Here is a 271476-nt window from a genome sequence, read left to right on the forward strand (position 1 = left end):
ATTTACTAACCCCCTACGGATCCATAGGGGGTCACCACGTGACGGCTTTAAACCAATCACAACTTCATAATTTACCCGCGGTGCGATAAGATAAATTTATCAACTGCTTCCGGCTATTATCACATGTCTTTCCGTAATGTTATCGCATGGCATTCCGACGTTACTCGGCAAATTCCGAAAAATACACCTCAATTATGGTACGTTTTCAGTGAAAAACATAACAAAGTAGAGTACAAAACAAATATTAGGAAACAGGAAAAAAAATTATGTAAAATGCAAAATAAATGATACAATAAATGCTTTTTTCAAAGTTTCCAGCATAATTTAGCAAGTTCAAGAACTTTACAAATGTTGACTTTTCCAAACAGTGTTCATTATGTTTTTTTTTTTTTTTTTTATCGTCAATATAAAAATATATTATGCTGTTGTTTTTCTCTTCTGTTGAGCCAGATGATAGAAAAATTTCATATCGAATGTAAGAACCACTTAAAAGGATCAATATATTAAACTGTTATTTTTTTCTCCATTGTTGAAGCATACGATAAAAAGATCAAAACATGTAATTTTTCATATCAGATGTATTATCAGCCCTCAGTCAACATCAGCCTGATATTATCAAGTTACACATTTAAAAAAAGTTATAAAACGTGAGTTGTGACAAATTTACAGCTATAATATCCATGTTGTTTATGCCACTGCTGTCATAACCAAACTAGAGGCTCTAAAGAGCCTGTGTCGCTCACCTTGGTCTATATGCATATTAAACAAAGGACACAGATGGATTCATGACACAATTGTGTTTTGGTGATGGTGAGGTGTTTGTAGATCTTACTTTACTGAACATTCTTGCTGCTTACAATTATCTCTATCTATAATGAACTTGGCCCAGTAGTTACAGTGGAAAATATTTTGTAAAAATTTACCAAAATTTACAAAATTTATGAAAATTGTAAAAAAATTGACTATAAAGGGCAATAACTCCTTAAGGGGTCAATTGACAATTTTGGTTATTTGACTTATTTGTAGATCTTACTTTGCTGTACATTATTGCTGTTTACAGTTTATCTCTATCTATAATAATATTCAAGATAATAACCAAAAGCTGCAAAATTTTCTTAAAATTACCAATTCAAGGGCAGCAACCCAACAACGTGTTGCCTGATTGGTCTGAAAATTTCAGGGCAGATAGATCTTGACCTATTGAACAATTTTATTCTATCAGATTTGCTCTTAATGATTTGGGTTCAGAGATATGAGCCAAAAACTGCATTTTACCCTACGTACTATTTTTTAGCCATGTCGGCCATCTTGGTTCGCGGGCGGGGTCATCGGACACATTTTTTAAACTAGATACCCTAATGATGATTGTGGACAAGTTTGGTTAAATTTGTCATAGTAGTTTCAGAAGAGAAGATTTTTGTAAAAGATTACAAAAATTTACGAAAAATGGTTAAAAATTTACTATAAAGGGCAAAAACCCCTTAAGGGGTCAACTGACCATTTTGGTCAAGTTGACTTATTTGTAGATCTTACTTTGCTGAACATTATTGCTGTTTACAGTTTATCTCTATCTATAATAATATTCAAGATAATAACCAAAAACGGCAAAACTTCCTTAAAATTACCAATTCAGGGGCAGCAACCCAACATCGGGTTATCCGATTCATCTGAAAATTTCAGGGCAGATAGATCTTGACCTGATAAACAATTTTACCTCATGTCAGATTTACTCTAAATGCTTTGGTTTCAGAGATATAAGCTAAAATCTACATTTTACCCCTATGTTCTATTTTTAGCCATGGCGGCCATCTTGGTTGGTTGGCCGGGTCACCGGACACTTTTTTTAAACTAGATACCCTAATAATGATTGTGGCCGAGTTTGGTCAAATTTGGCCTAGTAGTTTCAGAGGAGAAGATTTTCGTAAAAGTTTACGGACGACGGACGCAGGACGCAGGACGCCGGACGACGGACGCCAAGTGATGAGAAAAGCTCACTTGGCCCTTTGGGCCAGGTGAGCTAAAAATAAGAAAACAAAAATGATGTGCATACTTAATTGATGCATGCCTATATTTGTGTTGATTTATTTCTATATCTTAATTCTTTATTGTGATAACGTTGCTGTCTTGTTGCTGTATACATCTACTTTCATTCATATGCCAGGATGATTGATTTATTGATTGTTGTTTGGTGTATATCCAGTGGCAAATATTTTATGTATGTTCAGGACATGAACAAAATATAATTAGATACAAAGGTAGGTCCTGTAATTGGGATCGACCGGTATGAAGAAGGGAATTTGAATTTTGAATTTAATTATAATAATTTCTTTTTCTAGCTTTTGGGGTTTTCTTTTGTATAAGTAGATATATTATTTAAACTGTATTCTTACTTTTTCATAACACTTTTCATTAAGTTTCTTAAAGGGGCATTAGCTACGAGTTAGACACAAATTGAAATATATTATTTTTGTTTCAAGCATTAATAAAAGCGGAATTTTGAAATAATGTTTCGTTATAAGCAGGGGGGTTGTCCCAAATTTGTCAAAATAAGCCCAACAACATCACTGATGTATTATTCACTTGCAAGTGAATAATTCGACCTCATGTGAATCCGTATTCTTCTGACCTTCATTCAATTAAATCCCTTAGCTAGAGATGGGCTACACATGTAAAGGCGTGCTCAGCTATTAAAAGGAAAAGAGTGCCAACATTAAAAGTGAAACAAGAGTGAAACATTTTGTTGACTGATTCGATCCACAACAATCATTCATATACAGGTAAAAACGATGATTAACATATTTCTAAACCTATAACAAGGAATCAAACAGACCTAGAAAATCCAAGTGGACGTGGTCGCTATCTATTAATATTTACATTTATGTTCATTATTCGGAGGTCATTTCGGTAGTTAAGTAGATGGCGTCCAGGCTAAAAAACACACAAAATTCCGATATATATTATCGAGTCCATGCATTTTTAATTGTTTATTTTAGACTTTTTATAATTTGGATATACGTTTGAGTATGTTATACATCAACTATGAGAATTTGAGTCAAATACGTGAACAAGTTCGGTTTCGAGCGAGTCTTTGTCGTATTCGTGCAAATAAATATAAATACGAAGTTATTATCTGATTAAATGACATCAATGGATCATGACTAATGCAACCAGTACCTACGTCAGTGTAAATTTTGCATGTACAGAAATTCAAAGTATAAATGTGTGATGTTGTAAACAGTGAATCCCATCGAGTTAACTGTCTAACTTTACGGCGCTTTTGTGGTTATTTTGTTGCTGAACCATGTTGACTTTGACCAACTGGCGCTTTGTCAATTTTTAACACATTTAAAGCGCAAGAGCGCTACAAAGGCAATTACTACCTTAGCTTCAAAATGATCAAACGTTGCAAAACTACTTGAACATCCTTCGATATAAGTTGGAATAAGGATATACTGGTATCATGAAACGAATCTTTGAATGATATACTGCTTGGATTTGTGGTCAATGTTGTCTGCAGAAGACGAAGTGAATATATTTTGCACTAGTTGGGAAGGGCAAACAATATGGATATAACGACAATAAGCATCAATGGCCATCGAAGTAGAAATGTCTAACACTCTGTTGTAGGAAACAGATAGTCCAAGTTTGAAGAATTGTCTACAAGATCACGTTTTCCTGTCTTACAGTGGATCATGATTCCCAAATAAGCTCATACTGGGGGTTCATGATCTTTCATGTGACGGTTGGATTCGTCCCCAAAGGTATATTACCAACCTAGTAGTCAGCACTTTGTGCTGACACAAAATATCACTGATATGTTTATATTTTGTTATATTTGCCGCTCATAGGAGGAAAACAATAATAAAAACAAGTTTGCTTTTACCCGAGATATACATTACCTTATCCGTATTTGACATATCTTTTCAGAAATTTGGTTCATAAAGCTATTTTAATTTTTTTTTATTTTTTTTTTATTAAATTTGGCTTTTCAACTGTTTTTATTCAAGTGCCAATAATGAGTTCATGAGAACGAAGCGCGCATCACCCTTATGCTATTATAAGTCTGCTATCTTTGATGTGTTTTTACCACCACTAGATGGAAGCCACTGCTGGTAAACATTTCGTCACCGAGGTTATCACCATTAAAGTAGTTAGTACATTTTTTAATATATTATTAAATATTATTTTACTCAAGCCATTAATCAACAAATAGTGTCTTTAGAGATATAGATTAAAGATGCGGTGCCAAAAGTCAATGAGACAACAATCTAACGACACAAGTACAGGTCCATGAGTTCAGGGATCATTAAAATGTGATTGGACTCCTTATTTTCGTTTTCTGTAAATTTTCTGTTTATGAAATATGAAATATTCAAAAGCTGTGCTATTGTTAATGTCCACTGAGAATATGAACGATCCTGAACATTGAGTCCAAACTGAATCCTACTGACCAAAGAAAGCAATTACTGGGGTATAGAAGTTTCTTATGGACTTTCATTGATGGCTTCATATTCAAAAATGTTCATTAGCATCATAACTAACACTGTGGGAATTTGGTTTTACTATACAGAGTAGAGGTCAATTATACCATTATATTGGACTTAGCCTCTTGACTGTTGGCGGCCATTTTGAATTTGGCGGCTATTATGGAATAAGATGGCTTCAGATTAAAAAAAATGTTCATTAGCATCATTACTTACAATGTGCAAAGTTTCATGCTTTACAATAAAGTGGTCAATATACTGGACTATTGGCGGCCATTATTAATTTGGTGACCATTTTGGATTTTTTGAAAATGGCTCTATATCCAAAAATGTTTATAAGCATCATAACTGACACTGTGCAAAGTTTCATGCTTTTCCTATAAAGTGATTAATTATACCAATATATTGGATTAGCCTCTTGACTATTGACAGCCATTTTGTATTTGGCGGCCATTATTTTTTTAGATAGCTGTATATCCAAAAATGTTAATTAACATCATAACTAACACTCTGCAAAGTTTCATGTTTTTACCATAAAGCGATCAATTGTTCAAAAATATTGGACTTAGCCGCTGGACTATACTAGCTAGCTGAAACACCAGGTTTTGATCCACCATTTTTTACATGAGGAATTGCCTTATCAAGTCAGGAATATGACAGTTGTTTTCCATTAGTTTGGTGTGTTTGAGCTTTCGATTTTGCAAATTGATAACGGATTTCCGTTTTGAATTTCCTTGGAGTTCGGTATTTTTGTTATTTTACTTTTTGGTTTAGATGTATGGACACGTGGTTTTTCTAACTCCCTTTCTGAAGACACATCCTCCTATTTTTGAAATCAGTTTTGCCTTTTTGTGATGTATTGATATAAAGTCATTAATACGGATTTGAAAACAAATGATAAATGCTACTAGGTAGTATTCAGTATATATGTAAGGGTATCATATGTTTTGAAAGGTTGACTGTGGTATGATAAAATGCATAACAACGTCCAAAAATGTCCTTTCTTTTTAGTCTAACCAAAAACAGTATCTTCTATTTTCATGTTAATTTTTGGGATAGGGGGTCTCCGATTTTCAATGACATATCCATCAAAATCATGAGATCAAAATCTTCTTCATTTAAAAATTTTTCACTCATAATTTTCCTTCATAAAAGTCACCAAAGGTTCTTTGTTACATCTGTTACTGTTAATTTCTTTATTAGATATGGACTAAAGGAAGACTTTTTGCTAATTGTTTTTAATCTATATCAGTTCAGATTATAAAGTAATTTTTTGGTGGGTATATTCTGAAGCATACATGTCCATTTTTTAACTATTTACAGGGAGGAGTCTCCTTGACGTGTCTGTCTTTGTTTTATAGTTTATCATTTTATCACCAACCAGACACTTGGTTATCTCTTTTGAATTGCTACACATTTGTCGTGCCATGTGGATTACGACAGCAGTACAGAGGCCATTAGATGCTTTAATTCTTCTCTTTATAGACAATCATATCACATAACAAAATTAACATTTTCTTCAAAAATCTACCAAACTGTTTTCATCGTGATTCTGAGTGTTTTTCAATAAAGCAATAGTATAAATTCACATCGAAAAAAGAAACAACGATACAATTTACTTTGATTGAGTTCAAGAAACTTTTTAAAAAATCATTTCAGAGAATGGAACAGCAATCTGGTCAACCTTTTTGTTGACTATAGGAATTTGCGTTACTAAATGATGATTTAGATAAAAAAAAAGATGTTTTTATGCATTAAGAGTTAAACATATCAGAATAGTTGTTTTCCTTATACATTTTGGTTTAAAAATTAATGCTCATTTAGTCAATCTACAACACCATATTTATACAATACTGACAACGTTGAAACATAGTAAAATGTTCCAGTGTTAAAACGCTTCAGCAAGTAAAAATTAGATATCAATTTTACTTGTTTTCTGGAGGTTATTCAAAACGACTCTGCACGCCATAATTAACGCTAGACATGAGAAGGATGTTCTGAGTTTGAAAAAGCGATTTCTTCATCAAGTAAAACCTTCCTTGCTACGCCAAAAGAAAAGATCTTAATTACTATTCAAGAGAGGTCCAACTTTCTCAATTTAACTCAAAGAAAAATTGTCCGATTAATAGAACGTATATTTCTTTATACACTTGAAAATGCAGTTTAATACAAATACACCGTTCCAACGCGAATTGAGAAAAAACCGAAGTATTAGCAACACATTACTCGATGTGAATGATTTTAAGCGTTTCTCTCCTATCATGATTTAATGTTGATCATGTAAAATTATTAAAGTAGTGAACATGTACAACGAACAGTAACTCAAAAAGATGTTGATGAAAACTAAGATTTGACATTATCGGATATTTGCTGCATATTTTGGGCACAAAATTCAAAACGTTGTATATATTTTGCTTCCCAAATTATTTGAAGAACACATGATAAGGACTATTCAAGACACAAATGCCCTGCACATTATAAACGGATTCATACGTTTTTATATATTTTTTTTTACCAAAACGGGTACACTGATTGTAAACTATTAGCCCATATTGATCGTCCGCCTGTAATATAGGATTTTAATGATAAATTTAGATTGACAGTTTTCGGGTTACATAATTTGTAATTTTAATCAGAATTCGATTTTCCCTAAACGTTAAGGTACTTCAAATTTTTATTCCTTAGGTCTAGAATGTACATGATGAGGCTTCTTACAGAAACAAGCGTTATGCAGTCAGTAGTGACCTCAAAAAATTATATTGGAGAGGTGTTTCCATGTCAAATTCTTGAGATATAAGTTTTCATATTTTTCAAAAATCATTTTATTAAAATTTATTTCGTCAACTGAAAAATTGAATGGCGGTCACTGGATTTCTTTTTAAAACACATGCATGGTATACAGGATAATTTTTTTTTTTATTTTGCTTTTACGTCTAATTCCTCAAAGAAGTCGGGTTTATGCGGTTTGTGTGGTCTGGTATACCGTGTAATACTATTCATTAATCCATTTTTGTTTTGTGTGTATTATCGGAGGCACAAAAAGGTGTCATGCACCAGGACAGACATCTTCGTGTGATTTTGAATGAAATAAACGATATCTTCACAAAAAAATGCATTAAAAGATCAAATATAACCTTAGTTAGAAACGTGTCATTTCTTGATTGAAAAACATATTTACTTTTTCAAATTGTCAAAATGTTATTTTCAAGAATACATAAAAAAAAAAAAACCTCCGACATGTGACTGTTACAACTCGTATTATATTTTCAGCCCCTCTGCAGGCCACGTTATTACTGGGGATCTAAATATAATTCAACATGAACATCTCCGAAAGGTGATATCTCATGGTTCTAAGTTCAGAGAACCCCAACACATCAATTGGAAACATAACTTCAAAATAATTATGGATTCCATTGAGGACTACGCCAGAGCATGGACTAAACGAAAGGAAATTGAACTGGAATGGGTTAAACATCAGGTCTCTGATAAAACGTCGAATTCATAAGTTGAAAAACTGTGTGTATGATCGACCAAAGTCTTTTTTTTTTTTCAGATACAGAAAAACTGTGAAATGTCTATCATCTCTTCACGATGAATATGTTGTTGTTCCTGCGGACAAAGCTTCAAATATCATTGTCTTTGTATGTAAATTGTACTACTACGAATGTCATGTAAAAGAATTGGGAATGAATGAGCACTCAGGTAATTTACTGGTATCTTATTTTCATATGGATGTATATTTTTTTATTTTATTCCAAGGTATGATGGACAGCCTGAAAATGAAATGGAACTTCTGACATCTAAGACATTCTACCTTGTGGGGAAAACAAGTACTTGTCAGCAGGTGAAAGGGATGACTGTCCGCAAGGAAGATATAAAGACAGATGACGAAGATAGAAATGAAAACAGCAGGGCGGAAAGCTATCCATACATACAAGGATCCGGAAATACAAAAATGTTATATTGCTATTATACACTAAAGTCTCCACATATTCATTTTAAGGGGGATCCAGGGTCTGAGGAAAGGGAAACGTAACTGTCAAATTTGGTAATAATACCATCGGGTTTTTTTTTTTGGACGTTTAAAAGTCGAAATATGACATGTTTCTGATCAAACGGGGGGCTGTACGCCCTCTCCACACCCCACACCCCATAACAACTCCGAATCCGACATTGATTTCTGACCCAAAAAAAATTTAATATAGCTACGCGATTACATTTTCCTTTATTGAGACTTCAGTTTTAGTTATACAAAAATTAAGAAAGGGAAAGAAGTTATAAGGAGATGACCAATTGATATTCTAGGGAGGGGCATGAGTATTTTGGAAATGAATATTGTGGCCTTGTAATAACTGAAAATAGATAAACTTTGCCCGTGACAGGACGAACATGAATATTCTGTACAACAAAGTGCAGGACAATGCAGGAAGTAGTTCTGTGCAAGAATGAAATAAATAAGCCGTACTAGCAAAAAAGGAAAATGAATATTCAATCCGAAAAAATCCTCTTCCTCCCCTCTCCCCGCCCCCCCCCCCCCCCCCCTTTCAAATAGGCGTCTCTTATTTCTTTAATATTTTATTTCCTTTTGACTAAGACTCTTTTCTTATATTAAAATGCAAATAAAGTATTTTCTTTTATGTTTTTACTTACATTAAGAGTATTGTTTCTTTTTTATTCGTTTTGATATAAAATGAAAGTTACAATAATTTGAGAGAGAGAAATGGTATTTGCAAATTAGTGTGATAATTACTTAAATTTTATAAAAGGAACTAACTCCTACTGATTAATATACTTGTTAATTAAATTTATAGAAGTACAAATAACAGCTGTGCTACATGTATGTGAAAATATATGTATTCAATAAACTTATGCACTTTATATCTTGTTTTCTAATAACGGTAATTCTACAAATACACCAAAGAAACTGTCAGAACATTGTGAAAGGGCTGTTTTAGCCTAACTTATAAAAAACGTGGTGATTATTATAACCATGCATCTTTTCTGTTTCTATTTGATAGTTATGTAGCTAGCATATTAAGTTATTGTTTAGAAGTACGGCGGTTGCATATAAGGAACCAAATATTGAAAAGTCACTTGTATATCTTAAAACATATTTCAAAATTCAAAATGAGTATTGTAATTAATATGGTTTATTGTGGACAAATTAAGTGTGAATGTCGATGGATTTCTCAAATAATGTTTTTTTTTATATACTAAAGTACATCTCTTGAACATATCACACAAATTCTTAAAATGTGAATTAGTTAGATTGCCTATGTACATCCAAAGGCAGTATAAAATGGTGAAATTTTGATGGAATAGTATATGTACAGAAAATTGTATGCAAAAGAACTATTATGATGAAATGTTGTGTCGAACAAAAAAATAGACGAAATTGAAGTTGTAAAGTTGATATATTTTGCTAAGATATGGATTTAATAATGTTTGGTTAAGCCAAAGTGTAGTTTGTACAGACATTCCTCTAGTATTATTGAAATTATCAGTTCTTTTTCAAATTTTAACTATCCCTTTGGTATCTCCCGCTTTACATTTATCCGATTTTTTTAATGCAGAGAGCTAATATTCCCCAAACATACATGTGAGCTGAAGTTAACGGTCATCGAGCGTTTCTGTATATTTAATCACCTTTAACCAACAAAAGCATAGCGTATAAAAGTTTTATCTAATTTCGGTGCATCATTAATATATAACATAAGCTCTTTAGAAATTTTTACCGCCAGCATAATCGGTCAAGATAATTTCTCTGTGTCTCCACTACTCGTTAAATACATCTATAAACGGACATAATTTTGCTTTATATTGACTCTTGATTTTTTACATTTCAAAGAAATATGCTAAACTCAATAACTATAAAGGCCATCCTCCTGATAAACAGGTATTGTTTTAGCAATAATACTATTTTTCAGAGTCAAATGCATTCTGGGGAATTTTTTTAAAGTGTATGTACACGAATGTTGTGATCGGCTTACGACTTCTTGTGTAATGAAAATTCAGTCAATGATGTGACAGGTTGTTTAACTATGTTGTACTATTTTCTACTTTGTGAAAATCTGTCCACTATAATTGCGTCCGAATCTCTGCAATAATTTTCAAACACAATTTATTACTCTTGTTGTTTTTGTGGGGGCAAATAAATCAGCATAAGTGTAAGAAAAGAAAAGAAAAAACATAATTTATGAATCTTGTTATATCCTATTCAATCAAAGTTTATCATGCAAATGGCCTCTAAATGACCCTAAGTCTATGTATACATTCAAAACGATACTGATAGATATATGACATTTAAATGATATCTGTGTAACAAACAATATCTTCAAGTTTTGTGATGAATATATTGTAAATAAACAAAATAAACTCTAAATCATGAGTTTATGCAATTCATTCTATAATTGAATCGCTAAAGGTCAATACATGGGATGTCTAGCTAAGGGGAAACGATATTTTAGTGCATAAATACAGTAAACTGGTGATACTAGTGAAGCAAGAACTGAAAAACCTTTCAGTGTATACCTGCATTCATCAGAGGTTTTTAGCTGTTCGGGTTATTTATGGCTTTTTGTCTACCCTTGAACAAGACTTTCAGGGTAAATGTGTTGATTCTTATTTGTGTAAGGAAGAACACATATTAATTTGGATAATGAATCAATAATAATATACAACAACAAACGACAAGCACTGAATTACAGGCTCCTGGCTTGAGACAGGCACAAAAAAGAATGTGGCGGGTTAAACATGTTTGAAGGCACCAACCCTCCCCTAACGTGGTACAGTAGTGTAACAGTACATCATAAGAATTAACTATTAAAATCAGTTGAAAAGGGCTAAACTCTTCAGAACGATACATAGCAGAAATACATCTAACAAAAACACAGACCGGACATGGCAGGGAATTTATACATTTTAACAACAAAAAAGACACAAAATACAGATCTGAGAGTACTCGCAGTTACTGTTGAAGTTAAATGCAGAAAAGCGCTTCGGACGCATGAAATTAATAACGTGTTGTTTTCATGTAGAATCTCTGCTCGTGGACTATCAGTCCCCGATGGTATTATTAGCTCAGTAGTCAGACTTAGTTACTGACATGATTTATAACAACCCTTTCTAAAGTTGTCCGTTTATCAATTTTGAAATTATAAAGAAACTTAGGTTTCAACTTCCTCATGCAAAGTTGACCTTAGATGGATTTGGCAATTTGTTAGGTACTTTTTGGTCATATAGCTCTTCAACTATTTTGGTTCTTATACATCTTCGGCTTTCAAATATACGCATCGAGCGTTCCTGATGAAGGTAAATCCAGAAAAGCACTTTGGACGCATGAAATTGATAACGTGTTGTTCTTAATTTTTACAGTTAAATAGTTTACAGTATTTTTTTTTGTATTCATTCATCGTATAGATAAAAAGTAAAATGTATATAAGCATTTAATAATGTTTTTATAACCATCAGCTTTTAACAATTCTTGCAATATTGAAAAAAAGTAATGATATTCATAAAATATCATTCTTACTAATTGAAGCAAGTACATGAAAAGATTAAAAGAACAAATATAATATATGTTCATAGGAAAACAGCTTAATATCTTATTGAAAAATCTATATATGAAATAAAACATACAATACTAGCTTGTTCATTTTACACTGATTCATTTCTGAAAAGCTGTTTAATAACCAAAATGTAAGTTCTAAAAAACAATAAGATTATTCTGTTCTTAATACTTATATTTGTTCAAATTCAGGGTCTGTACTGGAAACAGAAGCTTGGCATTCAATCTAGTAAAGACCCCATTGACTTTTTCAAAAGCTTTTTCCTAGTTATGACCTTCAAATAGGTGTCTTGCAAAGAATTTTGTAAATTACACTTTATTAGCAATAAAGATTTTTTTCCATACAAATAAAAGAACAGAGTTCCAATATCCTGTGTGTTGCACATATTTTATTTCTGCAAGTGCAATAACTCAAACGGAATTGTGTATTTGTTCTTTAGGCCTTTATATAGATATCTTAGAAAAATGTAGGACAAAGAGTGCTCATAATGCAATTTTCCGTATAATCAATATTTTCGAGGTCCATAACTCGGCACTGATTTTCTAACTTGTCCGAGACATTGCTGATATAAACCTTGGATATGAAATTCATGTAAAATCTGGCAAGAATGGTACACAAGAGAACGCTTGCAATACCTTTATTCTTATAATCAATATTTTCAAGTGGCATTTCTAATGAAAGAAATAGCTGATGGGCATTGATTTTCGATCTAGTCCGAACATTGCTGATACAAACCTTTGATATGAATTTCATAAAAATCTGGCAAGAATAATATACAAGAGAACGCTTACAAGACCGTACGAACGCCAGGTATTTCGATGTCTCCCGCAACTCGTCGGGCTGGGTACAATAAGTATGCGGATCATTACTTGTGTTTATTGTATATACAATTGTATTGTCATATTATTACAAAATTATTGGCAAAATACAAGTACTTGCATAAATGTTGTTAAAGCTTTACCTACTTCCATGCATAATAAGTCTTACTTTAACAAAAGCTTCAAATAAGAAAAACTGATTGAGTTCTATTGATAGAATAGCAAAATTATGACCATTAGTACATTGGGATGGATGTATGGACACCCTTCTATCTTTGACATCAGTTTTGCCTTTTTTTAATGAATTTACATAAACTAATTGGTACGGAAATGGAATAATAAATGCTGTTAGGTAGTATGCAGTATATGTGTAAGGATGTCATATGATTTGAAAGGTTGCCTATCGTATATATGATGAAATGTATAACCCCGTTCAAAAATGTTCTTTCTTTTCTAGTTTAAGCAAACATTATCTGCTATTTTCTTGTTTGTTTTTCAACTACATAATCAGTTGTAATTCCAGAGATGAACCAAATATACCAAAATGGAAATTCAAACTCATAAGTCGAAAATAAAATGACAACGACATTGCAAAAAAAAACCAGAAGACAAACAACAGTATACAAAACACAACATAGAAAACTAGAGACTGAGCAACACGAACCCCAACAATAAACAGGGTTGATCTCTGGTGCTCCGGAAGGGTACGCAGATCCTGATCCACATGGGTACCTGTTATGTTGCTTTATACTCGATGAATTACTATGTTTATTGTAAATATTGAGATGATTATTGATTTAACAGTATACATGAGTATAGGAACATATATTACCACGTAAAAGTATAAACGTAGTGTATATCTTCAACGAACAGTATCTCCAAAAGATTAAAGTGAAAACTGAGATTGCAATTCTAGATCTTTCCGGTAAACAAAGGCGACAAAGTCCGAACAAAATGAACCTAGTAAAGAACTGGGGGGGGGGGGGGGGGCACTCATGTGCTCCTGGAGTATCCTGATCCACTAGTGTAATGCTGTCAATTTTAGGCATGGCATGGAATTTAACTTATTAAAGTTATGTGTATTTTGCTTTCCACCAGATTAAGCCACATTCAATACTACAACCGAAGAATCATATTGAACACTACTCTCATGTTGATAACTTTATCCAAAGTTATTAATGTGACGTCAAATTAAAAAGAACTAATGAAGTTTTATAGAAAAAACAATGAATTATTCCGTTTGAAGTCATATTAAAAACTACACCGATGACGTCATATTAAAAACTACACCCGAGATAAAGTCAAATTGATGAAGTAATAGCGGTTATCAACACACTCTTCAATACATATTTTCCTCTTAAAATAAGATTTAATATATGTTTTCGTATATGGCGTATATGTATATTTAAAAGTTCATAATGCAAGAAATGAAATGACGGATATGGATAGTACATGTAAATGTTCTAAAATAGTTTCAAGTGTTATGTTGCTTCATACCAAACAGGAAAATAATCACTATCTTGTGTGCGTTGTTAGATATATTTTTCCTCACTATCCCTTCTAAAAGGAAATCTGTTAGCAGAAGATAAGTTCATGACTACTCTTCCAATGTTTCACATCATCCGGTAAAAATCAAAGGATGTTTACTACTGAAATTCAAATAACAACATTTTCCTTTACGACTTTGTTCAATAGATAATGCATCATGCATCAAAGTTATGTAAAAACTATGTGGTTTATGAGCTTGTTTTTTAATACATTCCGTTAGAAAATAAGAACTTTTTGCAGGAAAAAATTCTTTCTTGATTTTTTTAATATCCCTGTGTGACAAACATTAATGTTTATCTATATGGAAAATATATATGAGAAATTGCTTTGAGAAGTTTAGTTGATATGTAAGTGTTTAAAATATTGCAACAAATTAGAGTTACCAGGCAAATATAATGCAAAATTGCCTAGGATTAAGTCAAAGGGTTTACATTAAGCATAAAGTAAACCCCTGATCAGGGAACATCCCTTTCTCTCTGTTTGCGAAGTGTAAAGCCTAACATGTATGTATTTTCAACTTTGCAATTATTAAATTGTATATATGTATGTAACTCTGTAATTTTGAAATTCCAACTTCCTTTAAATAACATAGTTTCATAGTTCAATTGTCGAGTTGTACGGTTACAATTTAAGAATTGCAAAGTTGGAATTATGACACCTTTGGCTATTCATAGTTAACACGTTGAATGATATACACATGTGATTTCTTTTAAATCTAATTCAGATCACGTTAGCTGCCGTTCTCTGCATCCGGGTACCGTGAAAACAAAACATATATGTTTGATATCTACATCATCATTCATGTGGCCTTATAGTAGCAGAGATCAATTCCAGTCACGTGTTTCCATCGATTGATGAGATTCCATCTAATCCAATCTGTTTCATGTCACGTATGAACTTTAATTGGCTAGGAAGTTCCAAATGGGATATAAACAGTTGCTCTAGTGTGTATTTTATATGTATATGTTTGGGTTGGGTACCTCGATGATCGTGTTATGTACCAATTTGTATAAACGAAACTGTAACGGAATGAAAATGCTTGTTTTTGTAAGTACATCTGATATCGGTATGTATTTCTATATTTCCAGTAATTTTCATTGACTTTATTTAGGGAGTATATACGATAACTATAAGTTGTCGATAGTAATACAAGTTGCGAGTTTAAAAGTAAATTCTGGAGTGATTTAAGATTTTATTTTGGTATCCCTTTACCATATAGTAAATTATAAAAGTCCCGAGAATAACAAAAATATGAAAAGCTTTATTTCACTCTCTGGTTGTTTTTACTTTAAACATAGATTGTAGATAAGTAAACAAGGATTTAGAAGTTTTATTTAAATTCTTGTCCTTATCAAATTAATCAATGTTTTCTACAAACAAGTGGATTTTATTGGAACACAACATATGGGTTTGTTTAAGGTGCCAGTGATTTTTGGTGGGGTTCGTGTTGCTCAGTCTTTAGTTTTCTATATTGTGTTTTGTGTGCTTTTGTTTGTCTGTTGGTCTTTTTCTTTTTTAGCCATGGCGTTGTCACTTTATTTTCGACTTATGAATTAGAATGTCCCTCTGTTATCTCTCGCCTCTCTTTTTCTTTAACAAGCAGTAACTTTATCTTTATTGTATTGAAATCTTTCGCTCGCTAAAATCTCTCTCTCTCTCTCTCTCTTTCTCTTTTCGGGACAATATTGTTTAATAGATAAAGGCAACAGTAGCATACCGGTGTTCAAAAGTCATAAATCGATTGAGAGGAAACAAATCCGGGCTACCAGCTAAAACCAAGGGAAACACATTAACTATAAGAGAAAAACAAACAGGACAACAGGAACACTGAAGTGCAACAAAAACACACGCCAACATACATAGAAACGAACTATTTAAAACAACTGCCATATTCCTGACTTGGTACAGGACATTTTAAGAAAAAGTGGTGGGTTGAACCTGGTTTAATGGCTAGCCAAACCTCCCGCTTTATGACAATGTTAAAAATATCGCTAAAATGACAACACTACGTGACAGAAATAAAGCACAAACACATAATATAATAGTCGACACAACATGCAAACTGCAGAACAACAACGAACATATTCCATCAACGACAGACACCACAGGATATAAAACAATTCACCAATTGATAAGCTAGTGAAGTTTTTTTAAGGGTAAGTTAAACCTATGCATGTTTATTTTGCCCGTTATTTTATATTATCAATCTAAACAATAGTTTTATTTCCTATGACTGTAAGAACAATACGTGAATAAAAGATCGTTTGGTGTCAGCAGTGACGTGTGAAGACAATAAGGTTTTAAGTTACAGCTCTTATTAATGAGTTTGGCCTTTTTTCTTCCTCAACGAAAATGTAAGAAGACGACACTATTCCATTTCCTTATTTTTACATTTTCTCAATATTCTCTTTCTTAATTTCAAATGGTATTTCTGGATTCAGGTGCGTTGTTTATTTCCAATTGAATAATAAACATTCGACGCAAGTGACAAATCTTACACACTTTTTTTTCAAATGAGGTTATAAATAACATTGTAAGTTCAGGAGATCTGATATTAAAAAGCATAATACATTTTATTAGACGGAGTTTACAGATCGCTTATAATGTCTTTGTTTTCGCTATCATCATCATGGTCTCTTGACATCATCATTTTGGCTTAAACCGGTTCAAATTTAAGCTTATTTGCTAACAAAATGAGACATGCGCCTTAAGCAGGTAGGTGTACACATATCCGGTACGAAACAAGTATAAACTGTATAACTAGTGTGTTCTATTTAATAATAATTTATTAGCATTTTATGTTTTACAATAGGTGACAGTATACAATGATGCAGAATATATTGGCTTTGTTCCTTGTGGTTGTTTGTGTTTGTGCATGTAAATAAGCGTACATTTATGGGTTAAAAAGATCAATATATTCATAATGTATCAAATACTACTAAATGAATGTAATGTTCCGTGGTGTAGGTCATTGTGTTTCAAGCATGAAAGATACAGGCGCGGGTAGCGGTTGCTGTGTCAATGTGAATTCCATTTCATGTAAAAGTTCTAATGATCCTTTAAACAAACAGCATTCATACCCTACGAATAAAAGTGGGTCTTTTTCACTCAATGGGTTATGGGTTCTCAATACGCTTTCATAAATATAGAATCACATTTTGTATATGATATGCTGTTCGTTATAAATGAATATTCAATATGTTGGGGTTTTTTATGACAGAATAATATACCAATTAATGCATTGTTTCTTGTAGTACCGTGGCCAAAGGGAAAATATACTTTAGTAAAACCTAAATCAGGTTGTCCACCTGGATGGGTTGAAGGATGGCGATCACAGGACAACGAAGATGATAAAAACAACATTAACTCGATATCCAGTGGTCACCATTTTTACGGTAATCATATATTGATTTAAGATATCGATCTATTAAAAAAAACTTTATCCTGAAATTACAATATGAAACATTTCTTGAAAATTAATCAATGTTACGTTTCTTGATTTTTAACCAGAATTTGAAATATTTGTTTCTTGCATACCCACTTACATTAGACATTAGACATACGCATTCACCACCCTTTCAGGGTTCGTGTTGCTTGTAGTATCGTTGGTATCTTTCGTCTCGCTTTTCCAAATTAATAAGACTTCCATATGAATACACCAATGTAATGGACAATTTTTCAAAATGCTTTTGTTTAGCAATTCATTCTCTTTTTTCCGATGATCATTGTAGGTGAATTTAGTAGGAACACAAAAAAATATTACTGTTCAAAGATTCGTGAGGAGAAGGTTAAAGATTGGACCAAATGGATATTACTGCCATGGCCAAAAGGAACTTACTGTATACTAAGGAAAGGAGGATCGTGTCCCAAAGGTTTGTCAGTCAGTTTTATTGGGGGATTTTTAAAATATTTTCCGTTATAACGTTCAGAATTTATCTGACAGCCGTCGTCTGTAATTTTAAAACTTGTTTCGGAGTTTCGAAAATAATGGTTTTGCCAAATAGCTCTAATAAATATCCTTGATATTTTTATAAACACATAAAAAAAAATGTCTGAAATTATTATGTAACACTAAAGGGCGTTTTTTTTTTAACCTTTTTTTCAGTTACTGAATTCAAACAAAACAACTATGTATATTATAACCCATTGTAGAGATTTGATTGTATGTGTTTTAAGATTTGAAGCTTTGTTAGAACCGAGGTATGTTCCCGAAAAAGTGCTAACTATTTCCGTTCCCTCCGAAAAACGGTTACGTATTTTTAAAAAACATCATAAACAACCAGGAAAGTGACAGGATCGAACCACTTAGCCCACTCGGTCAAAGGATCTTGATCAAATTACTTTAACCTGGGGTTCCCTCGTTGGTTGTATAATTAAACACATTATTTAAATTGCAATGAACTTGTACAGTGTATGCTTAGTTGTTTCGGTTATTTTGTATCATTTCCTTCAATTTCACGATAAAATAACTGTCGTTACACCAAGCTAGCCTTATGCATTTTTTCCATCCCGCTCTCCATCACACATTGTAAAAAGTTAACTCATACCTCTCCAAGTAAAACGGTTCTAATTACATAAAAATAACAAACCGTTCGATGCTCGCAAACAGTTTTCATGATCTAGTACTTACTGTATATGAAATAACCATTCTTTTTTTTTAACAATATTTAGGATTTGCAAACGGACATGTTTATTGGGATGATGAAGATGATTCTGGTAGTTTAAATAGGTTAAGTGGAACCTTGCCGGACGGATCATATGGAAGAAACACATTGATACAATACTGCTGTAGATAATACGTCTATCATGTGATAATGATAAGCTTAAACATAGCTTACAATTAGTCAACCATATTACAAGTAAACTTATAGTTAGTCAACGATCTACAAGTTGACTTAAAATTAGTCAACAAAGCTAAAGGTTTTAACTTATAATTAGTTAACGAAGCTAAAAGTTAAACTCGTAATTAGTCAACGATGCTAAAAGTTAACTTATAGTTAATCAACGAAGTTAAAAGTTAAAGTTATAATTAGTCAAAGAAGCTACAAGTTAACTTGAAATTAGCTAACGCAGCTTTTAGTTAAACTTGTAATTAGTCAACGAAGCTAAAAGATAAACCTATAAGTATTCAAAGAACTAAAATTTGATTTAAAATTATTCAACGAAGCTTGAAGTTAAACTTATAGTTAGTCAACGAAGCTAAAAATTAAATTGTAATTAGTCAACGAAGCTGAAAGTTAATTTACTATTAGTCAACAACATTTTTTTTAAAGATATATATTTGTTTACATTGTATTGTCATATTGATATGATTGTTTATTCATTCTCAGATCTGATGGACCGTCTAATATTGCGATAGAACTTCCCACATCTAAGCCATTCTATCTTGTGAGAAAATCAAGCGCATGTCAGCAGGTGAAAGGAATGACTGTCCGCAATGAATATATAAGGACCGACGACGAAGATGATAAAGGTAACGAAAACAGCTGGGCTGGAAGCTATCCATCTCTAGATGGAGGCAGGAATATACGTATACATTATTGCTATTATGCATAAAGTCATGAAACATATATTAACTTCTGACACAAATTTTTCTAATAAATGCTGCGTTATTTAATTTTCATTTGTTGTCACTTATGTCAAATCAAGAAAACGATTAACACAGTACAACTACACTTTATTTTTTGTGTATTATTGCATTTTATGTTTACTTGTATTTATTTTTGTTTATCTTATTCTTCAACTTTTATATTTGTTTATGTTTTACTTTCATTTAGTAGCTATCTGAGGTATTGCTTCTTTTTTTCTTTTTGATATAAACGAAAAGTAACAATTCTTTGAGAATGTGAGCGATTATTTTTTTAAACATTATTAAAGGACAACACAGCAAATCAAATTAAATATTTACACAGAAAATAAATACACTTATGTGCAGCATAAGTGACTTTATGGTACAATGAAAGATTGTAACTTTTAATTGTATTAAGTCTTTTGATATCATGTTTTGTAAATGTTAGAAATATTAGAAATATGTAGAAAATAGTTTTGTACAGTACATAGGTGCTTATCTGACTTGAAACTCTTAGGAATTTTGTAATTGATATGGGGGCGCTACTTCAAGCACATGTTTTAATATGCAGCCTCTTTTTCAAATAGTTGCCGAAGGAAGAACACGTAAAGAAATTTGGTGACACTCAATTTCATAAAATATTTTCACTCAATTTCATAAAATATTTTTTCTAGGCATGCCTTTAAACACACTTATACTAGGTCATTCCATTTGCCATCGGCTTCACAACTACCTGAAATCAGGAAACGATCATAGACACCAATTAGACTTCAATTTGGCAAAAACCTCAACCGTCGAGTGGCATGGCGTAGGAGGAAGAACTATTCATAAAATGATAAAGTTCGACATGGGCATAGTTAAAATTAAAAAACCCGAATGTGTTATTCTCCTAGCTGGTGGTAACGATGTTGTAGAAGACACGTCTGTTGAGGAAGTGGCATATAAACTGATAAGTTTCTGTTCGATACTGACAAATACGTATGGAGTTCGACGAGTCGTAATATGTGCCATCATGCCACGCTTCCCACGGGATAATTTCAGACTTAAGAAAGATGGATACACTCGGGACAATACAAGCGTCCGAGATAGGGCATACAAGAATATGTATTTTGAAAAAGCACGAGAAATAAATAAAATGATAAAAAACGAGGTTGAAAAATCATCGAAATTTATCTTTTGGGATCATAACAAAAGATTTTCTTTTGACACCACAAACAAAAATTCATGCAAAGATAAATTTATTTCCGATGGAGTACATCTAAATACGAAAGGTCAATACCATTTATACAAGTCAATACGAGGAGCAGTTATCAATGCCTGCAAAGAGATTAAATTAGAAAACGGAAATTAACACGTATCTGAACCGTACTCGTAAGTTTTGGAATCTTTGGAAAACTTCCGGTGGATAATCGCAACAGAATGACAATCAAACTTATTGGGATTATGATGCATAATCATGGTTCAAGTAGTAGTTACCATAAATAAATACAAGTTAACAACACAAATTTACATATCAATCCGCTATGTTACTGTTTGTCGATCGATATCATAGTACATATCACATTATCGTACTTGACTTTTATACTAATGTCAGTAATGAATTATGTAGGTCATGTATACAGTAACGATACATGTCGTATGTTTGAACTTAATGTTGTTGCTAAAACTAAATATTTAGTTACCAAAAGAAAAAATTTTACGGCAGAAACTGGTAATATTTCAGATAATAATGAATACAAACAAAACAATTTTAACATGTTTAATGGTTGAGGACCGTCCAGATTAAATTATTCAAACAAGATTAACATGAATAATCAAGGTTAAATACAAAGAAAAACAAATTCAATTAAACAAAATAGTCCTAAAAAGAAAAATTATTATAATTGAAAGTATTGTATTAAGTTTGCATTAGTATATTTCAGACAATGCCTCCAAAAAGACAATCCTCGTACGGTGTGGCAGGTGCCATAAAGAAAATGAAAACGGCCGCCCAGAGGAAGAAAACATCAACCGCTATACCAAGTAGGCCTTCCATCTCCCCAAATAATGCAACAGTTATATTACCAGATGTCATGGAGGAGTTGACCAATAGGGTAACGGAAAGGGTAGCTAGCCGAATGGAAAGGAGGATGGAGGAAATTTTTGACAAGATAACTTCAAAAGGAAATAATGGCAATTCCGATGTTCAGGAGGCTGAGGTCCAACATCACGTGGACACTCTGAACAGAAACATCCAAGGTACATGTAATGGAGAGCAAAACCATGACAATAACAATGTGGTTGTCAGCCCAGAGGTTCTGGCTGTACAACCAACTGTTGATAAACAAATTATTGGGGGGCAATCAGCCTTTGTCAGTTGCTCCCTCAAAACAGGGGGAAATATACCGGATAAAATAAAACAACAAATATGGGCGGGAAAGTACATCGACTTCCATTCCCTCTTTGAAAATGACGAGACCAAATACAGATTACAACTTGTTCAAGGGGCCGACAACCCTGAACTGTCCATTACAGAAGAGCGTAACAAGAAAACATTAACCCTAAACCAATGGCTATCAGCCTGGAATAAATTTACAGCAATAATTTGTACTAAAAACCCTGAATTAGGGCCTGTAATCCCCCACCATATGGAAATAATCCTGGAAATGTCAAGAGAAGGGGGGAACTGGCAATTTTACGATATCGAATTTAGGAAATTATTAGAAAGAGGAGAAGCACAATGGGGGAGTACACACCTAGAACTATATCTCAGAGCAAAATTACAAGCTAACGTTTAATCTGGGAATGACAACAACAAAGGTGGCAGTACTCGCTGGCCAGTTGGAGTATGTTTTTCATTTCATAAGGGTTTAGGTTGTAAGTTTGGTGATAAATGTAAGTTTCAACACAGATGTTTCAATTGCGGTTTCAACCACTCATTCTCAACATGCAAAAAACCAGTTCGGCTCCCTTATAAGTTCACACAAATCAGTAATAACTCAAAAAAGATACAAAGAGGGAATAACCAGCCCTTTCGGGGACCCTCCCTATCTAGTAACAGAGACGACACCTCTTCCCCAAGGACAGAAAAAACTGTCCCCACCAGAAAATGATGTTAACTATAATTCTAATAGCAATACACCAGTTAAGGTTGATAGGCTTGGATATTGGTTAAAAGGATATAATATTGAAATGTACAATTACTTAGTTAACGGGTTTAAATATGGGTTCGATGTAGGATTCAGAGGTTCTGTTCATCATAATACAGTTGATAATTTATTATCAGCAAAGACTAAACCTGATATTGTTAGACAAAAAATTCAAAATGAAATTAATGCAAATAGATTTGTTGGCCCTTTTGATTCAAAACCTTTTACAGAAATGCAATTATCCCCTTTGGGACTAGCAGAAAAGAAAATGCCTGGGACATATAGAATGATCCACCACTTATCTTTCCCTGAAGGATCATCAATCAATGACAACATACCACAAGACAAATGCAGTGTACAGTATGCTTCCATCCAAGATGCAATAGAACTGATTAAGTCTGTAGGAAGAAAAAGTTTTTGTGCAAAAACCGACATATCCAGTGCTTTTCGAATTATAAACATAAAAGAATCACAATACAAACTATTTGGCTTCATGTGGGAGGGGAAATACTATTACGATAAAAATCTGCAAATGGGTTGTAGTTCTAGTTGTCAAATTTTTGAAAATTTTAGCACAGCCATTGAATGGATCGCAAAAAATAAAGTACTTATTCCAAACATAGTGCATATTTTAGATGATTTTATGATAGTAGACAAAACCGAAGATGGGTGTAAGAAAAAATTAGAACGTTTTCTTGCAATTTGTAAAGATATGGGTATACCAATTTCTAAGGAAAAAACATTCCAGCCATCCAAGGTTATGAGTTTTGTTGGTTACGAAATAGACACTAGGTTGATGGAAGTTAGACTTCCAATTGATAAGCTTGATAAATGTCACAATCTTTTAACCGTAGTGTTACAAAAAGAAAAAATTACATTGAGGGAACTTCAATCTATCATTGGTACACTCAACTTTGCTTGTGCAGTTGTCATCCCAGGAAGGGCATTTCTGAGAAGACTAATAGACTTAACAATTGGGGTCAAAAAATCCTTTCATAGAATACGAATGACAAAATCAGTTAAGCAAGATCTAAATACATGGCAAAATTTTTTAAAGAATTTTAATGGGAAGTCATTGATTTTATCAGACCGTTGGTTAACATCTGATCAGCTACATTTGTTTACAGATGCCTCTGGTACATACGGTTATGGTGCTTTGTTTGGTTCACAGTGGTTCTTAGGCAAATGGGACACAAAATGGCAAAAACAAAATATTGCCTTTTTAGAGCTATATCCCATAGTCTTGGCAGTTGAAATATGGGGCCACCGATTTGAAAACCAGTGCATATATTTTCATACAGACAATATAGCTTTAGCGTCTGTAATTAATAAACAAACATCTAAAGATGCGTTAATTATGTTCCTAATAAGGAGACTAGTTCTACACTGCTTGAGAAACAATGTGAACTTTAAGGCAAAACAAATATATGGTTCAAAAAATGTTTTGGCAGATGCACTTTCTCGTCAACAGGTACAGAAATTTCATCGGTTAGCACCATGGGCAGACACTGTTCCCAAACCAGTTCCCAATCTACCAGATTTGCCAAGCTACAGAAACCCTTAAATAAAATTTTTAACAACATCTTATCTGAATCCTCACAAAAAACTTATAGAAGAGCAATTATCCACTATAAGAGTTTTGCTGAAGAATATGGCATTAGATTTCAGTTACCACTTACTAGTTCAGATCTCATACTATTTATAGCACATTTGAAAAACAAAGATCTTGCATCAAGTTCTATCTCAACATACATATCAGCAATTGGTTTTACACACAAAATTAATAATTGGCCTGATCCAACTGATTCATTCATTATTGATAAGGTACTGAAATCAGTGCATAAGGGAAGAAATCAAGATATGAGACTTCCAATTACTAGTACAATTTTGAATCATTTAATAGATGCATTAAAACAGACAATATCTAATAGATATGATCAAATTCTATTCAAAGCAATGTTCACCCTAGCATACCATGCTCTTTTAAGAATTGGTGAGATGACAGTCAACAACAAAAATTACAATCATGTTATTAGTTTAAGTCAAACTGTTGTGTTACACGAAAAATTAAGTATCAGTTTCATGGACTTCAAACATTCAAATGGAAAACAATTCCATTTAGAAATAGCTAAGAATAAAAATAACAATATTTGTGCAGTAACGGCACTTACTAGTTACTTAACTTTGAGAACAAACACAACGGGTCCACTATTCCTCAATTCGAGTGGAGAAGCTGTTTCTAGACAATTATTCCAACATGCTCTGAATGGTGCTTTGAACTTTTGTGGGCTCAGCAGAGCATATTACAAACCTCATAGTTTCAGGATAGGCTTTGCTACCGACGCAAGTGCAAAAGGATTGTCCACAGAAACCATAAGAAATTTAGGTAGATGGAAATCCGATGCATTCAAATTATATATTAGACAATCAGGTCAAATTTCTAACCTTTAGTCATGTTTATCTGTCTCACAACTGATCCTGTAATGACGTAACTTGTGAATGAATTACTGCCGTTTATTACTTTATATTTTGTACAGGGCTTGTGGGTCACAGCTCATTACATATCGCAAACAGAATAACAGTTCATATTATATGGAAACGGTGGACAATTGGGAAAGGTGAATTATGACGCTTATTTAAGCTGATACAAGGACAACCTAAAACCAGGAATTCATCCGTTTACCATTGAAATGACCAAATTTTACTGAGAAGTAATTGACAGAAAACAGCTTGCCAGGACTGGAATCTTAAAATCTCCCATTAACATGTAGTAATATTTATCAGTAAACTTATAACAATATATAAGGAAATACAGTTATCTGAAAGGGAAAAGAGGTATTAATACAATTATTGAATGCATGTTTTTGCTGTAAGAATTTAGTCAATAGTAAACAAACTTGGTCTGTTATTGCATCAAGTAAAAATATTTGTTTGACACGATGTCTGTAAATTGTGTCTTTTTAGTATATTTTGGTTTGTATCAAGTAGATACATTGATAGGACACAATGTCTGTAAATTGTGTCTTTTTAGTATATTTTAGTTTGTATCAAGTAGATACATTGATAGGACACAATGTCTGTAAATTGTGTCTTCTTAGTATATTTTGGTTTGTATCAAGTAGATACATTGATAGGACACAATGTCTGTAAATTGTGTCTTTTTAGTATATTTTGGTTTGTATCAAGTAGATACATTGATAGGACACAATGTCTGTAAATTGTGTCTTTTTAGTATATTTAGTTTGTATCAAGTAGATACATTGATAGGACACAATGTCTGTAAATTGTGTCTTTTTAGTATATTTTAGTTTGTATCAAGTAGATACATTGATAGGACACAATGTCTGTAAATTGTGTCTTTTTAGTATATTTTAGTGTGTATCAAGTAGATACATTGATAGGACACAATGTCTGTAAATTGTGTCTTTTTAGTATATTTTAGTTTGTATCAAGTAGATACATTGATAGGACACAATGTCTGTAAATTGTGTCTTTTTAGTATATTTGGTTTGTATCAAGTAGATACATTGATAAGACACAATGTCTGTAAATTGTGTCTCTTTAGTTTATGATTGGTTGTATAAAGTAGATACGTAGGTAGGACACAATGTCTGTAAATTGTGTCTTTTAGGATAAAGGACATTCGTGGGACTCAATGTCTGTATATTGTGAATTTTTAGTATATACATTTGTTGCATAATTTTTTACTTGTTTATAAACAGTACATAGAATCATAAGTTTTATCATTTGCATAAGTAGGATGATGGGTGATGCGGGTTTACTTTAGGGCAGCGTATTCAGCTCCATAAGAGCTTCATACGTCATGGCGGTATCTGCTCCCAAAAGTTGAGATGTTACACTATTATTAACAAATTTATAGTCAAGGGGAGATAACTCTAAATTGATTGACTTTTCAAAAATTTCAATTTTAATAATTGATGACATTTGTCTTTTCACTTATTACATAATATGCTCATTGGTTCAGATTGTAATGAAAGTATTGTATATTTAAATTCACAATTGGTACTTATAATTGTAGTGTATGCAAATTTTATACATGTATCTTTTGATATGATTGATTTTGAAACATAAACTGTCACATCTGTGGCCTGCATCATCATAACATGTGTTAGTTTTTATTTTGACTTTAGCGGACCATAAATACACTTATGTGCAGCATAAGTGACTTTATGGTACAATGAAAGATTGTAACTTTTAATTGTATTAAGTCTTTTGATATCATGTTTTGTAAATGTTAGAAATATTAGAAATATGTAGAAAATAGTTTTGTACAGTACATAGGTGCTTATCTGACTTGAAACTCTTAGGAATTTTGTAATTGATATGGGGGCGCTACTTCAAGCACATGTTTTAATATGCAGCCTCTTTTTCAAATAGCTGCCGAAGGAAGAACACGTAAAGAAATTTGGTGACACTCAATTTCATAAAATATTTTAATCCCCTCCTCCTTCCCCTACTTCCACCTTGAAAAGAGTTTCTTTCATTGCTTGAAGGTGACGAAAAGAGGCGGTATCTGCTCCCAAAAGTTGAGATGTTACACTATTATTAACAAATTTATAGTCAAGGGGAGATAACTCTAAATTGATTGACTTTTCAAAAATTTCAATTTTAATAATTGATGACATTTGTCTTTTCACTTATTACATAATATGCTCATTGGTTCAGATTGTAATGACAGTATTGTATATTTAAATTCACAATTGGTACTTATAATTGTAGTGTATGCAAATTTTATACATGTATCTTTTGATATGATTGATTTTGAAACATAAACTGTCACATCTGTGGCCTGCATCATCATAACATGTGTTAGTTTTTATTTTGACTTTAGCGGACCATAAAGTTGTGTTATGGCATTTATATGGTAAAGCTATTGATTTGTGCAATCAAATTATGTACTTAGGCATGTTGTTTTATTCAAACGGTCATTTTGTAAATACTAGTACAGTGCAAAAATGCTGATTTTAGTCTTTTGAATAAATACATGATGATTATTATAAACATAAAACTTTGTTGTCTCTATTTGATACTTATGTAGCAATCATATTGAATAAATGCTCGGAAATATGAGGATTCTATAAAGCAACACTTATTGAAATAGTTCATTCGTATTATCTAATAAACTTAAAATGAGTACGGTAACTAATATGGTTTATTGTGAATTGGAAAGATTCCTTATGTACATTCAAAGGCAAGATTAGAAAGGAGCAATCTTGGTTGAAAATATTATATACAGAAAATTAAGTTGTGTTTTAACAAAATATAATTTTATCCCAACAATGTTAACTCTGCATTTGTTTTCCCTCAGCTGGATTCGAACCCTTGCTTCTGTGACATCGTGGCAACAGTGCCTGCGCTGTGTCCAGCGCTTTAGACCAATCGGCCAACTAGGTAATATAAAAATATAGCTTTCGTTGGTTGAGTAATGCCTTTCCTAGTCGGCTCTATCTAGGGTTGTAACACAGTACATGATGTAATAATAGTGGCAAGTAGATAGTGTACCTTTCAGATCAGCTACCTTGTCTGTCGTAAAGGATGATAATGTTTCATAGTCTTGTTCATTTAACACTGATTCTGTTCTGAAAAGCTGATTAAAACCAAATTGTAGAAAGATTACTCTGTTCTTATCCCTAATATGTTGTTCAAATTCAGGGTCTGCACAGGAAAACTAGTTTTGACCTTCAGATAGGTGCCTATAAAGAATTTGTCCTTGATAGAGGATTGCTGCTCACAAAGAAGCTATTAAACCAAGAGTTCCAAATGGTGAAGTTGAAATCATCCCTTCGTTAATTTTACGGATGCCATCACGAGTTGGTTGACCGTTATGGAATAACCGTTTCACAGATGACATCGGATATGTTCAATATGTCGTAACTACAATACCCTTCCCTTTTCACGAATTTGACCCACCAATTTAGACTATTTACCGGATTTGTAATAACATAAGCAACACGACGGGTGCCACATGTGGAGCAGGATCTGCTTACCCTTCTGGAGCACCTGGGATCACCCCCAGTTTTGGTGTTGTTTAGTCTTTAGTTTTCTATGTTGTGTCATCTGTACTATTATTTGTCTGTTTGTCTTTTTATTTTTGGCAATGGCGTTGTCAGTTTGTTTTCGATCTATGAGTTTGGCTGTCCCTCTGGTATCTTTCGTCCTTCTTTTGTAAATTACACTTTGCAAATTATTAGCATTATAGATTATTTTTTCCTTACCCTAAACAAGTTCCAATGTCTCCTCTGTTGAAACATATTTTATCTTTCCAAGTACAATAACTTAAAAGGAATTATGTTTTTTTTTGTTTTTTTTTTTTGGTTCTTTAGACCTTTGTATAGATATCTTAGAAATGTAGGGTGTTTATAATGCAATTTTCCGTATAATCAATATTTTCGAGGTCCATAATTCGACACTGATTTTCTAACTTGTCCGAGACTTTGCTGATAAAAACCTTTCATGTTAATTTCATTAAAAAAAAGTTGCAAAAATTGTACACGTGAGAGTGCTGATAATGCAATCATTAATCTTTAATCTTCCATTAAAAAAGTATTTCCAAGGGCCGTAACTTTTTAAGGAATAGTTGATTGGCACTGATTTTCGAACTTGTCCGAGACATTGCCGATATTAACCTTAGATATAAGTTTCATATAAAATCTGACAGGTAGTGTTTACGAGAGAACACTTACAGTGCAATTGTTCTTAAAATCAATATTTTCAAGGGGCATAACTAATGAACAAAATAGCTGATAGGCATCGATTTTCAAAATTGTCCTTTGATATGAATTTCATAAAAATCTGGCAAGAGTTGTTTACAAGAGAACGCTTACAAGACCGGACGGACGCCAGGTATTTCGATGTTCCCCCCAACTCGTAGTGCGGAGGGACAATTATTAATGTTGTTTTAGCTTTTATTACTCCCATGCATGATAAGTTTTACTTTAAAGTCATACGAAACGAATTTCTTCAAAATTTAATGTTATCGAAATTATTGAACCAATGCATGCATATATACTAAACTAAGCCTTGTAAACACGTTTTTTTTTTTTTATATTTATTACGATATATAACGAATTATCGACAAATAATATTTCATTCAGTGATTGTTGATCGCAAGCTAATTAACTTTCGAGTTTTTTGCCGAAATTTACAGGATCGTGACATTGATAAACAGAGCAATGGAAAACGTGACAAATATGTAAAGTGAAAGAGTCATGACATTTGTTTTTATGTTTTCCATGCGTTCCTATTTGTTAAATAAACTTTTCCTGAACAGATGTTAAATGATTTTTTGTAATACATTTGTTATTTAAGAATCTGTTATTACTATTTACCTTCCAGAGCACGTTTGTTAACATTCATTCTTTCATCATGGTTTCCCCCCTAGCACTTGCGCGGGGTGGTGGCCGATGTTATAATGAGAGGTCTCATAGTTAAGGTCACTACATACGGGAAAATATTGGCGAATTAGTGTCTGGGAAGACAATAATTCAATATCGGTACATTTATGAAGCTTTTGATAATATAAAGGATTTTATTTTTTAAAAGTTCACGTTCACTTGTTTTAGATTAAAACTTAGCCATTTAAGTATATAAAACATATTCAACTTTTTTTTTAATTTGAAGTTTCATATGATTTTAACAAACAGCTTCAAATTAGACTAACTGATTGATTTTTGCAATGAATTAACATAAACTCATGGAATTGGAATAATAAATGATGCTAGGAAATATACAGTATATGTTTAAGGTGTCATGTGATTTGAAAGATTGACTGTAGTCTGTTTTTTATAGTTTACTGTTTTAGCTTTAATCAGACACTTGGTAATCTCATTAGAATTGTTTCACATTTTGAGAAGGATGTTCTGCTTTTGAAAAACCTTTTTGTTCATCGAGTAAAACATTCCTTGGATGCGAGAGGAAAGGGTCTAAATAAATAATTAACAGAAGTTCCAACTTCCTCATAAGAATTATTATGCAAAAGATTTTCGTTCTTATCATGATTTAATTATTATAGGATAAAACACTGTTTCAAAATTTTCAGTAGCAGTATTTTAGTCTTCAAGTTTATAGGTAGGTCAGAGAGGAGTTTCTACTAGGTTTCATACGTTTATACAAGATCAATTACTTTGTCCAATTTAAATATTGAGATGATTATTGATTTAACAGTATAGGAACATATTCTACAATATAAATATATTAAAGTAGTGAACATGTTCGTTGAACAGTAACTCCATAAGATTTAAGTGAAAACTAAGATTGCAATTCTAGATCTTTAGGTAAAAAAATGTCGGAGAAGACCAAAAAACTGGGGTGCTACAGAAGTATCCAGCTCCACTAGTGGAATGCTGCCAATTTTAGGCATGGCATGAAATTCGACCTTCTTAAAGTTATATGTATTTTGATTTCCAAATACTACACCAGATGAAGTTACATTCAATACTACACCAATTGAAGCCATATTATCATAATTATACCCAAATGGAGTCTTATTAAAACTACATCCGATAAAGTTACATTCAATACTACACCCGATGAAGTCATATTAAACACTACTCTCGATGAAGTCAAATAAAAAAGTCACCTTATGAAATCATAACAAAAACTACACCCGATGAAGACAAATTATAAATGATACTAAATGAATTCATATTAAAAACTACACTGGACTTATAAAAAATGAATTATTCCGTTTAAAGTTTTATTAAAAACTACACTCGATGAAGCCATAAGAGAAAGCTACACCCGATTACGTCATATTAAAAACTATACCTGATGAAGTCAAATTGATCGAGTAATAGCTGTTATCAACACAATATCTAATACATATAATAGAAAAACAAAGGATATGGGGTATCCATCCATGACACAAAGTTAGTACATGCACAGCAAAAAATACACAAAAAGCAATGAAACAGCGCTTTTATTGCTGTTCTTCATCTCAAAATATCAAAGTGAGGTCTTCATCACGGAGCAAAAAAACTCTAACCTCACTGCATGTTGAAGACGGCCCCTTGCACCGCTTTGGATGGACTTTGTAAGATGTAACACCACCAAATCGGGCCCTTCAAATAGGACATAATGGAAATTAGTACATATTTAAAACAAAATAGTACCCACGCATGGGCGCAAATATCAAACTATGTAGAATACAATTGGCAATTTAGGTATCAAATGAAAGGTGAAAGACTGGTGATTCATGTTCCTCCCAAAACAAAATTTAATATATATTTTCTCATCACAACAAGACTTTATACATTTGTTCTTATCAGAACAAGATACTGACATGATTTATTACAAACCTTTCTAAAATTGCACGTTTAGAAATTCAGAAATTATAAAGAAACTAAGGTTTCAACTCCCTCAGGCAAAGTTGACCTTAGACGAATTTGGCAATTTTTTTAGGTCCTTTTCCGTCCTTTAGCTCTTCAACTGTTTCGGTTCTTATACACCCTTGGCTTTGAAGTATTTAGCTTTGAGCGTTCTTGATAATGGTAAATCCAGAAAAGCGCTTCGGACGCATGAGATTTATAACTTGTTGTTTTCATATTTTAATCTATATTTATTTTATCAGAACAAGATTTCATACATATTTTCCTCTCAGAACAAGATTTGATACATATTTTCCTCTCAGAAATTGTTTTGTTATAAATGAGGCCGTTAGTTTTCTCAATTGAATTGTTTCATATTTTTCATGTCGGGTCTTTTATAGTCGACTATACGGTGTGGGTTTTCTCATTGTTGAAGGCCGTACGGTTGGCTATAATTGCTTACATCCACTTCATTTGAACTTTGGTGGATATTGGTCTCGTTGGCAATCATACCAAATCTCCTTATTTTTATATCAATTCATATTCTTCTCTCAGACCAAGATTTAATACACATTTTCTTATCAGGACAAGAACTACTTCATATTATTTTCTAGTTCCAACGTTATCTAAAGTCTCATATCGAAGCTCATTCTACATGAAATCAGTAAGAGGTAAAACCAAAGTTAAAAAATGCAGACTAAAGAAACCAAAGGGACTTTCAAACTCGAACACAAACTGACAATGCAATGGCAGAAAACGAAATATTACGAAATAACAAACAATCACACAGAACACAACATCAGCAACTAAAGACGAAACAGTACGAACCGAACCTTAAACAGGGATGGTCTCGGGTGATCCGGAATGTTAAGCAGATCTTAATCTGTGTAGTTCTGAAAGCAGCATGTAATACTTCCCAGTAAGGTTTTTTGTAATATTTTATTTCAAACTTTTAAATTTCCAATTTCACCATTTATCATAAGAAACGTTTGGTGTGTATACAAACGGACATACAACGAACGCCAGTTGAAAGAAAAAGATTACAATTTGACTTTGGTTGAAAACTGGTTAAATAAAACTGAAATTTGCAAAAGAAAATATAGGCATACGTGTATTAAAAAGAAAATAACAAAAATATCGAACTCCAACGAAAATTCAAAACGGAAAGTCCCATAACAAATGGCAAAATCAAAAGCTAAAACACATCAAACTAATGGAAAACAACTCTCATATTTCTGACTTGGTACAGGCATTTCCTTAAGTCGAAAATTTATATTTTGAAGTTCATAGTCCAAAAAATGACGAAAATTGATAATATATGTAAATGTACTAAAATAGTTTGGTTGCCTTGTTGAACATTGGTCAATTGTGTTTTTAATATATTTTAAAGTGTTATGTATATTTTAAACAAACAGGAAAATGAACACTATCTTTAATCCGGTGTTATATATATCAGACACAGGCAGGACGTTTTATCATTGTTTTTTCCCTCGCTAAGTCATCTAAACGGAAATATGTTAACTGAAGATGAGCTGATCATTAATTTTAAATATTTCTCTTCATCTGCTGAAATATAAATTTAGATAAACTTTTAGTCTAGAAACATGATTTATTATTAGTTATTATTGGCTTTTAACTGGCTTTCAGTAACTACGAGTACTCTCAGATTTGTATTTTGTGTCTTTTGTGTTTTTTGTTAGGTTTTTTTGTTATTTATATCGGGCTGATGAGTTAGGCCCTTTTCAACTGATTTTCATAGTTTGTTCATATGCTGTTCTGTTACACCACTGTCAAGGTAAGGAGTTTGCCAACAGCAAACATGTTTAACCCCGCCACATTCTCTATATGCCTGTCTAAAGCCAGGAGCCTGTAATTCAGTGGTTGTCGTTTGTTGTTGTATATGACATAAATCAGGCCGTTAGTTCTCTCGTTTGAATTATTTTACATTTGTCATCTCTGTGCCTTTTATAGCTTACTGTATGCGGTATGGGTTTTGCTCATTGTTTAAGGTCGTAGGTGACCTATATTTTCCATAACTTCTACATTATTTTAGTCTCTGGTGGAGAATTGTCTAACTGGCAATCATATCACATCTTCTTGTAGTTTTATTAAGTATTTGTATATGTACTGCTGACATTTCACACAACAACTTCATTCACGACATTTTGTTTTCAATAGTTAATGCATAGTGCATTAAGTTATAGAAAAACAGATATAGGTTCATGAGCTTTTTTTTGGGGTTTTTTTTTCCAAATAAATGCATTTTTAAAATAAGAACGATTGGCGGGGAATATTGTTTCTATTTCTTTTTTTGATATCAATGTATGACATTAACCTGTATAAAAAATATATATGAGAAATAGCATTTTACTACTAGTGTAATTTAGATGAAAGTGTTTAAAATATATAATAAATATATATATCTAAAAATATTGGAATTTCTAGGTAAATAAACGTGATGCACGATATCTCTCTCTCTCTCTCTCTCTCTCTCTCTCTCTCTCTCTCTCTCTCTCTCTCTCTCTCTCTCTCTCTCTCTCTCTCTCTCTCTCTCGCACACACACTCTGATCTTCACAAAGCCAAATATTTTGCATTTGATATGGTGGATTTGGAACTGGGTCATTTCTGAATAAACCTGTAAAAATAAAAACCTATAAAAGTTAAATCGGGTTTGATCTCCTACTTGTTTTTCTATGTGGATAATCTGCAGTCGAAACTTCAATAACGCAGATATACTGCTCGCGTGTGTATACCAGCACACGTAAGGTTAAAAATAAACAAAAACTATCGTGTATTGATAGAACATAAACAACTTAAAATTATGTGATGTTTGCAACAACTGTCCTGGGTTATAATCAGATAATACAGTTCTCAGGAAAACCAACACACAGACCCGGAAAGCGTCGGTTGTTTGGGCTTCGATGGCACTTTTAGGTAGTTGATTCTAGTCCACAATGTTGTAGGGATAAAGCTGTAGTTCTAGGGATAAAGCTGTATTATAGGAATCCGTTGATGGCCTGACCCTGGAAAACCTGTCTCTGTGATATTGTCTGGTTGTTACGGTTTGTCTCTTGATGTAATATGGAATGGTGACTGTTGCTTCTCGATGCAAGATCTGATACAGGAGTATGAGCCTGGCTCCTTTTCTGCGTGTTACTAGGGTTGCTCAAACAAGTGTTTGTAGGCTGTTGGTAACAGTTCCTGGTTCCTGGGAATAATTTTTGTTACAAAGCGGGCAGTTCTTCGTTGAGCCATTTCGATTTGGTAAATGTGGCAATTACTGTATGGGTCCCATAATGCAGATGTGAACTCGAAGTGTATATATAACGTTTTATATGCACTATCTTTTATATCTTGTGAACATTTGTTTGAGTTTTCTCTTAGAAATCCTAGTTTTCGGTTAGCTTTTGATGTTACTGTATATATGTGGTGGTCCAAATTCATTTCCTTTGTCAGTAACAAACCGAGGTATGTGTAGAGCTGAACAGTTTCCAGGTAATACTCCATCATTTTGTTTTTGTAAACAACAGGGTTGCGTTTTTTGTCACCCTAAGGATAAAAAAAGGCAACAGTAGTATACCGCTGTTCGAAAACTCATAAATCGATAGAGATAAAAGCAAATCCGGGTTACAAACTAAAACTGAGGGAAACGCATCAAATATAAGAGGAGAACAACGACACAACAAAAACACAACATTAAAATGTAACACACACAGAAACGAACTATGATATAACAATGGCCATTTTCCTGACTTGGTACAGGACATTTTAAGAAAAAAATGGTCGGTTGAACCTGGTTTTGTGGCATGCCAAACCTTTTTTTCACCCTAAGGATAAAAAAAGTATTTATTGGGTTTTTTTTTAAACATTTTGCTGGATGGAATTTCCTCTGCCAGCCTCTTGCCTATTCTACAAGTTGTGCAAAATCTTGTTGAAGCTGTTGGCATGTCTCTTAGTTGTGGACAGAAGGGAATCGTCTGCAAATAGTGGTAAACTGGTACATGATGATATAAAATCGACTATAACGTTGATGTGCAGCAGAATAATGGGGATCAAATAACCGTTCCCTGGGGAACACCGGAACTTAATGTTTTCATTTCGCCATCTACACACACTCATTGATTTCGTTGGGTTAGCCAAGCATTAATCTAGCTGGGTACATTTCCTCGAATACCGTAGTAGCTCATCTTTTGTTATAGCCTCTGGTGTGGAACTGTGCCTAATGCCTCCGAAAAATCTAAGACAAGCATATCCACTTGTTCTCTCATATCCAATGAGCAGGGGACTATTTGTATGGTGTTCACCAATGGAATTTCACAGGAACGATGTTGTCTGAAACCATGTTGATAGTCTAATGAAATGTTTTGTTTTCCAAATGGTACATTACATAACGGTAGATGATATGTTCTGTCGTTTTCCAAAACTCTGAGGTAAGAGAGACTGGCCTGTAGGTGTCCACTTGTTCTTACTGCACTTTGCCTATTGTGGACATCTCCGTTTGCTATGTATCCCTTATTGAAAGAAATGCATTTTTTATGTTGTTATAGATACGACAATATAAAAGTGTGTGTGTATGTGTGTATGTGTGGGTGGGTGTGGGTGTGTGTGTGTGGTTTTTGTTTTAATATATCTGGTTTATTATTCATACTTTATTAGTATTGACAGCGTTGTACGCGCATGTGTAAAGGAAAACACTTATTGTTCAATAGTGTTTTTATATCAATTCGTCAATTGATAAGCAGGGAAGTGTTTTAGAGTAAGTAAAACTTTATTGTGTTTTTCGCTTTAAACGAATTATAAAAAATAAAGAAAAATGGCTCATATTGAAATGTTATATCAGAGATATTGATAAGTATATCAATATTAATATGAAAGATTTGATAATGCAGAATCTATATTTAAATGAAAATGGAAATTCGTAAAACAATAGAAATCTGCAGATGTAAAATCATGGTACATAACAGTATATACAGAGTTAATGAAGACCAGTAGGATTTTAGTTAAAGCTAGGGTCGTACAAAATAGATGCAAATTTGACACACTTCACAAGTTTTTCATATTCAGGTTACGTTCATGAGCGTTCAGTAAGATCTGACATTAAAAACATAATATTTTACATTAGACTGTGTTGACAGATCGCTTATGATTTTTTCGCTATCACAATCATCATAGTCACATGCAAACACTGTAGCTGGCGCAGATTTCTTAACCATTTTGAATGAATACCGGTTTTAATTCAAGCTATTTTAAACAACCTAATATATGCGTCGTAAGCAGGTAGGGCCATTCCTTACCTGTATGAAACAAGCATAAACTATATAACGTAAGTGTTTTATTTCACCATTTCTGAAACTCGTATTTTTTTATTTTAAAGCATTCGATTTTAACAAAAGTGGCAGTATACAATGATGCAGAACATCTTGGCTTTGTTCCTTGTGGTTGCTTGTGTTAATGCAGGTAAATAAGTGTACATTTGAAGGTTTTAAGTATATTTTCATAACAATGCTTCGTGTTGTGGGTCGTTTTAGATGATAGATATAGAGAGCGGCGAGTGTTTGGCCATATTGCATTCTGTTTCATTTAAACGTTGGTGTCTGATTATTATTATCTTTATCTTTTTTTTTTAACAAACAGAATGCATACCCTAAGAAATAAAAGGTGTTTTTTTACAGAATGGTTAACTGGTTTTCAATACGATTTCACAAATATTGAATCACATTTTGTATATCATATGCTGGTATAAATGCTTATATATGGTTTTTATGACAGGGTAAAATACGCATAATTCATTTTTTTTTCTTGTTTCTTGTAGTACCGTGGCCACAGGGAAAATATACTTTAGTAAAACCTAAATCAGGCTGTCCACCCGGATGGTTCGAAGGATGGCGACATCAGGATAACGAAGATAGTGATAACAAAAACTCGGTGTCCAATGGTCACCATTTTTATGGTAACCATATATTGATAATTACTAGAAATCATAATCCGGAAATACAGTATGAAACATTACTTGAAAATTAAACAATGTAGCTATGCATGATTTTTGGCATACTTTCAAATATTTATTCCACTTACTTTAAAATTAAACTCATCATAGACACCAGGATAAGATTTTTGAACGCCAGACGCGCGTTTCCTCTACAAATGACTTATCAGTGACGCTCGAATAAAAAAAAGAAATGCAAAGCTCTGATTCCTTTCCCGCCTATGGCTATACGTTTTGTACTTTTTGGTTTTATCAGCTCTTCCCTTTTTTAATAAGTTTTGGATTTCCAAATATTTTGGCCTCGGGTATCACTGAAGAGACATTTCTTGTCGAAATGGGCATGTTGTGCAGAAAAATTGGTATCGTTAATGTTATTATATAAGTATTCGCAACTCTTTTAATTCAATTTGACTTCCATCATTATTTAACTAACATTTTTAGCGTAATTTTATTTCATGGACACACAAATGAAACTATAACTGCTTACAGATTGCAAGTGCTGTTAAAGGGAGTCGTAGGAATAAAACAATTTGATGAACAATTTTCCAACTTGCTATTGTTTAGTTAATTATTTTTCTTTTTTCTTTTGATCATTTTAGGTTCATTTGATAGGAACACAAAAACATTTTACTGTTCAAAGACTCGTGAGGAGAAGGTTACAGATTGGACCACATGGAAATTAGTACAATGGCCAAGAGGAACTTATTGCATCCTAAGGAAAGGAGGATCGTGTCCTAAAGGTTTGTCTGTCTGTTTAGGTATTTTTTTGGCCCCGGTTGGGGGTATGCGGTGAAAATTCCTTCTATTGAAATTCCTTTAAAATGTATGACTCAGAAATGTCGCCGTTTAAAAAGAAACCTTTCATTACTATGATTTACAGTATCACAGCATCATGAAGCTGCGACTTTTGTTAAATGATTTGCAATTTTTTTAGCATTTATCCAAAAAAATTTAAGAAAGACTGTGGCATCCAAACCCACAAATTTTTATTTGGCGCAACTCTATTTTAATTGTTATTCAAATCAAATACATTCATAAAAAAAAATTTAAATTATCAAATAGCTGTAATACAAATCCTTCATTTTTTTATAAACACTTTAAAAAATCATAATGTTCTAAAATTATTTTGTACAATAACGAACGTTGATACTTCTGTACCTTATTTTTGTTACTTAATCACAACAACTAGGTATGTTAGTCATTGTAGAGATTTTAATATGCTATTGTGCACCTGCTATTGTGAAGGTGTGACACTTTGTTAAAAACGAGACACGTTTCAGACAAGGGCTAACCATTTAAGTACCTTCCGAAAAACAGTTACGAATTGGTTATATTATACCAAATCCTTCTATTTCACGAAAGTTTCATAACACCAAGCCAAGCTTCTGCATAATCTCTCTCTCTCTCTCTCTCTCTCTCTCTCTCTCTTGTCATTGAGCATGAAGGTAAATCCAGAAAAGCACTTCGTACGCATAAGATTCATAACGCGTAGTTTTCATATCTAAATACATATTTTTCTATCAGAACAAGATTTATAATACATATTTTCCTCTCAGAACAAGATTCGATACATAATTGCCTTTCATAAAAAGAGCTGATACACAGTTCCTCTCAGAAATTGTTCTGTTATAAATTAGGCCGTTAGTTTTCTTAATTGAATTGTGTCATATTTTTCATTTCGGTGCCTTTTATGACCGCCTATACGGTGTGGGTTTTTCTCATTCTTGAAGGCCGTACGGTTGCCTTACATCCTCTTCATTTGAACTTTGGTGGATAGTTGTCTTATTGGCAATCATACCACATCTCCTTATTTTCATATCAATACATATTTTTCTCTGAGACCAAGATCTAATTCATATTTTGTTATCAGGACAAGAAGTAATTCATATTTTTTGCTTGTTCAAACGTTACCTAAACTCTCCTGTCGAAGCTCATTTTACATGAAATCAGTTAGAGGTAAAACCAATGTTATATAAGAGAAACGAAAGATATCAAAGGAACATTCGAATGCATGAGTCGAACACAAACTGACAATGCCATGGCAATAAACGAAAAACGACAAAAAATACAAACATCCATACACAAAACACAACATCGACAACTAAAGACTGAGCAACACTAGCCCCACCAAAACCCGGGATGGTCTCAAGTGCTCCGGAATTGTAAGCAGATCTTCATCGGTGTAGTTCAGAAAGCAGCATATTATACTTCCCAGTAAGATTTCTGTAATATTTGTTTCAAATTAATCAGCGTAAATCATAAGAAACGTTTGGTGTGTAAGTATACAGACGGACATACGACGAACGCCAGTTGAAAGGAAAAGATAACAAATGAAATTTGGTAAAAATTGGTGAAATAAAACTGATATTTACAAAAGACACATACGTGTATTAAAAGTAAAATAACAAAAATATCAAACTCCAAGGCAAATTCAAAACGGAAAGTCCCTTAACAAATGTAAAAATCAAAAGCTCAAACAGATCAATCAAATGGATAAACAATTGTCATATTCCTGACTTGGTACAGGCATTTCCTTATATAGAAAATGTATAAAAGTTCATAGTGCAAGAAATAACGAAAATTTATAGTATATGTAAATCTACTAAATTAGTTCGGTTGCCCTGTTGAAGATTGGTCAACTGCGTTTATAATTTATTTTTCAAGTGTTATGTAGCTTTTAAACAAACAGGAAAATGGACACTATCTTTAATCCGGTGTTAGATATATCAGACACAGACAGGACGTGTTTGTTATTGTTTTTTCTTCGCTAAGTCAAATAAACGGAAATATGTTAACTGAAGATGAGCTGATGATTACTTTTTCAATATTTCTCTTCATCCGCTGAAATATAAATTTGAATAAATCTTTCGTCTTAGATACATGATTTCTTATTAGTTGTTATAGACTTTGCACTAGCTTTCAGTTACTGCGAGTACTCTCAAATTTGTACTTTGTGTCTTTTGTGTTTTTATTAGTTTTTTTTTTTTTTTTTCTTTATATCGATCCAATGAGTTAGGCCCTTTTCAACTGATTTTTAGTTTGTTTATATGCTGTTCCGTTTCATTACTGTCCAGGTTAGGAAGAGGGTTTGGCGCCAGCAAACATGTTCAACCCTGCCACATTCTCTATGTGCCTGTCCAAAGTCAGGAGCCTGTAATTCAGTGTTGTCGTTTGTTGCTGTATATTATTATTTTTTTTTTTTCGTTTATTGGTTTGTACATAAATCAGGCCGTTAGTTCTCTCGTTTGAATTGTTTTACATTTGTCATTTCGGGGCTTTTTATAGCTTATTGTATGCGGTATGTGTTTTGCTCATTGTTTAAGTCGTACGGTGACCTATAGTTCCCATGACTTCTACGTCATTTTGGTCTCTTGTGGAGAGTTGTCTTATTGGCAATCATATCATATTTTCTTATTGTTTTATTAAGTATGTGTACTGCTGAAATTCAGACAACAACTTATTCACAACGTTTGTTTTCAATAGCTAATGCAAAGTGCATCAAGTTATAGAAAAACAGATGTATGTCCATGAGCTTCTTTATTTTTTTAGATACATGCATTTTTTAAATAAGAACGTTTAATTTGGTGGGGAAAATTGTTTCTTGTTTTTTTTTTAAATCAATGTATGACAAACATTAATGTTAGCCTGTATAAATATATATGAGAAATAGCATTTTACTACTATTGTAATTTAAATGAAAGTGTAAAAAATATTATAAACATATATATAATATATGACTTACTAGACAAATAAATTTAATGCACGATCTCTCTCTCTCTCTCTCTCTCTCTCTCTCTCTCTCTCTCTCTCTCTCTTATATATTATCAAAACATTTATCTCATACCTATAAAAAAAGGTTTAAACAAAATTAAAATAACACATCATTCAATGTTCACAAATAGTGTTGATAATCTAGGAATTGCTGTTTATGTAATAACAATTCTTTTCTTTTAAACAACATTTAGGATTTGCAAACGGACATGTACATTGGGATGACGAAGATTCTAATAATGAAAATAATTTTGCTGGAACTTTGCCTGATGGACAGTATGACAGAAACACATTGATACAATACTGTTGCAGGTAACCTGTCTAGCATGTGATAAAAATAAGCTTGAAGTTACCTTATAAATAATCAACGAAGCTACAAGTTAACTTATATTTAGTCAATAAAGCTACAAGATAACTTATAATTAGTCAACGAAGCTAAATGTTAAACTTATAATAAGCCAACGAAGCTAAAAGTTTACTTATGATTAGTCAAAGAATATGTTTTTCAAAGATATATATTTGTTGACATTTTATTGTCATATTAATATGATTTTTTATTCATTCTCAGATCTGATGGACCGTCTAATACTGCAATAGAACTTCCCACATCTAAGCCATTCTATCTTGTGAGAAAATCAAGCACTTGTCAGCAGGTGAAAGGAATGACTGTCCGCAATGAATATATAAAGACCGACGACGAAGATAAAGATAACAAAAACAGCTGGGCCGGAAGCTATCCATCTATAAGTGGAGGCAGGAATATCCAAATGGAATACTGCTATTATGCATAAAGTCTTGCAACATTTATTCATTTCTGACAGAAATGATTTTAATAAAGTGGCGTTATTTCATTTTTATTTATTGTCACTTGCGTCAAATTAAGAAAAGGATAAGCACAGTATAACTACAGTTTTTATTTTATTCTTCAACTATTATACATTGTATTTTCTTTCATGTTTTACTTACGTTTAAGAGCTATCTGAGATATTGCTTTTTATTTTTCAAAGAAACTAACAATGACAATTAATTGAGTGAAAAACTGTTATTTGCGAATTTGTGCTGAAATTTCTTTCAATCTGATAATAGGAAAACACTTATATTGATTGATATCCTGAGTAGCAAAATTTAAATAAATCTGGATATTGAAAAGTGGAATGATATGGCATATAAATGGTAAATGGTAAATGATTATCATAAACATGAAACTTTGTTCTCTCTATTTGATAATAATTGAGCATATTGGATTACTGCTCTGAAGTATGGGGATTTCATAAGGCATCAACTATTGAGAACATTAATTAGAATTCTTTGATGTGTATTTCTAATGGGGCGCAGGACATTTAGGCTAAAAATTTAAAATAACTCGAGAACATAATAGACAATTCAAACGCTGAATTTATCCGTTCACCTGTAATCCATTTAGTCCCATTTTAGCGAAAACTTAACTGGTTGAATAATACTCACCACACTTAATCTATAATTTATAATGGTTGTTTGCATTTACAATTTGGTTTAAAGAAAGAAAGAAATCCTATTGAAATGAACTGAAAATAAAAAAGTAATACGAGTTTGTTTTTCTGGGTATTATCATCAAATAACAAACAATAACATATATTAAAACAAGACATATCGATGAATCTGCACCTTAATCTAGACAAGATAAGACAAGTTAAGGAGATGGAAAAGACGCGTTCAAAATTTAATTAACAACATTCCAAGAGATCATATTGTACGTTCGCTGGGATATACATTCCAGGCTAGAACGGACTTGTTTACTTTTTGATATTTTGAAAATGCTGTATTTTAATGGACATGATATTTTTTTTATATTGTGCTGTCTTGTTACAAATTAATTTTATTTTTTCTGCTATAATTAATTTCTTTAACATTTGCTACATTTGGCATTGATTTTCTCGCTGTGTTGAAGACCCATTGGTGGCCTTAGGGCTGTTTTCTGCTCTTTGGTCTGGTTGTTGTCTCTTTGACGCATTCCCCGTTTCCATTCTCTAGTTTATTGATAATCTCCCTTTTCAATCAAATCGGTTAACTGAAATCTGGCGCTAAAATTGGTTATACGCTAGCGCTTAAACGTCCGATTTTTTCGCTAAAATATCCTATTGATGCGCTAAAACGGCCTCCGCCGTTCTAATGTTTAAATGAGTACGGTTATTAATATGAATTATTGTGCATTGGATAGATTTTTTATGTATTTTCAAAATCAGTGTTAGAAGTTGAAATTTTGGTTGAAAACATTATATACAGTAAATTAATGTATCAAAGAACTGCTAGGATGAAATGTGTTGACCAAAATGATGAAAAACATTATGAATAGAGAACAAACAAGTTCAATTGATATCTGCCACAAATATTTATAAATTATATAATTTGGGTATATTTTTTAAATCAGCAGAAAAAAAAATCGGATTGAATTGTATCTAATCATAAACCATTTTCATTACAGTATACCATTCTCCGCTTGTATTGTGTATCGTATAGAATTTTATTTACACTAAATTATTCATATATTGTTAATCTAAAGAATGTTTTGTAAAATTTCTATTGGTGCACATAAAGTTATTATCATTATATCTCTATATTATATAAGCTGTTATTATATTTGAATAAAGTATTATTATGAACGCAAAAATCCACAGAAGGTTTGAAAATATTGAAATCTGTAAAAAAAAAATTATAAATCTTTTTCAAGTATTACTTTGTAATATTTTGGATAATACAAATATTTGGCATAATACAAAGTAATACTCGAAAAAGATTTATAGGATTTTCATAACAAGAAAGAATTGGAAAACTCTTGACATTTAATTTCAAATAATACTAAACAACCCTTATGCGAGAATATTATCATCACTGAAATAGAATAACGAAATGGTGTCACTATCGACATGAAGTGATCACCAATGCTTGGTAAAATATTATAATTTTAATATTATTATTATTACAATTTTTATGGTATCACTTATTACCCTTTAGACAGGCTTTCTCTCAAAGAGTGAAGAATGTAAGGACTACTGAGCCTATTTTTTTCGAAATAAAATGTTATCAGGTGTACAACTTGATGTCGAAGTAAATCAATATCAAAATCATATCAATGTTGTTACTTTGATGTTGACAGACTAAGCTTTAAATTTCCGGAAAATAAATTACGTAATGCTATCAAAACTAAGGTTTTAACTACATCAGGCAAGTTTTATCTAAGAATGACTGGGATATTCTGTTTAGAACATTTTGATATGTATGCTCTCAAAAATTGAAGGCAATCTGATTAAAATACATATCATGTGTCCCTGCTTCGCTTACAAGGTCTCTATAGCTATAGCTCAGCGTGAACATATGGACATAAGAATGTATTTTTGGCTACCTAAAATTTTAATTCAGAATTTTCTTGGTGATTGTTATACCAGAAAGACTGTTGTGCTGAATTAGGTACAATATCTATTACACATATGAATCGATGTTATCATATGACTATAAAAATTCTTTTTTTCTCATTGGCTAAAAACAAAGTTAATCTCCCTTGATAAAACATTATATTCACCGCGAAAAAAATTCATCAGAGGTAAATATAAGATTTGGTACGACTAACGTGTACCTAAATATAGCTCTTCCAAGGTAACGTCAAAGACGTATGCTTATTTCGTCATGCAAACTCTCATTTTTCTTCTAGTTTTCATTGTAATTTTTTAGCACATTTTGTTGAATATTTCAACATACAAAAGTGAGCAACTGCCAAAGCAGATGATAATTTCGTACAAAAACAAGGGGCAGTTAAATATCTTCAGTACTAGAAAATTTGAGAAAGATAAAAAAGAAGTCATGTTATAAAACAATGGTTGACTTTTGATATCAGTTGATTCAATTATTTATTAACCCCCAAGAAAGATCTATATTAAATGAACAAGTTAGTATAATCTGGATACTTTGTGCAGAAAGGCCATGTGTGATGTCATAAATATGTTAGAATTGACATATATATTTGATTTCAGCTTCCCAATTGTAGCAACATTCCAGCAGCGCCTGCATACGGAGTATATATCTCCCAGTTGATACGATATTCCAGGGCTTGTATTTCCTATCATGATTTCCCTGATAGAGGGTTGCTGCTCATAAGGAAGCTATGAAACCAAGAGTTCCAAGTGGTGAAGTTAAAATCATCCCTTCTTAAATTTTACGGACGCCATTACGAGTTGGTTGACCGTTATGGGATATCCCTTTTCACAGATGATAGCGAATATGTTCCAAATATCGTAACTACAATCGCGTCCCCTTTTCCCCCGAATGTGACCTACCGATTTAGACTTATTACCGGGTTTATACGTACATGAGCAATACGACGGGTGCCACATGTGGAGCAGGATCTACTTACCCTTCAGGTGCACCTGAGATCACCCTCAGTTTTTGTTGGGGTTCGTGTTGCTCAGTCTTTAGTTTTCTATGTAGTGTTTTGTGTACTATTGTTTGTCTGTTGGTCTTTTTCTTTTTTAGCCATGGCGTTGTCTGTTTATTTTCGACTTATGAGTTTGAATTCCCCTTTGGTATCTTTCGCCTCTCTTTTGAACTTATATGAACATTTTACACATAGCGTTGTTTTTCTAGACAAAGGAGATATGAGCAACAGCTTTATCCAAATAGATAGTTTACACACCTGTGTAAAATACATATTGTAGCAAAATACTTTTTTGGTAGAGCCGTAACTTAAAATCATCTCAAAATAAGGCAATTTTGGAGTTGATGCAGTTTGGTACTTAATTCAAGAAGCTCGAACCCTTAACGCAAATACTTAAAAAAATAGTTAAAAAAATAAATAAATGTATCTAACAGACTAATGTCTTAGCGACATCAGAAGGGTAGTTATATGGTAGATTTACGAAACGTTTTGATTTTCAAATTCAAGTGGCCAAAAAGGCGCCTTATCACAACATCTCCCTTAATTTACAATGTTTACCGACAGGTAAACTAAGGTGGCAAATCCAGACGTCAGATGATTTTAGCTATACTGGTCGAACTTTATTCACATTGGTATCTTTAGACTTTTTTTGGCCTCTCAAACTTTTGGTATCGAGCATATCGTTGTGAGAATGTTTCAGAAAAGAAGATCGTGAAATCGGTACCAAAATATTACAAAACTATTACTGGATCGGTGCAGATGTTGGCGATCTAACAATAATCGAAGATGCAATCTGCCTAAAAGCCATTATTTTTTGTCCTAACAGGATTTAAATGATACAGTTTGACTGTAAATATTTTCAATTGCTAAATTAGATATTCGTACTACGAAGAGGTGCATTCAAAAACAAAAAAATGAAGAGGAACAGACTATGCATTTGTTTAAGGAAAAAGACAAATATTAATCCACAATATATTACAGAAGAAAAAACAGATTAAGCAATACAAACGAAAATTTAAAATGTTTTCTGGAAGGATAAGTATTTCCTGTTGCGCTGTCGACAGATATCGTAATACAGTGTTTTTTTTGTCGGAAAAAAGGGAAAAAAATTTGATAAAAAGCAAATCGGACATAAAGCAACGGACAGAAAACAAACGTTGTGGACAAACCCAAAATTTCTGAAAAAGCAAGGAACAAAAAGCAAAATTTGCGGACAAAAAGTTGATCAAATTTTTCGGACAAAAAGCGATTGGCAGACGGAAAGCGCTGGGTCAATCGTTTGCCATTCACCTTAAATCAAAACAGGTAATCAATCGTAATCTTTGTTGTAAATAATATCTAGGATTGAAAAACGTTCGCCATCCTGGAATTTTTACAATTCAATCGTTTTTAGTCTCTTCATGATTTTTTCTGAGATTACTTAATATTAAGTAAATAATATCAAGGAGATGAAGTGGATGACCATTTGATTTTCGGGGAAGTTAGCAGGATGAATTTGGAAATGGATATGCTTGCCTGGTAAAAACTGAAAATAAATAATCTTGTACAAGTCAGGATGTAAATGAACATCCTACTATTTACTGCAATGTGAGCATTTGTTGATTATGATTCAAATTTCTAGTATACTAAACAAAATTAACGGGTTTTTTTTCGCAAAATCTTGTGGTTGTTGTACTGACGGGATTTACCTTGTGTAGTGTGATACTCCCAAACAAAGTTTGATATTTTGTGTAAGGAGTTTTTTTTTTTTTTTAATATTGGCATTGCAACAAAAGCATTGTGTCTATTTTGTTTATTGACAAAGAGAAAGGGTAGATCTGTTTACAATAAAAGATTATACTTCAAGTGTTATCAAAAAGATACAATTATAACCATTTCCAGAATATAAATGTACATACTAAGACAATAAAAGATCCGTATAAACGGGTTTGAGAAAAATCCTTGTTTAACTTTATAGTCCATGAAGGCTTAGCAAATTCTTAATAGCATTTCCTGTCTGGGTTTTGAAATTGTTGAAATCCTGTCGTAGACGTGCCACATCATTCTTCAATGATCGAATCTCGTTTTCAGATTTTATGTTTTTCGTTGAAAGGTCGTTGAATTCGGGAAACATTTCCAACACCGAAGATGTGGATAATCCGTAAGACAGATTGGACATTTTGACGATCAAAAAAACAATACACACAACATACAGTTTCTGCATTTCTGCAAAGAGAATAAAATATAAAAAAAATGTTGTTTGAATATATATCACAAAAGAGAATCCCTCATGTAAAAGGTTTTTTTCGATCATACATCAGAAATACTATATATATAACTATTGTTTTGTAGTTCTGTGTATTCTTTCGCCGTGCGTTTTCGACCTTGCATTATTTTGACAATTTATTTTATCCCTTGTTTTTTTGGGGGCCAAAAATATAATATTTGTGGATTTTGTGTAATCTATAAAGGGTAATTGACTATCTATTGTTTTTGGAGGTTCTGTTTAGTCGTTCGGGGATAGTTGACCTTTGACCTTTGTTCAAGTTGGACATACTCCTAAATTTTATGAGGCATACAGTAGTTTAACTGTGTGATCAAATACATGGATAAGTGTGCTTACTTTTGGATTACCACACTTGCAAATACTACATAATTTTGAAAATAGATGTTTAACCTGTCTTAATTAATAGTTAATGATTTATAAAGTCACCATTTTGGTGGCAGATTTGGAGAGTAAAACGCGTAGAACATACGGATATGTTTATTAGATCTCATAGACATTAATTTGGAGCACTAGTGTTTTGATTAAATGAATCAATTATGTCATGCATACACAAATTAAACAATGAAGTGCTCCAGTTGTAACTTTGCTAGGCTTCAGTGTTTAACATTTTACTTAGTTGACCTCGTAATACTGTTTCACGTACATGTAGAGTACTCTTCTCGTAATACTGTTTCACGTACATGTAGAGTGCTCATCTGATACATCGACTCAAAGTTTTAGGAAATAACTTGTTGATCATATTTAACATTGTCATTTGGGAATCTAACTTATCCACTACTTTTTTCAAACTTAATTTTTTTTCGATATATATTGGGCTATTAACGAGATTTACAGTACTCGCTACGTCAATTGATACTCGATTTATTTTATTTTACTCGACTTTACAATAGAAAATATTGATTGTAGTTTTTGTTTATTGTGAAATTCAAAAATAGTATAGGATTAAATAAGACTCAGCTTTAATGACCAAATTAAATCTTTAAACACATAATTACAGAGATGAGGTATGGCTGTCAAAGAGATAAAAATAAGTTCAAATGGACGTAAGATCGGTACTAAGCACAAACATCAACTAATCAAATAACAAAGAATACCAAGTACCGATTTAAGAGTAAATTGGCTAACAACGACCTTAATAATGGGAATTCAACCAATGACTTGTAACAAACAGTACCTATAGTCCTTAAAATTCTGCCATTTGTAAAAAAATCTGTCAAATTTGATAGTGTCAAACTCTCTTCAATAATTTTCAAACTGAATTTATTGCTCTTGGTTTCTAATATTGTTGCTTTTTGTGGGAAGATATAAATCAACACAAGCATTGCTGCATATAGATAACGCAACCGCACAAGTGCAAGCTATTCAAATTTTTAAGTTTTGAGCTTCTTTTGAGTAACATATACAATTTTACAAACTCAATTACATCAGCATCCTAAATGCTCACTGTTCATCAAAACTCGCTCTTTGAAGTGAGACGAGTCCTTGCAGTGATTAGAATAAAACTAAGTCTTCAAAAACTATCTGAGTTATAGATTGGTTACAACATATGTATGCTTTTTTAACATATTCATTGTACATACCTTCGATTCTTATGGATTGCAAAAAGTATAATCTTTCAATACAACAGTCTTGTTATGTTGTGCGTCCTAATACGTTCGGTTTTAATAACACGTGTGTCGCCCTGCGGAAACAATCTTAGTCACTTAGTTAAAAAAAATCCGTGGCTATACTGCAATATCAAATTATTAAAAACAAAATTCACCTCCGTAGTTGTATGCGTTAATTTATGAATTTTGCAAAATCCATCCTTGTGAATCAAAGTTTATCATTCAAATGGCCTAAAAATGACCCGAAATCTATGTCCACATCCAAAACAATACAGATAGATATATGACATTTAAATGATATTTATGTAACAAATATAGACTTTTCTTACACTGTTTTACTTCTGATTCCATTTTTGTGCTTTCAAAAAATGATTAAAAATTAATTGAATTTATTTTAAATAAACAATATAACCTCGTTACCGTCCGTTTATATATTATTTCATTATATTACTGGATATCTTACGGTCATGTACAATACAATATATATATATATATATATATATATACAAGTATTGCACTAGGGATGTCCTAGTTTATGGAAAAGCTAGTCTACTGCGTTAATACGGTTAAGGGGATACTGGTGGAACAAGACTGCTGAAATAACCCCTTCCGGGGTACACCTGCGATCATTTTCACAAAAAACTTACGAAAAAAAAGTTTTTTTAAGGGCATACGAAACAGTTTAGATCCAACGGTGATTTTTTTATGAAAATTCGCAAACAAGCTATTTTTTACTTAGTCAATTCAAATAGCAAACAAGCTATTTTTCATCTAGTCAATTCAAATATGTAATAAAAAAATACACCTTCATGTGCTAAATTTAGAGACATTTACTTAAAATTTCGGTTTCTTGGAAATTTCTATCTTTTGGACAGACACGCTTAACTTTGTTTGTTTCAAAACATGAACCCATGCGGATTTTTGTAAAAAGATTAGGAATATCTTCTTTACAAAATCATGCTCTTAGTTTGTGTAACAATTCTTTATAAATAATTTATTTTAATTATATTTTAGAAATTTTAGGAAAAAACGGCATTTTTTGCTGCATTTTTACCTAATTTAAAGAAAAATCATGGGTGATTTTTTTATAAAAATTGGAACAAATAATCTTCATATAGTACCGAGTCAAATGCCATTTTAAAAAAGAGGGGTCCATGTGCTCGTTTTTAAGCTATTTATTAAAAACACTCGAAAAATGCATCTTTTTCCGATATGTCGCAGTTTGACGTCGCGAAAAGTAACATTTTTCGTTAGCAACATCATTACCTCCCCTGTAACTGTATCGTATGCCCTTAATTCATCCAAGTTGTGCGCTTTTCTTGTTTTTATGAGTATTGTTCTGATGTCTAGCTTGTTTTCATGAGTAATGTTCTGAGGTCTAGCTTGTTTTTATGAATAGTGTTCTGAGCTCTAGCTCTTTTTTATGAGTAGTGTTCTGATGTTTAGCTTGTTTTTATGTGTAGTATTCTGATGTCTAGTTTGTTTTTATGAGTAGTGTACTGACTCTAGCTTCTTTTTATGTGTAGCGTTCTGATGTCTAGCTTTTTTTATGAGTAGTGTACTGAGCTCTAGCTGGTTTTTATGTGTAGTGTTCTGATGTCTAGCTTGTTTTTTTTAGTAGTGTTCTGATATCTAGCTTGTTTTTATGTGTAGTGTTCTGATGTCTAGCTTGTTTTTATGAGTAGTGTTCTGATGTCAAGCTTGTTTTTATGTGTAGTGTTCTGATGTCTAGCTTGTTTTTATGAGTAGTGTACTGAGCTCTAGCTGGTTTTTATGTGTAGTGTTCTGATGTCTAGCTTGTTTTTATGAGTAGTGTTCTGATGTCTAGCTTGTTTTTATGTGTAGTGTTCTGATGTCTAGCTTGTTTTTATGAGTAGTGTACTGAGCTCTAGCGTGTTTTTATGTGTAGTGTTCTGATGTCTAGCTTGTTTTTATGAGAAGTGTTCTGATGTCTACTTTGAGTGTGTTCCGATGCTTAGCTTGTTTTTATGAGTGTTTTGAGCTCTTAGACTAGCTTGTTTTTATGAGTAGTGTACTGCGGTCTAGTTTGTTTTCATGAGTAATATTCTGAGGTCTAGCTTGTTTTTATGAATAGTGTTCTGAGCTCTAACTTGTTTGTATGAGTAGTGTTCCGAGGTCTAGCTTGTTTTATGATTAGTGTTCTGATGTCCATCTTGATTTTTTTAGTAGTGTTGTGATTTGTAGCTTGTTTTAATGAGTAGTGTTCTGATGTCTAGCTTGTTTTTATGAGTAGTTTTCTGGGGTCTAGCTTGTTTTTTTAGTAGTGTTCTGAAATCTAGCTTGTTTTAATTAGTGTGTTCTGAGCTCTAGCTTGTTTGTATGAGTAGTGTTCCGAGGTCTAGCTTGTTTTATGAGTAGTGTTCTGATGTCCATCTTGATTTTTTGAGCAGTGTCATTCGGGTTGTGGGTCCCGGATCATCACGGTCGTGTTTTTGTAGTACTGCACTGAATTTAGATTTTCATTATATTGTGTGTTTATTTAGTCTTATTTTTCAGATATTTATTTCACTTTACATATATATTTAGTATATTCTGCTATCTGAATCATTTATTTAGTGTTATTATAGCTAATGTTTTCAGATATTCAACTTTTTTGATTTTTTGAAAAATGTTCATCATTATCCTTTGTTGTCCGACATTATGGACAACACAAGTTCTGGTCAGTTCGAAACTGAAGAATTTTATAAGTCACTAAATGATACTGACTCTGCCTCTGATTATGACAAACAAGGTTCGTCTACTCAGAGGAAGAGACGTAAAAGAATGGCAAGTACATCCCCCCTTTATGATAATACCCTCCTTAACACACCTCCCCCTTCTCCCTCAGTAAATGGTAATCAATATTTATTAGTTTTACAAAGTGTTGACCCAGAAATTAAACTGAGCACCCAAAACCAAATTAAAATCCAAAAGATTATCCTTGATTCAGTTGGTACCCTAAAAAGAATCAAACCACTTCACAGTGGCAAAATATTAGTAGAATGTATTGACAAGGCGCAATGGAAACAGCTACAGCGCGTAAAACTCATTGGTGAATTGCAGATTAGGACAAGTGTGCCCAAATCTGTAAGTTCATCAATAGGAGTTATTTACAACGTGCCTCTTGAAGTGAATGTTGAAGATGAAGATATTATATCGGTGCTAAAAGCCCAGAATGTCAATAAAGTACTAGGATGTCATACTTTAACAAAGAACTCGGTGAAAAAACCCTCTAAATCCTTAAAGTTGTTTTTTCAGACACCCCAACTGCCAGCAACCATTAATATTGGTTATAAAACATACAGTACAAAATTATTTGTACCAAAACCAATACAATGTTTCAAGTGTCAGGGGTTTGGACATATGGCAAATCAATGCAGGAATAAGAAAAAATGTATAAAATGTGGAGAGGAACACGAAAACCAGCATTGTATCTCCACAGTTTTGAAATGTGTAAATTGTAAAGGCAATCATATGTCTAATGACAAGGAATGTCCTCAAAGGACTCAACAAAAAATTGCCCTTAAGCTGGCGAAGTCAAAAAACATTTCACTGCAACAAGCAACTAACCAACTTAGAACTAATGAGCATCTTAAAGAAAGCCTAAAAGTATCTGACAAAACCACAAAAGGTCAGCAATCTAGATCACCTAATAAAGATAAATGTACCATCCAAGACTTGGTTACTGTAGTTAGTGTTGTCATGCACCAGACAATTAGCTCCTCTACAAAACCCATAGACTTTACTTTAAAGTCAGTTATGGGTTTTGTAGGAATTGTTGTCAAACAAATGTTTGGGTCTCATTTTGACCTACCACCTGGCTTAGAAATGGCTAGTCGAGTTACCACTGAAATGATATAATATATATCACCAAGTATCAAAGTATAAACTATTTAACATTAAAAATGGCTACACATTTTACAATATATTTATCATGTTTATTATTATATATCATAATGTTCAGTATTGTTCATTGGAACTGTCGTTGCATTAACAATAATGCTGCAGAGTATCTATGTCACAAGTAAAGCCTGATATAATTTGCTTCCAGGAAACATGGTGTAAAAACGAACAAGACAATCCAGTAGTAATAGGCTGATTTTTCTGTACATAATACAAAATCACATGGAGGTACAGCAATTTATGTAAGAGAAAACCTTCCATATCTGAAAAAGAATATTAGTAGTGTATTAGAAATATCATGTATTGAATTTGATTTTGATAATAATAATATAACATTAGTCAATCTTTATGACACTGCATCAGATACCAAAGTACCACAATACAACCAAATATTTGAGCAAATAGAAGGGAAATTTTTATTATGTGAGGACTTTAATGCCCACCACACTATGTGGGGCGGTAAACATATAGATACCAAGGGAAGGGAAAAAAGTAAACTCAATGTTGGGTAAAACATTTAAAAAATTAAATATACCAACCCTGCTATATAATAATACTAAATATGAATATACTCAAGACACAGCTGATATACTTGCTACAAATTATGCTCAAGTCAGTAGTGATGATAATTACTCTGAAAAATTTAAAAGTCAGAAACAAGCTATAGAACAAAAAGAGTACTGTGCATTATGACACTATTATAAGGAAAACTCTGGTAGTTACAATGAACCCTATTCTATACCTGTAAGATACCTGTAAGATCGTTGTGGGGCTCATATGGAAGGATCCTGTCCTTTTTAGCCCACCTTATTTTGGTACACTTTCAAAACTGATACAAACATCAATCCCGCATGGTTTGATGCAATATTTCACACAATTAAAAGTTATAGAAAAACTATTTGTGTCCTCATCAATTACTTAACTGATACATTACTGACTCCTAATGACGGTCTATACTAATTTCAATAGCTTCCACAGTTTTTGAAGAAATAACTTCAACTGGTAAGTTATTCAAATCATTTATAATACGTTGTGAAAAATGTCTTAAACGAAAAGAAGTGTTACATCTAGGTTTCGCTAATTTCCAATTATGCCCAGGGGTATGACAGTACAAAATCTTTCATAAGATATATCTTCGATTCCTTTTATAATTTTAAAAGCTTATATCATATCACCTCTTCGCCTTCTGTAAGTTAGAGAAGGAAGTAGATTAAGTACTTTTAATCTTTCTTCATAACCTAAATGTCTTATATCAGGAATTAATTTAGTTGCTCTCATCTGCATTTTTTCTACTGCATTTATATCTTTCCTCAAATGTGGATACCATATTGTGTTTCCATATTCCACGTGCGGTCGTTCCAACGCAACGTATAGTCTTAAAAATGTAAATTGATCTTTAAAGCTAAAAGTCCGGTTAATCAACCAAAGTATACTACTGGCTTTATTTATTTTACTTGCAATGTGTTGTGAAAATTTAAGATCATTTTGAAAAATAATTCCAAGATTCCTTTCTTGTTCATCTTTAGTGATATCAATATTGTTCATGATATAGACATTTTCAGGATTGTGTCTTCCATAGTGGATTCGCTTACATTTGTTCACATTAAATTTCATATCCCATAACTTGGACCAATTATAGAGTGCGTCTAGATCATTTTGTAAGACATCAGATTTAGAAGTTGGTGCATAAATTTTGATATCGTCTGCGAAAATTTTTACTATAGACTCTACAACATTTGGTAAATCGTTTATGAATATAATAAAAAGAACAGGTCCTAGTACACTGCCTTTGGACACTCCACTTATTACATTTTGCCATTCAGATTTTTCCCCTTTCACCGTAACTTGTTGTCGACGTTCAGTTAAAACGTCAGTTACCCACCCTAATATGGATCCATGAATACCTTATGAATACAGTTTCTTTAATGATCTTTTATGAGGCACTTTATCAAAAGCTTTGGCTAAATCAAGGTATAATGTGTCCCACGATATATTATTATCTATAAATAATGACCAGTCTTCCATAACGTCAAGTAATTGTAATATACACGATCTACTAGAGCGAAAACCAAACTGTAAATCTGATAACAAATTATTGGAAACTAAGTGATCAATAATTTCCTTACGGATAGCCTTTTCCGAAGTTTTGCAAACAATTGAAGTTAGACTGACCGGTCTGTAATTTCCTGCATCCAGTTTACTACCTTTATTCTTAAAAAGTGGGGTAACCTTAGCATCTTTCCATTCTGTGGGAATTTTTCCAGTGTCAATCGACTTTGAAATATCAAAGTCAAAGGTTTTGAAAATGTTTTTGCCATACTCTTTACTATTAAAGGATGAATATTATCTGGACCCATAGACTTGCTTCCAAAAGTAGATATTTTTCAACTGTCCTTGATTGATCACAAAGTGTTCCAAAGGTGATTCAAAATTTCTCTCTTCAATGTTAGATATATTATATGGGTTTTCTGCAGTAAATACACTCGTAAAAAAGTCATCAATACTGTCGCCTTTTCTTTGTCGGAAGTAGTTAAGTTCCCGCTTGGTTTCATGAGGTTTGATACTGATGATTTGGATTTCACTTTACTTTTGACATATGTCCAGAAATGTTTCGGCTCAGTTTTAGCTTTTGATGCCACTAACTTCTCATATTCCTTTTTTGCTTTTTGAACGTTCTCATTTGCCTTGTTTCTAGCAACTTTATAAAATCAAAATCTACTGCTCGTCTAGAAGACAAGTATCTTGCCCACGCCTTTTGTTTGCGTTTTATTTTGCTCAGACACTCAAATGTTAGACATAATGGTTAAGGTTGACAACCGGGTTTAGGATTTATTTTTGGTACATACATTTCTACACATTTTTTATATTTATCAGAAAATATTTTCAACATATCGCTAATGTCTTTATCTTCAAAAGAACTATCCCAATCGATAATGCTAAATTCTTCAGAAAATTTTTCAAAGTCACATTTGGAATATTTATATTTCGATTTACCAGTTTCATATTCATTGAAAGAGTACAAAAAGTCAAATGTAATGGTAGCATGATCACTAAGTCCAAGTGGAGCATCAATATTAATATTGTCAATATTGCTTTCATTTTTCGTATTAACTAAATCTAGAGTTCTACACGTCTGATTTTCCCTAAATCTTGTAGGTTTATCTATATGTTAATATAGAAAATTGTCACGTACAGCTTCAATAAAAGTATGCTCATAATGGTCCTCAGAGTGAGGTGTAGTCCAAGAGTTCCAATCGATATCACGCATATTAAAGTCCCCCGTTATCAAAATATTGTTATACAATCGAGCTGCTTCATTCAAAAGTCCAATAATATTTAAACACGAGTTCTGATCTGATGGGCTTCTGTGTATTGAGCCTAACAACACAGTCTTATTGTGTTTTACTCAATTACACCACGAAGCATCATCATAAAGCAAATTCATATGTTCATTTGGTGAAACACATAAATGACTTTTTGCATAAATAATAACTCCCCTTCCTGTATTTTGACTCGGATATGCTGTATAGCCTTCAAAGCTAAATAATGGTGAAATGCAATCTATATCAATATTTGTTTTTGGCAAAACTTCCGTTATAAAAATAAAATCTGATTTCACGACCTGTATTTGTGCTTCAAGTTCGTCAATTTTATTACGTAATTGATCAGCATTGGTGTACATGCACTTAAATTTGTTAACAATTAAAGGTTTAACATTTCGATCTAATTCATCAATATTCTCTTGCCTATTATCGTCTGTACTTTCGGAAGTACTATCACTTATCACACTACCCTCTTCGCTTATATCATCAGATTCACTTGTTGAACCAACATCAGAGGTATGTAGTGTTATTGCCCTGCATATCCTCTAGGGAGTTTCTCCAGCCTGGGGCAGTGATTCTGGTAGACTGGTAGAGACCCGAGAGACACGGTGATACTGGTAGAGACCCGAGAGACCCCAAACGGATGATGACACAAGGACGACACAGTTGACCATGCTCAGCCTCTTTCTGATGCACTAGAACGAAGCGGTCGTACAGAAAGCCTTTGACAGACATATATACAGATAACAACAGATCAAGGTAGTTATATCTTCATATATTCACTTCCTTATATAGTCCCATCTTAGGGTATTACGTTGGACACAGCGAGACAGGCCAAATAACACTTTACTGGTAGTTGCGGGTGGTTTTAAATTTTGGTCCTGCAGGGGCTTGGACGCCATTTTGGGCATCACTCCAAAATTTTGAGTGCCTTCGGTCAACCCTGAGAATTGGTATTTCGTCCTGAAGAGTCATACCAGGTCCCGTGTTTTACTTTCTAGGTGAAAGTAGGGAAAATTACATCGTAATTGACTACTTTTTGGGCCCGGACAAACTTTCTGAAAGTTGCTATAGTTTGATAGCGTGGTCACGCGAGGTTTTTGCCGCGAGATTTGGGCGCCATCTTAAATTCCTAATTACGGATGTAAACAAACACGGTGTTTTTGTGCATATTGTATAACGGTGTTTTCATTTTTATATTGACTTTTTTTATTTATTGTTGCTTTAATTACATTGAATATTAATTATTGCTTTGTAATCTATATTGAAATAAAGTAAAATAAAATAAATAATTTAAATATTATAAGTCATTATGGAGAGAGAAAGAGGGTACACTTTAAAGATAAACACCTGTCCTGAGGTGGTACTGATGTGTATGCCTGGCATAGGGGATGCCATAGGAAACAGGATAATGGATATCAGGAACAAGGGGATCCACATTGATAGGGAGGTGTTAGAGCAAATACCCTATCTGAGAGTAACTGAGGGTCTCCTGGGAATGATTGATTTTTAATCTAGCCCAACTAGGGAGAATGCTGGTGCAGGGCACCCCAGTATTCCAATAGTAGACAAGGACAGGCAGTCGACGCCTATTTTTAGCCCGTTATGTGTGGATACACATGAGGATATTAGAAACGCGCCTTTGCGCAGTGTATGTTCTGACCCAGCCATCGGTATGTCAGAGGCATATGGCGATTCACCATATGTTAGGCCTATTCCTGCTCATCAACATGAGGAGAACAAGCAAAAGATTGCAGAGATGTGCAATTTTGGTAATAAGGTCAGTAATTGGATTGAAGAACACCATGCTAAGAGGGGCACCACACACACAGGTTCCTATAAGGTCAAACAACACCTGAAATCGATTGAACAGCCTGATTTCAGACAAACAATCTCACCTATTGCAATGCAATCAGTCCTTGAGTCAGAAATAGAGAAGGTGTCCAGGGAAATAGAAAGTTTACTTGGTGAGCTGGGACATCTCAGTGATTTGTCGGATAGGGATAGTCTGACACCTTCCCCTCGGACCAATATGGTTGTTCAACACCAACAAGAACAACAACATTTTGCTGGTAGCCTACAGCGACAACAAGTTCTAGACCTGAGTACACATAGCCATGACATCAGGCAACATTTAAAAGTTGAGAATCAACAAGAACCACCTGTGGCTAATTTTCAACAAATAGACCAACAGGTTATCAACAGACCTCAACCAGTCAACAACAGCCATCAACAAGATATATTACCTGTGACGACTGATGAAATGCCAAGTAACCATGTTCTCCACTTTCCACCAAGTGTTCAACATGACAACATCTACCGTCAACAAGATCAACAGGTAGCCAGCCACCTTCAACAGGCTTCACCGGCATATCACAGATCGTCAACTAGTGAAAATCCTGTAAAACAACATAGGGATATATACAAACCTGACACGCCAACAGTTGAACGTGTCCAACCATTCCCGGCGCCTATTCAACATGATGACTACCACAGTCAACCAGAATTCAACAAGCATGTACATCAGACATCTGGTATTCACAGCCCTCCACTAAATTCCAACAAATTGGTGGAACATCAACAACCAATTCACCATGTAAGTCAACAACACGACTTCAACAAGTATCAACCAGAAAGGTTACCTTCTGATCATGTTCACTTCTAACCGAGTGGTCAGCATACAGAATCCTACCTTCAACAAGGTTACAACCGTCAACAACAGGATATTACAACCCATCATTTTCAACCAAGTACACAAGGAAAATGTTCAACAGCCATGCCTTCAATTAATCAATACCAACTTAGCCCTAACAACACACAAAGCGGTATCAACAGGGTTCAACAACCAACGGTACAATCTCAGACTTATGTACCGAGTCATCAACAGGCACCCAACCAACATCAGATTGGTTCCACCAACCAACAACCAAGTGTCAACAAGGTTCAACAACCGATGTTGCCAGCTCAAAAAGGTGTGCAATTGCAACAACAAGTACAAGGCCTACACCAACGGCTACCCCAGCTTCAACTTGGGGTCAACAACTATGCACAACCTATTAAACAACAAAATCCAGCTACTGCGCCGGTTTCCTTACCTCAACAGCAGCTACATCAACAACAACCCTTTTATCAACAACCAGGGTACCAACCACCAAATTTTGTACCAGTTACCCACCCTAATATGGATCCATGAATACCTTATGAATACAGTTTCTTTAATGATCTTTTATGAGGCACTTTATCAAAAGCTTTGGCAAAATCAAGGTATAATGTGTCCCACGATATATTATTATCTATAAATAATGACCAGTCTTCCATAACGTCAAGTAATTGTAATATACACGATCTACTAGAGCGAAAACCAAACTGTAAATCTGATAACAAATTATTGGAAACTAAGTGATCAATAATTTCCTTACGGATAGCCTTTTCCGAAGTTTTGCAAACAATTGAAGTTAGACTGACCGGTCTGTAATTTCCTGCATCCAGTTTACTACCTTTATTCTTAAAAAGTGGGGTAACCTTAGCATCTTTCCATTCTGTGGGAATTTTTCCAGTGTCAATCGACTTTGAAATATCAAAGTCAAAGGTTTTGAAAATGTTTTTGCCATACTCTTTACTATTAAAGGATGAATATTATCTGGACCCATAGACTTGCTTCCAAAAGTAGATATTTTTCAACTGTCCTTGATTGATCACAAAGTGTTCCAAAGGTGATTCAAAATTTCTCTCTTCAATGTTAGATATATTATATGGGTTTTCTGCAGTAAATACACTCGTAAAAAAGTCATCAATACTGTCGCCTTTTCTTTGTCGGAAGTAGTTAAGTTCCCGCTTGGTTTCATGAGGTTTGATACTGATGATTTGGATTTCACTTTACTTTTGACATATGTCCAGAAATGTTTCGGCTCAGTTTTAGCTTTTGATGCCACTAACTTCTCATATTCCTTTTTTGCTTTTTGAACGTTCTCATTTGCCTTGTTTCTAGCAACTTTATAAAATCAAAATCTACTGCTCGTCTAGAAGACAAGTATCTTGCCCACGCCTTTTGTTTGCGTTTTATTTTGCTCAGACACTCAAATGTTAGACATAATGGTTAAGGTTGACAACCGGGTTTAGGATTTATTTTTGGTACATACATTTCTACACATTTTTTATATTTATCAGAAAATATTTTCAACATATCGCTAATGTCTTTATCTTCAAAAGAACTATCCCAATCGATAATGCTAAATTCTTCAGAAAATTTTTCAAAGTCACATTTGGAATATTTATATTTCGATTTACCAGTTTCATATTCATTGAAAGAGTACAAAAAGTCAAATGTAATGGTAGCATGATCACTAAGTCCAAGTGGAGCATCAATATTAATATTGTCAATATTGCTTTCATTTTTCGTATTAACTAAATCTAGAGTTCTACACGTCTGATTTTCCCTAAATCTTGTAGGTTTATCTATATGTTAATATAGAAAATTGTCACGTACAGCTTCAATAACAGTATGCTCATAATGGTCCTCAGAGTGAGGTGTAGTCCAAGAGTTCCAATCGATATCACGCATATTAAAGTCCCCCGTTATCAAAATATTGTTATACAATCGAGCTGCTTCATTCAAAAGTCCAATAATATTTAAACACGAGTTCTGATCTGATGGGCTTCTGTGTATTGAGCCTAACAACACAGTCTTATTGTGTTTTACTCAATTACACCACGAAGCATCATCATAAAGCAAATTCATATGTTCATTTGGTGAAACACATAAATGACTTTTTGCATAAATAATAACTCCCCTTCCTGTATTTTGACTCGGATATGCTGTATAGCCTTCAAAGCTAAATAATGGTGAAATGCAATCTATATCAATATTTGTTTTTGGCAAAACTTCCGTTATAAAAATAAAATCTGATTTCACGACCTGTATTTGTGCTTCAAGTTCGTCAATTTTATTACGTAATTGATCAGCATTGGTGTACATGCACTTAAATTTGTTAACAATTAAAGGTTTAACATTTCGATCTAATTCATCAATATTCTCTTGCCTATTATCGTCTGTACTTTCGGAAGTACTATCACTTATCACACTACCCTCTTCGCTTATATCATCAGATTCACTTGTTGAACCAACATCAGAGGTATGTAGTGTTATTGCCCTGCATATCCTCTAGGGAGTTTCTCCAGCCTGGGGCAGTGATTCTGGTAGACTGGTAGAGACCCGAGAGACACGGTGATACTGGTAGAGACCCGAGAGACCCCAAACGGATGATGACACAAGGACGACACAGTTGACCATGCTCAGCCTCTTTCTGATGCACTAGAACGAAGCGGTCGTACAGAAAGCCTTTGACAGACATATATACAGATAACAACAGATCAAGGTAGTTATATCTTCATATATTCACTTCCTTATATAGTCCCATCTTAGGGTATTACGTTGGACACAGCGAGACAGGCCAAATAACACTTTACTGGTAGTTGCGGGTGGTATTAAATTTTGGTCCTGCAGGGGCTTGGACGCCATTTTGGGCATCACTCCAAAATTTTGAGTGCCTTCGGTCAACCCTGAGAATTGGTATTTCGTCCTGAAGAGTCATACCAGGTCCCGTGTTTTACTTTCTAGGTGAAAGTAGGGAAAATTACATCGTAATTGACTACTTTTTGGGCCCGGACAAACTTTCTGAAAGTTGCTATAGTTTGATAGCGTGGTCACGCGAGGTTTTTGCCGCGAGATTTGGGCGCCATCTTAAATTCCTAATTACGGATGTAAACAAACACGGTGTTTTTGTGCATATTGTATAACGGTGTTTTCATTTTTATATTGACTTTTTTTATTTATTGTTGCTTTAATTACATTGAATATTAATTATTGCTTTGTAATCTATATTGAAATAAAGTAAAATAAAATAAATAATTTAAATATTATAAGTCATTATGGAGAGAGAAAGAGGGTACACTTTAAAGATAAACACCTGTCCTGAGGTGGTACTGATGTGTATGCCTGGCATAGGGGATGCCATAGGAAACAGGATAATGGATATCAGGAACAAGGGGATCCACATTGATAGGGAGGTGTTAGAGCAAATACCCTATCTGAGAGTAACTGAGGGTCTCCTGGGAATGATTGATTTTTAATCTAGCCCAACTAGGGAGAATGCTGGTGCAGGGCACCCCAGTATTCCAATAGTAGACAAGGACAGGCAGTCGACGCCTATTTTTAGCCCGTTATGTGTGGATACACATGAGGATATTAGAGACGCGCCTTTGCGCAGTGTATGTTCTGACCCAGCCATCGGTATGTCAGAGGCATATGGCGATTCACCATATGTTAGGCCTATTCCTGCTCATCAACATGAGGAGAACAAGCAAAAGATTGCAGAGATGTGCAATTTTGGTAATAAGGTCAGTAATTGGATTGAAGAACACCATGCTAAGAGGGGCACCACACACACAGGTTCCTATAAGGTCAAACAACACCTGAAATCGATTGAACAGCCTGATTTCAGACAAACAATCTCACCTATTGCAATGCAATCAGTCCTTGAGTCAGAAATAGAGAAGGTGTCCAGGGAAATAGAAAGTTTACTTGGTGAGCTGGGACATCTCAGTGATTTGTCGGATAGGGATAGTCTGACACCTTCCCCTCGGACCAATATGGTTGTTCAACACCAACAAGAACAACAACATTTTGCTGGTAGCCTACAGCGACAACAAGTTCTAGACCTGAGTACACATAGCCATGACATCAGGCAACATTTAAAAGTTGAGAATCAACAAGAACCACCTGTGGCTAATTTTCAACAAATAGACCAACAGGTTATCAACAGACCTCAACCAGTCAACAACAGCCATCAACAAGATATATTACCTGTGACGACTGATGAAATGCCAAGTAACCATGTTCTCCACTTTCCACCAAGTGTTCAACATGACAACATCTACCGTCAACAAGATCAACAGGTAGCCAGCCACCTTCAACAGGCTTCACCGGCATATCACAGATCGTCAACTAGTGAAAATCCTGTAAAACAACATAGGGATATATACAAACCTGACACGCCAACAGTTGAACGTGTCCAACCATTCCCGGCGCCTATTCAACATGATGACTACCACCGTCAACCAGAATTCAACAAGCATGTACATCAGACATCTGGTATTCACAGCCCTCCACTAAATTCCAACAAATTGGTGGAACATCAACAACCAATTCACCATGTAAGTCAACAACACGACTTCAACAAGTATCAACCAGAAAGGTTACCTTCTGATCATGTTCACTTCTAACCGAGTGGTCAGCATACAGAATCCTACCTTCAACAAGGTTACAACCGTCAACAACAGGATATTACAACCCATCATTTTCAACCAAGTACACAAGGAAAATGTTCAACAGCCATGCCTTCAATTAATCAATACCAACTTAGCCCTAACAACACACAAAGCGGTATCAACAGGGTTCAACAACCAACGGTACAATCTCAGACTTATGTACCGAGTCATCAACAGGCACCCAACCAACATCAGATTGGTTCCACCAACCAACAACCAAGTGTCAACAAGGTTCAACAACCGATGTTGCCAGCTCAAAAAGGTGTGCAATTGCAACAACAAGTACAAGGCCTACACCAACGGCTACCCCAGCTTCAACTTGGGGTCAACAACTATGCACAACCTATTAAACAACAAAATCCAGCTACTGCGCCGGTTTCCTTACCTCAACAGCAGCTACATCAACAACAACCCTTTTATCAACAACCAGGGTACCAACCACCAAATTTTGTACCAAGGACCCAACCACCTACAATGATTGGTCACCCAACTTCTATGTTTCAACCTCCTAGGGGTGGACCACCACCACAAGGACCAACACAGTCCTTTCACCAACAAAACATGGCTAGTGTTACGTACCCAGTCATGGGTCAGCCTACCTTTTCAAGGCCTCCAGGCACAAGTAACTATCAGCCACAGTCACACACATTACCTGTGCAACAGCCGCAACCTCTTTTATCAGAAGCACCACCAGCACAGTCAGCAAGACGAAAGGAGTACAATAGTGATTATCAGGAGAGACAGCGTAGGCGTGATCCAGGTCGTTATTATGCAGCTGATTCGGACACGTCTGATGCTTCACCATACCGCCAGACCAGGAATAAGCGTAGGTCAGCACCGGCTTACCTCAGTGATCATTCACACAGAGACTTCTCACCTATAAGAAGTGTAAGGACCTCTCCGGCACATAGTAGACATAGTTCTAGGAGAAGCCTTACTGCTAGAGAGTCGCAATCAGAATCTGAGACAGACAGTCGACATTCGAGGAGTCAGTCAAAAAAAACCAAAAAGATTGAAAAAAGACAATTTCTGTCCTCACTTCCTAAAACGCTCCGTTATAGTGGAAAAACGCAAGTGGGAAGCCTTTTATACTAAGTTTTCTGGTTACGCTAAAATTGCCGAGTAGACTGACGAACAAAAAAGAGAACAGCTCTGTTGGTGTCTGGATGATGCAGCCAGTGAGTATTATACCTTAATGCTGGAAAACAACAAATCAGCTAGTTTTACTAACATCATATCTAATATGAATAAGAGATTTGGTCATCAAGAACTGCCAGAAACCTCACAGGTTCAGTTCCAGACAAGTGCCCAGGGCGAAAAAGAAACCTTGGAGGAGTGGGCGGAACGAGTGTTGTCTCTTGCCACTAGAGCCTACAGCAGATACAGTGAACAACTAATGACTTAACAGGCAATTATGAGATTTTGCCAGGGTTTCAATGATACCGTTGCTGGAACAGAAGCCTGTATCTCTAAAACTAAGTCTATGGATGCAGCCTTGGACATGATAAGATGGTGTCAGCACACCAAAAAGGCGGTCAGTGCCATTCAAAAACCTGGTAAACCAGCACATGAGTCTAGTTCAGAGAAACCAGGTAACTCACCAGTAGTTTTTAGTGTAGGTAGCTCCAAGTCCAGTATGGATACTCGTCTCTCTCGCATAGAGGAACACATTGAGAGAAAGGTGTCAACAGTAACCAGTTTGGCTCAGGAAAAATCTGTCAGACAGGGAACCAGTCCAAGTTCTAGGTCACCAAACCAAGACAACAGGTCTTCCAACTATTCGCCTAGACGTAACTATGGCCGAGGGCGTGGCCGAGGAAATAATTCAGGTGACAGACGTCAGAACCCGAGAGGGTATAACAATGATTGCTATTATTGCCACAAACCAGACCATTACAAAAGAAACTGTCCAGATCTTCGACAGAATAACAACCGTCAACAATCAAAACAGTTGACACCAAAAAAGAACCCTATGGAGGAAAGGAGGGTAGAGTTTGACGATGACAACTTAATACAGGATGATTCAGAAGAAAACTCCTCGAAAGGGGTTTCGGTAGGTACTTTAGGTTCTGCAGACTTATTGAGATGTATAGTTAAGATCCAAGATAATAATGCTCTGATTGACACAGGGTCAGAGGTAACTATTTTAAAGGACAGCGTTTTTGAAACACTAGCTCAGAAACCTTACATCATAAGGGAGACTACTATGCATGGTGCAGGCCGGGACATGCTTATGACATGTAGAATAACCAATCCTGTGGAATTTTCAATACAACACTTAACATTTAATGAGAGACTGTATGTAGCACCTATAGACTGTGACATGTTATTAGGAGCAGATTTTTTGATAAAAAAAACAGCGCCATTTTGGATGTACCAGCCAAAAAGATGACTTTAAAAAAACAGTGGTACAACTGAAACTTGGAGGGGAACCAACACATGTCCAATAGTGAACAGGGTAACAGTCCAAGAAACTATCATAATACCACCAAATACAGCGCTACGTATTAATCTAAATACAGAGGATGTAACCTCCGACTACTTGATCGATCCTAAAGGCAATTCAACGCTACTTATACCTAGAACAGTCTGTGCAAAGGGACAAAAACCAGCCCTATGTTATTTAAACATAACAGACCATCCCGTAAAACTTCCTCAAGGAGATGAAGTAGGATACACACAAAAAGTCAGTGCAATTCAATCTTTAGAGGATGAACCATTACCAAGTGTTGGTACTTGTACGGCCAACAGTAAAGCAAAGAACAGTTCCAAGCCTGGGATACCAAGTCATTTGAAAGACCTTTATACAGACTCCGGTTCTAACTTGTCTAAATCTCAACAGACCCTGTTAAAACAATTGCTTATCAAGTACAGCGATGTTTTCGCCAAAGAAGATTTTGACCTAGGCAGCTTCGATACTATAGAACACACCATTGATACAGGGAATGCCAATCCAATTCAACACAGAATAAGGAGAACCCCGGCTTGCTTTGTGGATGAAGAGGAGGCACATCTACAAAAAATGTTGGACGCAGGAGTGATTCAATCTTCCATGTCCGAATGGGCATCAGCACCAGTATTGATAAGGAAGAAAGACGGAGGTGTACGCTGGTGTATAGATTATAGAAAATTGAATTCTGTGACTTCCCGGGATTTATTTCCTTTGCCTCTCATAGATGAGTGCCTTGACACCTTGGCCGGAAACGTCTGGTATTCCAAACTGGACGCAAATAGTGCTTATTGGCAAATTAACATCAAGCCGGAAGACAGGAAGAAAACAGCCTTTGTTACCAAGTATGGTTTATTTGAATGCGTCAAAATGGCCTTTGGACTTTGTAATGCACCAGGGACCTATGTCCGAGTGATGAACCTAGTCTTAGGGGACTAACATGGAAAACAGTCCTAGCTTTTCTGGACGACATCTTGGTTTTAGGGCCTTCATTTAAAGAGCATCTAAGAAATCTAGAAAATGTGTTCAAAAGATTCAGAGAGTACGGCCTGAAACTTAAGCCAAGGAAATGCGCTTTATTTAAAACCTCTGTTGAATTTTTAGGGAGGAGTGTAAGCAACAAGGGACTCAAAATTGAGCAGCAACATTTACAACCAGTTAGTGGTTGGGCTGTGCCTACCTGCACTAAAGAAGTTGAAAGGTTCCTTAGATTTGTGAAGTATCACCGTTCCTTCATTAAAGACTATGCGAAAATTTCAGCACCTCTGTATGAAGTCACAGGGAAAAAACCATTCTTTTGGACTCATCAAAGACAATTAGCTTTTGACACCTTGAAGCACAAATTACTTGTAGCTGCAGTGCTAGCCTTGCCTAATACATCAGACAGGTTCATTTTGGACACAGATACGTTCCAAAATGCCATTGGAGCTGAGCTTATTCAGGTCCAGGAAGAAAGAGAGAGAACTATTGCATATGGTAGTTTTATTATGACATCGGAGCAGAAGAGATACTGCACTACAAGACGGGAATTATTGGCCGTGATAAGGTTCGGCATTACTTGTTAGGCAAGGAGTTTACAGTGAGAACTGACCATAGTAGTCTCACTTGGCTTATTGATTTTAAGGAGCCGCAAGGACAGTTAGCCAGATGGCTAGAAGAGCTTAGTCAATATAATATGACAATTAAACATAGACCAGGCCGTTTACATGCAGATGCAGACGCCTTGTCCAGACCACCCGACACATTGCCAGAGTGTATACACTACAAACCTGATGTAAGCCTGAAACAGTTACCTTGTAAAGGGTGTGCCTATTGTCAACGAGCACACATACATTGGGCCAGATTTCTGACCGAGGTAGATGAAGTTATACCTTTGGCCAAAAACCGAAACAGACAGCAACCTCTTACAAATGTGTCTACAGCCATGGTGCACCTGTTTTCAACACCAAAACCTGAAACCTTGGTTCTACCCCAAGCTCCAGACGATATTCAGGATGTATCTGCTTTACCTGATGTGGACTGCAACCTCGACCTCATGTCTCAGCACCTACTCAGAAACCGCAGGAAGTCCCCGACACATAGTTTTTGACACATATTGAACTGATTTGTACACCAACAACGGCTCAGATAATTGCTAGTGATCAAAACTCTTGCCACGTAGCAGCTGTAACTCAGTCAGAGGGTATTAATTTCTCAGGCTTTACCACTGATGAGATCAAGACTAAACAGTCAGAGGACCCTGATCTCATATTGCTTTTAAGTTGGTTAAAACACAAAGCAGATACAACCAAGAACACCTTGTTTTCAGCTTCACCAGCAGTCAAGAGTTAATGGATTAACAAAGAGAAATTCTTTTTAGACGACCTTGGCATCTTAAAGAGCCATCCCAAAAATGAAGGGGCAAATGTAAGACTAGTGATTCCATCCAGTTTACAGGATACCGTAATGGAGCTTTGCCATGAGCTGCCTAGTGCAGGACACCAGGGCATAATCAGGACAATGGCCAAGATTAAGACCAAATATCAGTGGTACAAAATGACCTGTGACATCAAGAATTGTGTTGCAACATGTGCCACCTGTAGCAAATATAAGAAACCCAACAGTAACGGAAGATGTCCTATGACTAATTACCACGCTGGTTCTCCTATGGAAAGGGTACATTTGGACTTTATGGGACCACTACCCAAAACCAAGAGTGGTCATTAGAACATCTTGATGTTAGTTGACCAATTCACTAAATGGACAGAATGTATACCTTTGCCTTCACAAACAGCAGAAGATACAGCACGGGCAGCTATAAACGAATTTTTCTCGAGATTCGGTTATCCTTTTGAAATTTTCTCAGACCAAGGACGTAATTTCGAAAGTTCCTTATTTAAAGCAGTTTGTGACCTGTTACAAATACATAAGGCCAGGACTACCCCTTACAGACCCTCATCTAATGGTCAGGTAGAACGACAAAACCGTAGCTTGATGGACGCTGTGAGATGTTTTGTGGACCTACAACAGGAGACCTGGGATGAACACCTAGCTCAGTTAGCAGGGGCACTGAGGCTAGTGTTAACAGAAGTACAGGTTACACCCAAACAAGTTAATGTTGGGCCGGGAGACAAACCAACCTGCAGATTTAATGTTTGGCAAAACAGAGGAGCCTCAGTACACTGGGACTGAGGAGTACATAATAGGCCTTGAGAAAGCTCTTAAGAGTGCTCATGAGATAGCCAGAAATACATTGAAAACCAGCCAGGGTAAAATGAAAAAAGACTATGACCTTCGGGTATTGGAACGGCAATACGCGGCCGGTGACCTCGTGTATGTTTTAAACACAGCCCAGGTGAAGGGTAAGAGTAAAAATTGAGTTCTCCTTGGAAGGGGCCTGGTATGATAATAGGTAAAATTAGCCCCTATGTGTATAAGGTAAAACTTCAAAGAGTTGTATTCAACACAAATCATGACAGGCTGAAGCTATGCAAAGATAGGAACATTCCCGCATGGCTGCAGACCTGCCATGAACAGTTTACACAAGGTATAGGTGTCCTTGCCCCAAAGGTAAAAATTAAGGCAAAGGAGTACTGTTTGTGCAGGGGACGAGATACCGGTGAAACAATTGTGCAATGTGACCAGTGTAAAGAGTGGTTTCACCTTACCTGTGTAGGTTTATCGGTAGAGGAGGTAGAGACAATAGATATATATTTTTGCCCCAATTGTAAACTTAAATAGGCCACTTCCTCTCTCATATAGGCGGAGAGGCAAATGTACAATAAGTCATCATTATTAACCTTCCCCTTTTATCTTTTTAGTATGGCAAGTCAGTCAGATCAAGGGAAGGTTGATGGTAACAACAACAGAAGTAGAGTGGTGGTTGTTGAACAGCCCATGTTGGGCAGAGGGATCCGTAGAGAGGGGAGGTGAGAACTACTACAAGGATACTCTCGTATCATCCATAGTAAGAGAGCAGGTGGGTGAGGAAGCTCCTCTAGACCCACAGGATGGAGAAAAGACCCCTCCAGAGGCCAAGCTGGCTGAAGTTCCTTCTCTTCAGGCAGAGTTGACAAAACTGGTTGTTACACTTAAAGTGCCTGAAGCGCCACAAACCTCAGAAGTATCACCCCAGTCTGGAGTAGCACCTGAGCCTGCATACTATGTATGCTCGAGGAGTAAAACGGAGGAAAGGACCTGGATAGTGAGTCAAAAGGACCAGTACTGTACAGTGAGGGGCTGTCTTGTGGTAACACGCAACGTGCGCCGTCACGTTCTTTCCGAGCACTTGACAGTCATGTTTGACTCCAAACAGGACCCATCCCTGATGAGGCAACGTGGTTTTCACCAGTTTCGTGGTCAGATGGTCATAACACTGGCACAATGGTTAACCCGTAAGAAGGACGCCACCTACCAGGACCTTCTCAGCCTTTTGAGAAAACAGTCTAGAGTCCCCAGTGGATATCCCTAGTCTGGGGAGGAAATGCCTGTATTCAGAAGTGTGTGCAGGGAGATGGGTTGGCCTACCTCTGCCTGGTTTCGCATTCAGCCTGCAGTTAACATCACCAGCCCTGTTTGCGTTCTTCATTGGAGAGTTATGGCAACTTTAATCCACCTGTTGCCACCCTCCAAACAAGATATCATCGCCACCGAGAAATACAACTCCCATGGCCAAGGACTAAACCTTGAAAACTTTAATGCCAGGAACAGGCAGTTCTCTCAGTTGTCAACAGCAGTAGTTGACAACTTAGTTCCTGCTGGAGATGAAGGGGGAAGTTGTGGTCCCCAGCAGAAGGTTGCCCTGCAACAAGAGGAGAAGGTGGAGGAAGTTGTTCCACAACAACCGACAGAAACAGTTGCTCTGCAACAAGAGACAGAAGTGCTTGCTTCACCACAGCAGGAGGTAACTGTTGTTCTTCCACAAGAAGAGGTTGCCCTGCAACAGACCAGTTCTCTGTTCGAAGTAGAAGTGCCTATGGAGGACAGGCAAATTGTAATCCTCCAAACTGGAGTTGAGAGGCGGATGGTGCCAACATGATCCTTACAAGATCTCCGCCTAGTTGCTCAAGAACGGTTTCCCGGCAGAGGGGAGGCCATCCTGCATTACCAGGGGATGGTCCTTGATCCCTTGATAACTCTCAAGGATATCGTTCAGATGGAGACCAGGCCAACCATCGAGGTCTGCTACACTATTGAATCTTCTCAATTATGAGTAACTAGATTCATGTAAAGGGAGGATGCCCAGTATTGGTTTGCTATAGCGACATAGCCCGGGGATGTGAGGCCGAATTTATATAATGGGATTTGATGATATATGGATTTTAAATACGATATAGTGGACATTTATATTGTGACAATAGGAAATAATATATGAAGTGAACAACGGAATATTCAGAAAATTAACATTGACATATATGTATATACTGTGAACTTTATTCCACAAGATTAAGAAGGACTCTAATACTTGTGACTTGATTTATATATTCCTTAAAGAATCAATCTGTGAAAAAGCATTTTTAATATTTATGCTGAACTGTTCGCCTCACATCCCATGTACAGTGTATACTTCGTTAAAGTAGTTCAACCGACAAGATCTGGTAGCATCATCTTGACCACTGTATATAGTAGTGTTCCTAGTAGAATAGTCAACTTGTGAAATTGGTGATGGTGGAATTGAACCAAAGGTCATCTTTTTATGGTCATATGCTATTGTCCCAGTTATGGGAGTGATTGCCTTATTTTTGTCTTTTCTTGTCGGGTTGATATTGTTAAAAAGGGGAATTATTTTAGTTAGTAAAATTGGAAATTTAGGGCGGAGTAATGAATTTGTCTTAATAACGGTATTATTGTGATTTGAACAAATTTTTGTTGATAATGTGATTTTTTTTTCTCTGTAAGATGACAGATTTGATACATTTTTTCCCAGCTATGGGATTGCTGATGATTTTTCATGTAAGGGTAATTTTATTTTTTACATTTTTTCCTATAGTTTGGGAAATAAGGGTAAGGGTAGATATTTTTAGCAACCTTGTGTCATAGGTTAATCAGTGAGAGACCTTACCATTCTAGCCCTGGGGAGTTTTTACAGTTGTCCTTTGTCGGAATTGTTGTTCCTCCTTTTTAAGATGGAGGGGGTGTAGTGTTATTGCCCTGCATATCCTCTAGGGAGTTTCCCCAGCCTTGGGCAGTGATACAGGTAGACTGGTAGAGACCCGAGAGACCCCAAACGGATGATGACACAAGGACGACACAGTTGACCATGCTCAGCCTCTTGCTGATGCACTAGACCGAAGCGGTTGTACAGAAAGCCTTTGACAGACATATATACAGATAACAACAGATCAAGGTAGTTATATCTTCATATATACACTTCCTTATATAGTCCCATCTTAGGGTATTACGTTGGACAGAGCGAGACAGGCCAAATAACACTTTAGGTACTTGCATTGTCATTTTCTGCAGTATCAAAGTAATTAAAAAAAGTTTTAGAAAATTTAACTGTAACATTGGAACTGTAACAAAAACCAACTGGATTTAACGTATTTACATGTTGTTTGATCTTTTCTATAGAAAGTCTAGGGTCGAAAATTGGCAGTCTGACTTGAGCCGCCATTTTCAACACTACCACCTGTATTTGTCATACTAGACTGACCAGAAATGTCTTTTCTTTCCACGATTTCCCCCCGAAAATTACCAAGTTTGCATTGTTTGTTGCTTTTTTCTTCCTCTCTAGCTATTTTCTTAGCTCAGTGTTAATGTCTCTCTCCTCTTTTGTCAAGTCAGGGGTAATATAGATATTGTTCCATTTATGAACAGTATACCTGTCAACGTATATTTGTTCCGCCTCACAGAAGTTCCACTGGAAACTTTGTTATAAACAATGTCATAATATCTGTTCCTGTTGAAACAATTATTCTATACCATTTATTTCGTTAGGAACATTTTCTGTAATATATATTCCAGTGGAAATGATATTCAAGAATATTGTTTCCATTTGGAACTTATATTATGAAGGAACTTCTATTCCGTGACATACCCATCACTATTTTTTCTTCTAAACAGAGTTCCTAGAACTTTATGTTTATTTACACCGGAGCCTACGGTAACTTTCATAAGTCTTGGTTTATTCTCATTTGGCTTCCCTAATCTTACAAATGATTTTATTTCAACTTCATCAATCTGAACAGTGTGTAATATATCTTTCAAGGAAATTTCATCATCTCTTTTCTTAGTATCAGTACTACTATCTGGTTCTGGGACATTGTGTACAATTAAATTACATTTTCTTTCCTCTCGGTCCCTAAATGACTCAAAAACTCTTTCAACTCTTTTATCAATCTTATCATCCATGCTAGATTCAACAACTTTCAGTTTAGTGTCAAGTTCTTCAAAAGGCACTCTTTCGTTTGGGTAATACGCAGACACATCCATCACAATTGAATGACAGGTTAGGGGTGGACTCAGTTTTCAATAATTCATACAATTTTGCTGAAACGTAGCTACACTCTATGCAGAACCAATATCTGCATATATTATAGTTCATACATTTTTGGTTTTTCTTAAATGTTTCTTCACATTGGGCACAAGATTTGTTGTTAATTGAAGTCGGCGTGGTGCCTGTCTTGGGAGGTGGAGTTTTATTCATTATGTTTTTTCTGAATGAAATGTTAGTTTAAAAGATATGTCAATGTTGTGTTCAAGCTTTCATGGTGAAAATGTGTATCGGGACACCAAATTTATGCAGGATTGATGCGAATTTAAAAAAAAAAAAGGGGAACCAAAAAAATCCCTGCTGTATCTTCGCCGGAACCTGAATCTTACTGCAAGAACTAAAAGATGCAATCACTGATACATCTGATACTTCCCTTGGAAAAGATAGAATTACATATTCTATGTTTAAACAATTTAGTGACAAATCAACTATATCTTTTATTACCATATAGCATATAAGTGAGGTTAAGTGATCTGTGTAAAGATCTTTATTGCCAAGTTTTAGATATCTTGAATGATCCGTATGGAGGTGATCTTAACTACAGGAAGCTAATACAGATAAAAATATAAATGTTTCGAATGAACAATAATTAGGGTTCCGAATATTTCTTCATAGACTATATTTCTAACTAATTGATATGCGTGAACCCCTGAATGCGTGAACCCTCAGGGTTTCACGCAAAAAACGTTTACGAAAGTTTAAGTAGTACACAAAGTAAATCAAGTACTACTAAGATAGCACCTTCTGGTATCAATACTGTACATAACCGCAATACACGAACACTTGTAATTTATTACACACAAATAGTTTACAACAATACATTAATCTTCTGTTTCTTCATTATACATACACGGAAACATTATATAATTTTTTTCTAGACCGGAATCTTTAATAGGTAAACTTTTTAAGGTGCTTTCTTTAGTCAAATTCATTTTACAAAGAATTACAATTTGCCAAGGACGTGTATGAGCCGCGGTATACTTGTATTAATGTATATACCATGTACGGGAATATGTCAGACCCCTTCTAGGATTGGCACATCTTGAAAAGTCAGATATCATATGTATTTCAAAGATTATTTGATACTCACAGTTTTCACGTATATCATGTATAAACAACAATTAAGCCAATTTACCAAATTATTCAATGTTTATAAACAAAGTAGGCTAAGTAACTTAGAAAGGAACAATAAGCGCACAACATACACACTCAAAAACTTTTTTTTCGCTATAAAGTAAAAACAAGATAAATAAAATAAGTACATGCACATCAAAGTTTAGATATATACATATCAAGATAAAGTTGAGAGAAAAAAAAAAAAAAAAAAATCACAATATACTATAATATGAATATGAAATACAGGTTCATTCCTAAATAATATTAAATTTATAAAAATATATATTAAATATGTTTTTATATAATAAGGTAATCTGGCGCAATACCCGCAAGGGTAGTCGCCATTAAACTCGTTCTATACATAATTTAAAAGCAGTGTAAGGGAGGTAGTCCAAACATAACATTGTACTTTTTTTAATTGTCCATTAACCAGGAAACCCATGTTTTCCCCCCTTTTTGCCCCTAATTCCTAAACGGTTTGAGCCATAACCCCCCAAGCCAATCCTAACCATCCCTTTGTGGTATGGAAACTTGTGGTATAATTTCAGAGAGATCCATACACCGTTCCACAAGTTATTGTCTGGAAACTAGAAAAATGCTTATTTGGGCCCCTTTTTGGCCCCTAATTCCTACACTGTTAGAACTATAACCCCCAAAATCAATCCCAACCTTCCTTTTGTGGTTATAAACCTTGTGTTTAAATTTCATAGATTTCTATTTACATTTACTAAAGTTATTGTCCGGAAACCAAATGTCTTCGAACGACGCTGACGACGACGACGACGACGACAACGTGATATCAATATACGACCGCAAATTGTATAAAAATAATTCATCAGCACTCATTTTCGAACTTGTCCAAGATTTTGCTTGTATAAACCTATGATATAAGTTTTATAAAAATCTGGCAAGAATTGTAATGTTAGAGCGCTAAGAAGACCGGACAGGTATACAGACTGATGGATGGACAGATGCCTGGTATTTATATATCCCCCGCAATGCAATGCATGGGGGACAAAAAAATCTAAGAAAGTTTTCTCATTGTTAATAATGAGAAGACATGAAGAAAAATCAATACATGAAAACTCCATAAAAGTAGCTATATAAGGCAGGAAAACTCCATCAAAGCAGCCATATAAGATAAGGCAGGAAAACTCCATAAAAGAAGCTATATAAGGCAGGAGAAATCCATAAAAGTAGCTATATAAGGCATGAAAACTCCATAAAAGTACCTATATAAGGCAGGAAAACTCTATAAAAGTAGCTATATAAGGCAGGAAAACTCCATAAAAGTAGCTATATAAGGCATGAAAACTTCATAAAAGCAGCTATATACGGCACGAGAACTCCATAAAAGTAGCTATATAAGGCATGAAAACTCTATAAAAGTAGCTATATAAGGCATGAAAACTCAATAAAAGTAGCTATATAAGGCAGGAGAACTCCATAAAAGTAGCTATATAAGGCAGGAAAACTCCATAAAAGTAGCTATATCAGGCAGGAAAACTCCATAAAAGTAGCTATATAAGGCAGGAAAACTCCATAAAAGCAGCTATATAAGGCAGGAAAACTCCATCAAAGTAGCTATATAAGGCATGAAACTCCATAAAAGTAGCTATATAAAGTAGGAGAACTCCATAAAAGTAGCTATATAAGGCAGGAAAACTCCATAAAAGAAGCTAGATAAGGCATGAAAAACTCCATAAAAGTAGCTATATAAGGCAGGAGAACTCCATAAAAGTAGCTATATAAGGCATAAAAACTCCATTAAAGTAGCTATATAAGGCACGAAAACTCCATAAAAGTAGCTATATAAGGCAGGAAAACTCCATAAAAGTAGCTATTTAAGGCAGGAAAACTCCATAAAAATAGCTATATAAGGCAGGAAATCTCCATAAAAGTAGCTATATAAGGCAGGAGAACTCCATAAAAGTAGCTATATAAGGCAGGGAAACTCCATAAAAGCAGCTATATAAGGCATGAAAACTCCATAAAAGCAGCTATTTAAGGCATGAAACTCCATAAAAGTAGCTATATAAGGCATGAAAACTCCATAAAAGTAGCTATATAAGGCAGGAAAACTCCATTAAAGCAGCTATTTCAGGCAGGAAAACTCCATAAAAGTAGCTATATAAGGCAGGAAAACTCCATAAAAGTAGCTATATAAGGCAGGAAAACTCCATAAAAGCAGCTATACAAGGCATGGAAACTCCATAAAAGTAGCTATATAAGGCATGAAAACTCTATAAAAGTAGCTTTATAAGGCAGGAAAACTCCATAAAAGTAGCTATATAAGACATGAAAACTCTATAAAAGTAGCTATATAAGGCAGGAAAACTCCATAAAAGTAGCTATTTAAGGCATGAAAATCCATAAAAGTAGCTATATAAGGCAGGAGAACTCCATAAAAGTAGCTATATAAGGCAGGAAAACTCCATAAAAGTAGCTATATAAGGCAGGAAAACTCCATAAAAGTAGCTATTTAAGGCATGAAACTCCATAAAAGTAGCTATATAAGGCAGGAGAACTCCATAAAAGTAGCTATATAAGGCAGGAAAACTCCATAAAAGCAGCTATATAAGGCAGGAAAACTCCATAAAAGTAGCTATATAAGGCATGAAAACTCTATAAAAGTAGCTATATAAGGCAGGAAAACTCCATAAAAGTAGCTACATAAGGCAGTAAACTCTTAAACATGTTTTTATAAATCAAACAATTAATGTTCTGTAAAGATACTGATTCATACAAAAGCAAAATTTATACCTACTCTCATAAGTGATTAAAAAACTAACATAAATTTCCACTTACCCCTAAGAGAAATGATGGATCTATACTGTACTGATTGCTGGATAAGACATCACGTAACCCGTCCAAGTCATACTGTAGTGTGTCAACATGATCATTCAGGTCATGTCTAAAATATAACAGTTATTGTATAGCAATATATTTATTAATCTGTACAATCCCAACTACTAACATTTGACATATTCAAATAAAATTAAATGATTGCAATAAATTTAATACCCATCTCATGTTTAAAATTGAGAATGGAAATGGGGAATGTGTCAAAGAGACAACAACCCGACCATAGAACAGACAACAGCCGAAGGCCACCAATGGGTCTTCCATGCAGCGAGAAACTCCCGCACCCGACGGCGTCCTTCAGCTGGCCCCTAAACAAATATGTATACTAGTTCAGTGATAATGGACGTCATACTAAACTCCAAATTATACACAGGAAACTAAAATTAAAAATGTTACAAGACTAACAAAGGCCAGAGGCTCCTGACTTGGGACAGGCGCAAAAATGCGGCGGGGTTAAACATCTTTTTTGAGATCTCAACCCTCCCCCTATACCTCTAGCCAATGTAGAAAAAAAAAACGCACAACAGTACGTACAGTAAAACTCAGTATAAGAGAAGTCCGAGTCCGATGTCAGAATATGAAACAAAAGAAAATAAACAAAATGACAATAATACATAAATAACAACAGACTACTAGCAATTACTGACATGCCAGCTCCAGACCTCAATTAAACTGATTAAAAGATTATGTCTTCATCATATGAATATCAGGCACAATCCCTCCTGTTAGGGGTTTAGTATTATACCGTCATAAAATATATGAGAGGAACATAACCCGTGTCATGCCAACAACTGGTTTTAGAATAAATGTGTTTAATTCCGATAAAAGGTGTTGAATTTTTTGGGTAGACACGTTATAACTATCATGATACACCATTCTTGTGATTATTGGAATTGTTCCCAGAATAAAATGAAATATTCAGAAGACATCTTATTAGAAGTTGTTAAGTATGGCCCTGTTGAAAACCTAGCATAAGGATACCCTTTGGTGTTTGGATATAACCTTAGATCTGACTGTTAAAAAGTCCAATAACTCTGGAAAGACAAACCAGAACATTTTCAAAATCAAAAGCAAGTCTGCATTTACCAATCCCAACAAAAGTCCAAACTTGTAGTAATTACTTCAAAGCATAGTAGGGATACTGCGTGACATGTAAACAAACTGAATTAGAATTGATGTTAAAGTCCCGTACGTAACTCAGGGAGGGAAACTAAGAAAATTTTATGAAATCAAAAGGTGCTTCCTTTCATCAAACTCAACGACAGTGTAAAGTTGAAAGAAATACATTCAAGCATATTAGAGTAAGTGTGCCATATGTGAAAAATAACCATTAAATTTTTCATGAATAAAGTACCATAACTCATGGCAAAAGTTAAAAGCATGACAATTTAAAGGGAGCTTACTTTGTTCTAGCCCATTGATAGAATCTCAGGAGAAAAGCAAAGTCAAGGTATTGTACAACATTTGAGAATACACAGCTGCGTCATGAGCGCATGATACACCCGTCACTTTTTCAAAGAATAAAGTTCAATAACTTCTCAATGTCATATCAGAAATTTATGAAAAACTAAAGAGAGGTTATCTTAATAGATATAAACCAGTCACCAAAGTTCCATGAGAACTGCTCAAAGCACTTTAAAGATATTGTCTGAAAACTGGAAATTCACCCCTTTTTATGAATAAGGTCCCATAACGTGAAAACGTAAAATCTAAAATTTTATAAAATCGAAAGGGAGCTTACGTGAATAGATATAAACAATTCACCAAAGTTTCATGAAAACTGCTGAAAGCATTTTTGAGTTATTGTCGGAAAACTGGAAAATCACCCTTTTTTTAATTAATATAAAACCTCATAACTCGGAAACGTTAAATCTAAAATTTATAAAAATCAAAAGGGAGCTCATGTCAATATATATAAACAATTCACCAAAGTTTCTTGCAAATTGGTGGAGCGTTTTTGAGTTATTGTCCGAAAACTGGAAAATCCCCCTTTTTTAATGAATAAAACTGCATAACTCGGAATTGTAAAATTGAAAATTTATAAAAATCGAAAGGGAGTTCATGTCAATAGATATATTCAATCCACCAAAGTTTCATACAAACTGGATAAAGCGTTTTTGAGTTATTGTCGCCATGTTGACAACGGACGGACAACGATATACCATAATACGTCCCGTAAACGGGCGTATAAAAATGTCCAATTTTCCATGAATAAAGTCCCACAACTCTGAATGGAAAAATTGGAAATTGCTACAATAAAAAAGGATCATTTTCCGATCAATCCTAATGTTGTGTTCAAGTTTCATGAGAAAAGTTTAGAGAAAAATTGAGTTATAGTACAAAGGGTTGACATACGTACAAATTACACCCCAGTTCTATTGTTATACTTCATAGTTTCTATTTCTGAAACAAGTGTAAATTGAATAGATCTATTGTTACGAATAACAATGGATTTTGTCCACAGGGTGTGACGAGCGGGGTTTCTGGAAACCCCTGCTTCTACATCCCGAAAACACAGTCCATTGTTATTCATAACAATAGAAATTGATTATTTTTTTAAATAGCATGAACAAAAGAAATTACTAACAGTGTTCACTACAAGTTGTTCAAGATATATAAAAAAATTCAATTTAAATTTCCTAAATATAAAACCGTAACATAAAAAAATACATTTATGATTACCTTCATTAAACTGATACAGGTAAGTACTTTGGGTTATTATATTGCCTTTATCTTTAGTCTCTTCTACCAAATCCAACGCTTGACTCAAAATGTCGCCCGTCTTACACCCGTCCATAATGACAACTGCATACAAGGAGCATGATGTTTTTTTTTTTTGTAATGAAAATGCACGAAACGGTCAACCTTGACCTGCTGATCCATATTAGCACAAGGATTTAACGGGAATATGCAAAACAGCATCTTTGACATTTGTAAAATCTACTCACTTGTCAAAGTTTGAACGAAGATAGCCAAAGTAAGGTTACTAGTGGGGTTTCATGTAAAAAAATATCTTATAAATCATAGTTTGATATTGTAAATAAATAAGCTATCCATTCTTTTTCATTTAGTTATCAAGGTTAAGAAATATAAGGTTTAGCATGGGGTGTAAGTTAGTTATACACCTCGGGATACGGCGTGTCTGGATAAGAAACCCCTCCGGCCTCCGACCGTCGGGGTTTCTTATTCAGACACACCTATCCCTCGGTGTATAACTATTACTGAACAGACTACATTATACTATAATATGTCCCTTCTAAGACTGGCCTATTTTTTTTAACTTTTTCTATTTGTGCAGCATTGCTAATTTTAGACAATACAGTACTTATTAAATTTACTAATTGGTTCTTTTTATGAGGGTCTGGGTGAACAAAGATGGTTGGTTTTTTTTTCTGAGCGATAAAGCCGGTTAAATAAGACATTTTGTGGTGATATTGGAAAATTATCAATGCAGTTTATGTGAACATTTTGGATCAACTAATATATGAATTCGAAAAAGAAAGGAAACGGTGGAAGGAAAAGGAGGAATTCAAATGTGCAAAATTCAAGTAGTGAGAAACCTGGTAAACAGAACTGTGCTCACAATGCCATCAAAGGTGAAAATGTAAACAAAGTCAAAAGATAATTGTACCGAGAAAGACTTGATTATGAACAACAATAATGCAATGAACTCTTTCACACCAAATTTCACACCAAATTTTAGCTCCCCAGTACTGCAAGGAAGTGGAAATCTTCAACAATATCAAAATATCCAAAATCCAAGCTCTCCGATGTCTGGTTTCTATGGCATTCCTTACACCCCACAAGGCCCGATTCCACAACCAGTTTGTAACTCTACTATGAACCAACCAATAGATAGTATGAAAATTGACAACCTGATGAATAAAGTCGACGAAATGTGCAAAAAACTATCATTGTTAGATTCTTTGTCTGAAAAAATCAACAAATTTCAATCTACAGTTAGTACTTTGGTTTCAAACATAGAAAATGTAACAAAGCGGGTAGGGGAAATTAAACACAACTTAGAATTCTTGGGCGCTAAATACGAGGCGGGTAGAAAAGAAGATGCTGATATGAAAACTGACATTTCAGACATTAGATCATATAACGAAGAAATTGGCGGAAACGTTAAACGCTTGACTACAGATTTAAACGATCTCCGCGAACGGCATCTAGATCTCCGAACACGTTCTATGATAGAAAATCTTATTTTCTCGGGAATTCAAGAATCTATCGACAACGAAGAGAGCGAAGAGACGGGAGAAATCTTAAAACAATTCATGACAAAAGAACTTAAATTATCAAACCCGATTGAATTCGTCCGTGCGCACAGATTCGGTAGAGCAGACAAAAAACCTAGACCCATAGTTTGCAGATTCAAAACGTTTAACGATAGAGAACTAATTCGGAAAAATGCAAACGTTCTTAAAGGGACTAACTATGGGATTAGTGAACAATTCCCGAAAGAGGTAAATGACCGTCGCAAGGTACTATGGCCATACTTTAAAGAGGCAAAGGAACAACACAAGAAGGCACACTTTAAACGCGATAGACTGTACATAGATGGCAAAGAATTTATTCCTTACGACGGAAATAACCACGACATGGAAACAGATAACAACCCAGCAAACACAAGATACGATAAAATTGGAATGTCAACAAGTAAAAATAACAGTGTAATTGATTATGTTATTGGTACTTCTTTATTGCTACAAATTGTACATGATTTTGAAATATTTGAATTTAATAAACTTTTTTCAGATGTGCATTCACCACTTGCACTTACATTACGTCTGCATGACAGTTTTTCAGGAAAAAAGAGTATAAATAAAAACTCATTTCCAAGAATTAAACCCTGGAAACAAGAAAAAAGTGAATTATTCAAGAGTAATATAAATCAAGAAAAACTTGCATCTCTGCATTTTAATCTGCTCGACGCTATCAGTGATACTGAAACTGTGGTTAAACATGATATTGATACTTTTATACAAGAAGTCACTTCTATACTTTTGCAATCTGCAGAACAAACTTTAGGAACACAGAGGTCGGTAATTGATACATGTAATGGTCAAGAAAGCAAACTATGGTTTAACGGAGATTGCAAAAAGTCTAGAAGGGAATATCGTAAAGCAAAGCGATTATACAAACAATACGGTTCAAACCTTTTTAAGAGCAGATTGAAATTGACAGAAAATGTATATAGGAGAACTCTGGATGAAAACATCATTAAGTTTAATAGAGAGATGCGGATCAAAATGAAAAAAAATGAGATGTAAAAATCCAAAAGAATTTTGGAAAATTTTTAACAAAGGTCGAAGGAAATGAAATACAAATATTACTCTAGAAGTATTGTTTGATTTTTTCAAAGATTTGAATAAAAATAAATTTGATAGCCAAAATGACTTTGATATACAAAATGATGTAAATGATGTACAGAATGAATTGTTGAATTGTAATATAACAATTGAAGAAATAAAAAAGGCAATACAAGCTTCAAAAAACAACAAATCACCGGGTGAAGATAATGTTATAAATGAATATATATCATCGTCTTTTGAGAAAATGAGTGACATATATGAACTTTTATTTAACTTAATTTTTGAAACAGGTATTGTGCCTGAGGCATGGCTTACAGGTATAATAATACCAATTTTTAAGAACAAAGGCGACCAGCTAGATCCAAAAAAAAATACAGGCCTATTACTTTGTTGTCTTGCCTGGGGAAAATATTTACCTCGGTATTGAACTCTAGATTAAATAATTATCTTGATGAATACTTGTTATTACATAAAAATCAAGCTGGTTTTAGAAGTGGTTATTCTACAAATGATCACATTTTTTCTTTATATGCTTTATTTGAGCTATTGCGTTTTAAAAAGAAAAAACTTCATTGTTCATTTGTGGACTTTGAGAAGGCGTTTGACTTTGTTCATAGAAATTCGTTATTTTTTAAACTTTTGCAAAATAATGTAAATGGTAGATTTTTACGTATTATACAAAATATGTATGAAGGGATTAAATCATATGTTAGACATAATGATGAATGTTCAGGGTTTTTTAAGTGTGAATTCGGAGTTAGACAAGGAGAAAATCTATCTCCTGTACTTTTTTCATTGTATCTTAATGATCTTTAATCATATTTAGAAGAAAATAATATAAAAGGGTTAGAATCTATCAGTTGCGATATAGAAAATGAGTTAACGATCTATCTTAAAATTCTATTGTTTTTGTATGCAGACGATACAATTTTGTTATCAGAATCAAGCAAGGATTTACAGTTTATGTTAGATACGTTTTCCAATTATTGTCAAGATTGGAAACTGAAAGTTAATATTGAAAAAACAAAAATTCTTATATTTTCTAGAGGAAGAATTTCAGAAAAAGAAAAATTTTATTTTTGTAATAAAGAAATAGAAATTGTCAAAGACTACAAGTATCTTTGTGTATTTTTTGGTAGAAGTGGATCATTTTTAACAACAAGAAAATATTTAAGAGACCAGGGAACAAAAGCAATGTATAGTTTATTAAAAAAATCGCGAAGACATAATTTATCAATTGAATGTCAATTAGATATGTTTGATAAAGCCATTTTACCAGTATTACTTTACAGTTCAGAGGTCTGGGGTTTTGAAAATTTGGATGTTTTAGAAAAAGTACACGCGTTTTTGCAAGATCATGTTAAACCTGAAGCAGACAACACCAAATAGCATTGTTTATGGAGAACTCGGACGATTTCCGATCTCGCTCACAGTTAAAATGCGAATGATAAAATTTTGGTGTAGATTAGTAAATGGTGAAGAGGACAAAATCTCCTCAATTCTTTACAAATTACTGTTTGTATATTTTGAGAATTATGGCTTTGAAAGCAAATGGTTGAAATTTGTCAAAAGTATTTTTGATAATTGAGGTCAATCAAATGTATGGAGATCCCAGTCTCTTTTTTCCACAAATTGGATAGAAAACTGTGTAGAACTTAGACTTAAAGACCAATTTAAGCAAGAATGGTCGTCTGACATTTTTAATTCAAGTAAAACAATTTGTTATAGAATATTTAAGAATGAGTTCTGTTTTGAGCGTTATTTGTCGTTACTACCCTCACATCTTATGTATTTTTTATGTAAATTCAGATGTGGCTGTCATCGTTTGCCCATTGAATCGGGCAGATGGCATAAAATTCAAAGAGACAAAAGAACCTGTAATGTATGTGACTCAAATGAAATAGGTGATGAGTACCATTATATACTAGTCTGTAACTTTTAGTTTAGTAAGGAAAAAATTGTTACCGCAATATTGTTAAAAAAATGCAAATACTGCAAAATTTAATCAGTTATTCTTATCGACAACTGATATTATTGTATTAGAAAAACTAGCAAGATTTATTAAACATGTAGTATCGATTGTCGTCCCTCCTGGTTAGTTAAATTGTGTTAAACATACACAATAAAATGTACTGTCTTTTTCCATATTTGTTTACGCATGCACTATTATTGTATTATAATTGTATACTAATTTCTCTGTAACATTATGTTTATGAGAATAAAATATTCGGTGGGATTTACTTACACCATTGTCGTGACGTCAGCCTATTCATTTGCCGTGGATTCTTTTTTCTAGAACCAACGCTTCCTGAAGCTGTCGCTGATATGAGCTCTGCAAATTATATTCAATTGTTTCCTCTGTGAGCCTAATTTCATTAAGTTTGGATTAGCTAATTTACTGATTTCTGGTCACTAATGGAATTAATTTAAAAACTTACCTTCAATTTTTGTAATTTTTATATGCCATTACTAAGAATCGAACCCTTCCTTGAAATCTGTTATGTGTGACTGACATCAACACATCCACGAAACCTCTCGGCTACCAATGGGTTGTAATTCAGATGTCTATTTTATATATATAAATGAACATATGATATACATCGGTACAACGGACACGCAGGGCTTGTACCTTCATATATACATAAAAGGCAATCGTGTTAACATGGTTAAGATCAACGAGTTGAAGATTCAAGTTAAAGGTAGAGACTTGTCGGTTTAGGATCGAATCCCTGTATTCTTTTTGATGTGTCTTTTCTTTAGTTTTTCCGTTTTTCTTATTTTGTATGTTATTGTGGATATTTTTGTATTAATAGCTGGTTTTCTCGTTTATTTTTGGATTATTATTGGCCAACTCAGGTATTTGGAAAAAAAAAGATTCAATTTATCCATTTTTGTTTTATATTTATATAGTATGATTTCATCTGTTTTACTTCATATCTTCACAATTGTTTAATCGCAAACACCTATGCCAGTAATGATTAGGGTTCTTGCTAGAAATTTTGGTAACATACTTATATATACTTAAAAATAAATTCGTATATGTCTTATTTGTCTTATTTTGTATATTAAGGATAATATTCAGATGGACGTGTTATGTTATACTTGTATTTCCCCAACTAATTAATTGTGAACTTTGATTTATTAATTCATCGTTGAACATGATAACATGGTTATTTATATTCACTTACAATGCCTTTTAATTAAAAAAAGGCTTTAATTTCGAAAAGACATCAACACAATAGTTTAAGTAATAGATACAATGGATAAGCGTTGATTCATGAAAAACAAACCATTCGCCCTCCGGGCTCATGGTTTCTTTTTCAAGAATCTACGATTATTCAATGTATCTATATTACAGAATAGAGAATAATGGGTCAACACTACAGAAAAATTACACAAAATAAATAAAGAATAGAGAATAATGGAATGCAAAAATATAAAGAGAAGTAAACAAGTGAAACTGCAAGCTACTGCTCACTGATGATACCCCCGCCGCAACTGGATAATTTTAATAGTGTAAAAATATGTAAGTGTTCGGTAAACAGGAAGATGTTGAGTGATGAATCTGAAAACGCATCACACGGTATAGCTGACCTATATAAACCCTGAAACCAAATTTCAGAAATCCTTATGATGTAGTTCCGGAGAAAGATGCGACAAAAAATATTCATGGGACGGATGGATGGACTGTTGGATGGACGGACGGACAGACAGAGGTAAAACAGTAAACCCCCTTTTTTTAAGGCGGGGGTGTAAAAATTAACCTAAAAAATTAAATAATACAGAACTTTAGGATCCCTCGTCCAGACCCTCATATTATTTTTCTGCATAACCTGAATCATATTACTAACATAATCCCTGTGGATTTAAATTTCCATCTTTACAACAGGAAGTTTAGTGATTATTTCAACTTATAACTATTAAACAAAATTAAATAAAAAAAAAGGAGCAATGCAAGTTATTGCACATATAATGCTTAACTATGCAAAAGGTTGAACCAAGTAGATCAGCAAACTTTAATAAACTGTTATCACAGAGATATGTCTCACCTATTTGTTATTTTGATAATGCAAATGTTGAAATTAAAATAGCAATACTTTAATATGCAAGTTATGCAAATTTTCAAAGTCAATGAACCATGGATAAAGGTACAAGGCTAATCAATCTCCATGGAAATGAGATGTGCCAATACTTATACAACTGCATACCAAATACCATTGACTTTTCGTAAGTCCTTCCCTTAAAACAAACCTAAACACAAACATTAACTTGTAAACTATGTAAAAGTTTCAAAGACAATGAACTATAATGAGGGGGTAGGGTTATATAATCTCCATGGAAATGAAAATACATTTGCATACCAAATATCAAATTTTAAATTGACCTTATCACAAACTAATACATGTAAACTAAGCAAAAGTTTCAAAGTCAATAGACCATGACTCAGGGGTAAGGACCAAATATCCGTCATTGAAATGAGATGTGCTAATGCTTATACAACTGCATACCAATTATGATTGGCCTACCACTAGTGCTTCTCCATAAACTGACCTAATCACAAACTTATACATGTAAACTAAGCAAAGTTTTAAAGTCAAAAGACCATGACTGAGGGGGCAGGGCCAAACAATTTCCATGGAAATGAAATATGCCAATGCTTATACAACTGCATACTAAATATCATTGACCTACCACTAGTGGTTCCCCATAAACTGACCTAATCACAAACTAATACATTGTTGACGCCGCCTGTTACTGCATACCAAATATCATTGACCTACCACTGATGGTTCACCACAAACTAGACCTAATCACAAACTAATACATTGTTATCTCCGCCGACGCCGGAAACAGCATACCTATGTATCGCCAAGTCAAGGCGAGACAAAAACAGTATATTAAGATATAGTTTTTATCTCAGATATCTGTAATAAAAATATCATCTGCTGTTCATAACAAAATATTAAACAAACATATGTTCGAACATCGATAATGACATTTTCGTCCAATTAGGGAACTGATCGACGACAACGCCCACTATGCTATCATAGTTTAGCATCATTAAGGTCAAAGGTATCGAATTCGAATTCGAAACTTTTATCGACTGCGTCGAAAAAAATAACAGCTTATAATTTGTTCTGCTGATGTTCCACATCTTTGGAGCATGTTTGACCTTCAAAATTTTTGCAACCCATGCGCACTCCCAGTAAAAACTAAAGATTAAAACGTTAAACTGAATTTAAATATATCGTTCAGTAATAGGTAAAGGTATTTAGATACAAAAATGAGAGTGAAAAAAGGCAACAACATTTCAAGACCGCCAAATGTAGAGATACCTCGAGTGCCAACAGGATAAACATCTTAGAGCATTTATGCATTATACATACGTTTCTATTGGACCAAATTCGTTGTGTGTTATTTTCATCTATAATAAATAAATAAAAAAGACACTGTTTTCTTTTCGATTTTTTTTGTTATTATTAGTAGTAAAACAAAGAATAAGGGGTATCCATCCATGACAAAAAAATCAATACATGCATACTTTGAGATAAAAAACACACAAAAAACAAAGGAACAGCGCTTTCATTGCTGTTCTTCATCTCAAAGTCACAGTGAGGCCTTTAACACGGAGCAAAGAAAAACTCTCACCTCACTACAAGCTTAAGACGGCCACTAATACCGGTTTTTTATTTTATTTATTTTCGTTGTTATTTAAAATAAACATTGTAATTAAACACAATTTTATGTAAAAGGTCAAACTAGTTACGGCATGCAAAGCAATGACCATGATTAATTACGAATATTTTTACGATTTTCGGCTGATTTACAAATTTTACAAATATAATGTTACTTCTGTCTCTTGCAAAGTTGGCCAGAGACATTTTGTGTTATTGTTTTAATCCAATGTGGCTCTGAACATTTCCAATTGAACCAATTTCATTTTAAAAACACCTTAACCGCAGACACGACGTTACGATTTACATTTGAAAGAGTAGAAGAAACGTCTTTAAAGTTATTTCATGGAATAGAGCAGCAATATGAAAAACCTAGTGTTGATAGCATATGAATAATCGTAATTTATATAATCAATAGCTTTTATACAAATCGAGTTGAAAATCACAGAGTAACTGTTTCCTTATACATTTTGGAGTTAGAATTAATTCTCACTGAGTCAATCTACAACAATATAACCAAGCAATACTGGCAGCGTTGAAAAAATAACAAATGCTCGAATGTTTCAACTCATCATCAAGCAAAAATTAAACATTTACTTGTTTTCTTTATGATATTCATAACGACTGTACATGGTTGTTTTTTTTTTTTTTTTTTTTTTTTTGTTGCTTTACGTTATACTACACACGAGAAGCATGTCCTCGTTTGAAAAAAAAAATCTTCATCAAGTAAAACCGTCCCTAGCATAACTGGTAATATAGTTTACGTAACTTATCAAGAGAAGTTCGACCTCCTCAAGTGAAATAAAAGAATAATTGACTGATTTACAGAATGTATATTTCTTTAGGCAATTCGCCGTATCAGAATCTAATGCATTTTGGGTAATATTTTCAAAAGCGTACACCAAAACGTTATGATTGGTTTGAAATGTCCTAAACAATGGACATTAAACCTATGACGTTACATTATTTTTTTTTTGGTGTACGAACAATGAGATTACCCATAGTCTCTTAGATTCTGAAGAGGTGAATTGAAAATGTAGTTTTGAATTGTACTAGTGCACCGTTCCGACTTTTCCGAAGAAAGAAAAAAACGTCCTCCTAAATATTATTAGCGACACGTTACTCAATGTGAATGTTAGGTGTTTCATTTTTTGTCATAATGTAAAATTATTAAAGTAGTGTATATATGTACAACGAACAGTAACTCCAAAAGATGTGGATGTAAACTTAGATTTCATATTTAGATCTCTTTAATAAATTTGACATTATACGACATTCGCTGCTCATTTTAGGCACAACGCTCGACAACTCTAATCGTTTTATGTATTTTCTTTCCAAAATTAATGGCACTTAATGAGGACTATCCAGGAATCAAACGTCGTGCACACCACTGTAAACGGGTTCATACGTTTTGTATTTCTTTAAGTATCGTCCGATTAGTAGCCAGCGCTATAGGATTTTAATGATACATTTGGATTGTAAATTTTCGGTTTGCATATTTGATTTTTTTTAATTCGATTATCTAAACGTTAAGATACTTTACCTTTTCAATCTTTAGGTATAGAATATACATAGTTATAGAATACCTTATCGAAGAATTCAATTATAAAAAAATATTCAACGAGTGACCGAACAACACATTAATTTACGAAAACATCGTCACGAATTGAATATTTTTCGATATCTGAATTCTTCGATTAGTATTCTTTTTATTACAATGACCATGTTTTTTTTTAATAGAAATACAGTAGAAAATACAAGGAACTATTTCTGTTATCGCATTCCCAATTAGTATTATTGCTTTAATGCAAAGTCATCGACAATGTCTTGACATTACCAATTGCTGTATATCGTCAGAGGAGTGAAATTATCAGATTTATTTCGAATGTGAAATTATTTGTTTTTATTTCACTGGGTAATCACTGTCATTCACTTCAAGCAATGTTATAATGAAGTTTATAAAAGAATCAAGCGTTATTCTGTCTGTAGTAACCTCACAAAACTATTTTTAGAGAACTGATTCTCAGTCAAATTCTTCCGATATAAATTTTTCAAAAATTTAAAAATCAACTAGAAAAAACAAATTACGATTAACGACACTTAGTCTTGATGACAGAGGAGGAGATTTGTACACACACAAGACAGGTTTAACACCACCTTATTCTGTGCTTGTCACTGACAGGCTTTCTTAATTGTGCGCTCTCTGTGTTGTCCTTCGTCTTTTCTTGTTCGTCTATTTCCCCCAAAGGAGTAGGGATTTTGTTATTTGTGTGGTTTGGTGTACTGTGTAATACTATTGGCTATTCGAGGTATTCATTTATATATTATTGTAAACCTGAAAAAGTGACGTGCACCAAGACAGACTGCTTTGTGTGATTTTAAATGGAATTAACGATATCTTAACCGAAAAATGCATGAAAGAAAATGTTATCATTATCTAATATAACTTTAGTTAGAAACGTGTCATTTCAAAAATAAAAAAAAAAACATATAGTCTTTCAAAATGTTAAAATGTTATTTTCATTTGATGTATGGAGCTCATCACGATGATCATGTTTAAGCTCTTTTTTTTTTTGCTATCCACACGACTGCGTAGTTGCATATCATCTTTGTATATTTTGAATATAACTTTGAGTTTTATATACGTGTGACAGCATGAATTGGTTTTAAAGGATAAACCAAATAATATCCGTTAATGTGAAAATATTTTCAAAATATTTTCTCGAAATATATCGTTACAAATAAAATGATAATAGTAGTTTTGATAAAAGTCATATACTCGTCAATGTTTTCGATACACCTTTTGCTCTAATGTAACTATTTTTAACCAAAATGAATAATATAGTACATAGCATAATGTTCCATCTATTTAGAATAGGTTTATAGCAGAAAGCCGCCTGCATGCCCGATATCTTCAGAAAGGGATTATTGAGTTGTGCCGTTTTGCACATTATTGTATAGGGTTATTTCGACTGTCTACTGTTGAGTGTTCAATAACGGTTTTTATTTTTTTTTTGTAATAAATGGAGATATTACTTAAATAATTAGGAATCATTATCACACCGTACAATCCACCATTATCATTTGTTCAACTTCCGACGTTTACGATCACGGACTGCTGTATACTTGGAGAGCGTGTTAAGAAGTGAATTTCATTTAATTTGAATTTGTCGAATTGACCGGAGTTCTGTTTTATATTTATCGTCTAAATGGGTAGGTTTAATGATTCATTGGAGTAATTTTCTTGTTTTTGTATCTAAAAAATGACATGAACTTTTGTTGAAAGCAATTCTATGATGTTTTTTTTTTTATAAAAGAGAGGCAAAATTAAACCGACAACGCCATGACTAAAAGACCAACAGATAAACATTAGTACACAAAACATAACATAGAAAACTAAAGAATGAGCAGCACGAACCCCACCAAAAACTGGGCATGATCTGTAAAAATCTCTTTAAATATATATGGAATTTGTAGAACACCGCGAAGTCGAAGTGATGGAATTATAGCGGTTATCATAATAAGATTTAATACATATTTTCCTGTCAAAAAAAAATTTAAAACATATTTTCCGCTGGCTCCGACGTTACATAGAGTCTTCTTTCAGCGCTCGAACTCAAGTGGAATTTTACTTTATAACCAACTCATATAATATCATGTTAATAATCAAAACAGTATTATTTTTTCACAAAGGCAATTCAAATCACAGTCTTAAATGCATCCGATATTTTGTCCGGTGTTAGATATATTACGATGTCAATGTAAGCAAGGATTTGTAAGTCATGTAAACAGTGCACGATCGATGCATTTAAATCTTTATTTTGTGTGCGGAGAGACTGTTTCTAATAAATATACTAAAGTGAAGGTGAAATAAGTAATTTCTTAAAAATAAGAAGACACACTTAAAATATTTCAAATATAACTTTCTAATTAATAACTAAATGAATACATGCCATGTCGTTGTTAACGTTCAACAGTGGACGCCATTTTCAAAATATTGCTTACGAATGCCAAAATGTGAACTGCTCAATCGAATTTTGAAGCAAAAAGTTTATTACCTAAACTGATTTGGTTTTCAATTTCTTTGAAATAAATGTATTGTTAACATTTTTACTTTGGAAGGATATTACTTACAATAAATGAAAAAAGTTGAATATTTAGGAAGGTCCCATTGCAATTGTATCGAGTTTTAACGAAGAAGTTAACGGCGGCTGTGTGGTTATGGTACCTCAATTTTCAAACTTAATTTGAAGCAAGAAGTCAAATTCTGAACTGAAATTTAGAACATAGGTTTGTGTCGTTTGTGTTACCTCATCAAATACTTTAAATATTGTTACCGTAGAAACTCCTACTTGTAGCAAAAGACTGAAAATATTGAGATAGATCTAACAACTACCACTGACGAAAATTACGGTATGGTAAAGAGATGGACAATGAGACTGTGTGTGTTTTCATTGTTGTGATATGAATCCATGTGTGTGTATTGTGTATATATGTGTGTGTATTGATATATCAATTATCTGATTGTTTGCAGGAGTGTTTTATACCTTAGTTTTTTTATCATTCTGTTTTTGTGTTTTCAAAAAAGTATGATACATATAATTGTGTGTACTTCTTTTGTCTATGGTACTGTTTTGGAATTGTGATACATATAAATACCAAATTTGTTACCTTCTCTTTTTTCTTTTTCTTTTGTATTGCGGTAAAAACATCAATATATGTGTTTCATTTTTTATTGTGTTACAGCTGTGTGATAAACCTAACTGTATTATATGTCTATTTTTCATTAAAACAATTAAGTAGTATATGAACCACAGTGTATGAACTTTCACAATGTAAATCTTTTCACATGAATTACAAAGTCCATTCACTTCTTGTTCTTTACCATCCTGATTAAATATTGTCTGAGTCCATGATGTTGATCGCTTATAAACAAACAGCTTTAAATCATCTTACATTTTAGTCATAATATAATGAGTGTATTGTGTCATCAACAGATATAAAATGGCTTACATCATTCAGCTTGAATTAATAGGTTAGAATTTACAATGTTCCACTAAGTTACAGTTAAATAGTTGATATTATTTTTTGCGTATTTATTTATTTTATATATAATAAATAAATGTATAGAAGTACTCCTTAATGTTTTGTTAAGCATCAACTTTTACAAATTTTACCTTATCAAAAAAGTGAAAATATTCATAAAATGTCATTCCTACTACTTCAAACAAATTACTTAACAGGAATTTTGTTTGGTTCCTTGGAACTTTTTATAGATATCTTAGGGAATTCAAACGAGAAAACTCACGGCCTGGGTGTGCTTAAAATGCAATTTTCCGTATAATCAATATTTCCGAGGTGCATAACTCTTTCAAAAAATGTTTGAAATTCTAACTTGTCCCATACATTGCTGATATAAACCTTTGATAATAATTTCATAAACACATATGGCTAGAATGGTACACGTGAGAGTGTTTACAATTTTTTATATAATCAATATTTCCAAGAGGCATAACTAATTTAAAAATAGTTTACAGGAATTGATTTTCGCAACAGTCCGAAACATTACTGATATCAACCTTTGATATAAATGTAACGAATATCTGGCAAGAATTGTACATTAGAGAGCGCTTACAAAACGGGCCGACGCTTGAGATTTGTATGTTCCCCGCAACTCATCGTGCGGGGGACAATTATTATCCGGATCATTACTTGTGTCTATCATAAACAATTAAATTACTATATTATTACAAAATTATTGGCAAAACATATGTACTTATTTTTTAGCAATTATTACTCGCATGCTTCAATAAATTTTATCTTAACAAACAGCTTCAACTTAGACTAACTGAGTTCTATGTACAAAATAGCAAAATTATGACCAATCAGTTTATTGATAAACTTAGTCCATTTTGGTTATATCCTTTTTGCATAGCTCGGTATTTATGCATCCCGCCATTGTGTTATTGTGCTATGGTAATTTTTTGTGTTCCTGTCTTTCAATTTTGGTTTAGTGCTTTGTCTTTAGAGTGTATACATGCCATTTTGTTTTTCTTTGTTGACATATTTGTTTAATTTATAGTGCTTAAGATTATAATGTAATGTTGACTGCTGTACACTAATTTTTTTACATTAATGCCTATTGTGTCTGTTTATTTTGCTCACACACTGTTGTCAACATAATGGAATTCTATGCGACTGTCATACAAATAAGTTTTAGCTAGCTATAAAACAAGGTTTAATCCACCTTTTTTCACATGAGGAATATGACGTTTGGTGTGTTTGAGCTTTTGATTTCACCATTTGATAAGGGATATCCGTTTTGAATTTCCTTAGAGTTCGGTATTTCTTTTATTTTACTTTTTGGTATAGATGTATGGACACATGGTTTCTCTAACTCCCATTCTGAAGCCACACCTTCCTATTTTTGAAATCAGTTTTGTCTTTTTGTGATGTATTGATATAAACTCATTGATACGGATTTGAAAACAAATGATAAATGCTACTAGGTAGTATGCAGGATATGTGTAAGGGTATCAAATGTTTTGAAAGGTTGACTGTAGTATGATAAAATGCATAACAACGTTCAAAAATGTCCTTTCTTTTTTAGTCTAAGCAAACAGTATCTTCTATTTTCGTGTTTGTTTTTTAACTACACAATCAGTTGTAGTGTTAAATGTATGAATATAGCATCAATACTGTTCTCTGTCATGTCTGCATAACTCTTTATTAACCTTTTTTGATATAGGGGGGTCTCCGATTTCCACTGACATATCCATCAAAATCATTAGATCAAAATCCTCCTCATTTTAAACATTTTCACTCGTAATTTTCCTTCATAAAAGTCACCAAAGGTTTTTTGTAACAGCTGTTACTGTTAATTTCTATATTAGATATGGACTAAAGGAAGTTTTTTTGCTTATTGTTTTTAATCTATATCAGTTCAGATTATAAATTAATTTTTTGGCGGGTATATTTTGAAGCATACATGTCCATTTTTTAACTGTTTAAAGGGAGGAGTCTCCTTGACATGTCCGTCTTTGTTTTATAGTTTATCATTTTATCATCAACCAGACACTTGGTTATATCTTTTGAATTATTACACATTTGTCGTGCCATGTTGATTACGACAGCAGTACAGTGTCCATTAGATGTTTTTAATACTTCTCTTTATAGACAATCATATCACATAACAAAATTAACATGTTCTTCAAAAATCTACCAAATTGTTTTCATCGTGATTCTATAAAATTGAGAATGGAAATGGGGAATGTGTCAAAGAGACAACAACCCGACCAAAGAGCAGACAACAGCCGAAGGCCACAAAAGGGTTCTCAATGCAGCGAGAAACTCCCGCACCCGGAGGCGTCCTTCAGCTGGCCCCTAAACAAATATGTATACTAGTTCAGTGATAATGGACGTCATACTAAACTCCAAATTATACACAGGAAACTAAAAATAAAACTGATACAAGACTAACAAAGGCCAGAGGCTCCTGACTTGGGACAGGCGCAAAAATGCGGCGGGGTTTAACATGTTTTTGAGATCTCAACCCTCCCCTATACCTCTAGCCAATGTAGAAAAAACAAACGCACAACAGTACGCACAGTAAAACTCAGTAGCAGAGAAGTCCGAGTCCGATGTCAGAATGGGAAACAAAAGAAAATAAACAAAATGACAATAATACATAAATAACAACAGACTACTAGCAGTTACTGACATGCCAGCTCCAGACCTCAATTAAACTGATTGAAAGATTATGTCTTCATCATATGAATATCAGGCATAATCCCTCCTGTTAGGGGTTTAGTATTATACCGTTATACAATATATGAGAAGAATATAACCCGTGTCATGCCAACAACTGGTTTTAAAATAAAATGTGTTTAATTCCGATGCAAAGACCCTATAAGTGAATCAATATTAAAGCCAAAATATGCAATCTTTAATGACCTGACAACAGTATCGTAACTATATCCCTTCTTAATAAGTCTGTTTAAAGGTTTTGTTAGCTTTTGAGGTGAATACTGACATTTTTGTGCTTTGTAAAGAATATTACCATAAAAGATTGGATGTGAAATACCCGAACGTATATGATGTCTGCTTTACGAATGATGTCCTTATACCGATGATAAAATTTAGTAAATGTTTTGACTAGTTTATGATATCAAAAACCCTGGTGTAATAATTTTTCAGTAATACATAAATTTTTCTCGCTAAAATCTCATACGTTGTTATATACACGAGTGAATCGTACAAGTTGAGATATATAAACACCATAAGATGGTGACAAGGGAACGTCACCATCTAAAAATGGATAATTAGCGATAGGAAATGAAAAATCATCTCTTTTATCATAAATTTTTGTATTAAGCTTCCCGTTAATGATATAGATATCAAGATCGAGGAAAGGACAGTGGTCATTTTTAGTATTAGCTTTATTTAAAGTAAGTTCAACAGGATAAATTTCTTTAGTATACATACTGAAGTCGTCATTATTGAGAGCCAATATATTATCCAAATATCTAAAAGTATTGTTAAATTTTTTTATCAGATGTTTTTTCGATGGGTCTTTGCTGATTTTAGTCATAAATTGTAACTCATAACAATACAAAAACAGGTCCGCAATAAGTGGTGCACAGTTAGTCCCCGTTGGAATTCCGATAACTTGACGATACACGGAATCTCCAAAACGAACAAAAATGTTATCAAGTAAAAATTCAAGGGCAGATATCGTATCAAAGCATGTCCAATTGACATAGTTCTTTTGTTTGTTGCTACTAAAAAATGACCTAAAAGAGTTTGAACATATGTATTCGCATTCCGACTTTGTAAATGCCCATTTAATTAGGTGTGTGAATTTTTTCTTAATAAGAATATGAGACAAAGTGGTATATAGGGTAGAAAAATCAAAACTTTGAACAGATTCAAAATCACCAATATATGCATGCAATTTATCAAGTACTTCCAACGAGTTTTTGACACTCCAAAAGTAATTAATTCCACTATTTTCAAAGGCCTTATTTGAACAATTTATTATCAGGTTTTTGATTGTACCAAGTGTACTAGTAAGTAGAATAGACAATTTAGTAGTGGAACAATGACTTGAAGACGAAATAAATCTATATTTGTAAGGTGATTTGTGTAGCTTCGGAAGCCAGTACATAGTTGGGACTTTCATTGTTTTTGGTTCTGCTTGTAAAGAAGTAGCTAATAGTTTATGTTTGTTACAGATATCGTTTTCTGAAAATGAAGTCAGTTGGAATGTTGGTGAATTGGTGATTTCCTTTTGCAGAACCTCAATATAAAATTTACGTCAAATATATATAAGTTTTTCTTATTAAAGCAATTGTATTAAAACACATCAAACAAAAAAAAACAACGATACAATTTACTTTGATTGAGTTTGAGAAACTTTTTTTTTTAAATCATTTCAGAGAATAAAACAGCAATATGGTCAACTGTTTTGTTGACTATAGGAATTTGCGTTATTAAATGATGATTGAGATAACCATTTTTTTAAACTTAAACGGGTACACTGATTGTGAACTATTAGTCCATATGGGTCGTTCGCCTGTGATAATGGATTTTACTGATAAATTTGGATTGTCAGCTTTTGGTTTACATATTTTGTAATTTTAATCAAAATTCGATTATACCTAAACGTTAAGGTACTTCATATTTTCAATCCTTAGGTCTAGAATGTACATGATGATGGTTCTTACAGAAAAAAAGCGTTATTCAATCTGAAGTGACCTCAAAAAAATATTTTGGAAAGGTGTTTACATGTTAAATTCTTGTGATATAATTTTCATAATTGTCAAAAATCATTTTATTAAAATTTATTTCATCTACTGAAAAATTGAATGGCGATTACTGGATTTCTTTTTAAAACACATGCATGGTATATATGACAAGGGGTGTTTTTTTTTATTTGTTTGTACGTCTAATTCCTCAAAGGAGTCGGATTTAGGTGGTTTGTGTGGTCTGGTGTACCGTGTAATACTATTGATTAATCCCATTATCATTTGTGTGTATTATCGTGAGCACAAAAACGTGTCGTGCACCAAGACAGACAACTCCATGTGATTTTGAATGGAATAAACGATATCTTCACAAAAAAAATGCATTAAAAGAAAATGTTTTCAATACCAAATATAACTTAAGTAAGAAACCTGTCATTTCTTCAATGAAAAAAATATTTACTTTTTAAAATGTCAAAATGTTATTTTTAAAAATAACTAAAAAAAAAAAAAAAACCCTCTGGCATGTGACTGTTCCCACACGCCTTATACTTACAGCCCCTCTGACCATGTTATGACTGGGATCTAAACATAATTCAACATGAACATATCCGAAAGGTGAATGATAAGTCCTTCATGGCTTCAATGAACATTGCATTGAACAGCAAATCTGAGGACTTACCTTGTTTGTATTCGATACATAAGCTTCACAAAATTCCGTACAAACAACAGAACATTGCCGGCTCATCTACATGTTCTACAAACGAATTGTCCATTAGATTGACAAAAATTCTGTCCGCAGTGAAAAAGGGTCTTCAGAAATACTGTAAAACTGTTTACTTGCGTAGTGGTATTAACCATATGTGGATTCTAAAAAAGTCTAAAACACTTCTGGATAATTTCAAATCTCGATCTTTCTCTGAAATTAATTCTATCAAATCTTTTGATTTTCAACCCTGTATACTACCATTTCCCATGTGAAATTGAAAAGTCGTCTAATAGAACTAATCCAAAATGCTTTGTAATATGAAAATTGTAGCATACGGTATAAATTTATTACTTTCGGATACCATACGGAATATTTTGTTAATAGTGAACAAAAAGTGAAAACATGCTACACAGAGGAACAAGTGATCAGTATGCTGGGGTTTCTTATTGACAACATATTTGTTCAATTTGGAGGTACACTTTTTTAACAAATTGTCAGCATTCCTATTGGAACGAACTGTGCGACTATCCTTGCCGACCTCTTCTTATTTTCATATGAGTCGGAGTTCCTTCAGACACTTGTCAAAAACAACAGGATAAAAGAAGCCAGATCATTTAATTTCACATTCAGATATATTGATGATGTTCTTTCCATTAACAATCCAAACTTTTTTGATTGGGTTCCATTTAAAAAGAGGGACGAAAGATACCAGAGGGACAGTCAAACTCATAGATCGAAAACAAACTGACAACGCCATGGACAAAAATAAAAAGACAAACAGACAAATAATAGTACAGATGACACAACATAGAAAACTAAAGACTAAGCAACACGAACCCCACCAAAAACTGGGGGTGATCTCAGGTGCTCCGGAAGGGTAAGCAGATCCTGCTCCACATGTGGTAGCCCGTCGTGTTGCTTATGTTATTACAAATCCGGTAAATAGTCTAATTCGGTAAGTCATATTCGTGAAAAGGAAGGGTATTGTAGTTACGACATAAGGAACATATCCGATATCATCTGTGAAACGGTTATTCCATAACGGTCAAACAACTCGTGATGGCGTCCGTAAAATTTACGAAGGGATGACTTCAACTTCACCATTTGGAACTCTTGGTTTAATAGCTTCCTTGTGAGCAGCAGTCCTCTATCAAGGAAATCATGATAGGAAACACAAGCCCGAGAATATCGTATCAATTGGGAGATATATACTCCGTATGCAGGCGCTGCTGGAATGTTGCTACATAGAAATGGAAAGTTCACAATTGGGAAGCTGAAATCATCTCTTTTGTCGTAAAGTTTTGTTTTCAACCGACCCTCATTGTCAATTTCTAGATGTAAGTCAAGATATGAGGCAGACTTAACTCTATCTGTAGTATCCTTTATCTCTAGTTCGATGGGATAGATTCGTTCAACATAGTCACCAAATTTTGTATTATTTAGTGAGAGAACATCATCTATATAGCGGAACGTAGAGTTAAAGGATATTGCTAACTTCTTATCTCTCTTCCTAAGAAGTTCCTGTATGAAGTCAGCCTCATAATAATAAAGAGAAACAAGTCGACAAGAAGAGGGGCACAATTGGTTCCCATTGCAATTCCGACAGTCTGTTGAAAAACACGTCCTCCAAACGTAACAAATATGTTGTCAATCAAGAAATCAAGCATCTTGATAATGTCAGTTTCAGAGAACTTTTTGTTTGAATCAGAGTGATTCTTTACAAAGTAGGATTTATCCCTCCCCAAGACAAGATACTTGTATCTACGTTCGCCATTCTTTTTAATGAAACAAAGTAATACCAACTCTTTCAATTTGTCTTTTAGTTTGGAATGGGGAATACTTGTGTAAAGTGTAGAAAAGTCAAATGTTTTAATACTATTGCAAGATGAGAGAGTCTAAGATTGTATGTACTCTAAAAGATCTTTGGAATTTTTTAGTATCCACATCTGATTCACGCCACCTCTAAAATATGCAGTTTCACAATAACTTTGGAGCCCGGCTTTGATTGCTGATAAAATAGATGTTAATTATTTAGAAAGAGGTTTCGTGGAGCACTTGGAAGACCCAGCAATATACCGTTGTTTTTAAGGACACTTATGTAGTTTAGGTATCCAATACAGTGATAGAAGATCCAGTTCTTCATCTTTGGTTGAAATTCCAAAGGAACATAGAACAGACCTATGATTATCCAGGATTTCCTCTTTGGTAAGTGTCGTGAGGGTATATGTTGAGTTTCCAAGTGAATTGTCAATACCTAATTCATTTATCAAGCAGTCTATGTAATGATATTTACACACAAAAACGATGTTGTTTGGGGCTTTATCTGCGGGGACAACAACATATTTGTCATGGAGGTAGGACAAGTGTTTTGCAACATTTGGGTCTTTTAAAATTGACGTAGCGTGGGTATTGATATGCCCATTTAGTTTCTTAATTCGGATTTGTATCAACGACCTCACAGCCTTAATCCATTCGGAAAGAGTATCTACGTCTAATATATCCTCCAGAACTAGAAATTGAAGAAACAACAGACACGGCTTCCTCCGACTCATTTTTAGACTTATACCTCGATTTGACATAAGCGGTCATCTCAGTACCAGAATCTATAACAAACGAGACGATTTTAACTTTGAAATTATCAATTTCCCCCCACCTTAGTAGCAATTTACCAACTTCACCTGCATATGGGATATACATTTCCCAACGCATTCGGTATTCAAGAGCTTGCAGCTGCTATTCAGACTTTATAAAACGTCACCAGTGTCTGAGCAGAAACTTGATGAACCAGGGTTATGTCAAAGAACATCTCGTCCTTTTTCTAAAAAGGTTCATCGGAAGATACCAAGACCTTGTTGATAAATATTCCGTATCAACTTCACATATAATACATGATGTACTTGAAGTATAGATTCTAGGTACTGACGCTGTGTATCATCTTAATTACGTGTTATAGTGTTCTTTTATTTGTCTTTGTAAATTATTAACCTTTACTGTTTTGTCCATTTTTGGTAATATCCTTTTGGCGTGTCTCAGTACTTATACATCCCGCCATTGTGTTATTGTGCTATGGTCATATTTTGTATTCTTGCCTTTCATTTTTTCTTATGTGCTTCGTCTATATGCCATTTTGTTTTTCTTTGTTGACATATTTGTTTGTTATTATAGTGATTAAGATTATAACACAATGTTGACTGCTGTACCCCTATTTTTGACATTTTTACCTATTATGTCTGTTTCACACATTGTTGTCAATATAATGGAGTTTTATGCGACTGTCATACAAGTGAGAGGTATAGCTAACTATAAAACCTGGTTAAATTCACCATTTTCTTCATAAGGAAATGTCTGTACCAAGTCAGGAATATGACAGTTGTTTTCCATTCGTTTGATGTGTTTGAGCTTTTGATTTTGCCATCTGATAAGGGACTTTCTGTTTTGAATTTTCCTTTGAGTTCGGTATTTTTGTTATTTTACTTTTCATTTGATGTATTGTGCTATTCGGGTTAATGTTTAAGAATTTCTTGTTATCCACACACGATCGCGTATTGCATCGTGTATAAGTATGATACCATAAATTGGTTTCGAATCATAATATCCGTTAATGTGAAAATGTTTTTATAATATTTTTCTCGAAATATGTCATCACAACTAAACTAATGATAGTAGTTTTGATAAACAGTCCTATACTTGTCAATATATTCGATACACTCTTAGTTCTAATGTTAATATTTAAGACCAAACTGAATAGTATAGTACATACCATAATGTTCCATCCATTAGGTTTAAAGTAGATGCCTGCATGCCTGATATCTTCAGAAAGGTTTTATTGAGTTGTGCCGCTTTGCAGATTATTATTTATAAAAGTGTTATTTTGATTGATACTGCCAAGTGTTCATTATAATAACGGTTTTTGATTAAATAAAAAGGAATGGAGATATTAAATCATTTTTTTAGGAATCGATATCATACCATACAGTATCATTTTGTTCAAAACCCCGTGGTTACGATCACGTTACTTGGAGAGCGTGTAAGGAAGTGCATTTCATTGTTTTTTCTCCTGATTTAAATCTGCATGTTGAATTGACCGGAGTTCTGTTTTATATTTTATTCTAAATGGGTAGGTTAAATGATTCATTTGCGTAATTTTCTTGGGTTTTTTTTTTTCTAAAAAATTAGATGATCTTTTGTAAAAAGCTATTTTTTGATGTTTTTTTCTATAAATATATATGCAAAATCAAAGATTTTGGCCAACCAGATAAGATATATACAAACAAGTATTCAATATATGAACATTTTAATTAACATGAAGATGATTTAAAACATATTTTTCGCTGGTTCCGACGTTACATAGAGTCTTCTATCGGCGTTTAACTTACAGTATTAGCCTGTCAGTTACAGTTAAAAGTCATTAAGTACTTCACATTGAGTTTTTCTGTGATATTTGTTTTCTAATTGGTAAGCGCTCATCATAAGAAATGTTCAATGAGTGAATTACAGTCGGACAGACGACGAACGTGATAGAAAAAGAAAACATATGAATTTTGGTTGAAAAATTGGAAAAATGATCAAGTTTATTAAATTGAAATATATAAACGAAAAAAAGTCGTATATGTAATTTTAAAACGTTCAGAGTGCAAGAAAGGAAAACTGATAGTACATGTAGTTTCACTGAAGTAGTTCGGATATCCTGTTGAAGATGGGTCAATGTTTTTTTTTTATAAATATAGTTTGTCAAGGATACTATTGCTTAATAACCAACAGGAACATGCGCACTATCTTTTGTCTGATATTAGATTTATTAGATACATTGCAGGACGTTTTGTCATTGTTTTTTCCTCAATATCTCATCCAAACGGAAGTATGTTAACTGAAGATGGGTCTTAAATCTATCCAAATTGAGGCCAGAAAAGATACAGGAAAACAATGCAATAAGCATCTTGAGTCAACCCATTTGGCTAAATATTAATATTAAAATATGTGGAGAGCTATTTATTTATGACAATTACTGCAATAAGGGTATAATTTTTATGAATGATCTAATCTTAGATGGAAAAACATACTGACATTTGAACAGCTTACATCTCAGTATACAGTTAATATAAAAATAAGGAGATGTGGTATGATTGCCAATGAGACAACTATCCTCAAAGATCAAATGAAGTGGATGTAAGAAATTATAGGCAACTGTACGGCCTACAACAATGAGAAAAACTCCTACCGTATAGTCGGCTATAAAAGGCCCCGAAATGAAAAATATGAAACAATTCAATTGAGAAAACTAACGACCTAATTTATAACAATATAATTTACGAAAACAAATATGACAGACATGAACCAACGACAACCAGTGACTCACATGCTCCTGACTTGGGACAGGCACATACAGAATGTGGCGGTGTACAACATGTCTGAAGGCGCCAACCCTCCCCTTGACCTGGGACAGTGGTGTAACGGCACAACACAAGAACAATCTATGCAAAAAAAATAAACGGAAAACAAATATGAGAAACAGCAAGTGCAGTCCCAGGTAGCTGGAAAAAAATCATTTCAAAACATAAGATAAGATATTATTGAAAAACAATAATGAAGAAAAACTCAAAATGATAAAAAAAACATGAAAATATTTTTATCGATTGTTTCAAGAAAATATTACAAACATTTCTTTTCCGCTCATAATGTTTCTGCTTTTGCTATTATCATTATGCTCTATAGAAACAACAGTTGTTATTGCAGTCATTGTTTCCATTTTGTATGAAAACCTGATCAAGTTCAAGCTTGTTTGCTAACAAAATGAGACATGCTCCGTAAGCAGGTAGGTGAACACATATCTGGTATAAAACAATAAAAAACTATATAACTTCAGTGTTTTTATTCAACAACTAGTTGATAGCATTTTGTGTAACAGTAACAGTATACTATGATGCAGAATATCTTGGCTTTGTTCCTGGTGGTTGCCGGGGTTTGTTCAGGTAAGTAACAGTATATTTTTAGGCTTAAATCTAGTATTTATATAATGTAATGAATACTACTAAATGAATGTAATGCTCCGTGGTGTTGGTCATTGTGTTTCAAACATTGTACATAACAACCATGATAGTAGATACAAGTGCTCTGAGTGGTTGGCTTGTCAATGTACATGTAATTCCGTTTCATGTAAAAGTTGGTGAAAAAAATATATGTTTGATTATAATTATCTTAAGATCCTTTAAACAAACAGCATTCATACCATAGAAATAAAAGTAGTTTTTTTCATAAAAGGGTTATAGATTCCCAATTCGTTTTCACAAATATAAAATCACATTTTGTTTATGATATGCAGGTCGTTAATGAATGATTAAGATAATTTTCAAACAATTCTTGTAGAATGATGGCCAAAAGGAAAATATACTTTAGTGAAACCTAAATCAGGCTGTCCATCCGGATGGGTCGAAGGATGGCGGTTTCAGGACAATGAAGATGATGGTAACAGTAACTTGCTAACCAGTGGTCACCATTTTTACGGTAATCATATATTAATTGAAAATATCGATATACTAGATAACCTGAAATTACAATCTGAAACATGACTTGAAAATAAAATAATGTTACTATACTTGATTTTTTACAGAATTGGAAATAATTGTACTGTGCATTTCCACTTATTCTAGTCATAACTCTTTCAATTGAATTTGACTTCCATCATTATTTTATCATATTTTGTGCGTTATTTAATTTGTTGGATACAAAATCTAAGCTTAACTGTCTACAGATTGCAAGTGCTGTGAAGGGAGCTCGTAGGATCAAATCAATGTAATGAACAATTTTCGACATTCTTTGTTTAGCAAATCTTTTTTCTGATGATCATTTTAGGTTCATTTGATAAGAACACTAAAGCATATTACTGTACAAAGATTCGTGATGAGAAAGTTACAGATTGGACAAAATGGAAATTAGTGTTATGGCCCAATGGAACTTACTGTATCCTTAGGAAAGGAGGATCTTGTCCTTTAGGTTTGTCAGTCAGTTTTAGGATGTTTGTGCTAGGGGGAGGGGTTCATGCAGTGATAATTTCTCTTTTTGAAATTCATTTAATTTAAGGCGAAATATACCAGAGGGACATTCAAACTCCTAAGTCGAAAATAAACAGACAACGCCATGACTAAAAAGAAAAACGACCAACAGACAAACAATAGTACACAAAACACAACATAGAAAACTAAAGACTGAGCAACACGAACCCAACCAAAAACTGGGGGTGATTTCAGGTGCTCCAGAAGGATAAGCAGATCATGCTCCACACGTAGCACCCTTCGTGTTGCTCATGTTATTATAAACCCGATAATAAGTCTTATTCGGTAGGTCACATTCGGGAAAAGGACGGGGTTGTAGATACAACATTAGGAACATATACCTTATAATCTGTGAAACGAATATTCCATAACGGTCAACCAACTCATGATGGTGTCCGTAAAACTAACGAAGGGATGATTTCAACTTCACCACTTGGAACTGTTTGTTTAATAGCTTTCTTGTGAGCAGCAACCCTCTATCAAGGAAATCATGATATGAAATACAAGGCCTAGAATATCGTATTAAACTGGGAGATATAAACTCCGTTTGCAGGCGCGGCTGGAATGTTGCTACATAGAAATGAGACGTTCACAATTGGGAAGCTGAAATCATCTCTTTTGTCGCAAAGTTTTGTTTTTAAAGTGTATAGACTCAGAAATGTTGCTGTTTAGAAAGAGACATTTAAGAACCAGTTTCCTCTAACACTTTTACGGTTTATTTCCGAAAATGTGACAAAATGACAAAAAGGCGTTAAGATAGCTAAATCTAAATATTTAATTACATTTTTGGTAACTTTAAAGTATTTATCTAATGTAAACGAAGATCATTCTTAACCAAAAGTTATTATGTAACACTTATATTTTTGAACTCTATTTTGGTTACAGACACGAAATCCCCTTGCGGAAGAGTTTGGGTCGTACCACTTAGCCTACCTACTAAGTGTATCCGGGTCAAATGTCCACAACCTGGAATTTCCCGGGAGTTGTATAATGAAAACGCATTATTCAAATTACAACGAACTTGTACACTGTATAATTATTTAGTTGTTTCGTTATATTATATCTTTTTCATCAATTTCACGAAAGAAAACTGTTGTTACATCAAGCAAAGCTTATGCTCTCATATTTTTTTCCTCTCTCTCTAAAACATTTATCTAATATAAATAAGAAGATGTGGTATGAGTGCTAATGAGACCACTCTGCATCTTAGTCACAATGTATAAAAAGTTAACAATTAATGGTCAAAGTACGGCTTTCAGCACGGAGCCGTTGCTTACACCGAACAGCAAGTTAAATACCTTTATAAAAGGGGTTTGAAATAACATAAAGGATAACAATTCTTTTCTTTTTAACAATATTTAGGATTTGCAAACGGATATGTTTATTGGGATGATGAAGATGATGGTAATAGCAATGATATTGGAGGAACCTTGCCGGATGGAAAGTATGATGATGCAAACACATTGATACAGTACTGCTGCAGGTAAGCTGTCCAGCATGTGACAATAATAAGCTAAAAGTTATAATTAGTCAACGAAGCTGGAAGTTAACTTCTACATAGTCAACGAAGCTACAAGTTAACTTATGATTAGTCTACGAAGCTACAAGTTAACTTATAATAAGTCAACGAAGCTCCAAGATAACTTATAATTAGACAACATAGCTACAAGTTATCTTTTTTCTATGCTTAGTCAACGAAGCTGCAAGTTAACTTCTAATGAGTCATCGAAGCTACCAGTAAACTCATAATAAGTCAACAAAACTAAAAGTTATCGAACGATTAGTTAACGAAGCTTAAAGTTAATTTATATTCTGTAAACGAAAATATTTTTTTTAAAAGATGAACATTTACTGATATTTTATTTTCAAATGTATGTATTTAAATTTTCCCAGGTCTGATGGACAGCCTGAAAATGCAATTGAACTTCCCACATCTATGGCATTCTACCTTGTGGGAAAAACAAATACTAGTCAGCAGGTAAAAGGGATGACTGTTCGCAAGGAATATATAAAGACAGATGACGAAGATAGTGGTGTTAGTAACAGAAGGGAGGGAAGCTATCCATACATTGAAGAAACCAGGAATACTAAAATGTTATATTGCTATTATGCATAAAGCTTACACATATTTATTTTAGGGGGGGGGGGGTCCAGGGTCTGAGGAAAGGGGAAACGTAACTGTCAAATATGATGATAACACCTCCAGGCAGTTTTTTTTTAACGATTTAAAGCCAAAAATCTTATATAGCTACGTGATTACATTATCATCTATTGTGACTCCCATTTTAGTTATAAAAAATTTGATAAAGAACAACAAGTTATTATGAGATGACCAATTGATATTCTAAGGTAGGGCAAGAATATTTTGGAAATGAATATTTTGGCCTGGTAGTAACTGAAAATAAATAAACTTTACCCAAGACAGGACGAAAATGAACATTCTGTCCAACAAAATGCAGGGAGTAGTTGTGTACAAGAATGAAAAGCCGTAATAGCAAAAAAATGTGAATAAACAATCCGGAAAATTCTCTTCCTCCCTCCCCCTCCCCCTCAAATGGTCGCCTCCTTATTTCATTTATATTTCATTTCAATTTGGCTAAGACTCTTTTTAAAATATAAAATATTTTCTATTATGTTTTACTTACATTAAGAGTGTGTCTAAAATATTTTTGATATAAAAAAAAGTTACAATTATTTGAGAGAGAAAAATGTTTTTTGCAAATTGGTGTTACTATTACTTTAAATTTTATATGAAATCACTTCTACTGATTAATTTCTTTATTAACTAGATTTATATAAGTACAAATAAAAGCTGTGCTAAATATATGTAAAAAGCTATTGATATTTATGTAATAAACTTAAGCACTTGATATCTTGTATTCATATAACGGCAATTCTGCAAATACATCAGAGAAACTGTCAGAACATGGTGAGAGGGCTGTTTTAGCCTTACTTATAAAAAACGTGGTGATTACTATAACCATGAATCTTTGCTGTCTCTATTCAATAGTTATGTAGTTAGAATATTAAGTTATTGTTTAGAAGTACGGCGGTTCCATATAAGGAAACAAATATTGAAAAGTTCACTTGTACAACTTAAAACATATTTCCAAATTCAAAATGAGCAATGTAACTAATATGGTGGACAAATTAAGTTGTATGCCGATGGATTTTTCCAATAATGCTTTTTGATATACTAAAATACATCTCTTGAACATAGGACACAAATTCGCAAATGTGAATTGAGTAGAACGCCTATGTACATTCAAAGGCAGTATATAATGGTGAAATATTGATGGAATAGTATATGTAAAGAAAATTTTATATTAAAATAATGTTTGTGTCGAACAAAATAATACACCAAGCTGAAGTTGTAAAGTTGTATATGTTTTGCTAAGATATGGATTTAATAATGTTTGGTTACGCCAAAGTGTAGTTTGTCCAGACATTCCTCTAATATAATTGAAATTGTCAGTTCGTTTTCAACTTTTAACTATCCCTTTGGTATCTCCCGCTTTTCATTTATCCGGTTTTTTAATGCAGAGAGCTAATATTTTCCAATGTTCGATGGGATAGATTCGTTCAACATAGTCACCAAATTTTGTATTATTTAGTGAGAGAACATCATCTATATAGCGGAACGTAGAGTTGAAGGATATTGCTAACACTTGTTTTGTCATATTATTACAAAATTATTGGCAAAATACAATTACTTGCATATATGTTGTTAAAGCCTTTACTACTTCCATGCATAATAAGTCTTACTTTAACAATCAGTTTCCAACTTGACTAACTGATTGAGTTCTATGTATAAAATGTCAAAATTATGACTATTTGTACATTGGGTATAGATGTATGAACACATAGTTTCTCAAACTCCTTTCATGATTAAACTCCTTCTATCTTTGACATCAGGTTTGCCTTTTTGTAATGAATTTACATAAACTCATTGATACGGAAATGGAATAATAAATGCTACTAGGTAGTATGCAGTATATGTGTAAAGTGACATTGTACAGTGTATGCTCAGTTGTTTCGGTTATACTGTATCATTTCCATCAATTTCACGATAAAACAACTGTCGTTACACCAAGCTAGCCTTGTGCATTTCTCTTTTATTTCCTCCAACTCTCCATCACACATTGTAAAAAGTTTACTCATACCTCTCCAAGTAAACCGGTTTTTAATTACATATAATTTAACAAACCGTTCGATGTTCGCAAACAGTTTTCATGATCAAGTACTTACTATATATGAAATAACCATTCTTATTTTTTAGGAATATTTAGGATTTGCAAACGGACATGTTTATTGGGATGATGAAGATGATTCTGGTAGTTATAATAATTTGAGTGGAACCTTGCCGGACGGAGCATATGGAAGAAACACATTGATACAATACTGCTGCAGGTAATATGTCTATCATGTGATAATGATAAGCTTACACTTAAACATAGCTTACAATTAGTCAACGAAGCTTCAAGTTAATTATAATTAGTCAACGTTCTACAAGTTGACATAAAATTACTCAACGAAGCTAAAAGTTTAACTTGTAATTAGTCAACGAAGATAAAAGTTAAACTCATAATTAGTCAACGAAGCTAAAATTTAACTTATAAATAGTCAACGAAGCTAAAAGTTAAACTTATAATTAGTCAAGGAAGCTACAAGTTAACTTGAAACTAGCAAACGAACCTTTAAGTTAAACTTATAATTAGTCAACGAAGCTAAAAGATAAACATATAATTATTCAACGAACTACAAGTTGCCTTAAAATTAGTCAACGAAGCAAAAAGTTAACTTATAATTATTCAACGAAGCTTAGAGTTAAACTGATAATTAGTCAACGAAGCTAAAAGTTAATTTACTATTAGTCAACAACATTTTGTTTCAAATATATATATATGTTGACATTTTATTGTCATATTGATATGATTTTTGATTCATTCTCAGATATGATGGACCGTCTAATGTTGCAATAGAACTTCCAACATCTAAGCCATTCTATCTTATGAGAAAATCAAGCGCTTGTCAGCAAGTGAAAGGAATGATTGTCCGCGATGAATATATAAGGACCGACGACGAAGATGATAAAGGTAACGAAAACAGCTAGGCTGGAAGCTATCCATCTCTAGATGGAGGCAGGAATATACTTATACATTATTGGTATTATGCATAAAGTCATGCAACATATATTCACTATGCATGAAGTCATGCAACATATATTCACTATGCATAAAGTCATGCAACATATATTCACTATGCATAAAGTCATGCAACATATATTCACTATGCATAAAGTCATGCAACATATATTCCCTATGCATAAAGTCATGCAACATATATTCACTATGCATAAAGTCATGCAACATATATTCACTATGCATAAAGTCATGCAACATATATTCACTTCTGACAGAAATTTTTCTAATAAATGCTGCGTTATTTAATTTTCATGTGTTGTAACTTATGTCAAATCAAGAAAACGATTAACACAGTACAACTACACTTTATTTTTTGTGTATTATTGCATTTTATGTTTATTTATATTTATTTTTTTTATTTTATCATTCAACTATTATATTTGTTTATGTTTTACCTACATTTAGTAGCTATATGAGGTATTGCTTCTTTTTTTGTTTTTTTTTTTTATATAAACGAAAAGTAACAATTATTTGAGAATGTGTGCCATTATATATATATATAAACATTATTAAAGGACAACACAGAAAATCAAATTAAATATTTACACAGAAAATAACAGTTGTGTTATGGCATTTATATGGTAAAGCTATTGATATGTGTAATCAAATTATATACTTAGGCATTTTGTTTTATTTTAACGGTCATTTTGTAAATACTAGTACAGTGCAAAAATGTTGCTTTTAGTCTTTTAAATAAATACATGATGATTATTATAAACATATAATTTTGTCGTCTCTATTTGATACTTGTGTAGCAAGCATATTGAATAAATGCTCGAAAATATGAGGATTCTATTAAACATCGCTTATTAAAAAAGTTAATTTGTATTATTTAATAAACTTAAAATGAGTACGGTTACTAACATGGTTTATTGTGAATTGGAAATATTCCTTATGTACATTCAAAGGCAAGATTAGAAAGGAGCAATCTTGGTTGAAAATAGTATATACAGGAAATTAAGTTGTGTTTAACAAAATATAATTTTATCCCAACAATGTTAGATCTGAAAATTTGCGTTAGCAAATTATTTGTTTTTCCCTCAGCGGGATTCAAACCCTTGCTATTGTGACATCGTGGCAACAGCGCCTGCACTGTGGTCAGCGCCCTAGACCAATCGGCCAACTAGGTTATATATATAAAAAAATAGCTTTCGTTAGGTTGAGTAATGGCTGCCCTAGTCGGCTTTATCTAAGGTTGTAACACAGTACATAATGTAATAATAGTGGCAAGTAGATGGTGTACCTTTCAGATCAGCTACGTTGTCTATCGTTTAACACTGATTATGTTCTGAAAAGTTGATTAAAACCAAAATGTAAGTTCTAAAAACAAAGAAGGATTACAATGTTCTTATCACTAATATTTTGTTCAAATTCTTGGTCTGCACTGGAAAAAATTGCTTGACTTTCAATCTAGTAAAGACCCCATTGACTTTTACAAAAAATAATTCCTAGTTTTGACCTTCAGATAGGTGCCTATAAAATATTTTGTAAATGACACTTTGCAAATTATTAGCATTATAGCATTTTTTCCTTACTCTAAACAAGTTCCAGTGTCCCCTCTGCTGCACATATTTTATCTTTCCAAGTACAATAACTAAAAAGGAATTGTGTTTTTTTGGTTCTTTAGACCTTTTTATAGATATCTTAGAAATGTAGGATAGAGAGTGTTTATAATGCAATTATCTGTATAATCAATATTTTCGAGGTCCATAATTTGGCACTGATTTTCTCACTTGTCCGACACTTTGCTGATATGAACCTTTTATATTAATTTCATAAAAAAAAAGTAGCAAGAATTGTACACGTGAGAGTGCTGACAATGCAATTTTCCATTAAAAAAGGAATTTCCAAGGGCCATAACTCTTTTAAAAAATAGTTGATCGGCACTAATTTTCCAACTTGTCCGAGACATTGTTAATATAAACCTTTGATATAAATTTCATAACAATCGGACAGGAGTTGTACACGTGAGAATGATTACAATGCAACTTTTCATACGATAAACTTTTTCAAGGGCATTAATCTTCTACACATTGTTGATCGGCACTGTTTTTCGAACTTGTCCGAGACATTGCTGAAATTAACCTTAGATATAAGTTTCATATAAATCTGACAAGAAGTGTACACGAGAGAACGCTTACAGAGTGCAATTGTTCTTAAAATCTACATTTTCAAGGGCATAACTACTGAAAAAATAGCTGATAGGCATTGATTTTCAAAATTGTCCTTTGATATGAATTTCATAAAAATCTGTCAAGAGTTGTTTACAAGAGAACGCTTACAAGACCGAACGGACGCCAGGTATTTCGATGTTCCCCGCAACTCATCGTGAGGGGGGACAATTATTATACTGATCATTACTGGTGTTCATTGTATATACAATTGTATTGTCATATAATTACAAAATTATTGAAAAAAATACAAGTACTTGCATAAATGTTGTTTAAGCTTTTATTACACATGCATGATTTACTTTAAAGTCATATGAAACGAGTTTCTTCAAAATTTAATGTTATCGAAATTATCGAACCAATGCATGCATATATACTAAAATAAGCCTTATAAACACTTTTTGTATATTTATTAGGAATCTATAACTTATCGACAAATAATATTTCATTCAGTGATTGTTGATCGCAAGCTAATTATCTTTGGAGTTTGTTGCTGAAATTTAAAGGATCGTGACATTAATAAACAATAAAAACAGAGCACGTGGAAAACGTGACAAATAAGTGAATTGAAAGAGCCATGACATTTGTTTTTATATTTTCCATGCGTTACCATTTGTTAAATAAACTTTTCATTAACAGTTGTTAAATGATTTGTTGTATTAAATGTGTTCTTTAATTATCTGTTATTAGTATTTACCTTTCAGAGCACGTTTGTTAACATTCATCTTTCATCACAGTTCCCCCCCCCCCCCCTCGCACTTGCGCTGTGTGGTGGCCGATGTTATAACGAGTGGTCTCATAGTTAAGGTCACTGCATACGGGAAAATATCGGCGAATTAGTGTCTTGGAAGACAATAATTCAATATCGGTGCATATATGAAGCTTTTGATATTATAAAGGATTTTATTTTTAAAAAATTCACGTTCACTTGTTTTAGATTAAAACTTAGCCATTAAAGTATATAAAACATATTCAACTTTTTTTTTAAATTTGAAGTTTCATATGATTTTAACAAACAGCTTCAAATTAGACTAACTGATTTATTTTTGTAATGAATTTACATAAACTCATTGAATTGGAATAATAAATGATGCTAGGAAATATGCAGTATATGTGTAAGATGTCATGTGATTTGAAAGGTTGACTGTAGTATGATAAAATGTTTAACCCCGTCCAAAAATGATCTTTCTTTTCTAGTATAAGCAAACATTATCTGCTGTTTTTACCTTTTTTAAAACTACACAATCAGTTGTAGTTAGAATTTTATGAATATAGCATCAATACTGTTTTCTGCCATGTCTGTATAACTCTTTATCTACCTTTTGGTGAAAGGGGAGACTCCGATTTCCACTGACATATCCATCAAAAACATGTGATCAAAATCTACTTCATTTAACAAATTTTCACTCGTAATTTTCCTTCATAATAGTAACCAAAGATTACAGGTACAGCTGTTACTGATATTTTTTTACATTAGATATGGATTCAAGGTAGACTTTTACTTTATATATGGATTTAAGGTAGACTTTTTACATTAGTTATGGATTTAAGGTAGACTGTTTGAATAAGATATGGATTTAAGGTAGACTTTTTATATTAGATATGGACTTAAGGTAGACTTTTACATTAGATATGGATTTAAGGTAGACTTTTACATTAGATATGGATTTAAGGTAGACTTTTTACATTAGATATGGATTTAAGGTAGAATTGTACATTAGATATGGATTTAAGGTTGACTTTTACATTAGATATGTATTTAAGGTAGACTTAAATATGGATTTAAGGTAGACTTTTAATTTGGATTTAAGGTTGACTTTTAATATGGATTTAAGGTAGACTTTTAATATGGATTTAAGGTAGACTTTTGATATGGATTTAAGGTAGACTTTTACATTAGATATGGATTTAAGGTAGACTTTTACACTAGATATGGATTTAAGGTAGACTTTTACATTAGATATGGATTTAAGGTAGACTTTTACACTAGATATGGATTTAAGGTAGACTTTTACACTAGATATGGATTTAAGGTAGACTTTTACACTAGATATGGATTTAAGGTAGACTTTTACATTAGATATGGATTTAAGGTAGACTATTACATTAGATATGGACTTAAGGTAGACTTTTACACTAGATATGGATTTAAGGTAGACCTTTACACAAGATATGGATTTGAGGTAGACTTTTAATATGGATTTAAGGTAGACTTTTACACTAGATATGGATTTAAGGTAGACTTTTACATTAGATATGGATTTAAGGTAGACTTTTACATTAGATATGGATTAAAGGTAGACTTTTACATTAGATATGGATTTAAGGTGGATTTAAGGTAGACTTTTACATAAGATATGGATTTAAGGTAGACTTTTACGATAGATATGGATTTAAGGTAGACTTTTACACTATATATGGATTTAAGGTAGACTTTTTGCCATTTTTAAGTGTTTACAGGTCTGTCTTTGTTTTTTATAGTTTACTGTTTTAGCTTCAATCAGACACTTGGTTATCTCTTTTGAATTAATTAACATTTTGAGAAGGATGTTCTGCTTTTGAAAAACTTTTTTGTTCATCAAGTAAAACCTTCCTTGGACGCGAGAGGAAAGGGTCTAAATAAATAATTAAGAGAAGTTCCAACTACCTCATAAAAATTATTATGCAAACGATTTTCGTTCATGTCATGATTTAATTATTATACGATAAAACACTGTTTTTTTAATTTTCAGTAGCAGTATTTTAGTCTTCAAGGTTATAGGCAGGTCAGAGAGGAGTTTCTACTATGTTTCATACGTTTATACAAGATGAATTACTATGTACAATGTAATATTGAGATGATTATTGATTTAACAGTATAGGAACATATTCTACAATGTAAATATATGAAAGTAGTGAACATGTTCATCAAACAGTAACTCCATAAGATTTAGGTGAAAACTAAGATTGCAATTCTAGATCTTTTAGGTAAAAAAAATTCGGAGAAGACCGAAAATAAACAAACCCGGCCAAAAACTGGGGTGCTCTCAGGTGCTACGGAAGTATCCAGCTCCACTAGTGTAATGCTGCCAATTTTAGGCATGGCATGAAATTCGACGCTTCTTAAAGTTATATGTATTTTGATTTCCAAATACTACACCAGATGAAGTTACATTCAATACTACACCAAATGAAGTCATATTATTATAATTATACCCAAATGGAGTCTTATTAAAACTACATCCGATAAAGTTACATTCGATACTACACCCGATGAAGTCATCTTAAACACTACGCTCGATGCAGTCAAATAAAAAAGTCACCAAATGAAATCATATCAAAAACTACACCCGATGAAGACAAATTATAAATGGTACTAAATGAATTCATATAAAAAAATACACTAGATTAATGAAGTTTTATAAAAAAATGAATTATTCTGTTTGAAGTTTTATTAAAAGCTACACCCGATAACGTCATATTAAAAACTATACCCGATGAAGTCAAATTGATCGAGTAATAGCGGTTATCAACACAATATCTAATACATATAATAGAAAAACAAAGGGTATGGGGTATCCATCCATGACACAAAATTAGTACATGCACAGCAAAAAATACACAAAAAGCAATGGAACAGCGCTTTTATTGCTGTTCTTCGTCTCAAAGTCTCAAAGTGAATTCTTCATCACGGAGCAAACAAAAAACTCTCTCACCTCACTGCATGTTTAAGACGGCCCCTAGCACCGCTTTGGGTGGATTTTTTGGCAAAATAATTCGGATAGACTTTGTAAAAGAGGGACGAAAGATACCAGAGGGACGGTCAAACGCATAGATCGAAAACAAACTGACAACGCCATGGCCAAAAATAAAAAGACAAACAGACAAATAATAGTACAGATGACACAACATAGAAAACTAAAGACTAAGCAACACGAACCCCACCAAAAACTGGGGGTGATCTCAGGTGCTCCATAAAGGTAAGCATATCCTGCTCCACATGTGGCACCCGTCGTGTTGCTTATGTTATTACAAATCCGGTAAATAGTCTAATTCGGTAAGTCACATTCGTGAACAGGGAAGAGTATTGTAGTTACGACATAAGGAACATATCCGATATCATCTGTGAAACGGTTATTCCATAACGGTCAACCAACTCATGATGGAGTCCGTAAAATTTACGAAGGGATGACTTCAACTTCACCATTTGGAACTCTTGGTTTAATAGCTTCCTTGTGAGCTGCAATCCTCTATCAAGGAAATTATGATAGGAAACAAAAGCCCGGGAATATCGTATCAATTGGGAGATATATACTCCGTATGCAGGCGCTGCTGGAATGTTGCTACATAGAAATGGAAAGTTCGCAATTGGGAAGCTGAAATCATCTCTTTTGTCGTAAAATTTTGTTTTCAACCGACCCTCATTGTCAATTTCTAGATGTAAGTCAAGATATGAGGCAGACTTAACTGTATCTGTAGTATCCTTTATCTCTAGTTCGATGGGATAGATTCGTTCAACATAGTCACCAAATTTTGTATTATTCAGAGAGAGAACATCATCTATATAGCGGAACGTAGAGTTAAAGGATATTGCTAACTTCTTATCTCTCTTCCTAAGAAGTTCCCGTATGAAGTCAGCCTCATAATAATAAAGAAACAATTCGGCAAGAAGAGGGGCACAATTGGTTCCCATTAGAATTCCGACAGTCTGTTGAAAAGCACGTCCTCCAAACGTAACAAATATGTTGTCAATCAAGAAATCAAGCATCTTGATAATGTCAGTTTCAGAGAATTTTTGTTTGAATCAGAGTGATTCTTTACAAAGTAGGATTTATCCCTCCCCAAGACAAGATACTTGTATCTACGTTCGCCATTCTTTTTAATGAAACAAAGTAATACCAACTCTTTCAATTTGTCTTTTAGTTTGGAATGGGGAATACTTGTGTAAAGTGTAGAAAAGTCAAATGTTTTAATACTATTGCAAGATAAGAGAGTCTTAGATTGTATGTACTCTAAAAGATCTTTGGAATTTTTTAATATCCACATCTGATTCACGCCACCTCTAGAATAGGCAGTTTCACAATAACTTTGAAGCCCGGCTTTGATTGCTGATAAAATAGCTGTTAATAATTTAGAAAGAGGTTTCGTGGAGCACTTGGAAGACCACGCAATATACCGTTGTTTGTAAGGACACTTATGTAGTTTAGGTATCCAATACAGTGATGGAAGATCCAGTTCTTCATCTTTGGTTGAAATTCCAAAGGAACATAGAACAGACCTATGATTATCTAAGATTTCCTCTTTGGTAAGTGTTATGAGGGTATTTGTTGAGTTTCCAAGTGAATTGTCAATACCTAATTCATTTATCAAGCAGTTTATGTAATGATATTTACACACAAAAACGATGTTGTTTGGGGCTTTATCTGCGGGGACAGCAACATATTTGTCATGGAGGTAGGACAAGTGTTTTGCAACATTTGGGTCTTTAAAAATTGATGTAGCGTGGGTATTGATATGCCCATTTAGTTTCTTAATTCGGATTTGTATAAACGACCTCACAGCCTTAATCCATTCGGAAAGAGTATCTACGTCTTCTTTCTCGCGTTTAGCCCATTGCCTGGCAACATCCTCGACTGAATCCATCAGTATTTTGAAGTTGTATTTCCAATTGATGGATTTAGGCTCACGATATTTCGGACCTTTGGATAACAAATTTCGCAGGGAAGTGTTATTGACAATGTTGAGGTCTCCGGTAATAACCTGGCCAGCCGGATTATATGTGAATTGGGAACTAGCACAATCAGGAGGTGCAATCAGGAGGTTTAGACTTGAAGTCGTCAATGTTGAGATGCCGCAAAACGTGTTTGTAATTGAAAATTTTAGTTGCAATTGGTTTGGTATAGGTATAAGAAATTATTGGTACATACTGATCTTTAAAATAAGGAGGTATTTTCGACTGAACTAATTTATGATGAAGGATATTGCCTAAGTTGACGCCATCGAGACCTTTGTTGCCAAAGGAAAGTTTAAGAAAAGATCTTTTCTCTTTTTCATCTTTTCCAATGCGAACTGGTTTGAAAAGTCTGTGACTTGCAATATCCGAAATAATAGCTGATACACTACCAAATCGGGCCCTTCAAAGAGAACATAATGGAAAGCAGTACATATTTAAAACAAAATAGTACCCATGCATGGGCGCAAATATCAAACTATGTAGAAAACATTTTGGCAATTTAGGTATCAAATGAAAGGTGAAGGACTTGTGAACCATGTTCCTCTCAAAACAATATTTAATATATATTTTCTCATCAGAACAAGATTTTATACATTTGTTCTTATCAGAACAAGATTCAAGACATATTTTTTCATCAGAACTAATTTGTCTTCATTTTTACAGCACTGGGTCGATATCTCTGCTGGTAATCTATCAGTCCCCGAGGGTATCATCAACTCAGTAGTAAGTACTTCGGTACTGACATGATTTATTAAAAACCTTTCTAAAATTGCACGTTTAGAAATTCTGAAATTATAAAGAAACTAAGGTTTCAACTCCCTCAGGCAAAGTTGACCTTAGCAATTTTTTTAGGTCCTTTGTGTGGACGAGACGCACGTCTGGCGTCTTGAATTTTAAGCCTAGTACCTTTTGTTAGCTATTATTTGTGTGTTTCTTTGTCCTATATGTTCTCCTATTTATTTGTATTGTGGTCCTGTCATGTGATGTTGTCGTTTTGGTGTTGTGTTTGACGTTGCCATTAAAGCGGGAGGTTTGGCATGCCACAAAACCAGGTTCAACCCACCATTTTTTTCTTAAAATGTCCTGTACCAAGTCAGGAAAATGGCCATTGTTATATTATAGTTCGTTTCTGTGTGTGTTACATTTTAATATTGAGTTTTTGTTGTGTCGTTGTTCTCCTTTTATATTTGATGCGTTTCCCTCAGTTTTAGTTTGTAACCCGGATTTGTTTTTATCTCTATCGATTTATGAGTTTCGAACAGCGGTATACTACTGTTGCCTTTACTCGTCCTAAAGGTCTTCAACTGTTTCAGTTCTTATACATCCTTGGCTTTAAATATTTAGCTTTGAGCGTTCTTGATGATGGTAAATCCAGAAAAGCGTTTCGGACGCATGAAATTTATAACGTGTTGTTTTCATATTTTAATACATTTTTTTTTTCTATCAGAACAAGATTTAATACATATTTTCCTCTCAGAACAAGATTTAATACATATTTTCCTCTCATAACAAGAGTTGATACACATTTCCTCTCAGAAATTGTTTTGTTATAAATGAGGCCATTAGTTTTTTCTCTCAGACCAAGATTTAATACATATTTTCTTATCAGGACAAGAACTACTTCATATTTTTTCCTAGTTCCAACGTTATCTAAAGTCTCATTTCGAAGCTCATTCTACGTGAAATAAGTAAGAGGTAAGGCCAAAGTTAAAAAAGAAAGACGAAAGATACCAAAGAGACTTTCAAACTCGAACACAAACTGACAATGCAATGGCAGAAAACGAAATATGACGAAATAACAAACAACCACACACAACACAACATCGGCAACTAAAGACTGAGCAACACGAACCCAACCAAAAACCGGGATGGTCTCGGGTGATCCGGAATATTAAGCAGATCTTCATCTGTGTAGTTCTGAAAGCAGCATGTTATATTTCCCAGTAGGTTTTCTGTAATATTTTATTTCAAACTAATCACCATCAATCATAAGAAACGTTTGGTGTGTATACAGACGGACATACAACGAACGCCAGTTGAAAGAAAAAGATAACAATTGGACTTTCGTTGAAAATTGGTTAAATAAAACTGAAATTTGCAAAAGAAAATATAGGCATACGTGTATTAAAAGGAAAATAAAAAAAAAATACCGAACTCCAACGAAAATTCAAAACGGAAAGTCCCTTAACAAATGGAAAAATCAAAAGCTCAAACACATCAAACGAAAGGAAAACATCTGTCATATTTCTGACTTGGTACAGGCATTTCCTTATGTAGAAAATTTATATTTTGAAGTTCATAGTGCAAAAAATGACGAAAATTGATAGTATTATGTAAATGTACTAAAATAGTTCGGTTGCCTTGTTGAAAATTGGTCAATTGTGTTTTTAATATATTTTTAAAGTGTTATGTATTTTTTAAACAAACAGGAAAATGAACACTATCTTTAGTCCGGTGTTATATATATCAGACACAGGAAGGACGTTTTATCATTGTTTTTCCCTCGCTAAGTCATCTAAACGGAAATATGTTAACTGAAGATGAGCTGATCATTACTTTTCATTTTTCTCTTCATCTGCTGAAATATAAATTTAGATAAACTTTTAGTCTAGAAACATGATTTATTATTAGTTATTATTGGCTTTTAACTATCTTGCAATAACTGCGAGTACTCTCAGATTTGTATTTTGTGTCTTTTGTGTTTTTTGTTCTTTATATCGATCTGATGAGTTAGGCCCTTTTCAACTGATTTTCATAGTTTGTTCATATGCTGTTCTATTACACCACTGTCCAGGTAAGGAGTTTGCCACCAGCAAACATGTTTAACCCCGCCACATTCTCTATGTGCCGGTCTAAAGCCAGGAGCCTGTAATTCAGTGGTTGTCGTTTGTTGTTGTATATGACATAAATCAGGCCGTTAGTTCTCTCGTTTGAATTATTTTACATTTGTCATCTCTGTGCCTTTTATAGCTTACTGTATGCGGTATGGGTTTTGCTCATTGTTTAAGGTCGTAGGTGACCTATATTTTCCATAACTTCTACATTATTTTGGTCTCTGGTGGAGAGTTGTCTAATTAGCAATCATATCACATCTTCTTATTGTTTTATTAAGTATTTGTATATGTACTGCTGACATTTCACACAACAACTTCATTCACGACATTTTGTTTTCAATAGCTAATGCATAGTGCATTAAGTTATAGAAAAACAGATATAGGTTCATGAGCTTGTTTTTTTGTTTTTTTTTTTCAAATAAATGCATTTTTAAAATAAGAACGATTGGCGGGGAATATTGTTGCTATTTCTTTTTTTGATATCAATGTATGACATTAACCTGTATAAAAAATATATATGAGAAATAGCATTTTACTACTAGTGTAATTTAGATGAAAGTGTTTAAAATATATAATAAATATATATATCTAAAAATATTGGAATTTCTAGGTAAATAAATGTGATGCACGATTTCTCTCTCTCTCTCTCTCTCTCTCTCTCTCTCTCTCTCTCTCTCTCTCACACACACACACACACACTCTGATCTTCACAAAGCCAAATATTTTGCATTTGATATGGTGGATTTGGAACTGGGTCATTTCTGAACAAACCTATAAAAATAAAAACCTATAAAAGTAAAATCGGGTTTGATCTCCTACTTGTTCTTCTATATGGATAATCTGCATTCGAAACTTCAATAACGCAGATGTACTGCTCGCGTGTGTATACCAGCACACGTAAGGTTAAAAATAAACAAAAACTATCGTGTATTGATAAGAACACAAACAACTTAAAATTATGTGATGTTTGCAACAACTGTCCTGGGTTATAATCAGATAATACAGTTTTCAGGAAAACCCACACACAGACCCGGAAAGCGTCGGTTGTTGGGCACTTTTAGGTAGTTGATTCTAGTCCACAATTGTTGTAGGGATAAAGCTGTAGTTCTAGGGATAAAGTGTATTATAGGAATCCGTTGATGGCCTGACCCTGGAAAACCTGTCTCTGTGATATTATCTGGTTGTTACGGTTTGTCTCTTGATGTAATATTAAATGGTGAATGTTGCTTCTCGATGCAAGATCTGATACAGGAGTATGAGCCTGGCTCCTTTTCTGCGTGTTACTAGGGTTGCTCAAACAAGTGTTTGTAGGTTGTTGGTAACAGTTCCTGGTTCCTGGGAATAATTTTTGTTACAAAGCGGGCAGTTCTTCGTTAAGCCATTTCGATTTGGTAAATGTGGCAATTACTGTATGGGTCCCATAATGCAGATGTGAACTCGAAGTGTATATATAACGTTTTATATGCACTATCTTTTATATCTTGTGAACATTTGTTTGAGTTTTCTCTTAGAAATCCTAGTTTTCGGTTAGCTTTTGATGTTACTGTATATATCATGTATATGTGGTGGTCCAAATTCATTTCCTTTGTCAGTAACAAACCAAGGTATGTGTAGATCTGAACAGTTTCCAGGTAATACTCCATCATTTTGTTTTTGTAAACAACAGGGTTGCGTTTTTTGTCACCCTAAGGATAAAACATTTTGCTGGATGGAATTTCCTCTGCCAGCCTCTTGCCTATTCTACAAGTTGTGCAAAATCTTGTTGAAGCTGTTGGCATGTCTCTTAGTTGTGGACAGGAGGGAATCTTCTGCAAATAGTGGTAAACTGGTACATGATGATATAAAATCGCCTATAACGTTGATGTGCAGCAGAATAATGGGGATCAAATAACCGTTCCCTGGGGAACACCGGAACTTAATGTTTTCATTTCGCCATCTACACACACTCATTGATTTCGTTGGGTTAGCCAAGCATTAATCTAGCTGGGTACTTTTCCTCGGATACCGTCGTGGCTCATCTTCTGTTATAGCCTCTGGTGTGGAACTGTGCCTAATGCCTCCGAAAAATCTAAGACAAGCATATCCACTTGTTCTCTCATAACTAATGAGCAGGGGACTATTTTTATGGTGTTCACCAATGGAATTTCACAGGAACGATGTTGTCTGAAACCATGTTGATAGTCTACTGAAATGTTTTGTTTTTCCAAATGGTACATTACATAACGGTAGATGATATGTTCTGTCGTTTTCCAAAACTCTGAGGTAAGAGAGACTGGCCTGTAGGTGACCACTTGTTCTTACTGCACTTTGCCTATTGTGGACATCTCCGTTTGCTATGTATCCCTTATTGAAAGAAATGCATTTTTTATGTTGTTATAGATACGACAATATAAAAGAGTGTGTGTATGTTTGTGTGGGTATGTGGGTGTGTGTGTGGGGGGGGGGGGGTGGGTGTGTGTGTGTGTGTGTGGTTTTTTTTTAATGTATCTGGTTTATTATTCATACTTTATAAGTATTGACAGCGTTGTACGCGCATGTGTAAAGGAAAACACTTATTGTTCAATAGTGTTTTTATATCAATTCATCAATTGATAAGCAGGGAAGTGTTTTAGAGTAAGTAAAACTTAATTGTGTTTTTCGCTTTAAACGAATTTAAAAAAAAAAGAAAAATGGCTCATATTGAAATGTTATATCAGAGATATTGATAAGTATATCAATATTTATATGAAAGATTTGATAATGCAGAATCTATATTTAAATGAAAATGGAAATTCGTAAAACAATAGAAATCTGCAGATGTAAACTCATGGTACATAACAGTATATACAGAGTTAATGAAGACCAGTAGGATTTTAGTTAAAGCTAGGGTCGTACAAAATAGATGCAAATTTGACACACTTCACAAGTTTTTCATATTCAGGTTACGTTCATGAGCGTTCAGTAAGATCTGACATTAAAAACATAATATTTTACATTAGACTGTGTTGACAGATCGCTTATGATTTTTTGCTATCACAATCATCATAGTCACATGCAAACACTGTAGCTGGCGCAGATTTCTTAACCATTTTGAATGAATACCGGTTTTAATTCAAGCTATTTTAAACAACCTAAGATATGCGTCGTAAGCAGGTAGGGTCATGCCTTACCTGTATGAAACAAGCATAAACTATATAACGTAAGTGTTTTATTTCACCATTTCTGAAACTCGTATCTTTTTATTTTAAAGCATTCGATTTTCACAAAAGTGGCAGTATACAATGATGCAGAACATCTTGGCTTTGTTCCTTGTGGTTGCTTGTGTTAATGCAGGTAAATAAGTGTACATTTGAAGGTTTTAAGTATATTTTTATAATAATGTTTCGTGTTGTGGGTCGTTTAAGATGATAGATATAGAGAGCGGGGAGTGTTTGGCCATATTGCATTCTGTTTCATTTAAACGTTGGTGTCTGATTATTATTATCTATATCTTTTTTTTAACAAACAGAATGCATACCCTAAGCAATAAAAGGTGTTTTTTTACAGAATGGTTAACTGGTTTTCAATACGATTTCACAAATATTGAATCACATTTTGTATATCATATGCTGGTATAAATGCTTATATATGGTTTTTATGACAGGGTAAAATACGCATAATTCATTTTTTTTCTTGTTTCTTGTAGTACCGTGGCCACAGGGAAAATATACTTTAGTAAAACCTAAATCAGGCTGTCCACCCGGATGGTTCGAAGGATGGCGACATCAGGATAACGAAGATAGTGATAACAAAAACTCGGTGTCCAATGGTCACCATTTTTATGGTAACCATATATTGATAATTACTAGAAATCATAATCCTGAAATACAGTATGAAACATTACTTGAAAATTAAACAATGTAGCTATGCATGATTTTTGGCATACTTTCAAATATTTATTCCACTTACTTTAAATTTAAACTCATCATAGACACCAGGATAAGATTTTTGAACGCCAGACGCGCGTTTCGTCTACAAATGACTTATCAGTGACGCTCGAATAAAAAAAAGAAATGCAAAGCTCTGATTCCTTTCCCGCCTATGGCTATACGTTTTGTACTTTTGGTTTTATCAGCTCTTCCCTTTTTTAATAAGTTTTGGATTTCCAAATATTTTGGCCTCGGGCATCACTGAAGAGACATTTCTTGTCGAAATGTGCATGTTGTGCAGAAAAAATGGTATCGTTAATGTTATTATATAAGTATTCGCAACTCTTTTAATTCAATTTGACTTCCATCATTATTTAACTAACATTTTAGCGTAATTTTATTTCATGGACACACAAATGAAACTATAACTGCTTACAGATTGCAAGTGCTGTTAAAGGGAGTCGTAGGAATAAAACAATTTGATGAACAATTTTCCAACTTGCTATTGTTTAGTTAATTATTTTTCTTTTTTCTTTTGATCATTTTAGGTTCATTTGGTAGGAACACAAAAACATTTTACTGTTCAAAGACTCGTGAGGAGAAGGTTACAGATTGGACCACATGGAAATTAGTACAATGGCCAAGAGGAACTTATTGCATCCTAAGGAAAGGAGGATCGTGTCCTAAAGGTTTGTCTGTCTGATAAGGTATTTTTTGGCCCCGGTTGGGGGTATGCGGTGAAAATTCCTTCTATTGAAATTCCTTTGAAATGTATGACTCAGAAATGTTGCCGTTTAGAACGAAACCTTTCTTTTACTATGATTTACAGTATCACAGCATCATTAAGCTGCGACTTTTGTTAAATGATTTGCAATTTTTTTAGCATTTATCCAAAAAAAATTTAAGAAAGACTGTGGCATCCAAACCCACAAATTTTTATTTGGCGCAACTCTATTTTAATTGTTATTCAAATCAAATACATTCATAAAAAAAATTTAAATTATCAAAAGCTGTAATACAAATCCTTCATTTTTTTATAAACACTTTAACAAATCATAATGTTCTAAAATTATTTTGTACAATAACGAACGTTGATACTTCTGTACCTTATTTTTGTTACTTAATCACAACAACTAGGTATGTTAGTCATTGTAGAGATTTTAATATGCTAATGTGCACCTGCTATTGTGAAGGTGTGACACTTTTTTAAAAACGAGACACGTTTCAGACAAGGGCTAACCATTTAAGTACCTTCCGAAAAACAGTTACGAATTGGTTATATTATACCAAATCCTTCTATTTCACGAAAGTTTCATAACACCAAGCCAAGCTTCTGCATAATCTCTCTCTTGTCTTTGAGCATTCCCGATGAAGGTAAATCCCAGAAAAGCACTTCGGACACATAAGATTCATAACGCGTAGTTTTCATATCTAAATACATATTTTTCTATCAGAACAAGATTTATAATACATATTTTCCTCTCAGAACAAGATTCGATACATAATTGCCTTTCAAAAAAAGAGCTGATACACAGTTCCACTCAGAAATTGTTCTGTTATGAATTAGGCCGTTAGTTTTCTTAAATGAATTGTGTCATATTTTTCATTTCGGTGCCTTTTATGACCGCCTATACGGTGTGGTTTTTCTCATTCTTGAAGGCCGTACGGTTGCCTTACATCCTCTTCATTTGAACTTTGGTAGATAGTTGTCTTATTGGCAATCATACCACATCTCCTTATTTTCATATTAATACATATTTTTCTCTGAGACCAAGATTTAATTCATATTTTGTTATCAGGACAAGAAGTAATTCATATTTTTTGCTAGTTCAAACGTTACCTAAACTCTCCTGTCGAAGTTCATTTTACATGAAATCAGTTAGACGTAAAACCAATGTTATAAAAGAGAAACGAAAGATATCAAAGGGACATTCGAATGCATGAGTCGAACACAAACTGACAATGCCATGGCAATAAACGAAAAACGACAAAAAATACAAACATCCATACACAAAACACAACATCGACAACCAAAGACTGAGCAACACTAACCCCACCAAAAACCGGGATGGTCTCAAGTGCTCCGGAATTGTAAGCAGATCTTCATTGGTGTAGTTCAGAAAGCAGCATATTATACTTCCCAGTAAGATTTCTGTAATATTTTGTTTCAAATTAATCAGCGTTAATCATAAGAAACGTTTGGTGTGTAAGTATACAGACGGACATACGACGAACGCTTGTTGAAAGGTAAAGATAACAAATGGAATTTGGTGGAAAAATGGTTAAATAAAACTGATATTTACAAAAGACACATACGTGTATTAAAAGTAAAATAACAAAAATACCAAACTCCAAGGAAAACTCGAAACGGAAAGTCCATTAACAAATGTAAAAATCAAAAGCTCAAACAGATCAATCAAATGGATAAACAACTGTCATATTCCTGACTTGCTACATGCATTTCCTTATATAGAAAATGTATATTTAAAAGTTCATAGTGCAAGAAATAACGAAAATTTATAGTATATGTAAATGTACTAAATTAGTTCGGTTGCCCTGTTGAAGATTGGTCAACTGCGTTTATAATATATTTTTCAAGTGTTATGTAGCTTTTAAACAAACAAGAAAATGAACACTATCTTTAATCCGGTGTCTTATATATCAGACACAGGCAGGACGTTTTATCATTGTTTTTTCCTTGCTAAGTCATCTAAACGGAAATATGTTAACTGAAGATGAGCTGATGATTACTTCTTCAATATTTCTCTTTATCCGCTGAAATATAAATTTAGATAAATCTTCCGTCTTAGATACATGATTTCTTATTAGTTGTTATAGACTTTGAACTAGCTTTCAGTTACTGCGAGTGCTCTCAAATTTGTACTTTGTGTCTTTTGTGTTTTTGTTAGTTTTTTTTTTTTCTTTCTTTATATCGATCTAATGAGTTAGGCCCTTTTCAACTGATTTTTAGTTTGTTTATATGCTGTTCCGTTTCATCACTGTCCAGGTTAGGAAGAGGGTTTGGCGCCAGCAAACATGTTCAACCCTGCCACATTCTCTATGTGCCTGTCCAAAGTCAGGAGCCTGTAATTCAGTGGTTGTCGTTTGTTGCTGTATATTATTTTTTTTTTCGTTTATTGGCTTTTACATAAATCAGGCTGTTAGTTCTCTCGTTTGAATTGTTTTACATTTGTCATTTCGGGGCTTTTTATAGCTTATTGTATGCGGTATGTGTTTTGCTCATTGTTTAAGGTCGTACGGTGACCTATAGTTCCCATGACTTCTACGTCATTTTGGTCTCTTGTGGAGAGTTGTCTTATTGGCAATCATATCATATCTTCTTATTATTTTATTAAGTATGTGTACTGCTGAAATTCACACAACAACTTCATTCACAACATTTGTTTTCAATAGCTAATGCATAGTGCATCAAGTTATAGAAAAACAGATGTATGTCCATGAGCTTCTTTATTTTTTTAGATACATGCATTTTTTAAATAAGAACGTTTAATTTGGTGGGGAAAATTGTTTCTTGTTTTTTTTTTAAATCAATGTATGACAAACATAGCATTAGCCTGTATAAATATATATGAGAAATAGCATTTTACTACTATTGTAATTTAAATGAAAGTGTAAAAAATATTATAAACATATATATAATATATGACTTACTAGACAAATAAATGTAATGCACGATCTCTCTCTCTCTCTCTCTCTCTCTCTCTCTCTCTCTCTCTCTCTCGTATATATTATCAAAACATTTATCTCATACCTATAAAAAAGGTTTAAACAAAATTAAAATAACACATCATTCAATGTTCACAAATAGTGTTGATAATCTAGGAATTGCTGTTTATGTAATAACAATTCTTTTCTTTTAAACAACATTTAGGATTTGCAAACGGACATGTACATTGGGATGACGAAGATTCTGATAATAAAAATGATGTAGGTGGAACTTTGCCTGATGGAGAGTATGACAGAAACACATTGATAAAATACTGTTGCAGGTAACCTGTCTAGCATGTGATAATAATAAGCTTGAAGTTAGCTTATTAATAATCAACGATGCTACAAGTTAACTTATATTTAGTCAATAAAGCTACAAGATAACTTATAATTAGTCAACGAAGCTAAATGTTAAAATTATAATAAGTCAACGAAGCTAAAAGTTTACTTATGATTAGTCAAAGAATATGTTTTTCAAAGATATATATTTGTTGACATTTTATTGTCATATTAATATGATTTTTTATTCATTCTCAGATCTGATGGACCTTCTAATACTGCAATAGAACTTCCCACATCTAAGCCATTCTATCTTGTGAGAAAATCAAGCACTTGTCAGCAGGTGAAAGGAATGACTGTCCGCAATGAATATATAAAGACCGACGACGAAGATAAAGATAACAAAAACAGCTGGGCCGGAAGCTATCCATCTATAAGTGGAGGCAGGAATATCCAAATGGAATACTGCTATTATGCATAAAGTCTTGCAACATTTATTCATTTCTGACAGAAATGATTTTAATAAAGTGGCGTTATTTCATTTTTATTTATTGTCACTTGCGTCAAATTAAGAAAAGGATAAGCACAGTATAACTACAGTTTTTATTTTATTCTTCAACTATTATACATTGTATTTTCTTTCATGTTTTACTTACGTTTAAGAGCTATCTGAGATATTGCTTTTTATTTTTATTTTTATTTTTATTTTTTTTTTCATTTTTTTTCAAAGAAACTAACAATGACAATTAATTGAGTGAAAAACTGTTATTTGCGAATTTGTGCTGAAATTTCTTTCAATCTGATAATAAGAAAACACTTATATTGATTGATATCCTGAGTAGCAAAATTTAAATAAATCTGGATATTGAAAAGTGGAATGATATGGCATATAAATGGTAAATGGTAAATGATTATCATAAACATGAAACTTTGTTCTCTCTATTTGATAATAATTATGTGGCAAGCATATTGGATTACTGCTCTGAAGTATGGGGATTTCATAAGGCATCAACTATTGAGAACATTCATTAGAATTCTTTGATGTGTATTTCTAATGGGCGCAGGACATTTAAGCTAAAAATTTAAAATAACTCGAGAACATAATAGACAATTTAAACGCTGAATTTATCCGTTCACCTGTATTCCATGTAGTCCCATTTTAGCGAAAACTTACCTGGTTGAATAATACTCACCACACTTAATCTATAATTTATATTAGAATATAGCAAAGTGCTCTCGACCAATGAAAGTGTAGAATTTGGTGTTCCTTAATTGTGAAGAATGAATGTAAATCATGTTCTTAGTAAGGGATTATCCTTTTGTTTAGGCCTATTTACAGTTCAAAACAAAGAATTTGTATAGATGAGTTACAACTGCCTGAAGCACATTTATTAGGATTATTGATTTAAAGTTGATTTTGAAACAAACAAAAATGATCAAAATAAGTTTGAAGTTTACTTGTGCAGTACAATGATACCGTTTGTGTTATCAAGTGAATACTTAGAACTTTCAAATTACCAAAAAATAAGCAATATCAAGAAGAAAAAGAAAAAAACTTTTAAAATCAAATATAACCTAAATCTTTAGCTACATGTGTTACGCTTATCAAAAGTCAGATAACTGTATTCGCAGTTAGTAAGAATCGTCATTTCCAAAATACCGGTACATACAGGAAATTGAATATACTTTTGAATTTCCTATAAAAAGCAATTCCTTTCAAATTTTAAAATTTAGTTAATTAAGTAGTATTTATTGTAAAGAGCTGGAATAAAATTGGCCGTGGAATACACTTTAGTTGTAACTCTGATTTTGAATTTATCTAATTGAACTGTAGATACACTAAAAGATAATTCCTCACTAAAATATTACATAATTTACACTCATACTCACAATTAGGAAACTTATACAATTTCTACAATTGCATTGTAACGTTGTGTCATCTAATGTCTAAAACACAATTTATTAAAATTTCCCTAATTAAAAGTAAGTCCACACATCATTAAGACCAATACATAAATGAAATGCCTAAAAGGGAAGTCATCCATTAATTATAAACATTTCACGGACAATGAAACAAATTCTTGAATAAAACCAATCAAGAGATCATTTGAGCCTTGAGCACTTTACAATATTCTAAGTTTGTAAGAGAATGATAATCCCCTTCATCATGATAAGTACTCGCTAAAGCTCGTACTTAATCATGAAGAAAGGGATTATCATTCTCTTACATATACATGGTTGTTTGCATTTACAATTTGGTTTAAAGAAAGAAAGAAATCCTATTGAAATGAACTGGAAATAAAAAAGTAATACGAGTTTGTTTTTCTGGGTATTATCATCAAATAACAAACAATAACATATATTAAAACAAGACATATCGATGAATCTGCTCCTTAATCTAGACAAGATAAGACAAGTTAAGGAGATGGAAAAGACGCGTTCAAAATTTAATTAACAACATTGCACAGAATGTATACCAAGAGCTCATATTGTACGTTCGCTGGGATATACATTCCAGGCTAGAACGGACTTGTTAACTTTTTGATATTTTAAAAATGCTGTATTTTAATGGACATGATATTTTTTTTTATATTGTGCTGTCTTGTTACTATATTAATTTTATTTTTTCTGCTATAATTAATTTCTTTAACATTTGCTAAAATTGACATTGATTTTCTCGCTGTGTTGAAGACCCATTGGTGGCCTTAGGGCTGTTTTCTGCTCTTTGGTCTGGTTGTTGTCTCTTTGACGCATTCCCCGTTTCCATTCTCTAGTTTATTGATAATCTCCCTTTTCAATCAAATCGGTTAACTGAAATCTGGCGCTAAAATTGGTTATACGCTAGCGCTTAAACGTCCGATTTTTTCTCTAAAATATCCTATTGATGCGCTAAAACGTCCTCTGCCGTTCTAATGTTTAAATGAGTACGGTTACTAATATGAATTATTGTGCATTGGATAGATTTTTTATATATTTTCAAAATCAGTATTAAAAGTTGAAATTTTGGTTGAAAACATTATATACAGTAAATTAATGTATCAAAGAACTGCTAGGATGAAATGTGTTGACCAAAATGATGAAAAACATTATGAATAGAGAACAAACAAGTTCAATAGATATCTGCCACAAATATTAATAAATTATATAATTTGGGTATATTTTTTAAATCAGCAGAAAAAAAAATCGGATTGAATTGTATCTAATCATAAAATTGAGAATGGAAATGGGGAATGTGTCAAAGAGAAAATAACCCGACCATAGAACAGACAACAGCAGAAGGTCACCAACAGGTCTTCAATGCAGCGAGAAATTCCCGCACCCGGAGGCGTCCTTCAGCTGGCCCCTAAACAAATATATATACTAGTTCAGTGATAATGAACGCCATACTAAACTCCAAATTGTACACAAGAAACTAAAATTAAAAATAATACAAGACTAACAAAGGCTAGAGGCTCCTGACTTGGGACAGGCGCAAAAATGCGGCGGGGTTAAACATGTTTATGAGATCTCAACCCTCCCCCTATACCTCTAGCCAATGTAGAAAAGTAAACGCATAACAATACGCACATTAAAATTCAGTTCAAGAGAAGTCCGAGTCTGATGTCAGAAGATGTAACCAAAGAAAATAAACAAAATGACAATAATACATAAATAACAACAGACTACTAGCAGTTAACTGACATGTCAGCTCCAGACTTCAATTAAACTGATTGAAAGATTATGTCTTCATCATATGAATATCAGGCACAATCCTTCCCGTTAGGGGTTTAGTATCATACCATCATAACATATATGAGAAGAACATAACCCGTGTCATGCCAACAACTGGTTTTTAAATAAATGTGTGTAGTGCCGATGCAAAGACCCTATAAGTGAATCAATATTAACGCCAAAATATATAATCTTTAATGACCTGACAACAGTATCGTAACTATATCCCTTCTATCAACCATTTTCATTACAGAATACCATTCTCCGCTTGTATTGTGTATCGTATAGAATTTTATTTACACTAAATTATTCATATATTGTTAATCTAAAGAATGTTTTGTAAAATTTCTATTGGTGCACATAAAGTTATTATCATTATATCTCTATATTATATAAGCTGTTATTATATTTGAATAAAGTATTATTATGAACGCAAAAATCCACAGAAGGTTTGAAAAATATTGAAATCTGTAAAAAAAAATTATAAATCTTTTTCAAGTATTACTTTGTAATATTTTGGATAATACAAATATTTGGCATAATACAAAGTAATACTCGGAAAAGATTTATAGGATTTTCATAACAAGAAAGAATTGGAAAACTCTTGACATTTAATTTCAAATAATACTAAACAACCCTTATGCGAGAATATTATCATCACTGAAATAGAATAACGAGATTGTGTCACTATCGACATGAAGTGATCACCAATGCTTGGTAAAATATTATAATTTTAATTATTATTATTATTATTATTATTATTACAATTTTTATGGTATCACTTATTACCTTTTAGACAGGCTTTCTTTCAAAGAGTGAAGAATGTAAGGACTACTGAGCCTATTTTTTTCGAAATAAAATGTTATCAGGTGTACAACTTGATGTCGAAGTAAATCAATATCAAAATCATATCAATGTTGTTACTTTGATGTTGACAGACTAAGCTTTAAATTTCCGGAAAATAAATTACGTAATGCTATCAAAACTAAGGTTTTAACTACATCAGGCAAGTTTTATCTAAGAATGACTGGGCTATTCTGTTTAGAGCATTTTGATATGTATGCTCTCAAATATTGAAGGCAATCTGATTAAAATACATATCATGTGTCCCTGCTTCGCTTACAAGGTCTTTATAGCTATAGCTCAGCGTAGACATATGGACATAAGAATGTATTTTTGGCTACCTAAAATTTTAATTCAGAATTTTCTTGGTGATTGTTATACCAGAAAGACTGTTGTGCTGAATTAGGTACAATATCTATTACACATATGAATCGATGTTATCATATGACTATAAAAATTCTTTTTTTCTCATTGGCTAAAAACAAAGTTAATCTCCCTTGATAAAACATTATATTCACCGCGAAAAAAAAATCATGAGAGGTAAATATAAGATTTGGTACGGCTAACGTGTACCTAAATATAGCTCTTCCAAGGTAACGTCAAAGACGTATGCTTATTGCGTCATGCAAACTCTCATTTTTCTTCTAGTTTTCATTGTAATTTTTTAGCACATTTTGTTGAATATTTCAACATACAAAAGTGAGCAACTGCCAAAGCAGATGATAATTTCGTACAAAAACAAGGGGCAGTTAAATATCTTCAGTACTAGAAAATTGGAGAAAGATAAAAAAAAAAAGAAGTCATGTTATAAAACAATGGTTGACTTTTGATATCAGTTGATTCAATTATTTATTAACCCCTAAGAAAGATCTATATTAAATGAACAAGTTAGTATGATCTGGATACTTTGTGCAGAAAGGCCATGTGTGATGTCATAAATATGTTAAAATTGACATATATATTTGATTTCAGCTTCCCAATTGTAGCAACATTCCAGCAGCGCCTGCATACGGAGTATATATCTCCCAGTTGATACGATATTCCAGGGCTTGTATTTCCTATCATGATTTCCTTGATAGAGGGTTGCTGCTCACAAGGAAGCTATGAAACCAAGAGTTCCAAGTGGTGAAGTTGAAATCATCCCTTCTTAAATTTTACGGACGCCATTACGAGTTGGTTGACCGTTATGGATATCCATTTTCACAGATGATAGCGGATATGCTCCAAATATCGTAACTACAATCGCGTCCCCTTTTCCCCCGAACGTGACCTACCGATTTAGAATTATTACCGGGTTTATACGTACATGAGCAATACGACGGGTGCCACATGTGGAGCAGGATCTACTTACCCTTCAGGTGCACCTGAGATCACCCTCAGTTTTTGTTGGGGTTCGTGTTGCTCAGTCTTTAGTTTTCTATCTAGTGTTTTGTGTACTATTGTTTGTCTGTTGGTCTTTTTCTTTTTTAGCTATGACGTTGTCTGTTTATTTTCGACTTATGAGTTTGAATTCCCCTTTGGTATCTTTCGACTCTCTTTTGAACTTATATGAACATTTTACACATAGCGCTGTTTTTCTAGACAAAGGAGATATGAGCAACAGCTTTATCCAAATAGATAGTTTACACACCTGTGTAAAATACATATTGTAGCAAAATACTTTTTTGGTAGAGCCGTAACTTAAAATCATCTCAAAATAAGGCAATTTTGGAGTTGATGCAGTTTGGTACTTAATTCAAGAAGTTCGAACCCTTAACGCAAATAGTTAAAAAAAATATTTCAAAAAATAAATAAATGTGTCTAACAACCTAATGTTTTAGCGACATCAGAAGGGTAGTTATATGGTAGATTTACGAAACGTTTTGATTTTCAAATTCAAGTGGCCAAAAAGGCGCCTTATCACAACATCTCTCTTAATTTACAATGTTTACCGACAGGTAAACTAAGGTGGCAAATCCAGACGTCAGATGATTTTAGCTATACTGGTCGAACTTTTTTCACATTAGTATCTTTAGACTTTTTTGGCCCCTCAAACTTTTGGTATCGAGCATATCTTTGTGAGGATGGTTCAGAAAAGAAGATCGTGAAATCGGCACCAAAATATTACAAAACTATTACTGGATCGGTGCAATTGTTGGCGATCTAACAATACTCGAAGATGCAATCTGCTCAAAAGCCAGTATTTTCGTCCTAACAGGATTTAAATGATACAGTTTGACTGTAAATATTTTCAATTGCTAAATTAGATATTCGTACTACGAAGAGGTGCATTCAAAAACAAAAAAATGAAGAGGAACAGACTATGCATTTGTTTAAGGAAAAAGACAAATATTAATCCACACTATATTACAGAAGAAAAAACAGATTAAGCAATACAAACGAAAATTTAATATGTTTTCTGGAAGGATAAGTAGTTCCTGTTGCGCTGTCGACAGCTATCGCAATACAGTGTTTTTTGTCGGAAAAAAGGGGGGAAAATTGATAAAAAGCAAATCGGACATAAAGCAACGGACAGAAAACAAACGTTGTGGACAAACCCAAAATTTCTGAAAAAAAGCAAGGAACAAAAAGCAAAATTTGCGGACAAAAAGCAATCGATCAATGCTTTCGGACAAAAAGCAATTGGCAGACGGAAAGCGCTGGGTCAATCGTTTGCCATTCACCTTAAATCAAAACAGGTAATCAATCGTAATCTTTGTTGTAAATAATATCTAGGATTGAAAAACGTTCGCCATCCTGGAATTTTTACAATTCAATCGTTTTAGTCTCTTCATGACTTTTTCTGAGATTACTTAATATTAAGTAAATATAATCAAGGGGATGAAGTGGATGACCGTTTGAAGTTTGGGGGAGTTAGCAGGATGAATTTGGAAATGGATATGCTTGCCTGGTAAAAACTGAAAATAAATAACCTTGTACAAGTCAGGATGTAAATGAACATCCTGCTATTTACTGCAATGTGAGCATTTGTTGATTATGATTCAAATTTCTAGTATACTAAACAAAATTAACGGTTTTTTCGCAAAAACATGTGGTTGTTGTACTGACGGGATTTACCTTGCGTAGTGTGATACTCCCAAACAAAGTTTGATATTTTGTGTAAGGAGTTTTTTTTTTTTAATATTGGCATTGCAACAAAAGCATTATGTCTATTTTGTTTATTGACAAAGAGAAAGAAAGGGCAGATATGTTTACAATAAAAGATTATACTTCAAGTGTTATCAAAAAGATACAATTATAACCATTTCCAGAATATAAATGTACATACTAAGACAATAAAAGATCCGTATAAACGGGTTTGAGAAAAATCCTTGTATAACTTTATAGTCCTTGAAGGCTTAGCAAATTCTTAATAGCATTTCCTGTCTGGGTTTTGAAATTGTTGAGATCCTGTCGTAGACGTGCCACATCATTCTTCAATGATCGAATCTCGTTTTCAGATTTGATGTTTTTCGTCACAAGGTCGTTGAATTCGGGAAACATTACCAACACCGAAGATGTGGACAATCCGTAAGACAGATTGGACATTTTGACGATCAAAAGAACAATACACACAACATACAGTTTCTGCATTTCTGCAAAGAGAATAAAATATATAAAAGATAAAAAAAAATGTTGTTTAAATATATATCACAAAAGAGAATCCCTCATGTAAAAGGTTTTTTTTCGATCATACATCAGAATTACTATATATATAACTACTGTTTTGTAGTTCTGTGTATTCTTTCGCCGTGCGTTTTCGACCTTGCATTATTTTGACAATTTATTTTATCCCTTGTTTTTTGGGGGCCAAAAATATAATATTTGTGTATTTTGTGTAATCTATAAAGGATATTTGACTTTCTATTGTTTTTGGAGGTTCTGTTTAGTCGTTCGGTGATAGTTGACCTTTGTATACCATTAAATCAACTTGGCTATATGTGTATACTAAGTACGAAATATTTTATTTACGAAAACTCCGAATGGAATATGCGTTAATACAGGACGAGATATATATACATAGGGAACAAAAGAAAAAAGACACAATACAAACATTTAAAGAAAATGAACAATTACAAAAAAATGACTAAATACTCCAGTATCCTTATTTTATCCAGTACTTTATCATGTTCAATATAAAATCTATATTTAGCATGTTTAATGCATTGTGAAACCATAAATGTCAAATTCGAAGATCTTGTGTTTACTACGAAAATTTATTCAAAATGCCGAATATTATTTTTTGCTTAAATAATTATCATGACAATCAAATATATTATCAATTACATTGTAGGTTGTCAATTGGTATAGAATATTTTGTTCAAGTTGGACATACTCCTAAATTTCATGATGCATACAGTAGAAACAGTTTAACTGTGTGATCAAATACATGGATAAATGTGCTTATTTTTGGATTACCACACTTGCAAATACTACATAATTTTGAAAATAGATGTTTAACCTCTCTTGATTAATAATTAATGATTTATAAAGTTTCCATTTTTTGTAAAAACAGAATTGATGAGGTATATATTATCTAAATATAATTAACCACATAACATTCATTTTATTTTATTTTAAATGTAATAATAACGATATTTATTATATACTTATAGAGTAAATAACTTTTAAGTTTTACAGTGTGATAATAGCAGTAAATTTACGTGAATTCCATATTTTCCGAAATGGTGCTTAGCGGGCTGATATGATAAATTTATCAACTGCTTCCGGCTTTGGTGGCAGATCGGAGAGTAAAACGCGTAGAACATACGGATATGTTTATTAGATCTCGTAGTCATTAATTTGGAGCACTCGTATTTTGATTAAATGAATCAATTATGCCATTCATACACAAATAAAACAATGAAGTGCTCCAGTTGTAACTTTGCTAGACTTCAGTGTTTAACATTTTACTTAGTGATCTCGTAATACTGTTTCACGTACATGTAGAGTAATCCTCTCGTAATACTGTTTCACGTACATGTAGAGTACTCCTCTCGTAATACTGTTTCACGTACATGTAGAGTACTCCTCTCGTAATACTGTTTCATGTACATGTAGAGTACTCCTCTCGTAATACTGTTTCACATACATGTAGAGTACTCCTCTCGTAATACTGTTTCACGTACATGTAGAGTACTCCTCTCGTAATACTGTTTCACGTACATGTAGAGTACTCCTCTCGTAATTTTTTTAATTTTTTTTTCCATATATATATTGGGGCTTTTAACGAGATTTACAGTACTCGCTACGTCAATTGATACTCGATTTATTTTATGTTACTCGACTTTACAATCGAAAATATTGATTGTAGTTTTAGTTTATTGTGAAATTCAAAAATAGTATAGGATTAAATAAGACTCAACTTTAATGACCAAGTTAAATTTTTAAACACATAATTACAGAGATGAGGTATGGCTGTCAAAGAGATAAAAATAATTTCAAATGGACGTAAGATCGGTACTAAGCACACATATCAACTAATCAAATAACAAAGAATACCAAGTACCGATTTAAGAGTAAATGCAGTTACTGAAAGCTAGTTCAAAGCTCAAAAAATTGCAACTAACAAATAGTTAATTTTTTCACAGACTAAAACGTTAATCAGTTAGGACGTCATAAACAGTATGGGCGAAAAAATTAGCGGTCAAGGTCATCTTTCTGCGTCTCCACAACTGGGAAAATAAATCTCATACTGACATAATAATACTTTTACAATGTATATTGATTCTCCATTTTTTTACAAGAATGTGTTTAATTCTAAGGTCATCCTCCGTTTTTTTACTTTATAGCATCAATAAACAAGAGTATGACATTGAATTTCACCTTTAAATTTTTTCAATGCGCCTTTTTAGAATCTAATGCATACTGGGTAATATTTTTCTAAGCGTACACTATCGTTGTAATTGGCTAACGACGACCTTAATAATGGGAATTCAACCAATGACTTGTAACAAACAGTACCTATAGTCCTTAAAATTCTGCCATTTGTAAAAAATCTGTCCAATTTGATAGTGTCAAACTCTCTGCAATAATTTTCAAACTGAATTTATTGCTCTTAGCTTTCTAATATTGTTGCTTTTTGTGGGTTGATATAAATCAACACAAGCATTGCTGCATATAAATAACGCAACCGCACAAGTGCAAGCTATTCAATTTTTTAAGTTTTGAGCTTCTTTTGAGTAACATATACAATTTTACAAACTCAATTACATCAGCATCCTAAATGCTCACTGTTCATCAAAACTCGCTCTTTGAAGTGAGACGAGTCCTTGCAGTGATTAAAATAAAACTAAGTCTTCAAAAACTATCTGAGGTATAGATTGGTTACCACATATGTATGCTTTTTTAACATATTCATTGTACATACCTTCGATTCTTATGGATTACAAAAAGTATAATCTTTCAATACAACAGTGCAGTATTTTTGTGTACTTGTTGTGTTGTGCGTCCTAATACGTTCAGTTTTAATATATCGTGTGTCGCCCTGCGGAAACAATCTTAGTCACTTAGTTAAAAAAAAAATCCGTGGCTATACTTCAATATCAAATAATTAAAAACAAAATTCACCTCCGTAGTTGTATGCGTTAACTTATGAATTTTGCAAAATCCATCCTTGTGAATCAAAGTTTATCATTTAAATGGCCTAGAAATGACCCGAAATATATGTCCACATCCAAAACAATGCAGATAGATATATGACATTTAAATGATATTTATGTAACAAATATAGACTTTTCTTACACTGTTTTACTTCTGATTCAATTTTTGTGCTTTCAAAAAATGATAAGAAATTAATTGAATTTGTTGTAAACAATATAACCTCGTAATCGTCCGTTTGTATATTATTCATTTTATTACTGAATATCTTAAGGACGTGTACAATACAATGTATATATAAGTATTGCACTAGGGATGTCCTAGTTTATGGAAAAGCTAGTATACTGCGTTAATACGGTTAAGGGGGATACTGGTGGAACAAGACTGCTGAAATAACCCCTTCCGGAGTACACCTGCGATCATTTTCACAAAAAAAACTTACGAGAAAAAAATACTCTTAAGGACAACGAAACTGTTTAGATCCCACGGTGATTTTTTTAAGGAAAATTCGCAAACAAGCTATTTTTCACTTAGTCAATTCAAATATGTAATAAAAAATATACCTTCATGTGCTAAATTAAGAGATAAATGGGGTTGAAATTTTAGACATTCACTTAAAATTTCGGTTTCTTGGAAATTTCTATCTTTTGGACAGACACACTTAACTTTGTTTGTTTCAAAACATAAACTCATGCGGATTTTTGTAAAAAGATCAGGAATATCTTCTTTACAAAATTATGCTCTACATTTGTGTAACAATTCTTTGTAAATAATTTATTTTAATTACATTTTAGAATATTCTGGAAAAAAACGGCATTTTTTGCTGCATATTTACCTAATTTTAAAAAAATTCATTGGGGATTTTTTCATAAAAAAGTGGAACAAATAATCTTCATATAGTATCGAGTTAAATGTCAATTTAAAAAAAGAGGGCTCCATGTGCTCGTTTTTATGCTAATTATTAAAAACACTCGAGAAATGCATCTTTTTCCGATATGTCGCAGTTTGACGTCGCGAAAAGTAACATTTTACGTTAGCAACGTCATTACCTCCCCTGTAACTGTATCGTTTGCATTTAATTCAGCCAAGTTTTGAGCTTTTCTTGTTTTTATGAGTGTGTTCTGATGTCTAGTTTGTTTTTATGAGTAGTGTTCCGATGTCTATCTTGTTTTTATGAGTGTGTTCTGATGTCTAGCTTGTTTTGTGTGTAGTGTTCTGAGCTCTATCTTGTTTTAATGTGTAGTGTTCTGATGTCTAGCTTGTTTTTATGTGTAGTGTTCTGATGTCTAGCTTGATTTAATGAGTGTGTTCTGATGTCTAGCTTGTTTTTATGAAGAATGTTCTGCGTTCTAGCTTGTTTTACATGAGTAATGTTCTGCGGTCTAGCTTATTTTTATGAGTTGTGATCTGATGTCTAGCTTGTTTTTATGTGTAGTGTTCTAAGGTCTAGCTTGTTTTTAAGAGTGTGTTCTGATGTCAAGCTTGTTTTTATGAGTTTGTTCTGATGTCACGCTTGTTTTTAAGTGTGTGTTCTGATGTCAAGCTTGTTTTTATGAGTGTGTTCTGATGTCTAGCTTGTTTTTAAGAGTTAATTCTGATGTCAAGCTTGTTTTTAAGAGTGTATTCTGATGTCAAGATTGTTTTTATGAGTTGTGTTCTGATTTGTAGCTTGTTTTTATGGGTAGTATTCTGATGTCTAGCTTGTTTTTATGAGTTGTGTTCTGATTTGTAGCTTGTTTTTGTGAGTAGTGTTCTGATGTCTAGCTTGTTTTTATGATGTGCGGCGGTCTGTCTTGATTTTATGAGTGTGTTCTGATGTCTAGCTTGTTTTTATGAGTGTTTTCCTGGTGTCTAACTTGTTTGTATGAGTAGTGTTCCGAGGTCTAGCTTGTTTTTATGAGTTGTGTTCTTATGTCAAGCTTGTTTTTATGAGTAGTGTTCTGATGTCTAGCTTGTTTTTATGAGTGTGTTCTGAGCTCTAGCTTGTTTTTATGAGTAGTGTACTGAGGTCTATTTTGTTTTTATTAGTAATGTTCTGAGGTTTAGCTTGTTTTTATTAGTGTGTTCTGATGTCTAGCTTGTTTGTATGAGTAGTGTTCCGAGGTCTAGCTTGTTTGTATGAATAGTGTTCTGAGCTCTAGCTTGTTTGTATGAACAGTGTTCTGAGCTCTTGCTTGTTTGTATGCGTAGTGTTCCGAGGTCTAGCTTGTTTTATGAGTAGTTTTCTGATGTCCATCTCGATTTTTTTAGTAGTGTTCTGATTTGCAGCTTGTTTTTATGAGTGTGTTCTACTACTACTACTAAATAGAGTTTAATGGCGACTACCCTTGCGGGTATTGCGCCAGATTACCTTATATAAAAACATTTTAAATAAATGTTTTAAAATTTATTATTATTTAGGAATTAACCTGTATTATATATTCATATTATAGTAAATTGTGAGTTTTTTTTTTTTTTTTTTTTTTTTTTTTTTTTCCCCTTAAATTTAATCTTTATATTTAAATCTGAACTATGGTGTGTATTTTAATTATCTTAATTATCTTGTGGTTAATTTATAGTGAGAAGAAAAATTTTTGTGGACTTATTTTTCTGTTATTTGTAACTTAGCCTGCTTTATTTATAAATATTAAATGATTTGGTAAGTAGGTGTGTTTGTTGTTTATACATGAGAACTGTAAGTATCAAATACTCTTGGATATACATATCTGACTTTTCCAAATATGCAAATCCTAGAAGGGGTCTGACATATTCCCGTACATGGTATATACATTAATACAATTATACCGCGGCTCGTACGTCCTTGGTAAATTGTGATTCTCTGTATATTGAATTTGACTAAAGATAGCACCTTCACTTATATTATAAAAGATTCTTAAACTTACGTTCTAGAATAAAAATATAGTATTACCGTGTATGTATAATTAGGATCTATAAGATTAATGTATTGTTTTGACATTTTTGTGTGTAATAAATAGTAAGTGTTCATGTTTTGCAGTTATGTACAGTATAGATACCAGAGAGTGCTATCTTGGTAGTACTTGATTTAGTGTACTACTTTAAAAAAAAAAAAAAAAACTTTCGTAAAAGTTTTAGTGTATATTGTCAAATTCAACGGGGTTATATTTCTAATATTTAGAAATCATAAACTGATAAATGATACCTTCCAGCTCTGTTACAACTATTAAAAAGCCAATATTTAGAAATAAAAAAACTAAAAAAGGTAAATAATATATATCTACCAAATTATTTGTTTTTGGTGTCGCCCGTTTAGACTGGAGTTGTTTCCCTTGCACTGTAAAGAAATAAACATTGTAGGTAAATACTTGCAGCCGTGAAGCTACCACGTGGTAACCATGTGCTTTAAGCAGACACGGCGAGGAGGCTGTGAGCAAACAGTTCCAGCCCTAACGGATGATTTAGCAGCCGTGAATAGTAATGATAGACAATAATACTATAAATACAAGGTTAGTATTTACACGGTGCTTTGTTTTTGGTCGTTGTAAAATGTGCTGGTTGGTTCTTAAAATCATCATATCACAAGGACCGGGGTTCTGGCAAGCCAGTGCCCTCAAAGAAAAATATCCCACAATAAGATAACTCATCTCGTCCGTCGACCCCATGTATAACCCTATCAATATTTTAGCTACGGTGTCAATAGTTTATCCATTGACAGCAGCTGAATCACATTCCTCATAATGTTAGTTAGGTACATATATATATACATGCAGTTAATTCTTGTTGTGAGGTTTGTGTCCCCAATTTGATTTGGGATGGACCGACGAGAGAGTGATTGTGATTGATGATTTCTGGGAGATATGTCAGACTCCTGTGGCATGATATTTTACATATGATCACATAGATATAGGAAGATGTGGTATGAGTGCCAATGTACATGTATTTATAAGAAAATTATAATAAGATCTACTTAATGCTAATTAAATTAATCAATTTTATTTTCATTTCCTTACATAGATTTTCTCATATCAAGAGTTCAATTAATCAGTTGTTACAAATGTAATTAGTATTTTGAATACTTGATACTTCTTGTGATACTTGTTAAAATCCATGGATTGTTGTCCAGTGACTAATATTTCATGTTTTGTTAAAAGTAATTTTACTAATGATTTACAAGTCCTAAAGTGTTTTTCATTTCTGTTTACCTATACTGATAATATCTGTAGGTATTCTCACCCTTACCATAGGTATCCTATTAAAATAATTATAAGCATGTTTTTACAAAGTTTAAACTAGAAACTAGAAATATATAGCTAGCTTTTTAGTATATTGATATTCTGAATAATTTTACTTTTATCGCATACCCGTGTTTATTAAATAATCCCATATTGGGATTAGTGTCTGTGAATATCCTGAGAATAAATTTTTATATGAGAGATCTTTTACACCTGTTGATTCAAACTTTTCCATCATTTTTTGTCTTTGTGGTATGTACTTCCTACAGTTAAACAGGTAGTGTTGCATGTCGTCCACTACTAAACATGTGTCACACAGTTCACTATTACATTTACCCATTGTGTATTTGAATTTATTAGTGAATATATAACTTGATCTAAGTTTAAATAGAGTTCTTTCTCTTTCTCTAGTACTCTTTGGTATAGTAATACAAAAGTTAACATTATTTTGAATAGTGTGTAGTTGTTTACTTTTTGTGTTATTTTCCCAGTATTGTTGCCACATTTTCTTTAGTAAATTTTTACATAAACATTTGATATCTTCTTTGTAAAGCGGTATATTAGTTATACATGTCTCTATTGATAGAGCCTTTTTAGCTGCTGTGTCTGCCATTTCATTACCACTTAAACCCACATGACTGGGTATCCATTCTAAAAGGATATTCAAACCTAATTTGGAAAGTTTACTATATATATATTGAATGTCATATATTATTTGTGTTTTAACTTTGAATATACTTCCTGTGATAGCTTTTAGTGCTGACAGTGAATCTACAAATATTACAGTATTTTCTGGTTGAAATTCTTCTAACCAATATAAAGATAAAAGTATGGCTGTCAATTCACACATAAATATTGAAACATGGTTTTGCAATTTAAAACCTTTATTAACTTTAAGTTCTGGTACTACAAAAGCACATGCATTTGTGTTGTTTTCTGGATTCTTAGATCCATCTGTATATATTTTTAAAAAATTACTATACTTGTTATCAATGAGGATATTTCCTTCACTTTTAATGAGGTGAGGACTATCCTTTTTAGTAATAATTTTTGTAAGTTCAGTTCTGACCTGTGGTTTTAGAACATGCCATGGTGGAGTTGGGAACTCTTTACATTTGTATACAGTATTAGTATCTACATTAAATTTATTCATAGTATCATGTGCAGTAACACAATATGGTTTTTGATTTTCCTTAATTTTTTCCTTATTAAATTCATATATAGCGTTTTCTTGTAAACTCTTTTTAGTTGGGTTTGTGTCATTGAGACTAAATATATTCATAAAAGACTTAGTAATAAGACTTTTTCTTCTCAACTCATATGGGGGGTCACCAATTTCAGTCTGTAATCCACTTATACTAGCAGTTTTATGAGCACCTGCACATATTCTTAATGCTTGGGCTTGTATACTATCTAGTTTTTTCTTGACAGAGTGGGAGGCTGAGTTATACACTTCACAGCCATAATCAATCTTTGACCTTATCATTGATATATATATTGTTCTCAGGGTAGAACAGTTTGCACCCCATTTGGTACCAGTTAATAATTTCATGCAGTTCAACACTCTTGAACATCTACTTTCTATATATTGTACATGTTTTAACCATGTTAGCTTTGAATCAAAAATCATACCTAGAAACTTGACTTCTTTAACAAATGACAATATGGTTTCTCCAAGTTTAAGTTTAATACAAGGGGAACTACTCTTACTAAATATCATAGCTACAGTTTTTGTTTGTGATATGAGGAAACCCCATGTATCACACCAGGTACTAATTGTATCTATATCCTCTTGTATTCTTTTTTGTAGATATTTAGTGCTTTTACCAGATAACCATATGGCACTGTCATCAGCAAACTGTGACATAGCACAGTACTTTAAATTATTGGATATATCATTCACCATGATGTTAAATAGTGTAGGACTTATACAACTACCCTGTGGTGTACCATTCTGAATTATAAATATTTCAGAGTAAGTATTATTAACTTTAACTTGTATTGTTCTGTCACTAAGAAAATCCTTTACCCATCCCAACATATTACCCCTTATACCTAGTGAAGCCATTTTTATTAATAACCCATTTTTCCAAAGCATATCAAATGCCTTTTGGAAGTCTATAAATACACCAACTGTGAAATGTTTTTTGAGAAATGCTTTGTGAATATCATTATCAATTCTAATTATCTGTTCCATAGTATTTCTATTTTTCCTAAATCCACTCTGATTTGGTGTGTAGAAATTATTTTTTTCTAGATACCACCGTAGTCTATTATTAACCATTTTCTCCATTATTTTTACAAAATTAGATGTAAGGGCTATTGGTCTATATGACTGTGGGTCTGTGGGGTTTTTTCCAGGTTTAAGTACTGGTGATATAATAGAATGTTTCCATTCACTTGGTAGTTTTTGTAAAAACCATACTCTATTAATAAAAAGTAATAACACAGACAGTGATTTGTCTGTAAATTGTTTAAACATAGAATATGTAATTTTATCTTTTCCAGGGGAGGTATCAGATGTATCACTGATAGCATCTTTTAATTCTTGTATAGTATATGGTTCATTATAACTATCAGAGTTATCCTTATAATAGTGTAATAATTTACAGTACTCCTTTTGTTCTAAATCTTGTTTCTGAATTTTAAATTTTGTAGAGTAATTATCATCACTACTGACTTGGGCATAATTTGTAGCAAGTATATCAGCTTTGTCTTGAGTACATTCATATTTGGTGTTGTTATATAACAGGGTTGGTAAGTTTAATTTTTTAAAAGTTTTACCCAACATTGATTTTACTTTTTTCCATACATCTGATAATTTAGTATCATTATTGAGCGAGTTACAGTAGCTCTCCCAATACATAGCTTGTGCAGCTTTAATAGTTTTTCTGCATGCTCTTTCTTTTTCTCTATATGTAGTGAAATCAGTACCAAGACCTGTATGTTGGGCACGATTTTTACAAATGTTCCTTTCTTTTACATATTTAGTGCATTCAGGTGTCCACCATGGTACTTGTGGTTTTTTAGGTTTATTATTTTTTAATTTGACTGGGATGCACTCCCCAGCTATTTGGAGTATTTTGTTTGTTAATCTTGAACATGTTTCTTCTATATTGTCAGAAATCATGTCAGGACTCAAATGTTCATTACATTTGCTGGAGAATGCCTCCCAGTCTGCTTTCTTATAATTATATACAGATTCAGTTTCATCAGTTTGCATTTGTTTATGACTAAAATTAATATTTACAACATGATGGTCACTGCCATAAGAACTAGTGAGGTCAACTGACCATGTTATTTTACTAGCTAGACTATAACTACAAAAAGACAAATCAATAGGTGCCAGTTCTAATGTACTGGGATTACACCTTGTACCTGTACCATCATTAAGAAGTACTATATCTTTATACTCAAGGAAAGAGAACAACTCTCTTCCCTTAGTATCTGTGTGTTTACCACCCCACATAGTGTGGTGGGCATTAAAGTCTCCACATAATAAAAATTTTCCCTCTATTTGGTCAAATATATTGTTATATTGTGGTAATTTGGTATCTGATGCTGTGTCATAAAGATTGACCAGTGTAATATTATTATTGTCAAAGTTAAATTTAATACATGATATTTCTAAATCACTATCAATATTATTTTTCAGATATGGGAGGTTTTCTCTGACATATATTGCTGTACCTCCATGTGATTTAGTATTACGTACAGAAAAATCAGCCAATTTATAACCTATTACATGTGGATGGTCTTGTTCGTTTTTGCACCATGTTTCCTGGAAGCAAATTATATCAGGCTTTATTTGCGACATAGCTATATACTCGGCAGCATTATTGTGAATACCACGACAGTTCCAATGAACAATGCTAAACATGATGTTGTATATTAGTAAACTAGTAAAATTAGCCATTATAAGCACAGATATAACATATAACATTACTACTGTTACTATTTTATGATTAGTATAATACATTATAGCATTTCTGTTGTTACTCTATTGGCCAATTGGAGACCTTTCGAAACATCGTAATCAAATCCAAACATTTGTTTGGTTGCCATTGATACGAAACCAATAACTTTTTCTAAATTTAGTTCACTTGGTGGGGTTTGGGATGTAAGTATGTTAAGCATTGCAACACTTATAATTGGAATTACTTGGTCTATTATGTTGGTGTTTTTATAACTTTTTTTAATATCAGTATGTTCAACTACTTGTTGCTGAACAACAGGTTTTGCTTTAGCATTAGCTTTAGCTTTTACTTGTTTATTTGCTTCATGCAAGGTGATGTTGTCTCTTTTAACTACCTTGAGAGCTTGTTTTTGTTGCTCCCTTGAGGGACAAAGTTTATAATTCGATGGATGGTCACCTTTACAATTAACACATTTCGGGGATTCAGTGTTACATTCGTTGGATTGGTGGTCATCACCACATTTCCTACATTTTCTTTTATTACTGCAATTTCCTGCCATATGCCCATATCCCTGACATTTATAACATTGGATGGGATTTGGTACATACAGCTTAATTTTATAAGTATTAAATCCAATATTTATGGTTTGGGGTAGTATTGGTACATCAAAGATCAGTTTGACTGATCTTGACGTTTTTCTTGTATTACTAGTTTTGTCATAGTATGTTAGACGTGTCGCCTTGCAAACTTTTTGACTTTTCATGACTGATTTTAAGTCTTCATCCTCGATGTCGAGGTCAAGCGGCACGTTGTATATCACTCCAGCTGATGATGTAGTCGATTTGGGCAAACTTGTCCTAATCGACCATTCACCAATGGAGGTTCTTTGTTGAATCGCTTTCCATTGATGTTTATCTTGGCACTCGATTAGTAAATTGCCGTTTGCAAGTTGCTTTAGATTTTTTGCAACTCCAACCGAATCCGATAGAGCCTTTTGAATTTTAATTGGATTTTGTCTTCCAAGTTTAATAGATGGGTTAATACTAGCTATTATGAGCAAGTATTTGTTGGGGACATTTTGGAGGGAGGGTACTCTGATAACAGTGGTGTTCTGAGTGGTAGCGGGCGAACCTGTTGCTACTCTCTTACGTTTTTTTACTTGGGTTGTCCACGAGTGTTGACTTTCATTGTCAGTTGTTTCTAGGTCACTACTACTCAAAGCATTATAAAAATCCTCAGTTTGGAACTGAGTATTTTCTGACTCGTCCATAATGGCGGACAAGACAAAGGTAAACAAAGAAAAAGTATATAGATACTGTAAATAAGACTATATAAATAAATTAGTATCCAATATTGTACAGATTATATTAATCTTATTTGTATATAACAAAATAAACTCGATACCCAATCTGAAAATGTGAAAATGAACAATAAATAAGTACAGTGCGGTGCTACAAAAAACACGACCGTGATGATCCGGGACTCACAACCCGAATGAGTGTGTTCTGATGTCTAGCTTCTTTTTATGAGTTATGTTCTGATGTCTAGCTTGTTTTTATGGATAGTGTCCTCATGTCTAGCTTGTTTTCATGAGTGATGTTCTGAGGTTTACCTTGTTTTTATGAGTACTGTTCTAATGTCTAGCTTGTTTTAATGAGTAGTGTTCTGAGGTCTAGCTTGTTTTCATGAGTAATGTTCTGATGTCTAGCTTGTTGTTATGAGTAGTGTTCTGATGTCTAGCTTGTTGTTATGAGTGTGTTCTGCGGTCTAGCTTGTTTTCATGAGTAATGTTCTGATGTCTAGCTTGTTTTTATGAGTAGTGTGCTGATGTCTAGCTTGTTTTTATGTGTAGTGTTCTAATGTCAAGCTTGTTTTTATGAGTAGTTTTCTATGAACCAGGTTCAATCCACCATTTTCTACATTTGAAAATGCCTGTACCAAGTCAGGAATATGACAGTTGTTGTCCATTCGTTTGATGTGTTTTGTCATTTGATTTTGCCATGTGATTAGGGACTTTCCGATTGAATTTTCCTCAGAGTTCAGTATTTTTGTGATTTTACTTTTTTCTGATGTCTAGCTTGTTTTTATTAGTGTGTTCTGAGCTCTAGCTTGTGTTTATTAGTAGTGTACTGATGTCTAGTTTGTTTTCATGAGTAATGTTCTGAGGTTTAGCTTGTTTTTATGTGTAATGTTCTGAGGTAGTGTTCTGATGTCTAGTCTTACATCTTTTCTTTTTTTTCTGTCCTTCTTTGGCATGATTTTGAATTGCCTATTGTTTGCTTATCGTCCAGTGGCAAATGTTTTGCATGTCTTTTTAGGTTGGCATCAATTGTAAGAAATCTAGTATTTATTTGCCAAACATTATTCAAAACAAGATTTAGTTATATTAAACAAGAGTTTTAGGGTAAATATGTTGATGGTTATATTTGTAAGGAAACATAGGGATTATCGGCTGGATTATCAGTGTTTTATCTTGAAAAACGATTAAAATCGAAATGTTTAAACATTCTAAAATTTAGTATTAACATAAATTCTCATGTGAAAGAGTAAAGGTATATATTTGCAACAATGGTTAGCAAATATTGATAATTTGCGACTAGGATCGCAATTTGTACTAAAAATACAAATTACAGGGTTAGAAAAGTGGTTGGTTTTAACATTTGGGACTTTCATAATTCTGAGAATTAATGTTACAGGCAGTCGACACAATTTCAAGCTAGTCATATATCTTATCATTGAAAATTGTATCCCCTGAAAGTAAAGTTTGAAAAGTTGTTTATAGCAGCAATTATATTGCAACTCTGCAGATTTACTTTTGCATTTTCTGTTCGTCTCATAAGAAATTTAAGCATTTTTCACATATCAGGAATTTATAAATTTGATTAAACTTTGATATGGAGAAAAGAAATATAGGTAAAAGAAAATCCTTCAGACATAATAAGGTCATGCTATTCGTTTAAATCGCGGAATCTGCATACTTCTGGCTGTAGTCTTTATGAAATTTGTCATTTAGGGAATGGTCATTATTTATCAGCTGAGGGGGTCGGTTCAAATTTTTCACATTAAAAAGTTTTGTTGGCAACCCCCCTCCTAAATTAATGAACCTCATAATGACCCCCCAACCCCCCTTTAAACCATAGTTTCAACAGTTTGACCCCCCTAAACAAAAATCCCTATCGATTAACAGTTGGGAGAAGATGATGACTGCAAGCTACATAGTTACATGCTTTGACTTGACAAATAGCTATAGGAAGTATGTGGGCATTGACACTATAATCTGTAACAAAGTAGGGCAGAAAGAGATTTTCCTTGCTTACAGTACTGATTGTTTACAATACATCCTACACTGTAGTTCTATTATCTTATATAAGTAGCTTGAACTAATTGATTTGATAAAGATAAAGACTGCAACCCATGATTCTACAAATTTGATATATAACCTTTCAATAATTATGCTTTCTCTAAATTATGAATAGATGTACATTTGTTGTCTGACACAGAATTATTTGTGAATGAAAAAACATGTCTCAAATCTTTTAATGCCTTTATTAAAATTTGATGTTTTTTAAATGTTTTGTGGATTTTAATTTTCTCATCATATAGTTACTTTTTATTTCAATTCCACTCTAGGAAGTGCAACTAAAAATAACACATTGCAAATATCACTGATTTTATGGTTCGGGTCCTTCCTGGATCAAATATGTACATGATTTATTTGAGATAAAGAAATATATATTTGGTTTATAATCATATGAACATTCAATCTTTCATTTCAATGTGAAAATGTTTTACGAAATCCCAGTGTATTGTTTTGTCTGTGTGAATGTCATGCTGTCCAACAAGGGCCCTTAATTGGAACATTAAATATTCTCTTTTGTATTCGATGTCTTTGTTATAATTTCATAAATTAATTATATCTATTTACAAACGATTTTACAGTCCTCCATCTATCCCAAGAAATCACATCAAAATGATTTTAACACTTTAGAAAGTTGAAATATACAGTCACATATTCAGAAACTTTTCCAACTAATTGTTTCCTGTGGTCAAAACAAGGGACAAACGTTTCATACAGTTGTTAATCTTAATATAAGTCAGATTGCACATTTTCACATCCTATTTATTTCCTTTTGTCTCATTATGTGTTATAGCATATAATTTGTTTCAGCTTAATTGCTCTCCTTTATACTAGTACCTAAAAAAACAACTGTTAGGCAATAATTTAGGGCAATAACTCCTATAGGGAGTCAATTGATGGTTTCAGTCATATTGATATTTTTTGCCAATTTGTAATTGTTAATCAATTTAGCTGTTAACAGCTGTTGATCTACTTTCTACTTTACTTTTCAAGATATCATGATAGAAAGTAAAATGCTAAAAAATTGTCATTTAAGGAAAAAACACATCCACTTGACTCAGTGTTATATAAAGGTACCGGTATATAGGTAAAAAATATTCAGACAAGTGCCTATGAAATACACTCCTATTAGAAATATTCTGTGATAGAAATGAAAGTGGGTAGATCTTCACAATCTAAGTATTTTTGCATCTGTTAAAGTTTTCAATATATGAGACAATTACTTGCATTTTACCAAACTTTTGTGCCAAACAAATTTTGTTTATACCAGATACCCTAAGGTACCAATCAGGTGAAATTTAACTGAATTGGTAAAATGGTTTCAAAGGAGCCGATTTGTTTTCAAGTTTCTAATAATGACAATGGACACCAAGGGATGTCAATAGTATGAGCTAAACATTGCAAAAGTTAAGTGTCTTCGTAGACTGAAAAAACAACTTCTATGACTTAACCATTGTATAAAACTGACCAATGAAACAAGTAGAAATACAATTCTACTTTTCAATATTTCCAGATACTGTAATAGTAATAGCTGTATCTGGTATATTATTTATTACTGTAAATAGTAACATTTCATAAACTCGAGAAGGGAAACAAAGCAAATCAGGTGAAATTGTTAAAGTTTTATTTGATAACAAAGCATTCATTACATATCACATAACATGCATACACCATTCTAACAAAGACATGATTAGAGTACAATAGATGTACTATTAGGATGAAACCAAGTCTATAGTTTTTTTTTTTCACATGATTTCAGATAGTTTTATTATTTTGAAAGCAAAATGAATAGTTAAAAGCAAAGCCATATAAACTTGCTTTTAGTAAACATTATTTCCATTATTAAATACTTCATATTTAATCATTTTATATTCACTATTTTCAGACAATAATTTTTTCCTGATAAATATATCTATGTACATATAATAAGATTATTTTCACTGCAACATTATCTGGTTCTTTACTACTCAACATTTACTTTAACCCTTTGACCACGCTAGGGACATATATGTTCCTTTTTAGATTATGTGGCAAGATAGTTTTCCAAACAAATTTAAGAATAATAACAAACTTTTATTCCTTGAAAACTTATTCTAACATATAATCTAGTTTGTTTGAAATTCAAACAAATAAAGGTATAATACAAAATGATGTAAGAAAATGCAGTTTGATGAGGTTTTCTAAAATCCTTTGCACGACGTTAAATATAAATTCTTCACAGGAAACAACGTTCATTCTAACATATGTCGCAGTCAAAGGGTTAAAATATTAATTTTCTGCCTGATGATTAATCAGCAGTTTGCCTATCACTTTTAATTACTACTTCCATCAATTATTCTCATTATATCATATTAATAAAGCTATGTAAGTGTTTGATGTTCCAAAGTTTAAGCCATTTACTGAAGAAAAATATTACAATTTTCATTTGTCCAGAGCAATCTCTTGAATCTGAATTTACTGTGTCTTAGAATGATTTTGATGGTAGATTAAACAATTTTCTATCTTTTGTGGTGGTTTTGTCATTCTTAAACTAAACATGCCTGTAATATGCCATAAGGATTCAGTTAACATTAATTATCTATTAAGAATTAAGGACTTGATTTTGTGGAAATAGTAAAACTAAGATAAAAGTAGCCAATAGAATAGTAATAGTATAACTATACATTGTCTCGGACTCATGAAATTAAAGAGGCTCAGATTTGAGTATATGGAAAAGTAATGTACAGTATATTACTAGGTACTATAAATTCTGTGTTGTCTAATTTGGCAGTGATATTTGTTAAGGTATAGGTTTCCATGTACAACATTCTATCCAGATTTCTTTGTACAAAACATCTAAAAATTCACAATAAAAATGCAGGCAACTGTACTTTACTGATGTTCAAATACATAAAACAATTAATTCGATTGATAAAAATCACAAAACTTTCTGTTTGCTACAAACACCTTGTTATCATTCAGTACTTTAAAACGTTTAATAATTAGCAGCATTTGAAAATCTAAATTGATACCATAAAAAATTGAAATACTTTTTTACATATTTAATTTTGCAATTGATAACCTTGACCCATTCAGGGTTAAAAGAATATCAAGACAGTTTGTGTTAACAATTTGTTGACGATTTAGTTTTGAAATAAAATAATTGAGACTATAGCTATATTAAATTTTTTGAAGAAATAATTGACAATTCAGAAATAATCTGAAAACATATCTGTTACATAGTTTATATTGTGATTTCTAGTGCTCATAAATAGGTTAATCTTATATACATGATGTAAATGGTTAAAATATCTATAGTTGGCCTCTCCTATGACTATCAGAGACAAACCAAAATGTACAAAGTTGACAGATTAAATAGATGACAGTAGAACAGTCATAAATAAATTGCTTCGCCGAGCACAGCTGGATACGACCGCAGAGGTCCAACCCTGAACAGCTGGGGCAAAAATTGACGCAATATTCGCGCTTGATACAGGTCTGAATTTGGAGATTGTAATTAAATATTTTCGACACATAAAAGGTTTCTGACACAGAATAACTGTAGTCAAAGAACTTAGAAGTGGTTATATGATTTGAATTTATATTCAATTTACGCTTTTGTGCTATACACTTTGTGTTGCGAATTGACCCCACCCCTCCCCCCACAATAAAAAATAAAAAATTTACCCCCCCCCCCCCCCCCCCTTTTTTTTTGCTTTTGTGCAATACGCTATGCTGTTACATATTAACCCCCCCCACACACACACTTTTTTTTGGCAAAAAAAATAATATTTGAAGAATTTTTCTTTTTAATTTCTGAAATCTGAAATGAGAAAAAATTTCCCCCCCTTTTACCCCCCAAAAAATTCTTTCCCTCAAGATATGGTCATAATCTCAATTCAAATTTCCCATGGAGTTTGCAACCATAATTACCCATTTAAATTTACCATAGTGCTAACTTAATCTATTTTATAATAGAATTCAAAATATGGTGTCAAATCTTTCATATGGATTTTTTTGTAAAAAAAAAAAGATGCAACATTTGCAGATATTTTTACTGGTCTTCCTTTATAAACATGCATTTCTTTAAACATAATTCAAAAGCAGTATAAGGGAGGTAATCAAAAAGTTGTATTTGGATTACCTCCCTTACACTGGTTTTAAATTGTCTTAATTGTTCATTAACCATTACTTTATACATAATTCAAAAGCAGTGTAAGGGAGGTAATTAAAATGATGTATTTGAATTACCTCCCTTACACTGCTTTAAATTATGTTTTGTACTGGAGTATTTGTCTATTAACCAGGACAACCTTGTTTTCCCCCCTTTTTTGCCCCTAATTCATAAACGGTTTGAGCCATAACCCCCCAAAGCAAATCCTAACCATCCCTTTGTGGTATGGAAACTTGTGGTATAATTTCAGAGAGATCCATACACCGTTCCACAAGTTATTGTCATGAAACTAGAAAAATGCTTATTTTTGGCCCCTAATTCCTTAACTGTTGGTACCATAACCCCCAAAATCAATCCCAACCTTCCTTTCGTGGTATTGAACCTTATGGTAAAATTTCATGGAGATCCATTCACTTAAACTAAAGTTAGAGTGCGAAAACCAATGTGTCTTCGGACGACGCCGGACGACGACGACGACGACGACGACGACGACGCCAACGTCATACCAATATACGACCAAAAAATTTTCAATTTTTGCGGTCGTATAAAAATAATTTCTTAATTACTTCTCAACTTTTGATAAAATTAATGAGGAATGTATCCATGGTACACAGATGATGCCCTCGCTTGCATATCATATTAAGTTATAAAGGGAAATAACTGAAGAACAGTAAAAGTGACACTACCAAAATTTGTACTTGATCTGAGTTTTGAAGTAATAAGTATTGTGTATAAGTTTCATAAAATTTGGTTGAGACAAATTTAAGTTAGAGAACAGAAACGAAAAATTCAGCAATTTTTCCGTTTGTAAAGGGGCATAACTCTAGAACAGTTAAAGTGACACCACCAAAATTCAAACTTGATCTGTATGTTGTGGTAATAAGCATTGTGTATAAGTTTCTTAACATTTGGTTGAGGCATACTAAAGTTAGAGAACAGAAATGAAAAATTCAACAATTTTTCCATTTTTAAAGGGGCATAACTATTTTCCTGATACATGCTCAACTGCAGAACTCAAAAAAAAAGAAAACTTTCTTTTAGCACCAAAAAATGTATAACCAAGTGCACAAGAAAAATCTAGAAATTCATTTAACTTGAAATGACAAAGAACAAAAAGGTCAAACTTAAAACTCAACACTACAAAGCTTTGTTTATTTGTTTTTTTTCTATTTTATACAACCTTTTTTTCAAAACATGAAAGGAGAAAGAGAGACCTCTATCTCCTATGAGCTATAGGACTATGTTAAAAATAGACATTAACAAATAAAATGTCACATGACATATATATAACTAGGCAATAAAAATTGGGAAAACTCACTTGACAAATAATGAGATATGACAAGTATAATATTTCTATAAAGCAGCAACACTCAGTTTTCATCATTCAAGTTATTCACTCCAGAGAAATATGTTTATTTATCCAAAACATCCAGTCTGACTAAAGGCAGCCCCACTATCCACAAACACAAGTGGATAGTGGGGCTGGCTTTAGTCAGACAGTCTACAAATTCTAAACAGCCCAACACAACAATATCTCACACAAATAAAGTCTTTCAGACCGATAGAAAAGTAACAGCAGTAAATAAAACCCTGTAACGCACTGTTACCTGTTTGAAACAAATCCTTTTGGGACTGCAAATTTTGTTTTGATTAGACAGGTTAACTTACTATTACAACAATATTCACAATTTGTCCTAACACAAGCTTTCCACAGGTTCAATTTTTGGGGTTCAGTTCAGACTGGTTTCCATTTTTTCAGTTCTGACAGATTTTCATTTTTCGAAGGGTCTAATAATTCAGGTTTTCAGTTTTTTGGGGGTTCTTTTCAGACAAGTTTCCCTGTACCTAAATATCTAGTGTATTTTAAATCACATCAGTAAAATTTGTAACTTTGTGAGTACTGTATCAAAAGAAAAACAAGAATGTGTCCATAGTACACAAATGACCCATTCGCACTATCATTTTCTATGTTCAGTGGACTGTGAAATTGGGGTCAAAACTCTAAAATTAGAAAGATCATATCATAGGGAACATGTGTACTAAGTTTCAAGTTGATTGGACTTCAACTTCAGCAAAAACTACCTTGACCAAAAACTTTAACCTGACTTGACCAAAAACTTTAACCTGAAGTGGGACAGACAGACGAACGGAAGGACGGACGTGCAGACCAGAAAACATAATGCCCCTGCTACTATCGTAGGTGGGGCATAAAAATGTACCAAATGAATAGAAACAAAATAAACTCATTAGTGTTTAAACTGATAAGGGTAACTGATCTATAATGAAAATGATGTTTTTTGATTTGCAGAATGTTAAGCTCTCACAAATAAGAACATTGTCCCAAAAGACAAATTGCACTGAAACATTTTCCTAACACTGACCTCAACATTTTATTACCATAACCAAGGATGCCCAACTTTTCTCCAAATTTTAAAAACTTCACTACTTATAACCAACTTAACATTTCAGGACAATGCATTTTAAACTGTGGTGTCTAATGTTTTCTCCTGAAGAGAAAAAGGTTACAAGAAATCAACTTTTTCCATGGTGATATATTTTTTCTGCATTAGTAGAAAAAGGGTTTGGCAACACATCACAACAGAAATAAATAAAATAACAGTAAAGCAAGAGATGTATTCAGTATAGCTGATTGATGCAAATAAAATGAGTTAACCTTTTAAACGCATTTATATAAAAAATAAGATGTCGTTTGATTGCCAATGAGACAGCTCTCCACCAGTGACCAAATGATGTAGATTCACTGACTTATGATCTTTGGTATAGTTCTTGTAATTTCACATAATTCCCTATCAATATTAGAACTCACTTATCATTTGTTTGGCCAAAATTTATCCATTTATTGATTATAAACTTCAATGACTTATCTATGGCTTCAACCCTGTGCATGATTGAATAAATAAAGCTACAAAGCCATATGTATTTGAAAATGATTTAACATAACAACTGCTGCCCATCTCCTCTTTAATTTAAAAATGATAGAAAAAAATATTTTATTAAAGCTCCAACTATAGTGGCCATTATGTACTATATTTAATTTAACAAATGAAATAAATTAATATTTTCAAACTTTGTTCATAGGCAATTATTGAAAGACATAGTTTTATTCATATCAAATTTGATTTTTCTCAAGAAAAACATCTCTAACCAAAAACATTGCATCAAATTCATATACATTCCAACTCACTAACATAATTTTGTTGAAAAGCTAAGTACATATTGTTTTCATCAAATTCAACAAAAGTATTCCCTAACAAATTCAAATATCAACAATAAGTTACATCAACACTTTAATCCAAATCATCAGCTGGTACATGCTGTTGAGTAAATGTTCTTTGCATTTCAGGAATGTCACCCACATCCCCCAATGAGTTAGTTATCACATCCTCGTCATCCTTCGTTAGACTGGCCAAGTCAAACAAATCTGGTAACACATCTGGCTTGTATTGAACCAGTTCACTACCTGTCCAAAGTAATGACAAAGTGTTAATTCAAATATTTATCATTGATTCCACATTGTTGCCAGCACCTAGGGATAACAGTTATCAATTTTGTCAAATTTTTATGAGAACCAATTTTCGTGGATTGAGGAAAAAATGTATTTTCATGCAAATTTGATTTTTTGGTTTTGCCAAAATTTGCATAAAAGCCTATATAAAATTTGAACTTGTTGAACATTTAAATTTGTGGTTCCTGGACACCCACGAAATCCGTGAAAATTGGTATACCACGAATAACAATGAATCAACAGAACCTGCTTTTGATCGTAGATGTAGGTAGAGCAGATAGATTCTTTTTGAAACTTGTGTAATTGTAATAAAATAGTTTTCTTGACAAGAAGAATAATAAACATACACATCACTTTGCAGGTTATTTGATAAATTGTTTGACAATGGTAAGGATATGATCTAAAGAATGTTCACCTTGCTGCACTATGTTGTATGTTCAATCAATAAAATGTTAACACAGAGTTATGTCTCGTCTCTGTAACATGATCCCAAAACACTAATTTTGTACAGTGCTTAAAATCGTGTAACCCCTCACTCAGTGTGAGTGTGTAGTGTACCATTTTTTTTGGTATTATGATACACCTCAGTGTGTTTCACATTTTATATAAATTATTGTGAGGTTATTATATATATAAATGATTGTGAGGTTATTATATATATAAATGATTGCGAGGTTATTATATATATAAATGATTGCGAGGTTATTATATATATAAATGATTGCGAGGTTATTATATATATAAATGATTGCGAGGTTATTATATATATAAATGATTGTGAGGTTATTATATATATAAATGATTGCGAGGTTATTATATATATAAATGATTGCGAGGTTATTATATATATATTATATATATAAATGATTGTGAGGTTATTATATATATAAATGATTGTGAGGTTATTATATATATAAATGATTGTGAGGTTATTATATATATAAATGATTGCGAGGTTATTATATATTTAAATGATTGCGAGGTTATTATATATATAAATGATTGTGAGGTTATTATATATATAAATGATTGTGAGGTTATTATATATATAAATGATTGTGAGGTTATTATATATATAAATGATTGCGAGGTTATTATATATATATTATATATATAAATGATTGTGAGGTTATTATATATATAAATGATTGTGAGGTTATTATATATATAAATGATTGCGAGGTTATTATATATATATTATATATATAAATGATTGTGAGGTTATTATATATATAAATGATTGAGAGGTTATTATATATATAAATGATTGAGAGGTTATTATATATATAAATGATTGAGAGGTTATTATATATATAAATGATTGAGAGGTTATTATATATATAAATGATTGTGAGGTTATTATATATATATATAAATGATTGTGAGGTTATTATATATATATATAAATGATTGAGAGGTTATTATATATATAAATGATTGAGAGGTTATTATATATATAAATGATTGCGAGGTTATTATATATATAAATGATTGCGAGGTTATTATATATATAAATGATTGAGAGGTTATTATATATATAAATGATTGTGAGGTTATTATATATATAAATGATTGCGAGGTTATTATATATATAAATGATTGCGAGGTTATTATATATATAAATGATTGCGAGGTTATTATATATATAAATGATTGTGAGGTTATTATATATATAAATGATTGCGAGGTTATTATATATATAAATGATTGCGAGGTTATTATATATATAAATGATTGCGAGGTTATTATATATATAAATGATTGCGAGGTTATTATATATATAAATGATTGCGAGGTTATTATATATATAAATGATTGCGAGGTTATTATATATATAAATGACTGCGAGGTTATTATATATATAAATGATTGCGAGGTTATTATATATATAAATGATTGCGAGGTTATTATATATATAAATGATTGCGAGGTTATTATATATATATTATATATATAAATGATTGTGAGGTTATTATATATATAAATTATTGCGAGGTTATTATATATATAAATGATTGCGAGGTTATTATATATATAAATGATTGTGAGGTTATTATATATATAAATTATTAATGCCAATAAAGTGACTAGGTAAAATATAGATTTGTATGTATATTTTTCTGAAATCGCAATAATTAAATTCGCATTCTTGTCCATTTTTGAAAAATCGCAATAAATGCATGCAATAATTTCTGCATTTCTTCTATTCTTTATTCGTTTTGACACAGTATTTGTATTTTCAAAGTGTAATTTATTCGTTTTGACACAGTATTGGTATTTTCAAAGTATAATTTATTCGTTTTGACACAGTATTTGTATTTTCAAAGTGTAATTCTTTTCACCTGAAGCATTGAGTCCATTCTCATCGTGTTCATGATCATCATTTTTTACATTGTCTGGGTCCATGATGTTGATCACCTATAAACAAAAACATTTAAATCTTACATTAAAGTAATAATATTATATATGTTTGTTTAAGAATCATTTACAGATTTATAAAATAGCTTATCTCTTTCAGCTTGATCTTATGTTTAACAATGTTTAGTTAAATTACATTAAGTTGACCGTTCTTTCTATGTTTTCATTTATCTTATAATATATAAATTGAGGTAAATTATATGGCCTTCCAAATACCGTTTTGATTCCTAACATCACTGAAGAGACATTAATTGTCGAAATCCGGATATTGTGTACAAATTTATGCACCTCATGTTTGCAGTATACCATCTTTTCCGCAAGTTTATTGTTTTCTGTTTGGTAATAAATTAATAATAAGATCTATTTTGTTACATCTTGTGATCTGTTTATTTGGCAATCGCCAATGGCAGTCAGCAGGGTTAAAGAACATCCGTTGTTCGACCTGTTAGTCAAATGCGTTTTGTTTAAATATACTTTTTCACTTTTTTGGTCTTTTGGAAAATGTTGTTTGTGCTGTATTTAGACCCCTCTACGAAGAAATTTGTTTTGCATGCACACATATAAAAATTATATATATATATACAAATACAAAAATTGAATGTATATTAGTACTTATTTAAGTTTAGTTAATCATCAACTTTACACAAATCTTCCCATATTAAAAGTAAAAATATTCACAAAAATGTCCATAAAAAATATTTCATTTCTATTAGTTAAAGCAAGTACATGAAACAATAGAAATTTATAAATTTAAAAAAAATAAATATAACATATGCACATAGCTATATATAAAGGAATAAAGCTAAATATCTCAGTGAAAAATCAAAGGATAAAATCAAACATACATTATTTACATCTTGTTCATTTAACGTTGATTCTGTTTTAAAAAGCTGAAAAAATAAACAAAATGCAAGTCTAAAAACAAAGAAAGATAACTCTGTTCTTATCACTAATATTTTGTTCAAATTCAAAGTTGGCACGAGTGCTGGTACACTTAACATTCAGGTAGTGAACAATAATTATTTACTGGCCTGAACAAAATTTTAATGGACGATAATCTTCCTTTATAATATTAACCAAAGGTTCTATGTGTTATTTTTTAAAAAAAGATATGAATAAAAGGAAGACTTTTTGCATAGTTTTTCAATCAATATCACTTCAGATTATTAACCCTGATAAAGCTTCCTTCTTATGGGGAAATTTTGAGCAAGATATTTCTGTAAAGTCGCCTTAGGTCATCAGGCAACTTGTTTTAACTTAGTTGTCTGTCATATTTGTTTTGTGTTTTTGTTTGTTTTAACATAAATCAGACAGGTGTTTTCTTGTTTGAATTGTTTCAAGTTTTGTTATACAAGGCCTATACTGCTGTAAATTCAGAAATTATTGCATGCATTTATTATTGCAATTTTTGAAAACAGAACAAAAATGCAACATTCATTATTGCAATCTCAGGGAAATATGCATATAGTTGTATGTATCAGATATTAGAATGCGAGTTCTTATTATTGTGATAATCACCCAGTCGCATTATTCGCATTAATAAAAACCTCGCACTAATTTCTTAATTTACAGTATATGGTATAAGTTTTGCTCCTTGTTGATGGCCATTTAGTGACCTATAGATGCGTAAATCAACGTTTCAAACTGCAATCATACCACATTGTTAATATACACAAGACATGAAAAACAAGAATCTGTCCATAGTACACAGATGCCCCACTCGCACTATCATTTTCTATGTTCAGTGGACTGTGAAATTGGGGTCAAAACTCTAATTTGGCATTAAAATTAGAAAGATCATATCATAAGGAACATGTGTACTAAGTTTCAAGTTGATTGGACTTCAATTTCATCAAAAACTACCATGACCAAAAATTTTAACCTGAAGCGGGACAGATGGACAGATGGACGAACGAAGGGATGCACAGACCGAAAAACATAATGCCCCTCGTAGGTAGGGCATAAAAATCAATGCATGAGATCTCCATAAAAGCAGCTATATAAGGCATGAAAACTCTTAAACACGTTTTTATAAATCAAACATCTAACAATTAATAATCTGAAAAGATACTGATTCAAACAAAAGCTAAATTAATACCTACTCCCATAAGTGATTAAAAAACTAGCATAAATATCCACTTACCCCTAAGAGAAATGATGGATCTATACTGTACTGATTGCTGGATAAGACATCACGTAACCCATCCAAGTCATACTGTAGTGTGTCAACATGATCATTCAGGTCATGTCTAAAATATAACAGTTATTGTATAGCAATATATTTATTAACCTGCAAAAATAAAGCAAAAATTGTATGCAATACATTTATCAATCTGCAAAAATAAAGCAAAAATTGTATAGCGATATATTTATCAATCTGTACAATCCCAACTACTTACATTTGAAGTATTCAAATAAAATTAAATGATTGCAAGAAATTTAATACCCATCTCATGTTTGAATTTTTTGGTAGACAAGTTATAACTATCATGATACACAGTTCTTGTGAATATTGGAATTGTTCCCAGAATAAAATGAAATATTTAGAAGACATCTTATTAGAAGTTGGTAAGTATGGCGCTGTTGAAAACCTTGCATAAGGATACCCTTTGGTGTTTGGATATAACCTTAGATCTGACTGTTAAAAAGTCCCATTACTCTGGAGAGACAAACCAGAAAATTTTCAAAATCAAAAGCAAGTCTGCATTTACCAATCCCAACAAAATTGTAAATTTGTAGTAATTACTTCAAAGCATAGTAAGGATAGTGCATGACATGTAAACAAAATTGAATTAAAACTGATGGTTAAAGTCCTGTAACTCAGGGAGGGAAACCCAGAAAATTTTATGAATCAAAAGGTGTTTCCTTTCATCAAACTCAACGACAGTGTAAAGTTGGAAGAATTAAATTCAAGCATATTAGAGTAAATGTGCCATATGTGAAAAATAACCATTAAATTTTTCATGAATAAAGTACCATAACTCATGACAAAAGTTAAAATCATGACAATTTAAAGGGAGCTTACTTTGTTCTAGCCCAGTGATAGAATTTCAGGAGAAGAGCAAAGTGGAAATATTGTACAACATTTGAGAAAATGTCCAATTTTCCATGAATAAAGTCCCACAACTCTGAATTGAAAAACTGGAAATTGCTTCAATCAAAAAGAATCATTCTCCCGTCAATCCTAATGTTGTGTTCAAGTTTCATGAGAAAAGTTTAGAGAAAAATTGAGTTATAGTACAAAGTGTTGACATACGGACAAATGAACAGACTACATTATACTATAATATGTCCCTTCTTAGTCTGGCATATAAAAAGGATCCACATATTTATTACTACTTTTTTTCATCTTGTTCATATGTTATTATCTTTTATCAGTATTGTTGCCCAACTTTTTGATTTTTTTTAACTTTTCCTATTTGTGCAGCATTGTTAATTTTAGACAATACAGTACTTATTAAAATAACTGATTGGTTCTTTTTTATGAGGGTCTGGGGTTTACAGAATAGAGAATAATGGGTCAATACTACAGAAAAATTACACAAAATAAATAAAGAATAGAGATAATGGAATGCAAAAATATAAAGAGAAGTAAAAAATTAATCTAAAAAATTAAATAATACAGAAATGAAGGACCCCTCATCCAGACCCTCTTTAAGAGAATCTTATATTATTTTTCTGCATAACCTGAATCATATCACTTACATAATCCCTGTGGATTTAAGTTTCCATCTTTACCAACATGAAGTTTAGCGATTATTTCAACTTATAACTATTAAACAAAAATAAATTAAAAATAAATGTGGATTGTGTCCACATGTGGACACAGATGATGCCCCCGCTTGCATATCATATAGTTATAAAGGGACATAACTGAAGAACAGTAAATGTGACGCTACCCAATTTGAACTTGATCTGAGTTTTGTAGAGAACAGAAACGAAAAATTAAGCAATTTTTCTATTTGTTAACACGCATAACTCTAGAACGGTTGTGTATAAGTTTTATAACATTTGGTTGAGACAAACTAAAGTTAGAGAACGGAAACGAAAAATTCAGCAATTTCTATGTTTATAAAGGGACATAACTCAAGAATGGTAAAAGTGACACCACCAAATTTCGTACTTAATTTGTATTATGTAGTAAAAAGCATTGTGTATAAGTTTTATAACATTTGGTTCAGGCAAACTAAAGTAAGAGTACTGAAACAATATTTGTACTTGATCTTAGTTTTGTGGTAATGAGTAATGTGTTTAGGTTTCATAATGTTTGGTTGGGGCAAACTTAAGTTACAGAATGGAAACTAAAGATTTTGCAATTTTTTTCGATTAATAAAGGGGCATAACTCAATAATGGTTAAAGTGACACTACCCAAATTCAACTTGATCTGTGTTTTATCAGTGGAAGGCCAATTTAAACATTGCAATGTATAAAGCATTGACTGTAGTCGATTTGACTATAATCATGGACAAAGGAAGATAACTCCAATTTTAAAAATTACTTGAATAATGACATTGATATTTTTGGAAAAAAAATGAAAAATTTAGCAATTTTCCCATTTGTAAAGGGGCATAACTCTAGAACAGTAAAAGTGACGCCACCAAAATTCAAACTTGATCTGTGTATTGTGGTAATAAGCATTGTGTATAAGATTCAAAACATTTGGATGAGGCAAACTTAAGTTAGGGAACGGAAACGAAAAATTAAGCAATTTTTCCATTTGTTAAGGGACATAACTCTAAAACAGTAAAAGAGACGCCACCCTAATTCAAAGTTGACCTGTGTTTTGTGTTAATAAGCATTATGTATAAGTTTCATAACATTTGGTTGAGGCAACCTAAAGTTAGAGAACGGAAACCAATATTGGGACGTACGGACGGACGGACAGACTTACAGACGGACAAGGGTAAAACTTATTATTTCTTGTGCAGCAAAAATACTGCAATCTGATTGGTTAATTACCCCGGTGTAAATAACACCCTACCCTTGTTCACCCCGGGATAAATAAAATTTTGCCAAAAAATAAAAAAATAAAAAATTTGCCAAAATAAAGTAAAAAAATAAAATATAAAAAAAAAAAAAAAAATAATAAATTTGAGGACAAGAATTAAAAAAAAAATTAAAAAAAAATTAAAAAAATTTTGTTTTCCCAAAAATTCAAAAGAACAAAATTTTTTTTTCTGAATTTCCCAAAAATAAAGAAAAAAAGTATCTGACAATACGCAGCAACATCATCGTTGAAAAAAATGTTCCACTGGAAATTTTTCATTAGCATTTTTCAATTTTACATCCCGGTTTAAAAATGAGTAAAGGAATTGTTCATAAGAAATAAATTCGTTATCTTGGTGTAATCAGGGGTGTACAGAATTTTACACCCTTGTTGAAAATTCTGTACACCCCTGATTACACCAAGATAACTAATAATGCCCCCTCCGCTACGGCGGGGGCATAAAAAGAAGCAATGAAAGTTATTGCACATATAATGCTGAACTATGCATAAGGTTGAACCAAGTAGATCAGCAAACTTTAAAAATAATGTCTTTTACTTTTTGAACACAGCATATTTAAGTAGCATAAAATAAGTACTAATATAGAACATACATGTATATACTGTGACAGGACCTTTTTTAAAATATATAGCTCTTACATTACAGGTTTTTCCCCCTGATATAACCCTTTAATCATCTCTTTTATATAAAGGAGTAACTTAGACCCTTTTGCAACGACACACACACACTGCTATAGGAGACCCCATAATAAAGACTTACATTGACTGTTGTCTACCAAATGCTGGTTTCACTTTTTGCTGTAAACTCCTGTAAATATACGAAAAAACAATATAATTTTGTCTTCCTTCATAAACTTAAATGCTGCTATGTGAATGTTAAAAACATCTGTTTATTGTAAAAGACAAAATATTGACCTTTAGATTTTTAGTATATTTTTGGTTTTGTTCTGTCAGCATACCTCCTTTTATTCATATACATTTCCTTTTTCTTCAAATATTTAAATAATGCCTAAATGTAAAATATGATAAACTTTTCAATGGATATTATGAAGATGCTCAGATCGCATCCTTTTGTATGCTAAGTTAAACATGACTATCTCCAAAATTATCAATGGATACCATTTAGACGCTTAGCGTTTTGCAGGATTATATTCATAATATATGTCTTTTCTGAAAATTAAGTTTGTTGTACATTGAGACATTTCTTTAGTGATGGAACACATTAAAATAATGATTCCACAAGATTGCATGATACAATCAAAGTACTTACTGATTAATGGAACTATCTGGAGATGTGGTTGGTAACAGTCCTGACAGATAGTTAGTATCTGTAGTAGGGTCACCAGAGAATGGGGGATTAATTGATGGTAATGGTGTGTTCAGATCTGTAGGTAAATCTTTTAAATCCTGCAAGTCTAGTATATCACTGGCTACATGTAGCAGGTCAGATGGAAGCTTCCAATCATTGGAGGATAAATCCTACAATTATTAATATACAAATCAATTGAACATTAAAAAAAAGTTCAAAGGTTTCATTATATTTCTGTTTCAATTCTCTAAAATATATATTGATGGATAACATGCTCGAGGAAAGAATATACTAGTGATGACAAAGGAATTGATGTCTTCCAAGTTCTATTCTTAAAAAATATAGCATTCAGAAAATTAGTTTATACAGAACAAGAGGCTGTCAAGTGACAGCAAACCGGATTTTCCTGCAGAGGTCAAACCCTGAAAGTTGAGCAAGCATGGACACAACATTTAAGCTTAAAACAGCTCTGAATTTGGATTGTGATTGAATATTTAAAATAGATTATTATCTAATTAATAATGAAAATGATATTTGCAAATCTGAACCCCAAACAGGATCATGTAAAAATTAAACAATAACACACACAACAAAAATAAAATACCACATAACAACTGTGACATCTACCTTCATAACACACATGACTTAAAAAAAAATAGTTATAAAGAAATTTTGATGTTATCATTACTGGTTCATGGAATAAGTTTGAGTTATTTCCCTTTGAACAGAAATATGGTTTAACATAGTACTCTAACATTAGCAGGCCTGGGGCCATTACATTGCAATGTAATGCATTACATTACAATTACTTTGTGATTCTTCCATTACAATTACAATTACATTTTTTCTCACATGTAATGCATTACATTACAATTACTTTGTTTGTGTAATGCATTACATTACACATTACTTTTTCAATATAAAAACTTTTTAAAAACAGATTTTTATAAGAAATTGATAAATATTACCGGGGTATATGTACATATATATATACAGTGTTAGTGACATAGACTTCAAATACTTGAAAAATAAATAAATTATCATATAATTTTTGTTTCTAACATTGATCACTTAATCATTAAGACATCATAAAGGGATTTCAAAGGGATGTAATAAATGTGTCATTAAAGGATTATCTTGTTAAATGCCTAAGGGCTCTGTGAGGACAAACATAAGTTGAGAAGATTTGATTGCAATAAAAACATTTTGATATTAATTAGGTAAAATAACAACCACAGTTTTGTTTAAAAATGTTGATTGGGTTTACTCCTGGTTTGCCCACTTTTAATTATACCAATTATCTGTTAGTAAAGAAAACAAAAAAGACAAAAGGTTTAATGAGCATACAATTGTATAGTCTGTTCCAACTTAGGAATATAGTTTATTAGTGTTTTCTATATATTCAGGTATTTTTTATTTTGTACTTTCATTTTCATTCGTATAGAAAAATAATAATTAAATTAAATATTTTTTCTCAATAATTTAATATCAATTCAATGGATTAATTTAACTTACATGTACAACTATTGACACAACAATGACATTCATAATAAAAGTGTCTTTATAATTCACTAGTTTCTGAATTATTTTCATGATATAAATACACCAATATATATAATATATATGTATATGAATCAAGTTCATAAATGTATTGCATATTAAGGAAATGAATAAAGCACATGTCAAAATAAGTAATATGGGGCACTATATGTATAATGATGGGAAATACAATCTTTTATATACATATCAAAAGTCACAAATTACAATATTTCACTAAGTTATTCAGTTCAAATGAAGAAGATGGGATGCTGAGTCAGAGTAGTCTATCGCGTTGATGAGTCCTTGTTGGTATCTGTCTTTCAGTAGTTGGAGTCTGGTATCTATTACTCTGTATCTTCGTCTTTTTGGTGGGCGGGCTCCTCCTGCTGCATACTGGATAGTATTACATTCTGTTAGTGCATGGGTCTTCTTCAGTAACTCAATGATCTCATAGATGTAAGGGTGGGCATGTTGGTGTCTCTTCTTGATTTTGTTGTGCCATCCTTCCAGGTGATGCGTGGTCCTTCTGTGTAGTAGTGGTTCCAAAGAAAGTGGTATCATTCAACCTAGAACTCTGTCACGTAATCAGTAAATGATGTTGTTACGGGTATGTTGTCAGCTTCACCTATGTATTCTAAAGTTGTTAGCCAAACATCCGCAACTAGGTGGGGTGGAAATTATAAGAGTTAATACTGTTCAAATTGTGTCATATAAAAAGCTTGGCTACTGAACAGTTGCATTTATATTCTATTTGTTAGAATTGATAGGATATTGTTTTATATTAAATTTCAGAACAGTGTATTTATAAAAATTTAAAAAAGAATAAGTTGAATAAATAAAAGAAATTCAAATGACATTTATTCTAATCTTTTCTTAGTTTCATTATTTTACTTTTTTCAGAATGTACCAATAATCAAAACTATTTGTTGATAAATTTTGTACACATTTTTTAACATTTTTTTTCTATTTGTCAAATTCAATATATTTTCCTGCTAAAAATTATATCAAATATAAAATATTTTTGCACATTTTCCTTGATTTAATAGCAGAATATAATATCTTTCATAAAATTTTACAGGTAAAATAATAGGTAAAAAATATGACTATAATCAGAAATAAACTATAATTGTTAAAACAACAATCCCCCCTATGTTTACATATGCATGTAATTAAAAGTGGGCAAACCAGGATGACACCGTTGATTGACATATTCAATCTTTCATTGAAATACATGTAAGATGTGTATAGAATTATGAAAATTTCATCTTCATATTTTGTTCATTCATCTATATAGTTTTGTTTAATAATTATTTTTAGAAGATTTTTTAAGGGCAAACTATCTATAATGATTTAATACAGTAATTAACTGTGACAATAATGTTATTCAATATTTTCTTTTGTTTTTGTTAATATTTAATTTTATTTTACTATATTCTTCAATTTTATGTATTTTACCAATTTGTAATGAAAAGTAATGTACAGTAATGGAGGCATTACATTGATTTTTAACTAAAGTAATCATTAAATTACATGTAATTGTAATGCAGAAAATGTGCATTACAAATTACTTTGCATTACATCAAAAAAAATGTAATATTACAATGCAGTACAATTAAAAATTACCATTACCCCAGGCCTGAACATTAGATATGATTTAATCACTAAAAATAGTTCTCTAAAATTAGATATGATGAAACACAATGTATATCTATTTTCGAATTATAATCAAATATAATAAACAGTTCCAAATATTTTTTCTTTCATTTTTCCAAAACTAATATAGATCTGCAAATTATCTATCAATGTCAACAACTTTAAATGTAATGAAATATATCCTTTAATAAAAATAGATAATTATCTAATTAAAGGAGTTCACTTCATAAAAAAAATTTATATATATAGCATTCAGAAAATTAGTTAATACAGAATAACAAACAAACCTACCACAAAATTCTTCAAACAATTTACCGAAGAAAAGAAAAATAAATGTGGATAGTGTCCACATGTGGACACAGATGATGCCCCCGCTTGCATATCATATAGTTATAAAGGGACATAACTGAAGAACAATAAAAGTGACGCTACCCAAATTTGAACTTTATCTGAGTTTTGTGGTAATAAGCATTGTGTGTAAGTCTCATAACATTTGGTTGAGGCTAACTTAAGAAGGGGAACAGAAACTAAAAATTCAGCAATTTTTCTATTTGTAAACACGCATAACTGTAGAACGGTTGTGTGTAAGTTTTATAATATTTGGTTGAGACAAACTTAAAAATTCAGCAATTTTTATGTTTATAAAGGGACATAACGCAAGAATGGTAAATGTGTTGCCACCAAATTTCGTTCTTAATCTGTATTATGTAGGAATAAGCATTGTGTATAAGTTTCATAACATTTGGTTGAGGCAAACTAAAGTTAGAAAACGGAAACAATAAAATTTGTACTTGATCTTAGTTTTGTGGTAATGAATATTGTGTATAGGTATCATAATGTTTGATTGGGGCAAACTTAAGTTACAGAATGGAAACTAAAAATTTTGCAATCTTTCGAATTATAAAGGGGCATAACTCAATAATGGTTAAAGTGACACTACCCAAATTCAACTTGATCTGTGTTTTATCACTGGAAGTCAAAATTAAACATTGCATTGTATAAAGCATTGATTGTAGTTGATTCAACTATAATCATGGACAAAGGAAGATAACTCCAATTTTAAAATTACTTGACATTTAGAAGAAAATACAAATTTTGCAATTTTTCCATTTATAAAGGGCCATAACTCTAGAACAGTTAAAGTGACGCCACCAAAATTCAAACTTGATCTGTGTTGTGTGGTAATAAGCATTGTGTATAAGTTTCATAACATTTGGTTGATGCAAACTCAAGTTAGAGAACGGAAACTAAAAATTTTGCAATTTTTCCATTTATAAAGGGACATAACTCTAGAACAGTTAAAGTGATGCCATCAAAATTCAAACTTGATCTGTGTATTGCGGTAATAAGCATTGTGTATAAGTTTCATAACATTTGGTTGAGGCAAACTTAAGTTAGAGAATGGAAACTAAAAATTTTGCAATTTTTCCATTTATAAAGGGGCATAACTCTAGAACGGTTAAACTGATGCCACCAAAATTCAAACTTGATCTGTGTTTTGTTGTAATAGGCATTGTGTATAAGTTTTATAACATTTGGTTGAGGCAAACTTAAGTTAGAGAACGGAAACTAAAAATTTTGCAATTTTTCCATTTATAAAGGGGCATAAGTTAGTCTTGTATCATTTTTAATTCTAGTTTCCTGTGTATAATTTGGAGTTTAGTATGACATCCATTATCACTGAACTAGTATACATATTTGTTTAGGGGCCAGCTGAAGGACGCCTTCGGGTGCGGGAGTTTCTCGCTGCATTGAAGACCCTTTGGTGGCCTTCGGCTGTTGTCTGCTCTATGGTCAGGTTGTTGTCTCTTTGACACATTCCCCATTTCCATTCTCAATTTTATAACTCTAGAACGGTTAAAGTGATGCCACCAAAATTCAAACTTGATCTTTGTTTTGTGGTTATAAGCATTGTGTATAAGTTTCATAACATTTGGTTGAGGCAAACTCAAGTAAGAAAACGGAAACCAATTTTGGGACGTACAGACAGCGGGACGGACGTACGTACGTACGTACATATGTACAGACAGACAAGGGTAAAACTTAATGCCCCTTCCGCTACGGCGGGGTCATAAAAATCCAAAAATGTCATTTATTATTAATACAATGTCTTTTAAAAATCTTTTAAATAAAATGCTCCACTGGGGCGCAGCTTGATACGACCGCAGAGGTCGAACCCTGAACAGTTGGGGCAAGTATGGACACAACATTCAAGCTTGATACAGCACTGAATTTGGATTGTAATTAAATATTTGACACAGCATAGGTTTCTGACACAGAATGAAAGTGGTCTAAGAACTTAAAAATTTTCAATTTACCTATTCATACATGTGATGGACTGTGAAACTCAGATCAGGAGATTGGGAAATTTTGGTCAGGAGATTAGGACTCAGATCAGGAGGTTTTTAATCGACATTAATTTTGTTGTAAATGTAACCGTGTGCTGTAAAAATGGTCTTTTAAAGCGTGTTTTCTTCAACTTTCCAACCAATTTATTATGTTTATAGTACCCTTGTACTTATAAAGTTTCTCCATCTTTATATTCTACATGTTCAATCTAACATTGTTTTTTTCCAGTATGTTCTTTAAATTTTTTACTTCTTATTCTATAAAACAATCATTGCAACCAGAACATTTGTTTAGCTGTCTGCAAATAGTTTTTATTTTTTTTTTTTTCTCTTGCAAATAGTTTTTATTTGCAAACTCAGAAATTCATTCTATCTGTAAAGTTAGGGTCATAGTTATTATATAAATTTCAATTTAAGCCTTAAAAGGAAGTATAGAATCCTCAAATAATTTTCAAATTATTATTTTTTTATTTGTCCTAAGACATTTAAAATCATTTAATAACCATTCTTTTATGATTATTTGTTCAATTTATATTTTATTTATATTCTTTTAAAAATTTTCATTATTAAAAGGAAAGTAACTTAAAACAGGATAAATCAAGGGAAGTAACCCAATAAATACACAGTTTTTGTTACACAACGGCAGTTAGCCTGAGGTAAAAATCGTTGCTTACCAGTATGTTTGACACCCAAGCTGACAAGTGAAGCCATATAATTATGCATGTTAATTGATTTACAGGTAAAATATAACTTCAGGTAATGTCAGTTACACCAGATGCCTGAGATGTTATGTTGGGCAGAAATTTTTCATTCATGAAATATTTCATACACGGGATTTTTTCAACGGGAGGGGGGGAGGAGACCCCTGAAAACGGGATTATTGTACTCCCGTCGGGAGGTTCACATGTATGCCTATTCAAACCATATCATTATTATTTGCTTTTATATATAAATCAGAAATAACCAATTTAAAATGGAAAATGTTAAAGAAAAAAGATGAAAAAAAAAATCCCCCCCCCAATTTTTTGAACCCCCTTATGATTCATCGCCCCCAAACTCAATCCCAGCTTTCCCTTTGTGGTATGGTACCTTGCAGTACAATTTCAGAGAGATTCATACACTTGAACACAAGTTATTGTCTGGAAACTAGAAAAATGCTTGTTTTTTGGCCCCTTTTTGGCCCCAAATTCCTAAACATTTAGGGCAATTACCCCCAAACTCAATTCCAGCTTTCCCTTTGTGATATGGAACCTTGCAGTACAATTTCATAAAGATCCATACACTTACACACAAGTTATTGTCCTGAAACTAGAAAAATGCATGTTTTTTTTGCCCTTTTATGGCCCCTAATTACTAAAATTTTGAGGGAAAACCCCCAAAATCAATCCCAGCCTTCCCTTTGTGATATGGAACCTTGTAGTACAATTTCATAAAGATCCATACACTTACAAACAAGTTATTGTCATGAAACTAGAAAAATGCTTGTTTTTTGCCCCTTTTTGGCCCCTAATTCCTAATATTTGGAGGAAATTACCCCAAAAATCAATCCCAGTATTCCCTTTGTGATATGGAACCTTGTAGTACAATTTCATAAAGATCCATACACTTACAAACAAGTTATTGTCATGAAACTAGAAAAATGCTTGTTTTTTGCCCATTTTTGACCCCTAATTCCTAAAATTTGGAGACAATTACCCCCAAAATCAATCCCAGCATTCCCTTTGTGATATGGAACCTTGTGGTACAATGTCAGAGAGATCCATACACTTACACACAAGTTATGTCTGGAAGTTACAAAAATGCTTATTTTTGGCCCCTTTTGGCCCCTAATTCCTTAACTGTTAGTACCATAACCCCCAAAATCAATCCCCACCTTCCTTTTGTGGTATTGAACCTTATGGTAAAATTTCAATGAGATCCATTCACTTAAACTAAAGTTAGAGTGCGAAAACTAATGTGTATTCGGACGACGACGCCGGACGACGACGACGACGACGACGACAACGTCATACCAATATACGACCACAAAAATTTTTTTGCGGTCGTATAAAAATTAGTTATACCCTTTGTACAGAAATGGATTAATTTATCAAAAATTGAATTCTTGGAAAAGGGCTATAACTGAATAACGAGAATAGCAAAATCGTGAAAATTGAACTTGACCTTCATTTAGTCACAGGAAACAACATATCTAAATTTGAAAAAATTTCTTCAAAGCGTTTTCATGTAAATGAACGGACACTGTTTGGCAGCTGCCTGCCCGCCCGCTGTACATCCCCAAATCAATAACCGGTTTTTACTTCGAAAATCCAGTTAATAACAAACAAGCCTACCACAAAATTCTTCAAAACATTTACCAAAAAAAAAAGAAAATTTTTTTTTTCCAAAATATCATTTATCATTAATACTATAATAATAATTAATATTAATCTATAAAACTTATCTGTAATTAATTTCAAAATATATAATAATGAGCAGTAAATTTCAAACTATATTTATACAGTCCTACAGAGTATATCATCAACAACACTAAGGAAACACAAAATTTTCAAATAAATCTGTCACTCCAATTGTAATTTTGTTAGTTGAAAATTACCACATGTTTGTTATCTTGATAAAAGGTGGAAATTATTGCATGAATAAAACAGATAAAATCATTGATAGACTATCTATCCATATACTTATTAATTACACCATTTCTGTTCAAAGGGAAATAACTCAAAATAAATAAATCATATAATAGGTATCACTTTTGCTACTGAAAGGTCTACAACTCAACAACCAGAACAGCTAAAATCGTGAAAATTGAATAAGACCTTCATTTAGTCACAGGAAACAACATATCTAAATTTGTAAAGATTTCGTCAAAGCGTTTTCATGTTAATGAACGGACACTGTATGGCAGCCGCCCGCTCGCCGTACATCCCCAAATCAATAACCGATTTTTCCTTGAAAATACAGTTAAATACTTAACACTGAGCAATGAACCATGAAAATGAGGTCAAGGTCAAATAAAACCTGCCAGAGTGAAATGTACATGGTAAAATATTTCCATACACCAAATATAGTTGACTTATTGCATATAGTATGAATGGAAAAACAGACCAAAACACAAAAACTCAACTTTAAGCACTGAACCATGAAAATGAGGTCAAGGTAAGATGACACCTGTCAGTTGCACATGTACACCTTACAATCAATCCATACACCAAATATAGTAGACCTATTGCTTATAGTATCTGAGATATGGACTTGACCACCAAAACTTAACCTTGTTCACTGATCCATGAAATGAGGTCAAGGTCAGATGAAATCTGTCTGACAGGCACGAGGACCTTGCAAGGTATGCACATACTAAATATAGTTATCCTATTACTCATAATAAGAGAGAAATTGATATTTCAAAAAATCTTAAACTTTTTTTACAAGTAGTCACTGAACCATGAAAATGAGGTCAAGGACAAATGACATATGACTGACGGAAACTTCATAACATAAGGGATCTATATACAAAGTATGAAACATCCAGGTCTTCTACCTTCTGAAATATTAAGGTTTTAAGTAGTTATATAACGCCACCGCTGCTGCAGGCGGATCACTATCCCTATGCCTAAGTCGCAGGCTCTGCAAAAACCCCACAACTCGGAAACTTAAAATCGAAAATTTATAAAAATCGAAAAAAAGCTCACGTCTATAGATATAAACAATTCACTAAAGTTTCATGCAAATTGGTTAAAGCATTTTTGAATTATTGTCCAACATGTTGATGAAGGACGGACGGACAACGGTATACCATAAAACGTCCCGTAAACAGGCGTATAAAAATACATCCAATTACCCCTCAAAAAACAAGGTACCCCAGATAGAGGATCTAAAACTATGATTTTAAATTTGTACTTAATGTCATATTTCTTCAGTTAAAAAAATTATTATACCAGTTTGTTAGGCAATTGCTCTGCTGTGTATGTAGGTTCAGCTGTTAATGTTGATTTGTTCTGAAATATATAAGTAAATAAATATGAGTCAATTTAACATTGTTGTCACAAATTATTTCATGTATGATCAAGCAAAGTTTTAGAACAAGTAAATGTAGTATTTCAAAATTGCTTACACCAAAAGCTGATCCACTTTTTTGTAATGGTGACTTTTTATGGCAAATTTCTTAACTGTATCAACAATCTGCCAGCTAATGTCCAAAGAGATAAAAGACATTTGGAATTATTGTATTTCTCTTACTTTTCATTTCTTGTGAAATATTCAACATGTTCAACTGAAAGTAATAAGACAAGACAATAATGAAATTATCGCAAATCAACTTAACATGGCAGAATTTTCTTTTCATGTTATAACATTTCTAGCTGTTTTCACAGTGGATTTTTCTTGTGATTTTTTAACTATTCAATGTTGCATATAAGTGAAGACACTAGTTTCACATATTCAAGATGATTTATATTCTTGTTTTTCAAGATTGACTCTGGTAAAAGTTCTAAGTTTTAAAAGGTTTTATTACCTATAAGTAGCCATAAATGTATTGCATGAGGGCCTCAGGGAAGATTAGTTTTATAGCTAACTGTGTATAAACCCTCTTTAAATAAAGAATTATAATTATTATCATTATAAAAGAATAGACATTTCATTATGAGTTTATTCTTTATAATTTGTTTGATTTATTTCTCCTTTATGACCTTTTCTTTTGACTTTTCTATCCTAGGTACTGTGCATTCATCATTATTCATGGAATATCATTTTTTGTGGATTTTCTTGGGTAAATATAAACCATGAATTAAAATGTTCAAGGAAGTGCAAGTTTTTAATAGGCTGGTACGAAAACTTTGAAAAACGACCAAATCAAATATCAACGAAAAAAACTTTTTTCCTCAATTCATTACAATAAATGAATCCACAGAAATAGCAATTTAATTCTTACATCTGACAAATTGGAAGTTGCTGTTTGGTTTACAGGACTCCTATTCATAAAGACCTCCTGATCTGGTAGTTCTGATATAACAGGCCCTCCATCAGCATTCTGAGCACTTTCAGGCTGAAACCAAATCAGAACTGCAAATACTCAATGCTTTATTAAATACACAATACTATTTATTCATACCGATGACCTTGAAATATTTCATCAAACAAATTTTATTAATGATGGACACTTTATTGATAATACAAAGCAGAAAACTTCACTAATCTACAACACATATTTGTCCTCAATCCTTTATATTCTTTTTTTTGAAATTGCTCATTTAAACTTGTTTTAAATGAATGTTTTACATATGCACTATTTTTTCATAAACTGTTTAAGGAATACTCCTCGATATCATAGGGCTTTCAAGCCTTAAACTTGATACTTGATAATGTCAGTAACTTCCCAGTCTTACAATTAACTAGCTCATTCTCAATAAGTTTGATTCATATCACTTCCATTACCAGAAAAAAAAACTCTTTCTCTATATGCTGATTATTGACGTCATTTAAATGTATTACGGGAAAACTGGATCATTGCATCATTGAAGGGTCAAGGTCATTGTGCCTGCTTGACATTTTTCAAGCATTTGCATGTACTCTTTAAGTAAATTTTTTCACACTACCTACATATATATATATATATATTCATTTTATCATTAATAAAATTTATCTCAGCTGTGATATGAAAATGTATCCCAATTAAAAGATTCATCCCTTTGCTCATCTGACATAGATTTTATACCCAATAAGGCACAAATTGTCATATAACACAGTCTAAATTAAATACTTTCATAGAACAGGAATGGTTGGAATAAAACGTATTGTAAATTTAAAAATTAATGAGCAGTTTTTATTAATGGGAATAATGCGACTGTGTGAGTATTGAAATAATAAGAACTTGCATTATGACATCTGATACATATATATGTATGCAGTTTTTCCTTAAATCGCAATAATTAATCTTGAGTTTGTGTCCATTCTTCAAAAATCGCAATAATAAATGCATGCAACGATTTCCGACTTTACATTATTAGTGATTGGCATTCTTCCTACATGTCATTATTGAGAATAGTAAGAATTTATTGTAACTCTTGTTTACTTACACTCTGAACAGAATACACAGGCAGATCATTCTTTGCATATTTCTTTATTTTAGCAGGCGGTGAGGCTTGATTGGAGTCTGACAACATAAGAGGTCTTTTCCTATTCAAATTGAGGCCTATACCAGATCGACCTCCAACTAGATGGATCAGGAACTGGATTAACTTGTTGACAATTTGTTGCTGTTTGACATGTTTCTGTCTGAGAGAGGCTACCTCTCTCCATAATAACTCATTCTCTCTGTAAAATAAAATATATGGTTGCATGTTAAGTTTAGATCATATTTAATAAAGAATAAAAGAATCTATAAAATAATTGAAAATTTGACTAATGAAAAGATCTAGACACAAGTACATCATTAACAAACAATTATCCAAACATTCAGTGTTCATTTATAGACTTCAAAACCACTTTGTGACGCAATATGTTATTTGTATATCTTGGAGTAATGGTTATGCTTGGACTCTCTAGATATTCACACATCTAAGGGTGACTGGGGAATATAAATATGATCACTTAGGTCTCCTTCCGACCTGCAAAAAAATCCTTGCCATAGTAGGGCTAGGGCGTCTGTTTAGCTGTGCAGGATGTACTAGTACACAGAGACATCCAGTCAGAATGGGGGCGTTTCATCCAATGCCTCGTGTAGAAATAGAGCCATGCTCTCTGCACATTCAAAACCCTTGCAGCACTCTTTGAGCGGTCAGTAGGTACCCCCATTTTCCAGTGACAGAACAATTTCCCCGACCTTCATCCCAGACGGCCTCTATTACAAGACCTACCTATTGTATTCATTGTTTATTTGTTCCTGTCCTGAACATGTATGAAATATTTGCCACTGGGCATTAAGCAACCAATAATCAATCAATCAATCTCTAGATACTCTTTAATACAATTGTATAACCAGGAATTTCAAAATGGCTTTGATACCTTAAAATTTGATCACTGTCATTTTCTTATCTTTATTGCTTTATACCATTGTTATAATTTTATCATATCTAAATTATGCAATCAACAAATAGCTTACACAATCCAGGACCTTTTTTTTTTGTATCTGAAAATCCAGGCAAAGCTCTTATGCAGTATCAACACATCTGTTTGTAGTCTCACATTAACTTGATTATAATAAAAGTACATTTTCTTAAGGTATTTTTGCAGCATATTGAGTATTTTAATTACCTCTTCATTGACTGAAGTTTTGTATTGACAGTTTCTTGTTTTTCTCTCATCACTTGGACTTCTGTAATTACATTGGCCAGATCTTGTTGTGGAACTTCCTGGAGTGGCTCGGTTTTCACTTGTGCAGATGTCTGAAAAGTAAATATAGTTTTGAATATTTTAAAATTAAAAAATACCAGTACAGTAACTGAAATAGAAAATTTGTTCATTTAAGACCTTTAGTCCTAACATCTTTATTTTAATATTTTTTTCATTCCTATATGTCCCTGTTTTTCTGCATCAACCAATCATTTATTATATTAAGCAAAGACTTATATGCAGTGATGTATTTCAAAATTTAATAAAAGAACAGAGTTCCAATGTCCCCCGCGATGCACATATTTTATATTTCCAAGGTGCATAACTCTTTTAAAATTAAAGTGATGCCACCAAAATTCAAACTTGATCTGTGTTTTGTGGTAATAAGCATTGTGTATAAGTTTCATAACATTTGAGGCAAACTAAAGTTAGAGAATGGAAACCAACTTTGGGACGTACGGACGGAAGTACAGACAGACAAGGGTAAAACTTAATGCCCCCTCCACTACGACGGGGGCATAAAAAATCGATCGTCCACCATTATAGAACTTGTCCGAGATATTGCTGATATAAACCTATAGTATAAGTTTTATAAAAATCTGGCAAGAATTGTATCAGTGAGAGCGCTAACAAGACTGGATGGACGGACACACGGACTGACAGACGCCCGGTATTTCCATGTCCTACGCAATGCGTTACGCGGGGGAACAAAAAGACATGTTGTATATTTTGTAAAAGTGAAATACATATTTAGTTTTTTTATTCAAATTTTCACAGTGCATTAACCCCTTTTAATATGACAAGGATATAAGTATTTTTAATCAAAAGTAAATTTACTAAATTTAAAGTAACCTTCTCAAAAGAGCATTGATATTTACATATATACTATGTATTTGAATATTACCCCTGCTATTTTTCTTTTGATCTTATCTAACAAATGTTGCTGGCCTCTAATGAAGTACATGTGTTGGAACTCTAGGTCATCTGCTTCATCTTTGATTCCATGTTCTATGTGAGAAACTTTTCTAAAACCATCTGAAATAAAATTTAATAGTTGTATTCTTAATCCTATGAGATATAACTAAGGGATGTTCTTAAATTGAGGAGGGATTAGAGGCAAACACTTGAATTAATTGTGGGTGATTGCTCTTTCGTAGAATTTTGTAAGAATTCTTAGTACTGTAAATTCAGAAATTTTTACCAGGTTTTTATTATTGCGAATAATGTGACGGGGTGAGTATCGCAATAATAAGAACTCGAGTTCTGAAATCTGACACATATATTTGTATGCAGCTTTTCTTGAAATCTCATTAATTATTCTCACATTTTGGTCTGCCATGTCGAAATCGCAATAGTTTCTGAATTTATAGTATATTGAAATTTTATATTATGGGTGGTTGGTGTCTAAAATAAGTACCTCCCAAGGCTCCCCATGTGTTTAATTCTGGAACAGCCTTACTGGAAATTAATCCTCATTTGAGGAGTAAAGGGTTGAAAACTTAAATACAATGCTTCGCTGGGCGCAGCTTGATACGACCGCAGAGGTCGAACCCTGAACAGTTGGGGCAAGTATGGACACAACATTCAAGCTTGATACAGCTCTGAATTTGGGTTGTGATTAAATATTTGACACAGCATAGGTTTCTGACACAGAAAGAATGTGGTCTAAGAACTTGAATTTTTTTAATTTACCTATTATGGTCCAATATCCAAAATCAAAATACATGTTTAGATTCAGCATATCAAAGAACCACATATATTCAATTTTTGTTGAAATCAAACAAAGTTTAATTTTGGACCCCAACTTGGACCAACTTGAAAACTGGGCCCATAATCAAAAATCTAAACACATGTTTAGATTCAGCATATCAAAGAACCCCAAGAATTCAATTTTTGTTAAAATCAAACTAAGTTTAATTTTGGACCCTTTGGACCTTAATGTAGACCAATTTAAAAAATGGGACCCAAAATTAAAAATCTAAATACACGCTTAGATTTGGCATATCAAAGAACCCCAATAATTCAATTTTTGATGAAATCAAACAAAGTTTAATTTTGGACCCTTTTGACCTCAATATGAACCAATTTGATAGCGGGCCCACAAATAAAAAATCTAAATACATGGTAAGATTCAGCATATCAAAGAACCCCACATATTCAATTTTTGTTGAAATCAAACAAAGTTTAATTTTGGACCCCAACTTGGACCAACTTGAAAACTGGGCCCATAATCAAAAATCTAAACACATGTTTAGATTCAGCATATCAAAGAACCCCAAAAATTCAATTTTTGTTAAAATCAAACTAAGTTTAATTTTGGACCCTTTGGACCTTAATGTAGACCAATTTAAAAAACGGGACCCAAAATAAAAAATCTAAATACACGGTTAGATTTGGCATATCAAAGAACCCCAATAATTCAATTTTTGATGAAATCAAACAAAGTTTAATTTTGGACCCTATTGACCTCAATATGAACCAATTTGATAGCAGGCCCACAAATAAAAAATATAAATACATGGTAAGATTCAGCATATCAAGGAATCCCATATATTCAATTTTTGTTGAAATCAAACAAAGTTTAATTTTGGATCCCAATTTGGACCAACTTGAAAACTGGGCCAAAAATCTAAAATCTAAATACATGTTTAGATTCAGCATATCAAAGAACCCCATATATTCAATTTTTGTTGAAATCAAACAAAGTTTAATTTTGGACCCCAACTTGAACCAACTTGAAAACTGGGCCCATAATCAAAAATCTAAACACATGTTTAGATTCAGCATATCAAAGAACCCCAAGAATTCAATTTTTGTTAAAATCAAACTAAGTTTAATTTTGGACCCTTTGGACCTTAATGTAGACCAATTTAAAAAACGGGACCCAAAATTAAAAATCTAAATACACAGTTAGATTTGGCATATCAAAGAACCCCAATAATTCAATTTTTGATGAAATCAAACAAAGTTCAATTTTGGACCCTTTTGACCTCAATATGAACCAATTTGATAGCGGGGTCCACAAATAAAAAATCTAAGTACATGATTGGATTCAGCATATCAAAGAACCCCAAATATTCAATTTTTGTTGAAATCAAACAAAGTTTTATTTGGGCCCCAATTTGGACCAACTTGGAAACTGGGCCAAAAATCAAAATACATGTTTAGATTCAGCATATCAAAGAACCCCATATATTCATTTTTTGTTAAAATCAAACAAAGTTTAATTTTGGACCCTTTGGACCTTAATGTAGACCAATTTGAAAACTGGACCCAAAATTAAAAATCTAAATACACGGTTAGATTCGGCATAACAAATAATTAAATGTGGTCAAAGATTTTACAAATCTAATGCGCCATACTGTGCAATTAAAGATTACTTCTTGAAATTTTTCAATATTTGAAATTTGAAAAAAAAATAATATTTGAAGAATAATTCTTTTTAATTTCTGAAATCTGAAATGAGAAAAAATTGACCCCCCACAATTTCTTTTTACCCCCCCCCCCCCCTTTTTCCCCCAAAAAATTCTTTCCCTCAAGATATGGTCATAATCTCAATTCAAATTTCCAATGGAGTTTGCAACCATAATTACCCATTTAAATTTACCATAGTGCTAACTTAATCTATTTTATAATAGAATTTAAAATATAGTGTCAAATCTTTCATATGGATTTTTTTGTGAAAAAAAAAGATGCAACATTTGCAGATATTTTTACTGGTCTTCCTTTATAAATATGCATTTCTTTAAACATAATTTAAAAGCAGTGTAAGGGAAGTAACCAAAACGTTGTATTTGGATTACCTCCCTTACACTGTTTTAAATTATCTTAATTGTTCATTAACCATTACTTTATACATAATTTAAAAGCAGTGTAAGGGAGATAATTTCAATGATGTATTTGATTTATCTCCCTAACACTGCTTTAAATTATGTTTTGTACTAAAGTATTTGTCCATTAACCAGGACAACCTTGTTTTTCCCCCTTTTTTGCCCCTAATTCTTAAACGGTTTGAGCCATAACCCCCCAAAGCAAATCCTAACCATCCCTTTGTGGTATGGAAACTTGTAGTATAATTTCAGAGAGATCCATACACCATTCCACAGTTATTGTCTGGAAACTAGAAAATGCTTATTTTTGGCCCCTTTTTGGCCCCTAATTCCTTAACTGTTGGTACCATAACCCCCAAAATCAATCCCCACCTTCCTTTTGTGGTATTGAACCTTATGGTAAAATTTCAAAGAGATCCATTCACTAAAACTAAAGTTAGAGTGCGAAAACTAATGCGTCTTCGGACGACGACGACGCCAACGTCATACCAATATACGACCACAAAAAATTTTTTGCGGTCGTATAAAAACTAGTTTAGTCTTTTGTTCAAGTGCCTGTCCTGAGTCCAGAACCTTGTCGATGGTGGTCTTCCAACATATGTCATATCTTATTGATTCTTGTCCTTTGGAGAATTTGTTACAAATAGTGTAATTAGAGCTTGACATATTTTTTTCACACTTATCTATTGTGGAAGACTATATGGTCTTGACATATTGTTTTCACATTTATCTATTGGGGAAGACTATATGATCTTGATATATTGTTTTCACACTTATCTATTGTGGAAGACTATATAATCTTGACATATTGTTTTCACACTTATCTATTGCGGAAAACTATATGATCTTGATATATTGTTTTCACACTTATCTATTGTGGAAGACAATATGATCTTGACATATTGTTTTCACACTTATCTATTGTGGAAGACAATATTATCTTGATATATTGTTTTCACACTTATCTATTGTGGAAGACAATATGATCTTGACATATTGTTTTCACACTTATCTATTGTGGAAGACTATATGATCTTGATATATTGTTTTCACACTTATCTATTGTGGAAGACTATATGATCTTGACATATTGTTTTCACACTTATCTTTTGTGGAAGACAATATGATCTTGACATATTGTTTTCACACTTATCTATTGTGGAAGACTATATGATCTTGACATATTGTTTTCACACTTATCTATTGTGGAAGACTATATGATTTTGATGTCTTTTGTATTGTCCGTCTAATAGATGAACAGTACACACAACGTGATTAAGTTAAAAATCACTTATGGGTGATTGTTTGCAATGACTGCAATTAATTGTAGGTGATTTACTCGAAAATATGTTTATGTATATAAACTGTGATTTCATTTATTTTTGTTGATATTAGACTTCATAGTTCTGCCTACATGTAAGTCTATGATCGAGGGTATAGAAAATTTGTACTTCCTTGAATATTTAAATTTGTGGTTAACGCTTACCCATGAAATCCACGGAAATTGGTATCATATGTATAATAATGAATCAACAGTACATGAAAGGATTGTAAATCAGTGTCATCACTCTTAATCACCAGTAGTTTCACTATGATTCACTCTACACCACTAAGGGAGATAATCAAAATCACCTAGTTAGTAGTGAATACTAGACATTGCCTTCTTTTCTTATAACAAATGTTACAATGTCTGATACTGTAGCTGTATGTGAGGCCATATAACTGCCAGGGTTTCCACTGGTGGTCGCCAATTTCACATTTTGCGAAACAAATAAAATAAGTGGAGATTCAAATTCATTATTGGCGAAGGAAAAATAGTGGTTCAACTTCATCAATCTTGTTTAGTTTTTTTTAGTTTTTCTCAGTCTTTATCCCTGATCAGACAATACTGGAATCTCACCTTTCTTCACATGTTACAATCTTAACAGAAAATCAATAATCAGCTAATTGCATTTTATAGCTATCAGCAACAATGGACTAATTAATAAAGGTGTTGATTGTTGATTGTATTGTTTAATGATATTGTGTGGTTAAATAGCATTTCATGTCACCTAAAAGATTCAACTTTGATAGAAATAATTGTTTAGAAGTTGGAACTTCAAAATTGTTTTAGCGACACAGGTGTTTGAAGTATAATTATACGTCTCAACTTTTTCTTTAAAAAGATGGTCCTGGGAAAAAAAGTGTTTTAATGAAAAATGCTCAAAAGCAAGAAAAATCTCTGACTTTTGTTTTTATCCTTCAACTAGATGGGAAGTATCTAATAAACTTATTGAAGATGAATTCCTAAATTCCAAGAAGTCAAATATAAAGATTTCATGATAAAAAAATAAATAAAAAGTAAATCAGAAATGTTTGTTATCATAAGTGTGTTTATTTGAATTACACTGTAGATTAAAAAAAAATATGTAGAGTTATTAAAGATGAGACAACAATGCTGCCAACTGAATTTTTTCTAAGAAGGAAAATTTTAAACGAAAATATGTTAATCAATGTTAATGTTAGTTGGTAAAAAAAAATTGAAAGTGGCGAAAAAAATATTGCTTTGGCAAAAGAGGTAGCGAAAAAAGAAAATTGACCCAGGGGAAACCCTGATAACTGCAACTGAACTTACATATGTAAAAACACCAGTGTTTGTGAATAGGGACATTACAAACAAACTACTTACACATATTTAGTTGCCTTATAAAGCTGGCAATATTACTGTGCTTGAAGTAATGTGGTAGAATGTCCTTGGCAAATCTGCCTTGATCATAAACATGGAAACTAGTTCCATTCTGAAATATAAATACAGAATGTTCACATCAAAGGACAAAACATGGTAAAACCAATAAGATTATATAATCAATATAACAGACAATAAAAACTCACAAGTCACTGGATTTCAGGGAAATGTTTTCCTTAGCACAAAAGTAAAAAGAATGCTAGCTTCAGGTGTATGGAATGGTGCTGCAGATGTAAAAGGCACAGATTCGAGGCAAGGTAGTTGGTGAAAATTTTCCTGAATAGACTTAATAGTGCTAGATGAGGGATTCTGAAGCAGCAAAACCAGAAAATCACTTTGGACTCAGAATCCAAAAAGGGATTACAAATGTATATAAAAAACGCAACAGAGAAAAACAAAGACTGAGCAACCCAAACCCCACCAAAAGCCAGGAGTAACCTCAGGTGCTCCAGACGGATAAGCAGATATTGCTCCACATGAACAGGTGCTGTATGCATTTCCAAGATAACTTTTTATTAATTAAATTTGAAAATTGATACCGTTTGAACACGTTGATGGTACAGTCCTGCATTTTTATTTATAGAATAGATTGCAATTAAATAAACCTGAATTTTCAACTTGGATAAATTGGGTCATGTGTGTCCAGTTAATGTTTCCTGCAGCTTTTGAAAAGGGCAGGGTCATCTTAGAGCGATTGGCTACACTTTAAAGGCACCCTTTGCAGGGAAAACTACACTTTCAGGGAACTCTTTACATAGATATAAAGGCACTGTTATGGATAGGGATTTAATTGAAATATACCATTGTTTCATATATATTTATTGGTAAGAAATAAAGATATGTCTATTAAGTTATTAATTTAATTCCTTTTTGTAATAGAATTATCATATCTAGACTCAGCTATTAGAATCTAATGCTTGATAGTGCAACTGCCTCATTTCAATCAATACAATGTAACTTCAGATTTAAAATTTAATACTGGATCACTGAGGCTGATTGTCTCAGGATGTGTTGTGAAAGTGGACATTTCATGACCAAGAGCGTGTGCATTGCATTTTAGCTGCACAAAAGAATTAGTGCAAATTACCTTTTGGATCTCACATATTTATACCAATCAAAGCTACCTTGCTCATAACTGTACAAAATGTTAAATAGGCTATTCAAGGATTTGTATAGCATGACTTACTATACATGTTCTTGTGCTATTCATCTTTTTTTCCATAAAATTCTGTGTTATCTTGTTTATGGTTTTTTATTGAAACGTTGTTGATTTTTTGTACTAATTAAAACAAAATAAGCTATATTCTTAACTTTAATTTTATTCAGATAACAACAGTATGAAAGTCATTGTAAACTACATCCAATCGTCTTGGCCGACCAAATAGTATAAATAGAAAATATATACCAACAGCTGATTGTTTACGTAATCAGTAGTAACATGAGTAATGTTCATCCCATGCATCGCAAAATTATAGCTCAAACGATAACCAAGTTCCCTTTTAAATTGTCTAGTTTAAATTTTTAGAGGTACAAATCAATGTTGTCCTTCTTAGATTCAATCATGAACCGTATTTGTACTCTTGTCACTTCAAAATTATTCAAACATCAAATATGAAATCCAATAACATGTCGGCCATTTATATAAATTTTGATTTTGTCCCAAGGGATTCATAACTCGAAATGGTGTTAATAAAAGATATATATCGCAGAACAGATATTTAATTACTGCAAGGCGTTATATAATACGTCGGAAAAGGGGCATGGCACCAATTTTTTTCTTAAAAAGGACAGGGCGTCAAGAAAAAATGGCAGGGCGCCATGCCACGGAAAATTATCCTGTGGCGGCAGGGCGATTATCCTGTGGTGACCCGTGTATACACCTTATCGCTATACACCTTATCGCTATTTGGAAATCTGTCCCGCTTGACCCGAGAATCTGTCTCGCTTGAACTTTTGACGTCATACAACAATCACTTTTCCATTGTGGCGTCAGATATTTTCTATTATGACGTCAAATTTTACGGGAACCTTTGTGATGTCCAGTAATGGCGGACAAATAGCGATAAGGTGTATTCCCGCTTGACCTGAGAATCTGTCCCGCTTGAACTTTTGACGTCATACAACAATCACTTTTCCATTGTGGCGTCAGATATTTTCTATTATGATGTCAAAATTTACGGGAACTTTTGTGATGTCCAGTAATGGCGGACAAATAGCGATAAGGTGTATTGTATCATGTATGTCATGTGCAACTTTTTGTATGACTATGCATGTATCAAATCAGGATCATTATACCTCACATGTCTCAATTTCCTATATTTATTGATAGTGTTTTTAATTTCTTTACAAGTGAACGGGCAGTCAAAAAACAAATGTTTCCAAATCACCAGGTAAATTAAGTGAACTGAATTTGACAGCGTGAAAGTACCCTCCCCCTTTTTTGTGTATTTATAGTGATTATATCGTGTTGTTGTAGTTTACCTCGCCCCAACAAATCAAATCATCGACCATAGGGTTTTCCACAAGTGTCCATAGCTTTGTTAGAAAGGCTGGAACAGTACTTGGCATGTTTTGAGCAGTGTTATTCACAACGAACATTTCCGACATCACGAATTCAGATATTTTGTGTTAGCGCATGTGCCAATCGAATCAACACTATATGAAGCTGGAAGATTTTCCGGCACTTTTTCTTCCAAGTTGTTCTATAAAATAGTTTCTAGATATTCAAATAAAAAACAAAACAAAAATAATTAACTATGCTGAGCCGAGCTGTTATCATATTCCAGAATTTACATGGTGCATGGTGCAATGTTTTCATTCAGAATAAAGGGTTCATTTAATGTAACATACATCAACTATCCGAACTTTACCGAAGTCCTGCATTTAACCGATTGCCGGTTTTAAGAGCTTCGGTCCTTGCCGTAAAATAAACAGTTTCAATGCATTGTAACAGTCACCAAATAGAACTGAGATAACTACAATTGTACACAAATTTAAGCATTCCACTATTTTTTTAAGATTGTAAAAGTAGAAGAAATGATTATGTAATGAAAATTCTGTTTGTCAGGATTGATGTCTTTTTTAATCTATATTAAGGAAGTATATAGTTGAAAACTGTCGGTCTAGATCTTTTATAATGAAATATGCATTTACGTCTAAATGAAGAAAATTATGTTATTTTAAAATATCTTATTATATTTTCTTGATATTTTCTGGAGCTATAACTCTTCATATTGTATTGAAAATTCTAACTTTAGATTAATTCTTTCTATTCACACAGAAGTGGCTTGTCCATGTATAATCTTTACAAAAACTTAGTGACAACTTTGCACAACCTGTAGCTTGAAAACAAGATCCGCGTGAGTCGTGACTAATGCTTTTTTATTATATTTTTTAGAATAGCAAGATATAAACTACATGTTTGCAAATTATTTAAACATTCTATCGTTTTTCATCCCCCACCCCCCAAAAAAATCTACCTTAACATACACAAACATCAATATGGTTTAACGGATTCGTTTTATCTGTTGCAGTGGCGGATCCAGAACTTTTCATAAGGGAGGGGGCGCTGACTGACCTAAGGGGGGGGGGGGGGCCGCTCCAGTCATGCTTCAGTGATTCCCTATATAACCAACCAATTTTTTTCCCACGAAGAGGCCCGAGCCCCCCCCCCTGGATCCGCCTATGTGTTGCTCAAGAGATTCTATTTGCCAATGGGTAAATCAGGTAAGTCTACGATATTCAGATATAACTAAATATAAAAAACGTACGTCCATAATATGTTAAAAACAAACACAACCCGTTAATAGAATAAGTCTTAAAAAACAGCAAAATATACGGCCTTGGATATCAGTCATGTGTGTAACAGGCTATTAAAGTGATGAAAGAGACATGATTGTGCCTCCAAGACGTCCAATTTTATCAGGTTAAATATCGTCACGAAGGATATGTAAATTATGACTCTGTACAATGTTTTAAGGTGATTCAGAAAATAGCGATATGGTAGTGTGAATATATACAGATGAACTCTTTCTTAATACTTTTTGTAGTACAGCAATTACATAAATACTGCAATATAGGATCATACAGCACATACTGCAGATGTACAATTCGAGTTTTACTTTACTGTATGTCTATTTTTTTTTAAACGAACAAATCTTCTTTATCATTATAATTTTTTTAATAATGCTATCGTGTTTAGTACTCTATAGAGTGTCACTTAAACTTTCTTTACAGGTTATTTAAACTTTTCTCCGTTGCGTTCTATGGTAACGAAGTTTGAAATTAGCTTACATTTGTTTGATACGGATATATTTTTACCACTCCAGTGTATTTAGATAGCATAATTTTTCATGAGTCACTAAGAAAACAAATCAAACAAAGTATAACCGTGAATAGCCTTAAGGTAAAGAAATAAGTTTTGGGTATGAGTCACTTGGATAAGACAGCAACCATTCGGCACAAAATCAAAAGAAGTCAATATACGGCTTAATTATAATATGTCGAAATCTAAATCGCACCTAACTAGTCTAATAAAACAGAAACTACTAGTATTAAAAAATCCATCAATACCAAATTCTCCAAATGGAATAAACATTTAAGATATGACAAAACTGAGACATCCACTGACGAGGTTCCTAACTTGGGACAGGTGCGTGAACACGGTACTAGTCTGCATGGTTGTAATATCAACCCCGCCTCTTTTAATTGCCATCAGTGGACTAAACGAATGTATATAAAAGAACATACTACAAAACATCACTTATCTCTACAATAAATAAGGTTTTTTTTTTACAGTAAATGTATGACAATATAGAATATAGATATGAAAATAAGAAGATAACATCCACCAGAGACCAAATGACGTAGAAGCTAGGTTAGCCTTACCTTACCTCTGTATCTTTAACCTCCTGTATAGGAGAACCACACCAGTGTCTTCATAGGCACCAGTATGTTTAACTGTAAGGGACTTATCATTTTTTACCTGAGAGGGGGGGGGGGGGGGGGGGGGGGAGGGCTGGTCATTTTGAAATCATACATACAAAATTTCTTGATCCCCCCATATTTCACTATTTTTATTTGATCCCCCCTGTAAAAACATTTAAAAAATGTGATCCCCCTATATTAAACATGCCAAAATTTTAACATGCGAATCACTTATCATGTTATTTCAAGGAAATATTGAAAATGAAATATTCTCAGTGGATTGAGTCCAAAAACTTATTTGAGGGGAAATTGCCTTGAAATAGGGCTCTTCCATAAGGCCTCTTCCATGAATATTAGTAGGTAGAGCAAGCCAGGGCTTTGAGTAGCTTTTTCTGACATTTTTTCTAATTTCCTATATTGGGCTATTAAAGAAAACTTGATTCTGAGTAATTCTGTACAAAATATACATTAAAAAGTAAACCTTTTGAAACAGTAACAACACATTATTTATATGGCCCTCTCTTGAACGCTGCTTAAACTTAAGTTTTACGTATGGCATTATTGAAACCTCCATTGAGTCGCTGAACTTTTATATTTCAGTTACTCATTTATTGTCACATTTCATTCATAAATGTGTGATAGTAAAATTAACCTCAATTTTTTTATTTATTAGCCTAAAAAGTACAAATTTTGAGGGAGTGAGAGGTATAAATGGACCCAAAGGGCTCTTGTAATGAAAACAAAAGGACTCATTTGCAATAATGCTTGTTAATTTAGTGATCGACATGAGTGAAATATAACAACTGAATTATTCGGATTATGAAGCACTTATGCATTTTTTATAGGACAAAATGACACAAAATGGCAGCTTCCTACATCACCAAAGTCTTGTAATGTCTTACTTAATTGTACCGGTATATGAATGGTGTTAAAAATATATTTCGATTTGACTCTTGTAATGTTCTTCTTGACATTTAATTTTGTCTCTTGAAGTATGTGAACTACTTATTTCCAAGTGCAAAAAATATTGATCCCCCACTTTGAATTTATAAAAAAATTTGAACCCCCCCCTTGTCCACATACAGAAAAAAACTTGATCCCCCCTGCATTTTGACCAGCCCCCCCTCCTAGATAAAAAAATGATAAGTCCCTAAACATCCTCCACCTGCGACTGCGTGCTTTATGTATACAGTGCAGTTTGCAGTCCATTACCATTGAATTTAGTTCTATATACAAATATATACACAGTGTTCAATTTCGGTATCATAGTTGTTTGGTTATTACACCTTTACGTTTTTCTTGTATTTTTCCATCCTTTTGACAGGAAACTATATCTGGTGGTGTGCAATAAAAAGAGAAGACGGCGGCTACAATATTCAATTTTGGCCATTAATTTTCCAAGTTAGCAACTATTGGTCACCGTACGGCCTTATAAAACGTCGAGCAAAACCCTTACCACATAGCAAGCTATAAAAGGCCCCGAACTGACAAATGCAAAACAATTGAAACGAAAAAACTAACGGTCTGATTAACATGATTAATGTACAAAACAATAAACGAAAAACAAATATGATATATATATACATCAACAAACGACAACCACTGAAATTCAGAATTACTGGCTCCTGACTTGGGAAAGGAACATACAGAATGTGGCGGGGTTGTACATGTTTGCGGGCTCCCCCAAACCTGGGACAGTTGTGATACAGCACAACACAAGGACGTCGTGTTGCTCATGTAAGAACAAACTCGGTGATAAGTCTAATTATGGGATATCACATTCGAGGAAAAGGGACGTGGTTATGGTCATTAACAGAAGGAAGACCACACCTAAGGTCAATCAAAAGCAATGTCGACAGACCACCTCGTGACCACCAAATGGAACTAAAGACAATTGTGTAGCTTCAACAATGGCCACTCTCAAACATAAAATACTATAGTGTAATTCACGTATTGCTGATCATTTTTGCTGCTTACAGTTTTCTTTCTATCGACTTTAGATTTTCCCCAAAACGCAAAAAAAAAATATAGTTAATTTTGCTGCTCACACTTTCTACCAGTCTATTATAGTTATTGATTAGAACATATTCGCGTTTTTGCAGACCTTGTTTTGCTAATCATTTGTGCTGTTTACACTTTCTGCATATCTATTAAAGAGCCTCCTCATGGGGTTTTTGATTATGTGATTACTTGGCCGCTTTTGTAGCAATTATTTGAATACCAGACCAAATATTTCATGATTATTTGATAATCTAGGACTGTATTTTTGATTATTTGATTATCTTGTTGAAAAATATAATTAATGTTGGCAAAAAATGTGATTATGTGTTTACTTTGACACCCACATGAGGGGCCTCATTAAAGTTTTCGAAATGATAGGCAAAATCACGAAAATAAAAAAAAACTTCTTTAAGGGTATAAACTATTGAGACTACTATGTGTTATAGTAGTCTCAGACTCTTATAAGCAGTCATCATGTAATTTTGGAGAAAATAGGCAGTATGTAGATCGTGACATTCTAAGCATCATCAACCTGTCAGATTTTCTCTGTCTATTATGCATGTTTTGGTTTTTCAAGATATAAGACAATTAATGCATGTTACCATCGTGTTCTATTTTTAGCCATGGGGATCTTTTGTTGACTGACTGGAATAAAAATCATAAAATTTATACTAGATACCCTAAGGATAATTCATTTCATGTTTGGTTGAAATTGGTCCTGTAGTTTCAGGGGAGATCTTTGAAAACAGTTTGAGTAACAAGAATCGTATACTAAATAGATGTCAGGCCATAATTGCTACGGAGGATTCAGTAGTTCTAGCCACACTTGTGATTCCCATCAGTCTGTGTTTTTGGTCGTTGGCCGTAGCAATCTGGATAGTTGGAAGATGTAAAACATCAGAAGTGTGGTATTAAGATTGCAACGAGATAACCATCCATCTAACATGTAAGACCAAACGACACTCTATAATGGAAAACGGCTGCATGGTTGTTTAGTGTCCATCTATATAAATTAGTCAACGATTAGTTTCAATACAGTGTACTAGTATATTACAAGATAGTGAAGTAATCAAAAATGTACATTTCATCAATCTTGTGTTGTAGGTCTAGATATATATTCCCAATACACGAGCCTTGCTGGTCATGTGATGTAGGACCAGATTATTTTTTGCAATACACAATCCTTGCTGGTCTTGAGGTGTAGGTCTAAATAAATATCCCATTACACAAGTGTTGCTGGTCATTTTGAAATAGGTCCGGGTATATTTCCCTACACAAGCCTTACTGGTCATTTTCAGATATGTAGGGGTATATATCCCCTTTACAAGCCTTGCTAGCCATTATGAGTTAGTTACAGGTATATATCCCCCACTCAAGCCTTGCTGGTCATTTTGAGATAAGTCCGGGTTATATCATTGATTGTCATTTGGCGAGGGTTTGGACATAATTATGTATTCCCACTTCCACGAGCTTTGCTTTTCAAATGAACTCGGTAAAGATAAAGCACTAGTTTATATCCCAAACACAAACCTACCTGGACCTACACCACAAAACCAGCAAAGCTTTTGTATTGGCAATATTTATCTGGACCTACATCCTATGACCAGCAAAGCTTGTTTATTGGGGAATATTCATCTGGACCAACATCACACAAGACCAGCAAGGCTTGTCAATTTGGAATATATATCTGGACCTACACCACAAGACCAACAAACCTTGTGTATTGGGAATATTTATCTGGACCTACACCACATGCCAAGCAAAGCTTGTGAATTGGGAATATTTATCTGGATCTACAACACAAGACCAGCAAAGCTTGTGTATTGGGAATATTTATCTGGACCTACACCACAAGACCAACAAAGCTTGTGTATTGGGAATATTTATCTGGACATACATCACATGACCAGCAAAGCTTGTGTCTTTGGAATATTTATATTGACCTACACCACAAGACCAGCAAAGCTTATGTATTGGGAATATTTATCTGGACCTTCATCACATGACCAGCAAAGCTTGTGTATTGGGAATATTTATCTGGACCTACACCACAAGACCAGCAAGGCTTGTCAATTGGTAATATATATATCTGGACCTGCATCACATGACAGGCAAAGCTTGTGTATTGGGAATATTTATCTGGACCTACACAACAAGATTAGCAAAGCTTGTGTATTGGGAATATTTATCTGGACCTACAACTCATGACCAGCAAAGCTTGTGTATTGGGAATATTTATCTGGACCTACACCCAAGACCTACAAGGCCTGTCAATTGGGAATTTATATCTGGACCTACATCACATGAAAAGCAAAGCTTGTGTATTTGGAATATATATCTGGACCTACACCACATGACCATCAAAGCTTGTGTATTCCCTCGACCTACACAAGACCAGCAAAGCTTGTGTATTGGGAATATTTATCTGGACCTACACCGCAAGACCAGCAAAGCTTGTGTATTAGGAATATATATCTGGACTTACACCATATACCCAGCAAAGCTTGTGTAATGAAAATATATATCTTGACTTACAACCGAAGACGGGGCAAAGTTTGTGTAATGGAAACTTACATCTTAACACAAACAACATCATAAACAAGTGTTTTGCAATTGGGAAAATATATATCTAAACCTGGACTACATATATGTCCATTATGGACTCATAAGTTATGGTGAAACATGGATCAGAGCATGCAACTGCTGATCAATTAATTACAACATAACTCTGTCAGCAAGACAGTCTGAGTATGAATTAACTTGGGTAGAAAATGTATACACAACAGTATATTAAGCCTACATCCTTTATTATAAAATCAACATGATATGAGAGATTGTTGTACAATGATTGTATAGTCTAATTAAAATTTTCATCTTTCATAATCAAATTATAATATATAGTCTACAAAGAAGTGATGTGTAAAGATAACTGAATGATTTAAAACAAAATAAAGTTTTTTTGGGGAAAATCACCAGGATAGTAAAATCTCATTTAATCCTTTAACATTGTTTGCAAAGTTCTAGTGTGTTGTCTGAAAATTTTAATTAAGTACTTTATATAGATTATGCTCAAATGACCCAGCAACAAAGTGGTGATTCAGTATGAAATTCTACAAATGATTCACTCACCATCAAATACCGAATTCAATTTAGCTCGGTCAACTTGATTCAAGTTGAAAAGTGAAAAGTAACACTGAAAATTCATCAAAAAATCTTATCATCTCTGTACAAAACCATCAACAAGTTTTCCTGTAATAGGAAAAACAAATTGAGGGAATTAAAATGTTTTTTTAGTGTCTACAGCACTTTATATTTTTGTACTATTATAAACAATTTTAATATCAGATAAAATGATATCCTACAAACAAATCAAATACATGTATTATAAGTATTTTTACAATTTGTACTTGGTATATTTATGTGTGCTGTTCTGAATATATCATTTAATATTATAACTAAAATGAGGAAACAAAAAAGAAACAAAATTCAAAAGTAACAACAAAAACATACAACTTTAAATAACAACTACAACAAAATTAAAAATAAAATATACAAATTCGTCTATAATTGGTTAAATAATCTTAGGCCATTTAAAATAAATGTGGATAGTGTCCACATGTGGACACAGATGATGCCCCCGCTTGCATATCATATAGTTATAAAGGGACATAACTGAAGAACGGTAAAAGTGACACTACCCAAATTTGAACTTGATCTGAGTTTTGTGGTAATAAGCATTGTGTGTAAGTCTCATAACATTTGGTTGAGGCTAACTTAAGTAGAGAACAGAAACTAAAAATTCAGCAATTTTTCTATTTGTAATGATGCATAACTCTAGAACGGTTGTGTATAAGTTTTACAACATTTGAATGAGACAAACTAAAAAATTCAGCAATTTTTATGTTTATAATGGGACATAACTCTAGAATGGTAAAAGTGTTGCCACCTAATTTCGTACTTAATCTGTATTATGTAGTAATTAGCATTGTGTATAAGTTTCATAACATTTGGTTGAGGCAAACTCAAGTTAGAGAACTGAAACAAAAAAAATGTACTTGATCTTTACTGAGTTTTGTTGGAATGAATATTGTGTATAGGTTTCACAATCTTTGGCTGGGGAAAACTTCAGTTACAGAATGGAAACTAAAAAATTTTGCAATCTTTCTATTTATAAAGGGGCATAACTCAATAATGGTTAAAGTGACACTACCCAAATTCAACTTGATCTGTGTTTTATCAGTGGTAGTCAAAATTAAACATTGCATTGTATAAAGCATTGATTGTAGTTGATTCAACTATAATCATGGTCAAAGGAAGATAACTCCAATTTTAAAAATATATTATATAAACTTGATATTTAGAAGAAAATAAAAATTTTGCAATTTTTCCTTTTATAAAGGGGCATAACTCTAGATCGGTTAAAGTGACACCACCAAAATTCAAACTTGATCTGTGTTTTGTGGTAATAAGCATTGTGTATAAGTTTCATAACATTTGGTTGAGGCAAACTTAAGTTAGAGAACGGAAACTAAAAATTATGCAATATTTCCTTTTATAAAGGGGCATAACTCTAGATCGGTTAAAGTGACGCCACCAAAATTCAAACTTGATCTGTGTTTTGTGGTAATAAGCATTGTGTATAAGTTTCATTACATTTGGTTGAGGCAAACTCAAGTTAGAGAACGGAAACCAATTTCGGGACGTACGTACAGACGGACAAGGGTAAAACTTAATGCCCCCTCCGGTACGGCGGGGGCATAAAAATAGTTCAGTTTTCAAAACCATAGACATTTTCTTTGTAAAAGAAAGGAAATGATAAGTTTTAGTATTATATAGACTAAACAAGAGACATATATATACATTGTATGTCTCTGACTAAACAAGAGACATATATATACATTGTATGTCTCTGACTAAACAAGAGACATATATATACATTGTATGTCTCTGACTAAACCTAGACACAGTAATAAGTTAAGTGATGGTAAATCTAGGGATATTTTTGCTACAATAATTTGTTTGTACATGCAGAAAATCTACATTTGAGGAAGTAATTTTGCTATAAAGTAATTTGACAATTAAACCTATTACAATGTGATGAGATTGGAGGTTACAATTGTTTACAGTGTTCTAATTTGATTTGAAAGACAGAAACAGAAACAAGAAAAAATATGTTGAAGTATATATTCTTACAGTATGTCATTTCGATTTCACAAGTAAATAAAATTTTGTCTTCATAATTACAACTAGTTTTAAAACTCATATATTATGTATTGGTAACAAAGCTATAAGCTGCAATTGTTTCATATTATGGCTCTTAATTGGCAGCTGTACTTTAATATGATTCCAAAAATCTCAATGAAAATAAAATAGTGATAACAATTTCATTCAATAATGATATATTAACACTTTCATAATGAGAAATGTACACTGTACATATATTGGTCATGATTGCACACACAGAAAGGTCTATGCTGTAAAGTAGCCATGTATGAATTACAATACAATTCTGTATAAATGATGCTTATAAAAAAAAAGACAATTTAATTTGCTATTGGACAGGTAAGTTCATTTCTGCTAGGAGCTTATATACTATGTATAAGAGTGTTGTTTATTCAAGCCACATCATAAAATGCATATGTGTAGCACTTGATCGGTACATTCATGCCCTTAGGCTTCTTGAGCACTCCTTATTTGGTCAATGTACAATTAGTGATTTAGACCCTTCAAAACTTTCCCAAGGATGCTAGGTAGTTTTCAGTTTGAGTTTTGCTGCTGACAGGGAAAGCCATAAATAAGCTATATGATAATAAAAATAAATAGATTAGCAATATATTCTACTGTATAAGTAGTCAGGAACAGCAAATTAATTTGTAATTTTTACAACCCTTATGTCCTTGTAGCTGTAGAACATGCAAACAGTTAAACAAGAAAATTACATAATCATGAGACTTGAATGTGAATCATGAAACTGCGAAACCAGGGTCAAGGTAAGGTGACACCTGTCATGCTTATTCATTTAACAATAAGTTATTGTCATACCTTGAATGGAATCATTGAGCTGTGAAAATAAGGCCAAGACCAGGTGGTATTCTCTCATAGCATGATATTCACTTTAGATTACAGCAAAAATAAAGACCAAGTGTAATTCTCTTACTTAGAAGCAGACAAGGAAAGATGTAAACTACATGTATAAGTGAATTACTGAACTGTAAAACTGAGATTTAGGCCAGGTAGTATATGTTAGACTCCAATGTACATGTTTCATCTCACAACTGACCTAATTAGAAAACTTGGATGCAGAATTTTCAGTTTTTATAATCATACACATAAATAATCATGTAAATGTAACAGAACATATTTGATTGACATGGTCCAGAATTAGACATCTACAGACCAAGTATTTCTGTAGGTTTTCTGTTTTTGTATTCTTCAAAAACTGCACAAATAGTAATTGAAACAAGTAAATGAGGTCAAGGGTTTCTGACATACATGTATATCTGACAATAACTAAATAGCCACAATCATCTTACAATAAAATATTGTCTGTTTAGGTTTTGTGAAATATATACCAGTAGTTTATATAAAAACTAACACTGTCATCCAAAGGGAATATACCTATGTCTGGCCTGTAACAAGAAATTAAACATTTCAAACAAATACATCATGATAATGAGAAGATGTTTTTGATGTGCAAATATTTAGAAACTGATATTTATAGACATTTTTTTTCAATCGATTTTCGTTTTAACATTATACCATTATTTATTTGCATTTTCAGCCCCTACAAAAGTTTTCATATTTAAGAGGTATTTTTTTTAAATTTGTCTGAAAGAAAACAGCAAAAATTTCCAAATTGCCCTAAAGCATTTTATCCAACATGTAAATAGAAAATTATGGCATTTGCTATATAAACTAATATGTCAATAAATGGATAATGTTTCTAAAACGTCTCATTTAAAAGAAAAATTCTGAGATCTTTGAAAATATTATAAAATTATACAAGAGTGTAAAAATAGAATTCAACAACTGAATGGAATGGACAAGTTGTGGTTATATACAGTGTTTGGAATAACATATCAATGAGACGGTCATACACAATAAAAAAAAGAAATGATGAAAGAAACGGTACTCTTGCACAGACTTGTGATATTTATTGAAAAATAAAACTTTTACCTTTTCTTTAGCCTTGCAATTGACAATAAAAAAAATCATAATCTATCTCATGTGACCTGATGAACAATCTTCATGTACATGCATGACAAAGTCTACATAAAAATGTTACCATGGTCACTGCATTGTCTTACACTGTAGCTACTAAATTATGCTTATGTTGGTAAATGCATGAAATTGGTTTTTTTTCCAACATATACATGTCAATTGAAAATGTGTTATCTAAAAAAATGTGATTAAGCTAATTGTCTCTATTGAGCAATTAGAAAAAAAATAATAATGGAAAATTGGTATTCAGATGAGGCAATTTATTTTTTTCTTTGCAGAGATTGAACTTTGTTATATCCGATACACAATTTAAAATAAATAAAAAAAACAGTTTAATTGTCCCAATTTCTTCTAACTATACAATATCAAATATATTCAATAATTTTTTTGTGAATATAAACGCAAATCACATTTTTATATATATAATTCTAGCTATTTGTCAATCTTAAATACATTTTCTTCAAAGTTTTGATACTTAAAATTTCAAAAGTTATCGATATTTAAAAAAAAAAAGTAAATTCTATAGATGAACAGAAGTAGGGTAAAATTCTCTAAAACAAATTTTCTTACTAGATAAAAACAATTTTCAAAAATTCAAATAAATTATATATACTAATCAATAAAAGTATAGTATTAAAATGTAAATAACTTTTCTTTTAAAGATACGTCACAAAAATTTTTTATAAAAAAATTTATCACATTTTTTCCTGTATGGAATTTGACATTTAATCAGATCACATTTTCAGCTATTGTAAATTCACCATAACTGTTATTGTCTGCCGATTCGTTAGAATTGAGAGAGCCTTCTGAATTATTACGTCTTCGTGGAAGAGTTTCAACTACAATGTCAATAGTCTTGTCAGAAGCTTCGTCTATACTATCACATGATGCTATGGTAGTAGCATCTACACTACAGACATCAGCTGATTGACAATCTGGATCTGGTAGGGTAGAATGTGATTGGCCGACATCTTCACTGTCGGATTCTGTTTTATTATTTTGGCTGCCTCTTCTGTAACAGGCTGTAACAACATTTTCCTCGGAGATGCTCACTTGTACAGAATCATTTTGATTATCGTCACTTTCGGACTCATCTGAACTACTTTCTGGAAGAATAAGTAAAGCAGTTGAATTTTGTCTTTCAATTTCTGTATTGACAGAGTTCTGCGTTTCTGCAGGACCATCTTGTTGCTCTGGTTCCCTGTTATCAGCATTATCTGATGTATTTTGAGATTCTCCGTCAGCATTTCCTGTTCCTGTTTGTAGTTGATTTCTGTTACGGGTACGTCTTCCTCTCCTTGATGGTGGTCTACTTCCTGTTTGCTGCAGATGTTCAAGGTAGTCTCGTCTAACTTCATCATAAGGCCGAGATGTTAGCATGGCCTCATGGTATGGAGGAGGAGCACGTCTTCTCATGAATTCTGAATACAATCTTGACAAAGGTGTTTCATGCCTTTGTCTGTGACCATGTATTCTGAGATTGTAGAGTTTACATGTACACCCTAAAGCTACAACAAGAAGTAGTCCACAAATCAAAGCACCACACACAGCTGCTATCTTTATCAAGTTACTGGTATCTGTATATAAAATTTGATAAATTTAATTAATATTTGAAAAAGCTCAATCATCAAGAAATGAAATTTTAAGTGATTTAATGAGAAAACTCTTTTCTATCATTGAACAGGTACTTCAGATTTGCAACAAGGTTCTTATACATCCTTGTCTTTCAAATATTTGGCTTTGAGCTTTCCTGATGAGGGTAAAACAAGAAAAGCGCATAAAATTTATCAAGCTATTTTTTTGGCACTACCTCCCTTACATCTGTTCAACTTAACAATCAAGTACTTTGTAATTTTACTGTTTATATTAAAAAACATTTAAACCAATATATATCTCTATATCTCCATATTTGTTTTGCCAGTAGTGCTTAGGAATTCCAAATTACCCATTACTTTCAAATGTGCAATACATAACTGAAATGTGTAATTTGTATAAAGTGTTGTGTTATTGTAAAGCTTTCGTACTTCTTTGGATTCATCATTATTCGTTGGATACCAATTTTCGTGGATTTCCTAGGTACAGATGAACCATGAATTTAAATGTTCAATGAAGTACAATTTTTATATAGGCTTGTATGCAGACCTTTGTAGATCCATGAAAATACAATTTTTCCTTAATCCAAAAGCATTAGTTACCAAGAAAATAAATCCCTGTATCCAAATAGACCAAGTGGTTACTGTTCTTTATCGGGTCAAGGCACAAACAAAATTACTACATCAGCTTTTGGGTAAGATTAAGCAATTGGCAAGACCTTTAGAGTGCTAACTGGACTGGGGCTAATTAAATCACCCTGCCCTGACCCATACCACTACTATTGGGTTCCAAGTAGTAAATAACAAGGCCTTAGCTTACCACGACTTATAGACTTAGGACTATCAAAAAGGCCTTATCCCTTTCCTCTACAACTGGGATACTAACCTTTAAGACCTAACTTGGGCTACTACAAGTCATCGCTGAGACCCAGAACACCAACTTTTTTCTATAAGCTACTACAATTCAATGACAAGGCCATAACCCCCCTAGATTTACTTTTGGGAACTCCAAGTCAGTGACAAGATCCTGACCACTTCCTTTATTACAAGGCTACAGAAAGTCAATGACAAAGCAGCTAACCCTTAGCTTTACTATATACCAATTTCCATTCTTTGAGGAAATAAAAAAACTTTCCTCTATTGTTTAAGTGCAACGACTGAAAATATTTGAACAATAGATATTGTTTTGCAAACATCATTAGGTCAACTGCAGCAAAATTGAGGTCAGTTGTAGTAAAGGCCCTGCGAAATCTGGAGATTCTATGCACAAAACTTACAAGAAAAATACTTGTAAGTTCAGTTAACATTAGTCATAAGATTTTTTTTTTTTGTGAGAGGGTATTGCATGCCAATGACAAGACACTAACACTCTGATTTATTTATGGCCTACTGCAAGTCAAAAAGGTCCTTACTCAATACCTTTATTTTTGGCTTTTGCTAGTCAATGACAAGACCTTAACCCATATCTTTATTATTTAACTACTGCTGACCAATTACTAAACCCTAACCCCTACCTTTACTACAAGGCTATCACAAGCCAATGAGAAGGCCTTTAATAATCCCAACTGTAATTAAAAGAGTTAGTCCCAGTAGATGAAAAGTTCCTAAATGCATTGTTGAGGTAGTTGATGTCAATGACAAGCCTTAACCTCTAACTATAATTTCAGAATAGTGCAAGAAAAATGGTTGCAATAACCATTTCCTCTAATCAAAATTAAAACTTAAACCTAAAATCTGCTGATGATATTAATGGACTAATTTGTGTCAATGGAAAAACGCTGATCATAACTTTTCTATTAGATCTTTGCAGGTCAATGACCTTAACCCAACTCTAGTTCTGGGCTACCCAAAGTCAAAGAAAAGGCCCTATCCAATCATAGCTCTAATCAAAGGTCCTGTTGTCACTAAAACTTACGTCTACAATCAAATTCATCACTGTTATCACCACAATCATTAGTTTTATCACACTTCCATGTCTCATATATACATCTCCTGTTATCACACAAAAACGTTCCATTGTGGGGTCCACATTGTGCAGAAGCTGAAACATGAAATAAACATCATCTTAATCACTTCTTATATACATGATATATGTCTTCTTTTATCCTACATAAATGTGTGAATGCAAGGTTCAGAATATTTTTGAACTATACAACAAAAACGTTATTGCCTGTTTAATTTTTACTGTAACATTTAATATCTTTCATTTTACAACATAGAAACACAGTTTTCCCTTAAAAAAGTTCACTGGCTAACGACACTTCATTTTTGGTAATTAATAAATGAATAAGATTTTGGAATCACATGACACACAAGGCAAGTACAGCAGGAGGTGATAACCCTGTGATGAATCTGGTCTCGTTTCTTAGCTTAATAGGAGGTAACTGGGGTTAACAGATGTCCAACAAGAATGTGTTCATAGTACACGGATGCCCCACTTGCACTATCATTTTCTATGTTCAGTGGACCGTGAAATTTGGGTCAAAACTCTAATCATTAAAATTAGAAAGATCATTTCATAGGGAACATGTGTACTAAGTTTCAAGTTGATTGCACTTCAACTTCATCAAAAACTAACTTGACCAAAAACTTTAACCTGAAGTGGGACACACAGACGGATGAACGAACAGACTGATGAACGGACCCACAGACCAAAAAACATAATGCCTATAAATGGGGCATAAAAATTGTAAATCCATTTGAAATATACCAATCAAGAGAAAACATCTGAGGGAATAGCTTGAACTCTAAGCGGAACGAAACAGATTATGACAACAGGGTAAGTGTTTCCTACTTTGTATGCATAATTTACCCTGTGAATCCAGACTAACCAGGCCGTAAGTATTCTCTTTTGAATTATATCACATTCTGTTACCCTGGGCTTCTATAGCTCACTATACAGTATGGGTTTTACTCATTGTTGAAGGCCATACAGTGACCTGTAGTTGTATACAACAATACACCCTTTACCTATGGTCTTTGGAAGATAATTGCCTCATTGGCAATTATACCAGATCTCCTTATTTTTTTATTTATCACTTAACCCAGATGACGCTTGCTTGTTATTGAATACATGTTTATAGCTTTAAAAAATGTAAAAAAAAAAAAGACCTTAATGGTCCGACTACTTTTATTCATTGCCTGACCCCTATTACAATTAAAATGTCCCTGTTAATCCCTATCCCCTTTTTTGACATTTGCTAGATTATCTGACACCTAGCACCACAATTTTTCCACTGGTATTCTCCACCCTCTTCAAGCATCAAACTTACAGCAATACAGTTCATCCATCATGTTGGTACAATGTCCTACACCATTACATCTCTGTTTTGCCTCATAACACTGATTGATGTGTGGTCCACATGTATACTGTTCACCACATCTTTCTGTTAATATAAACATTATCAGTAGATGTATTAATATATTATTGCTTTCTTTTTGTCCAGTGACAAATAATATTGAATCTTATATTTTTGTGGATACTAATCAGGGACTAAACTTAACAGTCCAAATTTTCAGATGGGCGAACATATTTTATCATCCTGATCCTGATCGCCTAGCTCATCTCTATTTTGAAGCTTCTACGATTACTTTATTCTTGTTTAGTGTTTTCGTCTACACTGTTGAATCTGCATTGCTTTTTTGAGATGCATTCCAGTTGTCCAGGGATTCATTACAAGCCTGTATTTGACGATAACTTGTCCAAGCATTGCTATATATATTTACAAAATCTTCAATAAAAAGTAATTGAATAATGTTTTTAATAAACACTATTAGAGGATGGCTTGGATTTGAAATAGCATTTAATGATTCATAGAAACAGCCATTTTGTCAAAATGTCAACAGGAAGTTCAAATTGAAGGGGGGCAATTTTGATTGGAAATGTACTAAAATCAGTATTTTCAAATCTTATGATATATTTCTGATGGCAATAATTCAATAATTATAAAGTTATCACACATAATCTTTTCCAGGCTCAAAAGCTACATATAGGATCACATAAAAATTATTTAAAGCTTTATTAGTATATGAAAAGTACATTTAAGTTTTATTTTATTAGAATGAAAATTGGTTGGTCCCCTGAAAAAAATATGTTGGGGCCCAGCTGGCCCCTGGAGGAAAACAGTTAAGTTTAGTCCCTGCCAATTATTACGGATTGAAGAAATATTGTATATATTTATTGATATTTGATTTCATGGATTTGCATACAAGCCTACTGTGGATTCATTTTATTTTCCTGGATTGAGGAAAACCTGTAATTTAGTAGATATTTGATTTCATGGTTTTGCCAAAGTCTGAGTATTAGACTATAAAAAAATTCTACTCATAGGCGGATCCAGGGGGGCCCTGGGGGGCCGAGGCCCCCCCCCCCCCCTTTTGTGGGAAAAATTTGGTTGATTATATAGGGAATCACTGAAGCATGACTGGAGCGGGCCCCCCCTTAGGTCAGTCAGCGGGCCCCCCCCTTATGAAAAGTTCTGGATCTGCCACTGCTACTTTATTGAACATTTCAATGTGTGAGTTACCTATACCCAAGAAATCCAAAAAAATTGGTATGCCATCAATAATAATTAATCCACAGTATATAAAACGTGTACTTCATTGTAAAATTATAACTTTTAGTTAACCAAATATACTTTCAGACAGTTTTAATTGATTGTTTCTCTGGCATTTAAATATAAATACAGTTTTTTTTATTACTACAAATATATTTTTTTTATATATTCAGATGCAGTTCGACAAGTGCTAAATGCATATAAAAGTTCATCAAAATCAGAAATACTACCCAATTACGTATAGTTTGCCATCAGCACATAGTTGCCTCATTGGCAATCATACCACATCTCCTTACATGTAACTTATATTAAACTACAACTTACCACAATTTTTTTCATCATATCCAGATAATGGACAATCCCAAATACCATTACAACCATGGATTCTGTCATAACAATCCTTTTCTCCTCCACAAAGGACCTGGTCTGGTAGACATTTTCCTACAAATAAACAAGTGTGCACACCCTGAAATGTCATAGAAAAACAAAGGATATGGGGTATCTATCCATGACACAAAATCAGTACATGCACAGCAAAAAAACACACAAAAAGCAAAGGCTGTTCTTCATCTCAAAGTCACAGTGAGGCCTTCAACACAGAGCAAAAAAAAACCAAAAGAACTCTCACCTCACTGCAAGTTTAAGATGGCCCCTAGCACCAGCCTGAGTGGAATTCTTTGCAAAAATAAATTTGGATAGACTTTGCTTGCTTTACTGATTATAATTGATTTTTGTCTTGAAAGTCTTTAAGATAAGGTGTTACTTCAAGTATCACGTAAACTTAACATTTATATCAATGATTCATGAAAATGAGGTAAAGTTTTATGAACCCTGCAAGACAGACATGTTTACTGTACAATCATACCATACCTTCTGTTATATAAAAACTTTATAGCCAAGTTACGGCAGTGGCCATTGCAATGCAAAATTATCATCCCAACATTATCATAATTAGATTTTGAAGCAATCGACACTGTCTAATAAAACTGTATATAAAAAGATTGTCTGTACTATTTAAATTTGCATAGAAAGTAGAATGTTATTATTGGTTTTTCTACAGGATATGACATAGGTCAAATTGTAAGGTCAATTTTAGGTCTCCCTTAACATTAAAAACACAAATATGCTCACAGGACAGACTACTGACCTCAGAAGCCATTTTAAGTGTGTTATCTTTCCAAAATAGGTAAGTTGGCAAGAAGTTGAACTGTGAACTATTTCTGACTAATGATACCCCTGTAAGAAGCATTAAGTAAACAGAAAGTTGATGAGCGATGGATGTAAAAATGCATCACACAGTATAGCATGTTTACATGATAGAAAATTTCAGGAAGTTCTAGTTTGCAGTTCCTGAGAAAAAATTTTATGAGACGTAGGGATGGACTGATGAAAACATGGATGGACAGACAGATGTAAACCAGTGGAGGGTACAAATACGTACAACAGGAAATTGTTGATGTGCAATTTTATGCTTGCCACAAATATTGTACTGTACCTTTGTTTTGATATGTAAAATTAAATCCTTTTTCTTTGATAAATGAATCAGAATAGAAAACAATTGTTAAATCACTTGATGTTGATTCAATCACTAACGGTGGTGTATTCAGACCATAGTAAGTATTAATAAGTCTTGACGAGCTATCTGAACCATCGTATATTGTCAGATAGTCGGTGTTTTCTGTATCTTGTAACTTAAAGCTTATAAAGCGTATCTGTATCCCCCATCTTTTTGTAGTGTGAAGATTCCAGACACATTCAATACTGTCAGGGTAACTGTTCGGGTATCCTGGTGATGTGATGAATCCTCCCTGATTTTCTACTTCAATATATTTGTTACAATTCTTTTGACCTGTGAAAATAATATATTTTTAAGAAACAAGTAAATCCATAAAGGGTTATAATTGGCGTTAAGAATTTGATATTTATTTAATCAGGCCAAAATTTAACAAATTTCACATAGAAATAGTTGTGATATTACTATTAATACAAAATAACTTCTTTTTGGCATATCACATTAAAAATGACGACGAAATGACCCCTAAAGTATGCATTATTTGTGTTGTAATGTCAGATTTGGTAAAATTTTCAATAATTCAATAACAGTTTTTAAAATAATTCACCTTGGACGCCACCCCTGATCCAGAAAGTTTTTGTGTCTATGGATTCAATATCATCATTGGCCAGGGTTGGCAAAAACCCTGGGTTTTATGAGTATTGCACAGCCCTGTGGGAAATACAGGGAAAACCCGGGTTTTACTGGGTTTTAACAGGTAATAATGGGCAATACTGGGTAATATGAAATTCTGGCCTGAATTTTAAAGAGGATTAATCAGAAATGCAATACACTAAAGATTTTTATAACAAGAGTGCACATGCTGAAATGTCTCGCCTTCTTTACTTACCATTGATTTTATGTTGATAGTCCTAAATATAAAGTTTTACTACAAGTAACACATAAACTTAACATGATCCAAGAAAATGAGGTCAAGGTCAGATAAACCAAACCAGAAATACATGTACACCTTACAATCATGCAATAAACCAAACATAGTTGACCTATTGCTTATAGTTTCTAAGAAACAGTCTTAACCAAGAAAACTTAACATTGACCAATGAACCATGAAAAAGAGGTCAAGGTCAGATGAACCATGCCAGACAGACATGTACACCTTACAATCAATTTATGCATTAAATATAGTTGACCTATTGCTTATAGTATCTAAGAAACAAACTTAACCATGAAAACTTAACATTGACCAATGAACCATGAAAATAAGGTCAAGGTCAGATGATACCTGCCAGACAGACATATACACCTTACAATCCTTCCATACAACAAATATAGTTGATCTATTGCTTATAGTTGAAGAAAAAGAGACCAAAACACAAAAAACTTATCACTGAGAAATGAACCTGAAAATGAGGTCAAGGTCAAATGAAACCTGCGAGACTGACATGTACATCATAAAATATTTCCATACACCAAATATAGTTGACCTATTGCATATAGTATAGGAAAAAAAGACCAAACTCAAAAACTTAACTTTGACCACTGAACCATGAAAATGAGGTCAAGGTCAGATGACACCTACCAGTTGGACATGTACACCTTACAATTGTTCCATATACCAAATATAGTAGACCTACTGCTTATAGTATCTGATATATGAACTTGACCACGAAAACTTAACCTTGTTCACTGATCTATGAAATGAGGTCGAGGTCAAATGAAAATTGTATGACGGGCATGAGGACCTTGCAAGGTACGCACATACTAAATATAGTTATCCTATTACTCATAATAAGGAAGAAATTAACATTACAAAAAATATTGACTTTTTTTTCAAGAAGTCACTGAATCATGAAAATGAGGTCAAGGACAATGGACATATGACAGACGGAAACTTCGTAAAATAAGGCATCTATATACAAAGTATGAAGCTTCTAGGTCTTCTAGCTTCTAAAATCATATTACACAGTGTTGCCCAGTATTACCTGTTTCTGGGAGTATTGCCCAGCACGGGAAAACCCAGACCGGGTTTTCCCGCCCGGTTAATACTTTGCCAACCCTGTGACATTGGCAACTTTTGGCTACAGAACATTTTGGATCCTAGGTTGCGGCCAAGGGTTTCCTGAAGATCCAAAAAATGCCCAAAATCATCGTTTTTTGACAATATATACAAAATGTGCTGACTTTGAAGCCTAGAATGTACTCAAATGAAGAGATTTATTCCACCTAGTAGTAAGGTTTTTGAAATAGACCCATTTAAGAACAAAATGTTTGCAATTTAGATACTTTATGATAAAGTTGAATTTCAAGGCCATATTTGGCCTAAAGTGACCCTTGTCCTTTGTTTTACTAGCCAACATGTGAAGAAAACCCTGCTTAAAACATTCCTGTCTTAGCGAATTACATCTACAAGTGCCAAATATTACTCTTGACTGAAATTCTATGTATTAGCAGCAATTTTCTAGGTATTCAAATTGATCTTTTAATATAAATGATATAAATCTGGTTGACAATTTCAACCTCAATAAACAGCTGCACCATGAGCGCATGATATGCCCGTCGTCTTGTGTGTGAATTTTCATGCAATAATCATAAATAGTTTCTGACATAAGGCGCGACATGCGAAAACCCCCATTTTTTTTACAAAAAAACTCAATATCTCTAAAATAAAATTTTGAATCAAAACCAAAAAGTACACAGATCTTTAGATTAATATAACTAAGAAGTGTGTAAAATTTTAAGCAATAATCATAAATCGTTTTTGAGATATGGCACGACATGTGAAAAACCCCTCCCCTTTTCTTACAAAATACTCAATAACTCAAAAATAAAATTTTGAATCATCACCAAAAAGTATACAGATCTTAAGATAAATATAACTAAGAAGGGTGTAAAGTTTTAAGCAATAATCATAAATTGTTTTTGAGATACGGCACGACATGTGAAAAAAAACACACACCTGTTTTAGTTACTAAGTCCCGTAACTAAAAAAGTTTTAATCTTATTTTCACCAAAAAGTATACTGATTGTTTGACTATCATAAGAAACAACTATGTTAAGTTTCATGAAATTTGGATAAGTCGTTCTCAAGTTACGGTGCGACATGTTTACGCCGGACAGACAGACGGACAGACGACATTTGTATACCATAATACGTCCCGTCAAAATTTTTGACGGTGTATAAAAACAGTTCTAACAGAGAAAAAAATTTAGTTTTAACACAGGAAATGCAATTGTGGAAAATGAACAAGACTTATCCACAATTAAACTTGGGATCAGTCTCTCATTTTGTAAATCCCATATAATTGTTATGCTCTGGCCTTACTTGTCGCAAACCTTAAAGAACACCCTGAACACTTCTTTTGTATATCAAAGGGCTTTAAATACATCATTCCCTAATTAATTGTGAAACACTTTCAATTCAAATAATTACCTTCTATGGTGCATTACTAAAAAATATGCAACCATTTAAAATATTTTTCTTAAGTGCCTTCGGATCCTCATTCCTGTGATTCCTGGAATGAATTAGCCTTATCATGCTAATTAGGTAAAATCCAAATAGTAAATAAATATTTGCTTACTGCAGATAGCCTGCTCTTCATCTTCCCCATAGAAGCAGTCTTTATTTCCATCACATATAAATTTCTCTTTCAAACAAACTGTCCCCCATGTTCTAGTTGATCTACATAAAATGTCATTTCCATGACAGCCAACTCCATCTTGGACAGTAGTATAACCTAGAATAAAGTAAAAACTTATGAACATCACAACTAAAATTATCTGGGGTAGAAGTAAAACTTTAAATTAATGAAATCCTGACACCATCACAGCTAACACAGTCGGAATTTGTTTCAACTAATTCAGTATTTTTTAAAAAAGAATATTTCTCATAGGTTTAAGTACAGTCAAATCTGCCATAACGGTCAACTTGTTTCTGCGGTCACCTGTCTCTAATGGTCACTTTCAGACCCTCACAAAAGTTTTCTCTATATAATTTAAATGGTTTCAGCAGTCACCCATCTAATGTGGTCAGTGGTCACCTAACTTTTGCACAAAATTGTCGATTACTGGTAAATGTTTAAAACTAGCAATATAAGTATGACAAAAAAAACATTGTAGTCAAAATGAGAATGGGAACCCATTTGCAACCAAATTGTGCAATAGGGGGTGAATTTGTAAATTCCTCATGTTCTACTCCTTTCAGTTTCTGTTGAAAACAATATTACCAAATTATTTCTCCACAAATACTATCATTTTTAGAAAGTTCTTCCAATTTTATACGCCAAAATCTGCCATTTTTTCAATTAACTATTGCAAAAAATGATATCTCTACTGCTTAAAAACACTAAAACAATTTGCCGCAGGCAATGTCAGAATCAGAATTTTTCAGAAACCTCTTTTAAAGGTCACCTTTCTTGAGCATGTTGAGCGGTCACTTTTAATACTTCCCAAGAGTGACTGCTTCATACAGGTTTGATTGTAGTCCAAACCATAAGCCTCGACTTCACATAGGACTTTATGCTCCCCACAATAATAACAGACTTTTCCGTAATATTTACCACACAAGTCACTGTTTTCGTCCTCCCCTCCTAAACAATTGACTTTTCCATCACATTTGAAGCTACTGTCTAAACATACATCTCTTTGATGGTTATAGATTGGACGACATAAAATCTGCGATCTGTCACACACAGGTTTTTTTGTTGTGGTTTTGTATGCTGCAAAAAAGAGAAATTATTATGTCACAAGGGAAGTCATAGCTATAACATCATAAATAAGAATAAATGCTTGCAAGCACACACATCTATACCCTCATTATTTCTTTTTTTGGTTGGTTAAATAAGAATTTAAGACCCTCAATGATGATGGGTAAACTCATTGCATCATTGAACAACATATATATTTCATGTCACTGATTTAACAACAGTGTGGTAGATTAGGAAATAACTCTTCTTTCATGGATAATGTGGCACAGTGTTTAATTTTTACTTCAGCAATATACTATTATTGACTAAATATGAGTTGTTTTTCTCTGTTCTCTTTTTATTTAGTCTATTTGTTCACTTTAAGTCCTCAAAATTCTTACATGATTCACATTAATTCTGATTTAATACATAAGCGTTTATTGTCAAAGCAATCTTTTCCCTATTCTGTGTGGTCAGCATATTTCTCACTATTCATTTGGACCAGCATCTTACCAAGTAATTATGTATGTATGCATTTGCTATGCATCTACACACTTGTTATGAATATATGCAATTATTATAAATGTATAAGTGTTTCCTTCAGCTTTTAATAAAATGCTTCGCTGAGCGCAGCCTGATACGACCACAGAGGTCGAACCCTGAACAGTTTGGGCAAATTTGGACACAATATTCAAGCTTGATACTGTCTGAATTTGGATTGTGATCAAATTTTGGACATAATATAGGTTTCTGACACAAAACAAATGTGGTCAAAGATCTTACAAATCTATTGCGCAATACTGTGCAATTGAAGATTTCTTCTTGAAAATTTTGAAAAATTCGAAATTTGAAAAATTTTGAAAAAAAAATATAAATCCCTCAAAAAAATTGGAAAAAAAAATCCCCCCCCCAACTTTTTGAAACCCCCCTTGGAGCAATAACCCCAAAACTCAATCCCAGCCTTTCCTTTGTAGTATGGAACATTGTAGTCCAATTTCAGAGAGATCCATACACTTAAACACAAGTTATTGTCTGGAAACTAGAAAAATGCTTGTTTTTGGCCCTTTTTTCGCCCCCAATTCCTACATGTTTGGGGCAATTAACCCCAAACTCAATCACAGCCTTCCCTTTGTTAAATGGAACCTTGTGGTACAATGTCAGAAAGATCCATACACTTACACACAAGTTATTGTCTGGAAACTAGAAAAATGCTTGTTTTTGGCCCCTTTTTGGCCCTTAATTCCTATACTGTTGGCCCCATAACCCCTAAAATGAATCCCAACCTTCTACTTGTGGTATTAAACATTGTGGTACAATTTCAGAGCATTCGAAATACTTATACACAAGTTATTATTCTGAAACAAGAAAAATGCTTGTTTTGGGCCCCTAATTCCTAAACGATTGGGACCATCATCCCCAAAATCAATCCCAACCTTCCTTTTGTGGTATTGAACCTTCTTAAAAAATTTCATAGAGATCCATTCACTTAAACTAAAGTTATTGTCCGGAAATCAATGTGTCTTCGGACGAAGACGACGACGACATCATACCATTATACGATCCCAAAATTTTTTTGCGGTCGAATAAAAAGGGCAAGGTATTTTTTTTTCTCAGAGGCACTTTTGATAAGAAGAAGGTCATAAATCAATAGAATGGTCAGTGACCGGAAATTTAATTACACGTGTATTGTCAGGAGAGCTCTTCAATCCATTTGTTTATTAGTCTGAGATAATAATGCAATTTGAATGCTTTAGTTAACCTTGGGACTATAAATTTGGTTAGAGTCTGCCAATTTCGACTCATCAGGAGTAAATTTATATGGATCAAAGTTAGGGACCACAGGAAAACTTAGCCTCACCTGAAATTTCGAGTCAACCTAGTTCGAGACGAGAGTCAACTGAAACTCTAAATGGTCTTATTAAAAGATATATTGCAGAACCGATCTTAAATAACGATAGGGCGTACAATACAACAGAAAAGAAGGATGGTGCCAATTTTTTTTCAAAAAAAAAGGGCAGGGCATCAAGAAAAAACGGCAGGTAGCCATACAATGCCAAAACCTCTTGTAGGAAACACTATGTATACACCTGTTATGAATGTATACATCTGATATGTTAATATGTACATTTTATGTGTATGTACTAATTATGTATGTATACACCTGTTATGTGTGTATGCACCTGTTATGTATGTATGCACCTGCTATGTATATATGCACCTGTTACATGCACCTGATATGTATCAGTGATTTTGCTAGTGCTCGTCTCTTTCGTAATTTACGAAACTGTTTTCAAAATGACGAAAGTATTTCAAATCAATTTCGTCACTTAAATTTGGAAAGTGTAAAACTATTTTCGCATGAAAATGCTATAATTCTACCTGTCTACATGTTTCTGACAAGTTTATGACCCTCAGGTAATTAACATTTACAACAGGTGTTATAAAGTTGTGCTTACAGCTTATCCACTTATCGCCATCGGATGGGTCACTAATCCGGTTAATTATTTTCCCCAGTAAAATTAGTCAGTCTGCATTTTAATTTCAATATTTCTCAAGGCCAACGACCACAATTTGCAGTTCGCTTGTCGTAGTTTCGTCATTTGAACAAAATTGTTTTCCCCCGGACAATTCACTTTTTAATTTCAACATTTCTAAAACGATTATAACTTGCAGTTCGTCAGATGATCGTATTTTCGTCATCTTTGACATAAAACATTCAATTTCGATTAAAAAGATAGAACTTTATTCAAAACGTTCAGAAATGTTTTCACGTTAAAAATTTCCATCATCATCAACGAGTCAAACAGGTGCTTCTTTTACGATATACTGCGCATGCGTAAAAGTATTCCTATGAATTTATAGACACTAAAACGTAAAATTCGAAATAAATTTAGTGCCAAAATAAATGAGAGAGACAAATATAGTTCTTATTAAACAAATTGAAATAAAAAAATGATAATTTCCTGTCTTTTTAAACACGAACCAATCCGTAGATGAATCCGGATTCATACTGAATTTATTATCTACTTGTCACTTCCCGTTTACATTTCATCTGAAAATCGAAAGTAAACGTGATCAATTCTCAATTAATTTACAATTTACAGTTATTGGAATCGTTCCATGTTAATTTGTTCAAATCCTTGGTTCCAACTTTATAGAAATTAATTAAAAATATCGATTTAAAAGTCTTATGAGGATAATGATTATGCAGTGTAATAGTCTTACAAAGTTCAACAAGTTCATTTATACTGTGATTCCTGGTTTTTATAAAAAAAGGTATCCAACTTTTGTTGATCAGGAATGTCCCCTGAAACTAATTGAAGTAAAATTTTGAACTAGATTTTCAGATCTTATATCATAATCTTCATATTTAAGTGACACATCAGTCAGATCCTGCAATTAGTCCTTCAAAGTCTGACAAAGATGTATAGTAAGTAATATACATACATCCTTGGTCCCTTGCTGTTACCCAAAATAGTGTTGATTTTTATCTCGCGCAAAAGTGACTAAAGCCCTCAAAATCCTAGCTTAAACCCTGTATGTATGCATGCACCTGTTATGTATGTATACAACTGGTATGTATGTATGCTCTTGTTATGTATCGTATGTATGCACCTGTCATGTATGTATACAACTGTTATGTATGTATGCACCTGTTAAGTATGTATGCACATGTTTTGTAGGTATACACATTTATTATGTATGCACCTGTTACGTAGGTATTTACTAGTTATGCATGTAAAACTATACACATGCTATCTATGTTTTTACTAGGTATGTATGTATACACCTTTTAATGCTGTTATGTGTCTATACAACTTATATGTGTGTATACACATATTATGTAGGCACTTGTTATGTATGTATTCACTTGTTTTGTATGTATGCACCTGTTATGAATGTATGCACCTGTTACATGCACCTGATATGTATGCATGCACCTGTTATGTATGTATACACTTGTTATGTTTGTAGACTTTGTTATGTATGCATACACCTGTTATGTATGTATGTTAACACTTTTGTAGCTATGCACTTGTTATATATGTATAAACCTGTTATGTATATATGAACTTGTTATGTATGTATACACCTGTTATGTATGGTTGCACTTGCTATGTATGTATGCACTTATTATGTATGTATTCACTTGTGACAGAGGTGTTTACTCCTATTTCAGTCTATCAGTTGTATTAACCATTTTCTCAGTATTTTCTCAGTATATAGTAGCAACGCAAGTAATGAACTGCCCACTTCATAGCCTACATATTTTCATAATTCTAATCTACAGTTACATACTTTGAATGATCAGTAAAACAGAAGATTAATTAGAGGTGTTCCGAAAGGTGCTGAAATCTCTATCTTTATTGTGTTTTATATAGGTCTCTTACATCGCTCATTCAAGCACTTTGGTGAGAAAAAACATAAAGTTTTTTAAATGAACCAGAAACCGTACCTCCATGAATAAAATCTGTGGTCCGTATTTTGCATTTAAAATCCATGTAATATACAGAAAATCTATAGTGGTAAACAATCCTGCATATAACTGTTATATAAAAATAAGAAGATGAGGTACCACATGGCTATCAACAATGAACAAAACACATACCATATAGTAAGCCATTAAAAGGCATTGACATGATAAAATTTAAAGTAGAAAAATAACGCCCTGTTTTATGACAAAACACATATGACCAGCAACAACCAACTACAACTACTGAATTACAGGCTCCTGTCTTAAGAAAAGCACATACAGAATGTTCCAGGATAAACTTATTTTGCAAGCACTCAACTCTTCTATTACCTGAGATAGTGATATAACAGCACAACATAAGTACAACCTGATAACTGACAATAAGCTGTAACTAGAATTTTTGCAGTAACTAGTGATTGATATTTTTGCTGTAGCTGGTAACTGATATTTAGCTGTAACTGGTTACTGATATTTAGCTGTAGCTGGTTACTGATATTTAGCTGTAACTGGTAATTGATGTTTTTGCTGTAAGTGGTAACGAATACTAATGTGTAAACTGGTAACTGATGCTGGAACTTTACTGTAACTGGTACCTGATACCTTAATTGATATTTTCTGTAACTAACACTTACCACAGCTGGATTCATCCTCACCATACCTACAGTTGTTACGTCCATCACACTGATACATTGGTTCTACACATATATACTCCGTATCATACCAATTTACAGATCTGCACCTTATCTCACCAGGATCACATTGTTGTTGCTTTGTTGTTGTAGGAGCACTTGTTGTCTTTTCTATAAAGATAGAATGAAAGTCAATATCCTACTTCTTTGTTATTTCACAGATATATAATTAAAGAAACAAGTGGATCTCAATAATTATGCTTTTTAATCAGTGAAATTAAAAGCAGCACTGGCACTTTTGTAGCTGAAACAAACAACCCCTCCAATACAATACATTCTGTGGGAACATTCAATGACAATTTTTGCACACTCTCTTTGTTTGTCCTGTGTAAGTACTAAGTAAATTCTTTTTACTTTATTTTTGGGATTAGTCCTTGTAAGCCGAATTAAAATTGATTTGTTGTCAAGTTTTCTTATTTTCTTTAAAGTTTTTATATTAAGGAAGGCCCAAGTTATACATATATTCATGACGATTTTTATTTGAATATTTTAATTTCTACCAAAAATTTATTGCTGGTGAAAAATTAGTTGATTCACAGTAAAAAATATCTCAACATACTTGTTAAGCAGTCAATCTCATCACTATTATCACCACATTCATCCGCATCGTTACACTTCCAGCTTTCATAGATACATTTTCCATTGGAACATTTATATTCATCTTCCAAACATACTGAGGACATGTCACCTTAAAAAAACAAATTCAATGATAAATCTTCCATTCAAGATCAGCCTTTATAGAAGTAAGTTTTGTATTATTAGAACTATTGCTTGACCCCAAAGATTGCAATCATAGTAAAATTCTTTAATGAGAAAATTCATTTTCAACAAGCATTCTGTGAGTATTGCCTGGCAATACAAAGTCCCCTACCAGTTAAAACTTCATTGTACTGGAACAAAATGCTAACTTGATCTATAACTTGTCATGGTGTAAACTATATAACAAATATCAAGTCAATATCTTCAAGCATGACAAAAAAAATGTGGAAAATTGATTATTTGAGTGAATTTTCTAAGTCCAAGGATCATAACTCTGCACAAAATCATCAAACCGGAAAAAAATTCGAAATTGATCTGTAACTGATTATTTGAGTGAATTTTCTAAGTCCAAGGACAATAACTCTGCACAAAATCATTAGACCGAGCCAAACTTCGAACTTGATCTGTAACAGGTCATGATAACACTATATACCAATCATCAAATCAATATGTTCAAGCATGACAAAAAAAAAGTACAGAAAACTGATTATTTGAGTGAATTTTCAAAGTTTAAGAACCATAACTCTGCACAAAATCGTCAGACAGGAACAAAAGTCAAACTTGATCTGTAACTTGTCATGATAAAACAATACACCAAATATCAAATCAATATCTTCAAGCATGAAGAAAAAAAGTGTGGAAAACTGATTTGCTGGACTGACGGATGGAAAGACACACGGACAGAGTGCAAACCTAAAGTCCCCTTCGTCTTCGTCGGTAGGGGACTAAAAACTAAGCTTGAAACATTCTTAAATATTTTGAGTGATTTCCTAACTTTATCTCATTTTTAGTATTAAAATGCAAATGTTGAAATTAAAAAAGCAATACTTTCACATGTAAATTATGCAAAATATTCAAAGTCAATGAACCATGACTAAACCCACAGGGCCAAATAATTCCTATGCCAAAGATATGCCAATGCTGATACAACAACATACCAAATATCATTAACTTATCATAAGTGGTTTCCCTTAAACAGAACTAATCACAAACTTTAAAGTCTAATGAACATGATGAAATGAGTTTCTTGTAATTTAAATGTTATCGAAATTATTGAACTAATCATGCATATATACTAAACTAAGTCCTGTATGCACGTTTTTTATATTTATTATAAATCTTTAACGCATTAAAGATAATATTTCATTCAGTGATTGTTGATCACAAGCTAACTAACTTACGAGTTTGTTGCTGAAGTTTATCAGATCGTGACATTGATAAATTAGTCACATGACAAATAAGTGAATGGATAGAGACATGACATTTTTTTTTTATATGTTCCAGGCATTTGTTAACTAAACTTTTCCTTAACAGTTGTTAAATGATTTGCTGTATCTAATTTGTTCTTTAAGAATCAGTTATTCTGATTTACCTTTCAGTGCAAGTTGTTTACATTCTTTTATTACGGTGTTCCCCTCGCACCTGCGCTGTGCGGTGGCCGAAGTTCTAACGAGTGGTTTAGTAGTTCAGGTCACTGCATACAGGACAATATCAGCAAATTGAATGAAGATTTTGATGATATAAAGAATTTCTTTTACAAGAAAGTTCACATACACTTGTTTTCTTGTAAAACATAGCCATTCATGTATATCAAACATATTTAACTTTTTTTTTAATTTGAAGTTTTATATGACTTTAATGTGTAATCTATGCAAAAGTTTCAAAGTCAATAGACCATGACTGAGTGGGCAGGGCAAAATAATCTCCATCGAAATGAGATGTGCCAATGTAAACAAGAGTGCACACGCTGAAATGTCTCGCCTTCTTTACTAATCATTGATATTATGTTGATAGTCCTAAATATAAAGCTTTATTACAACTGTCACATAAACTTAACATTAACCAAGAAAACTAAACATTGACCGATGAACAATGAAAATGAGGTCAAGGTCAGATGAACCATGCCAGGCAGGCATGTACAGCTAACAATTCTTCCATACAACAAATATAGTTGACCTATTGCTTATAGTTTAGGAAAAACAGACCAAAACGCAAAAACTGAACACTGAGCAATGAACTGTGAAAATGAGGTCAAGGTCAAATAAAACATGCGCAACTGACATATAGATCATAAAATATTTCCATACACCAAATATAGTTGACCTATTGCATATAGTATTAGAAAAAAAGACCAAAACTCAAAATCTCAAAAAACTTTGACCACTGAACCATGAAAATGAGGTCAAGGTCAAATGACACCTGCCAGCTAGACATGTACACCTTACAATCATTCCATACACCAAAAATAGTAGACCTATTGCATACAGTATAAGAAAAACAGACCAAAACACAAAAACTTAACTATAACCACTGAACCATGAAAATGAGGTCAAGGTCAGATGACACCTGCCAGTTGGACATGTACACCTTACAGTCCTTCCATACACTGAATATACTTGACCTATTGCTTATAGTATCTGAGATATGGACTTGACCACCAAAACTTAACCTTGTTCACTGATCCATGAAATGAGGTCGAGGTCAAGTTATAACTGTCTAACGGGCATGAGGACCTTGCAAGGTACGCACATACCGAATATAGTTATCCTACTACTTATAATAAGAGAGAATTTAACATTACAAAAATTTTTAACTTTTTTTTCAAGTAGTCACTGAAACATGAAAATGAGGTCATGGACATTGGGCATGTGACTGACGGAAACTTTGTAACATGAGGCATCCATATACAAAGTATGAAGCATCCAGGTTTTCCACCTTCTAAAATATAAAGCTTTTATGAAGTAAGCTAACGCCGTCGTAGCCGCCTCCTGATCACTATCGCTATGTCGAGCTTTCTGCAACAAAAGTCGCAGGCTCTACAATAAAACTGCATAACAAATATCATTAAGGTATTATAAGTGGTTATCCATAAATTGACTTAATTACAAACTTTAACATGTAAACTATGAAAAAGTTTACATGTCAATAGACCAAGACTGAGGAGGCAGGGCAAAACAATCTGCATGGAAATGAGATGTGCCAATATAAATACAACTGCATAAGTGGTTCTTCTTAAACTGACATAATCACAAACTTTTACAAATTGTTGCCGCCGCTGCTGGAAACAGCATACATTTTGTACTGGAGTCTTGCTTTTTGACTATCAAAGCGAGACAAAAATTGTATGAAATTTGTTAAGATATATCTTAATCATTTCTTTAGCAGTACATATGTTCTTTAATTTCATGAACATTTTTAAAATTTCAAAATTTCATATTCAGCAAAAAATTTACTTGCTGCTGGAATGAAAGAAATCCCATACTAGCAACAGGAAATTTGCTCTGAAGTCACTGTAGTTCTATTGGAATTTTCCACCTTAAGCTGAACACATCACATTCACACTTGTGATTATCTATAGTAATTAATTCTAATGACATGATTGAACAACTATTGTCATCATCAAATCCCTTATCACAAATAGGCAAATTAAAAAAAAAATTCTAAACCAAAAGACCAATACCTCTTGTATACTTTGCAGAAAATCCTACATCAGCTACAGATGTATTCTGGTAATAATTTATCAATACTCTAGTATCATATATATCAGATACATGTATGTACACATAAGGTGTTTGTCTTCCACAGAGCTTTTGTCCATCAATCGTTAAGTAGTTACTTCCACATGTACCATCAGATGACCTTTGACCTATGTTAATTCGACTAAAGCTGAAATATTACAAGAAAAGTTGAATCATTTTCAAATCATTTAAACTTAGGGTGCATTAAAATGTTCAAATGAAAAAGAAATAGATTACAGAAGACTTTGTATCCCAAATGATTTGAAAAAGATTAAGATTGTTTTATATGTGTACATTTTATAGTGTGTCTTTCTATGTTGTGATGTTACACTATTGTTTCAGAAAAAGGGTGAAGGTTTGGTACCATTAAAACGTTTAAACCTGCTGCATTTGTTTGCACCTGTCCTAAGTCAGGAATCTGATGTTCAGTAGTTGTCGTTTGTTGATGTGGTTCATAAGTGTTTCTCGTTTTTTATATAGATTAGACCGTTGGTTTTCCCGTTTGAATGGTTTTACACTAGTAATTTTTTGGGGCCCTTTATAGCTTACTGTTCGGTGTGAGCCAAGGCTCCGTGTTGAAGACCGTACTGTGACCTATAATAGTTTCAATATTTTTGTAACCTTTAGAAATGAAAACCTATAAAATAATGTAAATGGAAAGTTATTTACAAACCTATATATATAAAGATTAAGTTTCAGAGAAATATGTACAAATTGTTCAAGAAAAAATCTACTGATAATCACCAGTACAATAAGCTAAAGAAAATCACTTCTGACAAATTATCTCCCTTTATTGATCTGATTCCTCTGACAAGTTATCTACATATACCCTTGAAAACTTACCTGACAGTGATTACCTCCCATGCATTTGGTTGTATAGACCATTGATGACAATAGACTGCAGGTCGAATGAATGGAATGTCTATTGACCCCTTCCTGTCTGTTAACTCCTCATATTTACAAACTGAAATAATAATAAAACACCATTCTTTATTCTCTAATTCATTACTACATGTAGGTTAATCTTTTGTTATTTCCAATGAAAGGTAAATTTCACTTCAAAATGGTAACATTATTATTAAAACCAAACTTTAGCAGTTATTAATTTCTCTCAACCTTGTCAATATTTAACTGATATATATACAAATGTATTCGGCATCATTCATCAGGGTAATAAATGCATCCATAAATTTGGTTATAAGTAGGTTACTTAGTCATAAAACTCAGAAGTTTAACTTAAGTAAAAATAAATGGAGAATGTGTCCATACATGTAGGACACACATGATGCCCCCGCTTGCATATGACATTATAAAGGGATATAACTAGAGAACTGTCAAAGTGATGCCACCCAAATTTGAACTTGATCTGTGTTTTATGGAAATAATCATTGAGTATAAGATTCATAACATTTGGTTGAGGCAAACTCAAGTTAGAGAACTGACACTGATTTTGGAATGTAAGTGCGGACAAACAAATGTACAAGGGTGACACTTAGATGCTTAGTGTCCCCTCTGCTGCATCAGGGGCATTAAAAAAAAAAACACAAATATAGGTCAGATTGCATACACACATGGGCACTAGGGGGTAGTCCAATATTCCCCCTTAACTTTATTGAGGTGAATTCAAACTAAAAATAAAATGCTCCACTGGGCACAGCTTGATACGACAGCAGAGGTCAAACCCTGAACAGTTGGGGCAAGTATGGACACAACATTCAAGCTTGATACAGCTCTGAATTTGGATTGTGATTAAATATTTGACACAGCATAGGTTTCTGACACAGAATGAATGTTGTCTAAAAATTTTAAAAATTTTATTTTACCTATTATGGTCCAATATCCAAAATCTAAATACATGGTTAGTTTCAGCATATCAAAGAATCCAAAGAACTCAATTTTTTATGAAATCAAACAAAGTTTAATTTGAAATCAAACAAAGTTTAATTTGAAATCAAACAAAGTTTAATTTTGAACCCCAACTTGGACCAACTTGAAAAATGGGCCCATAATCAAAAATCTAAACACATGTTTAGATTCAGCATATCAAAGAACCCCAAGAATTCAATTTTTGCTAAAATCAAACTAAGTTTAATTTTGGACCCTTTGGACTTTAATGTAGACCAGTTTAAAAAAACAGACCCAAAATTAAAAATCTAAATACACGGTTAGATTTGGCATATCAAAGAACCCCAATAATTCAATTTTTGATGAAATCAAACAAAGTTTAATTTTGGACCCTTTTGACCTCAATATGAACCAATTTGATAGCAAGGCCCACAAATTAAAAATCTAAATACATGGCTAGATTCAGCATATCAAAGAACCCCATATATTCAATTTTTGTTGAAATCAAACAAAGTTTAATTTTGGACCCCAATTTGGACCAACTTGAAAACTGGACCCAAAATCAAAAATCTAAATACATGTTTAGATTCAGCATATCAAAGAACCCCATATATTCAATTTTTGTTAAAATCAAACTAAGTTTAATTTTGGACCCTTTGGACCTTAATGTAGACCAATTTGAAAACTGTACCCAAAATTAAAAATCTATATACACGGTTAGATTCGGCATATCAAATAAATAAATGTGGTCAAAGATTTTACAAAATCTAATGCGCCATACTGTGCAATTAAAGATTACTTCTTGAAATTTTTCAATATTTGAAATATGAAAAAAAAATAATATATGAAGAATAATTCTTTTTAATTTCTGAAATCTGAAATGAGAAAAAATTGACCCCCCACAATTTCTTTTTACCCCCTCCCCCCTATTTCCCCCAAAAAATTCTTTCCCTCAAGATATGGTCATAATCTCAATTCAAATTTCCCATAGTGCTAACTTAATCTATTTTATAATAGAATTTAAAATATGGTGTCAAATCTTTCATATGGATTTTTTTGTAAAAAAAAAAAAAGATGCAACATTTGGAGATATTTTTACTGGTCTTCCTTTATAAATATGCATTTCTTTAAACATAATTTAAAAGCAGTGTAAGGGAAGTAATAAAAACATTGTATTTGGATTACCTCCCTTACACTGTTTTAAATTGTCTTAATTGTTCATTAACCATTACTTTATGGTTACAAGAGCGCAATTATTCGTAATGCATTTTCCATAGGGTACCACTGGTGTTCCGTATTTTTTTTCTCGAAGACTACACAAACTAGGGAAAAACGGATTGCAGTTCCTGTTACTAGAAATGCCAGTGTTGCATTACAACCAAAAAAATATATAGGGTCATGCGGCAGAAATTGACTTAAAATGCAGTTGAAAAAGATCGTCTATTTTTTTCGCTTAATGAAAAAGGCATATTTTTAATGGCTCCGACGTGCAGAAATGGAGGATATTTTCTATACTTCGTAAAATGTGAATATGATTTTCTGCAATTTTTAAACCTAATTGGATAAGCTTTCGATTAAATGTAATTCCAATCCTGTATCATCCAATCAGAAGCCGTATAGTATTCTATTCTGAGTACCATCTTGGGGTAAAAAACTTGCCGGTAAAATGTAAACAAATAATTGCGCTCTTGTAACCTATACGGTAATGAAAAAAAATTCCGAAAATTAAGCGCCCGCGCTAAATGAAGCGCTAGCGTCTATCTAGATAAAATCACGTCTTTAAAACATTATCTGATCACTCTCTTAATTTTAAGAATTAGTTTTTGCCCGCCGATCGGGCCAAAAATTTGAACTGATTTTTTCACCAAATACGGTACTGTTCAAAAAGACATGAAGATAAAGTTTATTTACTGGCCTTATTTTTCAAAGGTCACCCAGCACTGATCATATTGTCGACAAAACCGTTCTGATATGGAAAAGCTACATCGAATTTTGAAGAATGGCTTTAAATGAAACCATTTCTTGAAAAAACACGTTTTTGAAACAGACTATAGTTTTTCCAAATTTTGAAAATATGATAATATTACTACTTTGGCAGGATAAACTATTCTTGGACTACAATATTCAATGCCAAGATTAATTTTTCTACTTTGCAATTTAACTAAATCGTTGGTGTTTGCTTAGGGACCCTTTCGGTCAATTTTCACCAAATTAGCTTTTTGCTAGAATAGCAACTGAGTCACGATCATTATTGTTAAAAACCAAAATGAATCTTCAAATTCAAGATATACACATGCTTTTCCCCATAAAAACAGTAGATATCACAAAACCGTTCTATTCTCTTCATACTTTGTCGACATTCGAGCCCACCCTAGATTTAGATATGGAAATCAACACAAATAGTAAACAGACTATAGCTTGAATTCACGTTAATGAAAAGTCCATTTGACCCAATTTCTCGCTGTTTCACATTTTTTCCGAGCAAAATGACTATTTTTAACATTTTTCTAAGCCTTATTAAAAAAAAATGTCTTTTTTCTATAGGTTACAAGAGCGCAATTATTCGTAATGCATTTTCCATAGGGTACCACTGGTGTTCCGTATTTTTTTTCTCGAAGACTACACAAACTAGGGAAAAACGGATTGCAGTTCCTGTTACTAGAAATGCCAGTGTTGCATTACAACCAAAAAAATATATAGGGTCATGCGGCAGAAATTGACTTAAAATGCAGTTGAAAAAGATCGTCTATTTTTTTCGCTTAATGAAAAAGGCATATTTTTAATGGCTCCGACGTGCAGAAATGGAGGATATTTTCTATACTTCCTAAAATGTGAATATGATTTTCTGCAATTTTTAAACCTAATTGGATAAGCTTTCGATTAAATGTAATTCCAATCCTGTATCATCCAATCAGAAGCCGTATAGTATTCTATTCTGAGTACCATCTTGGGGTAAAAAACTTGCCGGTAAAATGTAAACAAATAATTGCGCTCTTGTAACCTTATACATAATTTTAAAGCAGTGTAAGGGAGGTAATTCAAATGATGTACTTGATTAATCTCCCTTACACTGCTTTAAATTATGTTTTGTACTAAAGTATCTGTCAATCAACCAGGACAACCTTGTTTTTCCCCCTTTTTTGCCCCTAATTCCTAAACGGTTTGTTCCATAACCCCCCAAAGCAAATCCTAACAATCCCTTTGTGGTATGGAAACTTGTGGTATAATTTCAGAGAGATCCATACACCGTTCCACAAGTTATTGTCTGGAAACTAGAAAATGCTTATTTTAGGCCCCTTTTTGGCCCCTAATTCCTTAACTGTTGGTACTATAACCCCCAAAATCAATCCCAACCTTCCTTTTGTGGTATAGAACCTTATGGTAAAATTTCATAGAGATCCATTCACTTAAACTTAAGTTAGAGTGCGAAAACCATTGTCTCTTCGGACGACGACGCCAACGTCATACGAATATACGACCGCAAAATTTTTTTGCGGTCATATAATAACAAAATAAAGGTTTTTAAAGACTATCTTTAGGATAGTTATGTGTTGTTGTATATTATACATTTAATCCCTATTCATTCCTTTTTCAAACTAATATTTTTAAAAGTAAAACAGGTATTGAAAAGTTTCTCCAAAAGATATATACTACATCATAAAAACAAGAGAAATATACTTACATGATAAGTTTTTTGATGCGGCTAAAAAGCATTGCAAGATCAAGATGAAAATCAAAGCTGAAAATAGAAACAGACATGACAAAATGCATGACAGATACATGTAAATAACAAGATGAACTCTGAGCTAGTGCTCACTAATGATACCCCTCCCTAATAATTATTCAGTAAACAGGTAAATGGGAAATGGATCACATGGTTAACTTAAGCATGCTCACATAAACTTTGATACAAAATTTTTTGGAAAAATTTTCAGGAACCATGTACATGTATCAGGAATACAATGAATTACTTCAATAAGGTACAGAAGAGACATTAAATACTGGATGTAACTGTGTTACATGCATGTTAATTATTCTATACAAAGATTAAGTACTGAAAAATATTGGAAACCCATTTTTTTATTCCAACAAGGATTTTGCTTCATTGATGCCTTTTGGAATGATATACGTGTAATATTCAAATCAAATGAGATAAAATCATTTCCTATGGAATTGTTCTAGTTTACAAGGTTTTCATAACATTTTAGGTTAGCAAATGCAATCAGATAAAGAAGCTATTAAATCAAGTTGTATATACACATGTACAAGTACATGTATGAACATTATTCAAATTTTACTTGTTTTATGTGCAAAATTCATTATTTGTAATGTTTAACTAAATACTTGGAATTCACAGCAAAACAAGGAATCCCAAATATATCCCTTCACAGGATTCTCGCTGAGGAATTTTAAAGGTGAGTCCAGGGACTTGTCATTTTTTGGCCATGGCGAGTCCAGCAATGTGAAGATGAAATTTTATTGCTATATAATTTATTATTTCAGTCTCCATGACCATGATGACAAAATAGAAAAGGAATTACCAGATTACCTTCAATTTAGATGAATTTTAAAATTTTGTTATAAACCGATGTTTTATGAGCTCAGTTGATACAACATTTTACCATCTTGATGCACCTTGTGACTCATTAATTTTGAAAATGATGAGTCCAGGACTCATGGACTTGCCTTAGTGAGAACCCTGCCCACATGTACATGTACATCATTCAAAAAAGAGGAGATTTTTGAAAATCCAAAAATCTGTCCTCTGTTCTGTCGTAATAACATAAAAAAAGAACCAGTGCACGTGAAGTCAATCAGATGTGGCCATGGATGCTTAAAAATTCTAAAGATCTACTCCAAAATATTCAACCCCAATCTTTATAAAATTTTGCAGTAATATCAAAACTTTTGATATTTCTACACTTTACATTACTATTCCCCATAATCAATTGAAAGATCAACTGCATCGTTTCATTAAACAGAGTTTTTTGTTTTTAAATGGGATTTAAAAATACATGAACCTTAAGCTTGTTTTAAGTCATGAAAAATCTTACTTTGTGAAGAACCACACGGATTCCAACAACAAATACATCCATTGGCAAGATGATATCATCAAAATGCTGAACTTTTTGATCAACAACATATTTGTTGAGTTTGGTGGATTGATATTTCAACACACAGCCTGTATTCCAATGGGTACATATTTTACACCCCTACTAGCTGATTTGATTTTGTACTCTTACAATGTATGAAGAAGAGTTCATACAGAACCTTTTCAAAGACAAAAAGAAAAAGCATCTACATGTAGCAAAATTCTTTCATTTTACTTTCAGATATACTGATGATGTCCTCCCACTCAATAACCCTAAATTCAGCAGTGAGTGCTAATGCATCTCATTATTCATATTTCCCGGTCAGCCAGTGAATTTGAGATAACTAATACGCTATGATCTTTCCTGTTCACATTATAGGGACTTCCTTAATATGGGTTTGCTTCTTAAACAAAAACTGCTCCAACAGAGTTATGAGAATGAATTACTAAAATCAACAATACAAAAGTCTTAGTCACCATAACAATTTGGTTGACTGATACTATGAGTCTATGTGTCCACGTCTCAACTCACTAGCCACATGTTATTGACGTCTTAGATCTTAATGAAGGGTGTGAACATGTAGGGTGTGAATGTGTGGTTGCGAGAGTGATTGGGGCGAACAAACCCGGATTCGAACGGGATTACTACAACAATAATTTCAATGTCAGAGACAATGTTAAAAAATAAGGGGATTTAAGACAGTAACCAATATGTGACCATTATGTTATCCTAATCCCTGTTTGGATTCGGCGATCATTTAAATTAGAAAACAACTCTAAACTGCGTTTACAATTCATGATATATTAGACAAATTATGTCAGTATGACAGTAACCAGGTGTTGCGAATAATTGTGTTGGTAAAGATTATATTATTGTTATATGTTAACTTAATGATATAATCTACGAATAGACTATTTTTATCAGATTACGCAAATGGATAGTATATAAGTAATACCTGTGATCTGTAACATTTAAAATTTAGAGAGAAATTGTCAAAAACATAATAAATAAAACAACTTCCTGCTGATGGTCACACTAAAATTAGAAGCACAGACGGTAATGTTTAGAATTCGGAAAACGGGAGACAATCGTCAAGCTGAACCTTTTTTAAGACTAACTAGTCTGTCCGCTGTCTGTTAGGCGTGGTGTTTTTTTTTATTGAATAAACTATACAATCAACAGAGACATATAGTTTAATAATATTAGTCATTATTTATTGTATTATATCAAGGATTTGTATTGTCTATATACTAATCCTTGATTATATGCTATCAACAATTAAAAATAAATCTTCCACACCCCTGGCTAATAAAAATTCCCTAATTTTGTTGTCTAATTTTTTAAATAATACAGTCATCTAAAGTCGCAATGTTATTTATACATACAATACTTGAGTGTCATGTCTGTTTAAACCGGTGAACTTGATTTGGTTTGAACATACTAGTATATAGCCATGTATCACTAATAAAATACTGTGTATCCCACATAAAATGACTATAACCACAATCATTAAGTATGGATTATACAATGTAGCATTTTTTAACCTCGTTATATCATTTCTATATCTAAACAATGAGTACTTATATAATTGAGGAAGTTTTAATTGTTTTCCAGAAAATATATTTGTCCAGTGATTGATTATACGGATTTTCATAGAAAGAGAAGAAATAATATTACTTATAATCAGATTCATACACAAGAATCATGCATGCAGGGACAGCTGAGCGGTGTAACGTTCTAAGCGACCAAAAGGGTGTATTATCGGACTGATAAAATTTAACATTGTTTTATTTAGAAAAAAACAGTTGTTTTGAAATGATTGTCAACATTTAATTTGTACAATCAGAAAAGTTTACTGCGTCAAGTAAAATTTTTTATAAATGTTTCTTTATTTTGATGTAAAAAATCACTTTATGTTATGTTCACGATTTGAAAATTACCCGTGAAAAGATTAATTGATGTTATATGCCACTTTCAGCTCTATTGTAATCTTTCTTGGCGGTCAGTTTTTATTGGTGGAGGAAGCCGGAGTGTCCGGAGGGCACCACTGATAAAACTGACAATTCTAATCAATTGCACTTGGAGTCGAGCGCACATCGAACTCACAACATCAGTGTTGGCAGGCTAGTCATACAGTAGTTCCACTACTTTTTTTCTCTTGATAAAATTTTATTCAAATTTGTGCAATAAAAAAAATCACCAGACAGCACCTGGTGTCACAAACAAACAGTTGCATGCAGTCAAGCAGTCAAGCAATTAAACAAAAGTGTAAATATTTTAATTCTATTACATATCAACTAGTATAGTTTAAATTAATACAATATTTCTGCATGGTTATCTGTTACTTTAATAACAAGATTGTCTGATATAAAATATTTTTTTCTAATAATAAATATTCTATTCTCAGATTTAAAAGATAAAAAAAAATGAGAGTTCGACTACTTAGACCACATGGCCACCGAAGCCGCTTCCCGTGAAAAGATACGTTCTTCTATATAACTTAACGAGAGACATTTATATGTGTCTGACCTAACGGAATCCAATGGCTAGTGGTATGGAAAAAAATCGTATAAAATTTATGTTTGGAGTGACAGCATTTTGCCACATCCCATGCTATTTCTGAATAATTTCTCTTTCGGAAAGAGATAGGCAAAAGTTACCAAAGGGACATTCAAACTTCAAAGTCGAAAAGGAACTGAAACTGCCATGGCAAGAATCGGAAGACGAACAAAAGACAATCAACATTATACAAAACACAACATAGGAAGCTAAGGACTGAGCAACACGAACCCCACCAAAAAACCGGGGGATCTTCAGAAGGGTAAGCATATCCTGTTCTACATGTGGCAATTGATCGTGTAAGTATAAACCCGGTGATAAGTCTAATTTGGTAGGTCACATCCGAGGAAAAAAGGACGGGATTGTGGTTACGACAATAAAAAATATATCCGTCGTCATCTAGATCTGTGAAACAGATATTCCATAACGATCAATCAACTCGTGATGGCATTCGTAAAATTTTCGAAGGGATTTCAACGTCACCACTTGGAACTCTTGGTTCAATAGCTTCCTTGTAAGCAGCAACCCTCTATCAAGGAAATCATTATAGGAAATGCAAGCTCTGGAATATCGTATCAACTGGGAGATATATACTCCATCTGCAGGAGCTGCTGAAAAGTTGCTACATAGAAATGGAACGTTCACAATTGGCCACTTGAAGTCATCTCTTCGTCGTACAGTTTTGTTCTCGATCGACCCTCATTGTCAATTTCTAGTTGTAAGTCAAGATATGAGACAGACTCAACTGTATCTGTTGTGTCCTTAATTTCATGTTTGATGGGATAGATGCGTTCAACATAGTTACCAAACTTTGAATTATTTATTGAGAGGACATAATTTGTATAGAGGAACATGAAGTTAAAAGATAATGCTATCTTCTTTTTATTTTCCCTAAGAAGCTCCTGTATGAACTCTGTCTCATATGAATAACGGAACAATTCCTCCAGAAGAGGAGCACAGTTTGTTCCCAAGGGAAAGCCAATTGTTTGTTGAAAACACGTCCTACAAACGTAAAAATACGTTGTCAATCAAGAAATCATGCGTCTTGAAAATGTCAGCTTCAGAGATTTTTTTTTTGTTTGAATAAAAAAGTATAACAAAAGATACCGAACTCCAAGGCAAATTCAAAAAGGGGAAGTCCATAATTACTGACAAAATCAAACGCTATCAATCAACGGAACAAGTGAAAAACAACTGCCATATTCCTAACTTGGTACGGGCATTTCCGAATGAAATGATTTGTTAAACCTGGTTTTATAGCTAAACCTCCCACATGTATCAGAGTGGGTTTTTTTTTAACAAAGTGCAAAACAGTTATTCTAAGTTGACATTTACTGTTATTATACTTCACGTTAAAATGTCAGATTTTGATTGGTTAATACGAGGGAGATAATTTACTCTTTCCCATGGCTCAACGAGAGACAATTTTTTGAATGTTACCTCTCGTGTAGACCAATCAAAAATCGATAATTTATAGGACATTGAATTGAATTTGCATCAATAATTTTAAAGACAATGCTCAAGTTCTCCGTTGCGGCATCAGACTTTTTCATATAGACCGTCAACATAAAAAAAAATATATCTTGCTTCACTGTTGTTGTTTTTATAATGACTGTAAGTCATAGTTAATTATTTTCAATTTACAATTTAAAAGACAAGAACGACAGAGCATTTAGTGTACTAATGAATTAAATAACACATAGTCTAGGGTGTGACAGAGCAGATTGTTACCCCGAGAAAACAAATTAATTCATAAAATATTATCAGGTCCATTAAAATGCAGCACTAAATGTAATATTCAGTTAACACAAAAGTTATTTATATATTGGAATTGATATCCCAGTAAACATACGTTGTGAGCTCTTGATACACACACTGTACAATATTGTTTATACAATTTTGAATGGAACTATTCCTGCTTATTTTGTCCAGATTGAGGTACTCTTATTTTGATACATGTTATTGTTTGTTATTTGATGATAGCACCCAGAAAAACATCACATATGCACTTTTATATTTAACAACGTAAACATTTAACCTGGAAAAACCCTCCACTGATCATTGTGACGAACCACTGAGCATTGTGACGAGCAACTCTGTAGAGTCGTCCAAAGCAGCTGTCTCAACTTACAACTAGAGTCAAATTAATTTTACTGTAAATACGTTTTCACCAAACCATGCACAGTACAGCTGACGTTAATTTCAACGTTTTGAAGGCGGTCACTTCAAATTAAAGTAATAGTAGAAGTATTTCTATCCTTAACCAAATTATATATACAAACAGCTTAAACTTTATGCCAGTTTAAATTACTGTTCATTGTTTGAGTATGGTGAATGTTACAGGTAAGTTTTTGCTAAAATGGGTTATAAAAAATACACGGATGAACAGATAAATCCGGTGCTAAAATGGGTTATAATGTTTGCGCTAAAATGTCTCCTAGTAGTTTAAAAAATTTTCGTTAAATATCTTGCACCCGCTGTGTTATCATCGGCTGTTTTTTTTTTTTTTTTTAATTATTGAAAGATTTTTTTACAATATTAAAAGACCATGTAAAATTTGAAGTGGAAGGGGAAAGTTAATCAATTTGAAAAATTTAAGATATTGAAAATAGATTCAGAAAATCAAAAACTAACCTTAAGAAATGGAAAAAAAACATATTTAAACGTAACGGACCTAAATGAAGCTTCAATTAGAAATGTTCATATGAAAGAGTGACGATATGAAGGAGTAATCATAAACAATAAGTGGAAAAACTAACAACAGACTGACCAAAAGGGAGGATGAACTCACCCAAAAGGCAACAAAACACTAAGCAGAAAACTAAAGATTGAGAAACAAGATCCACGATTTATCCGGAGATCACCCACGAAAAATGTACTATAGATGTGCTTAAAAATAAGCAGTTTCTGCACATAGAGTGGCACTCGTCGTGTTGCAAATTTCCCGGAAAATATCTGTTATCCGAGATAATTCCCATTCCTTGATGTAAGGAACAGAAACGGACAAAATTGTATTTATGATAAATTGAATATAGCCTTGTCAAGCTATGATACAGCTATTCAAGAAATGTCAATTTAATATGATGACGCCCTTAAAACTTTCGAAAAAATACTTCAACTTTAATACAATATATATGATGTTCTGCAAGAACGATGAAGAACGATTTGTTAGAACCAATCGTTGAGTAGCTCAAACATCTATCGAGCAAATCATCATTTCATAGAAAACGCAAATCATAGTATATCGTCTCTTATATACACCCGAAGCAAGTGCTGCTGGAAATTTGCTTCATAGAAATGAAAGGTTCACAACGGAAAAAATAACAATTCTATTGTCGAAAGGTTTAGTTGATATAATCAACTACAATCTTTGACAAACGGATGATTTCAAAGTTCACACTATACTGACTTCACTAACTAGGATGTACTGGGACATGACAACTGCTACTACAGAGTTATAAGGAAAACGACTGAAATCGACACAACATTAGTTTTACGACCACAAATTGGTTGACTGAAACGATGTGTCTGTGTCTCAACTCACAAGTGACATATTTTCGCGGTTTTAGATCTTTAGATGCAAGAATAGTGGTCTGATCTGTAAAATTACCGATTGTGTCTTTTTCCAGATTATGATTTGTCGAGAGTATATTCGCGTGGCCGTCCGCGCATGCATATCAGGAAATGCCTACCCTGTCGAAGATCCCGGTCTTGCTCTTTTTGATTTCCCTCACTTCAATTGGTTGCGTTGTGGACGTTTTTACATGTGTTTCCTATTGCATTGAAAATTTGCCTATTTTAGCTGCTCCACTTTTTCGGCCCCAGAGTTCGACTCCTGTTTTTGCGAAGTTCGTATTCCTGAACTTTATTTGTCTGTGTAGTGTTTTGTGCTCTTCATCTTCGTTATTGGTTTTGCCCTCCAACTGTTTTGATTCGACTGCCACTGGTGAGTCTTATATAGACAAAACTCCTGTCTGGCGTACTAAATCATGCTCCTAGACTGGTATTTTTTACGAGTTTTTATGGACTGTTGTTCGTCTTTTGGTCTTTTTTAATGCCATGGTGTTGTCTTTTTCTTCGACTTGTGGTTTTTGATATCTCCCATTGGCATCTTCACATCCTATTTTTAACGAATGAAAGTCTAAAATTAATATATGTATAAAGATAAATGTATATTAAATAATATTGACAGATACATATTTTGAATATATTAAACAGTTATGGTCTTACAGGAAAAGTGAGACTCATTTAAAACCCTTTTTTGTATTAAGAAGTGTATAAATTAGGGAAGTCAACTCGGTGAAGATTTACTAATCGAGTACTCGTTTGACAAAATTGAAACACAAAATTGTACCATTTTATGTTTTTTGGGTCGTTGTCTTATGAACGTAAAACCCCTTAAAATTATTACCTAGGACTAGATAATAGTCCAAGGAATTTTATACCATAATTATTGGTCACTTACTACATGTACTAATTATGTAAACTGGCAATAATATAATCAAGAAATTAATTAATATCTATAGAAAAATTATTACTCAAACAACAGTAAACAAACACAATTAATGATCAACAAAGGGGTGATGATTAGAACTTACTGATGCCTTCAATCATTTTCTAAGGGTCGACACAGAGTGCAACGAATTTGTTCTTATTTAAAAATATTAACTTGTCAACTATTTCTTGGACGAGGCGATTTCTCAACTTATTTACTTAACTAACAGTCCTGCTGATGAAAATATATGCCCAGACGGTACAGAGGTGAAGAAATGACTAAAGACAGCTTAAAGTGTAAGCCTTCTTCTTCTTCTTCTTCTTCCGAATACGGGAGTAGACTCCTATGTAGGAGTGTAAAGGAGAGTGCTCTTGTTCATAGACTTCATCTGATTGGAGGAATTTTGAAAGACATGCAGTTAAACGCAAACATTCGAATCGTATTTTTTTTTCTAATATTTAATTACCCGGGAGGCGCTCTCAATAAAAATATTTTTTTTTAAGCTTTAGAAACAAACACCATTTTAACAGGAAACCGATTAATCGAGTATCATTTTAGTATTCGATACTCGGTACTACCGAGCGATACTCGAGTACTCGAGTACTCGTTGACATCCCTAGTATAAATCGTCAAATGAAAAGTACGTTATGACAAATGTGAATTTGAGGTGTGTGATGAGAATACAGATGAAAGTCTATCAAGTGGCATGTTGTCGTTTGTATTTTGTCTTTGATTTACGTTTTCTGTACTTTGTGTTTGGTATACGAGCTGAACACATTACGCAGTTAATTATATCAAACACTACTATGGTGGTTAGTATCAATGTCAAAATAATGACACCGCCGTATCCAATCATTGATGCTGAAGTCCTTCTATCGACTGCCGATGTCAATCGTCTTTTTGTGGATGACAATGCCGCCTTATCCACTGATATTGCCTTGGTTATGTTTAAAACTGGCACTTGGCGAATTAAGTTATAATTATGAATGATTTCACGAATGTTACAATCACACGTGCAGAGCTGTGGTAGAACGTTATAAGTTGCAACAGCTGTTTCTTTGGGTTGGATTGTGGATTGCACTTCTGAAAAACATCAAACATTTAATATATAAATAGACAGCAATCCCATTTTTTTTTCTGACATAAGAATCAAAGAAAACATCACTATTTAAGTATAATTTACTTTCATTTCAAAGAAATGAAATAGAGACAATTGTCATGCTTGATAACAAATATTTTGACATATTGGAATAATGTAACGTTACAAAACATTACTCCCATCGCACAAATTTTGAATTAGATGGTTTCGTGGATTCATTTTAGACTTGTTTTTTTATGAAGATACAAATCTTAATGTTTTTATCTTTGGGGCAAACAAATAATGTGTGTCTTGATAAGGTTATCTATCCAGTGAAACATGTGCATCAAACAGACTAAAATTGATACATTTAACTTTGACTAGCGGTAGGTGTATATGTTACAGTAAATGTGTATAATTAGAGATTATGCATAATCCCTGAAATTTTTAGGGATCATGTATATTAACTGGCAACTTTAGTGATTATATATAATCACTAAAATTTTCAGGAATTATACATAATCACTAAAATTTTCCGGAATTTTACATAATCACTAAAAATATGTCAGGGATTATACAAAATAACTGGAATGATGAGACAATGTAACTTATTCTAGAAAATCATATTCAAAATAAAAATAAGAAGATGAAGTATGATCAAACATCTTTATAAACTTAAATATTAAAATGTTAAGCACAATACTCTAATACAAATCATTTATTTTCACAAATTATATTGTAAATTTGGATGATATCTTTTATTGTACATTTACCAATCAACCGATTTCATGCTCCGCTTTGCTTCTTTTTTTTTTTGCAGCAACGTCCACTTTAAAAACAAAAACCTTGTCCTTCACATATTGGACCTCTAATTGATTTCTTGTGTAGGACCCCCGCCAAATTCTGTTTCGTAGCCAGGCAATATTCTTTTCAGTCCGTTCATGAACAATTGCCATTATATTTTTGGGTATCCCTTTCTGCGATCAACATGCAGAATCTGTATCAAAACATTACAGACAATGTTTGTCTCCTCCTAATTGTGTTCAATCTGTCTGTGTTATGTTTGTTTTTCTGTACGTTTAGTTGTGGTGCCACATGTGGAGCAGGATCTGCTTACCCTTCCGGAGCACCTGAGATCACCCCCAGTTTTTGGTGGGGTTCGTGTTGCTTAGTCTTTAGTTTTCTATGTTGTGTCATCTGTACTATTATTTGTCTGTTTGTCTTTTTATTTTTGGCCATGGCGTTGTCAGTTTGTTTTCGATCTATGAGTTTGACTGTCCCTCTGGTATCTTTCGTCCCTCTTTTAGTTGCATTTGTTTGCTAACTTTCAATTCATTGTGCCTTAGAATTTAGAAAAAAAAACAAATATCCAATAACCTTCATTGCCTTTTTTTACAGCAAATTACATGCACTATGCATTTACATTCAGAACAAGAATGTGCATTTGATATTAAAATAATGAGATGTGGTATAATAGCCAATGAGACAACTATCCACCAAAGTTTAAATAAAGTGGCAATTATAGAAAACCGGGCGGCCTTCAACAGTGAGATAAACCCATACGGTATGAAACAATTCAATTGAGTAAACTAACGGCCTAAGTTATCACAAAACAATTTACGAAGAACAAATATGTTTGGTATTACTATAAATTTTCACTTCGTACTATGAACATCAAAATTATTTATTTTGTAAAAATATTTCCTTTCTTTATTTTGACCTGTACACGTATACATAACAACAAAATTATTTTCATTTACCTGTGTTTAAAGTAATTGCAAATGGCTGATATTTTTGTTCGAGCATATAGTGTTTTTTTTTTAAATTGTTTAACATTTCACAGCGGTATAATATGTTACTTTTATTATTCTTCCTTTAGTTTATTTATTTTGTATTTACATTGTATCATAGATCGAATTTATTTGTTCAGTGTATGTTCACTGGTGTTAATATGTCCTTTGATTGAGTTAAGCCATTTCAGTTGATATTTTATAGTGTGTCTTTCTATGTTGTGATGTTACACTATTGTTTCAGAAAAAGGGTGAAGGTTTGGTACCATTAAAACGTTTAAACCAGCCGCAAATGTTTGCACCTGTCCTAAGTCAGGAATCTGATGTTCAGTAGTTGTCGTTTGTTGATGTGGTTGAAGTGTTTCTCGTTTCTCGTTTTTTTATATAGATTAGACCGTTGGTTTTCCCGTTTGAATGGTTTTACACTAGTAATTTTTGGGGCCCTTTATAGCTTGCTGTTCGGTGTGAGCCAAGGCTCCATGTTGAAGACCGTACTTTGACCTATAATGTTTACTTTTATAAATTTTGACTTGGATGGAGAATTGTCTCATTGGCACTCATACCACATCTTCTTATATCTATGACAGACGTGAAACAACGACAATCACTGAACTACAGGCTCCTGACTTGGAACAGGCCCATACAGAATGTGGCGGGATTAAACATGTTTGCTGGTGCCAAATGACGCTGTTTATGGAAAACAATTGAATTTATTGCATACATGTGAAGTTATGACTATCATTGAAAATGCTGGTATTTTGATTTCAGTTTTGAATACTTTTTTTTAATTCGAGAGTATGTGTGGTTCAACACAGTTAAATATCATATCGCTAGAAAAACTATTCACTTTAAATTTGAAAAGTTGGCAGGGAATAAAAACTGTTCACTTAAACCTTAAAAAGGTAAAATACAGATGATTTATTTGTGTATTATAGAATCATTTTTATCAAACAAAGGAACTTTGTTCTATTGATTATACCTGAAATCATGTCAGGGAATTTGTAAAATAAATCTTAAAATCTTTAGTGATTCTGTAAAATCACTGATCATTTTCAGGAATTATGCAAAATCCCTAAAAAAAAATAGGGATTCTACATTATCCCCGTATTATACAAATTCATTGTAACATATACATGTATAGACCTGGATTATGAAACGGTATATTTACCCCGTAAAATAAACAAATAATTATGTTTCTCGGTCTATATATCTGGGTTTACAACTGTAACATCTCATAGTTCACCTTATTAAAGACGACAGATAAAGAAGAAAGGATTCACGCTTTGCTTCGAGAGCTATAAGACTTATTTGTTAAAATACATTTTCATTTTTTCAAATATAAAAAAATAAATTCAGATAGTTGCTCTCATTAATAGGACTTGCCTTCTTTGCAAACGTAAAATACACATAGGTATCGTGTGACGTTTGGGCAATCGTCTCCAAATACACTTGCTGATGCCATTACAGTGCAGGCCTTGTTGTAATCACATATCTTCTTCATTATATTCAAAGCAGACGGCGATTTACACGTGTCATTGATTTCCCGTTCAATCGTACAGGCGTCATTTTCTTCTCGCCCAAAATTTGCGCTAAGGATGTATAAAAATTGCTGTGCATCACAAGATAACAACATACTGTCACCTTCACATACAATTATTTGTGCATCTCCTGTAAAATAAAAACAATAAGTAATTCATGAAGTCATCATTTCTGTCAGATTGCCAATAATACAACAACGTGAATCCACAGCAACTAAAGACAAAAATACTAAAATACATCTATAGGGTAACGTGAAGTCTGCAACAATTAACAGATGACAATACAATCTGTTAGCTGTAAATTACCCCGAATTTATTCAATTTGTGAATAAATGGAATAGAGCGCATAGTTTTGACAATAACACCACATTTTCCAAATACCAAAACAACAACAACAATAACACCAATAACGACAACAACAACAGCAACAACATTGAGATAAAACATAAGACGATCACTGTCAAGGTATGCCTGTCCTAAGTCAGAAACCTTGTCAGTGGTCTTCTTATATTATATTTCAATGTTCTATTGTTGTTGGTATTTTAGAATTTTGTTTTAATAACGAATCTTTGAGATTCTGTTTTAATCAATCTGATTAAAAGACCTATCATCTGTCCTCGCTTCGCTTACAAGGATCGGACTGTTTTAAAGACATTTGTGGATCCTCTAGTATAGTCATAATTAAACACTTCTTCAGACATATGGAGGTAGAAATTGCATTGGCTGATGTAATAATTACCAGAACAGAAAGAAGTACAGAGTTTGTTCAAATCATTGTAAGCAAGGCTTGTACACAGTATCTGTATTCAACTCAGATTGTGTTTTATTTATTCACAACTTGTAGAGACTGGGGACAATTTAAAGCTTGACAAATCATATAAACACCTGTCTATTGATGAAAATATTGACTTTTACATGTTTCTTGGTTATTCTTCCCTTTTGGTTTCTATCTCATACTTTTATATCCCACAACCTTTATACATATTTGAAAATTGACTGACAAATATTAATTCCAAAAGTCTAATATTTCCTGATCTTTTTTTTCGGAATCTTGATGAAGAAAAAAAAACACAATTTTTTACTGCTTGATCATTATGTAATTTTAAGTTATTGTGATCTTTGATGACATTACATGGGTATCAATATTTCAGGCAACATGTGTTTTATTGTTCACAGGTTTGATATACATCAAAGATTTCATTCAACTTTTGAAAAAAACTCGTATAGAACAGAGATATATTTATCATAAATTGTGCAAAACTGATCCTTGATTTTGTCATCAACTGAGAAATTTGTGTAAGCATGATTCTACATGCACGAATTTGATAAAAAGTGTTATTTCACACCCAGCCTTTAACAGCTATTTGAATTCTAAATCCAACAAGAAATTTACTTGTACTTGTGATTTTTTAGTTCTCAGTTATATCGAAAGCACAGATTTATGTACATTTCCTGAACAGATTTTTATTTGTATTTTTTATGTATTTTTTGTTATTCCACTTATTGATTTTGAAAGCGTCTCAAAACTAGTTTATTCCGATGTATGCAGTTGTGCAACCTGCTGTTTTTGTTTGTTTTTGTATTTGAATGAAATCGACACTACAAAAGTTTTACGGTATGTGTCGGTTTCTCAACTCACTAGCGACATGTTTTTGCGATCTTAGATCTTTGTATTAATTATAATGACTTTATTTAAAGAGGCTGACTCAATTAGCATTGAATTTCACTAATCTACCCTGAGGCCCTCACAAAAAAACATACAGAACAAGTATTACAAATATTACAATTTTTGAACATATAATTAAAATTTCACATATAATTAAACTTTCACGCTAAATAATTGTCTCAAGTACAAGAAAAACAAAAATATACATTATGCACAAACATTAAAAAGACATGATAGAGTTAAAGAGTTGTTACATATCATTAATAGTTAAAAATCTACACATTTTTTTTAAACGTACCAAGGTTTTCACTTAGTTTTATTTCATTTGGTAGTTTATTCCAAAGTATTGGGGATATATGTGATTGTTTTTTTCATTGAATTTGTAAAAGGCCTCACTACAGCTAGATTATTATTTGCAGAAGATCTTAAATTTCTGTTGTTTAGGTTTATAATTGGACAACATAGCTCTTTGAGGTAATTAGGTGCTTTATCATTGAGAATTTAATGAACAAGAATCAATTTATGTTAAGAAATCCTAGATTTGAAATTTAAGCTCTTTAAATAAATTAACAGTAGGTGTTAGTATTGGTGCATCCAGTATAATTCTTGCAGCTCTTTTCTGCATCTTAACAATTCTTTGAATTCCATCTGCATTACAATTTCCCCATATTGAACAACAAAAATCAAATATGGGCAGAATATAAGCATTATAAAATAATTTTCTACTACTAATAGCTAGATATTTATTAATTCTGGATAACAGTGCAATACGAAAACTAATGCTTTTACATACACGATCAATTTGAAATTTCCAGTCCTAATTTTTGTCAATATGTATAACTAGAAGCTTTTGTGTTTCAACAGGTGTTATTGGGCTATCTTGTATTGATATATTTAGTCTATGACCTATCAAAGCTCGTTTTTGATTCGTTCCAACCAGCAAAGAAGTAGGATTTATTACCATTTTGTTGTTTAATCACCATTTATTTATAGTGTTGGCATCATGGTTTAGTTTTCTCTCCATCTCTTCCTTAAATATACCATGGGTATGAAGTGTTGTATCATCACCATACATATCAATAATTAATATATCATTATAGTCGTCTGATCTGTAATTTTACCGATTTTGTCCTATTCCGATTGTGAAATTTGCACTTGGTGTAAATTGGCGAATGATGCATGCATATCAGGAAGCGCGAACATATGTCGGAATTCATGCGATACCATCGGTTTCTGTTTGTTACCTTGATTTGTCTCTTCTTATTTGATTTACGAGATTCGAACATCGGTATAACTACTCTCACATTAATTTAACCCGACACATTTTCATGTGCAAGTTCCAAGTCAGTAATCTCGCCAGTGGCCCACTTTAGACTGTTTTTGTTGGTTTGTGGAAAGCAACTGATTTACACCAAAGACAATATCATAATGTATTATCGACAAAAACTTGTCTAGTTGTCTGGATTTATATTTCTACGAACAGCCGCTTATCCGATGGACGCCAGTTGTGCAACCTACTGGTCCACTTGTTTTTGTATTTGATTGAAAGCGAGTTTTTTTTAAATCTTTTAAAGATGGAGAAAAATAATGCCAAATCATAAAGATATGATGGTGTAATGTCATTCAATAACCCAACTTTAGGGAAGTGCTTCTATCGTATGTATCCAAGTGTACTATGTACCTTTTTTCAACTTTCATTTATCAGTTGTACATCTAATTTGCTTTCCGATCGTATATGTGTTATATATCAATTGGAACTTTCAGTAAACGCATGTTAAGGTTATAGATACTTCTTTTTCAGCGGTGCGCTTTTAACCAAAAAAAGTCATATAACAGAGACACGTAAGAGGATTGAAAAACGATTGCAATCGACAAAACACACGTTTTAATACGGTCATCATCATGACTTATTTGACCGTTACAATGTGTCTGTGTCTCTAATCACGTTACAAACATTTTTTAAGATACCAAAATAGTCGTCTGCTCAAACATAAAACCGATTGAGTCCTATATCATTTTTTTTAGACGTTTACCATGTCGGACGCAACCGGTCTCGTTCCGTATGAAATGCATGATGTCCTCAGGTTTCGTTTTCTTTGTTGGTATATTTCTAATGAATAAAAAAAACTGATATTTTCTTTTATCTATGTAAACAAATTCCTTATTAATTCATAAGAATAAAACACATAGAAATTTTATGTTATTGGTTAATTTAATGATGATGTATAAATTTTCCTGAAATATATTCATTTTGATTACTTTTTAACGCAAAACTTAATATTTTTTGTTTGACTTTCGATTTTTTAATTTATCTTAGAATGATTTGTGTTGTTGTTTCCCACCCTTCATACTCACTATAAGCCGCCACTCCGTGCGAGTACAGTTGTACTATTACTTGATATATCACATTTAAACACAAGATAATGTTCATCGTCACATCAAAATATTCTGTACAAGATGAAAAATTAATCTCTGTTGTCTTTAAATAACTCTATATTGTCTGTTTAACCACGACTATGTTCCTTACGAATATTTAAAAAAAAATGCTGCAGGTAGATGTCTGATTAAACCTTAAAAGCACACAATTATTAAACCTAATAATATGAAGGCAAATTATTCCCATTCACCCACTTAAAAGAAATGATTATATAATTAACGGTACTTTTGAATAAATAAAATCAAATTATTGGAGGCTTGCATCAGAAGGTTTCATACAAACAGAATAACAGAAAAACTGGATTAAATGAATTATATCAATTTACATAAATTTCTCTTTAGCTGCTGTCACAAACGAATTAAAAGTTTTATTCTTGTAGCTTAACTGAGAAAATAACAAAATCGAATCCAAATCAACTATGTTTACTACAAATGCTTTTTATTTGGTAATTTTAGTGTGTCTATCATGTTGGTTGATTTACCTTATAAGCAGTTAATGTCACGTACTAACTATATTGTTAGACACTGATTGGTATGCATCGGACTTTTAAATATGTGAAATAAATATGTTTCTAATGATTTAATCTGCTCCCTGATTTCCCACTGTAATCAGCGACATATTGTTTTTGATTTGACCCGTTTCTCTACTTGCACTTATTCTAATCTGATTTCTCTTTGCATATATGGGATACTATTTTATTTGTACAGGTGATATATTTCTATATTTTAAAAACAATTTTAAATAGTGTTTTAATTTCAAATGGATCAATTCTGAGTTTTTATTTTGCGTTGTCGTCATTTCACAATTCCGTCAGTCTGTCTTGTTTTCCTATATATATATGACACTTCCGTCGATTAAATTCTAATTCGTAAACTCAAACGAACATACAATATTTATCAAATAACCACAAACTCTTACATAGGAGACGCCACTTGCAGAGACAAGCGCACATTTTATTATAAATATGAGTATAATATTGTGGAAAGTTCATATAAATACACAGGTATTAAGCAGCTTGTACATGTACTGGTTTCCCCATACTAGTGGTCTACAAATCTGAAAATAAATAATATAATTAATAATATTATTTATTTGGCAAAATGCTACTGTACACTTTGACTGCAATGGCTCGAATGACTTTAAACCACATGAGTTCACTCGTGCATGAACTCAATATCCCAATCGAACCGACCTTACTATAATTAACCAAACAATAGTCAACTATAAACAAACAACATTTTTACATGTTCGATTTTTGTACAACTTTGATAAATACATTTAAATTCTAATTCGTAAACTCAAACGAACATAAAATATTTATCAAATAACCACAAACTCTTACATGGGAGACGCCACTTGCAGAGACAAGTGCGCTCGAAACACAAAGAACGGGAAAAAGCATTGAATATTTATTTGAATTCCTAAATTTTGATAAACAGATAACTGTGCTTTAAAGTCTTCTCTAACGTAACCATCCTTTCCTCTGTCCCATTTTAACCTGTTATGATTCAGAAAAATTCTATCAGAAATACAGGCGTTAGCACTGGCTCTTGTATATGAGAGACGTCTGGAATCATTTCGAAACCTATGAACATTGGACTTCTCAGAGAATGTTATTTTAACTAAAAATTTTAATCAAGGTGTATTTCAGCATCTTTAATATAGCTATTTAAAGAAGTTTATTTTGTTAAATAATATACCAATATGCATGTCTGAAGTTCAGCCTAATAGCCTCAATAACAATCAGTATTGTCTAAATATTCGCCCTAGTGACTTTAATAATACCGGTAATATGCTAAGTTACTTTAATAATAAACAGCCCAGTGGCTTCATCAACAACCACCTGCCCGTTTTCTGTAATAACAAGCCTGTCCAGTGTTTTCAAGAGCAACCAGCACAATGTCTTCAATAACAACCTACCCAGTGTCTTCAACAACAACCAGCCAAGTACCATTAATAACAACATGCAAGTGTCTTTAATAACAAACCTACCCAGTGGCTTATACAAAAACAGGCCCAGTGTCTTCAAGAACAACCAGCCCAGAATTTTCAACAACAACCAGCTCAGTGTATTCAATAACAACAAGTCCAGTGTCTTAAATAACAACCTGCCCAATGTCTTCAACAACAACCAGCACAGTGTCTTCAATAACAACATGCCTAGAGGCTTCAACAACAACCAAACGAGTGTCTTCAACAACAACCTGCCCATAGTTTCCAACAATAACATGCCCAGTGTCTTTAACAACAACCAGCCAAGTGTCTGCAATAACAACCTGCTCAGTGGCTTCATTAACAAACAGTCAAGTCACTGCAAGTGTCTTCAACATCTACTAGCCCAGTGTCCTCAACACCCAGCTCAGTGTCTTCAACAACAACCAGCCCAGAGTCTTCAATAACTACAAGCCCAGTATCTTCAAAAAACAACATGCCCAGTTGCGCCAATAACAACATGCCCAGTGGCGTCAATAACAACATGCCCAGTGGCGTCAATAACTGTAACTATCAGCCCAGTGGCTTAATTAATTACGACATGCCAAGTGGCTTCAACAACAACCAGTCAAGTGTTTTTCACAACATAATTTTCACTGGTGTCAATAACAACCTGCTCAGTGTCTTCCCTTACAACCTGCCCAATGGCTTTAAAAACAACCTGCCATGTGGCTTCAATACCAACCTGTTCAGTGGCATTAATAACATGCCCATTGGCTTAAATAACTATCAGCCTATAACTTTAATTACGCATGTCTAGTGGCTTCAATAACATCCTGCCCTAGGGCATTAATAAAAAACTCTGCCCAATTGCGTCAATAATAACATGCCCAGTGGCTTAATTAACTATCAGCCCAGTGGCTTTAACTACAACTGGTCCAGTGTCTTCAATAACACACCCAATAGCTTCAACAACCTGTCTGTCCATTGGCGTCAATAACAACCAGCCAAGTGTCTTCAACAATAAACTGCCCAATGCTTTACAAGCAACCTGCCCAATGGCTTCAATAACAACACGCCCAGTTGCGTCTATAACAACCTGCCTCGTGGCGTCAATAACAACATGCCCAGTGGTATAAAAAACAACCTGCCTAATGGCTTCAATAACAACACGCCCAGTGGCGTCTACAACAACCTGCCCAGTGGCTTCAATAAACAACACGCCCAGTTGCGTCAATAACAACCTGCCCAGTGGCTTTACAAACAACCTGCCCAGTGGCTTCAATAACAACACGCACAGTGGCGTCTATAACAACCTGCCCAGTGGCGTCAATAACAACATGCCCAGTGCCCTACAAACAACCTGCCCAGTGGCTTTAATAACAACACACCCAGTGGCTTCAATAACAACACACCCAGTGGCTTCAATTACAACACGCCTAATGGCGTCTATAACAACCTGCCCAGTGGCATCAATAACAACGTGCCCAGTGGCGTCTATAACAACCTGCCCAGTGGCGTCAATAACAACCTGCCCAGTGGCTTACAAACAAACACGCCCAGTGGCGTCAAAAACAACAACACACCCAGTGGCGTCTGTAACATCATGCCCAGTGGCTTAATAACTACCAGCCCATGGCTTAAATTACGACATGCCCATTGGTTTCAACAGCATCCTGCCCATTAGCATTAATAATAATCTGCCCAGTGGTGTCAATAACAACATGCCCAGTGGCGTCAATAACAATATGCCCAGTGGCGTCAATAACAACATGCCCAGTGGCTTATTTAACTATCAGCCCAGTGGCTTAAATTACAACTTGCACAGTGTCTTCAATAACAACACGCCCAGTGGCTTCAACAAGCTGCTCAGTTGCGTCAATAACAACCAGTCCAGTGGCTTCAACAACAACGTCCCCATTAGCTTCAATAACAACATGCCCAGCGGTTTAAATAACTATCAGCCAAGTGGCTTTTATTTACGACATGCCCAGTGGCTTCATTAACAACTAGTCCAGCGGCTTCAATAACAACCATCCAGTGACTTCAAAAACAACATGTCCAGTGGATTTAATGATAAACAGCCCAGAGGCTTCATATAACTATCAGTCCAGTGCCTTCAATAACAACCAGTCCAGTGGCTTCAATAACAACCTTTCCAGTGACTTCAATAACAACCATTCCAGTGACTTAAATAACAACCTTTCCAGTGACTTCAATAACAACCTGTCCAGTGGATTTAATGCCCATAGGCTTAATATAATATCAGTATAGTGCCGTCAATACAGCATGTCCAGTGCCTTCAATAACAACCAGTCCAGTGGCTTCAATAACAACCTGTCTAGTGTATTTAATGATAACATCCCAGAGGCTTAAATAACTATCAGTCCAGTGCCTTCAATTACAACATGCCCATTGGCATCAATGACAACCAGTCCAATGGCTTCAATAACAACCAGTCCAGTGACTTCAATAACAATAGTCAAGTGGCTTCAATAACAATCAGTACATATACTTCAATAATAACCAGTCAACGGCTTCAATAAAATCAGCACAGTGGCTTCAATGACAACCAGTCACTTAGTATCAAGACAACCAGTCAGGAGCACGTGGTTTCAAAATTTTTACCAACACATGCAGTAATTTTAACAATCAATCAGCCCAGTGATTAAGACAAATCGATACTCAGAAAGTAATAAACCCTAAAGAAATCTACTAGTATCTTAAGCAACAATAATCAAAATGAAACTCTTGGTAACAGTATTATAGTTTAGCTACAGCTCATGACAACTATACATTATATAACCTGCGCATGTCAGAACTCTGAACAAGGATAAACAAAACGAAAAACAAAAAATTTTTATAGTCCAATTCCTTTCTCTGAATTAGCTTCTGAAACAAATTCAGCATTATTAAATATTTCTTGTTAAATATAACAGTATAACTGGCGGAACTGTGATAAACTGGATATAAGAACCATAATCAATCATGTCTAAAACAAAATGACTGTGTATCATTATCTTTCAAATACTTATATATGTTCTTCTCATTTCCCTAATCAGATCATGAAGAGGGATTCTTTTTCGTAATCAAATGACATGTACTGAATTAATACAACCTAAATGTTCATTTTTATAATAAATTTTAAATTGAATATGATGAAAAACAATACATGATGTAAACAATACTTATCACCTTGATCTTAAAAACGCTCTTGTTCCTTGTGCTACTTGGTCCGTCAAGGTCCGTGTTACAGCAGACCTAATTTTCTTCTCATTCTCGGAATCCTAAGCAAGCTCGTCTGATAGGTAATCCTTAACTGTATCCCATTCTGCTGGTGACTTGTCAGCAATCTTAATACACTTGTTCCGCTTAAGAATTTTCTCCATAAGGTTATAGCTAATATCCACGACTTTAGAATATTCATCACGCTCGGCTGCACGTTTGATCCTGGATACTATATAATCAATTTCAGAATTAAATTCGTGCTGAACATGCTTACTGTAACTTAAACTTATAAGAAAGTCTTGATTTAAGCTGTTTATAAACAAGGTTTCTGATTTATTCGTCGCGTCTTCCAGAAGTTCCATCTTTAGGCTATCAATTTTACTATTTAAATACTGTTTAAAATTGTTCAATGTTATGTCTGCAATTTTGGTTACCATATCTTCATTGTTATGTCAGTATCATAATATCATAAAGGTGATTTTCTTCACGTTCAGAACTTGCCATATTACGAAAAGTACAAGAAGATTAACTAATAAAATGCTACTGTACACTTTGACTGCAATGGCTCGAATGACTTTAAACCACATGAGTTCACTCGTGCATGAACTCAATATCCCAATCGAACCGACCTTACTATAATTAACCAAACACTAGTCAACTATAAACAAACAACATTTTTACATGTTCGATTTTTGTACAACTTTGATAAATACATTTATGATCCATCTATTTTAAGTTACCATCACTCCACAAGACTCCTGACAAAGATTTTAATATCGTTTTCCGATATACATCTTTAAAAACTCGTAATTTATTCCAAAAAAAATAAATTGATATACGATTCATTAATGTTGTGCGTACGAAGACCTTTTCTGGATTTACCTTCATGAGGAACGCTCAAATCCCAATACATTTATTTGAAAGCCAAGGATATATAACAACCGAAACAATTGAAGAGCTATATGACCAAAAAGGACCTAAAATAATAGACAAATTCATCTGCCAACTTTGCCTGAGGGAGTTGAAACCTTAGTTTCTTAATAATTTGTAGATTTATAAACGGACAATTTAATAGAGATTTGTTATATATCATTTCAGTACTAAAATATTGACTACTGATGGGATGATACCCTCGGGGACTGATAATTCACCAGCAGCGGTATCGACCAAGTGCTGTAAAAAATGAAAACAAGACTTCATAAATTTCAAGCGTCCATAGCACTTTTCTGGATTTACCTTCATTAGGGACGCCCAAAGACGAATATTTGAAAGCCAAGGATGTACTAGATGTATATTAAGAAGCCAATTGCCATTTGAACATGCAAAAGTTTGTTTGAAAAAAGAATCATTAAGTTGAAACGTTATTTTTATTACCCAAATTGTTGTTTTAAAGACTAGATATTGTATGAACAAGATATGCTCATCTCAAAAAAGTTTGAAATGACAATGCAACCAGAACCAGAAAGCCAAAAATTGCTTTATTTTAAGTCGTTCAAAGACATCCGTGTCAATGTTAATAAACAATTACATTCCTCATGAACTGCAAATTTTATACAAAAACAAATCTTTGATATTGAAGGAGTGGAGACGCTATGAGCAATATTCATATAATATTTGGAAGCAAGTCTGACTAATAATGAACTTGATAAACGAAATGTCTTTCATACTATACGAATTTTGTATTATGGTTGATGATGATGAGTTTAGACTAGCGACAAATAGAACAATTTGATGAATGCAAAAATCAACAACCTTTAATTACTTTAAATGATTGACTTTCTTATAGGACTAACAATGTCATCAGGTGACCCGGAAGGTTCGCGAGTTCTTATCATTGCCTTTTAAATGAAGCATATAACAAATTTTAAACTGTATTTATTACATGTTGTTTAATCTCATACATAACCAAATTCCAACTTTTTCCATAATAAATGAACATTACACCAAGCTACGCAGTTAAGTTTAACGTTGTTAGTTATTGAACACATAGCTGCACAAAGCTTTCAGTGCTTCTAGTGTCTCCTTTCCAGATGGAAGAATCTGGTCGGCTGGCAGTAGAAACCCATATTCTCCAGTATCTCTCAACTCAACTGCGTAGGAATACTTGATCTTTTCTGCTCCATACGTCCAATCAGCGCTGCTACCACTGGCCACATCTAAAATAATGTTTAGTCAGTTTATGGAAATAATTTCAGTTAAACTATATGCTTTTTTAATACACACCTGGATATTTTAATCATACATATATGTAGCATGTACATACTCATGATCTAAGACAATGAAAGTATTTCTCTCTCGAGTCAAAACACAAACATATCGTATCTAGCAACCAATTCGATTGCAGTCGATTGCATAATCATGAAGGAGTACGGAGCACGCATTTGTTAATGAAGTCCGTATAAGGTTAGATATATATTAGTAAACGCCATACGATTAGGCAGAGGTCAAAACAGGGGATTGTTTTTAACATTATACTTTATCTTCTTTCAAAACGAAGTTCAATAACTAGTAGTTTAGAAGAACATGATTGATTTTAAGTGCTGAGTTATTGTCAACGATACGTAAATTATGCGATAAAAGTTTACCAGTGATCAAAATCTAATACATCAATTCGGTTGAGACAAATCAAGGTAACATACAAAAACTAAGAGACTTGTATGAGCTCATGAAAGATCGAGACCTGGTACGCGCGTCTCCTGATATGCATGCATCAACCGCCATGCGAATTCAGTCAAAATGTCGCTTTTGGGAATATTCGGACAAAATCGGTAAAGTTACAGACCAGACGACAACACTGGTATCTAAAGATCTAAGACCGTGAAAACATGTAGATAGTGAGTTGAGACACCAACATATCGTATCGGTCAAAATGGTGCCAATGATGACTATTTAGTTATAGTTGAGGTGCTTAATGTCCTACACAACAACGTAATGTTTGGACGATAATGATGATTAAGGTTGGTAAAAGTATAAAAATATGAGGGGTTCCATTAAAAATTGTGAAACAATAATGTAACTAGGTAAAAACTGTGTTATAAAATTTTTCGTCAGTAATTTTGACTATTTGAATAAATCAATATAGGCAAACAGATCGAATTTCAAATCAATTAGTCTAAGTAAGCTACAATATCTAATGAATGTGTCTCAGAAATCTGTTTTGTTTAAATTATAAGTGTATCTTTTATTCAATAGCGCATGTGCTTATATGAGTACTTTTATAATGATATATGCAATGCCACATAGTATATCATCCATAGATGGAGTTTATTTGTCTCCATATCTATAAAACTTACAAATGATATCTGCAATATTTCCATGTTGGTAATTGGTTCCATAATCTACCTCTAAGGCATCACACGCGGCCTTTGCACCAGCATTCTGAAACAAATGTTATCACAACAATAGATGATAAACTCTCTATTGTCAATGTCTCATCTTATTTAAAATATGGCTAAAACAATTTTTAACCGGGACATATACCGACATATCTTTTATCACTGAGGTCAATACAAACCCATGCCAGTTAATTTATACAAAATAGTGGTGAATTCCATCTGAAATTCTCAGATCTTCTTGTATCATCTGTCATCAGCTCGACCTCCAAATTCAAGAGATGATCTGAATTCTGATCTGGCTATTCTTGGGTTATTTTCATATCAAAAGGGTACTATTCATTTTAAGGCACTTTGTGTTTTGTCCCTTTAATGAATATTACATTCTCGCATAATAGACTGCATATAAAAAGTATTATCTTACCTTCTATACATTTCTAGGAATATCAGTGGTTATTTACGACCGTGCGTGGAGACCGCTCTCACCCCATATGGAATTTACAGACCCCATGTATATCGCATTAGGTCACTAGCACACTGTGTGACTAATAATGTTCAAATACTACTACTATAAACAAAATTATCCTTACCAGTTGCGTGTAATCCTCTGGTAGCTCTTTCGTATAACCCCATGGGGTCATCCAAAGCTGTGAGAAACTATGGAAATCTATAAAGGCTTTGATGGTACCTTTGTGTGAATCGATAAAGTCTGAAACAGCCTTAACCTCCACTTCTGAGAACGCAGATGGACCACAATACGTATCTGAACAAGGTTCTTTGCTGGCACCACCCTCTTTAATTTGAAATAAAATACAAGTGAAATTATTAAGATTACAGTTGAACATCTAATAGGCTGCCAATTAACCCTATTTATATAATATAATACTGGAAGTAGATATTTTTTCAAAAATCAAACCTCGTTTGTGTACCTAGCAGTTTTAATTCGGGACGTTATCGCTGTCTTTTTCCCTGAATAGATGCTTTCTGGACCCTGTCAAATCAAACAGTAAAGATAAAAAAAAAACGAAAATAAAATACGTTAAAACTTTGGTTTTGGTTGTTGTTGTAAAAATTTCCAATACTAGAGAAATATTTGAAAATTCTAAAGATGATTGAAGTCCGCCAATCAAAATAACTTCAAGACAGAACATTATAGAAAAATTCTGCTAATGAAAAACTGAAATACAAATTAACACTCAAAGACATGTGATATTCCATGCAAGGAGATAAATATTTTGTCACAACCTGTAAACCAATCGTCGGTAGCTCGCGGTGGGTCACGCTTACGGTTTACTATCCGGTACATGGCCATGGCAGATTTAACTTTGTCTTCGATAAAAGTTATTGGTAGTTGCAGAGTTTCGATCGTAAGCCCAACAAGCGATAGGTTACCTGTCCAGATTTGTCGCCTATATTGCACTTTTTGTGCAAATGTGCAAATTCTAGTTTGACGGTAGATATTTTGTTATCTTCACTACTCTATAGATAGCTTGTGCTTTGTTGTCCCAAATTTCCCAAATTCTTTCATTTTTCTGTTATTCGAAGTATCAAAATAACTTTCAAATTCCTGTTTTGGTTGTTATGCCCATTGAAAAGGAATGTTGGCGAGTTTCCATTTCATTTTGCCAATTTTGTTAAAACTGATCTCGCTTCTTTCATTTACAATTGTACAATGGTTACCAATCACCCCATGTTAGTCAATGCTATATATGTGTTCCATATATGCTAAACCACAAGTGTTAAATATACTAATAATACTTCATAGCGATGGGATTCACTCATTTTTTACAATATTCATCTGATAAATAGGTTTTTATGTTATAGAAAAATGTTTCGAGCTTTTACCCTCACCTAATTTTGATCAGAAGAATGCCGTTCTTTCTTTTTTATCATTTCGAGAGGACACCTTCCAAGCGTCTTACACATTTTGAATGAACTCCCTCGATGATTTCGTTATTATTCGCAGTCGTACAGAAGAACAGACACGACTATGTTATCTTTGGGTTTCAACAGACAAATTGTGTAATCTTCCTAGTTTGATGACTTCGTTAATAGCTTGTGTGCCTTTGCGAGAAGCTTCCTTTTTTGCTTTATTGAAGTTTCTACTTTATGTTGTTTAGTGAAACTCCAAAATAGTTTAAAACTTTAGCTATCTCTATAACACTTCCCCTGTTACACAATTTAGTGCCTCTTGAAATCCCCCCCCCCCCCCCCCCTTCCTTGGAAAATGTCCAGTTTTTCCACGTTGAACCTTAATCTCAATTTTTCGCAATATTAAACCAGAGAATATATCTAACTGGTTCTGAATGCTGTTGTTTATCATATGTTTGTAGAATATTGTAGAATACTTACTACACCATTCGAAATCCCAGTTTCTGTTTGGATCAACACCGTGACATAGTCCATGTTTAGATCTTGTCTTCCTCCAATTTCTGTTCTACAAGAAAAAGAAATCTACGTTTAATAATGATCTTATACCTAAAGAAAAAAATGAGGAATAGTTTAAGGAATGAATTAAGAACTAGCCTCAAAAATTGTCAGTTTCCTTAATAATTAGGAAAAAAATTAATATGAAATTTTGTTTTATTAGAGGGATGTTAAGGTAGTACACTACAGGGAGATAACTCTGTAAACATCAGCTGAACGTTTAAATCACGTTCTATTGTTAAGGAAATATTAAGCTTCTCAATGATCAAAATTAGTGTTTGTCAAACAGCCGCATATATCCAATAAAATTTTTCCGATAAAGTGTGTGGTTCAAGTCTTTTGAAATTTTTATATTTTTGTCAAAGGGTCAAAGATAATATTTTGTCAAAATTTTATGAAAACTAAACGAGCCAAATTGGTCCATTTTCATACTGGTTTAATTGTCCAACACGATATTATTTCTAAAAAAAATACGACTTAAGTCCATCTTAAATGAAATACCGTTGTCCAAGTGTACTCATATCCATCCACATTAAACACTGGTAATATGTACCACGTGTAGGAATCCACAATGTCTGTTATCTTGGCGTCTGTACCGTAAAGATCTAACATCTAAAAGAGCATTTCAATTTTTGTTTAAATAAAATGTTATAAGGTCAGTTTTCACAATTGAAACTTTAAAAATATAATCCATAATTGTTAGATATCAATTGACGGTTGTGTCCTTCAGTTCCAATATCTAATACAGATACAATGTTAAATGTAATTTTAAATAATAAAATTTATAAAATTATGCAAATTATTTCGTTTATATATAATTGTTTTATCTGGTACAAAACTATAGACATCTCATTAACACCGTAATCACCCATTCCTCAATATTATACTGAATTAAGGGAAATATCTGGGCAAATCATGTAATTTTATTGGTTGCTTTGACACGGTATATAAGAGCCCATATACCCTGTGAATAAAAAACAAAGATCAGCATGGTATTTAATGTTAAAGTCAGGACACTCCAGTATAATATAATTTTTATTTGGGGTTCACAGGGGATATTGGCTCATATTCCCTGTGAAGATCCCGAATAACATGTAATATACGTGTGTTGTTATATACTGGACGTTAAGGGCATACGATACAGTTTTGATCCCATGGTGAATTTTTGACGAAAGTTTGCATACAGTCTATTTTTCACCTAGTCAATTAAAATATGTAACAAGGAATATACCTTCATGTGCTAATTTTAGAGATAAATGAGATCGAAATTTTAGACATTAACTGGACATTTCGGTTTCTTAGACATTTCTATCCAATGGAAAGACATACTTAACTTTTTTGTTTCAAAAGATAAACGCAAGCGGAGTTTTGTAAAAACATCTGGAATATCTTCTCTTAGACTATATAAGTGTGTTTTGAGTTTGTGTAACAATTATTTGGAAATAATTCATTGTTATCATATTTTAATGTTTTAGTCAAAAAACGGCATTTTTGGCTGTATATATTTATCCGGTGATTTTTTCATAAAAATTGGCACAAATAATCTTCATACTTAATCAAGCCAAATGTCATTTTTTAAAAGAGGAGTCCATGAACTCGTTTTCAAGTTAAATCAGTCTGAATGATAAAAATCAGTCGAAAAAAGCATCTTTTCCCGATATGTATACCTTCAACCAAATTTCGTCATAGGAACATCATTTCGTTCAAACGATAAAACAGTATACCGGTCGGACAGTGAAATACTTTACCTGGCCAGTCATATACATCACAGTAGCAGGCGATATCCATTCTCGGGCATGAATTCCGCCTTCCATAAAGAAACCATTTTTCTGTGGAACTTTGCCTGTGTCGATCTACAAAAGAACATTGATGATTTGAACTGAAAACTTGTAGCGAATGTTCGAATTTAAAAACTACCAGGTTCGTATTTTCAAATGCAAATGATATCGGGGGCAAAAATCAACCTTATCCCGTGGAAGACTTTCTATCAAAAATCGATCATGGAAAAAATTTACTAACAATTCGATTTTGAAATACATGCAGTTTAAAGAAGGACTACCCATAGAAGTCGGACGTTCAGTGATAAGAATAATTCAAAGACACAGAAAGTTAATTGATTATACAAGGTCAATACGTAATCCAACTATAGCTGGTCATGGAATTGTGTAAGAATTAAACGGAAAGTGGGTATACGTTTATTAGACAGTAACCAAACGACACAAATAATTAAAAGACATCCATGCATAGACCACAGTAGACATGTATCATAGCAAAATTCCAAGCTTTAAATCGCCTCGGGTCTAAACAAGTTTATAATACAGAAACTATCAAAGGCATGCCAACAGCACAAAATTTTTACAAACAACAAAAACTTTAGGATGTGACCACTGACAATGTTCCTGACTTGGTTCGGGCACAAAAAAATAACATCTAGCGGGGTTAACCCAGATTTGTGTAAACGTGAATCTTCCCCTTTAAATCTCGATCAATGGACTAACAAAAGGTTCATTAAAAAATACAACTGATAAAAAAGTACGGGAAAGCACTTAACCCTTAAATAACGACAAAGTCGTATTTTAAAAATAAACAAAGTAAAACAAAGCAATAACACAAAGGAACCAAGCTTTAAGTTATCATCCTGCAGATATTAAATAATGCCGCCCTCCACCGGAATATTATATACTTCTAATATAAATAAGAGGATGTGGTATGAGTGCCAATGAGATAACTCTCCATCCAAGTCACAATGTATAAAAATTTAATGTTCTTTTGAGGGAGCTTTTTTGGTGAGTAAACTCGCCAAACTCACTCACAAACTAAATAAAATATGAAGGACCCTTAAGTTATTGGCAAGGAACTAATGTAATAATATATACCTGAATCAGTCTGATGGTTCGTCCTTCAAATGACTTTCCAACTTCTATAACTTTAGCTTTGTCTGCATATACTGTTGTGATATTTGTTATCCAATCGTTTATCTGTAAAATTATCATGTCGTTTTATAAACCAGAATACAGTCAAACCTGATTTAGAGACTACCTGTATTAAGCAAAAACCTGTGTTATAAGACCATTCATTTTAGACCCCTCTGTAGTGCATTTCATATAGATTGAACCTGTATCAAAAGACCGACTGTCTTTTGAGACCACTTATTTGCTCTTCTTTAAGTGGTCTCTCAAAACAGGTTTCACTGTATGTTGGCATCTGGGGTACGTGTATGGTGACATCGCCTGTAATTGTTGTTACAGTTCCAATACCAGGAAAATAGAATTTATTATAGAAACGTCTATCTGATATTCTGTATATTTTCAACAATTTCACAAATTTTGAAAAATCAAAATGATATTTAGCCTCGAACGTTGTTGTTGAAGACAACTTTGATAAAATATTTCACATTTTTAAATACGTGTTTGTAAATAGTTGAACGATGGAAATTTGGAACTAAACGATTGACTTGCATCAGAAAAACAATACATATATAGCTTTTCATTTTGGTCGCCGAGGAACATTTGTTCCAGGCATGAATTGTGTGCAAACTGCTAATGGTACATAATATATGAAATGTGAATAAACAGATGTTCAATAATTGTCTCCAACTTCCGAGCATCTGTTTGTCATACATATTGGATATATATGTATATCTTATTCCTGTTTTATAAAGAATCTAACTTAATCACCTGTAAATATCCTTCGAAAATGATACAATAGGATAACTGCCCATTTAATCATTTTATTTATTTGGGTTAAAAAGAAATTTTGAAAATATTATGCTCGAGACGACAGCACATATTTCGGATGACAAATATTACGAAATCTAGCAGGTTTTTGTTTCTACCGGAATATGATACATTCCGACGAGACTCTCGATTAAGACTAAAAACTTTGAACAAAGTATATGTCGCTACAATAAGAGGAACAGCCCTGAATGGCAATGATTTCATTTATATATTAATGAACTTTTTTCGATGAAAATTTTGAAAAGTCTTTCCGTTTTTCTAAAACCATAAACAAACTGCTGGAAAAAAGCCAATTATATTTTAACTATATATCTATAAATATAATATAATTTTGTTCGAACAGAAATGAAGATACACATATTGGATTGAACCTGGTAATGATATAAAACATAGGGGGAAAGCCATAACCCTTCTTGATATCCGGTGCATAAGTAAAAATAAATTCTACCAATTTAGATTCAAAATAATACTCACAGCTGATAGATTATGGTAAATTCCATAATCGAATTCCTCGGCTTTGTCTCTTGGTTTGAACTTAAGGTCAACCTTATTTTGTTGGTCAATAAAGTGCTGTACATTGTCCATAACCAGTCTAGTGTCCAGTCCCATGAGCCGAAGAGTTGCAATTATTTTAGTTTTTGGCGAGACCGAAATCTGAACAGGAATGTTAATTCCCCTTGGTGGCACCCAAAAATCAACACGATCAATCTTTGATTCGGTGTACATACTTTTTAAAATCTGTAGTTGTAATCCGGTCCGTGGAATAACTTCGTACATTTTAAATCTACAGTAAATCATCATAGAAATTGTGTTGTGAAAAAAAATTAAGTTACTACTTTATTTCATTACAATATTATACAAATACTCAATGAACTTTGGTTTACCAAAATCAAAGGTTTCTTCAAGTAGCATCACAGTTGGTTTTTTTTAAATTCTAAAAAATTAAATTGACGGGTTTTCCATGACATAAATGAGCTTCACTAGACACTACTAAAGAGCATTATAGAGTTTATTGCATGTGTCCATAAACTTAGGTTCCATGGAACAGAGGGAAATGTGTTTGATGGAACTAATACTTTAACATATCTTTAAAGTGAAAAGAAGTTTAATTTTTCAAAACTCATGACTAGGAAATGTCTTGGGTATGTAATTTAAACCTTACGATCTACTTTATTTATCAAGACTTTGATAGGTTGACATCATTTTGCACAAAGCTACATATTGATTTAAAAAAAGGGGAGCCTTAAATGAGCTATTGTATTTTTTTCATTTTTGTTTTTATCTTTTGCAATGTTCTAAAAATTGAAAGATGAAATATCGGCGACGAAAAAGGTTTGTAAAGTGACTATTCTGTTAGACATCGATATTTTATATCGATATCGATGCATTTGATTGTAATCATTTTCTCCAAATTCCAGAATTACTCTAAACCGACTCATTCGTGAAGGCAACTAACTCAGAAATCTTAAAACGAATGATACATGTTAACTTTTTTTTTTTTAACATATTGTGTTTTTCTTACATTAAATCAGTCTTCATTTAAAAAAATCCGCCTTAGATAGTTTTTGAAATAATAAATCATACATACCCATCGTACGACACTTTGGCATGTGCCATGTAACTCAGAGTCAGACAAAGAAGAAGCGATAACGACTTCATTTTTGTGTATAACGAGCTGTCTCAGGAAACACTCTCGCTAAACAAAATGACTTTCGTGAGATAAATCTATTTATTATTTTCTTATCAAATTTGATGATTTGGGTGAATTAATTGTATTGAAATTGTGTTCATTGTACATAACTGTATTTTATATAGATGTTGTGATTTTCTAAAAAAAAAAGTTCTTCCATTATCCCTTTCTAATCGAAACGGAGAACGTATATATAAAATCACAAAACAGCCTCGATGTCCCCCTTTTAAGAGCCTCTTTCATATAATTTTGTCACGGGATTAAAACTAAATTATCAATTATGAGTTTTAGATTTGATAACAAAGATACAGATACTAGTAACAGATACTAGTTTTAGTGTCCAAAATATGCAACATATAACAAGTTTATGTTTTATTGTACTGACATTATGTAGGGACTCTCAGTCCAGTTTGCCGTCTTTTACATGACATTAACTGACCAGTGTAAATTATAAATGTTTTATTTAGATATGTTTCGGGATAGGTAACTTCTCTTTAATAGAGCGTTTATCTAAAATTTGTAAAACTTCTTTTTCATTTTAAAATGTCAACGCCTGACTTCATGATATATGGGAAACTTAGTCGATACCCACTAGATATTTTTTTAAATCAAATTACGAAATATCAATAACTGGGCAAAACTTGTAACCGGAAAAGAAAGTAAACTTCCTGTTATTTTATACAATCTCTTTACTTATAATTACAATGAAAACATAACTTCATTATTGTGAACTATCTAATATATGCTTACATATATAAAGTAGTGACCGGCTGTATAATACTATTAAGATGACATTTTCAGATTCTAAGCGGGGCCTCGGGGCCGAGTGGTCTAAGTAGTTACTACTGTAATCACTAGCCAGTCAACACTGAGGTTGTGAGTTCGAAACCCGCTCGTGCGGGTGCACTCGACTCCAATCTTAATTGACTAGGATTGTCAGTTTTCTTATCGAAGGTCGGTGGTTTTCTCCGGGCACTCCGGCTTCCTCCACCAATAAAAACTGGCCGCCACGAAATAGCCCAAAAGCGGTGCTTAAAAGTGGCGTTAAAATACCAAAAATCAAATCAAATCAATCAGATTCTAAGCACAATTCTAAACACATTTTTTGTTCGCTTTGTGACATCTTTAGTTTGACAATGTGTGTAGATTGAAGAAAGTGTTTGGGATTGTGTTTATGGTCGTGTTTAGCTTAGAAATTAGTGTCTTAGTACAAAACACTTGAATTTTAAAACACATTTAAAAGTGTTTAGTTTCAAGACATGTTAAGATTTAATGTGCTTACTTAGAAATGTGTTTAGATATTAGACATAATTCTAAACACATTTAGAACTAAACATGAAATGCAAGTGTTTATTTTCAAAGCCCGATTTTACAGTTTGAACACTACAATTCCTTTTGAAATTGATGATAATTTCAAAATATTCGGAGAGAAATCCGTATTAGTTTTTTTTTATGTAGTTCCGATAATATTTGCAATGAGTGTCATATATTGTTCGGCCATGTCGGACGAAAGAAGAAGAATGCATTTCAAGCACCTTTCGTAAACAGACCAAATGTTCAAAAATTTCAAGACCTTATGAAGAGCAACAATCCGTCTTAATTAAATAAGCCGCACAAATGTATTAGAATGTATCTTGTAATACTAAGTCCCATTATAACTAATAAATGCCTAGAACTGGTCTCCTGGGTAACAACTTTATGTGTTCGTTTGTTTTATATTTTATACTATGTCTGTCAATTTGTTTGTACATGTCTCTATACTATTGCACTTTGGTTATATATGGCTGGGGTGGGGTTTCATTCATTGAGATAGACTGTTGTCTATCTATAGATAAAAGGGAACAAATAGTTATCAGGAATTAACAGGCACTTGTCTTTAACAAAAAATTACATATACCATAATATAAGTCTTATATTAAGGTACATATGAAATTTGTTTTCCAGAAACAAGTGCCTGTTCATCAATCGTCATTAAAACTTCTATTAGATTTCAATTTAAATAAAAACTGAGATAGATGTTTTGTGATCTTTTGTTTGTCTTTTTGACCTCAGCGTCATTTGCCTTATAGACTTTTAATCAATCTGATTGAAATTCAAATCTATATTAACTCGCACGCTCGTATAAGGATAACGAAATCATAGGTCTATATTTTAAATAGATTGACTTTAATGAAACTATATAATTATATTGTCAGTTGTGATTTGTCATTTTTTATTCAATTCCTGCTCTTATGATTATGATCTTTATCTTATTGTTGTGATCCATTCTTATAATATTATATGCATGCAAATTGGACCATACTTCAACATCGATAAACGGTTTTTCTATATTTCAGAAACACTTTGAATAAAGTTATCTCGACGAATCCATATACACAAGAAACTTTTAACGACGCGGTATAACAGACGACAAAAGTGTTAACCACAGGAACAGAAGAAATTATTCTGAATATTATCGTATCAAGAAATGCTAGTAATTAGTTACTGAAATCAAGCCTCAAAGTACGGTATCTCCAGTTAACCTATTGAATTCCTGTCGGGCTTTTTACACTCGCTGTAAATTAAGTCAACAGTAGTTTTCGATGTTCATAGCTCAAAAATCAACGAAGGTGACAAATCAAGACAACAAACAAAAACTGAGGGAATCACATGAACCCCATAAGGAGCGGACCGGGTGCGTCGCTAGGGTAAGTGTCCACTGCTATGTATGAATCACATGGCCTTACGAAACCACACTCAGTCAAAATGGTACAATCGGGAATAGGACACAATCACTAAAATTACAGATTAGATGACTTTTCTGGAATTATAATATTAAAATCTACAGGACTGCTAAAACAGGTCGCTAGTGAGTTGAGACACAGACATATCTTATTCAACCAATCGACCTATTCGTGATGATGACCGTTAAACATTTTTAGGGTAGATTTCAGTCAGTCTTTTTCATAACTCTGTTTTACGAAGGGACAGAAGGTATGTTACTGTTGAGAAATGGGAAGTTGACAATTGGAGAGAAGAAATCATCACGTTGTCATTGATCCTAGTTTGAAGTCGTCCATCGACGTCAATGTCGATGAAAATTAAGATAAAGATATGAGAGTAGACCTTCTAGTTCGATGGTATCCTTAATCTAAATGTTACTTGGGTGTATGAGATGCAAGCATACACTGAAATGAGGATTATTGAAGGACATGACATCATCAATGTATTTCAGAAACTGAAATTAAAGAACTTACCTGCAAAATAAAATTATTTCTTGAGAAGGTTTTGTCATGGTGAATTCTGCTTTATACGAGTACAAAATAAAACAAGTCGGTCAGTAGGGGTACACAGTAAGTACCCGTTGGTACACTGTACCAACTGTCTGTTGAAATATTAATCTAGTCGCTCAAAAAGTCCAGTATTTTAATAATTACATCCTCGGTTATTTTTTTTAAGAAGTGCGGTTCTTCTAACGAAAGCCTATTAGGGTCACATAAAAAAAAAAAAAAATTATCTCGTAATTACGAGAAAACTATCGCGAAATTATGAGATAATTATCGCGTAATTACGAGAAAACTATCGCGTAATTACGAGATAATCATTTTTTATCTCGTAATTACGAGATAATTATCGCTTAATTACGAGAAAACTATCGCGTAATTACGAGATAATCATTTTTTATCTCGTAATTACGAGATAATTATCGCGAATTACGAGAAAATTATCTCGTAATTACGAGAAAACTATCTCGTAATTACGAGATAATTATCGCGCAATTACGAGAAAACTATCGCGTAATTACGAGATGATCATTTTTTATCTCGTTATTACGAAATAATTATCGCGTAATTACGAGATAACTATCGCGTAATTACGAGAAAATTATCTCGTTATTACGAGAAAACTATCTCGTAATTACGAGATAAAATTATATATATATATTATATATATTGATCATGATTACCCTTCCGGCGCACCTGATAAACGCCTGTTTTTATTAGCTTAACTGACCCAAAGGGTCGAGTGATCTTTTCCCATCATATGGCGTCCGTCGTCCGTCGTCGTCCGTTAACTTTTACAAAAATCTTCTCCTTTGAAACCACTTGGCCAAATTGAACCAAACTTGGCCTTAATCGTCTTTAGGGTTTCTAGTTTAAAAAAATGTATCCAAAGACCCCGCCTACCAACCAAGATAGCCACCATGGCTAAAAATAGAACATGGAGGGGGTGGGGGTGTAAAATGTAGTTTATGGTTTATATCTCTGAAACTAAAGCATTTAGAGCAAATATGACAGGGTAAAATTTTTCAGACGAATCAGACTTCCCGTTTTTAGGATGCTGCCCCTGAATTGGTAATTTTAATGATTATTTTTCAGTTTTTGGTTATTATCTTGAATATTATAATAGAAAGATATAAACTGTAGCAGCAAAAATGTTTAGCCAAGTAAGATCTACAAATAAGTCAAATGACCAAAATTGTCAATTGACCCCTTAAGGAGTAATTGCCCTTTAAAGTCATTTCTGCAATAAAGTAAATTTTTTTAATCTTTTACAAAAATCTTTCTCCTCTTAAACTATTTGGCCAAATGAATTTCTATCTCGTAATTACGAGATAGTTTTCTCGTAATTACTCGATAATTACGAGATTAAACAGCTTCTTATCTTGTAATTACGCGATAGTTCTCTCGTAATTACGCGACAGTTATTTCGTAATTACGCGATAATTATCTCGTAACTACGAGATAAAACTATGATTATCTTGTAATTACGAGATAAAACAATGATTATCTCGTAATTACGCAATAGTTTTCTCGTAATTACGAGATAAAAAAAAAATTGTGACCCTAATAGGCTTTCGTAGGTTCTTCACAAACTTGGTAAGATTTTTAGAACAATCTTACTTTTTGAAGAACTGCACTTCTACAACAAGAAATTTTTATCTACGATTCCCATTTTTGAGATGTAATCAATCTTTCAATTAAGCATGGGGAAGTAAAAGGCGTAGAAAAATCAAAATGAAAGATATTACTGCAAAATTGTAAGCATTGTGATTGGAGATTTTACAGAAGATATTTATAATTATTAAGAATCCACATCTGATTGACACCGCTGGCTAAATATAACCCATCACAAGATTTATGAAGGCATCTTTTACTCTGAGACTACTATATCTCACGGTTTTACTGTTGATAGTGTCATTCCTGTAAGATACCTGTAAGATCTATGTGAATCTCGTAGGGAATGATTCTATCCTGCTCAGTCCACCATATTTTGGTAATATTTTAAAATTCTGTAAACATACATCAAGCTTGCATGGTTTGGTGCCACTATCTCGCAACAATCAAAAATGTATATTGAACTATTTGTGTCCATATCAGTCACTGAATTGATATATCACTAGCTGTCTCCCGATGACGTTCTATGTTTATTTAAAATGCTTCAATAGTTTTGGCAGCAATTACATCAACTGGTAGATTATTCCAATCGTTTAATATTATTATGCTTTGTGAAAAAAGTCTCAAACTAAATTTTGTGTCACATCTAGGCTTCGATAATTTGATATTATTTGTCCTAATAACAGTAAAAAAAACTTTAATACATTATACATACGTGTCAACTGTCCCGGATCCTGCGGGTGTGACCCGAGATTTTCACAATCCTGAGGGGTCACCCGGGACACCCGCCGGGTGGCCAAATAACCCGGGAATTCGGAAAATAACCCGTTTCCACCCGGATTCCTAAGCCTTCAGACTGATTTCATATAAAGTGATTTTCCTTTAAGAACCGGCAAATTCGTAATTCTTCCTGGACAAGAAGTTCAACTAGCTGTGTAAACTCAAATCAAGTGACCCATTTTAGTGCCTGGCTTCACTTGACAGCTTTGGTGTCAAACACACTGTTAATTAACACCGATTATCTAAGCTTTAGGTCGCAAATAATTTATGTATTTCAAAGTTGTTTTAAAAACAATTTGAGTTACTTCCCCTTTTTTTGTCAATTCACAATATATTCCTTAAACTTATGTGTTTTTTTGTAAAAAGATTAAATTTAAAATGAATTGAACGCAAAAACATATCAGAATAATTCTTTTACTTATTTTTTAATAAGAAAAATAAAAAAAATTGAAATTTTGAAAATTACTTTTTTCATCTATACCTCCTTTAATTGTTTAACTTTATTTTATTATACTCTAATATCAATAAAAAAAAATATGTTCCCATGTTTATAAGCTGCACAAATGTAAGTAAAGAACTACATTTGTGCAGCTTATAAACATGGGAACATATTTTTTTTATTGATATTAGAGTATAAAAAAATAAAGTTAAACAACATGTTTATAAGCTGCACAAATGTAAGTAAAGATTAAAGATGAAAAAAATGTAACTAAAGAAAACACAAATTGACACATTGTATGTCATAGAATGAATATGAAAAGTAATTAAGGCAATATAACACAAATCTATCAATGGCCTTCAAGTGCAATGAAATAATAATATGTACAATTTTAAATTACTTATAGAACCATGTGGACATAATTTGGAAACTTTGATATAAATTATAAGAAAAATGTCCCCTAAATACTGAAATTCAGCTCGAAAAAGTTCGTACGCGTTATCACCTGATATTTCATTCTTCTTTGCAGGTCATAATCCTGCACTTTCATTGTCATAGGTTGACAGGTATATCTTCAAATCAATTTATAACATGATTTTAAAAGTTTGTGTCATATCACGACGACGCCTTCTGTAAGTATGAGAAGGAAGTTTGGGTACTTTTAATCTTTCTTCATAGCACAAATTTCTTATATCTGGAATTAATTTTGTTGTTCCCATCTGCACCAGTTTTTCAACAGAAATTATGTCTTTTTTTAAATGCGGGTACAATATGGTGTTTCCATATTCCACTGCATGCGGTCGTACTAATGCAATTTATGGTTTTACTTCGAATTAAGCTGTGTAAATTCAATTTCCTTTTGAAAAATAATTCCAAGATCCTTTTCTTGTCAGTCATCTTCAATGATATCTTTATTGTTCATAATTGTTC

General features: G+C 32.9%; 6 protein-coding genes and 3 long non-coding RNA genes across 22 annotated transcripts; 4 read left to right on the top strand and 5 right to left on the bottom strand.

Moving 5' to 3' along the window:
• The first annotated feature begins 17360 nt into the window (after positions 1-17360).
• Positions 17361-110027, top strand: LOC127701931 (uncharacterized). Its single transcript, XM_052205901.1, has 5 exons — positions 17361-17511; positions 17673-17813; positions 107225-107365; positions 108787-108907; positions 109318-110027. The coding sequence occupies exons 1-5, from the start codon at positions 17361-17363 to the stop codon at positions 109538-109540; spliced, it is 777 nt and encodes a 258-aa protein (XP_052061861.1). The 3' UTR covers positions 109541-110027.
• Positions 22765-27939, top strand: LOC127702580 (uncharacterized). Of its 11 annotated transcripts, none has more exons than XM_052206845.1 (4): positions 22765-26088; positions 26157-26222; positions 26357-26489; positions 26558-27939. In XM_052206845.1, exon 1 carries the CDS (start codon positions 23159-23161, stop codon positions 24677-24679), a length of 1521 nt encoding a protein of 506 aa, XP_052062805.1. In that variant the 5' UTR covers positions 22765-23158; the 3' UTR covers positions 24680-26088; positions 26157-26222; positions 26357-26489; positions 26558-27939. The 11 variants fall into 11 exon arrangements, with proteins under 11 accessions (XP_052062805.1, XP_052062806.1, XP_052062798.1 ...); XM_052206846.1 differs by having other exon boundaries at positions 26424-26489; XM_052206838.1 differs by having other exon boundaries at positions 22765-26289.
• On the top strand, positions 37059-131788 carry LOC127702591 (uncharacterized). Of its 3 annotated transcripts, none has more exons than XM_052206864.1 (6): positions 37059-37198; positions 37817-37899; positions 38255-38392; positions 39028-39168; positions 42394-42511; positions 42768-43056. In XM_052206864.1, the coding sequence occupies exons 2-6, from the start codon at positions 37848-37850 to the stop codon at positions 42988-42990; spliced, it is 672 nt and encodes a 223-aa protein (XP_052062824.1). In that variant the 5' UTR covers positions 37059-37198; positions 37817-37847; the 3' UTR covers positions 42991-43056. The 3 variants fall into 3 exon arrangements, with proteins under 3 accessions (XP_052062824.1, XP_052062822.1, XP_052062823.1); XM_052206862.1 differs by lacking the exons at positions 37817-37899; positions 38255-38392; positions 39028-39168; positions 42394-42511; positions 42768-43056 and adding exons at positions 126576-126658; positions 127011-127148; positions 127782-127922; positions 131126-131243; positions 131500-131788 and having other exon boundaries at positions 37109-37198; XM_052206863.1 differs by lacking the exons at positions 37059-37198; positions 37817-37899; positions 38255-38392; ... (1 more) ...; positions 42394-42511; positions 42768-43056 and adding exons at positions 125834-125959; positions 126576-126658; positions 127011-127148; ... (1 more) ...; positions 131126-131243; positions 131500-131788.
• LOC127702602 (uncharacterized) lies at positions 48382-50827 on the bottom strand. Its single transcript, XR_007982501.1, has 2 exons — positions 50451-50827; positions 48382-48809 (listed from the first exon to the last, which is right to left on the bottom strand). It is a non-coding gene; the product is annotated as an uncharacterized LOC127702602 (long non-coding RNA).
• A 7150-nt stretch (positions 131789-138938) lies between the features above and the next one.
• On the bottom strand, positions 138939-142539 carry LOC127702600 (uncharacterized). The gene is made up of 2 exons (XR_007982498.1): positions 142145-142539; positions 138939-139370 (listed from the first exon to the last, which is right to left on the bottom strand). It is a non-coding gene; the product is annotated as an uncharacterized LOC127702600 (long non-coding RNA).
• A 2936-nt stretch (positions 142540-145475) lies between these two features.
• On the top strand, positions 145476-150554 carry LOC127702599 (uncharacterized). Its single transcript, XR_007982497.1, has 3 exons — positions 145476-145838; positions 148375-148539; positions 150220-150554. It is a non-coding gene; the product is annotated as an uncharacterized LOC127702599 (long non-coding RNA).
• An 8616-nt stretch (positions 150555-159170) lies between these two features.
• On the bottom strand, positions 159171-192303 carry LOC127702577 (heat shock factor protein-like). Of its 2 annotated transcripts, XM_052206830.1 has the most exons (13): positions 192154-192303; positions 189616-189724; positions 184022-184152; positions 183040-183170; positions 181863-182100; positions 180719-180832; positions 179727-179786; positions 170213-170421; positions 169703-169750; positions 166080-166185; positions 164782-164826; positions 163861-163936; positions 159171-161473 (listed from the first exon to the last, which is right to left on the bottom strand). In XM_052206830.1, the coding sequence occupies exons 1-13, from the start codon at positions 192277-192279 to the stop codon at positions 161301-161303; spliced, it is 1566 nt and encodes a 521-aa protein (XP_052062790.1). In that variant the 5' UTR covers positions 192280-192303; the 3' UTR covers positions 159171-161300. The 2 variants fall into 2 exon arrangements, with proteins under 2 accessions (XP_052062790.1, XP_052062791.1); XM_052206831.1 differs by lacking the exon at positions 164782-164826.
• Positions 192304-201769: 9466 nt separating this feature from the next.
• LOC127702574 (low-density lipoprotein receptor-related protein 12-like) lies at positions 201770-233584 on the bottom strand. Its single transcript, XM_052206827.1, has 13 exons — positions 233497-233584; positions 231131-231187; positions 226447-226567; positions 225546-225751; positions 221886-222014; positions 221270-221437; positions 216038-216196; positions 215060-215215; positions 211464-211817; positions 210293-210409; positions 208685-208798; positions 207328-207453; positions 201770-205397 (listed from the first exon to the last, which is right to left on the bottom strand). The coding sequence occupies exons 1-13, from the start codon at positions 233510-233512 to the stop codon at positions 204550-204552; spliced, it is 2571 nt and encodes an 856-aa protein (XP_052062787.1). The 5' UTR covers positions 233513-233584; the 3' UTR covers positions 201770-204549.
• Positions 233585-254758: 21174 nt separating this feature from the next.
• Positions 254759-264460, bottom strand: LOC127702584 (carboxypeptidase B-like). Its single transcript, XM_052206855.1, has 9 exons — positions 264349-264460; positions 263235-263544; positions 261900-262001; positions 260772-260876; positions 259525-259635; positions 258949-259033; positions 257187-257389; positions 256558-256642; positions 254759-255420 (listed from the first exon to the last, which is right to left on the bottom strand). The coding sequence occupies exons 1-9, from the start codon at positions 264417-264419 to the stop codon at positions 255236-255238; spliced, it is 1257 nt and encodes a 418-aa protein (XP_052062815.1). The 5' UTR covers positions 264420-264460; the 3' UTR covers positions 254759-255235.
• Between the last annotated feature and the right edge of the window lie 7016 nt (positions 264461-271476).

The sequence above is a fragment of the Mytilus californianus genome, unplaced genomic scaffold (assembly GCF_021869535.1).
Source record: "Mytilus californianus isolate M0D057914Y unplaced genomic scaffold, xbMytCali1.0.p SCAF_5, whole genome shotgun sequence".
NCBI lineage: Eukaryota > Metazoa > Mollusca > Bivalvia > Mytilida > Mytilidae > Mytilus > Mytilus californianus.

Excerpts from the sequence above, each read along its gene's own strand:
- LOC127701931 (XM_052205901.1), top strand. The coding sequence starts at position 17,361 with ATGAATGTAATGTTCCGTGGTGTAGGTCATTGTGTTTCAAGCATGAAA. Across the intron at positions 17,512-17,672 it reads TTCATACCCTACGAATAAAA|TACCGTGGCCAAAGGGAAAA; the intron begins GTGGGTCTTTTT and ends TGTTTCTTGTAG. Across the intron at positions 17,814-107,224 it reads CAGTGGTCACCATTTTTACG|GTTCATTTGATAAGAACACT; the intron begins GTAATCATATAT and ends TGATCATTTTAG.
- LOC127702580 (XM_052206838.1), top strand. The coding sequence starts at position 23,159 with ATGTACAATTACTTAGTTAACGGGTTTAAATATGGGTTCGATGTAGGA.
- LOC127702591 (XM_052206864.1), top strand. The coding sequence starts at position 37,848 with ATGATGCAGAACATCTTGGCTTTGTTCCTTGTGGTTGCTTGTGTTAAT. Across the intron at positions 37,900-38,254 it reads GGTTGCTTGTGTTAATGCAG|TACCGTGGCCACAGGGAAAA; the intron begins GTAAATAAGTGT and ends TGTTTCTTGTAG. Across the intron at positions 38,393-39,027 it reads CAATGGTCACCATTTTTATG|GTTCATTTGATAGGAACACA; the intron begins GTAACCATATAT and ends TGATCATTTTAG.
- LOC127702577 (XM_052206830.1), bottom strand. The coding sequence starts at position 192,279 with ATGTCGGAAATGTTCGTTGTGAATAACACTGCTCAAAACATGCCAAGT. Across the intron at positions 189,725-192,153 it reads ATTTGATTTGTTGGGGCGAG|AATGGAACTAGTTTCCATGT; the intron begins GTAAACTACAAC and ends TTTATATTTCAG. Across the intron at positions 164,827-166,079 it reads ATCCATCATTTCTCTTAGGG|CTTTTTAAAACAGAATCAAC; the intron begins GTAAGTGGATAT and ends TTATTTTTTCAG.
- LOC127702574 (XM_052206827.1), bottom strand. Across the intron at positions 225,752-226,446 it reads TGGGAGGTAATCACTGTCAG|CTTTAGTCGAATTAACATAG; the intron begins GTAAGTTTTCAA and ends GTAATATTTCAG. Across the intron at positions 210,410-211,463 it reads TTTTACATATCAAAACAAAG|GAAAATGTCTACCAGACCAG; the intron begins GTACAGTACAAT and ends GTTTATTTGTAG.
- LOC127702584 (XM_052206855.1), bottom strand. The coding sequence starts at position 264,419 with ATGAAGTCGTTATCGCTTCTTCTTTGTCTGACTCTGAGTTACATGGCA. Across the intron at positions 259,034-259,524 it reads ATGAGTACACTTGGACAACG|AACAGAAATTGGAGGAAGAC; the intron begins GTATTTCATTTA and ends TTTTTCTTGTAG. Across the intron at positions 257,390-258,948 it reads CTGGGATTTCGAATGGTGTA|AGGGTGGTGCCAGCAAAGAA; the intron begins GTAAGTATTCTA and ends TTCAAATTAAAG.